The sequence below is a fragment of the Macaca nemestrina genome, chromosome 15 (assembly GCF_043159975.1).
Source record: "Macaca nemestrina isolate mMacNem1 chromosome 15, mMacNem.hap1, whole genome shotgun sequence".
NCBI lineage: Eukaryota > Metazoa > Chordata > Mammalia > Primates > Cercopithecidae > Macaca > Macaca nemestrina.
The window spans coordinates 6,401,878-6,689,569 of NC_092139.1; the positions used below are offsets into that span (position 1 = coordinate 6,401,878).

Below are 287,692 nucleotides of genomic sequence, written 5' to 3' on the forward strand. Positions count from 1 at the left end.
CTTAAACTGAAGGACATTCTATAAAACACCTGGCTAGTACTTCTCAAGGGCAAGGTCATAAAAAACAAGGGAAGTGTCAGAAGGTGTCACAGCTCAGAGGAGCCCAAGGAGGCATGACAAGTAAATGTAAGGTGGTATCCAGAAGCAAAGAAAGGACATTAGAGGAAAAACAGGAAATCTGCATAAAATATGGAGTTAACAATAATGTATTCATCATATTAACAATGGTTCATTAGTCGTGACAAATGTACCACACTAATGTATGTTAAGAATGGGGAAATTGGGTGTTGCGTACATGGAAACTCTCTTTATTATCTTTGCAACTTTTCTGTAACTCCAAAAGTACTCTAAATAAAGAAAAAAAGTGCTATTCTAGAATTAAACTTGTTTAACATTTTTTAAATAGAATTTCCAACCTCCTATGTTGGTGGTGTTCTCTGTAGGCCAAACTCCGATTGTTGCTCTCAGGCACTCAGACACTTTGGTCAACCAGAACACACAATGCTGAACCGTGTTAAGGAAATGAGTGACTTTGTTGTCATCCTCTTCATCCCTTTTCCTCCTTTGGAAACACCGCCACCTCTGGTTGTCCAAGTGCCCCCATCCTTCATGGCCTCAGTCACTTACTCATCACTCTCTTTTTCTCTTTCATGCATTCATTCATCGAGGTTTTTAATAAAATTTGCAATCAGATTTGAATGGAATTTATTTATTTACTTATAGTATTTATGTATTTAAATTGTTATTTATTATTTGCATTTCCTCAGCATCTACTGTGTGAGCCTCCAGCATTGGATGCATTTAGCCTCACTGTCTAGCGGGGGATGTTGAAGAAAAACAAAATACTCACAATCCGTGATAAACATGAAAATAGATGAGAAGAAAGCTATGAAGAGACAATTGACTTTGCTCTAGGGACTGAGAGAAAACTTAGAACCTCAGAGGATATTGCAGAACAGTTCTGGGGGAAAAAATCTTAAGAAAGATCTTGCCAGACAGAAAAAAAAGGAAGGGTTCTCCCAGCCGAGGAACAACAGCTGCAGAGGTCGTGGCGTCCGTGGGCTGCAGGGGCTTGCATGGGGAAATGCAAGGGGATTAACAGCCACTCACATGGACTGAGCTCCTGTTCTCCTGTTCTGGGTCCAGCACCTCATTAGCATGTGTTTTCGTTTCCTATGGTTGCTGTAACAAATGACCACAAATGAAGTGGCTGAAAACAACACGTGTGTATGATCTTACAGTTCTGGAGGTCAGATATCCAAAACTGGGTCCCATAAGGCTAAAATTAAGGTAATGGTAGGGCTGTGTTCTGTCTGGAGGCTCTAGGAAAAACCCATTCCTTGCCTTTTCCAGCTTCTAGAAGTTACGCACAGTCCTTGGCTCATGGCCACTTCCTCCATCTTCAAATCCAGCAGTGTAGCATCTTTGGTAGGTGTTTTTGTTTTGTTTTGGTTTTTTGTTTTTTGTTTTCTTTTCTTTTTTTCGAGACAGAATCTTGTTCTGTCGTCCAGGCTGGAATGCAGTGGCCCCATCACAGCTCACTGCAGTGTTGGTTGTTCCCAGGCTCAAGCAATCCTCCCACCTGAGCCTCCCAAGAGACTACGGGTATATGTCATCACACCCAGCTTTTATTTTTATTTTTTATCGTAGAGAATGCACTAATAATAACAACAATTGCAGCTACCACTGGTCAAGTGCTCCACGACAGGCACTGTTCTCAGAGCTGCGTGTGTGTTCCTCATACAGTCTCACAACAAAGAGGTAGTAATATTATGATATTCTTTGGTGTACAAATGAGGACACTGAGGCACCAAGAGGTTTAGTAACTTGCCCCAGAGCAGTGAGAAGCCGGAGATGGAGGACCTGGATGAAATAGACCATGGGGCAGATGAAGGGACGTTGTTCAGAAGTGGGGGCCATGGTGAGAGAGTCGGGGGCATGGGCTTACTTGTTAATTTTTTTTACTGTCTCCCAACTAGAGAGCCAGCCCCATGAGTGATCCATCTCCGAACACTCTACCCTCTAGCACCTGGCAAGGACTTGGAGCATAACAAAGTCTCAATAAATGGAAGAATGCGTGAACAAATGAAGAAATGAATGAATGAATGAATGAAGAAATGAATGAAGATTCAGAATCACCAAGGGTTGACGTTTCAGGACAAGCTGACACATGGGATTTGTTAAAAACCCACTCAGAGACCAGGTGGCTCATGCCTGTAATCCCAACATTTTGGGAGGCTGAGGTGGGAGGACTGCTTGAGTCCAGGGGTTCAAGACCAGCCTGGGGAACATAGAGAGATCCTATCTCTACAAAAAAATATGAAAATTAGCTGGGTATGGTGGTCCGCACCTTTGGTCCCAGCTACTCAGGACACTGAGGTGGAAGGATTGCTTGAGCCCGGGAGGCCAAGGCTGCAGTGAGCTGTGATCGTGCCACTCCACTCTAGCCTGGGCAACAGAGCGAGACCCTGTCTCAAAAACAAAAACAAACAAACAAACAAACAAAAATCCCCACTCAGACCCAGTAGCTCAGAACCAGCCTGGATGGGGGATGGGGTAGTCATAGAACCAGGCACTCCCATATCTTTGCAAAAAGGGGTGCGATCATATTGCTAACCCTTGCCCACGTTGAGGAAGGCTCCTCCAGACTTGGGCAGGAGGAGTCTGGCAGGGCTGGCTCCTCAGCTGAGGGTCTCAGTAAACTAGGTGGCTGTCAGTCAGGATGGATGGAAGAAGGTTCATGCTTTCTCTCCTTGCCCCCAAGAAGCAAGCTCTCTCCCAAGGTCCCAAACACCTTGATTCTTCATTCCGGACTGTGAGCAACCAGGGGATGGATTCTTGGTCCCAATCTCTGTGCCTGGCATATAAAAGGTGCTCAATCAATGTTTGATGAATGAACGAAATAATGTAAGAATTTGAGGGGGCACGGTGGGAGGAGTTTTTTCTGCTCCTTAGAACTTGTCCCCAATCACCCAGAAGACCACATTTGCATACAAATAATTGATATTCTAATTACAAATCATTTGTATTGATTTAGTAAGCAGATCCCCAAAGCATCTCTAGAAGATAATTAGATTCCACGCTTCTCAGGGGTAAGAACGGCGTATTTACCTCATTGTTCCCCCATGGCAGTGTGAGGCAGAAGAACTGTATGATAAATGTTTGATGAGGCAGTGAGCGAGCATGGTCTTAACTGTGAGGAAATTTTACAGGGTCCCCACAGATCATTTCCAGTGTGTTGAGGCAGTTGGGAGGGGGCAGGGGATGCGTTTTGTTAGTGTGTATGTCAAATTTGCAAATCTCTCTTTTCTCCGAGCCCTAGTGATTTTCCACCTCACGGCCTTCATTCATTGAGCAGACATTTGTGGAGGGGCACAGGGGCAGAACACCGAGGACCCAGAGACAAAAGACACGCAGACCCCTGTCTCCCACTGTCTATCTAGGAGACAAAGCAGAGCAAGACAGAACCTTGAGTGACCCTGCCAAGGAGTGGCTGGGGACGAGGGCCTCAGACCTCTCCCTGTTGTTTCTGTCTGCCTATCCCCAGGTCACCCCAAAGAAATGACAATAATACATAAACATTAAAAAAGTATTATGCAACCAGTGAGTGACAGCATCATTGGAAAACTTTGTTATTTTCATTGATCTGATTAGAAACTGTGCTTACTCTGCAAATGCAGCTTCAAATCCCCTCTTCCACTGTCCTTCCGACTATTCAGCCACCCCAGGGTGTCTGAGAAGAGAAACTGTGCAGCAGCCTCTGGTTGTCAGCATCAGAAAGCAAATACGAATCCCTGAATGCCAGAGCTAGGGAGGGGAGAGAGAAGCATGGGGGAAGGGGAGGAAGAGGGAGAGAAAGAGATGGAGAAGGAGATGGGAGAGACAGAAGGAAAGAGAGACAGAGAGGGAGGGAGAGAAAGAGAGGAAGGGGGAGAAAAAGAAGGAGAGAGAGGGAGGGGGAGAGAGACAGGGAGGGAGAGTTGGGAGAGAGGGAGATGTATATTATATATATGGGGAGGGAGGAGAGAGGACGAAAGACGGAGGAAGAGAGAGAGGGAAGAGGAAGAGACAGAAAGAGAGAGGGAGGAAGAGGGAGGGATAAGTGGGGAGAGAGAGAGCGATGGAAGGAGAGAGAGATGGAGGAGCAGAGACGGGGGAAGAGAGAGGGAGAAGAGAGAGAGGGAAAGAGAGAGGGAGGGAGAGAGAGACGGGGACAGACGGAGAGAGAGGGAGGGAGGAAGAGAGACAGAGGGATGTAATGTGGGGGTGCAGGGAAGACCATGGCATGGCGTTGTAAGTTTCGGTTTCTCCATTTTCATTTTTCTGCTCCCCACTCCCGGGAATGCTTAGAGCCGCAGATTATCAAGTGACTGTCACAACTTTGCTTTTGTATCTGCGGGAAAACCCCAAACAAGGGTGATTGCAATAGGTAAAGTACACACAGCGCTCTCCTGAAATCCAAATGATCGCAGCAGGCCCTGCCATTTTGTGCTGAGAAAGGAATGTGTCTTTGCTATGAGCCCTCCCTGTGCCGATCAGGCAGTAGGGAAATTATGGGCTCTGTAGACCGATGGCCTGGGTCCCAAGCTGCCCTTCACAGCGCTGTGACTCAGCAAATGTGTGGCCTTAGGCTGCTGGCAATGCCTTCCAGACAAAGACCCCCAGGACACATCTATGGGGGAATAAATTCACCGCCTGGGGACTTTGGGAGTGTGAAGCAGAGGGGGTTCCCTAAGAGGGGTCAGAAAAGACTCGGGGATTGGGAATAACGTTGGTGATTTCAGGGCAGGGGTCCAGGAAGTGAGCTTTACTCTGCATTAGGTGCTGTCGGGACCAAGACTTGGGGTCATACTGTGATTGCATCCACAAGGACTAGAGTGATGGAGAAGTCTTGTTTATGTTTTGGCCCGCCATGGTCAGAGTGGCCTTGTGTGATGTCAGTGTCCTGTGACATTGCTGAAGTTGTCTTGTGAAATTGTGGCCTTGTGTTGATGGCAGCGTCTCTTCGACAGGAGACAGGATACCAAGGCCAGCTGCCAGGGCCAGGCCAGCTTCTGGCTGATTATCTATTCTTCACCGTCTGAGCCTCGGCCACTTCCTCATCTGTATGGTGGGGATAATGGAAGTTCCTGCCTCTTCGATCTGGGGAGGACTCAGTGAATGGATGCAAGTAAAGTTCTTGCTGCAGTGATGTTAGCTCTTATCACGAGGATGGCACACTCATGGGGTCTCACATCACCAGGAATGTCAATGAGGTCCCTAAATCGATCTCTTATGTCAGAATCTGGGGGTTGTGTGGTGTGTGAGCCCGAGAGCTCTTGTGTTCTCTGAGACTGTTGTTGCAGCTGGCTGTGTCTGTCTTTGGGTACTTGGTGAAGGAAGTAAGTTCATCATGAAGTTGGGGTTGGTAAACCCCTCTTGTACCAATACCCCAAGTACATCCAGGAATTGGGGCACCGAAAACTGGTTCTTTATTTTTTATTTTATTTTTTTGAGACGGAGTCTCACTGTCACTCAGGCTGGAGTGCAGTGGCACAATCTCAGCTCACTGCAACCTCTGCCTCCTGGGTTCAAGCGATCCTGCCACCTCAGCCTCCTGAGTAGGTGGAATTACAAGTGTGCACCACCATGCCCGGCTAATTTTTGTAGTTTTAGTAGAGATGGTGTTTCACCATGTTGGCCAGGCTGCTCTTAAACTCCTGACCTCAAGTGATCAGCCCACCTCGGCCTCCCAAAATGCTGGTATTACCATGATACCAGTCACCACGATACGTGAGCCACCATGCCCGGCCGAAAACAGGTTCTTCATGATCATTTTGAACTCTGTGAAGACATTCCCTCTCCTCCAATATTTACATGTTTTTAAGTAAAAGCCTATGATTCTTAATTTGCAGCAACTAGGAAAAGAAAAATGTCATAAATACTTTCTGTTATTTCCTCCTACGGGAAAGGTATCACCCAAAGAACCATCTCCCCATTTCTTCATTTCTCGAAATATTAATTAATTCCCTACTGGGGTCCTAATTTATTTGTCTTGTGATAGTGTATGGCACATGGTAGGAGTCCTGAAACCGTGTCCTGGATTTTCATTTATTTATTCCTGGGAGTCTGAGATGTAGGACTTCGCAGTGGCAGGAATGTTTTAATGTTTGACAAAACAAATAATAAATGAGGAGGGTTCTGCCTTTGAAAGCAGGTACCTGCGAGGGCAGGAATACAACCTTTGCCTGGCCTCAGCGGCTGCTGTGCTCTCTGCAAAGTCTCCAGGGCGCCCCGCCATCTCGGCTGTCCTTGTGTTCCTTCCCAGCCTCTCTGCTCCCTGCTCTGAGCATCATTTCTCTCGGTGAAACCCCTTTGAACCTATTATTCTCCTGCAGCTGGGGCTACAAGGAATCTTTTGTCTTTTTCTCATTTTACTTTGCAACTTAAGCCATTTTTCTTTTCTTCATTTCGTGTTTATATGTGTACATGCATGCATGTGTGGGTGTACTATTTTGAAATGATGGCATTATGAAAAATAAAGACAAGCTTTTATATTTTTTAGGCTTTAATAGAAAAACAATAAAGAAGTCCCTAATGGACCCATGGCAAAAAAAAAAGCAGGCACTAAAATGTAAATGGTTTTGTACAAGCAGTTGTATGCTAAGGCTAATAATGGAATTTGTATGTTTATTATTGGTGCAATTAATAATATTGATTTATATAACCCGACTGCTTGCCCTCATTAGCTATTCACAGTAACCTCATAAAGTTTGCAACATTATCCTTTCGCAATGTAAAATCACACACCAACTCACAGAAGAGGTAGGCAAAGTTTAAGTACATTCACTGACTCAGCAAAAGACAGAGGAATGTCTTCCATCTGGCCTTGAAGCCCCTTTTGATAAATAACGCCACCCGTGATTCATTCCGGAGACCATCCCCAGTAAGTCCAATTTTATTCCACTTCTTGAAATGTTCTCTTCACAATTTCTGGATTTAAACTTAAACTGGCACGTCCCTCCACTACATCGAATGCTGAAGAGCTTGTAAAGTTTTCTTTTTTTTCCTTTCCATATTGGCTGGGTTCTTCCTTCGATCAGGTGGCTGTTTTTTTTTTTTTGGGGGGGGAGACTTTGATATACACAATAATCATCTTCATACATGTGCTGTAAGAGGCTTCAAAACTTGCTGTCCTTTCAGCACCCACAAGGTCGTTCACAGGTCGCTTATAAAAACTGCCACTTGAGGCCGGGCGCGGTGGCTCACGCCTGTAATCCCAGCACTTTGGAGGCCGAGGCGGGTGGATCACGAGGTCAGGAGATCAAGACCATCCTGGTTAACACAGGGAAACCCCGACTCTACTAAAAATACAAAAAAATTAGCCGGGCATGGTGGTGGGCGCCTGTAGTCCCAGCTACAGGCAGGAGAATGGCATGAACCCAGGAGGCGGAGCTTGCAGTGAGCTGAGATCATGCCACTGCATTCGAGCCTGGGCGACAGAGTGAGATTCTATCTCAAAACAAACAAACAAACCAACAAACACCTGCCACTTGGCCACCAACACTGCCTTCTCCTATTACCTTCAGAAGAAGTAATTTAAGAACAGGGAAAGAAACCCACAGGGATCTCAATTCTCTAATAAGAGGTTTATCATCTTGGAAATAGGAAATATAAAAATAAATCTAAGCAGGCAAAACACTCTTGGGATAGTTCATGATTCAAGGGCCTGGATATTAAGGACTGACTCAGATAGCAAACCGCCCAGCTGGTAGAGAGCTTTCACGTCGTCACCCAGCCCAGTCTGTTGTCATGTTTATTTGTGTGTGTGTTTTAACTGTTGTGTGTTCTCATTTATATGCAAACAAGATATGACTTGACCTTATCACTTGAGCGGCTGATGGCAACTTTAATGCTGATGATAGTATACCACTGGAGCATATTCCATGCCCCAACGCTGTACATTCGCCTCTAATTTACATTCACAATCCCACAACTTTCTTCTTAAAAATGCCCTTTTCAAACGGAGTGGAACCTTGCAGCTTTCCCGTTATATTTTCCATATATTTTATTTAACAGAGGCCTGAAGGTTCATTCTGGGCTGAATATTAATAAAGAGAAATCTGACCCCCTTGTTCTGTTCCCACCCCTCTAACAGCAGTATCCGAGGTTCTATTATCTTCAAGCACATTTCTCAAAATGTGGTCTCTGGATTTTTAGACTGTTTACTGGAAGATGCTGAAAAGTTGTGTTTAAAATTAAAAAAAAAAAAAAGGCAAAAAGAGGCCTGATTAAGATCATAATTAACAAAGTGATTCATTTTGACCAGGTGCTAGCCGAAAGCTTTCTTTTTTTCCCTTCTTCTCTCTTGCAAGCTCCACTGGTGTTATAATGAAAAGCAGTAACACTCCCGGTGGGTAAATTCTAAAAGGCTGATGAGGCTTGGCTTCCCAACCAACACTGACATTTAGTGGAGAACATGTTTTTGGCCAGTGTTATTATAAGCCAAACAACTGACAGATTTAAAAGGCTCTGTGTTTTATAGTTTACCATCTCAATGGAAATCTGCCTCTTAAATTCTAATGGAAAAAAAAATCTGCAGTAAACTTTGAAGTTACTTAGAAATCTAGGTCCATAATTTAGTTCTTATATGCTCCAAGGCAAGCAGCTAGATGCTTGTAGAAAAATAAAGCAAGGGCCGGGCGCGGTGGCTCAAGCCTGTAATCCCAGCACTTTGGGAGGCCGAGGCGGGTGGATCACGAGGTCAGGAGATCGAGACTATCCTGGCTAACATGGTGAAACCCCGTCTCTACTAAAAATACAAAAAACTAGCCGGGCGTGGTGGCGGGCGCCTGTAGTCTCAGCTACTTGGGAGGCTGAGGCGGGAGAATGGCGTGAACCCGGGAGGCGGAGCTTGCAGTGAGCCGAGATCACGCCACTGCACTCCAGCCTGGGAGACACAGCGAGACTCCGTCTCAAAAAAAAAAAAAAAAAAAAAAAAAGAAAAATAAAGCAAGGCTGTTTTGTGTATGCATTTACAACATCCCTGTTTGTTTTGGGTGTATGCTAATTTGTGTCTTCCTTTTTGGTGTCGTGATTCCCTTTTTCTTGGCAATAACAAATGGGACTGGCTTCTGCCATAGTACTATCTTGACCGGGTGTAGATTAATATTCTCCTCTTTTTTCCCAAGTGGGAGGCACCTGGATATTCTCCTTCTTAACAGGTATTATTTATGCTCCCTCCATCCCCCGTTGTCCAAGAGGATTTAGGGCAGCTTGAAAAGATTACATATTAAATTTCAGAATGAAATGAATGTGTGCTATCAAGTTTTACACTTGCCCCAAATCTGGCTCTAAGGTTTTTACTGACCAAGCTGAATAGGGTGTGTGTGTGTGTGTGTGTGTGTGTGTGTGTGTGTGTGTGTTTAAAAGAGAAAAATAAGACAAATGCAACTTCAGTGTATCTATTGAGCCAATGTTCATTAAGGATTTGAAGACAGGATTAGAGTGCAAGAGTTCCTGATTTTTTTTTTTTTTTTTTTAATATGAAAAAATTCGGCTGGGTGCAGTGGCTCACGCCTGTAATCCCAGCACTTTGGGAGGCTGAGGTGGGTGGATCACGAGGTCAGGAGATCGAGACCATCCTGGCTAACACAGTGAAACCCCATCTCTACTAAAAATACAAAAAATTAGCTGGGCATGGTGGCGGGCGCCTGTCGTCCCAGCTACTCGGGTGGCTGAGGCAGGAGAATGGTGTGAACCCGGGAGGCGGAGCTTGCAGTGAGCCGAGATCATGCCACTGCACTCCAGCCTGGGTGACAGAGTGAGATTCCATCTCAAAAAAAAGATAAAATCCACACACACTCATGGTAAAAAATTTTAAAAGTACAGAAGTATGTATACAGGAGAAAGTGAAAACCAGGCGACAGTTCTGTGGGCCAAGCCTCTCTTCTCAGAGGTAAGTTCTGTTAACAGCTTGCACCACAGATTTCCAGACTTTTTAAGAGCAGAAAAGAATAATATCAAGTGTTAGCAAGGATGCTGTACAACTACAATTCTTGCAAGTGCTGGGGGGAGTTATATTGATACACCACTTTATTTTTATTTTTTGAGATAGAGTTTCACTCTTGTTGCCCAGGCTGGAGTGCAATGGTGTGATCTCGGCTCACTGCAACCTCCGCCTCCTGGGTTCGAGTGATTCTCCTGCCTCAGCCTCCCAAATACCTGGGATTACAGGAGCCTGCCACCATGCTTGGCTAATTTTTATATTTTTAGTGGAGTTGGGGTTTTGCCACGTTGGTCACGCTGGTCTCAAACTCCTGACCTCAAGTGATCTATCCACCTCGGCCTCCCAAAATGTTGGGATTACAGGTATGAGCCACCACACCCAGCCAGATACACCATTTTAGAAAACTATCTACAAAAGCAAAAACAAATACATATTGAGAATGTGTGTGTATGCGTGTATTTCTCATGACCCAGTAATTCCACTCCCAGGCACATGACCAAGAGAAACCTGTACAAGACTTTATACCAAAGATGTATGTAGGGTTCATTGTGGTACATTCTTAATGGCAAAAATCTGGAAATAATCCAATGCCTATCAATACAGACTAGATAAATAAATGGTGGTTTATTCACACAGTGGAATCCTACATAGCAGTAAGAATGAATGAGAATATACAACATACCATGTTGGGTGAAAGAAGCCAGATCCATGGAACCATATGGTATGTATATAAAGTTGAAACCAGATAAAACTCATCAGTGATGTTAGAGAAGGAGCACAAGGTGGGGCATCTGAAGTGTGGCAGATGTCCCACTGTGTGATCTGAGGGCTGGTTATGTGGGTAACCTCTGTGAAATTTAATTGAGCTATACCCAAGATTCATGGCATTTTTTGTAGGTTTTATACTTAAAAACATGGAAAAAACAAAACAGCAAACCACCAGACTTATAGCAAAGTTATTTTAACTGAATCAGAAAATGATTATCAGGGAGACAGCTTACAAAAAAAAAATTATGTGAGATGTTTATGCTTTGTTAATGCTGTGTTAAATATTTGACAGCTATAGGTATCCCACCAAAACAGCCACATGTGATAAGCTCTTATTATCTTCCCTTTGTGAAGATAAAGGAAACACAGGTCAGAGAAGTTAAGGGCCTTGTCTAGGGCCACAAAGCCTGAAAAGATGCTCTGATGAGACTCAAATCCAAGCCTGTTTGTCTCAAGCCCTCTCTGGTTCCCTCACTTGAACTTGTAGGTAAGGTACTCTTTGGCACAACTACACTGTACAGGCAAATGTGCTTCTACCTAAGAGGAACAGCAAAGAGAACACGGATGTGTGTGAGCCAGTGCTTCTGCTGGCAATGAACGGTACTGGGGGTGCAGGGTTCAAGTCAGCACTGGATGGAAAGACTAGCATCTTCGATGAAATCCGCAAAATAATGGAAGACAAGGGAAGACCTTTTCTTCTATGATCTAGGGCACCACACTGTTCCTTTCTTCCAGGGGCAGCAAACTTCCCTCTAAATGCTCACTGGTGGCCTTGCTGACCTGCTTCTAGAACCCCCATCTTAACTACTGAAGAGCAAGGAGAGGGAGGAGTTGTATAAGATAAGGATATGGGAAGCTGGGAAGCTTCAGATACCTTGGTACAAATAACTTGCTGCTCACCAGACACTACAGCTGTCAAAATTCTGGTATTTCAGTATCCAAAGATCATTTAAAAACGACTTCAGAATATTTGGTTAAGAAGAACATATCATGAGTAATATCACAAAGAGAAACCATTTGGCAGGCAAATATATATATATTTGTAAACATAGCATTTTATTAACAAAATGTTTACACCTTTCTTACAACAAAACAGTGATTTAGCATGTTATACTCTATAAAAGTGTATTATAGAATATTCAAGCTAAAACAATATTATTTAAAGGTATGGCAAATCAACTTTCATTTGCAAACTATCTCCTATGAGCATAGGTATGAAAACAAAAATCTTACAACAAAGAACAAAAGGTCTAGTTTTCTTTTGTCAGCATCTATAAACAATACAGACACCATATGGTTTGTATACACTTAGGTCCAGCCCAAGGTTAAGACTGTAAAAATAAAGTCTTCAGACATCCACAGAAGCTTGGCAAACCACCACTGCAGCATTCCATTACAGGTGGCCAGGCCATGTGTCATGCAGTACGGCCAAGACCATACATTGGGGCTGTTTATAATAGTGCTACAAAGCGGCCAAACTGTAAGCAACTGAATTTTACTTTCATAATAGATGCTATTATAAAAAGGCACAAATATCTTATTCCTTGCATCAGGTCTTGAAAAGGCATGACATTCTTAGGAGCAAGAGACTGCTGGTAGGACGGCTTAGCTTCCTTTTTTCTTTTTTTCTTTTTTTTTGAAAAATGTCCAGGCTCATTGCTATAGCTGTTTTTCTTCAAGACTTTTGATTTAGACTTCTACACGCTTAACAAATGCTTTATTACAAATTCAGCGAAGTTCTGACCACTTATGTTAACTATCTTATTACCAATGGTAAAACAAAACAAAACAAAAAAACCAAAACCCATTTTGTCAACTGGCCATGTTCCCAGGGTAAGGGAGTGCTGCTATTCTCTTTCTGAAGCACTGGAGTTCTTCACCTAACACTGGTCTTTGTGTTTCTTATTTTATTTGTTTTAATGCTCTGGCCGGTTTTCTTTTCTTTCAAAAATGTTAAACTAAGAACTGTACATGTCTTTGAGGTCCCTGTGATATTTTGAGACCTGTATGGAATGTGTAATGGACTGAATGAGGGTAACTGGGATTTCCTTCACCTCGCTTATCTTTTCTTTGTTCTGGGAATATTCTGATTCTTCTAGCTATTTTCAAATACACAATCAATTATTGTTAGATGCAGTCTCCCTACTGTAATATCGAATGCTCCAACTATTCCTTCTATCTAACTGTATTTCTGTGCCCACTAATCAACTTCTGTTCATCCCCCACCCCGGGCCTGTGCATTTCTGACAGTGCTTGTTAAAAAAGCCCAGCTGGAGCGGTTGAGCAGCCCCTGTTGCTGTGGCCACGGAAGGCCGCAGGAGAAGGCGTATTACATATGTGGAGGAGGTGGCTGCGGCCGTGTGTCTCTAAGGGAGAGCCCACAGGAAAATGAACATAAAGGAAATAAAGCGAGAAGGCTGCTTCAATCAGAGATGGTAAGATGTAAATTCTTAAAAAGGTCAGAGGGATGATTGACAATTATGTGAGTGACTCACAAAGTGAAATGATGAAAAGACTGAACTGCATGAGAGTTAAAAAAAAAAAAAAAAAAAAATCTTTTCCAGGGCAATAAAGCTCTGTCTACATAGGATAACAAATGGTTTAAAAATGGAGCCACCACTCATGCCTGTAATCCCAGCACTTTGGGAGGCCGATACAGGCGGATCATGAGGTCAGGAGTTCCAGACTAGTCTGACCAACATGGTGGAACCCTGTCTCTACTAAAAATACAAAAAATATTAGCCAGGCGTGGTGGCAGGCGCCTGTAATCCTAGCTGTTCAGGAGGCTGAGGCAGAAGAATTGCTTGAACCCGGGAGGCGGAGGTTGTAGTGAGCCGAGATCGCGCCACTGAACTCCAGCCTGGGTGACAGAGTGAGACTCCGTCTCACACACACACACACAAAGCCACCCATCAGTTGCTCTGACTAGCCAGCTGCCAATAATTCGCCCTGTAATGAACTGACCAGTCCCTCTAACATCAGATGCATGAGCCACGTTAAGGTAGTTTTACAAACTCTAATGTCATAAGTTCATATACAAAGTAAGTGAATATAAACAAATTCAAGTGCTGGCTTCAAAATTTTTCAGGAGTAAAACTGATTATTCAAGTATAAACTTAATTAAAAAGTAATGGCCAAATGATACTAGGATTAAGCCCCAAAGCAAAGTCAAGCACCACCATGGGCATGGGCACAGGGACTGCTCACGCCAGTGGGCCCCACTCTCCTTGGGCCGCCAGTGGCCTCTGAACTGGCCTAGAGGAAGAGGTATGCCCAGCTCTTCTACAATACGACGTTACATGCTGCAGGGGTTTCCTTGACAATTTCAGTTCTAAGTAAAAATTATTGGCCCTATGTGTGAAATGCTATTTTAAGGATGATTTCCTCCACAGTACTACATTCAAAAGTTTCCCTAAGTAATGAAAAGTTCCTCAATCCAGCAAAAACTGGAATCAGTAAAACTGGCATGTTTTGTTTGTTAGATTATTAATGTCTACAACTTAAAACTGTCAATTAAGAAAAGCCCTTTAAAAAAATCATTACTAGTTGGGCGTGGTGGCTCATGTCTGTAATCCCAGAACATTGGGAAGCCGAGGCGAGTGGATCACCTGAGGTCAGGAGTTTGAGACCAGCCTGGCCAACATGGTGAAACCCTGTCTCTACTAAAAATACAAAAATTAGCTGGGTGTGGTGGTGCACGCCTGTAATCCCAGCTACTCAGGAGGCTGAGGCAGGAGAATTGCTTGAACCCAGGAGACATAGGTTGCAGTCAGCTGAGATTGCGCCACTGCACAACAGCCTGGGCGACAGAGTGAGCCTCCATCTAAAAAAAGAAAAAAAAAAAATTGTTCCTCTCTTATGGCTTTTAATTGGCTGATAGGACTTTGGCACTTGAATTCTTGTTCATGAAAATAATTTTGTTGTTGCAATTATCATGCATTTTGTGGAGCACTGGGCACCATACAGATCTGAAAATGAACTTGTAGTAAATTAAACATTTTTTGTTAAATCTGTTAGACACCATGGTTTTAATTTCACCATCTACTAATGATACATCTTACTCTTACTATGTAAAATGTTCAACGTAATAAAAGGAATAGACGGAAGGTTTGGGAATTTTTATTTTTTTTAAGCTTATGAATCCTTTTGTTTTGAAGCCAAAAATTTTCTGGCCTGTCAATAATTGATTATACTCTAAAAGGAAAGAAAACAGATATTAGTTATTTGTGACGGTACAGACCATCAAATTAAACTTGATCTATGCTACTGGAAGTCCTAGATTTGGAAAGTAAATCATTTTCCTATATGCCAAGAGAATCCTGAAAGACAGAAATATGAAGATTCTTGGTTCTATTTATTCACTTTCCACATTATGTCTAATGAAACTTCATCACAATCGGTCTCTCACTTATCGTTCTCTTAGACTGAAAAAATGGAGGCTCCTGAAAAATGTAATATCCTAATATTTTTTAGACTTTCATTTGCACATAAAACAGGACAAATGCCCCAGAATTCCATTAAAGTTTCTTGCAAACCGGATAATCAAATTGCCTGGATTTCTATTATTAGAAGTCAAGACAAGCAACTCCACTGTCAAGAGAAATTGGCAGAGGTTGTTTCTTTAAGTTCTAGGCTAAATTCCACCCCCAGCTCTTTTTTCTAAAACTATAAAATATAATGTTTATCTCATGGATAAATTTGTTTCTTAGACTATTTTTTTAAAATCATAGCACAGCAGGAGTTAAAACAAATATCCTAAACATCATCTTGAATCATTTAAAAATCCTTTTGATAAACCAAGCTAACTGGAGGCAGGTATACAGTTAACAGCTTGACCCCTGAAGGTACATTCCATTTCTTCCTTTAAAAAATATTAACTGTTAAGAGGTAGAAACTCTCTTGAAGTCAAACGGTAAAACTGTCCCTTTAAAACAAATGTAAATAATGACTTTTACAGGTTCGCTATCTAGTTTGTCATTGTCATTTAACTTTCATTACAGAGTTAGAAGGAACATTTACAGCCCAGTGAGGTTAGAGGGGAGAGCCAGCCTGAGTTTGTGCGCTGTCATTTCCCAAATGTTCTAGAGCGAGTACCGAGTGTACCTCAGTTAAGGAATTTCCAGTAATTTTTCCCTGGAAGAAAAGGGTTTTCGCAATACTTACACAGGTTCCTGCAGAGACATGTGGATGTTTAGGGGGGCTCATCTGCTACTTAAGCAACATACGGTGCAACTATATCTTATACTCTTAAGGGCCCATGAATCACGTCCTTGATGTATTCTGAAAGAATAAGTGAAAGTACCAAAACGAATTCTGTAACTCACTCTTAGAATCTAAAAGATGCCTGTAACCATGAGCAAATGCCATTCTGAGCTGGAGGCTGACATGCCAATTAGTACAGTGTCATTGGAATCTAAACCCCTTATTTTAACACAGTGCCCTACAAATACTGACATTTTGTTTTGACAGTTACAGGAAAGTTAGCTAAAGGATATTTTCATTACTATATTTCCCAGAGTTTAATTTGGAAGGCCTCCTAGACCAATTTTCCTCCTTGAGAACAGAAAAGAAATACATACAAGACTTAAAGAGAAGTTTTGAAATTAAAGGTGGTTTCCTTTCCCTTTAGATATTTAAGAATAAGAGGAATTGATAACTTCAAGAAGGACACCAGCCCACAGAGAGGAGGCAAGCCTCTAACACAAGAGTCCTGATCCTTTCAGACATCCAGAAAGTGTGTGCACAACGGGAAACAGGCACTTCAAACAACATCATAAACGGTCACAAGAAAATAAATTACTTTGAAAAGAACTAAATCTTTCAGCTGCTTCGTGTAAAACGTATCCTGACTGAGGCTGACAAGCAGGTGACGGACGCTTAATCATAATCTTACTTTATGTTCTTTTAATCACCAGATGATAGTTAATTAGTTATCATAGAATCAGAAAAACACTTGTGTGAAAGGAGAGTTCTGGAGACCATTGGTTTCTAGGATTGGACACCTGCAAAGAGCTTATTTCAATTTCTCTGAAAAGAATCAACATAAAGTAGCAGCTAATTAATAATTTTTCTCTTCTGTTCAGTCCTGAGAGTTTTAAAAAATGGCCCTGTATCGTAAGAAAACCAAAAAATGTTTATAGATGGGCATATGTCTCAATTCCTTTGAAATCTAGCCTCTTCTCCATAATAAATTATTATAAAGAAAATATGAAATGTGTACTAGATCATTGCTTAGTCAGGTTAATAATCCAAAATGTGCTCAAAATAAAATACTGCTTCTGACTTTAATATTCATCTTTGCATTTTAGAAGCAAATGAAATAAGTAAAAACATTTTTTTCCTGCTTTCACGGAGTATGGATTACGGATCTGAGACAGCAATTTTTTCTTATTGTTGTTGCTAAGCATTAAAAGGATATTACATGAGAAACAGTGCTGAGTCAACTTCTTAGACAGACTGATGAAAATGAGAGAAGAGGCCCGAAAAATACATTAAGTACAAGCTTCGTATCACTCATTCTGTTAATAAAACGTGGCTACAATAAAACAGAATCACACCCTACATATGGGAGGGAGTGTGAGAAATCATGAAATCAGCAAAGGGCTGATGAGATGGACCCACATTGGGCTTGGTACAGTAAAACATCACAGTAATATCAGAGACATCCAGATGCCTCACCAGTTAAGATGAGCTCAGAAGACCTTGCCTTTCCCCATGCACCGAGATACCATACAATCACCAACAGCCACTGCTGGGTTTGGTGGAAAAAATGTGAAGGTCATAGATTTGCACCATCTTTTGGTAAAATAAGACAGAAAGGGTCGCACATGCTTTGCCTCTTCGGTAATGAGTCAAGCAACCTGTTTTTATTTTGTTGTCATGGAGATAGAGGCCCAGCAGTGGGAATTCTAGGGACATACTAGGGCGGTGCCCAGATGCCTGGGATCCATCTGGATGTATACAGAAGAAAGTCAAACTACTTTCAGTTGTAAAGCGCCTGGCCCTGGGAATCACATGGCTTCTCTAGGAGCTTGCTAATTTAGCACTGGGGAGGAAGCAAAATCCTAGGGGGATGGAGCATCCACGTGTCTTTTAAACAAAACGAAGTTAGAATTTTTACTAACGACATTCTTTCTATATGATTTCAGAAGATAAAAAAAAATTCCAAATTCTTAAGATATACAACAGGGAAAAGGGAATTGTTTTTTACTTAATCTGAATTATAATCTTCCCATTAAAATCTATCCATATTAAGTGGGGGGCACAAAATAATAACAATTATTTTTTAAAGTTTCAGCTGTTCAGTTTAAGGATAGCTCTGAAAATACAATTTAGTTTGAAATTCAAGCTGTTTCATTTCCTATTAAATCTTGTAAATTTCCTTCCCCTACAATACTCAGGTTGGAAGGGTGCCAAATTAGACCAGGAACAAATTTTCACCAACTTCACTTCAATGCTTTATTTTTAGATTATATTAAAAACCTCATTAGGCTCCCTGAGGGGAAAGAGTGTTAACCACTAACAGAGGCAGGCAAAAATAAAGGAAACAAAAAGATAAGCTAAATTGTTAACAAGGAAAGCTCCTCAGTTGGTCTGAGGATGCTGTACAAGCTAAAAGAAACTTATTACCAAGACCAGGTAAATGACTTGGGGTTGGAGCTTCATCTTTGACCCTCAGGCTAGTAAGGACTAGTCAGATTTGTCAAAGTGGCATATGTCCTTATTACCATTTCCAGATGGGATCTGGTGGAAGGCGGGTGGGTAGAAGGGAAGGCAGACTGTAACCTTTAAAGACTGTATACCTTTATACAATACCAATGTGCCTGAGTCTCCCGTTAACAGGCTGAAAACTGGGCAGGCATATGCAAGACTGGGTGCAAGATTCAATGGAATGTCAAATGAAACTTAGAGTTTATTAATGTATTTACATAATTTATAATCTTTAAGCAATGGCCTCATAAATATAGACTACAACTTTACCTATGCTAAGCAACAGATACTTGCTTTTCCCCACCAAAATACTTGGGTTAAAAAATAATTGACAGCATTTACACCACCTTCTTCACTTCCTCTTTTCTTTCTTTTTAAACCATTGCTAGTCAGTTCAGAACATATGAAATTCAATTTATCCTGGGCAGCTTCTCTACCATCACCATCTTGATCATGAGAGCTTATTTAAAAAGGTGCCAATAACGTGTTTGGTGGCACACACCATGACAAGGTCAGAAGGAAACCCAGGGTGAGCTAGGCATCTGCTGCTATCATTGTTAATTTACTGTACGTATCCTAGGCTAACATGTTCAATGAAAAGTGCTTTAGAGATGGCAGAAATGAAATCATTTCCTTCAGTCCTATAAATAACCCATTTTAGCTTCAGATAATAATTGTCCTCCCTCCACTTAAACTATCCCACTATATTTTAAATGATACAACTCCCTCTAACAGTGGTAACAGAAACGAAGGAAATTATAATCTCCACAAGGTCTTTTTTTCCCCTTAAGAACCACGAAAGTGCTAATTTTCCCTTTACAAATGTTACATAAAATCTTGATTACAAAACTACTCAACAACTTAATCCTACCATCCATAAAGTTATATGTTCCTTTTCAGCAAGGTCAAAAGCCAACGATGTAGTCCCTTTGTACATTAGAGATTCTTTACATAATAGAAGTTCACAGACTAAAATATCATTGCTGCAGTCTCTGGAGAACAGAACTGGTCAATTTCTGTGAATCCTTTTTGTACGGAGAAGACTCAAGACTGGCTAGGTGAAAACTGGTGGTAGGGACCCCAGTCCTCCTGTTAACTTTCAGGACCACCTACTTCATCATCAAGTCTGAGGGGCTGAGGTTCGGTCAGCAGCAGCTCCGCTTTGGCTCTGAAGGCTGTCTTCGGAGTTTGAAGCCCTTACCGCCAGATGGCGGGTTGGCGTCAGTGGATGGAATTCTTCGACCTAAACCAAGATGAGAAGAGGGAAGGGAGTGAGCTTTAACTTTCTCAGACACAACAATTTTGCTGATGCAATTTGACAGGTTTCACTGAAGTTAAAAAAAAAAAAAAAGTTTAATAAACTTTTTATACTCAAATAATTTTAGATTTATAGAAAAGTCGCAAAGATGATAGAGCTCCTGGGTACCTCCCACCCAGTTTCCCCCAGTGCTGACATATTACCATGGGACATTTGTCAAAATGAAGAGTTCAACATTGCCACATCACTATTAACTCCAGACTCTTTTCAGATAGCATCAGTTTTTCCGCATGTCGTGTTTCTGCCCCAGGATCCAAACAAGGATATCACACAGCACTTAATAAAAGCTTTTTGATTAAAAAAAGCCACACATTAAAAACATTTTGTTTTGAGTAGGTAATACATACGATTTATTTTTAAAAAGTTCAATCAGAACATGGCTGTCCCTCTGTCTCATAACAAGGCCACCACTGTGGCCCATTTCTCGTACAGGCTTCCAGAGACATATATGCACAAACGCTCAGGCACACCTACATCCCTACCCATCTCCCCTTTCCAAGGCCAAATGGGGCAAGAAATAAAGCAAACCATAGGCACCATTCTCCACCATGATACTTTGACTCAACACATCCTGGGGATTGTGGCATCATAGTACATGGAGAAAGAGCTGCCTACTTTTTTTTTTTTGAGACAGGCTTACCTGCTCTGTCACCTAGGCTGGAGTGTAGTGGCATAATCTGGCTCACTGCAGCCTAAGCTTCCTAGGTTCAAGCGATTCTCCCACCTCAGCCTCCCAAGTAGCTGGGACTACAGGCATGTACCACCATGCCCGGCTAATTTTTATATTTTTAGTAGAGACGGGGTTTCGCCATGTTGGCCAGGCTGGTCTCGAACTCCTGACTTCAAGCAATCTGCCTGCCTTAGCCTCCCAAAGTGCTGGGATTACTGGTGTGAGCCACTGTGCCTGGCCTGCTGCCTTCTTTTTAACAGCTCTACAATACTGCATTTGCAGATGGACCACCATTCATTTAACCATTTCTCTACTGATGGATGTTTAGTTTGTTTCCAACATTTTGATGTTATTAACAAAGATGCAAGAAGCATCTCTGTCAGCTTATGAGTGTATGTGCAGGATTAATGCCAGGAGCAGAAGAGCCAGGTCACGGCATTCTACTCCTGGGCGTTTGTCTGACACATACGTTGTATTCCAGTGTCTATCCAGCGTAAACGCAGGAAGAATGTGCAATTTACATTTTGACAGATGCTGCCAAATTACTCTCTGAAGAGGCTGTGCCACTACATTCTCCTACCAACAATGCATGACAATGAACAGGTTTCACTTCACTGCTCCGTGAAGCATAATGCCAATTTCGAGAGAATCCTTAAATCACCTACCTACCTACCTGGCTGATAACTCAAGGGTTGCTTCTTGTACAAAGGCTTTCCTGACATTCTCCCACTTCCTTACTCTCTAACATCTCAGACACTACAATCAATCAGGACACCAGAAATAGGTTACAACACATATCTCATATCTGTTTACATGACTATCTCCCTCGCATTAGATCCTAAGCTCTTCTAGGCAAGAGATCCTATTTGCCCATCTTTATGTTTCCAGTACCTTATCAGCACAATACATGACACAGAAGTATTTTATAAACATGGAATAAATGGACATGCACATTTTTTGGCATTAACAAGGCTAAGATGGCCTCTCCACTGACTTTCAGGTTCTGTCAAGCCTTGAGCCTCCACCACTTTGAGCTGTCTGCAGATCTGTGTGGGGAGTACACAGCATGGTTTCCATATTAAGAAAGTATCTCCCAGTGTCTTGTAACTACTTTTCAAATGACTAGACACCGCTGTGAATATACTACAAATTCGTTTAAAAGTTTTACCCAAGCTTCTTGTCATTATTCTCAATAAATGGATATTGAAATATAGCTGGTATCTAAGAGACATCTGTGAAGTATGACATCAAAAAATTGTTAAACAAATAATATTTTTAAAAGAAAGAAGAGGAGACTATTTTCATGAGCTGGGATTAGGTAATGATTTCTAAAACAGCAAGCAAAAAACCGAAAGCAGCTAAACACAAAGGAAAACAAGGATCAATTAGATTATATGAAGATTAAAAACTTCAATCCATTGAAGGAGTTGACTAAGAAAACAAAGGCAAGCCATACATTAGAAGATATTTCCAATATACATAGTCAATAAGTGACTCATCTCCAAAATAAAGAACTATAAAACATTAAGAAGAAGGCAGGTAAGCCAACAGGAAAACAGGCAAAAGACTTAACAGGCCCTTCACAAAGGAGGATATGTAGATATGACAAATGTAAATCAATATTCGGAAATGTGCTCAACTTCATTAACTGTCATGAAAATGGAGATCACTGCCTACCCACCAGAGACAGAAAGTGACCGGACTTCTCATACACTACTGGTGTGGGTGTCAACTAGTACAACTACCACTTTGAAAACTGGTTGGCGGTAAAGCTGTACTGAATGCATGCATACTCAACGACCAGCAATTTTTCTTGTGGGTATAAATACACCTAACAAAAATGTGTACAGATGTTCACCAAAGAATATGATCAGAATGTTTAGAGCAGTACTGTTTGTAATAACTCTAAATTGGAGACAGCTACCCAAATGTCTAGCAACAGCAGAATGGATAATTATATTGTGGGTATTCTTCACTGCCCCCTTATCCCCACAACTTGGACCCTGACACTGACACGCACAAACCAGTCATGAGAATGGATCGTTCACAGCTAGATGCAATGACATGGATGGTCTAAAAATGTAATGCAGAATGAAAGAAGCCAGATACACAGAGGAAACAGAGTATGTTTTTAAAAATAGAAAGTACAAAATATATGTAAAACAAAACCAGATAAACCAATCTGAGAATTAGTATCAGGACGGTTACCCTTGGGTGTAGGAATGGCCATGTCCCAACCAGAGTGCCAAGCACTGGAGTATATTCAGTTTGTGAAAATTCACTGAGCTTTGTACTTCTGATATGTGCCCATTTCTGTATGTCTACTACACTTCAATACAAAGTCAGTGTGCCAGGCGCTGTGCTCAGGCAGTTTTACTAAACCAGCGGACAATAAGGTCTATGTACATGTCTCTCAATTTTTCTAATCCTTGTGAACATACAGGTTTTATTTTTCACAGTTAAAATGAATATGTACACACTAGTTTTTATATAAGAATTTCATTGTTGGTTTACTACTACCTTCGTTTTTTTTTTTTTTTTTGGAGATGGAGTCTTGCTTTTGTTGCCCAGGCTGGAGTGTAATGGCGTGATCTTGGCTCACTGCAATCTCCACCCCCTGGGTTCAAGCGATTCTCCTGCCGCAGCCTCCCAAGTAGCTGGGATTACAGGCATGCACCACCACACCTAGCTAATTTTGTATTTTTAGTAGAGATGGGTTTTCACCATGTTGGCCAGGCTGGTCTCGAACTCCTGACCTCAGGTAATCCACCTACGTTGGCTTCCCGAAGTGCTGAGATTACAGGTGTGAGCCACCATGTCTGGCCTACCTTCCTGTTTTTAATACCACTAAAGTAAAGAACACAAAAAGATAGCGGTAATTTTAACATACTCATGACACCACACACTTAGGTATTTTAGCTTGAGCTGTGAAAAATTCCCAACTGGTTTTATGTTGCCTTTCAAAAATTCATCTGGGTACCTGCTATTTACATCTAGGACAACAATAAACATGATTTTTGTTTTTTTAAGAGAGAGGGTTTTGCTCTGTCACCTAAGCTGGAGTGCAGTGGTGCAATCAATGGCTTACTGCAGCCTCAAATTCCTGGGCTCAAGCCATCCTCCCACCTCGGCTTCCCAAGTGGCTGGGACTACAGGTGCATGCTACAATGCCCTAGTATTTTTATTTTATTATTTTTTAAGACATAGGGTTATACTGTTGCCCAGGGTGGTCTTAAACTCCTGACCTCAAGTGATCCTCCTGCCTCAGCCTCTGGAGTAGCTGGGATTATAAGTGACAAACACCATGCCCAGGGACATCATGACTTTTTAACACTGAAATGAAGGCGCTGGCCTAGAGGGTGCAGTAAGTAGTTCACTGGCCATATCTGGCAGCAGATGGGCTCCTTAGGCCTGCAAAGGACTCTGAAAATACTTAAATGATTGGCCAGATCTAAACAATGGGACACGTAAAAAAAAATGTGAAAAGAACCTTACCAACCAGGGGCCCACATTCCAGTGTGGTCCCAGCTGATAGAGCTGGGCCTGGCCTTAGTGGGGTTCCCAGGGCTTCACCTGGGCCTGCTCTGCTCATGGGTCATCCTTGCCTGGCCTTGGTGGGCTCTGGAGTGCATGCCCCTCCTTGACCCAATGGCAAAGGACCCACTCTGCTTCAGTCCCCTTGGCTCTCAACCACATGGTGGATCTTAACGCTACATCCACCCTGCTCTCACGGCGTTCTGCTTTTCTCCACCTGGAAGTCTGACATGTTCAGTTCATGTGACTCCCCATACCTCTGCAGGGCCTGCTCCCTTGGACCTCAGCTCTGATAGCATCTCCTTAGAGAGGCCTTCCCTGATTGCTTGCAGACATTCCTTCGCTTCATCCTAAATTATTTTCTTCGTATCAGTTATTATGATCTGAAATGATCCTATTTATTTGGTGTTCACTGTCTGTTTCCCTCTGTAGAATGTGCACTCCAGGAGAGCAGGGGCTGCGTCTATCTTCTTCATGGCTATTTCCCCTGAGCCTGGAACAGCTCCCAATAAATATTTTGATGAATTTGAATGAAATGAATAAACATAGATACAATCTTCAGAGGATCCCAAAGGCATGCAGCAGCCCCTCTCCTGTCTAGTATCATCATATTAACACTTCTGGAAAGGGAAGGGAAAGAGGGAAAACAGATCTTGCCTTTCACTTGTCTAGTATTATTTTTGAGGGTTTTCTTACAGTGCAAGTATACCTGCATTTCATTTTCCTTTATTCATTTTGTTCATTTTCAATGACCTTGGACGACTAATGGAAAAAATTAAAAAAAATTTAAATAGAGAAAGAAATGGGACTGCTTTCATGACCTCAATACCCTGTGCATTATTTATTCAGTAGCAACATTCTTTCCAGAAGGGCAACAGCTCTTCAGCAACTGTAACATGATATGAAAACCGGCCATTACTCTTACCTTCTCCAATCTCGTTTCACTGATCGCAGTATCAGAGACTAGACTGCTCTAAGTAAGATGGGAATTCTAACTAGGAAGATCATTCTGTGTTAAGTTGCTTTTACAGAGGAAATGGATAAGGCACAGAGATACTCACTAATTTCTATAAAGAGTTCATTTATGTTTATCGCGTTTTTTGCGCTGGTCTCTACAAAAATTGCATGAATAGAGTCGGCGTAGTCCTTTGCATCTCTCTCCATGACTTCTCTGAAAGGCAACAACTACGTATCAGAAATTCTACCCACAAAGATCTTAGTTGTACCCCCACCTACCCAGTAGTTAACCAGATTTATGAGGACAAAGGATGACCTAAATGGCTGCTGGCTGGGCCCTGAGACATGGTCTTCCTGACTACCTCACACCCATGGGTAAACAAACAAAATGAAACAAAACTCGGTACCACTAGTAATGTAGCTAATGGAATGATTAGGGTTGGCAGGGTTTTTTCTCCAGCCACAATTCTCAAAAAGCCCTTGCTCTGGGAATGATGGAAGTGGCCCAGAGAAACTGCCAATAAATGTGCTTTCTGCGTTCAAGTATTCTAAGTCATGGGAGCCTGGGGGCTGCTCTGATCTCAGATAATGTCGGGTGCAAAGCAACCAGCATTTCCGTAAATTGCACACCTGTCTATATATATAATATAATTAGCTCCAAATGCCTGAAATCTTAATTTTAGTTTGAAACTTTAGGACTCCAACCACACAACCAAAAGGAATTTTTCAATGTCAGAGACAAAATAAAAGCAAGACTCTTATTCTGGATATTGCTCATTAAGAAAAGGAACACATAATAGGTATTGTAATCTCTTGCTCTAATCACTTACCTTACATCGATAAGATCACACTTATTTCCTGCAATGGCAACTACAATATTAGGTGGGCCATGCTGTCGAAGCTCTTTCACCCAATTCTTTAATGTTGAAAATGTCTCCTGTAACACAAAAAAAGGAGAGCAACTGGAGATCTAACCAACCAAAAGAGAGTTTTCAAAACAATCTAAAGAAAGCTATATAGTCTTACTTCTTTTGTGATATCATAAACAATTATAGCTGCAGCCGACCCTCGATAGTACATTGGTGCTAAGGCACGAAACTGCAGAGGAGGGAAAATAAAGAAAATTGGGAGAATCGGTTAAATACGTTTTACACTAGACTTACAAGCCCATTATCCCTGCACAAAAAGTAATCTTTCTCTTAAGCCAAAGAAAATGACATGCTGCTTTAAAGCAAATGAACCAGTAATTACCAAAGGCAAAAACTTTCAACGTAACACTGAAATGTCTCTCAGAAGATAGTTTAGAATACAGTTTTATAGGACTTAAATATGGTGCTATAAACAATTGTTTCAGCTCAAAAGGCTTTTTAATTGAACTCAGTGTTATAATTCCCAAATTCATTTGTTCAATAGTCCTTTAAACTTTGGCTTCCCTAACTATCACGGAGATAAAAATAATGCTATACATAGTTCTCCAGAGAAGTGGCTGCATTTGGGTGTCATAAAGAAAACCCTGGAATGTGAACACTGATTGTCCTTCAGAAATGAGTACACATTTACATTCACTACTTGGATGAGTTTGAGACTTGCTTTTTTGATATCTCCATGCATGTGGCAATTCCCAAATGCTGGGTACAGATCTCATTTCATTTACATGAATCTAACCCTGTATACACAGCTTCTTCCCACTCATCACCCTGGCCTCCACACCCGTGACACACAACAGGGAGGAAAGAGAAGGGAGAGGAATAACCATCCGAACAACAAGCGTGATTTGGTGAGCTGTTTCGATGAGTGTGAGACGGAGGCTGCGAAGTTCTTTCCCCAGTCAACCTCGGTTCTTGGGCACACGTCCTGTGTGAGCATCTCACCCACTGAATATGATGCCAATGTTTAATGACAAGAATTTTGCCTATACTTAATTTTTGTCTTACACCCTGACTCTGAAGCCTGACCCCTACTTATGACCTGATGACACTGTATCTGCATCCTGTTGTTAATGGTGGTTTACCCCTGAACACAGGCAGGAATGATCATAGACGAGCATTTGGTTCACATACATAAACCACATACACAACTATGGATTCTGGAACTCCCTATCCAATGAGTTTGACCTTTTGGCTTTTAAAGTTTTGTATTAATTTGAGTTTTACCAAAGAAAGTGAAGTTGTGACTGTAAGCTCCATGAGGGATGTCAGCATGTCTGCTGGGCACGCCATTTTATCTCAGGGCCTAGCATCTGACATGCTATAGGTTATCAAAAATTGGTGAACAAATGAGTAAGAACTGCATGAGTGTGGGGAGCTGTCAAACTAAGTGTCAGACCTCGCTGTCCATACACAGAAACTGTTACCAGTCTTTGTGAGAAACCCCTGCCTCTGAGGTGAAAGCCTACTAACTTCCAATAAAGGAGACATTAAGTTTTAGAGAGAAGAAAACAAAAATAAAAGTTATAAGCAAGAAAGCACCACAGAAAAGAAAACTATACTACTGAGTAAAAAAGAGATAAAGTGTTGGGTTGACTTCAACAGCACAAGAGAAAATGAGACAGAAGTGCACAGACGGAATAAAGGTTATGGTGTTAGCTTTCATTTTTGATGTACTTATATTGGCAATGTTCTTTACAGGGTCGTGTTTTCCTTCTTCCTTCAAATTCGTAAGGTAAAACTCATACAGAGAAAAGCAAAGATCTTCACAGTACAATCTGATAAACTGACAAATGCATACATCTGTGTGAGTACCATCCACTAAGATGTCAAACAGTTCTATCAACACAGAAAGTTCCTCAATAATTCTTCTCACCATGTCCTTCTTCCACTTTGTTTTCATGTCCATTTTATTGATATTATATAACCACATGGGTTTCTTTTGTTTTTTATTTGCATACTATATCCTTTTACATTCTATAATTTTCTAACTTTGTTTTTATATTTATAGTAGTCCTCTTATAAGCAGCACATGGTTGGGTTCCGATTTTTGACAACCTTTGCCTTTTAAGTGGAAGGTTCAGCAGTTCAGCTCCTTTACATTTAATGTATTCACTAATATATTTGGATTTAGGTCTATCATTTTGTTTTACATCTGTTCCATTTCTCTTTCTTTTCTTTTCTTTTCTTTTTTTTTTTGAGACGGAGTTTCACTCTTGTTGCCCAGGCTGGAGTGCAATGGCGTGATCTCAGCTCACTGCAGCCTCTGCCTCCTGGGTTCAAGCGATTCTCCTGCCTCAGCCTCCCAAGTAGCTGGGATTACAGGCATGCGCCACTCTGTCCAGCTAATTTTGTGTGTGTGTGTGTGTTTTTTTTTTTAAAGTAGAGGCGTGGTTTCTCCATGTTGGTCAGGCTTGTCTTGAACTCCTGACCTCAGGTGATCCACCCGCCTCGGCCTCCCAAAGTGCTGGGATTACAGGCGTGAGCCACCGTGCCTGGCCTGTATCTGTTCCATTTTTTAAAAAATTCCTGCTCCTCCTTTCTTTTCCTGTTTTGTGTTGCTTGAATTTTTCTTAGTGTTCAATTTTAGTATATTAACTTCTCTACTGACTTTTGAACTGTACTTGCTTGTATTATTTTTTAAGTTGTTGTTTTTGTAACTATAATATATACTGCACATTTTTATTTTTTTTTGAGACAGTCTTGCTCTGTCACCTCGGCTGGAGTGCAGTGGTGTGATCTTGGCTCACTGCAACCTCTGTCTTCCGGGTTCAGGCAATTCTTGTGCCTCAGTCTCCCAAGTAGCTGGGACTACAGGTAAGTGCCACCATGCCTGGCTAACTTTTGTATTTTTAGTAGATACGGGGTTTTGCCATGTTGGACAGGCTGGTCTTGAACTCCTGGTCTCAAATCTACCTGTCTTGGCCTTTCAAAGTGCTGAGATTACAGGTGTGAGCCACTGTGTCTGGACTACTGCACGTTTTTCTACAGTCTACTTAGAGTTTAAAATGTAGCACTTTATGTAAAATATCAGAGACTTGCAAAAGTCTAATTTCTGTTATCTTATCATTCTTTGTACTACCACTGTCAAATAATCTAAATCTACATACGCTATAAACTATACAATCCAGTGTTATAATTTTTGAATTAGTCAGTTAACTTTTGAATAATTTAAGAAGAAAAAACAGACGTTTCTATTTGCCATTTCTAGTGGTTACTATTTCTTCCTATGGATCTGAATTACCACGCACTGTCATTTTCCTTTAGTGTGAAAAGCTTTCTGGGACCGCTGCTGTTGATTTCTGTTTTTGTTTTTCTAAAAATGTTCTTACTTTGACTTTAGATTTGAAAACGAAGTCTGGCAAATTGATAGGTTTTTGCTTTCTGCAGTTTAACAATCCTGTTCCTCTGGCTTCTGGTCTCCAGTGTTCATGTGTAAAGTCAGTCATATTGTTCTCCTCCTGTTTACGTGTCTTTTACTTCTGGCTGCATTCAAGATTTTCTCTTTACCTTTGCTTTTCAGCAGTTTGACTATGACTTACTTAGATATGGTTTTCTTTGTACTTAGAGATTTGTTGAACTTCTTGAATTTGTGAGTTGATATATTTCACCAAATTCGGGAAATTTTCAGCCATTATTTCTTGAAATCTTTTTTTTCTGTTCCTATCTCTCTCTTTGCTCCTCCTGGTTCTCCAATTACACATATGTTAGGCTGTTTGAATTTGTCCCTATAATACTGAGACTCTGTCCACATTTTTCTACTTTTTTCCTATTCTTCTGATGAATTTGTTCTATCACCCTCCAGTGGATGTTTCATCTTAGATACTGCAGCTTTCAGTTTCAGCATTTTCATGTGATTCTTTATTACCATTCTGTGTGAGACTGCCCATTTGCAGTTAAGTCATTAACACTTCCTTTTTTTTTTTTTCTCCCCTTAAGAGATGGGCTTTCACCATGTTGTCCAGGCTGGTTTGGAACTCCTTGACTCAAACAATATGCCTGTCGTGGCCTCCCAAAGTGCTGGGATTACAGGCGTGAGCCACTGTGCCTGGCCTATTTTTCTTTAAATCTCTGAACATATGTAAAATATGTGCTTTAAATTCTGTGTCTGCAAATTCCAAGAAAAGGGTCACTTTAGGGTTTGCTTCTGCTCACTGGGTCACACCTTCCTGTTTCTTCATATGTGTAGTAGCACTGACTGTACACTGGACAGTGCGGATGATGCACTGTAGATGCTTGGTTTTTTAAAATCTTCTCTGCAGAGTATTAAGCTACTGGTGACTCATCCTGAGATTGGTTTTACATGTTGTAAGGGTGGGTCTATTTGGGTTTTTGGATTTGCCCTTAGTCCTAGGACACCGTTTCTACTCCCAAGGCATGGCCCTTCTGAAGTTTCACTGGAATGCCCAAGGTGTTCAGTGATCCCCTGTACCACAGTAGGATTGGATTCAAACTCTGAAGTCTAGCCCTGCCGTAATGAAGAGCAGCTGACATCTCTGCTGTCTTGTCACCCATTCCACCTACTGGTTTCTGTTGCATTTTATACCATCTCTCTTGTGAATTCACAATTTGGGGGTCAAAAAAACTTCAGGGAAATTTATAAACAGACTTTACGGGGTCCCTCCTTGTTGAATCCCTCTTTTCTGCGATTTGCCTCCTATTTTTCTGGCTGCTCTAGCAGTCCTAAACTCTGCACTCATCACAAGCTTTCTGCTTAAGTCCTAGCTACCCTGTGCCACACGAACTGGGAAGTGCCCACTGGGGAAAAGCTGTAAAAATGTGGATCTTACACAAGAAAGCTCCCCTTTGCAGTCCCTGACTGCATTTGGTTGCTCTGCAGTGCCTTCAAACAGTTGTTTTTTAAATGTTTTGTCCAGAGTTTATACATAATTGTTATCTGTGGGAGGGCAAGCCACTCTGCTATTACTGACATGGAAACTTTCATGTCCTTTTGATGCAAAGAAGGAAGGTGGAGGCATATAAGAGACTCAAAGGACGTCAGCACATTTCTGCTCCAAACCTGGCTTTCAATCAGGTGATGGCAAACGCTTTCCGGTAAAGACCAGGTAGTAAATATCCTGGCTTTATGTGTCACATAATCTCTGCTGCAACTACTCAACTCTACTATTGTAGAGTGAAGGTAGCCGTAGACCAAGCTTGTCTAACCTGCGGCCTGTTATGTGGCCCAGGACAGCTTTGAATGTGGCCCAACACAAATCCATAAACTTCCTTAAAACATTGAGCTGTTTTTGTGATTTTCTTTTTTTAAAGCTCATCAGCTATCATTAGTGTATTTTATATGCGGCCTGAGACAATTCTTCTTCCAATGTAGCCCAGGGAAGCCAAAAGACTGGACATCCCCACCATAGATAATAAACAAACAAGCCTGGCTACGTTCCATGAAAGTTTTATTTACAAAAACTGGCAGCAGGTTGGATTTGGCCCAAAAATATATGTGTAAATTCTGTCTGCAAATTCTAATAATGGGATCACTTTTGGGTTTGCTTCTACTCACAGAGTCAGGTCTTGCTGCTCTTCAAGTGGATGGTAACTGAGCACTGGCCAGTGGGGATGATGCACTGCAGACTCTGGTCTCTGGGACTGTCTGCCCCAATTCTAGATGATACTAAGCCACTACACTTGTTCCTGATTTTAAACAGGAGAACAATTCCTCACATGACTACTGTGACAATAAATAAGTCCGAGTCTTCCTAGTGTTCTTATCTCTGTAAAAACAGTCATTGGGAGAAACCACATTAAGATGTAGGAATGTAAATCTTTCAAGACTGGATGCAATGTCTATTAGACTCCGGTTAAGAAGCTTTTTTTTTTGAGATGGAATCTCACTCTGTGGCCCAGGCTGGAGTGCAGTGGTGCGATCTCGGCTCACTGTAACCTCTGCCTCCCGGGATCAAGTGATTCTCCTGCCTCAGCCTTCCGAGTAGCTGGGACCACAGGTGTGCGCCACCATGCCTGGCTAATTTTTATATTTTTAGTAGAGATGGGGTTTCACCATGTTGGCCAGGCTGGTCTTGAACTCCTGACCTCAAGTGATCCACCTGCCTTGGCCTCCCAACATGCTGGGATTATAGGCGTGAGCCACTATGCCTGGCCAAGAAACTTTCTTTTATACAATCACATACAGACGGCAAGCATTTGGCATGTTCTTACTACATGTACGGTGTCTTTATGATGCTTCTGAATGTATGTGTTGTGTCTGTCTCAATACTACTGCAGGAGTCTTTGTTACTGAAGGATCATTGGTGGAGAAAGGGTGACTTCAAATGCATTCATTCAAGATAGCAAATAATAGGGACAAAATGGTCTCACAAAGGCTCTATCTTGAGAAGATAAATTCAAAATCGTAAAATCAAGTTTAATTTTATCTGGTATTTGAAAAACCTTAGGTTTATTGTTGCAGCCAGGAGTTAATTTTCTGGATGAACACCGAGTCGAACTTGATTGCTAACTTGGCTAGGAGTTTTCTGATAAAACTACATGCTAGCACAATACGATATCCTTCATTTCATGTTTGACTTTCATAGTCTTATCATAAAAATGACAAATTTTTACAAAAATATTTGAGGGCTTCATCAATTTTCCCTAGGCCCCTCTTAACCCTTTGATACACAAACCATTATCTTCTGAAGCACTCATATCATCATCCTGAGCAGTATTCTTCTTCTTCATTTCAGTTAACAAGATCCCTACCGTCAAGGGCTTCACAGGACATTTGAGAAATTCTCCAAAATCACTTTCATTGACTTAATGAAATCACTTTGCAATCAAATGTAGCTGGACCATCAGAAAGACAACCCATCTGCCAAAACTATGTGCAGTACGAGATGTCAAATGGGGAGGTTGGGGAGGGTGTTTGAATAGTCAGTTCATCAAAAGGGTTTTCATTTTATGACAATTCTGGTTCTACAATAAATCTCCTAACTACAAAGAATAATAAACATACAACGCCAGAAATTTATAATTTGAGTCATGCACTACTCACATGGTAAAAGTAGGTAGAGGAGCTGTCCTTATCTGTGTCTAAGTAGGGCTGGCAATCAGTAGACATAAACCTACGGGCATCAATACCATGTGCCAGGGGCTGAGAGCAGAGACATGAAGGCAGTCCTTGCCCTCAAGGAGCTTACAGTCTAACGAAAGGCAGACAGGTAAGGAAATAGGTGACAATCCCATGGATGAGTGCAATCAAAGACTTCAGGATACAAAGGAATACTCCAAAGAGTTTATGTGCTGATTCAAACAACCAACCAATATCTGAACATCAGCTCTCGGTCAGGCACCATGCTGGCCCTGGGGTACAGCAGTGAACAAGACACTGTGGTCCCAGCTCTTGGAGTTACAGTCTGATGGGAGATTCTGTCAATGAAGGTAGGTAGACAGGTATCTAAGGACAATTTCTAATGCATGTTCTGAGGAAAACAAGTAAGGGCAGTAATGAAGAACAAAGTTGGGGCCCTGCTTAGATGCAGGGGGTTTAGAGAAAACTCTGAGTGTGTCACATTTAACCTGAGACTAAAAGACGGGAAAGGAGCCAGCTGGGCTCCAGTGGAGGGAACAGAGAGTTTTGGTGAGAAGGAACAGTGTATCCAGAGGCATGAGGCCAAGGAGTGCTGGAGGCCCTGAGAAGAGAGGAGCCCAGAGGGAGGTCTGGGCAAGTCACGTGGGGCTTGAGAGGTCTCTGTTCAGAGTGTGGTTGTTATGAGATGTGCAGCGGGAAGTCGCTGAAGGATATTAAGCAGGCTGATAACACGGGCTGATTTTTGTTTCCAGATCATTCCTCTGGGTCCTATGAGGACATGTAATGGACAGAGGGAAAGCAGGGGACCCATGAAAAGGCTAAAGTACTCAGTGAATGGCCAAGGTGGCTGAGAGCAGGGCGCTGGGAGCGGAGACGGAGAAGTGAATCCAAGTGTGATACATTTAGAGAATGAAGCTGTCAGAACATCCGGATGGAGCAGGTGTCCAGCGCTGAGGGCGAGGGAGGAACCCAGGGACACCTCCAGATGTGGGTCTGAGCAACACAGCAGTGTGGCGATGTGGTTTCTTGTCCGAGAGCAGGGATGGCAGGAAAGCCCCCTTTAGGTGACATCAGAGGTGGGTTCTGAAGGCTGAATAGAGTTGTGGAAGGGCATGAGGGCGTGAAACTATGGCATGCTGGAGAACTGCATGCAGTTTGTGCTAGAGGACAGATTGGTGGGAGGAGGTGAAAATAGATCCTGGCTGTGGATGGCACATTCTGGACCTTCACTGCACTGCCAGGATAAACAGGCAGTCCCTGACCCAGGCAGGCTTACAAGATGTGTCTTGTGTGATCCTCCCAGCATTTCAAACAATTTGTGGGTAGCTGTCAGGTGTGTGGCTTTCCTTAGCACTGCACTTTGGCCAGCCTGGACATGTGCTCATGCCCAGCAACAACTGGCTGGAGTGAGTGCTCATCAGGTGGTGCTCCTCTCCTGCCTTCTTCATGCAGGGCCTCCCGGTCAGCACCCCTGGCCTGTGGCCTGGCCTCATGAGCATCTCCTGTGCAGCTCTGGGCTGCGTGATAGGGCGTCAGGCAGGCTGGAGGCAGGTTTGCATCTCAGAGCAACTACTCCTGTTGCAGAACCAATTAGAAGTGGACAAGCAAGAGGCAGGAAAACCAGCTAAATATAAAACTTCACAGATTTCTGCTACCATGCTGGCAGAAAGGGAAAGAGGCAAACACCCTTGTGTTATTTTTTTGTGTGTTTCAGAAAAAAAGAGATGTTATACATCACTGCGTATACCAGGACAGGCTCTGATTCAAAGCATAATGGAATCTGTATTACAGCATGATTCTTTATGATGAGGGCTTTGCTGTATCATCAAATATATGTGAGGGGTAATTGAAACTTGGGATTTAGTGGAGGGTACATATATTACTAGTAGGAAGGGCCACATGGATTTGTGGCTAAGAGGGAAAGAACCCAGGGCTGTGTCTACAGATATATTCAGGAGGATTCTGGTAAGCAACACACTTTTGAAGGACAGAAGAGGGATGGTTAGCAAAGGTCCGGCTGTTCTAAATGCTCCATTCTAGATGGAGCAAAGGAGAAGGAATGGGGAGTGGAAGATGGGAAGCAGAAGTATCTCAGATGAGTAATGGGACAGAGGAACAACATCCAGTGTTAAAAACAGAAGAAACCAAACAGAGCAAACTTAAGACGTTAAGTGTGTACAAATGCATGGAGTCTATGTCTAGGACAACAGTAATGGCTTGTTTTGTTTTCCTCCATTTGTCTGTGATGATTCTTGTCAGATTTCATACTACACACACTATCTATGGCGTCTTAGATAAGGCTGTGATGACAGACTATTTTTCCTGATTACTTCTGGTACACTTTTAAGAGCTTAAGATAGCACCGTGAATCTATCAGATGTGCTGTTTGGATCGTATTGTTTGAAAACTAAATTAAACGGCTGCTGAATAATGGGGTGGCTGCCAGAGACACCTTGGAAGGGAAATTGGACTTAGTACCCAGAGGAAAGGGGAGGAGGCGGCAGATGTGTCTTAGTACCTAGAGGAAAGGGGAGGCGGCGGCAGATGTGTCTTAGTACCCAGAGGAAAGTGGAGGCGGCAGATGTGTCTTAGTACCCAGAGGAAAGGGGAGGAGGCGGAAGTGTCTGTACCCAGAGGAAAGGGGAGGAGGCAGCAGATGTGTCTTAGTACCCAGAGGAAAGTGGAGGCGGCAGATGTGTCTTAGTACCCAGAGGAAAGTGGAGGCGGCAGATGTGTCTTAGTACCCAGAGGAAAGGGGAGGAGGCGGCAGATGTGTCTTAGTACCCAGAGGAAAGTGGAGGCGGCAGATGTGTCTTAGTACCTAGAGGACAGGGGAGGAGGCGGAAGTGTCTGTACCCAGAGGAAAGGGGAGGAGGCGGCAGATGTGTCTTAGTACCTAGAGGAAAGTGGAGGCGGCAGATGTGTCTTAGTACCCAGAGGAAAGGGGAGGCGGCAGATGTGTCTTAGTACCCAGAGGAAAGGGGAGGAGGCGGCAGATGTGTCTTAGTACCCAGAGGAAAGGGGAGGAGGCAGATGTGTCTTAGTACCCAGAGGAAAGGGGAGGAGGCGGAAGTGTCTTAGTACCCAGAGGAAAGGGGAGGAGGCGGCAGATGTGTCTTAGTACCCAGAGGAAAGTGGAGGCGGCAGATGTGTCTTAGTACCCAGAGGAAAGGGGAGGAGGCGGCAGATGTGTCTTAGTACCCAGAGGAAAGTGGAGGCGGCAGATGTGTCTTAGTACCCAGAGGAAAGTGGAGGCGGCAGATGTGTCTTAGTACCCAGAGGAAAGGGGAGGAGGCGGCAGATGTGTCTTAGTACCCAGAGGAAAGTGGAGGCGGCAGATGTGTCTTAGTACCCAGAGGAAAGTGGAGGCGGCAGATGTGTCTTAGTACCTAGAGGAAAGGGGAGGAGGCGGAAGTGTCTGTACCCAGAGGAAAGGGGAGGCGGCAGATGTGTCTTAGTACCCAGAGGAAAGGGGAGGAGGCGGAAGTGTCTGTACCCAGAGGAAAGGGGAGGCGGCAGATGTGTCTTAGTACCCAGAGGAAAGGGGAGGAGGCGGCAGATGTGTCTTAGTACCTAGAGGAAAGGGGAGGAGGCAGATGTGTCTTAGTACCCAGAGGAAAGGGGAGGAGGCGGAAGTGTCTTAGTACCCAGAGCAAAGGGGAGGAGGCGGCAGATGTGTCTTAGTACCCAGAGGAAAGGGGAGGAGGCGGCAGATGTGTCTTAGTACCCAGAGGAAAGGGGAGGAGGCGGAAGTGTCTTAGTACCCAGAGGAAAGGGGAGGAGGCGGCAGATGTGTCTTAGTACCCAGAGGAAAGGGGAGGCGGCAGATGTGTCTTAGTACCCAGAGGAAAGTGGAGGCGGCAGATGTGTCTTAGTACCCAGAGGAAAGGGGAGGAGGCGGAAGTGTCTGTACCCAGAGGAAAGGGGAGGCGGCAGATGTGTCTTAGTACCCAGAGGAAAGGGGAGGAGGCGGCAGATGTGTCTTAGTACCCAGAGGAAAGGGGAGGAGGCGGCAGATGTGTCTTAGTACCCAGAGGAAAGGGGAGGAGGCGGCAGATGTGTCTTAGTACCTAGAGGAAAGGGGAGGAGGCGGCAGATGTGTCTTAGTACCCAGAGGAAAGGGGAGGAGGCGGCAGATGTGTCTTAGTACCCAGAGGAAAGGGGAGGAGGCGGCAGATGTGTCTTAGTACCTAGAGGAAAGGGGAGGAGGCAGCAGATGTGTCTTAGTACCCAGAGGAAAGGGGAGGAGGCGGCAGATGTGTCTTAGTACCCAGAGGAAAGGGGAGGCGGCAGATGTGTCTTAGTACCCAGAGGAAAGGGGAGGCGGCAGATGTGTCTTAGTACCCAGAGGAAAGGGGAGGAGGCGGCAGATGTGTCTTAGTACCCAGAGGAAAGGGGAGGAGGCAGATGTGTCTTAGTACCCAGAGGAAAGGGGAGGCGGCAGATGTGTCTTAGTACCTAGAGGAAAGGGGAGGAGGCGGATGTGTCTTAGTACCCAGAGGAAAGGGGAGGAGGCGGAAGTGTCTTAGTACCCAGAGGAAAGGGGAGGAGGCGGCAGATGTGTCTTAGTACCCAGAGGAAAGGGGAGGAGGCGGCAGATGTGTCTTAGTACCCAGAGGAAAGTGGAGGCGGCAGATGTGTCTTAGTACCTAGAGGAAAGGGGAGGAGGCGGAAGTGTCTGTACCCAGAGGAAAGGGGAGGCGGCAGATGTGTCTTAGTACCTAGAGGAAAGGGGAGGAGGCGGAAGTGTCTGTACCCAGAGGAAAGGGGAGGCGGCAGATGTGTCTTAGTACCCAGAGGAAAGGGGAGGAGGCGGCAGATGTGTCTTAGTACCCAGAGGAAAGGGGAGGAGGCGGCAGATGTGTCTTAGTACCCAGAGGAAAGGGGAGGCAGCGGATGTGTCTCAGAATCCAGAGTAAAGGGGAGTAGGCAGAAGTGTCTGCCCCAGCCCTGCCTTCCCGGCCATTTCTGATTTGGGTGGGCTTCCCCAAATTCCATTAGACCCCGTGCTGCTATGTCCAGGCCCCACTTCTGGTTCAGGCTTTTCCTTAAGTAGATAACCATTGTGGCCAATTTTGTCATCAGGCATTTATTAAGTATCTACTGCAAGGTACTGTGTTAGCTTATCCTTTTCACTTAAATCTCACACTTATATGCTGTAAAGTTCCCTCTTTAGCTTTTAAAAGGCAGCGATAAATGAGTTGTGCTTAACTTACCCTATCACTAATTGCTTTATATATCCTTACTAGAGGAGGGAGCCCCAAATTATACACAGTGCTCTGAGTGGGATTTTATCAGGCCTGTTGGTCAGCATTTACTTTAAGACACTATAAGGCATAAAAATGCCTTCAGTGCCCATTATCACTTTCTCCATCGGGGGACTCCGTGGCTCTAATTGAAAAGGCAAAGGCAAAGGCTGGCCTACGCAAATGGAAATAAATGTGTTTCCGGTGCACAGAAGAGAAGTGAGTAACGTGAGATGACAGGGATGCTGACAGTTTAGTTGGAACTTTCATTTGGGCCTCAGAGAAACAGAGTAAATTAAAGAGTGACTTACTCGTTCTTGTCCAGCTGTATCCCAGATTAGGAATTTATGTAGCTCATTTTGGTACTGGACAGTCTTGGTCATAAAAGATGCCCTATAAAGAGAGACCTCAATGATCAGAATACAATTACATAAAGCACGTTTCCAGCCCCAGTCGGAAACATCACTTAGACTCAACCAACGCTCAATCTCCCAGCACCACACTGTATCCTAATTATGTTCCTCTCTGGAGTATTTATGGGATGCTCAGATGCTGAGCGCACATCCTCTGTCAAAACAAAGCATTAGGCACATCTGCCCGACACCAAGAAGGACGAGTTCTAAGCTCCGCATCAAAAGAATCAAGAGAGAGTTCGGCAATACAGACATTAGCCTCCCTCGTAAAACACAGAACCTGTTATTTAAAAAGATGTTATCATGGGAAAATATTCCTAAAAATCTATGTCCAAGAATGTATACACTAGTTAAAAAAAAAAATTTAGGATCTGGCTTTGTCCTCCCCCAATTCCCAAACCACATGCTCATGTAAATAGGTGAGTGAGAGCTAGTGTTAACATGCGAATTAATAATATGAAGGTGTCAAACAAGGAGCAGGAAGATGGCTGGGGAGGTAACGGCTGCACCAAGGGGACCCGACTCATCATCAGCACCCCTGACGACCACCTGCGTTTCATCAACAAAAGAGGTTTCTCAGCTGAAATTCAACATCAGACCTTGGGGCCTCCTCCAGCCCCGGACGGGAGAAGGAATCATGGTTTGCAGGTCACACCACTCCCTTTCACGGAGCTACTCTGACCACGGGACTTTGATGGCAGGGTTCCTATTATTTTGGGGGTTCTACATTTGGAGGATCTTGAATACGACATCAAAGTCTGTGTATCCTCTGAAGAGCCATGGTGGCCAGAAGACACGCCTGGACCTTTGGGGGACTCCAGGACACAGGTTCAGGATTCTTGCCCTGGGATTGGGCCCAGCTCCAATATGACCTTCCATTCCCCCTCACCCAGAGGGCAGCCTCCCAGGAAGTCCTCTGTCTCCTCAAAGCATCCCAGTCTGGCCAGTAGAGCCCAGAGATGGGCGTGTCTTCTATTTTAATGAATAATAAGCCTTCTGGAACCAAGTACCAAGTTATACCTTTTTTTTTTTTTTTTTTTTTGCCAAATTGTACTCTTTTTCTTTTTTTTTTTGCCAAGTTGTACCCAAATCACTCCAATGAGGACACTGAACTCAATGACTGGCATTTTCAGATATGCTGAGGCCTTGAAATATTTTTCTTGAGATTCAAGTAATAATCTTCAAGAAAAGTGCAAGTTGAAATAGACAAGATGGCTTTCTGACGAATCATAAGCTTAGACAAGTATCAGAATCCTTAGTTTTAAAACTTCAACTCTGATACAATGAATTCCTGGCAATATTTATATAAATTTATGGCATAGCAAGTAGCCTCCAAAATAGTGATTGTGACTAGGAAGGGAACGTAAATTAGGAGGCAAGATCATATTTACTGATAGGTACTACTTACTGGATATTTATTTACTGAAAATTTACCCCTTGGTATCCTTAGTAAAGTGCTTTGTACATAGAAGGTACTCCATAAATGGTTATTGTATCAAGAACTTTTGGCGACTCACTATGATTAAAGCAGGATGTGCAACATGATTTCTCACTTAGGAAAGATCTAAGCATTCAAAAAGCATTGTTTATTGTGAAGATTAAATGAGATGATGGATGTGGAAGTGCTTTGTAAATTGTAAAGCACTATATCTATACAAGGTATTATTATTATTATTTAAAGGCAGCGCCAGGAAATGGTTTAGTTTAGACTTTGCAATTAGTCCTAAAAGCTTGCAACTCAACTCTCCATCAATTATGGCTGTGGTGTTACATTTATGAGTGACAACAGGCATCCAACAGGAGCCTACCAACAGAGCCAACACATCCAACACTTCCATTTTGGCTGCTCAAAGGACAAAAGAAGAAATATGTCTCAAGTAGACAAAAAGCTGAGAAAGGTATACACAATAATTATGACAGGATCAGAACTCAACGAAGTTTAACCTACCTGCCAAGCACTTCCCTTTAATGAAAACATTACTTATTACTGAGTCAGATAAAAGACAAAATGGCAGCTATGATGTAATGAAAGTGCCCTGAAGGATTAAATCTAACTCCCTGTCTGACCCTGGACCACCCTTCTACTCTTCCCTCTCATCACTTTCACCACGCCTCCTTCCTGTCTACCCTGAGGTTTTCTTGTACCTCAAGCTCCCTTCTTGGGTCTAAATCTCTGTCTGTTGGCTTCCTGTGCTTTGATCATCAGCGCCACTTGCCCACACCACCAGTTCTCTAGCCTCCTTGCCTGTCTTGTCTCAACCACCCAGAAAAGCTCCAACAGCCTCTCCACCTGCTTCCTCTACCCAAAGGTTGGGTGGTGGCCTCGCTGGAGGAAAAATTACAACACTATGTGGACGGGCATGCAGATTCTATGCTTTGTCTGCTGGGCATGCTTCTTAGGCCTTTTTCCATTCCACACAGCAATTATCCCACATTCTCTCTCCACCTTTCTAGCTCCCTACCACTTCCAGCTACCTGTCTCTTCAGGACAACAGCTTGTTTTAGCCTTCTCAGAGAAAACAGGTTGTAAGCCCCAAGCAAGACTCTCAACAAGCTCCCCCAGTCAACACTTCCAACTAGAGAACAGAAGAATTTCCACTCATACTTGCTGTGAGTTTCACTTTCCTGACTTTCGCTGAGTCAGAGATGTCTTTTCTTTGCGTCATGTGTCAATGCTGCCCTGGTGCATGACCCAGCACATCCTGCATGGGCCACTGCAGTCATCACACTGGTCTTCTCAAGTCTCAAATCTTTTCAGTTGTCACTGCGTCCACCTTCCCACTGACCACTGACTGCTCTTCTTCCTTGGATGCTTTCCCACTGGCTCTCCCCTGGCCAGATGCTCCCCACCCTTTGGGTCTCAGCTCAAATGTTAATGACCATAGACACCTGTGCCATCTACCCGACCAGGCAGCCTCCCACCCAACTCACCACTGCACTTTGTCTTTAGAGCACCTTTCACAACATCTGAGTAGTCCATTTATGTTTTCTTCTTTTAAAAGTTTGCCTGTTCAGTGTCTGACGCACCCATGAGAATTTTAAGTTCTTTGAGCGTAGGGGCCTCGCTGTAACTCTTCCTCTGTAATATGGGTATCTTCCTCATCTCTCCAACTCCTTGCTATCCTAGAACTCCAACAAAACAATTATCATGTAGCCTACATGCTAGGTGGCTGTCTATTATACCAACAGATATAGGGTGTCTTGGCCAAGTACTTCCTGAAGCATGAAGTGAGAAGTACTATTGAAATGCAGGTAAAACACTGAGATTAGAGCAGACTTGGGCTCTGCAACCATAGCAAGGCATGTGGCCTTTAGGGTATGCGGGAAGTGGTTCAACTAGCACAGGGCTGAGTATGCCCAAGCAATGTCCTTCCTGCCTTCTCCTGCCAAGCCACCAGCTCCAACTCCTTCTAGCCCACAGGTGACCAGCAAAATCCAGGAGTTAGAGCAAAGAGTCACTATGTCCCTCTCTCACTCAGAGCTCTGGAATTCTGCTAAGAAAGAAGTCGTATCACTTTTTGGAGGGAGGGGGTGTCTCTTTCCTGCTAGCTCACATTTGAATCAGGAGCTCTTTCCTACCCCCAGGTCACAGCTCAAGTGGCCAACCTTTCTCCCCTCAACTCCACAATGCAACTCTGCTGATTTCTGAGAGGTGGAAATCTTGGCCTATCATATCTGTAAGAACCACTTCCTCCTCAGCATTAGGATTGGATTCTTTTCCGTAGTGGTAACACCTGGATTCAGAGTGAGAGACGGGAGGAGGTGGTTGCCTATGGCTCCTCCAGAGCTCTGCGCTAGCCCCAGGTAGAAGGCCTCCTGCAGGGCTCAACAATGGATTCCTTCCTATGGTCAAGTCTTTATCCGTTGAGAACAGCACCTTTCCAAATCTGCTTGATTTAGTTTAACTACACAATTTAGATACTTCATCACCCTTCCCACCTAACATGGTGAAAAAAGGGCTTTATTTCCACTCTACCCCCACGATCACCCCAAATTCCAAGATCTCAATCACAGAACATTATGTCTGCCTTCCACAGAACAGAATCGAGTCTGCAACTATTCTTTGTCCTTTGTTACTTGCATCCAATTTTGAAGTAGAGCTGTCTGGTTCTTCATTTTATATTTAATCTACACTCGAACCTCAATCCCTGAAATAAATTCATAAATTGGACCCTAATCTTCAAGTGGGACTACTACAATTTTTCCTTCCATTGTCACTAGAACTCTAGGATCACTTGGATCACTCCTTTAACGATCAAGTTAAATGATGAAGAGGGTATTTCAATATCTTGCTTTTTGAAAAACTGGCAATGGTTCCCTGCCATTCAAATGATACATTTTTATTTTCCAGCCTGCCATTTACTTGTCTGATAACCTTATTTTTCACTACTAAACTGTCTCTCTTCACTCTGCCTAGGCAGATCTTATTATGTCTTTAATCTAAAATCCCTACTACCATTATTTCCTAAAGCTAGAATGCCTTTCATATACTTCTCCATTTTTCATGGCATTCTAAAAATATGACTTTCACGCACACCAAGTAGTCACGATCTTTGGTCAGAGTACGTGCTCTCAATGAAAAACTTGCTGCAAGGTATTTTAAACATTTCTTTAACTGCAGTAGACTTGTTTAGCTCTCCTGCAACACAGGTGTGCTCTGACATCACATTCCAGCACCTCTCTTTACTGGGATATGGCTTTTTCTTTGCATGGCATATGGGATGCTGTCACCCCCATAATGGCATATAGTGCCTCCCGAGGATGAACAATCCCGCACATTTTTTTTTGTTTGTTTTTTGTTTTTTGAGACGGAGTCTCGCTCTGTCGCCCAGACTGGAGTGCAATGGCGCATTCTCAGCTCACTGCAAGCTCCGCCTCCCAGGTTCACACCATTCTCCTGCCTCAGCCTCTCCAGTAGCTGGGAATGCAGGTGCCCGCCACCACACCCGGCTAATTTTTTGTAGTTTTAGTAGAGACAGGGTTTCACCGTGTTAGCCTCGATCTCCTGACCTCGCGATCCACCTGCCTTGGCCTCCCAAAGTGCTGGGAATACAGGCGTGAGCCACCGCACCTGACCAATCCAGCACATTTTACAATTAACAAAGGACTCTCACTTCCCAAACTAGAAATCTCATGCAAACAACCCTTGGATTTCTGGATTATGTATACTGATGGAAACACCACTGAATACCAAGATTGAGACATAAAAAGACCAAAGGCACATGACACCTAGAAGTTCCTAACAAGAGGTATCAAGGGACCTTCACAAAGTTATCTCTGTTAGAATGGTGCAAAGAACTTGATGGGTCCTCAGTGAGGGTTAGCTGAATTTAAGGGCACATTTGGCTTACAGTAGAGTGGCTTCAAAAAGCTGGAAGTCTCAAGTGTATCCATAAATTCAGTGAAATATTATGTGCATTCCATAGTCACACACACCTTTAACCTTTCCTGGAGTCTCCACCATCTCTTAGGCTAATGAGATCTAAGGATTAACTCTGCATAGTAATCTCTCCTGAGCAGTCGACACCCACTTAAAGAAGAGTGGCGCACAATGGACTGTTCCACAGGTTCACGGTCATCCTAAGCAAATCCTTTATCACCTTTACTTATCATACAGTCTAAAAACTTTTTGGAAAATATTTAAAATCAAGGAAAAGATTTCTTTAAACAGGTTGGGTGTGGTGGCTCACGCTTGTAATCCCAGCACTTTGAGAGGCTGAGGCAGGATGATCACTTGAGGTCAGGAGTTCAAGACCAGTCTGACCAACGTGGTGAAACCTTGTCTCTACTAAAAATACAAAAATTAGCCGGGTGTGGTGGTGGGCGCCTGTAGTCCCAGCTACTCAGGAGGCTGAGGCAGGAGAATCACTCAAACCCGGGACGTGGAGGATGCAGTGAGCCGAGATAGTGCCAGTGCACTCCAGTCTGTGCGACAGAGCGAGACTCCATCTCAAAAAAATAAAATAAAAATAAAATAAAAATAAATAAACAAACATAACTAAATAGCAAAAAGCCTATCCTTTCCTAAACTTGTCATAATAATTTACATAACATATACCATTTCACATGAAAAACAAAATCAGTAACAACAATGGCAAAACTGTCTTGACTTTATTGTTAGGCACTCTTCTAATGATTTCACATGTGACCCAGTTGAACCCCTCTACTGTGGGCTCCAGGCTGGTTTTCATTCTTCATCACCATTTTGCAGATGGGACACAGAGTAGACAGGGCTGGTGAGAGTTGCAGTTAGGATCCACAGCCAGGCAGTCTGTGCTCTGAACTCCAGTGCTATTTGTACTGGGCAATCTATTCACTCCTTCAAACACCAGGATTCTACCACATGGCAGCATGGCAGGAGCACCAGGCAGGCAAGATAGAAAGAGCCCATCACAGCCCTCAAGTCAGGTGAATAATTACCAGCTAATTATCCTATGAGGTAAGTGAAGAATGGACAGAGTGTGAGCAGGAGAATGGTGATGACATCCTAGGATCTGCACCCTAACCTCAGAACCTGTGAACAGATTCCCTTACATGGCAAATGAGACCTGCCCAATGTGATTAAATCAAGGATCTTGTGATGGGGAGAGGACCCAGGTGGGACCAGGTGGAGTGAAGCCAGAAAAGAAGGTGATGTGAAGATGGAAATGGAGAACAGAATGATGGGCCTTGAAGATGAAAGAAGGGGCTACAAGCCAAGGCAGTTGCTGGAAGCTGAAAAAGGTATGGAAATGAATTCTCCCCTCAGAACTTCCAGAGGACCAGCTCTGTCAATACTCTGACTTTAATCCTGTGAAACTGACTTTGGACTTTTCACCTTCAGAACTATAAAAGAGTAAGTATGTGTTTTTAAAAGCTGCTCAGTTTGCTGTGATGTGTTAAAGCAGCAAGAGGAAACAAATACATCAGGGAAGCCTTCAGAGAAAAGGTGAAGTATGGGGCTGAGCCAGAAAGTTGAGGGAGAAGATGGGCGAGGACCCCCAGGGGGGTCCCATTCAATGAAGAACAATGGCAGGAATCAAAGTAGAGAATCATGAATGTCAAGAAGCAGCCTGGCTGCTCTGCAGGGTTAGACTTGGAGGGTGCGGTGGGCAGAGTGCAGTTAGGTGACCACATAGAAGGCTCCAGGCAGGTGAAGGTTGGTAACAAGCACCTCCTTGGTGTGAGGCCCTGTTCCTTATAAGCCAGCATCTCCTGGAGGCCAGAGCTCCGCCACCCCATTTATGCTGCTCCATTTGTATTACCAGTGAATATTTCAGAAATATTCTAAAAATATTCAAAAAATGGTACATTTCTATGTACCATTTGCATTATGTTGCTTTGTTTCAATTACTACTGAATATTTCAAAAAAATCACTCGCTCTTTTTAAACCGAGCCTTACCTGAGCAACAATATTGGTAAAATTAAAAACCTACTAGTTTCATGAACTAGTTTTATTTTTCCTAAGAGACAATAAACTACTTTTTATCCCCCCAGATTCCAGGCAGTATCCTTAAAGTCTCTACTTTTAAGGATCCTCCAGGACAGAAGTAGAGACAGATGATGTAGGCAAAAATTGGGGAATAGCAAGCCTCGTGAGGGCACAGACAAGACGAAGGCAAGTGGGTCAAAAAGAACAGCAAGGCTGACATTTTGGGCTGGATGATTAAAAAAAAAGCCAGTGGCCAGGTGTGGTAGCTCATGCCTGTAATCCCAGCATTTTGGAAGGCCAAGGCGGGTGGATCACTTGAGGTTGGGAGTTCGAGATCAGCCTGGCCAACATGGTGAAACCCTATCTCTACTAAAAAAACAAAAAAATTAGCTGGGCATGGTGGTGGGCACCTGTAATTCCAGCTACTCAGGAGGCTAAGGCAGGAGAATCGCTTGAACCCGGGAGATGGAGGTTGCAGTGAGCTGAGATCGCACCACTGCGCTCCAGCCTGGGCGACAGAGCGGGACTCTGTCTCAAAAACAAAGAAACAAACAAAGAAAACAAACACAAGGAGGGGAAGCAAGCTGAGTGGCCCACGGAAATGATTCTGGACAAAGATGGGATGGGCAGTAAGGGACAAAAGGGACAACTTAAGACTAACACACAAAATCCACAAGGTATCACTGGGGTGAGGGAAAGGGAGAGTTCTCAGCAAGTCTATGTAGCAGGCTTCTGTCAGTTCAGGCAACTCTGTGTGTGATGAACTATTTCAGTTATTTCCAAACTGTAACTGTATTCTTTAATTTTTTAAATAGGTAATACATTCATATGTTTCAATATTCAAAATGTACAAAACAAGGATAGACCCAAACATCTCCCATGTTCCTTTCCAGCCACTGAATTCCTCTCCCTGGAAACTCAATCTTAGCAGTTTCTTAGACCTCCTTTCAGAAATACGTTAGGGTTAGATAAAGCACATGCATATACAGTTTCCCCTGTGTCTTTTATTTTTAAACACGGATGGCAATACATACCACATACCTTTGATTTTTTCTCTATCCTATACCTAGGAGATCATCCAACCTAAGTATATCAAGTTTCCTGAAGATGGCTTTTTTCCTTTATTATATTGAGTACCTGCACCATAATGGATATAATCAGACCCCCACTCATCAACAATGCTGCAAGTGTTAACCTTGGAGAATTTTTAATCGGTTTAGAAGTGATGTGAGTTTATCTGTAGGACAAAGACCTAGAAGCAGAACTGCTTGCTGAGGCAAAGGGAATGAAGCGACAGCATAACAGCGTACTAAGAGTGTCCCCACCCCACACAAGCCGTTTCTGACTTGCACTTCAGCAGTGAGGCTTAACTGTCCTTGGATTTCAAATAAATGGAGTCATAAAATATGTACTCTATTGTGTCTAGCTTCTTTTACTTAACAATGGTTTTGAAATTCATCTACAGTGTTTGGTAGTTCATTCTTTTTTATTGCTGGATGCTATTCAACTGTGTGAATATTTTGCACTTTGCCCATTCTTATGTTGAGGGATTTAAGTTGTTTCAAGTTTTTGGCTATAATGAACAAGGCTACTATAAACATTTTTGTACAAGTGTTTTTGTAAACATAAAAAGAGTCCTTCAAAGTAGTTAAACCATTTATACTTGTATTAGAAATTTATGGAGTTCTAGTGATTCCATATTTTTGCCAACATTTGGTTGTTACTCTTTAAATTTTAGCTATTCCCTAAGAACAGGGCACGGATGTTTACTCACACACTTCGATTTAACATTGGACTACAGGGTTTAGCCAATACAATAAGGCCAAAAAAAAAAAAAAAAAAAAGTACAAAGTTGGTAAACACAGTAAAATTGTCAGACATTATATTCACAGACATCATATTTTTTATATCATGGAGTCCATAAAAAATCTTGTGTAACTACTGCTCAAAATAAGATGCATGACATCTCCAATGACCAGAAGGTTTCCTCATGCCCATTTCTGGTTAACTCCTGTCCCTATCCCAGGCAAAACATGAAGTCTATAATTTAAAACAAAGGAAAAAAAGCTCAAAATAAAAAAAACTTACAGTCAATATAATAATTTATACGGCAGGTTTAATGTTTCCCATTTTGGTATTTCTCTGCTCTTCTTTTTCTGTCTTCTTTGGATAGATCAAATATTGAGGGCAGTATTCTGCTTCTTAAAAAAAAGAATTTTTTTTTTTTTGAGATGGAGTTTCACTCTTGTTGCCCAGGCTGCAGTACAGTGGTGCCAGCTCTGCTTACTGCAATCTCTATCTCCCAGGTTCAAGCGATTCTCGTGCCGCAGACTCCCAAGTAGTTGGGATTACAGGCACCCGCCACCACACCCAGCTAACGTTTTTTGTGTTTTTAGTAGAGACATGGTTTCACCACGTTGCCCAGGGTGGTCTCAAACTCCTGACCTCAGGTGATCCACCTGCCTCGGCCTCCCAAAGTGCTGGGATTACAAGTGTGAGCTACTGCGCCTGGCCAAAAAAAAAATTTTTTTTTAAAGAAGTGTAGTGGCACAATACTGGTTCACAGTAGCCTTGAACTCCTGGGCTCAAGCGATCCTCCCGCCTCAGTCTCCCAAGTAGCTAGGACTACAGGTGCCACTCATAAAATCCAGCTAATTTTTTCATTTTCTTGTAGAGACAGGGTCTTGCTACACTGCCCAAGCTGGTTTTGAACGCATGGCCTCAAATATCATCCCTTAACTTGGCCTCCCAAAACACTGGGATTACAGGTGTGAGTCATGGCGCTGGACCCTCGATTTTATTTCTTGTATTGGATTTTTAGCTATACCTCTCTGTGTGTGTCTATTTTTTCAATAGTTTCTCTCGAGATTACATTATGCATCTTTAAATTTCAATCTACTTCCAAAGGATACTATACTATTTCATGAACAATGTTAAGACTCTGCCAGCTGAATTCCTCATCTTCATATATTCCCCTCCCATCCACTGTGCTCCCGTTGCCTGATACTTAACTTCTTCATATGTTAGTAAAACAAATGATATAATTGTTACATATATATTTAAAGCCAATCGTGTTTTTAGCTGGATGAACCAGGCTCCTGTTAATATTTCTTGATATGGGCCTACTGTAGACAAATTCAGTTTTTGTCTGAAAATGTCTTCACCTTAATTTTGAAGAAAGTTTTCACGCAGGTTTAATTAATTAATTATTGCTGGATACAGAATTAGCTGACAGGTTTTATTTATTTATTTATGACAGAGTCTCACTCCGTCATCCAGGCTGGAGTGCAATGGCATGATCTTGGCTCACTGCAACCTCCGCCCCCTGGGTTCAAGTGGTTCTCCTGCGTCAGCCTCCCGAGTAGCTGGCATTACAGGTATCCACCACCACGCCCTGATAATTTTTGTATTTTAAGTAGAGACAGGGTTTCACCACATTGGCCAGGCTGGGTCTTGAACTCCTGACCTCAGGTGATCCACTCACCTTGGCCTCCAAAAGTGCTGGGATTACAGGTGTGAGCCACCACATCCCGCCTATTTCTTTTTTAACTATGTTAAAGACGCTGTATCATTATACTCTGGCCTCCACTGTTTGTGCTGAAAAGTCAGAGATAATTATTATCACTGTCCTCCTGTATATAACATGTTTTTATCCCTCTTCTGATTGCTTTTAAGATCTGCTCTTTATTTCTGGTTGTCAGCAGTTTGACTATGATATACCCAGGTTGTGGAGTTGTGGTTTGTTTTGTATTTATCCCGACAAGAGTCTGCAGAAATTCTCAGATTTATACATTGATCACTTCCATCAACTGTGGAAAGTTTCTAACTTTTATCTCTTGAATTTTTTTCCTTTCCCCTTCTTTTTTTCTTTCAGGGAAGCCAATTGTGAAACTGACAGCACCTTACAGATTTTGGATGTCTTAAAAAATCTTTCTCTTCTCTTTGCATTTCAGTTTGGATACTTTCTACTTATCTGACTTCAAACTGACATTTTATAAGATGACCGGACACAGCAGAGGAAGAGGGTCAGTGAATTGGATCAAGATTTTAAAGACACTCCTTTGCTTTGCAGCCCCACCGATGGATTTCTGCACCTTGGCTGCTGTCACCCTATGCCAGCAAAAGCAGAAATTCCTGCAGAGAGTTTGCTCTGAGCTCACCTGCCCCACTTCAAGTCTCCACAGTTGAGAGCCCAACTGTTTCCATCTGTGGCAGTTTCCCTGTCCCTGTTTCAATAGAGGATGACAGCAGCTATGGCTCTCTTCTGAATGGTCTATCACTTTCTGAAGTTCAGTTTATTTAGGTTTCTTTGTGTGCTCAGCTGCCTAATGGGCTTTTAAAAACTTATCTTGCTTGTTTTGGCTGTTTGGGTGAGGATGATGGTCTCTTGTGACTTTTTACGAGTTGGAAAGCACAGTGGATTGCTTAAAGGACTGAGTTATTACATTTAAAGGATATAATATGCCCATCATTATCATTACTACTTATATTTGAAAATTTTTGCCAAGTTGTTCTTTATAGTGGTTGCACGAAGGACTTGTTAAATGTTCCCTTATGGCAAGGCAGAACCAGGTACTTGGGGATGACCGGGTAGAAAGAGGAGTTCAATAGTAGGTATGTGGAGTCTCAGATGTTTCTGTTTAAATACCAGTCACTTGGTGTCATTGGAGAAAGGTGGCCATCAAAGCTGTGAGTGTGAATAAAATCACCTAGGAAGACATACAGACTATGCAAGAAATTCTCACTGTTTTGACACTTTAGGGGTGGACACTGAAGCCAAGAAACACAAGAAGGAGGAAGCCCCAAGACGTAGAAAGGAGAATCAGAATCATATCCCAGGAAACAAAAGGATTAAAAAAAAAAAAGTCAAGATAATGCCAAATACTTCTAGAGGACAAATACAATAAAAAGCGACTTATATTTGTGGTTTATATTTAGTCAAACTCTACAACAATGGTGTTTCAATGGAATAATGGGGGTAAAAGCTGATAAGAGAACAGTCAATGGTCAATAAGAGATTGGTTAAATAGAGACAATAAATGTATACAATCATGAAAATCTTCAGTAATAATTTTTTATTGAGCTGTCTATTGTGGGCTGAGGATACAGCTGTCTGTGATCATTTCAGACAAGGTTCCTCTTCTCATACAGCTTATATTCAAGTGGCAGGAACTGACAATAAATAAATAGATGATTATAGATTTCAATATTTACTATGAAGATAAAAAAACACTGTGTGGTGATAGTGACTGGAGTGGCAATTTGAGATAGGATGATAGCAAAAACTTGGATGAACCGTAAAAGGTAAGAAGATCCAACCATTCCAATATTTAGCGGGTGGAGAACATTTCAAAAAGAGGAAACAGTATACACAGACACCTTGAGTCGGGAGAGACTACCAAATGTTTGAAAAGAAGGGCCATGTGGCTGAAATGTAGTAAGAGGAAGACAGTGATAAAAAATCAAGGTGAGGACAAACCACCAGCGCTGGCTGGAAGTGACAGAGGATGAGGTTCCGGGCTGCCAGTGTGGCTGGAAATAGAGAGGGGATGTTCTAGAAAAGAAGGAGCTGCAAATCCATACACAGACTCCTCACAGAGCCACAGCTGACTCCTATAATTGCACATGCAACTGGGGAGACGCCAACGAGTTTAATGGACAGCAACAGCTGGAAGACCAAAAAAAGAGCTGAGCAGAGATTTTAGCTGTTTGCAACTGCAGGGGAGAAAAGTTGGGAGTTTAAATCCTGCTAATCCAGAGGCCCACTGGACACCTTGAATGATAATGAGGTAGGCCATATCTCAGAAGCAGAGACAGTGTCCCAAGAATAAGGATTTGCCATAAGGCAACATCCCAACACAACCGTCTGAACAAAGTGTAAGATGAAGCTTGCACAAGTTCAAGATGATTAGCCCATAATGTAACGTACCGTTAAAACAAAATAGCACTCTTCAATGGAAGATAAGAAAATCTAAAATCTTTGCAGCATATCTTCTGCAGTGTCCAGTACAAAATAAAAAACTACTAGATAACCAAAGAAAATGTGACCCAAGGTCAAGAGAAAAAAAACAACAAAACAGTAGATGAAACAGATCCCGAGATGATCCAGATGCTGGAATGAGCAGATACAGATGTTAAAAACAGCTACTGTAAATATAATCTAGACTTAAAGAAATTCATATTGAGTGAGCAGATGTGGGAACTATGCATGTAAAATATATCAAAGAACCAAATGAAAATTCTAGAATTAAGGACAGTATCTAAATACTGGGGGAAAAAATATTAGACATACCGAAAAGAATAGTCATCCGAAAAAAAATTGCAAATACTCACAACTGTTACATAAAATGATATAGCATTTGCATACAACCTGCATGTATCCTCTCATATACTTTAAGCAATCTCTAGATTACTTACAATACCTAATACACTGTAAATGCTATGTAAATAGTGGCTTTACTGTATCATTTAGGGAATAATGACAAGAAAAAAAAAGTCTGTATATGTTTAGTACAGACGTAACCATCCTTTTCCCCCCCAGGTACTTTCAATCTGTGGTTGGTGGAACCCATGGATGTGAAACTCATGACTAAAGAGGGCCAACAGCTTTGGAGACACTGTAGAGGAAATCAACTGAAGATAAAGACAGATCAAGAGAAATTATGTGATCGTAAGAATAGAGAAAAAAAGATGGGGGTAGGGAAAAGAACACAAACTCAGAGCCTCCATGGCCTGTGGTATAATATCTAGCAGTTTAACATACATACAATTGGAATCCCATAAGAGGACCAAGAGAATGGTGCAGAACAGATACTTAAAACAATATGGTTGCAAGTGTCCCAAATTTTGTGAAAATAATCAAATTTCAGATCTAAGAAATTCAGTGAACCCAGAGTATATTACACATTTAGCATATTAAAGTAAATTACTGAAAACAAAAGATAAAGAACAGGTCTTAAGAGCAGCCAGAGAATGAAAAGACATTATTACATATAGGGTAACAACGTGAAGGAAGATGACAGGCCACTCAACAGAAACAATGAAGACTAGGATAGAGCAGAATGACACAGGAAAGTGCTGAAAGAAAAAATATCTGAAATCTACATCTAGCAAAAACATACCTCAAAAGTGACTATGCAGTTGGGCACGGTGGCTCACGCCTGTAATCCCAGCACTTTGGGAGGCCGAGGTGGGTGGCTCATAAGGTCAGGAGATTGAGACCATCCTGGCTAACACGGTGAAACTCCGTTTCTACTAAAAATACAAAAAATTAGCTGGGCGTGGTGGCGGGCACCTGTAGTCCCAGCTACTCAGGAGGCTGAGGCAGGAGAATGGCATGAATCTGGGAAGCGGAGCTTGCAGTGAGCCAAGATGGTACCACTGCACTCCAGCCTGGGCGACAGAGCAAGACTCTGCCTCAAAACAAAACAAAACAACAACAATAACAGCAACAAAAACCAAGGTGAGTATGCAATGCAGACGTTACTCTAGATAAACAAATACCGAGGCAATCTTGTCACCAGCCCTGAATACATGAAATGCTCAAAGAAATTCTGTAGACTGTCGGTAAATGTCATTCAGATGAAAACTCAATTCTACAGGAAGGAATGAAGAGCAAAGGTAATGCTAATATGTGTGTAAAATAAAACTACTTTTGCTCTTCCTCCTTTCTTCCTGCTCTGAACAATTATTTAGTACAAAAGTTGCTAGTACATAGGCCAAGCAGGTAGGTATTCTTGAGGATGGAGGGTGGAATGGAGCCATGGTGGCCAGAGTGGTGTATCAAAGCCTGACTAAAGTAAAGACTACCTATATAGGGAGAAAAAGTGAGCTGGGGCTGGTCGGGAAAACCCTAGATCCTGTGAAGTGAGCATCCACAACACAATGTTACAATATTTTTTTAAACCTCAAATAGCCAGTTGTCTTTTAATGACGTTGGGGGTTGGGGGAGGAATACAGTAAAATAGCCATCATTTAAAAAATCTGAAATAATCTCCAACTTCAGAAAAGTTGCAAGTACAATATAAAGAATGTAGCTGGACACAGTGGTTCACACCTGTAATCCAATCTGAGAGGCCAAGGCAGGAGGATTGCTTGAGTCCAGGAGTTCGAGACCAGCCTGGGCAACAGAGCCAGACTCTGTCTCTACAAAAAATGAAAAAAATTAGCCAGGTGTGTTGGTGCGCACCTGTGGTCTTAGCTACTTGAGAGGCTGAGGTGGGAGGATTGCTTGAGCCCGGGAGGTCGTGGCTGCAGTGAGCTGTGATCACACCACTGCACTCCAACCTGGGCAACAAAGTGAGACCTTGTCTCAAAAAATACATATAACATTTTTTTCTCAAATAGTTGAGAAAAGTTGCAGGTATAGGATTTATCCATTTGATAGTGAGTTGCCTCATTGCCTTTGAATGTTAGTGTACATTAATTACAAGCAAGATTATTTTCTTATGTAAGCAGAGTAAGATCATCAAAACTGTGAACTTAATATTGACATATTACTACCATCTATTCCTCGAACCCATTTGAGTTCTGCCAATTGTCCTGATAATATCCCTTTGGCAAAACATCCAGTTCAAAAGCACATGTTGAGTTTAATTGTTACGACTCTTTATAGTTTCCTTCTATGTGGATCAGTTTCTCAGTCTCTCTTTGACTTTTTAGACATTGAGACTTTTGAAGATTGTAAGCCAGTTGTTTTGTCAAACGTTTATCAATGTGAGTTTGTCTGATGTTTACTCATGCTTAGATAGAGATAATACTGTAAGTTAAAGTTTTGAAATTCAATCAACGAAATTCACTCTTTTTTTTTTTGGATAGTCTTACTTTCAAGCATGGAGCTTATTCCCTACTCCCTTGAGTTTGGGATTGGTTTAGTAACTCCCTTCTGAACAGAAACCATGGTAGATGACTCCCAAAAGTAGGTCATAAAAGGCACTGCAGATTCTTCCTTGCTCTTTCTCTTGAATCATTTGCTCTGGGGAAAGTTAGCTCCTTTGTTGTGAGGACACTCAAGCAGCCCTATGGAGAGGCTCACAGGGCAAAGAACTGTGGAACTGAGGCCTCCAGCCAACAGCCACGTGAGTGAGCCCTGATGGAAGTGGATCCTCCAGATAACTGCACCCTGGCCTGACATCTTGATTGCCACATCATCAGAGTGGGCCAGAACCATATGAGCTAGGCCCCTTGGATTCCTGATACACAAAAAAATGTGAGATAATAAATGTTTGTTGTTTCAGGCAGGTAAATACTGGGACGATTTGTTACTCAGCAATATTTAAAACAGTAAGCCACCATATTAACATAACAGAAAAACAAAATAATCTAAACAGATGCAAAAAATATCAAGACAAAATTCAAGACCCATTCAATTTTTTTTTTGGAGACAGGGTCTCACTATATTGCCCACACTGATCTCAAACATTCCTCCCACACTGGCCTTCCAGAGTGTTAGGATTACAGGTATAAGCCACTGTGCCCAGCCACAAGACCCATTCTTGATAAAAACTCTCGGCAAACCAGAAACAGAAGAAAACGTCCTCATCCTAAAAATGGGCAGCCTATAACTAATATCGAACTTACTAGTACAATACTGAATGTTTTCCCCCTCACATTGGTAAAAGGCAAGGATGTTGGCTCTCACCACTTATTCAGTATGGTATCAGTGGTCCTAGCCTGTGCAACAAGGCATGGAAAAAGCTAGAAGGAAAGGAAGAAGTAAATCCATCTTTATTTTCATACAACATGATTGTGTATGTAAATAATACTAAGAAGTCTACAAGATAAGCTACTAGAACTAAAGTTGAATTTAATAGGATTAAAGTATACAAGTTTAATAAAGAAAAATCAGTGGTATTTCTATATGTGGGTAACAATTATAAATAAAAATGAAAACACAATTCCATTTATACTAGCTAAGAAAACATGAAATATTTAGAAAAAATTTAACAAATATACTCTTAAGACTTCTACATTAAAAACTGCACAACAATGCAGAGTGAAATTAAAGAAGTTCTAAGTAAATGAAGAGAGATATACTATGATCATGGATCAAAGTCTCAATATTAAAGATATATATACACATTTTCAATTTTTGAGACAGGGTTTTGTTATGTTGCCCAGTTTGCTCTTGAACTCGTGGGCTCAAGCGATCCTCCCATCTTGGCCTCCCAAAGTGCTGAGATTACAGATGTGAGCCACCATGCCTGGCCTCAATATTATAATTTTTGTTTAAAGTGCCAGGCTACTCAATAGGAAAAGTTTTTTTTTTTAAACAAATAATGCTAAGATAACTGGATAAACACATGGGAATATAATGAACCTTACCTCTACCTCCCACAATACAGAAAAATTAATTTGAGATGGATTAAAGAACTGCATATAAAGTTAAAATTATGAAGATTCTAGAAGAAAATGCAGGAGAATATCTTTGAGGCCTTAGGGCAGACGGAAATTACTTAGGGAGAACAAAAAAGGTATAAATCAAAGACAAAATAACATGGGCTTAACATTAAAACTTCATCAGAAGACATCACTAAGAAAATGAAAAGGTAAACCATAAAATGGAAGAAAATATTCACAATAAATATTTAACAAGAGTATATAAACAATATATTAAAAATTTCTATTTAGTAAGAGATATGACAAAAAACAAATAAAAATGAGCAAAAGACTTGAATGGTGACTTCATAAAAGACATATGAAGGACAAACAGGCACTTGTAAGGATACTTAAAATTAGTTATCTGAGAAATGCAAATTAAAATCATTAAAAGATACCATTTTATACCCAGTAGAATAACTGAAAAGACAGTACCAAACATGGGTGGGGACTAGAGCATCTGGAACTCTAGACATTGCCAGTGGAAGGGTACATGACACAGTCATCTTGAATAACTGGTAATTTCATATTAAGTTATATAAGCATCTACACTACCAACTATCAATTCTACTCCTAGTTCCCAAAGGAAATGAAAACCTATGTCCACAAAAAAAGCTGTAAAAGAATGTTCATAGCATGTATATTCATAATAGCCAAAAACTGGAACAACTTGGATGTCCCCAACCAGGAGGAGGAATAGACAAATTATGGCCTATCCATATAAGAGAATATCACTCCCCAGTTTAATAAAAACCAAAACCAAAACCAAAACAAAACTCTGGGACATGCAACAAAGTTAAATTCGCAAAACATTATTTCATGAAAAAGAAATCAAGATACCAAAGATTATATACTGTATTATTGCATTTATGTGAAATTCAAGAATAGGGAAATTTATCTATATTGATTAAAATCAACTCCCCATAAGCAACAGTGGTTATGGGGAGTTGCTTATGGAGAGTATGATTCACAGAGGGAACTTTCTGAGGCAATGGAAATTTCTGCATTTTGATTAGGGTGGTGGTGCTTATACGGAATCTACCTTATCAAAATCAAATCATAAGCTGCTTACAAGAGACCTACCTTAAATATAAACATACAGAAAGTTTAAAAAAAAAAGGGAAAAAGATCCAACATGCAAATGCTGACAAGGCAAAACACATTCCTAGAACTAAAGAATATATTTCACAATGTTACAAGGTTCACTTTATCAGTAAGATATAAAATTCTAAATCTGTATGTATGGAATGTAGCCACAAAATAAAGCAAAAGTGATAGAATGGAAAGCAGAAATTTACAACCACAGTGACAGATTTTAACTCATTCCTCTTAGTAACTTACAAAGGCAGGTAGGCCAGAAACCCAGCAAAGATAACAGAAAAAATGAACATGACTTGACCCAATTCCATTCAGAGAACATAGCACTAACAGTCGTAGAGAATACAACTTTTTCAAATAAACATGGAACATTTACCAAAATTGACTATGTGCTGATCCACATAGCAAACAGTACCAGATTTCCAAGGATTTATATCATACAAAATATGTTCTCTCACCTCAAAACAATTAGGCGAATAATCATTAACAAAAAGTTAACTAGAAGATATCCCTGTTTGGAAACTGAGAGACACACATAGAAAAGGTATTTAGATCAAAGATAAAATCAAAATAGAAACTGGAAAATATTCTGAACTGAATGATGGTAAAATGAACTAAAAAAACCTGTTGGATCCAGCAAAAGCCAGTCGAAGTCCTTTTTTTTTTTGAAACAGAGTCTTACTCTGTCACCAGGCTGGAGTCAGTGGCGCGATCTCGGCTCACTGCAACCTCCGCCTCCTGGGTTCAAGTGATTCTCCTGCCTCAGTCTCCCTAGTAGCTGGGATTACAGGGATGTGCGGCCATACTCAGCTAATTTTTGTATTTTTAGTAGAGACAGGGTTTCACCATGTTGGCCAGGATGGTCTTGATCTCCTAACCTTGTGGTCCGCCCGCCTTGGCATCCCAAAGTGCTGGATTACAGGTGTGAGCCACTGCGCCTGGCCTAAAGTTTTTTTTTTTTTTTTTGAGATGGAGTCTCGCTCTGTCACCAGGCTGAAGTGCAGTGGCACAATCTTGGCTCACTGCAACCTCTGACTCCTGGGTTCCAGTGATTCTCCTGCCTCAGCCTCCCAAGTAGCTGGGACTACAGGCATGTGCCATGAAGCCCAGCTAATTTTTGTATTTGTAGTAGAGACAGGGTTTCACAATGTTGGCCAGGGTGGTCTTGATCTCTTGACCTCCTGATCTACCTGCTTCGGCCTCCCAAAGTACTGGGATTACAGGCATGAGCCACCGTGCCTGGCCTAAAGTTTTAAGGTATAAAGAATACAACCAAGGAGGACTGAAAATCAGTGACAAATGTCTATCTCAAGAAGTTAGAAAAGGAACAGCATGTTGAACAAGGACAAAAATAATAAAGATGGGAGTAGAAATTAGTGAAACAGGGAAGAGACATATCGTAGAGTTGATCAAAGGCAAAACTAATACCAGAAATGAAAACGGGATCTCAGTACAGAATCTTAAGATCTTTATGTCAATAAATTGGAAAAAGTATATGACAGAGTCAAAATCCTTAAAACAAAAACAAAAACAAAAACCCAGTGTATTAAAACCAGTACAAGAACAAAAAGAAAATCTGAGTATCAACAACCTTACAACTATGAAAGAAACTGACTCCTTAATCAAACTCTATCGTACAAGAAGAACCTGAAGCCCAGATGGCAACACTGATGAATTTTACTCATCACTTAAGGCAGGAATAAGAGCAATTTTATACAGTCTCTTCCACAGAAGTTTCTCAACCAGTTTTATCAGGCAAGCATTGCCTTGATGCCAAATTTGACATGCACATTATAAAAAAAAGTATTTATATGATAGTCTCCATTTATAAACATACATAAAAATCCTAAAAAATAATAACCAAAGTCAGTGATATGTATTTAATAAAAATAACATGTCCTGACCTAAGTGTATTTATCCCATGAAAATGAAATAATTTACCACATGAACATAAAAGAGTATAATTATGTGATCAGCCAAATACATGTAGAAAAATATTTTGATAAAGTCAACATTATCTATGTAAAAAAAAAAAATCAAAGATCCCAGCAAAACAAAATAACGGTGCTTCTGCTGGGCAGGGTGGTGTGCACCTACAGTCCTCCCAGCTACTCTGGAGGCTGAGGCAGGAGGATCACTTGAGCCCAGGTGTTTAAGTCTACACCAAACAACATAGTGACACTGTGTCTCCTAAAAAAGAAAAGAAAAGAAAAGCGTACTTTTGTAATGTGATAGGAGTATGTACAAAAAACTTATAGCAAACATAATGGTATGATGATAGAAGCTACCCCCTAAGATTAGGATAATACCTAGTATTACCATTTCTATTCAACATTGTACTAGAGATCCTACCTGATCTTATAGAATAAGAAAGTAAAAAGTTTAAGAATTAGAATAAAGATGAAAAAAACTCTTTCCCAGGCGATATAAAAGTATACAGAGAACACATGAAAGAATCTATAGATATAAGCTCTATAAATTAATGAATAAATTCAGCAAGGTTACTGGCTAAAACCTCAATTTTTAAAAGTCGTATTTCTGTATATAATCAACAAATAAAAAGAAAATGAAAATTTCAAAACAATGCCATCTACCATATTAAGAGCATAAAACAGAACTAAACATATCAAACCCCTTGGAAAGATGTCCAAGTCCATAACATAGAGAAGTAGGAAAAAACACTGAGAGAAACTAAAGAATCCTAATATACATGAAAGGCTAATCTATGTTCATATATTAGAAGATTCAGCATTACAAAAATGTCATTTCTTTCCAGATCAATTTATAAATTCAATGCAATGCCAATCAAAACCCGAGTAGGGATTAGCGTGTTGGTGTGTGTGAAAAACGACAAGATAATTTTAATGTTTATATTGAAATAGGTCAAGAACAGCCAAGACATTACTGAAGAACAACACAGAAAATTTATACCACTGGACAGTAAGACTTAGTATGATACAGAAATTAGAAATCGTGATATTGGCACAAGAATACAAAAAAAAGACTAATGGTATCTTTGAAAGGTCACTAATGTAAAAAAATAAGTGTGTTGTGGATTTCATAACATGTAGAAGTAAAACATGACAACAGCAGCACAAAGGCTGGGAGAAGGGAAACAAAAGGACACTCTTGTGAGGTTCTTACATGTGAAACTGTTATTATTTGAACACAAACTGATGTATCAAAGAAGGATATCATAAACTCTAGCAAATCATTAAAATAATAAAAACAAACAGGTAAACAAGATAATAGTGGAAATAAAATGGAATCATTAACATGGGGCAAAGAGAAAAATAAAGCAAGATGGTAGATTTAAACCAAATGATATTGACAGTCATAATAAATGATTTAAATCAGTGTTATACAACAGAAATTTGTTATGAGGATTGAAATGTAGCTAACATGACTGAAGATTTGAATTTTTAATTCTAACATGTGGCTAGCAGCAACTGTACTAGACAGTGGAGGTCTAAATAATTAAAAGGCAGAGGTTGTCAGATTAGATATAAAAGCAGAACCTACAATTCTGTCTACAAGAAAGCCACTTGAAATATACAACTATAAACAGGTTAAATGTAAATGCATGGGAAGAGACATTAGAATAGAATGCTGAAGAGCTTAAATTAATATCAGACAAAGTAGAATTCAGAATGGCACTCTTACCAGGGACAAAAGAGAGACATTTCATGATGGTAAAAGGGTCATCAAGAAAATCTAACAATGATGCCAGGTGAGGTGGCTCATGCCTGTAATCCCAGTCCCTTGGGAGGCCACAGCAGGAGGATGGCTTGAGCCCAGGAGTTTGAGACCAGCCTGGGAAGCAAAGTGACCCTGGTTCTATAAAAAAATGAAAAAATCAGCCAGATGTGGTGAGGTACACCTATGGTCCTATTACTCAGGAGGCTGAGGTAGGAGGAGTCTGGGAAGTTGAGGCTGCAGTGAGCTGTGATTGCGCCACTGCACACTAGCCTGGCAGGTGGAGCAAGACCTTGTCTCTGTTTATATATATATATGACATATATACATTTAAGAAATATATAATTCATATATATGATATATAATACACATATAATATATAAAAACATATATGTTATATAAAAATATACATAAAACAATGCTATATGCATATACACTCAATAACAAAAGCTTCGAAACATGAAGCAAAACCTGATTAAAAACAGAAATAGACAAATCTTTAATTAGGGCTGCTTCAAATACTCTTTTACTACAAATAAGAGAAAAAAGTTAGTAAAAACACAGGAGATAGGAGCAGTGCTATTAAATGAATAACTAGCATTTACAGAATACTCCACACATCAGAAGCAGAATGCACATTCTTCACTAGTGCACATGGAACATTCACAAAGACAGACCACATCTCAGGCTAGGAAACAAATGTCAGATGTAAAAGGTTTTCAAATAATACTGAGTATGTTCTCTGACCACAATAGATTTTTTTTTTTTTTTTTTTGACACGTAGTTCTCACTCTGTCATCCAGGCTGGAGTGCAGTGGTGCCATCTCGGCTCACTGCAACCTCCACCTCCTGGGTTCAAGCAATTCTCCTGCCTCAGCCTCCTGAGTAGCTGGGATTACAGGTGCCTACTACCACGCCCAGCTAATTTTTGTATTTTTGTATTTTTTGAGATGGAGTCTTGCTCTGTCACCAGGCTGGAGTGCACTGGCATGGTCTCAGCTCACTGCAACCTCCACCTGCAGGGTTCAAGCGATTCTCTTGCCTCAGCCTCCTGAATAGCTAGGATTACATGTGTGTGCCACCATACCCAGCTAATTTTTGTATTTTTAGTAGAGACGGGGTTTTACCATGTTGGCCAGGACGGTCTTGATCTCTTGACCTCGTGATCTGCCTGCCTCGGCCTCCCAAAGTGCTGGGATTACAGGTGTGAGCCACTGTGCCCGGCCAATTCTTGTATTTTTTAGCAAGAGACGGGATTTCACCACGTCAGCCAGGCTGGTCTTGAACTCCTGACCTCAAGCGATCCACCCGCTTTGGCCTCCCAAAATGCTAGGATTACAGGCGTGAACCACCATGCCTGTACTCGCAATAGACTTAAACTAGAAATCGATAATTTAAAAATTTCTGGAAAATACTCAAATAATTGGAAATTAGAAAATATATTTCTAAGCCACCAATGCTCAAAGGAGTCACAAGAGAAATGATAGATGCAACTAAATGAAAATGAAAACACAGCATATCAAAATCTGTGAAATTCACCTAAATCAGCACTTAAAGGGAAATTTACAGTTCTAAAGGCTCAGATAACAAAAACTGGTTCTTCGAGAAGATGAATAAAATTGATAAACTTATAGCTGGACAGTTCAGGAAAAGGCTCAAATTAGTACTATCAAAAATGGAAGGGGGGTATTGCTACAGATCCCAAAGTATTAAAAGGATAAGAAGTGGATATTATAAACAACTTTATGCCAATAAATTAAAAAAACAGAGATACAATGAACAAATTCCTTGAAGGACACAAACTACCAAAACTTACTCAGGAAGAAATAGTTGCCTGAATAGGCCTTTACAGTATTTACCGAAGGAACTGAATCTGTAGTTAAATATTTTCAGACAAAGAAGTCCCTGCTCAGATGGTTTCATTTGTGAATTCTACTAAACCTTTAAGGAAGACATGATTTGAATTCTGCACAAATGCTTCCAAAAAAGCAGAAGAGAAGAACATTCCTCAACTCATTTGATGAGGTCCTGACACCAAAACTAGAGAAAGAGAAAACTACATGGAGATAAAAATCCTTAACAAAATTTTAGTAAATCAAATCCAGCAATATATAAAAAATAATAATGTATATTGACCAAGAGAAATTTATCTTAGGAGTGCAAGATTGGTTTAACATTTCAGTATTAAATTCTCAATGGTTGTAATGCACCATTTTAACAGAGAAAAAAAATATGAACAGTTCAAAACATGTAAAATACCATCTAATAAAATTCAACACAATTCATGACAAAAAAATCTCATTAATTCAGGAATAGAAGGGAACATCCTCAACCTGATAATGGGCTATAAACAGCCATCAAATTGAATGGCAAAAGATTGAAAGAATGGTAAAAGACCTACATTAACAGTGAATATATCATGTTCCTGGATCAAAAATGGAATATTGATCCGATGTCAATTCTTCCCAAATTAGTCAAGAGATTCAATGTGTTCCCAATCAAGATTTCAACTGGCTCTTTTGAGGAACTGGGCACTGTGATTCTAAAATTTATACAGAAATGCAAAAGACCCAGAGGATCCAGATATGAAAAACAAGAATAGAACTAGATGACATATACTATCTGAATCCAAGACTTTCTATACATCTACAGCAATGAACACAATATTGTACTGGCAGAAGGACAGACAAATAGACCAATGGGACAGAAAAGGGAATCCAGAAATACACCCATACACATATATAAATTCATAGGTGCCAAGGTGATTTAATTCAACAAATGCTGAATTCAACAAAAGTGTTTAATTTTGATCAACTCCAGCTTCTTTTTAGGCTTTGTTTTTTTGTGTGTCCTATATGTCCAATGTTGTTCTAGAACTTTTATAGCCTTAAATTTTGGTCTGTGATCTGTTTCTACTTATTCTTGTTTACTTTGTGAGGTAAGGGACAAGAATCATTTTTTTGCCATACGTCAGTCTAATCATCCTAGAAGCACACTACATGTATGTGTGTGTGTATACTAATTCCATTTATATAAAGTTCAAAATCATAGTGGGAGATTATTAAAAAATAACCTTTTAAAATTTAATTTTGTCATTTGCTAAGAAATAACAAATGCTTTCCATATGGAATACACCATTCTAAGCAATTTTTATGTGTTTGAATTCAATTTCACAACAACCCCACAAATTAGATGCCAAGGAGGATTCCCAAATGTGCAAACGTATGCACAAAGAAGTTAAATAACTTGTCCAATGCCACAGAGCAACTAAGTGCTAGAGCTGGGAGGTGAAGGCAGACAGGCTGGCGCTAAACACCACGGCACATTGACTCCCAGTGAGAGAACTTTAATGGAAAGATGGAGGGAGGGCAAATGTGCAGAAAGAGGTGGGAGGAGGAGGATGGCAAATTTCCCTTCTTCCAAAGAAAAATAATCAGTAGATACTGCCTTAAACAGGAGGCGGGGAGGAGAGAGGGATCAAAAACTACCAGTATATGCTGAGTATCCCTTATCTGAAACGCTGACCAGAAGCGTTTCCGATTTTGGGGAGGAAAAAAAAAAAAAAAAAGTGTTTCTGATTTGGGAATTTTTCAGAATCTGAAATATTTGCATTATACCAGTTCACCATTTCAAATCCAAAAATCCAAATTACTCCAATGGGCATTTCCTGTGAGTGTCATATTGTTGCTCAAAAAGTTTTAGATTTTGGAGCATTTTGTATATGGGATACTCAACCTGTGCATGCATGTTATGAAAGAATTTGGACAAAAAATCAGAAAGAATAGCTAAATGTGAAGGCAACAGTAAGCCTCCAGGGAATGGCTCAGAGTAGAGCACCGTTATACAATACTTAGCCTCGTAACACTATTTCAGGTTTTAAAAACCATATACACGTTGCTTTGATACAAATAATTTTAAAATCTTCAAAAGATTTAAACATTTACAAAAGAATAGGCAAAAAGGTGTGGCTCATGCCTAGTCCTAGCACTTTGGGAGGCCAAGGCAGGAGGATTGCTTGAGGCGAAGAGTTCAAGACCAGCCTGGGCAACGCAGTGAGACCCCATCTCTACAAAAAATAAAAAGAATTAGCAAGGCATGGTGGTGCGTACCGCTCGTGCTATTGTTGTCCTAGCTACTCAGGAGGCTGAGCCAGGAAGATTACTTGAGCTTAGGAGTTTGAGGCTGCAGTGAGCTCAAAGTGTCCCTCAGCCTGGGTGACAGAACAAGACCCTGTCTCTAAAAAACAGAAATAAAAAATTAAAAAAGAATAATAACTATCATTTATCGAGTTCCAGTATCCATGGTACTTTCCTAAGCATTTTAAATGCACCTCTCTTGGAATTCTCCTAACAATACGGAGCTGGTCCTATCATTATCCTTACTTGCTCATGAAGAAACAGATCAGAGATTAAACTGCCCAGGGTTGGCCAGGCACGGTGGCTCATGCCTGCAATCCCAGCACTTTGGGAGGCCAAGGCTGGTGGATCACCTAAGGTAAGGAGTTTGAGACTAGCCTGGCTAACATGGTGAAACCCCATCTCTACTAAAAATACAAAAATTAGCTGGGCGTGGTGGTGGGTGCCTATAATCTCTGCTACTCCGGAGGCTGAGACAGGAGAATTGCTTGAACCTGGTAGGCGGAGATTGCAGTGAGCCAAGATTGCGCCGCTGCCTCCAGACTGAGCAACAAGAGCAAAACTCCATCTCAAAAAATAAATAAATAAAATAAGCTGCCCAGGGTTAACTAGGCAGCAAGCAGCAGAGCTGCGATCTAATCAGAGTCTACAGTCCATGTCTCACCTCCACGAAGGAAGATGAAGCCCTACAGGTCACATAACAGCAATAGAGAGGGAGGGATATTTGGGAGGTGGCTTGGACAGGAGCGAGGAACTTACCACTGGCTGGAGGGAGAAGATGGTGAATTAGGAGGGATTTGAGAAGGATGCTGAGGTTGCTGGCTTGAGTACCTGAGGACAGTTGGTCCTTTCCTCTACCCCAAGGTCCATGGAAAGAGGAGCAGAGATTCAAGCCTCTGAGAGAGAGCTCACGAGCTCAGGGACATACATGGACAGTCCCTAGGTGTCTATGGGCCACCTGTGGGCACAGGCTCTACGGTGAGCAGAATCTGTAGTTCTAGAGCTTGAGAGGGAATTTGGTGCTGCTGCAGTAGGACTCACCCACGTGCAGGTAGCCACTCTTCTACTCCAGCGCACTTGAGGAACACAATAGGCTCACTACCCAATGGCTCACTACGGTGGTGATTTTAATGGGGGCCTCTTCTTCTTGCAGTGCATGTGTAGTGTGGAGGAAGGGGGTTCCTAGAATCCTGGAAAAGGGACCAGAGACATGCATATGTCTGAAAAAAAGCCTCAGCTTTGAAAATCTCTGCTACGGTTACAACCTGAGTTACATGACATCAAGCAAGAAGAGACAAAATGCAAATGGGCAGGAGTCTACCTCAGAACCGTGGGATCTAGACATACAAGGCTGAAGGAGACCAAAGCAAAGTGTCCCTGGAGGTAAGAAGATGAACGAGGGGATGTGGTGCAGGGAGGGCAGGGAGTCTGGACAGTTCATGCCTGAGAGCCTCCTTCCAGCCTTTCTACCTGGTCCATCCCCTGTTTACATTCTTGCCTGGCCTTTGCTGACCCTGGAGTCTGCAACTTTTAGGGCCACTAACATGTACCTGAGTTTGCACAGACAATCAGGAATTTGCCAAGGAGACAAGGAAAAGAAAGGGCCCTGAGAGAGAACAGCATGTGCCAACAACACAGGCGTGGGACGGGTGCTGCTTGGTGTGCGCTGGGGAGGAAGTGAGCAACAAAAACATGGACAAAGCACAGGAGAGATGAGGCTCGGCCCAGGCTAGGAAAGGGTTCCTCTGCCATGGTTTTGACTGAGGGGATCAACCTTGTCTTCAATGAAGCTCACACAGCAACAATGAGGAGAACTGACTCCAAGTGGCAGAGCTAGGCCACAGAGCAACTGGTTCTGAAATCAGCTGAATAGCCCTGGCAAGATAGGATGAGGGCTTAGATGTGAGGATGGGAAGGAGGGCCCAAGCTCTCCTTCAGGAGGGGGTCCCAGAGGGCCCTTTCTTAAATGGATACGAATGGGGTTTGGGGATTGGGCTGGGGGTGGGGTGAAGAGAGATATGTTGACAGTACCCCTACACACCACCACCATTTACTGCACACTTCCTAAGCCCACTCCGTGTATGGAGTCACGGAATTCTCCTAAAACCCCCATAAGGTAGGCAGGACTATGACCCCCCTACCTCCGAAAGAGTGGCTCTGTCACTTGTGCGGATATTCTCCCTGCTAGCACACAGTCAAGGCCCTAAGTCTAGGGAGCATGGTTCTTCAAGGCCCATGCTCTCCTACATGATACGACACAGGTGAGCTCTTAGGGAAGAACACAGATACCACGTGAGGTATGCAGGACTGAAGGAGGAACAAAGACCGAGTTCTGTAGGAAACTAGGTCCAAATCATGAGTTGGAGGCATGGGTTGGAGGTCACATGACACAGGTGAAGGTGAGGTGACAGAGGGAGGTGAGAAACATGGGAAGTCAGGACACAGCTTGGGGAAGACCAGCATTTATCAAATCAGTACGAGAGACCAGGAGACTGCAGTGAGGAAGCACGATTACGAAGCAGGAAGGGAACTAGAAAAGACAGAGGAGCTTCAATCTGAGAAGTGGGGATGTGTCCTGCAGTAAGTGATGTCGGCTCCTCCCCTGGTCTCCAGGGCCCTGTGGACTGGTCCCTGCTGGCTCACCAACCTCCCTGCTGTCTCTCCTGGTTCTTGCTGTGGGTCCTCCAGCCACCCCAGCCTCTTGACCCCTCTTCCAACCTCCCTTGCCCTCCTGCCTCACGGTCCCTGCTGTTCCTCATGCCCATTCCAGCTCTTTTCTACCCACCATCCCTCACCACCACCACCTAGTTCACTTCCACTCTTCAAAAACTTTTTTTTCCCTTTTCTTTTTTTTTTTTTGAGATGGAGTCTTGCTCTGTCACCCAGGCTGGAGTGCAGTGGCGCGATCTTGGCTCACTGCAAACTCCGTCTCCTGGGTTCATGTAATTCTCCTGTCTCAGCCTCCCAAGTAGCTGGGATCACAGGCATGCACCATCACGTCTGGCTAATTTTTGCATTTTCAGCAGAGACGGGGTTTCACTATGTTGGCCAGGCTGGTCTCGAACTCCTGACCTCCTGACCTCATGTGATCCACCTGTCTTGGCCTCCCAAAGTGCTGGGATTACAGGTGTGAGCCACTGCACCCAGCCAACTTTTATTCTTAAACTTAGAATTGAAAGTCTAATCCATTCATCTTTCAGTATTTACATGCCAGTGCTGCTAGGTGCTTCACACCTCCACTCATCACTGTAGGAAACAGTTATCCCCACAGGCCCAGGTCAGGTCCCCGTCACATTTTCATAGTACTGCACGTTTCTCCTTTGTAACACAGAAAAAGGCTGAATAAATCATTTCTGGCCGGGCGCAGTGGCTCACACCTGTAATCCCAGCATTTTGGGAGGCTAAGGCAGGCAGATTACCTGAGGTCAGGTGTTTGAGACCAGTCTGGTCAACATGGTAAAACCCTGTCTCTACTAAAAATACAAAAATTAGCTCGGCATTGTGGCGGGCGGATTCCCAAATGCGCACCTATAATCCCAACTACATGGGAGGCTGAGGCAGGAGAATTGCTTGAACATGGGAGGCAGAGGTTGCAGTGAGCCGAAATCGTGTCACTACAATCTAGCCTGGGCGATAGAGAGAGACTCAGTCTCAAAGAAAAAAAAGAAAAAGAATAAATCATTTCCTGTACACTAGTCATAATGTAGCTCCTCCTTGTAGGTAAGGTCTTCGAGGACAGAAGTCCATTTTGTCTAAATCAGGGGTCAGCAAACTTGCTCTGAAAAGTACCAGACAGCAAATATTTTTGGGTTTGTGGGCCATCAAGTCTTAGTTGCAATTAATCAAGTTGGTCATTGTAGCCCAAAAGCAGCAAGACAATAATTAAATAATTGGGTGTGACTGTTTCAGTAACTATTTACAAAAACAGGAGGCGGGCGAAAAGACCCCAGTTTGCCCACCCCAGGTCTAGGCACCAGCACCCAGTCTAGCACCTGGCATACAGCAGGCACTCTATGAATAAAGAAAACTACCAAGCAAAGGCCATTTGACTTTGGCTATTAGATGGAAACTGGCACCAGGGGAAGACGGTTTTAGTGGCATGGTGGGTGGCGCTGAGATGACGGAGGGCTGAGGAGTGAGCAGCAGCTGAGGAAGTGGTAACTTCTTTCGGGAGTTCCACCGTCTGAGGGGTGCTCTTGTGGTGGAGTGGGGTGGACTCGGAACCTGTGTGCAGGCTATGACAAGACGATAGGGCTGAGGAAGAAACAGGGTAACTTATGAAGAGGTGGGGATCCAGAGCTCAGGGGTATGTTTGGGGTTGGTCACAAAGGAGGAAGCCACCTTCTAAAGCTGAGAAAAAAGAAATAAAGAAAGGCAGAAAAAAGAAAATGAGGAGAAAGCCTTGCATGTTGTTTTCCCTGTAAAAATGTGAGCCAAATCTCCTGGTGTGGAGAGTGGACTAGAGGCAGCTCAGCAGCCACAGGCATCTGGCAGACTGGGAGCCACTGGCAAAACAAGGGAACAGTGGACACTTAGGAAGGGGCCACAGGCTTCACCAAGAGGCATGAAGCTACACCCTTCACTTTTCTCTCTTCTTATTTGAGAGAGCACTTCTAGCCAAGGTGGTGTCTGGGTGTCTTGTGGGTTTTGAGTTTTCAGCTCTGACTCAGTGTGAAGTGTGTCACTCACTGAATCACCTGCAGTACTTGCTGTCACTTCGCAACACTTCACTCTCCCATGCAGGTAGGGACAGGAAAGCCCTGAGATGGATGGGGTCACGTTTTACATGTGTCATACCCAGCTCTTTCTTAAAGGATATGGAAAAGCATTTTAATTGCAGAAACTTATTGGTGAATTTCATCCCCATGCCTTCAAATGTGTAAACCCCACAGGGTTTAAAAAAGCAGAGAGGTAGCAGGGCGCGGTGGCTCACGCCTGTAACACCAGCACTTTGGGAGGCAGAAGCGGGCGGATCACGAGGTCAGGAGATCAAGACCATCCCGGCTAACACATGAAACCCTGTCTCTACTAAAAATACAAAAAAATTAGCTGGGCGTAGTGGTGGGCACCTGTAGTCCCCGTTACTTGGGAGGCTGAGGCAGGACAATGGCGTGAACCTGGGAGGCGGAGCTTGCAGTGAGCCAAGATCCGCCACTGCACTCCAGCCTGGGTGACTCCGTCTCAAAAAAAAAAAAAAAAAAAAAAGCAGATAGGCTGGGTGCAGTGGCTCATACTTGTAATTCCAGCATTTTGGGAGACTGAGGTTGGTGGATCACTTGAGCCCAGGAGTTCAAGACCAGCCTGGGTAACATGGTGCAACTCCTTTTCTACTAAAAGTACAAAAAATTAGCCAGGTGTGGTAGTGTGCATCTGTGATCTCAGCTACCTGAGGTTGGAGGATGGCTTGAGCCCAGGAGGTTGAGGCTGCCATGAGCCATGACTGTGCCACTGCACTCCAGCCTGGGTGAAAAAAAAAAAGTAGATAAAAAAATATTGAACACATAGGCCAGGCGTGGCAGCTCATGCCTGTAACCCCAGAACTTTGGGAGGTTGAGGTTGGCGGATCACCTGAGGTCAGGAGTTTGAGACCAGCATGGCCAACATGGTGAGACCTTGTCTCTACTAGAAATACAAAATTAGCTGGGCACAGTGGTGGACACCCATAATTCCAGCTACTCAGGCTGAGGCAGGAGAATTGCTTGAACCCGGGAGGCGGAGGTTGCAGTGAGCCGAGATTGCGCCACTGCACCGCAGCCTGGGCAAAAAGAGTGAAACTCTGTCTCAAAAAATAAATAAATAAATAATAAAATAAATAAATAAATAATAAATAACCTCTGATAACAGGAGCTCATAATTTCTCAGGGTACAATCTTATGGCAGTTTCTCTCCTGGGCTGTAAAATATATCTCTATTAGTCAAAGAATGATCTGCATAGAGCACAAAGGCCAATATTATCCTAGCGATGGATAACATTGATTTTTTCTTTAAATGCTGGAAGGCATTTGAGGGTTTGATGATAAAACTACAGCATAGCACCTATTTAGTTTTATAAAGCTAACATAGTATTAAAGCCTATAAAACACAACTTCTTATGTAGTCAAAGGATTAGTATTGCAAAATGAAAAGTTTTCTTATAGAGTCAAAAACATATGAACAATCAACTTTACTTGTCCCTAGAACCAGAGAACTGAAAAAACCTTCCATTTCAATACGAATTTATTAATTTCTTATTACTACCAGTACAGGCATGTGTAAGCGTTCAGATCTCAGCCTACTACTTTCAGGAAGGACAAAAAGCATCTAAATGTGTTTTACTTGATATCCCTGAAAGAATAGCACCAGGATCTATTTTCATCTGCCTTATTTCAAGGTGTAATTGTTGTTGATATTTATAGATTGAAGTTTCTGTGTCTATTCTAATAATTAGCAGAACTCCAATTCATATTTGCATTTTTAAGTTTTCACTCCCAACAAGTCTGAAGATAATTTTCCTAAAATACACAGATCCTCACTGTACTCCTTCAAGTCTTCCAGAGATGATGTGAACCAGCGACTCAGAATTCAATGAATATAAAGTGCAGGGCCTACACCTGTAACACACTACGTATTTGGAAGGATTTTCAATGCACCTTTAGATGTGTATCAAATAAAAATCTCTTACCCTATTGTTGGGTTGATGTTTGGATCAAAACTGTCTTCCACAAACCGCCACACAATACTCGATTTACCTACACCTGTATCCTGAAAGAGAATGAGACGTGTGACTGAGAAAAGTTTACCTTTTGGCAGACACCAAAAACTACTTTGTGGCGTAAGTTCAGGATTTTAGAAAAATCACCCTAGATGTGTAAATTTTATAAACTGAGGAACACAAAAGCGATTGTCATAAAAATTCAGTGGAGTAATTAGGAAATTCCAAATGTGCTAAAAGAGTGAGGTTTTTGCAGTTTTTAAGACAGATTAGGACCTTTTGAAAGACCCAAAGTTTCTGCTTCGTGTAAAAAGTAACAAGTCCACTTGCTTTCTAACATATGTTAGTAAACTTTGAACTCCTGGGTTACCTCTGAGTAATCCCTGAAGAATCCTAGCCCCACCCTATTTTGGGGGAATAAAGATTAGTTAATGGAGTTCCTGTCTATCTTTTAAGGCAGAAACTGGAATGACAGCATCAATTTCAGAAAGAAGGCTTTGAAATGGCCAACCTTGTCCTTCCTGACAAGACAGGAAGCTGAAGCTTCAAACTAGTCTTTGGGGCTTCCTGATTTGAACACCCCCTTTCTCCACGGGAAGAGTTACTTGGCAAAGTAACTCTTTGGAGAAGTGGCAGGGGTATCCCACAAGTTCAAAAACACCCTCAAGAGACAAAGTAGGCTAATGCTGCTTGTAAAACCTAAAGACCTGTTATGGGTTTTGCTTGAGAAGACTCGGCCAACTCCCTCCCAACTAATACCTTGGTAAGTTGGGAGAAAACTATTTAAAAGCCTCTCCTAACCCAGATGCAATGGAGAGGCAAGGCGGGGCTGTTTGCTCTTTAAGGGGCGGGAAGAGTCCACAGGCTCCAGGGAGGGGAAGGGGAAGGGGAAGGGTCCCTCCGGCCTCCAGGACCTTCTGGAGGGTGCAAGAGGTGGGCGGGACAGCTCCTGACCTGGAGGGAGGGTCCACGGGGCTGGAGACAGCGTCTTGGACGGGGGATGGGGGAAAGAATGAGGGGACATGGGGGATCCGGGGTCCCCGCCAGCCCAGCCTCCCGTGGCCCTCCCGGCCAGACCCACCGCCACTCACCCCGAGCAGACACACTTTGAGCTCCCTCAGCGCCATGGCCCGGGAGCCACGGGCGCGGGCCCGCCGCCGCCCTAAGTTGAGAAAGGAGAGGCCGGGCCCAGCAGGAGCATCCCCTGGCGCCGCTGCCGCCAGACAGCCCAGCCCCGGTCCGCGCAGAGGCGGCTGCCGCCCGTCCTCCGGCCCTAGGTTCTGCCTGTCCGCTGCCAGCCGCGTGGGGCCCGCCTTAGCAGCCTGGACGCCGCCGCGGCCTTCCGGGCGCCGCCGCCGCCGCCATCTTGGGACGCCGGCCGGGTCACCTGACCTCCCCGCCCACCTCGGCAGCCACCTTCACTGAGAGGGCGGGGCTGAGAGGGCGGGGCCGACCGGCCGGCGCGGGCCGGGGGCGGGGCCTGAAACCTACGGCCCCGCCCCTGTCTACAGGCTCCCCCACCCCTGTCCGTCCCGCCTCCAGGCCCATCCCAAGATGGCGGGTGAGTGGGGTTGGGTTCGGGGGACGCCAGGGGTGCTTCCCTCCCTCTCGCCCCGTGACCACCCCGCGAGGCCGAGGGGCCCCTGCCCGACCCCGTCCTCTCTCGCCGCAGCCCCCTGGTAACTCCTTGTGTGTTTCTTGGTTTTCAGAGATCCCCCTGTACTTTGTGGACTTGCAGGATGACTTAGACGACTGTAAGTAAGAGTTGGGGCACCCCTATCCCTCCCTGGGACGCTCTCAAAGAATTCAGGGTGCACGAAGCGCGGGGCAGGGAACTCTCAAGCCAGGCCCTCCTCGTCAGGACCAGAACAGCGGGACCCCCAACTGCCTAGATCCACTGGGGGCGGTCCCTCCCCACTGTGCGGGGCGGGCTGAGGGTGGGAGCCCTTCCCTCGAGGGAAGGATTTTTGTTGTTGGGGAAACTTTTGACTTCCTGTCACTTCTTTTCTTCCTACGCCTGCAGCTGCCCCGGGATGGGCGGAGGGGGTAGTTCCAAGTCCTAGTCGACTCAGGGCGGGGGGCCCGCCACCTGGGAGTTGGGTGACTTCCCTCTCAGGGCCTCGCCCTTTTCCTAGGGACTTTTAGGAGTGCTGGGGGGTTGGGGAGGTCCCGCTCTCGGTGTGGCCAGCTACGGAATTCACGGACTTCTCAAGTGTCCTGGCCACAAGCCCAGCTCCATCTCTTATCCCATGGAGTCCATTGGCCCCCGCATTTCTTGGGTGGGTCCCTTGTCCCTTCTTGCCCTCTTCTTTGAAATCATGTTAAGGGCTGGTAGCTGGGGGAGGTGTCATCTTGGAAATCCAAGTTCGCATTTGTGGTGAAGGAAGGAAGCATTTCCTCTCCCGTCAAGAAACATTTATTGAGCAGCTACTTGCTCTGGGCTCCGGACTTGCAAGGATGTGTTGGAAACAGCTCTACACGCAGGGAGCTCACAGAATGTGGGAAACAGAAAGATACCAAGCACCCGAGTGCTGCTGGTGAAGAAGCCCTATATAAATCATCCAAATAACTAACATTAATTGGGGGTGTACTGTACGCCAGTCATATACAGTACTTCCTCTCATCTTTCCTTCCATACCTGTAGGTTTCCTAATAGTAAAAGTTGGTATGTACTGAAAACTTACCATGGACCAGACAGTGTTAAACTCTTTCTTTTGTTTTGAGGCGTAGTCTTGCTCTGTAGCCCAGGCTGGAGCACAGTGGCAGGATGTCGGCTCACTGCAAGCTCCACCTCCTGGGTTAACGCCATTCTTCTGCCTCAGCCTCCCAAGTAGCTGGGACTACAGGCGCCCGCCACCATGCCTGGCTAATATTTTGTATTTTTAGTAGAGACGGGGTTTCACCATGTTAGCCAGAATGATCTCGATCTCCTGACCTCGTGATCTGCCCACCTCGGCCTCCCAAAGTGCTGGGATTACAGACGTGAGCCACCGCGCCCGGCCCAGTGTTGAACTCTTGACACACATTAACTCAGAGGGCGCAGTCTCGGCTGGGTGCAGTGGCTCAGGCCTGTAATGCCAGCACTTTGGGAGGCAGAGACGGGCAGATCACTTAAGGTCAGGAGTTTGAGACCAGCCTGGTCAACATGATAAAACCCTGTCTCTACTAACAATACAAAAATTAGCCGGGCATGGTGGCACACGTCTCTAATTCCAGCTGCTTGGGAGACTGAGGCAGGAGAATCGCTTGAACCTGGGAAGCAGAGGTTGCAGTGAGCGCCACTGCACTCCAGCCTGGGCAACAGAGCAAGACTCCGTCCCAAAAAACCAAAACAAAACAAGGGGCGGTTTTGTTAAAGTAGCATCACACTTTTGAAAGGTCAAAAGCTGACGGTTAAGAGCTCGGTGTCTGTGGAATCCAATGGCCAAGAGTGAAATCCCGTATCACTGTTTACTAGCAGTGTGATCCTAGGCAAGTCAGTGTTCCACTCTACGCCTCAGCGTCCTCATCAGTAAAATGGGCATTATAGCAGCCCACCTCAAAAGGCTTTTGTAAGGAATTAAATGATTAAAGGATTTAGCACAATGCCTACTATGTAATAAATACTTGGTAAATATTGGCTGCTGTTACTGTGATTAATGTGGTCATTATTAGTGGTTATTTAACACTGTTGAGCCCGGTACAGTATAGATCCAGGTTTACCGAGCTGCATGTTTCAACTGGTAGGCATGCTCAGATTGAAGGAGTTGTATCATTTCCATTGATAAACAATGTTTGGCTGCTATGTGGTGCTTCTCATTCATAGATTTGGTATTTGGTCTGACTGGAAAGCTATTTTCTAGCTGTTTCAGTTATCTAACCACCCCAAAACTCAATGGCTTAAACCAACAGCATTCGATTTCCCACAAATCTGTGGGTAGACTGGGTGGTGATTCTGCTTAATGTGGTTTCATCTGAGGAAGTCCGAATGATGTCACTTACATGGGTGGCATAGGTCCTGGTTGTTGGCTAGGAGATCTGCCAGGACTATTGGCCAGGACCTCAGTTCTCCGTCAGGTGCCCTTTCCACTTGAACCTAGGCTAGGTAAGCCTTCTTACAGTATAGTGGCCACAGGGTAGTTGCACCTCTTTTCTGATAACTGCCTGCCTTCAGTCCTTTTTTGCCTATGTATGTACAAAAAAGGAAGTAAGGGATTATATAGGAAAAAATTATGATCTTTGGACAAATCTTTGAACAAATGTTAGTGTTTGAGACTTGTGATTAAAAAGGCTTAATAACTCTTTAGCAGACAGCTGAAGACTTGCCCCAATAAGGAAGGAAACCACCGTTACGTCTCTGAACATAATCACACCTTGGGTAGGACAACTCTAGGAGCCTCCTGGGGGCTTCCTGTTTGGGCAAGGGTAGGAGCTGTGGAATGCTGTACCTTGGGAGTTTATAACATAATTGATCTGTACGCGAGGGCACGCTCATTCGTGCCACCCTGCTTCTACCCCTACACCTCCCCATGGTAGTATTGGGAGGTATTATCATACCATTATTGGCAGAAAGAACCCTGCAGTTTTATCCTCTACCTCCTGGCGCTCTGACACCTGTAGCCGTGTTACGTTGGGTGAAACACTCACCCAATCTGTTCAGTTCTTTGGAAAATGGCATGAGAATGGGAGCTGTCTCATAGGACTGGTGTGAGGGTTAGATGGATAGACAGAAAACATTCTAGTCTAGTGCTTTGTATTCAGTGATTTTTATCATCATCATCATCTTTGCTGGATTTTTACGTAAGAGCTTATGATTCAGTGTTACCAGCTGCTACTCTGTGAGGTAGGTGGGATTATTCCTCTTACAGATGAGAAAACTGAGGATCAGGTTGAGTAACTTATCCATTGTGGCACAGCTCATCAGTGGTGGAATTCAGTCAAATGCAGTTCCTTCTGCTCTTTTCTTTTTATTCCACCGCATGGATCAACCTCATAAATATTCTTAACCTAGGGGATAGGAAATGGATGTCAGTTTGGGTGGTACTGTGACTGTGGTCCTCCTTGGGCATTTGTGTCTAAATGACGCCTCTCTGTTTAGACTGTAGGTCCCTTGGGGTAGGGACACAGGTCATCCTTTCTATAATCCGATGTCTTGGGTGATCTAGGTGCTCAGTTAATGTTGTTAATGTTAACGATAATGAATTACGAGGCTTTTGTCTGATTTACTTTGTGATTCTTTATTATGTTTGGCTAATTTCAGAAGGGAGCCATAATGAATGGATGTCTTGTTTTTTAAATCATTCAGAGTCTTCAGGCCATTGCAGCACAGAAGAGATTTGATTTCAGAGAATTGGCTTGCTGAAGCAATCTAAATTTCTTCTCTTGAAGGCAGAAAGTATGTGGGATGGCCTGGTGTATTGGTTTTCATGTTGAATTGCACGTGGAAGGTGGAGCTGTATGTCTGTGCCTAAGCATCTACAAGCCTATGAATGTCTGGTTTTGCTTATAGCATATGGAGGCTGAAGAGGTGTTATTGTTGGTAAGGTTTGCTTGGCCAATTAGAATTTAAATGGTGTGTCAGTGATGGGTGAATAAAAAATGAGGGGAGCCTATTGCAAATATAAGGAGACACCTAAGAGACCTATCAACAAAATACAATATATGGTCATATTTGGATCTTTAGTTGAACAAACCAACTATAAAAATACATAACTGAGACAGGGAAAATTGAGTTTGGACTGGGTATTAGATAATATTAAGAATTGTTTTGTTGGATATGATAATAGTGTCATGGTTTTGTTCAAAGGAAAAGGGCCTCATCTAACAGAAACAAGCATTCGTGGGTGAAATCATTTGATGTGTGAAGTCTGCTATCAAATACTGCAACAAACAGTAAATACAAAGTCAGGAGAGGGATAGATGGAAAAATAAATGGCAGAATGTTGATACTTGTTGAAGTTGGTTGCTGGGGCCTAGTCTCTCTATTTTTTTATATGTTTGAAAATTTCCATAGTAAAAGGTTTAAAGAAGGGAGATGAAAGTATCACATATGATCAAACATCTGTGGGAAGAGTTGGAAGGTTGGATTCCAATTCTGAAGTCACTGCAGAGTTCTTGTAAGATACATTTAGCTTCAAAAGACTGACTCATAAAATACGTTAGCGTTTGGTGGTCAGTGTATTTCTTTTCAAATGTTTAGCTTTGAAGAGGTATCTATTAAAGAACTTGGAAGAGGATATACTTCTATTTATGGGAAAAGCCAGGTGCCAACAAATGATAGCTGGACCTTTGGTGAAAACAGGATTAGCTAAGCCAATGGAATATAGAGAGAATCATGGAATCTTAATGCTAGGAGGAGCAGTGTATGTTCAACCTTGAGTAAAAGACATTTTCCAGAGCAAAAGGCATTCTGTGTTACCTGCCCACTTTGTTCTATGTTTGTAAAAACCTTCTCAAGGACAAGAACCAAGCCCCCAAAGCAGAGAAACTATATTAATCTGAGTCCTAAACCAAACCATTGAACTTTTTGTCTGAACTATGATATATGCTTGAGTCAAAGATGTTCAGTTTTGTAAAATAAAAATCTCCCTGTCAACTGAAATAATTTGAACGGCGATATCTAATACTTGGAAAATAGAAGAAAACCCAGAGATCAAATTATTCTCTAAATCAGATTGGCAATTTTTTCTGGAAAGGATTAGATATTTTAGGGCTTGCTGGCTGGGAGGTCCCTGCTCTGCTGTTGTAGCCTGAAAGCAGCCATAAATAGCACGTAAATGAGTAGGCATGGGTGTGTCCTAATAAAACTTTATTTACAAATACAAGTGGTGGGCTGAATTTGGCCTAGGGAAGGTGGTTTGCTGACTCCTCTAGCTCAGAGTTGATTTTTTTCCATTAAAGCCCCTAGGTCTGTTGGTCAGCTGAGCCAGCCAGATCAGTATCTTTCCCACTAGGTTTAGTTGGAAGAGCTGAGCTTTGTTGAAAAGCCTCTGTTGAATAACCCTTGACAAGTTGCTCAAACTTCATGTCTCATTTTTCCCATTTGTGTATGAGAATGGCAAGGAACAAAAGAGTCAGAGTGGTGGGTGCGGATCCACCTTGCTTCCCTTCCCGTCGTCGTAATGCGTTTTACTTTTGTTGCTCTGTATTTTCTGTTTCCTGTGAGGCAAACAGATGAACATCAGCAATTCCCACAAATTGCCTCTGTTTAAAAAGAAGAGTTTTAAATGGCTTTCTTCATCACAAAATAAGCTCTTGTAAACAAATTTTGCAACAAAACCTAGTTAACAAAAGGGAAAGTAGCTTTGACCTTCAAAATACCAATTAGTTTAACCCTGATGGGAAAAATATAAGAGGTGAGGACAGATATTAGTTTCCATGCTTGGAAAGTCATTCATGCACATAACATGTTTCTCCACGTCTTCCAAGGTATCAGCCTTCCCAAAAGTGTTGGGGATACAGTTGTGGGGAAGCCTGGGGCTCAACTCCTGACACACCCACAGCCTGGCAGGGAGGTGCCTGCGGTGTCTCAAGGGTCCAGGCAGAAGAGGGAACACAGATCTGGGCCAGTAAGAAGACAGGGCTGGGCTGGGTGTGGTGGCTCAAGCCTGTAATCCCAACACTTTGGGAAGCCAATGTGGGCAGATCACTAAGGGTCAAGAGTTTGAGACTAGCCTGGCCAACGTGGTGAAACCCTGTCTCCACTAAGAATACAAAAATTAGCCGAGTGTGGTGGCGTGCACCTGTAATCCCAGCTCCTAGGGAGTCTGAGGTGGGAAGATTGCTTGAACCTGGGAGATGGAGGCCACAGTGAGCCAAGATTGTGCCACTGCACTCCAGCCTGGGCAACAGAGCGAGACTCCGTCTCAAAAGAAAAAAAACAAAAGAGAGGGAAAAAAGAAGACAGGACGAGGGTAGGAGGGGAAGGCTTCTAAGGGGAGGTGGCGTTTGAGTTTGGGCAGGCGGAGGAAGGCGATGGGCATTTGGGTGGTGGGTACAAAGGCAGAGGGTTGCATGATCCTGGTCTGCTCGGGACTCGGTGAGAGAGAAGGGTGGAGACTTGGGAACAAGGGCTGTGTGTGAGGGAGGGAGTGGGAGAGACTGGGAGATAGCACTGGGGGCTGTCAGTGAAGAATCTGCTTTACCAGCCCAGGGTTTAGGCTTAACCTGGGAGGCAGTAGGGCGTCCCTAAGCATTGTGGAGTTTCTGTCTTAGGAATGCAACCCAGGCAGTGGTACAAACACTGCCCTTTACTTAGGACTAAGAGTATGTCAAGCTCTGCTGTGACACGTTATTGTTGTGACTGAAGTACAAAAGCCCACGGGCCGGGTGTTTTTCATCCCGTTTTATTATTGCAAGGCTCACAGCGGGCACAGAAAGGCTAAGCAACTTGCGCAAAGTAACAAAGCTGGTAAGTGACAGAGGTGGAATTTAAACCAGGAAGTCTGGCTGCAGAATTTATCTTAACCACTGTCCTTTGGAGGACTCATCATTCACTGGTATATTCATTCATTCAACTAGTATTTATTCATGATGTTAGGCATTGTGGACACAGAAGAGAATAAAAGGAACCCAGTTTTTGCTCATATGAAGCTTTCAGTCCAGCAGCAGAAACAAGACACTAAAGAGGTAAGCAGAAGTACGTATAGCAGGCGAGTGTGATGGAAGGTGCCAGCACAGTGTGGTTGCATGCATACTGGTGCTGCTAACGTCCAGTGGCCAGAGAGGGTATCTCCAGAGCCCTGAGAGGTGCTTCTGAGTGGAGATTTGAGTAACAAGCTGGAGATACTCGCATGAAGAACCAGAGAAAGCCTCCTGCGTACACCTCTTCCTTGTCAAGGACTCGCAGGAAGGCCTGTGTGTCTGGGCTTGTGTGTCTGGAACAGTGAATAACAGACACAGGAGGTGAGTGGAGGAGATGGGGGCCAGGCCATACACGGCCCTTAAGTCCATTGTAAGGTAAAGTGTTGACGTTTTATCCATGGAGTCATGGGAGCCACTGGAGAATCTGAACCAGGGAGTGACTAGAGCTGCTCTGTGCTTTGAAGAAAGGAAAGACTGGTGGAGGAAAAGCTGGGGTGGGATGCCCAGTGTATTCCTGCAGTTCAGGCGGGGGGAGTGGGGTCTCAATCAAGGAGATGAGCCTGGGAGTGGGGAATAGGGTTGACAGATAGTTCTGGTGGTGAAGGAAGGGTCAACTCAGAGACAGGGTCTCATGGAGAACTTTTCTGACACCTCCATTCCCTTCCACCCAGACTGGGCTGGGCGCCCCTTCTTTGTGTTTGCTGAGCCCTGTATTTTCCTGTGGCAACATTTGCTAATTTATTGATAGCATTGACCATTAGAATGGGTCTTATGCTTCTTTGGTGCCTCTGGTCTAACATAGTGAACGGAACTGGACAGCACATGAGAAGCAATGCCACAAATCCTGGTGTCATTGTCGAGGACACCAGAAAGCCGCCTTGTAGGGTTCTGGAGCACAGTTAGGACTGGAGAGGAGACGTGAACGTCATTCGTGGTGAGTGGTAGCTGGAGCCATGGGAGCAGGATGAGAGGGAATGTTGGAGAAGAAGGTGAAGGGGTACTCCCTGGGCAGCAGAGGCTTCTAGAAATTAGCCATGGAGGTAGGAAACCAGGAGAGCCTTGGAGCCAGGGTTTTGATTGGATAATCATTTATTTATGTCACTTGCCCCAGAAGGGTCAGGTAAGATGAGGATTGAAGACAGGCCACAGAGTTTGGCAGTTAGGGGGTCTTCATTCACCTCAGTGAGAAGTAGTTCAGCACAGCCAAGAAGTGGAAGCCAGATTGGAGTTAATTGGGAAAGTTTTGGAAGTTGAGGCGGTGTGGTCTGGAGTCCAGTAGCTCAGTGGTCAAAGTGTCCAGTGCCTGGTAGCCAAGGCGAGGAATACAGCACGCTGTGGCTAGGCACAGGGCACTTTGAGGAATGGTCACTGCATTTGGGGCTCACAGCCCAGCAGGAGAAAGCACAGCCTTTCAAGAAGCAGCAGCTGGAGGGGTTCAAGGGGCTTTTCATCAGGGATGGAAGATTCCAGCACACATTTGCATGATTTATGTGTACTCTGAGAACCTTAAGAGTTTGAATAACCCACCAATTCTTTGGTTATATGCCCAACAAAACATAGACATATATTCTCAAAAAACATGTTCATAGTCGCATGATTCTTTTTTTTTTTTTGAGATGGAGTCTCGCTGTATTGCCAGGCTGCAGTGCAGTGGCGCAATCTTGGCTCACTGCAACCTCCGCCTCCCGGGTTTAAGCGATTCTCCTGCCTCAGCCCCCCGAGTAGCTGGGACTATAGGCATGCACCACCAGGCCCAGCTAATTTTTGTATTTTTAGTGCAGTTGGGGTTTCACCATGTTGGCCAGGATGGTCTCGAGATCTCTTGACCTCATGATCTGCCTGCCTCAGCCTCCCAAAGTGCTGGGATTACAGGCGTGAGCCACCATGCCTGGCCAGTCACATGATTCTTAAGAGTCGGAAACTGCAATCTACTCAAATTTATTCATCATGACTACAAAGGATTATAAATTCTGGCATGTTCACACAATGGAAAACCATGCAGCTGTAAGAATGGATGATCTATAACTCAATCAGTAATACGGGTAATTTCACAAACATCTGAAAAGCCAGACACAAAAGGGTCCACACTACATGGTTCTATTTGTATGAACTATAAAACCATGCAAAGGGAATCTCGGCTGTTAGAAGGCAGGAGAGTTGCTACCCGTTGCGGGAGGTGGTATGTGGAAGATAGCAAGAGGTGGTTTCGGAGATGCTGGTAAAGTTATCTTGCTTGGTCTGAGTGCATTGCTTGATGGTTTTAACTGTTTCGAACAGTATGAAAATAGAGGACCCTATACCCCAACACTCATCCCAAAGATTTTGACTGTCTTCTGTAACCATTTTTTTCTTTTGCATCTACCTCAAGTCTGACTAGAGAACTCATTGCATTTGTAAGTAATATTGTTCCATTCGTTCATTAATGCCATGTAGACTTTACCACCCTCATCTTCTCCAACTCCATCCCTCAAATGGGCAAATTGGCAGGAGAATGGAGATGGGTAACTTTAAAATGGAGCATACAAACTGCTTTGAGCTGCAGAGTTCTTTCCTATCAGGTAACCTGAGTAAATGTTTCCCATTGATCATCAACTTATAAGTCAGAGTTGCCTGGGTATGGTGGCTCACGCCTGTTATCTCAGCACTTTGGGAGGCTGAGGCAGGTGGATCACCTGAGGCCAGGAGTTCGTGACCAGCCTGGCCAACATGGTTAAACCCTGTCTCTACTAAAATTACAAAAAAAAAAAAAAAAAAAGAGAAAAATTAGCCGGGCATGCTGGCACACGCCTGTAATCCCAGCTACTCAGGAGGCTGAGGCAGGAGAATCGCTTGAACCTGGGAGGTGGAGGTTGCAGCGTGCTGAGATCACGCCATTGCACTCCAGCCTGGGCAACAAGAGCAAAACTCCATCTCAAAATAAAAGTAAATAAAAGAGTCATAAATAATGACGGGTTTTGGAAGCCGTGATTAAAGCCACAGATCAAGGAGGAATTTCCATGTCGGCATGGCATAGAAAGGATGGCTGCTCATGATTTAGGCTGGTCTTTCCAGCCAGCCCATTGCATAGTGCTAGTAATAACCATCAGTAGCCCTCAAAGATTTGCAATATAAAACATTATGCATTGGATGGATCTGCTCATATGAGAGCTAGTAAATCAGTGTGGGTCTTGTTAGAGAATGACATTTATATAGAGAAAGTTTGCTTACACAATTTGCCGTTTGAATTTAGTTAACAAGGACCTGAAGTGTGTGGGGGTCACTTCCCACCAAAAGCCAGTGAAGAATCAAGAATGTTCTTTGTTAAATGGATCAAGCTTGTCTAGTCTTGATATTAGAAATAGTCCCAATTCAGAAATCTGCATTAGTACTTACAAGCCTGTTAGTGAGAAGAGCAAAACTACTTCAAATAACACATTATGGGAGTGGTGTATTCTAGTTGCCCCCAGATCACCTAACGCCTTGCAAAGATTTAGTTGTTAGTCGAAGAGTGGCTAACGTGACCCCCTAAAGAATTAATTTTTATTTATATAAGTTCTGCATGAATACATTCTACATTCATTCTAAGTACAACTTTTTCAAATAAAGCTTAAACTCCTTCTTGGCCACCATCAACCAATCTTCTAATATTTCGAGTCAAACGTGGACATAGTGTACCATGTCTGTCATGTTCCCTGTTCAGAGTCCCCTAGTGGTATGTCAGAAACAGAATATTGGATTGTATGGATAATTGGTCTGGCTTAGAGTGGCATATATCATGTAGAGTTATAATGATAGGGTGACATATTGAATGGAGAATCATAAATATTGGGAATGGCTGGAGAGCAGACTCTGAATGAAAATGCTTGCTGGGGTAAACATGCCATAACATTCTGCCTCCAGCTCCAGCTTTGCTTATGTCTAGGCCAATAAACGGATTTCCTTGGGTATGTTTTATTGTGTTTATTTTTTTCCCCTTTTCCACTTAAAGCTGATTATGGTGTGGCTACTCAGTCGGGGCTTGGTGGCTTTGTGTGAAATGGCTCAGTGTCCCTGAACCACTTGAAGGTGGCAGACAGTGTACCTTGCTCTGCTTTTCCCTTCTTCTGGAATATTCTTTTTCCCTTTCCCAGATTCTCTCTCTCTTCCCACGTGGCAGATTTCTGTTCAATCTTCAAGGCGCAAATCACATACCACCTGTGTTCTAGGGAAGCTGTCTGGCGTCTCTTTACTCTCTTCCAAGTGGAGCTGTGTCCCTCCTGTTTGTCTGTGTTTATGTCCCATGGTGCTTGCCACCGTGGCATTGTGGGTGGTGATGTACATGATGATCTTTTTTCCCGTGGGGGCTTATGGTCTCCAGGGACCACTACTCTGTTGAATTAGATTTACTGTTGTTGCCTACTATGAACCATGAGGGAGGAGGGCATGTTCAAGGTGAGTCTGCTCTCGGCATGCTTTTTGTTTCTATATTGATCTTCTAATCCATTTTTTTTTTTTTTTTGCTGTAAAATGACCCATAAAGTTTCTTTTCTGTTTATTAGATCATATCTGCTGTAGTTGAACCTTCAATGAACATTCACCTAACGTTATTCTTAACATATTAATTCGTACTTGGCCTGCTTTAGGACAGATTGGTGTCTGGTGAAAAGCATTGACACACAGGTGAGGACTCAGGGGTCCATGGGGTGTTTCACTACAGCATCCTCATCTGATTTCCTTTATGCCCCAACAAGTGAGAGAGATACTGACAGGGTTGGATAACCCTTGAGTAACCAGTTAACATAGAGGAGGGTAAATCCTTTTTTCTCAATGTTGTAGTTTCCAGAAATATTTTTCTCTGGTGGGCCTTTTAGTCAGAGAAGAATTCCTTTTTTTTTTTTTCTTAAATGTAGTCACCTAACATCAAGGGCAAAGGATAATAAACCCTGTTATTCTTTGCAAAGTGGTCAGGACCTTCCTGAAGAGGAACTGATCTTGTTTTAGGTTGTGCGAGCTCAGAACCACCCTGGCCAACTTAGCAGTGGCTAGAAATGTAAATTCTAGACAATTGTTATTATTATTTTTGAGACACGGTCTCACTCTGTCTCCCAGGCTGGAGAGCAGTGGCACAATCACGGCTCACTGCAGCCTCGACCTCCCAGGCTGAAGTGATCCTTCCACCTCAACCTCCCTGAGAGCTAAGGCTATCTGTAGAGGTGAGCTACCTGTGTCTTAGCTATTGAAGTGGATGGTAGAGGTAAGCTGTCTATGTCCTAACTTCTTTTTTTTTTTGAGACAGAGTCTCGCTTAGTCGCCCAGGCTGGAGTGCAATGGCGCGATCTCGGCTCACTGCAAGCTCCGCCTCCCGGGTTCACCCCATTCTCCTGCCTCAGCCTCCCCAGTAGCTGGGACTACAGGCGCCCGCCGCCTCGCCCGGCTAATTTTTTGCATTTTTAGTAGAGACGGGGTTTCACCGTGTTAGCCAGGATGGTCTCGATCTCCTGACCTCGTGATCCGCCCGCCTCGGCCTCCCAAAGTGCTGGGATTACAGGCGTGAGCCACCGCGCCCGGCCAATGTCCTAACTTCTGAAGTGGTTTAGATGGTAGAGGTGAGCTGTCCATGTCTTAGCTATTAAAGCGGATTTTAAAACTCTACATCTCCCTGGAGGACCAGGGGCAGCCGCAGCTGCTGCCTGTGGGTGTAACAGAGCTGCAGGGGCGTTGGGCACACAGTTCAAGCTGGCTCGTGTGTGCAGAGCCAGGGGATGGGGGCTGAGCATACGGGATGGTAGGAGAGGCCACTGACCCCTGTGAATCACCCTGGCCCTTCTCCAAGCCCTTTTCCTACTGTGCATAGCTAGCTTTAAATATTAATCGTTTTTGTTAAAGAGTCAGTAGTGTCCCGTGTCGATTTGTCAGTAAACCTAGAAATATACAAAGCGGCAGAAACATAGAAAGCAGCTGTTGCTTAAAAGCTTATTATAGTGTAGATGACAAATGAAGTCAAAACATGATCAACACTGTTTTATTTCATATTTTACACTGGGCCAAAACAACTTGAAGTTGTTATTAGAAACTATTTTGTTCAGAAAGCTTTGTTCTTCTGCATCATATGATGCTTTCATAAATGGAGTTAGTAGCTTTTTTGTTTTTCAAATGTAAAAAAAAAAACAGTGAAAAAGATTTGAACTAGGAATTATTGATGTGCTACTTCATATTTCATTTCTAACGTGAATGCTTAAGATTCCTGATGTTTATGTGTGGTCTGGACTTGCTGGGTCCCAGAGTAATTGTTTGTAATATTGCCTCGTAGACTTTAGCCCGTTGTTTCTGTCAGCAGTTGCCAGACAACATGCCAACTTAGCAATGGCTAGAAATGTAAATTCTTTTTTTTTTCCTTTTTTTGAGAGAGTCTTTTTCTGTTGCCCAGGCTGGAGTGCAGTGGCATGATCTTGGTTCAAGCAGTTCTCCTGACTCAGCCTCCCGAGTAGCTGGCGTTGCAAGTGTGCACCACCACACCTGGCTAATTTTTGTATTTTTAGTAGAGACAAGGTTTCACCATGTTGGCCAGGCTGGTCTCAAACTCCTGACCTCAAGTAATCCACCTGCCTCGGCCTCCCAAAGTGCTGGGATTACAGGCGTGAGCCACCACACCTGTCCTTAGAAATGTAAATTCTAGAAAATTATTATTTTTTTGAGACAGGGTCTCACCCAGTCCAAGCTGGAGTGCAATAGCATAGTCATGGATCACTGCAGCCTTGACCTTCCAGGCTCAAGTGGTCCTCGGATCTCAGCCTCCCCTGTAGCTGAGACTTACAGCGCACACCAACATACCCTGCTAATTTTTTCTGCTTTTTGTTGAGATGAGGTCTTCTTACATCCTCCAGGCTGGTCTCAAGCATCCTTCTACCTTCGCCTTCTAAAGCGCTGGGATTATAGGCATGAGCCATCACACTGGCCTGTAGAACGTTCTTTTTGAGAGAAAGGATCATTTTATGTGCTACTCCCATTGTTAAGGGACACAGCAAACTAGCCTGGTGGATCTTTACCATGCATGCCATTCATTCATTCAGCAACTTTTATCGAACCCTTTAAGGGGCCTAGACATATCAGTGAGTCAAATCAGAGATTCTTACCTTAAGGGTGGGAGTGGGAGGAGTGGACACAACTGACAAGCAGTAAACCCAGGAAGTAAATGTTTTGTGTGTTCGAAGGCAGGGGGTTCTCTGGAAAAACAGGAAAGTAGATCAGGATAAGGGGGCTATAGATGAGGGACTTGGAATTTTAAAATAAGGTGGTCAGGGAAGACCGCACTGAGAGGATGATGAATGAGCAAAGATTTTTAAGAGGAGAGGGAATTCTTTGTAGAGGGATCAGCCAGTGAAAAGGCCCTCTGCTGGGGAAGCGACTGAGCGTCTGGGAAATAGTCACAAGGCCTGTGGGTGGAGGCAGAGGAGAGAAGTAATGGTGGGCCAGGTCTTTTCCACTGGCCGGATAACCCGCAGGTAACACTGCCCGGCCTGTCTTTCTCTTTTACAGTGTTTCTTAACTGGGGTGGTTTTGCCTTACTTCCCCCCACCCCCAGGGGACGTCTGACAATGGCTGGAGATGGTTTTGATCGTCACAACGTCGGGAGGGGGTGCTTCTGGCATGTGGTGGGTAGAGGCCAGGCATGTTGCTAAACTTTCCATAGTACACAGCCCACAGAACAAAGTATAATCTGGCCCGGAATGTCAATAGTGCTGAGGTTGAGGAATCCTGCTCTGTTATCTTTATATAGTTCATCAATTGTTGATTGATTTAGTTTGTCTTTTAAGATTTAATAAAGAAGAAAACCATAAAAACGTCTTGGGAAGAGGTTATTCATCACGTTACCTGGTTAGAATGCCTTCACAGTTGATATTGAAGCGAATGTTGACTATTTTCATTGACTTTGAGGAAAGGAGAGCCAAATCTTGCTTCCATGTATATTTTAGTAAGCCCTGGTGCATTGAAGGATTAGTTAAAAAAAAAAATACAGCATTCACAGGTAAATAGTAATAATCTTACTGATAATCTTATTAATTTGGACTCAAGTAGGATTTCCTAATTTTGAGGAAGTTCAGACTGTTGATCCACACCAGGGAAAATGTTTGCATATGTGGGGAAATAAATGATTGTCAGTACTTGGAATGAAAGGTACTATTCTTTACATATGAATATAATGGTATCAGTAGCAATATTTTCCTTGAATTTTGCTAATTCAGTATTTTTTAGACATCAGTCATTGGTGTGCCACTTTTTTCTATTTTTATTTTGATAATACCATTTGGATTTTTCTTCATATCAAATAACTTCTTTTATTTAAACACATTTTAGAAAACTTTCATCAGTTGCTCTAAATGAAATTTAACCAAAATATAAAACAGAAATAAAATAACATTAAATTCTAGATATATAGGCACAGTGCCTGCAAAAGATTCTGACCTGAGACCTGCTTTGTATTAAAAGGAAGATTACCAGTCTTAGGGAGGTGTTCAAGACATGCCTGAACAAAAGGAAACTTTCCTTGATTTAATTGGAAAATGAAGAAGGGAATAACTTTCCCACTGTGTGATTTAATGACATTCAGTGTGTCACACTTGAGGATATGCTGTCTCAAGCTGTCCGCACTCTGTGGCCAGGTGACCAGGCTGTGCACTTGCAGCATGGCTGGCTGGGCTCAAAGCTGTGCCTGATAGTATAGAACCAACCAGTGAGAGAATGGAGGTGGGATTCGTTGACTGTGATTGGCCACCAATGGCCTATTAATGCAGAACTCTCCCAGGGTGGTAGCAGCTGGACAGCCTGGTTCTTTGTTCTTTATAGGACTAAAATTGTAATTCCATTGCTTAAAACAGAAATGCCTGTTATTTAGACTTCTCATTTCTGATAAATTTTAAACATCTTTCCTCTCTCCGCCCTTCCTTATATACTTAACATGAATTACCAAAATTTGTTCTACTAAATTCATTAATAAGATGATTGAATACTTTTGACTAATTCATGTATGTTATATTGACTGTGCAAATTCATTAATTTTACTTTAACAGTTACGTTTTTGACCTTTTTTTTTTTGAGACTGAGATATCTCATTTTGTAAGCAGAAGCAAATTAGTTAATGTCTTTGGCTGCTTTCCAACTCACATTGTGGGTACACCTACAGGTGGTTTGAGGCTAGGTGCTGCATCTCAGGTTTGGTTTTGTGAAAGCTGGATTTTCTCAGCTTTCTCAGGGGCTGATAGGCTTTCATGAATTGAATCCTGGTAGTCAAAGTCTTGGGAGAGTGATTTCTGTAGAATCCAGTGTTTATTAGGTGTCTGTGTGATGTGCCAGGCATTATATGATATGTGCCAGGCATTATATGACATAGTTCCAGTGTTTAAAGGACCTCCGGGTCTAGCTCTAGAGATAGAAACAGTCTACTTAGAAGCCTGATCTGGGCTGGGCGCAGTGGTTCGTGCCTGTAATGCCAGCACTTTGGGAGGCCAAAGTGGGTGGATCACCTGAGGTTGGGAGTTCGAGACCAGCCTGATCAACGTGGAGAAACCCCGTCTCTGCTAAACATACAAAATTAGCTGGGCATGGTGGTGCATACCTGTAATCTCAGCTACTCAGGAGGCTGAGGCAGGAGAATTGCTTGAACTCAGGAGGCAGAGGTTGCCGTGAGCCAAGATCGCGCCACTGCACTCCAGCCTGAGCAACAAGAGCAAAACTCCGTCTCAAAAAAAAAAAAAAAAAAAAAAAAAGAGAGAGAAACCAGGTCTGGTGGTGTGTGCCTGTAGTCCTAGCTACTTGGGAGGCTGAAGCAGGAGAATTGCTTGAACCCAGGATTTGGAGGTTGTAGTGAGCCGAGATCACGCCATTGCACTCCAGCCTGAGCAACAAGAGCAAAACTCCGTCTCAAAAAAAAAAAAAAAAAAAAAAAAAAAAGGGAAACCAGGTCTGTTGGTGTGTGCCTGTAGTTCTAGCTACTTGGGAGGCTGAAGCAGGAGGATCTCAGGAGTTCGAATGTAGCCTGGGCAACATAGCAAGACCCTGTCTCTACAAAAATAAACCAAAAACAGAAAGAAAGAAACAGTCTACTTGGATTTAATATTGTACCACTTTATGTAAAATGTTGAAGCCTGACAACTGCATAGTTCCATTTACTGCTCCTGCTTTATGTTATAGTTTAAAATATATAGAACCTCTATATATGTTATAAATTCCATAGCACAAGGTTTTAATTTTTGATTTAAACTATCATATGCATTTTTAAGTTAAGAAGAATAATAGTTTTAAAATATTTACCATTTCTAATGCTCTTGATTCCCTTTGAAGATACAAGCTTCCAAATGGTATCACTCCACTTCAGCCTACAGAACATCTTTTAATATTTCTTGTAGTCTGCGTTGGCTGGCTGTGTTAAAAAGGGTGTGTTAGAAACAAATTTTTAGCATTTTTTTTTTAATCGGACAATGTCAGATTCCTGGAGGATATTTTCACTGGATATCAAGTTCTAGATGCTAGTTTTGTCTCTTAGTCCTTTAAAGATGTGGTTTCACTATCTTCTGCCCCTACTGTTTCTGGTCAAGAGTCAATGGTCATTCAGGCCATGACTCCATGTATATAATACTTGTTTTCTCTGCTGCTGTCCCGATGATCATGTTTGGTTACTAGCAGTTTGCCTCTAAGGCATCCAGATGCAATTTTCTGTGTATTTAATAACTCTTGGGATTCACTAAGATCCTTGATTCTGGAAATTTATGTCTTTCACCAAATTTGCGGAATTTTTGGTCATTATTTTGTCATCTTCGTTCTTCTATTAAGTCCACTTAGTGAATTTTTACTTTTCACATATTGTTTTAGTTCTGAAATTTTTATCTGATGCATTTTTATATTAATGTTTCTTTGCTGAGGCTCCTTCTCATTCATGGCATGTTTTCCTTTCCATCCGTAAGCATTATTGTAATAGTTGCTTTAAAGTCCTTGTCTGTAATTTCAGCATTTGAGTCCTCTCAGAGTCACTTTGTTATGATTTTTTTTTTCTTTCAACTGGTTCAGGTTTTCTTGTTTTCTTCATATGTTGAGTAATTTTGGAGTATAACCTGGATATTGTGAATGTTACATGTTGTGGAACCTCTAGATTCTGCTAAATGCCTCCAAAGAGTATTGATTCTTTTTGTTTCTTTTGTTTTATTTTACTAGACGCTGACATTGACTGGGGTCAGACTATTAACCCATCATCCCTATAGTGGATAATAGTCCAAATCTTGGTTCAGTTCTTTAAGTCTTAGCTGTACTGATTGGAATCTGTCACACAAATGCTTGGTTTAGGGCTCAAGCCAGGGTTTGGGCAGAGTTTAATACAGTGGCTTCCCCTGTTGGACTCTTTCCTTTCTGGGATTCCTCCTCTTTGCCCTTCCCCACACTCTGTAGTGTCTCTGGTTGCCCTGTACTCTGGAGATATAAACGTAAGCAATATTAGTAATAGAATCGGCTAATGATTTAATCATAGTAATAATAATAACAACAACAACAGCTGGTCTTTGCAAAGTGCTTATCTGTGTCAGATGCTTTTACATCTATCTGTCTATGTATCTGTCTATCTTTTTTTTCTCATCCAGGCTGAAATGTAGTGGTGTGATCATGGCTCACTGCAGCCTCAACCTCCCAGGCTCAAGCAATCCTCTTATCTCAGCCTCTCGGTTACCTGGGATCACAGGCATGCACCACCATGGCTGGCTTTTAAAAAATTTTTTGTAGAGACAAGACGAGGTCTCACTATGTTTCCCAGGCTGCTCTCGAACTCCTGGGCTAAAGTGAGCCTCCTGCCTTGGCCTCCCAAAGTGCTGGGATTACAGATGTGAGCCACTGCGCCTGGCCTGTCTATCTTACATTGTTTAGTTTACACTATCACAGTCGTCTGTGGTAGGCATTGTTATACCCACTTTAAGCTGAGGAAATTGAGAGTCAAAGAGGTAAGACAGTCAAAGAGGTAAGGTTATTTATCTGATAAGAGGCAGTGGTACATTTCAGAATGAGGTGTTCTGACTCAAGGTCCCACGCACCTATTGATTATACAATTATGCCTCTAATATCTTTTCAGTGGGAAATCTGGTACTTAATCTTTAATTTTCCGGTTTTCTTTGCCTTTGGTATTTTGCAGTACATCCACATATGGATTTCTTATTAATTATTTTGTACTTCTTCAAATTGAATATTCATCTTTTTTTCAGTTCTGGAAAATTATTAGATATATTTCTTTAAATATTCTCCCCTCCTATTTTCAGAAATCTTCCCTTCTGGAATTCCTGTTGGATTTAACTTAGACTTAGTATTCCATTTTTCATGTGTCCTAATTGCTGTCCTATGTTTTTCATCTCTTTATTTCTCTGTGCAGCACTCTGGACAATTTGTCAGATCAGTCTTCCAGCTCACTAACTCTCTCTTAGCTGTGTCTAAACTGCTACTTAAGCTGGTTAGTGGAATCCTAATTACATTATCTCTGTTTTTCATTTCCACTTCTTTTTTCAAACATGCTTAACCCACCCCCACACTTTCCTCCTTTTATTATGATGTCTATTTTAGAAATCATACTCATTTGAGGCATAATTATTTGATAATGTTTTTAGATTTTTCTAATATTTCTAATCTTGGGGTGCGATTCTCTTGTCTTATCTACTAAACTCTTCAGATGCTGGTTTGCAGCCTTGTGTAGTTTGAAATTTTTTATTGTCTGTCTGTCTTCAGGGATTGTTTTATGATGTTCCATGGGCCTTGGGTTGTGAAAGTGTTTCTTTAGAACAGTTTCTTGTTTGCTTCTGCTAGGATACCTGGAATTTTAATGAGTCTTGACGGTATCCTCTTAGTACCTTGGCTTGGGGCTCCTGCACTTTGTGTGTGGTGTAAATTTGGACTCTACACTCAAGCTGTGCAGGCCTGTGGTTCTGATTTCTCACAAGTGACCACCCTTCTCCTATTCCCACTCCCCTCCTACTCCCACCCTCACTGTAGTTCCCTTTCCACAGCTGTCTTATACCGGGGCCTTGATTTCAAATCACACTCTCTAGCTTTTCTCCCCATGTGGGCATCAGAAATCCAGTCATAGGGACCTGTATGTAGGTCTTCAGTGTTGGCGATAGAGTGTCAACCTTTGCCGATGGATATCACTTTGATTTCTGTCTTCCTTTCTAGCCCTGGGAATGTCCTTCCTTCCTCTTGCCTTCCTGCTTTTCTATGTTTTAAAAAAATTTGTTGCAATTCCTGTGTGTGTGTGTGTGTGTGTGTGTGTGTGTGTGTGTGTGTGTCTGAGAGACAGAGAGAGAGTTCCATTCTCTTCAACTCCACTGTCATGTTCTTGGAGATCTCAGCCCCTGGGACTTGAACCTAGTTGTCCAAAGTCCATGCTCCTCCTGGATACTACACTGGGTTAGGGCAGTGACCGTGGGGAGGGAAACTGGGGACTGATGTTAGAATAGAAATCAGAATGTCAGTTTATTATTTGTTATGGTTGGGATAAATATTTGCCTGGAAGGCTAATGTTCAGGTTCATAGGTCAGTAGCATCCCACTGGACAAAGTCTGGAGTAGGAAGTTGACAGTGCTTTCCCAGCACTGTTGAGGAGCAAATAGGACCTCAGTGACAAATATCAATCTTCTGGCAGTTTTAAGGTATATTCTTGGACATCTTTACAGTGAAAGGAAGGTGTCCCTAAAGGCCATGCAGCTCCCTGTAGTCTCATCACTGCTGTTAAGAGTTATGAGTTATCTAGCATTCTCTGGATCTTAATTGGGGTTTTCAAGGAAATTAAGATCACAAGGTTACTTCCTAAATGTTCAATCAGAACAAAGGGAGTTTGATATTCTTAAGGGTTGATTTTATCACAGCAATGCCAGCAACTTGCCAAGTAGATTCACTGTAGCCTCCACAAAACCCAGCTCAGAATGTGTAGAAGAATGGACAGCTGTTACAACTTCTGCTCATCTTTGTTTTTTTTAGAGTCACTTTTATTGGTGTATAATTTACATACAATGAAATTCACCAGTTTAATTTGTTAAGCTGAGTCTTAACAAATAGGATTGTGTGACCACAACCATGCAACCATAATCAGGATAAAATACTTTCCCAGCCCCTCCAAAAATTCCTTGTGCCCCTTTGCCAGCACATGTTCCTCACCCTGAGCCCAGGAAACCACTGATCTGCTAAACAGACTGTATTTTTGTCTTTTCTAGAATACAGTAGAATATTAGTAGAATTATGCAGTATGAAATCTTTTATGTTGAGTTTCTTCCATTTGGCATGATGCTTTTGAGATACACCTGTGTTGGTAGATGTTAGCAATTCATTCCTTTTTATTGCTGAGAAGCATTGCATTATATGGATGTATAACAATTTGTTTATCCACTTAACAGTTGATGGGTTTGTTTATTTCCAGTTTTTGGCTATTGTGAATAAAGCTGCTATGAACATACAAGTACAAATCCTTGTGTAAACATGTTTTAATTTCTCTTGGGTAAATACCTATGGAGTGTGGGATTTACTGGGTCACATATAAATATATTTATTTTTTAAAGAAACTGCCAAACTCTTTAGTGGCTATACCATTTTGCATTTCCCCCAGCAACGTATGAGACATCCAGTTTTTCCATATTCTTGCTGAGATATTTGATAGTTAAAAAAAAAAATTCAGCCTTCCTAGTGGGTGTGTAGTGTTATCTCATTGTGGTTTTGACATTTGCCTAATTACTAATGATGTTGTACATCTTTTCCTGTGCTTAACGACACACTTGTATATCTTTTTTGGTGAGACTCAAGTCTTGTACCTATTATTGAAATCAGACTCTAAGAATTTTTTTGGTGTTTTCTGGATGCAAATTCTTTATCAGATACATGTTTTACAAACGTATTCTTCTCAGTGGCTCAGTGTTCCATTTTCTTCTTTCGAAGAACAGAAGTTTTCAGTTTTGATGAAATGTGATTCATTAGTATCTTCTGTTATGTTTTGTGTACTCTAGGAAATCTTTGCCTTGCTCAAGAGCACAAATATTTTCCTGTGTTTTCTTCTGTGAGTTCTAATGTTTTATGTTTTGAATTCATGTCTATGACAGATTTTGAGTTAATTATTTTATGTGACATAAGGACCAAGGTTCATTTTCCCCACGTTTATTCTGTTATTCTAATACTCTTTGGAAGATTGTCCCTTCCCCATTGAATAACCATGGCACCTTTGTAAAAAATGAATTAAACTTAGATTTTAGATCTCTTAATGGATTTTCTCTTATGTTCCATTAATGCGTGTGTTTATCCTTAAGCTGGTATCATAGTGTCATGATAGTAAGTCTTGAAGTCAAGAACTGTGAATGTTTCTGCTTTACTTTTCTTTTTCAAAATTGTTTTGGCATTCTAGGTCCTTTGAATTTCCATATGAATTTAGAATCAGCTTTTTGATTTCTACAAACTTAAGTGCTAGGCTTTTGATTGGGGTAACATTGGATTTATATGTAAATTGAGGATAATACACATAACAATATTGAGTCTTCTGGTTTCTGAAAGTGGGATAACTGTTTTCAACATTCTTTTAAGATTTTTCTCATAGGATTTTGTTAAATTTATCCCTAAGAATTTCGTATTTTTGATGCTATCATAAATGGTATCCTTAAAATTTCATGTTTTCTTTTGAGAAATGTCTGTTCCTATTTTTGCCCATTTTAAAATTGGATTATTTGTTTATTTTCCCATTGAATTTGAATTCCTTATGTATTCTGGTTATTAACCCCTTCAGATGAGTAGTATGCAAATGTTTTCTCCCATTCTGTGGGCTGTCTTCTTCACTTTGTTGTTTCCTTTTCATCTAGAAGCTTTTCAGCTTGATGTTACCCCTTTTGGCCATTTTTGCTGTGGTTGCCTGGCTTTTAAGGTCTTACTCAAGAAATCTTTGCCCAGACCAATAGTGTCCTGGAGCATTTCCCCAGTGTTTTCTTCTAGTAGTTTCATTGTTTTAGGTCTTAGATTTAAGTCTTTAATCCTTTTTGATTCGATTTTTGTGTTTGGTGAGGTAGGGGTCTAGTTTCATGCTTCTGCATATGGATTTCCAGTTTTTCCAGCACCATTACTGAAGAGACTGTCCTTTCCCCAGTGTATGTACTTGGGGCCTTTGTTGAAAATTAGTTGACTATAAATGTGTGGGTTTACTTCTGGGTTTTCTATTCTGCTCCATTGGTCTATATGTCTGTTTTTATGACAGTACCATGCTGTTTTGGTTAGTAGCATTGCAGTACATTTTGAGTCAGGTAACGTGATGCCTCCAGCTTTCTTCTTTTTGCTCAGTATTGCTTTGGGTATTCTGGGTCTTTCTGATTCCATATACATTTTAGGATTTTTTTTTTTTTTTTTTTGGTTCTGGGAAGAATGTCATTGTTATTTTCATAGGGATTACATTGAATCTGTAGATTGCTTTGGGTAGTATACAACTGTTTTTTGTGTATTTACTTGTATCCTATAATCTTACAAAGCTCACTTATTCTAGTTATTTTGTAAGTTCATTGGGATCTTCTATATGGACAGTCATGTTGTTTGTGAATAAAGATAGTTTTACTTTTTCCTTTCTAATCGGAATGCCTTTTATTTTGTTTTCTTGCCTTATTGCGATTTTACTTCTACATATGCTATTAGCCCCACTGCATTGCCATTGTTTTCATTTTAGTAGTCAATTACCTTTTAAAGAGATGTTTTTAAATGAAAAAAAAGAAAATAAACTAGCATTGCTTATATTTATTTACATATTTGCCATTCCTGGTCTTCCTCTTATATTTGTGTGGCTTCAGATCATATTTGTTCTTTCTGAAGAACTAGCTTTAGCATTACTTGTAGTACATATCTGCTGGCAATGCGTTTTTTTCAGCTTTTCAAAAGAAAGCTAGAGTATATATATTAACATCAGACACGGTAAGCTTTGGAAAAGGAGAATATTGCTAGGGAAAAAAAGGGACATTGTACAGTGTTAAGAAATCAGGCCAGGAGTGGTGGCTCACCCGTGTAATCCCAGCACTTCGGGAGGCCAAGGCGGGTGGATCACTTGGTCAGGAGATCGAGACCATCCTGGCCAAAATGGTGAAATCCCATCTCCACTTAAAAAAATACAAAAAATTAGCTGGGCGTGGTGGTGGGCACCTGTAGTCCCAGCTACTCGGGAGGCTGAGGCAGGAGAATGGCATGAACCCGGGAGGCGGAGCTTGTAGCGAGCCGAGATAGCGCCACTGCACTCCAGCCTGGGGGACAGAGTGAGACTCTACCTCAAAAAAAAAAAAAAAAAAAAAAAAAAATTCTTGGTTAATGGTTTTTTTCTTTTAGTATTTTAAACATATCTGTATTAGTCAAGGTTCCCTAGAGGGACCAAACTAATAGGATATATAGAGAGATATATACACACACACATACATATGTATATGTATTAACCTACATGATCGCAAGGTCCCACAATAGGCTGTCTGCAAGCTTGAGGAGCAAGGAGAGCCAGTCTGAGTGTCTGAGTCTCAAAACTGAAGAACGTGGAGTCTGATGTTTGAGAGCAGGAAGCGTCCAGCACAGGAGAAAGATGTAGGCTGGGAGGCTAGGCCAGTCTTGCCTTTTCATGTTTTTCTGCCTGCTTTATATTCGGTGGGAGCTGATTAGATTGTGCCCACCAGATTAAGGGTGGGTCTGCCTTCCCCAGCCCACTGACTCAAATGTTAATCTCCTTTGACAACATCCTCACAGACACACCCAGGATCAACACTTTGCATCCTTCAATCAAGTCGACACTCAGTATTAACCGTCACAATATCTTTCCATTTTCTTCTTCATTGCATGGTTTTTGATGAGAAAAGTTGTTATTCTTTCTTTGTTTCTGCATTTTTATGTAATGTGTCTTTTTTCTTGGACCAGTTTTAAGGGTTTTTTTCTTACATATATGATTATTACTTGTCAATTAAAAATAAAACAATTAAAAATATTTTTCTTTATCATTGGTTTTTAGCAATTGATTATGATGTGCCCTGTGTGATAGTTCATTATGTATATTTTGCTTGAATTTGTTAAGTTTCCTGAATCTGTAGGATTATAGGTTTTACCAAATTTTAAAAAATTATAGCGATTCTTCTTCTCATCTCTTTTGTGTTTTCTCTCTCTCTTTCTCTCTTTTTCTTTTGAGACTCCACTTACACATATGTCAGGTCCTTCTTTAGCCATCTTGGCTGGAAACTGAAGTCTTTCTCTTTTCCCGTCAATTACCTCAGAGACCATAACTCTTCCCTTTGGCTTTGTTGTTCTTGTAGCCTTCATCCGAGTTGGTTTTTCTGCCTGTCTGCACTGGCCTGGCATGCAGAACCTTCAGGTTCTAAGAATCCCAGCTATGCTGTTGTCTTTTGGGGTAATGTCTCTTTACCTGTCTATAAAATGAGAGTTTATCAAGGCATGTTCTGAGGTTTCTTCTTCTTTGTGATTCTGTTTTATAACATTCTTTTAAAAAAATATTTGTTTTTATTCACGGAAGTTTCTTTTGGTGGGGTCATTCCTTTAGTTAACTATTTGCTGTGGAGCACCTGCTGCAGGTCTGAGACAGCACAGGGCCCTGGGGCCACAGGGCCTCTCGCAGCCCCAGGGCAGCTGGGAGGTGGCCTGACATGGTCTGGAAGGAAGGAGAGGCTGTCCGGAGCCCGGCCTCCTGGGGGGTGGGGAGGGCGCTTTGGACACTGACACCCAAGCTCAGGTGGGAGGGAGGGTGTGAGAAGTGGGAGTCCCAGGCAGTGGACAGCAGGTACAGAGTCATCGAGATGAAGGTTCTTGGTGCATTTGCAGGACTAAGGGAAGGACCCTGCACCTGAGGCTCGGAGCAGCAGTTAGGAGGGGTTTCTTTGAAAATTGAAATTAAAGTGTAGGTTTCCTCTCTAGCAGTATAGATCAATGCAGTGTCTGGATTCTGACCAAGTTCAAATTCTGACTCTGCCACTCTCCGGGTAGCAATTTTCCTAACTTCTCTGAGCTTTTTTTTTTCTAATTTTTTTTTTGAGACAGAGTCTCACTCTGTCACCCAGGCTGGAATGCCGTGCTGTGATCATAGTTCACTACAGCCTTGACCTCCTGGGCTCAGATGATCCTCCCTTCTCAGCCTCCTGAGTAGCTGGGACCACGGGCACACACCATCACAACCACTAAGTTTTTATATTTTTCTTAGAGGCAAAATCTCACTTTCTTCCCCACGCTGATCCCCAACTTCTGGGCCCAAGCGATCTTCCCATCTCAGCCTCCCAGAGTGCTGGGATTACAGGCATGAGCCACCTTACCTGGTCTGTTTTTTATTTTTTTTAATGGGATTAATATGGTTTTTATCAAGATTTAACAAACTACTGCTACTACACAGAAAGCTCTTAGCACAGTTTCTTTATAGAAGTAACCAAGAAGGGTAAATTATTATTCATTATTTTATGGCTTATACATAGCTTTTATTTCCTTGTTGATAGTGTAGTTTTATATAGTTAATGTGGTAGGATCATTAATATTCTCCAGTAACATCTATTCTTTGGTAGAACTAATTGCTAAGTTTGTTAGTTGTCTGACTAAAGACAGTTTTTTGAAGAGTGTCTGGCTATTTTCTGTTACTTTAAAACACCATGTTCTCAACCCATAAAATACACAGTGGTCCTCAGAAGATCTTTTGAAACCCATGATCCTGTATGAAAAGTATTGAATGTATTAGACTATAGATATTTTCAGGTTCCAAAACTATCTGTTACCCCAAAGCTTGGGAACTACTGCTTTAAACTTAATGTTTTCAAGTCCGTTCCAGCCTGGGCCTGCAGATGCTGTATAACTATCTGTGGGATCGAGGCTGCCTATTCCTTCAGGACTCTGAGGTGCTTGAAAATAGCTCATATGCAGTGACTCTGGTCATTGGGCTTGGCTATGACCCAGTGTGGACCTGTTCATCCAAGGCAGCTATTGTGCACAGAAATGGCGTATTTGATTATGTCATACATATTTTTTCTGTAACTGTATAATTCTTTATTAACATTCTCTGAGTAACTGTTATACAATGTAAATTTTTAATAAGCTCATATTGTTAGCCTAAAAGAATTAGTTGGGGGAAAATGTGGTTCATGTTCAAAGAAAAGTAAGTACTAGGCACAAACTTGTCATCTCTAGATTGAACCGTTTTTCATTACTGCCTTTGACTTTGGTTTTTCTACCTGCCTAGTAGCACTCCTCTACTTTTTCATACCAGTTTTCAGGGCGAGGGGTAGGAGGGATGCATTTCCACCTCTAGAGCAGGTGCCGATTAACCTTTCTAGAACTAACTATTAAGGCTGTTATTTTGCCAAAATTAGCCTCAGGGAAGTCCTCAGCAGCCTGTTTCTTTATGTTTATTTTCCTAGGTTAGCAATGGAAAGATTAGGTGGGGGAGTGGGAGAAGGGAGGGCTCTGCCAGGTGTGTTTCTCTTACCTGGGCACAAACTCTGCCAGGCTGTCTTTGAAATAGCAAGAGTCCTCTTGATAATTAGCTCTCAACTCCAGGCAGTTCCCCCCCCCGCCTTATCCTTTCAGTGATGGCCTCTTTTCTAGCAGGAATGGGAGGAGAAGATGACTGCTTAATAGAAAAAGTTGGCCATATCAGGGATTCTTAAAAAAAGATGGTTATATTTCTTTTTTTTTTTTTTATTTTTGAGATGAAGTCTTGCTCCATCACCCAGGCTGGGTGTAGTGGCGTGATCTCGCCTCACTGCAACCTCTACCTCCCAGGTTCAAGCTATTCTCTGCCTCAGCCTCCCAGGTAGCTGGGATTACAGGCATGTGCCACCACACCTGGATAATTTTTGTATTTTAGTTGAGATGGAGTTTCATCATGTTGGCCAGGCTGGTCTTGAATTCCTGGCCTTAAGTGATCCACCCGCCTCAGCCTCCCAAAGTGCTGGGATTGCAGGCGTGAGCCACCGCACCTGGCCAAGATGGCTACATTTCTAAAACTTCTAATTTTAATCAAATAATGAATATTCATAGGCTGACCTGGTGATCTGAGCCAAGGCTTTGCCTTGCTTGGCACGTGGACCCTCTGCCTTCATCCATAGATCACACTCATAAGGCCTCATCTACATTTCCAGGTTCACTGTCTTACGTGGAGTGAGAAGACTTATATGTCAGGCAATGCAAATGTAAGCCCTTGTCATTTTTTACAGTGTGTTTACAGTATTTTCTGCTTGTTTTATCTACTCCTAATTTGACAGCTGTCTTTTATTAACTCATTTTTATTGAATCTTTCTGAAGAATTCAAACTAACATTCAGAAATAATAGCACAGGACCTGACTCTTAGTAAGCAGGTAACTCCTGTTGGGAATAGCTGTGCATGAGCCTCCTTCTGGATAGGGCAAAATGGGAGAGTGACTGAGGAAAAGTTGCCTAACTTCTTTAGGTATTGGTTTGCTTATCGGTAAAATGAGGATAAAAATCTTACTGGGTTGAGTTGGTGTGGGAACTGAATCACATGTGAAAGCTACTTCCCTGTCCCTGGCCTGTTATAAGAACTCAAAAAATGTAGCTATTATTTTTATTATCAATATCATCCCAACAACTCCCCTTACCACTGTTATTCCTAGAGAGTAGCCTCTTCGCTCTGAGTGTTCATTATGCCCTGGGGTTAGTCAGTGTGTTTTATGGAGTGGATGGAAAGATTAAGTTAATTCAGTGGTTGGTGGTGTTGGAGACCATTCTTGGTAAAATGCATAGTCTTAAAGTGAATTTACTCATTATGCGTTTAGTAATGTGCCAGGGCACATAGTAGGTGCTCATTAAACATATAATGAATAAATTTACTTTAAGACTGCATTTTACCAAGCCTATGTGCTAGGCTTGGAGAATCCAACAGTAACTGGACACAGTTTTGCCCTCAGGAGCGTTTATTGTGTAAGGACTTCTTGCAGATAAACAGTGAACTTCGTGTTGCAGGAGGCTGGCACAGGTTGCCATCACCAGGGCACTTGAGGTGTGAGGAGAGTGAGAAGGCAAGCCATTCTGAAGAGGCTGCACCCTAGCTGAGACCTTAGGTCTAAATGGGAGAGAGTAGATAGGGAACAGATCTTCAGAATGCTGTGGGGGATGTGAAACCTGGGAGTAAGTGAAGGGAGGTAAACAATGTCAAGGTCGGCCAGATCCTGCAGGTCTTCCCATGCGTGGTCCCACCAACTCCAGCATCCTGATGGCACAAGGGAGGGGTCTCATCCCACCCTCAAGATGAGAACACAGAAGTGTGGACAGGTGACGTGACGAACTCTGGCCACACAGCAGTGAGTAGTAGTTGTGGGATGCATCCCGTTCCAGGTGTGTTTGACTCCAGAGCCCAGGAATTCAACTACCCACTGCACAAGAGGGAAAAGAGCAGGAGAGGAAGAGGGGCTGGGCATGGTGACTCACGCCTGTAATCCCAGCACTTTGGGAGGCCAAGGCAGGTGGATTACCTGAGGTCTGGAGTTCAAGACCAGCCTGGCCAACATGATGAAACCCTGTCTGTACTAAAAATACAAAAAATTAGCTGGGTGTGATGGCACATGCCTGTAATCCCAGCTACTCGGGGAGCCTGAGGCAGGAGAATTAGTTGAACCCGGGAGGCAGAGGTTGCAGTGAGCTGAGATTGGGCCACTGCACTCCAGCCTGTGCAGCAAAGTGAGACTCCGTCTCAGAGAAAAAAAAAAAAAAAAAAGAAGAAGAAGAGGAAGGATGATGATTGGCTCATTTTTGGCCAGAAGGAGTTGGAGGAACTTGTTGGATACCTGTGTGGAGAGGTGTGGTTGGGTGTTGTGGGGCCACAGATATGGATGGATGGGAATGTATGTCATGGCGTCTATGAGGCTACATGAGTACGTTTAGAACAGAACAGATGTGGAGTGGACTTTCTGTCAGAGTCTTGCTAACAAGGCCAAACAGATTTGTTTTTCCTTCAACTGCTTTAACCTGTTTGCACAGCCCTGCGTGGTGAGCAGGGCTTCTTAAACAGCAGGGCTTGCTTAGAGGTGAGCATCTGCTCCCTTGCTGAGTTCTTCAGTAGGGGAGTGGTTCCCTTCACTCATGCATTAGACAGACTGCACTAAAAGAAAGGCGTTCGGCTGTTCTTTGTTACTCTGGTACCTATTACTTTTCTTATGGGGTTCTTCAGCTGACCATTTCATTTTGGCTGAATTCTCAACGTTGCAATTCTTAGAGACTTCAGCTGTGAAGGCAGAACGCATGCCACAAGGCCATGTCTTTGCCCAAGTGTGACTCGTCACAGTTGATACACACTTTTGAGTGTGGGTTCCCCCCACTCCACTCTTCCTTTTTAGATGGATTTGAAGACTATGGTCCAGATTGTGACAACATGAGATTAACAGCCTTCTTGGACATTCCAGGCCAGGATAACCTGCCTCCACTCACTCGCCTGGAGAAGTATGCTTTCAGTGAGAACACCTTCAATCGGTAAGCCCAACCAGGCCTGTGTATGTTGACAACTCTCTGTTGTGTGCTTTAAGCTGACACTTGGGGCCACTTCTCTGTGACAGCTTCGAGGAGACTTCATGAATGATGAGGTAGGTTGGATACAGATTGTCACCAGGATGCTGGGCTTCTATCTGAATGGTACCATCTTACTAGGCTTTTGCATTATTGTTGCTATTGTTTTGCTGAACACCTGGTAAGCCAGGAGGGAGATGGTGATGAATTTCATGGTGTTGAAGGGATTAGGATTGCTCACTGGGTTTCTTTCACATACGCAGTACTCAGAAAAGTCATGCATTCCTTAATTGAGAAGCACCAGGAAGCATCAGTTGGAAGCATTGTCTGCCCGCTTTGTTTTTTGACTGCCCTGTACATCAGGGACTTCGGTGGCAATGTGTCATGCCACGCTCTGTTGTCACTGTGTGCGGTGTTGGCAGGGCTCGACTCCAGGCCCACATTGGCTCAGCAGATGACCTTGATTCTTAATATCTTGAAGAAAGCAGAAACTAAGGCTTCCCTTTCCATTTATGTGCTACCCAAACTTCTGTGAATCTGAAAGCATTCTCCCCTCCTTTCTCAGCAGAAAGTCTCTCTCCTCCTGTTCTGCCCTTTGACGGGCCCTCCGTCCCTGATCCCTCACCCCCCTCAGGTTTGCCTTCTGTCGTCTGTGTCTCCTGGTCTGTTACAGGTGCCTTTTCACCCCACTTGCAACCCTGGCTTGTCTTGTTCTAAACTATCCTCTGAGGTTTCTTCCCCAGGTAGTCCCTAACTACACCACTTGCCAAGAATTGATGGTACTCACCTAGCCTCTTTCCTTACCTTCACTGGCTCTTACTTTTAAAAATTACATTCTGGCCGGGTGAGGTGGCTCAATCCTGTAACCCCAGCACTTTGGGAGGCAGGAGCGGACGGATCACGAGGTCAGGAGATCGAGACCATCCTGGCTAACACGGTGAAACCCTGTCTCTACTAAAAGTACAAAAAATTAGCCAGGTGCGGTAGCAGGCGCCTGTAGTCCCAGCTACTCGGGAGGCTGAGGCAGGAGAATGACGTGAACCTGGGAGGCGGAGCTTGCAGTGAGCCGAGATCGTGCCACTGCACTCCAGCTTTGGTGACAGAGCAAGACTCGGTCTCAAAAAAAAAAAAAAAAAAAAAATTCTATAAAAACAAGAAAATGAAAAAATAAAAATTACATTCTATGCCAAGTATAAGCTAAGCCTATATTTGAAAGCTCACAAGGATGTTGTGAGAAAGCTCACAAGGATGCTCATAGAAAGCTCACAAGGATGTTGCTGGATGGATCCATTTAATATTGCAGGATGAGTCCGTCGTTATTCTCCTTTGATGTTAGGGAGTGGTGATACCCTGAATGATGTCTTTTTTCTTTTTTTTGTCTTTCAAGTTTTGGCACCTAGCTATCACCAAATAATGTAATTTAATTTTATTGTTTCTGGACTTTATGTGAAATCATACAGGATACGTTACTTTTATGGATTTCGCATATATTAATATTTTGAATTTGTTCTTTTCATAATAGCGTTCTTGAATATACTGACATTTATCCATCTACTATTGTTAAAGAACTGAAAGCATTTTGACTATTACAGTTTTGCTATGAACAGTCTTGTAGATGTATCTGGGGACACACAAGTATGCATTTCTGTAGGATACGTACCCAGGAAAGAAATACTACGTGATGGTGTATGCTTATCTTCTGCTTGAATAGATAACGCCAGTTTTCCAAAGTGGTTGTATCAGTTTATACTCCTACTTTTGCCCTACTTTTTTTTTTTTTTTTTTTTTTTTTGAGACGGAGTCTTGCTCCATTGCTCAGGCTGGAGTGCAGTGGTGCGATCTTGGCTCTGCAACCTCTGCCTCCTGGGTTCAAGCAATTCTCCCGCCTTGGCCTCTCAAGTAGCTGGGACTTCAGGTGTATACTACCATGCCTGGCTAAGTTTTGTATTTTTAGTAGAGACAGGGTTTCACCATATTGGCCAGGCTGGTCTCAAACTCCTGACTTCAGGTGATCCACCTGCCTCGGCTTCCTAAAGTGCTGGGATTACAGGTGTGAGCCACTATGCTCGGCCTTACCTTTGCCCTTCATTTTATCTGCCAACTGGTATTGTCAGATTTTTGTATTTTAGCCAATCTGGTAGTTTGGAAGTGTATATAACGATATCACTTTGTGATTTAAATTTTTATTTTCCTTACTATGTGTTTAAACACTTTTTCATGTTCCTTGAACATCTGTATTTCTTTTTTGTGAAGTGCCTGTTCAAATCTTTGGTTGAATTGGTAGGGAGAGGATGGATTGTTTGTCTTTTTATTATTGATTTGTAGGAGTTCTGTGTATATTCTAGATTTCAAACCTTTATTAATTATGTATGATAAACATCTTCAACTGGTGGCTTGTGTTTAAACTCTCTTTATGGTGTTCTTTTGGTGACCAGAAGCTATTCATTTTTCTTTTTATTGATTGATTGATCGATTGATTGAGACTTTGGGTAACAAGGTCACAAGTCTTGTTCTGTTACCCAGCTAAAGTGCAGTGGTGTAATCATAGCTGGAGTCTCAAACTCCTGGACTCAAGAGATCCTCCTGCTTCAGCCTCCTGAGTAGCTGCCATGACAGGAGCATGCCCAGCTACTTTATTTTGCATAGAGACAGGGTCTCACTATGTTGCCTAGGCTGGTTTCAAAGTCCTGGCCTTGATGGTGTGAGCGCTGCACCAGGCACACAAGCTATTGACTTTAATGTGGTTAAATTTATTGGCATTATCCTTAATAGTGCATTTGGAAGCTTTTTTTCCTCTATTTCTTTATATTGCTTTAAAGCCTTTATTTTTTTCTGTGAAATAGATATACTATAGTTCTGCAATCTGCCTGAACTTAATTTTTCTTTATCATATGAAAAATGGCTCCCGCTTCATTTTCCTAACTGTCACAATGTCATTTATCAAAAGTATGTTCTTTTCCCACCGCGCTGGAGTGCCACCTCTGTTACAGTCCAGCCTCTGTTTACAGTCTTTGTCTGGACTCTCCCCTCTCTTCCAGTGGTCCCCTCAGCTAATACCACCACTATAGATTTATAGTGAGTCTTGATATTTGATAGAGCAAGTCTTCTCATCTTGTTTTTCTTCTTTGGCATGACTTGTTATTCTTGTTCCTTTGTATTCTCATATAAATTTAAAATCCAGCTCACCAGATTCTAACAAAATGAAACAAAGCAGAACATCTATTAGGATTTTGATTGGGTTTGCTTTGAATCTGTAGGTCAGTTTGGAGAGTATTGCCCGTTTTACAATGTATAGACTTCCAATCCATAAACATGGTACATCTTTTCATTTATTTAGGTTTTCTTTAGTTTCCCAGTAGAGTCTGATCATTTTCTCTGCAGAGGTTTTGTGCTTTTTTTGGTTGTATATTTTAAAGGAAATTTGAGGCATCATATTTTATCCAATTAAGGACTTAGAACAAATCTAACTAATATCATTATCACACTTAACAAAATTAACAACAGTGCTTTCTAGTTTACCACTCTATGTCCAGTTTTCCTATCTTAAAAAATACCTTTTTATGGTTGATTTGTTTGAATCATGATCCAAATAAAGTCTACACATTTCATCAGGTAGATGTGTCTGTTAAGTCTCTTTTTGTTTACAGGTTTTTTTCCTTTTGGTCTTAAACGCTTTTTAATCTTGAATGGTTCTCTCTTTCATCTTTCTCCGTATCATTTATTTGTTGAAGTGGCCATTAGCTTAGAGAATTTTCCACATTTTGTATTTGGTGGTCATTATTTTCATGGTATCATTTTCCCTGTCTTTTCTGTAAACGGAAAATTACATTTGGAGAATTTATTATATTCTGCTTCAATTTTTTTTAAAGCAATACTTCATATGTTGTTTTGTGAAGTTCTTATTACAGAACACCAGGAAACAATGTCTAGTTGTCACACTTTTAGAGATTTCATATTGAGCAGTGGGCTCAGGTGTTTTATTCTTTCATTATAAAATTCCTCACCAGTCTTTCTTCTGATGATTTCAGGGTTCACAAATAATCATTGCTTAAATCTGTTATTTCATTCTGTGTTGGAAAATGACAATTTTTTTTTTTATTGTCTGCGACATCTGTTGTGTCCCCATTTCCATCCTGTTATTTGTTATTTGTGCCTTCTCTCTTTCTTTTTTCCCCCTAGATAATTCTTACCAGAAGGTTATGAATTTCATTAGTTATTTCAAAGACTCAGGTTTTGGCTTTGTTTCTGTTGTATGTTTGTTTTCTATAATAGTTCAGTAATATCTGCTCTAATTTGTATTATTTTTTCCTTGGCTTTTTTTTTTTTTCACTTTTGGATTTAATTGCTGTTCTTTTCTTCAAGGATATTTAGTTCAGTTTTTTTTTTTTTTTTGGCTTTTCTTTTGTAACATCTGCATTTTATATTGTACACTTTCCTCTTAAGTACTATGTTACCTCAAGTTTGGATATATAACATTTTTGTTATTTCTCAGCGCAAGTATTTTTAATGTTAATGATTTCTCCTTTGATCATTTAGTTATTCAGAAGTGTGTTGTTTTATTTCCAGATATTTGAGGATTTTGCAGATATCTTTCTGTTATTGATTCCTAGTTTAATTATTTTGTGGTCAGAGAACATACTTTGTATTTTTTCTCTTTTTTTTTTCTGAGACAGAGTCTCGCTCTGTTGCCCAGGCTGGAGTGCAGTGGTGTGATCTCAGCTCACTGCAAGCTCCGCCTCCTGGGTTCACACCATTCTCCTGCCTCAGCCTCCCGAGTAGCTGGGACTACAGGCGCCTGCCACCTCGCCCGGCTAGTTTTTTGTATTTTTAGTAGAGACAGGATTTCACCATTTTGGCCAGGATGGTCTTGATCTCCTGACCTCGTGATCCACCCGCCTCGGCCACCCAAAGTGCTGGGATTACAGGCGTGAGCCACTGAGCCCGGCTTTATGGATTTTTGTAGGGATTACAGTATACTTCTTTTATTCATCATGACATATGTTCAAAATGATACCACTTTGCATGCTGTAGAGTTTGGAGATGTTGCATAAGAGCCTCACAACGGTGTTCTTCCACCTCTGCCCCTCTGTCTTTTGTGCTGTTATTTTCCTACACTTCTACACAATTCATAAATTTCAGAATAACTTTTTAATATCTTTGCTTTATATAGCAACTATCTTAAAGCAATTACAAATAAGAAAAATATTTTTAAATATTTACCATCTTTTTTTTTTTTTTTTTTTTTTTTTTTTTTTTTTTACCATTTTTGATGTTTTTTGTTTCTTTTTGTAAAATGCTCATTGCCATCAGGTATCCTTTTGCCTCAAGAACTTCCATTAACGATTTTTGTTTTGTACAAGACTGTTGTCAGTGAATTATCTCAGCTTTTGTTTGTCTGAAAAAGCATTTCATTTCCATTCTTTCTTTAATAGGTTTTATTTTTGGCGGCATTTTAGATTTATAGAAAAGTCGGATGGGAAATACAGGAAGTTCCCGCATTCCATAGCTGCCCAGTGTGTCTCGAGTTTCCTCTAGACCTTCCATGCTGTTCATGCTTATCTTAAAGTCCTCGCCTCATCCTTCCGACATCCCAGGTCTCTGCCTAACTTCTCAGCCTCACACTCCTCATCTCTCTGGCTAGTCCCTCTGTATTCTTCTGTGTTTTTGTCGTATCCTGTGGGCACTCTCTGTGGGTCCTGTCCCTACTGGTCTTCATAATTTTCTTGTTTACTTCCAGGCCTAGACTGTAAAGCTCCTAAGAGCAGGGCCTGGACCTTGCTTATCCTGGTATCACAGGCTTCTTGCATTGAGTCTAAAGTTGGTTGGGCTTAACACATGATTATAACTGAGTGATGGAGTGAGGGAAAGAATGAACAGAGACACAGAGGGCTACTTCCGTGGTTGGATTTCCAGGGAACATTGGTTACACTGCCACGTAAAATTAAGCCATCCTCTTTTTTTTTGTTTTTGCGGTAGAGTCTTGCTCTGTCACCCAGGCTGGAGTGCAGTGTTACAATCTCAGCTCACTGCAACCTCTGCTTCCCGGGTTCAAGTGATTCTCTTGCCTCAGCCTCCTGAGTAGCTGGGATTACAGGCACACGTCACCATGGCTGATTTTTGTATTTTTAGTAGAGATGGGGTTTCGCCTTGTTGGTCAGGCTGGTCTTGAACTCCAGACCTCAAGTGATCTGCCTGCCTTGGCCTCCCCAGCCATCCTCTTTATATTTAAAAAAAATTTCACAAACATAATATATGCCCATTGAAATATTTAACAACTTCAGGAATTTAAATAGAGTTTCCCTCCCTCCCCGACTACAACCTTGGGAAGAGCTGTGAAGTTTGGTGAGTACCCTTCTAGATTGTTTCCTCAATAAGTGTATGTACATATGAATGTGTTTATGTGTACATGTATTGCACATGTATACCTAAACGTAACTTGTATTAAGAAATGGGCTTGACTGGGCATGGTGGCTCATGCTTGTACTCCCAGCACTTTGGGAGGCCGAGGCAGGCAGATCACGAGGTTCAGAGATCGAGACCATCCTGGCCAACATAGTGAAACCCAGTCTCTACTAAAAATACAAAAATTAGTTGAGCGTAGTGGCATGTGCCTGTAGTCCCAACTACTCAGGAGGCTGAGGCAGGAACCCGAGAGGCAGAGGTTGTAGTAAGCGGAGATCGCACCACTGCACTCCAGCCTGGGGACAGAGGGAGACTCCGTCTCAAAAAAAAAGAAAAAAAAGAAATGGGCTCCTACCATATGCAACAATTTTCACCTTTTTCCATTTAATGTATCATGGATATCTTTCTAACTTACTACATATCTAGAGGTACTAAGACCATACAAATAGTTGCATGGCGTGCCAGGGTATAGATAGATCATAATTTATTTAATTTCTCTCTATTCATTTGTTGTTGGCAGCTCCTTGTCTTGTAATCTAGTGACTGGCACTGTAGAGGGCTTACGGTGTGCCACTACCCAGCTTTGTGCTTGCTACATGTCATGTCTCTGAGTCCCCCTGCACTCTTCTGAGTCAGGCAGAGTTTCTCTCTCCAGAGGGCCACTTTCTTCTTTCATCTTATTAACAAAGCTAACAAACAAGTGAGAAGTATTGAGGCCGAGGCTTCAGGACTCTGCTCATCCACTGTGGGCTCTCCAGGTCGTTGCAGAGCGGCCAGGTTTTCCAAAATGGTGGTTCCAAAGCCCCAATTTGTTTGAGTCTTTACCTCTCTCCTGTTTGGTTGTGGAGTTGTCTCTGCTTCAGGGGTCCTCTCTTACCCATTTCGTCGCTTTCTTTAAGAGGGCAGATCCCTTGTGACCACTTAAGGTTGGATGTAGATTTGCCTCTCTGTTCTGTGACCCTAGAAGCAGATTGGGGATCTTAGTTGCTTGATTTCCCAAGGGAAGCTGAATGAATGTGGTCTAGTGAAATGTAATTAGTGACTTTCTCTGCAGTGCCTATTTTGACTTTCCCAAACCTCTTGACTGCCAGATCTTGATCTTTCATCCCAAGGGTGGTATAAATCTCCCTGGGTACAGGCTTGAGTTGATGGATTTCTTCCTATAGTATACGGGGCCAAAGGACTGCCCCTTTGAATTCCGTATTTCTATCCTTTTTTCCCTGCAAGTCAGGGTGGGTTTTCAGCTTCAGTGAATTCTTCTGATGCATGCTTGGCCAGAAATGACTTTCATTGTTCCTGGGTGGTCTGTTGCTCAGAGGAGTGGACAGAAGCAGTCAGGGGCCCCTTTCTACTGGATCAGAGAAAGATTCAGGAGCTGCAGTTCCTCTACTTGTACGGGAGGCCTCCAGATCACCCCAGGCCACTGCTGAGGGCCCTCACTTTTTCCCTCATCAGTGTCTTTGTTTAAAGAGCTTTTATTGAGGCATATTTTACATGCAATAAACTTCACCCACTTTAATAGTTCACTTGGATGAATGTGGTAAATGTATACAGTAATCCAGCCATTGTCACAATGGAGTTCAAAAGTTTGTCACCTGACAAGTACCCTTATTTGCCCCTTGGCTGTCTGGCAGTCCCTCCCTCCCTGACCACCATAGGCCCAGGCAACCACTGACCCTGTTTCTGATGTTTTCAAAATATTTTGCCTTTTCTAGAATTTCATATAAATTCAGTCATATGGGATGCACTCTTACATGTCTGGCTTCTCTTCCTTAGCAAAATGCATTAGAAATTCATCCCTGTTGTTATCAATAGTTCATTCCTTTTTATTGCTGCTGAGTATGTACAGATACTCTGTTTTGTATCGCATTCACCAGTTCTGGGAACACTGGAGTTTTCCATTTCGTGACTGTTATAAATAATGCTTATATGAATATTTGCATTCAACTTTGTGTGGACATAGGTTTTCATTTCATATGGGTACATGGCCTAAGAGTGAAATTGTTGGGTTGACTGGTATGTTTAGCTTTTGGAGGAATTGCCACACTGTTTTCCAAATTACCTGTACAATTTTGCATTTCTACCAACGTCTGTGGATTCCTATTTCATGTTTTGCCAGCACTTGGTATTGTCATTATAATTTTAGTTCTTCTAGTAGTTGTAGTGTTACCTCATTGTAGCTTCTGCATTTTTGGCCTTGTGTTTTGTTTTGTCTTTAAGCTTTTGATTTTGAAATAATTTTAGGTTTATAGGAGTGTTGCAGAGACAGTACTGAGGGTTCCCTTATACACTTTGCCCAACTTCTAATGCAGTGGTTTTCAATTATGGGTAATTCTGCCCCCAAAGGATCTTATACAATGTCTAGATATATTTTTGGTTGTCACATCTTGGGGCACAGAGGGTGCTACTGGTGGGTAGAAGCCAGGGATGCTACTAAACATCCTGCAGTGCACCAGACAGCCCCTCCCCCCACCAACAAAGACTGACCTATTCCAAAGTATCAGTAATGCTGAGGTCAGGAAACTGCTCTCATGTTTACGGCTTAAATAAGCATGTTACATTGATCAAAACTAAGAAAGTAACATTGGCATCGGTGTACTGTTAACTAAATTACAGATTTGACTTGGATTCTGCATTTTTCCATTAATGTTCTTTTTCTGCTCCGGGATCCCATCAGGGTACTACATTACATTTATAGTTGCCATATCTCCTGAGGCTCCTCCATCTGTGACGGTTTCTTGTTCTATCCTTGTCTTTCAGGATCTTGACAGGTTTTTCGTTTTTTTTTTTTTTTTTGAGACGGAGTCTTGCTTTGTCACCCAGGCTAGAGTGCAGTGGCCGGATCTCAGCTCACTGCAAGCTCCGCCTCCCAGGTTCACGCCATTCTCCTGGCTCAGCCTCCCGCGTAGCTGGGACTACAGGCGCCCGCCACCTCGCCCGGCTAGTTTTTTGTATGTTTTAGTAGAGACGGCGTTTCACCGTGTTAGCCAGGATGGTCTCGATCTCCTGACCTCGTGATCCGCCCGTCTCGGCCTCCCAAAGTGCTGGGATTACAGGCTTGAGCCACCGCGCCCGGCCTTTTCGTTTTGTTTTGTTTTTTGTTTTGTTTTGTTTTTGAGATGGAGTCTCACTCTGTCGCCCAGGCTGGAGTGCAGTGGCGCAATCTTGGCTCACTGCAAGCTCTGCCTCCTGGATTCCCGCCATTCTCCTGCCTCAGCCTCCCAAGTAGCTGGGACTACAAGCGCCCGCCACCACACCCGGCTAATTTTTTGTATTTTTAGTAGAGACGGAGTTTCACCATGTTAGCCAGTACAGTCTCCATCTCCTGACCTCGTGATCTGCCTGCCTCGACCTCCCAAAGTGCTGGGATTATAGGCGTGAGCCACCGCGCCTGGCCTGTTTTGTTTTGTTTTGTTTTGTTTTTGTGACAGGGTCTCGCTCTGTCACCCAGGCTGGAGTGCAGTGGTGCGATCTCAGCTCCCTGCAACTTCTGCCTTCTGGGTTCAAGTGATCCTCCCACCTCACCCTCCTGAGTATCTGGGACTACAGGTGCGTGCTACTATGCCTGGCTAAGGTTTGTATTTTTTGTAGAGATGGGATTTCACCATGTTGCCTAGGCTGGTCTCGAACTCATGGATTCAAGCAATCTGCCTGCCTTGGCCTCCCAAAGTGCTGGAATCACAGGTGTTAGCCTCTGTGCCTGGCTGACTTGTAGTTTTCTGAAGACTTGTGATGTTGAGAATTTTTTCTTGTATTTCTTGGCTGTCTGTACATTTTGTTTTGTGAAGTTGTTAAAATCTTTTGCTTTTTAAAAGAATAAAACAACTTTATTGAGATTTAGTTTACGTGTCATCCGTTTCACCACTTTAAAGCGTACAAGTTGATGATTTGTAGTATATTCACAGAGTTGTGCAACATTGCCACAATGAATTTTAAAACATTTTTGTCACCTCAGTAAGAAACGTGGTTCCCATTAGCAACCACTACCCATTCCTCTCCAATCTCCCAGCCCTAGGCAACCACTCATCTACTTTGTGTCTTTATTGATTTGCCTATTCCAGGCATTTTATAGAAATGTAATCATACAGTGTGTCGTCTTTTGTTACTGACTTGGTTCACTTAGCATGCTGTTTTCAGTATTCATCCATGTTTCACTTGAGCCCAGGAGTTCAAGGCTACAGCGAGCTATGATCATGCCACTGCATTCTAGCCTGGGTGACAAGAGTGAGACCCTGGGTTTCAAAAAAAAAAAAAAAAAAAGCCACATCAGTATCCTCGTTCCTTTAATAATGTTCCATTGAATGGATACATAGTATTTTGATTATTCACTCATCAGTTGACAGATACTTAGGTTGTTTCCATCTTTTGGTTATTAGTATTAATGTGCTGAGCTCATTTATGAACACATGTTCTTTTAATTGGGCTGTTTGTCTGCTTATTACTGAGTTATAAGAGTACAAGGATTGCCGGGCATGGTGGCTCAGGCTTGTAATCCCAGCACTTTGGGAGGCCGAGGCGGGCAGATCACGAGGTCAGGAGATCGAGACCATCCTGGCTGACACGGTGAAACCCCATCTCTACTAAAAATACAAAAAGTTAGCCCGGTGTGGTGGTGAGTGCCTGTAGTCCCAGCTACTCGGGAGGCTGAGGCAGGAGAATGGTGTGAACTCGGGAGGCGGAGCTTGCAGTGAGCCAAGATCACGCCACTGCCCTTCCAGCCTGGGTGACGGAGTGAGACTCCATCTCGTAAAAAGAGTACAAGGATTATTTATATATTCTGGATTCCAGTTTTGGTCAGTTATTTTCTCCAGTCTGTGGCTCATCATTTTAATTTTCCCAATGGTGTGGTTTAGGGAGCAAAGTTTTAAATTTTGATGAAGTCAAATTTATCAATTTTTTTCTTTTATGGTTTGTATACTTTGCTCCTCAGAAATCTTTGTCTAACCTAAGATCACAAAGATTTTCTTTTCTCTTCAAGAAATTTTATGTTTTAGTTCTTACATTAGATCTGTGGGTCCATTTTGAATTAATTTTGGTTTATGCTGTGAAATAAGAGTCAATGTTCTTTTTTCCCCCTATGTGACTATTTATTCTAGCACCACTTTTTGTTGACTTTTCCTGTTCACCTTTTTTTTAAAAAAAATCACTAGATATATGCGTGGGTTTGTTTCTGGACTTTGACATTGACTTTTTTCTATTTCTCCTTGCAGTTGTATTGCTTTTTGCTGCATGTATTTTGAAACTCTGTTACTAGGCATATAAACATTTGAGATAATTATGTCTTCTTCATGAGTTTGCCCCTTTATCATTATGAAATGACCTGTTTTTCCTTGGTGATATTCTTTGCTCCAAAATCTGTTTTGTCTGATATTAATATAGCTACTCCAGCTTTCTTTGGACTATTGTTAGCATAATATATTCTTTTTTAATTATTTATTTGCATCTGTATATTTAACATGTGTTTCTTATAAGTAATATGTAGTTGGGTCTTGTTTTTTTTTTTAATCCATTCTTTTAATCTTGTTCTAATTGGAATGTTTAGACCATTTACATTTAATGTAATTACTGATGCAGTTAAGTTTATCATCTTGCTGTTTTCTATTTGCCACATCTATTTTGTTCCCTTTTTGTTCTTTATCTGCTTTCTCTTGAGTTAATTGAACTTCTTTATGATTTTAGTTTGTTTTTTAAATAGTTCATTAGTTATAATTCACTGTTTTTTTATTTTAGTGGTTGCCTTAGCATTTATAGTATGTATATTTAACTTATCATTATCATGGCCTACTTTCCAGTGGTTTTTTTTTTTTTTTTTTTGAGATGGAGTCTGGCTCTGTTGCCCAGGCTGAAGTGCAGTGGTGCAATCTCGGCTCACTGCAAGCTCCGCCTCCCAGGTTCATGCCATTCTCCTGCCTCAGCTTCCTGAGTAGCTGGGACTACAAGCGCCCGCCACCACGCCCGGCTAATTTTTTTGCATTTTTACTTAGAGATGGGGTTTCACCATGTTAGCTAGGATGGTCTCGATCTCCTGACCTCGTGATCCACCCGCCTCAGCCTCCCAAAGTGCTGGGATTACAGGCATGAGCCACCGCGCCGGCCCTTCCGGTGGTATTTTACCACTTCATGTATAGTGTAAGGAACCTTATCGTAGTATGCCTTCGTTTCCCCTTTCTTGGTCTTTTTTTTTTTTTTTTTTTTTTTGAGACGGAGTCTCGCTCTGTCCCCCAGGCTGGAGTGCAATGGCGCGATCTCCGCTCACTGCAAGCTCCGCCTCCCGGGATCCCGCCATTCTCCTGCCTCAGCCTCCTGAGTAGCTGGGACTACAGGCGCCCGCCATCGCGCCCGGCTAATTTTTTTGTATTTTTAGTAGAGACGGGGTTTCACCGTGTTAGCCAGGATGGTCTCGATCTCCTGACCTTGTGATCCGCCCGCCTTGGCCTCCCAAAGTGCTGGGATTACAGGCGTGAGCCACCGCGCCCGGCTTCTTGGTCTTTATGTTGTTTTCGTCATGCATTTTATTATATACATGTTATAAATCCACAATAATAATAAAGTGTTATTTTTAACTTAGTCAATTATTTCTTAAAGAGATTTAAATAATAACAAAAATTTATATATCTATGCATGTAGTTATCACTTCTGGTGTTCTTTATTCCTTTCTGCAGATTCACATTTCCATCGGATTTTCTTTATCATTTCTTATAGTTCAGATCTGCTGGTGATAGATTTTTTGAATGTCTAAGAGAGTCTTTATTCATTTTTAATTTCCTGTCTTTGGATGGTCCACAGTTCACAATGGCCTCCTGGGCTTGTGGGTCCACTCTTTGGGGAAGGCCCCGCACCTTAGGGTACCCCCGCCCCTGGCCTGCTCCACTGATCAGTATACTGATGGAATTAGCTGTTGCAGAGATCTTGACGTTTCTCCTCAGTAGGCCTTCTGTAGCTCTAGCTCAGATCATGCTTATGATGGGACATCGTCACTTGGTCCTGCAATGACAATCACATTATCTCCCCCCATGGCTAGAGCTTCCTCTGTGTAGAATGCCATAGTGCACGTCATTTGTCTATTGCTTGCCATCTTGTGGTGGGACTTTTCTGAGTTGAGTCTTGGCCTGTTCCTCAGTCTCGGGCTGATTTAACTGTTCTCCTGTGCATTGCTCAGGCCAGTGGACTGCAGTGATTTCTCTTTCCTTTTGGTAGCTGCCACTTCTGACTCTATCTTGGTTCTCTTGACCAGTTCTGCCTATAGAGGGGTGCAGTCTCCCCACCTCCTTCTTTCCTTACTCCCCTCAAAATAAACATCTGTAGATCTTTCTCATTTTACAGATTTTATGGTTAATCAGCACAGGGAGATAGGAGAGTAAAAATAATAAATGTGGAGAAATATCTGAATTTAAAAAATTATCTCAAGGCTTTCCAAGAGAATTTCTGCAGAATTTCTAGTCGGCACTTCCTCATTCAGTCATTAAGAGGCCATCAGATGCCTCTTCGGGCCTTTCTTTTCTATATTTATTGGTCCCTTAGTTCCCTTCAACTGTCTTGAGCTTTTATTCCAAGCCTGAGGAGCCAGTCAGAACACAAGAAAAAGGTTTTCCCTTATTCTTAAGTGGACATTTTCAAACTCTGATGACTACCTGACTAGAAGATGCAGGCCTCCTTTCCTGTAGGACTGTGGACCACATTGGAATGGCCATCGCTGGGCATTCCCGGGTAGCCTCCGTCCTCCTTCTGAACGCAGGTTGCTCACTTTGTCTTGTGCCAAGGTGCATTTACCTGCTCTTAGCACATTGCCTGGAACCTTGTGGTCCTTCAGTCAGTGTGGCCCAAATGACCATATGCATTGTTTTTGTCTCCATAGGCAGATTATTGCCAGAGGGCTGCTTGATATCTTCCGGGACTTCAGTAACAATGAAGAAGACTTCCTAATGGTAATGGAGATTGTAGTCAGATTGTCAGAAGATGCAGGTTTGTATAAGTATTGTGTAATTTAATTTTTTCCTTATAAATGTCTAAGAAATTATGTGTAACCAATAATAGCTAATTTTTAAAAAACCTGTTTGTTAGTCAATAACCTTTAAGCAATTTGTAACCATGAATGGATTTTTTCTTGAAGAATATATATCTTATTTGAATTTTGACTGAAATTTTCTTATATTTAGAAAATTAAAATGATTAATGGCTATGAATGCTATTTGCCTTGGCAGTCAGGCCTTTGGTGTTTCTTGAGTTTTGCCAGACTACTGGTTGCTAAGAAATGCCAAATCAAAAGAAGCCTCTTGGGTTCAAAAATCCCAGTTATTATTCCCTCAAGGCGAATCTTGATTTTTCTTTCTCATTCTACCTCTCCATGATTGGTATTGTGGAAGAAAAGCACGTTGCTGTATGACAGACACGATGATGTTGTCTTCCCCGCCGCCCCAGTAAGGATGAGTTAGATGAATGAGTGGTGGGGCTGGCCGGTACTGACAGCTGTGCCACAGCCCCCTCCTTCCTGCATTCAGAATGAATGATGAGAAGTTTCAGAAAGTTTCAGGACTCTCAGGCTTTAGAATTTAATCATTTTAACTGAAAATAGAAAAATAAGCCTTCCGTATAGCTCCCATATTAGTTTAAAATATTCATATGAATATAACACAATGCCTTTAAAAAGGCCCAAGTGGATGTTTTGAGTCTTTAAATGGATTCTCTTTGTAAATGAGTCACCATTTACAGTGCTGTAGCAATTATACATTTGTGTTAAATTTAATGTGGTATATTGGAGCTAGAGCCTCTCTTTTGTTTAATGCTTTGCCTTAGAAATAATTGGGATGCGTGGATTGTGGCTTAGTGCACTTATGAAAGAATTATTTATAATGTATACATTCTGGCTAGAATTTAAATAAGCACAACCCATAGGTCTGGCATATAAGCCATTAGTTGTAATGGCTTTTGGATGCTGGCCCAGCATGCAGACTTCTTGCTCCTTCCTCAATTTATATATGGCTTGTTATAATAGAGTTGTCATTCTCTCTTGTTTTTATGTTTTTATATTGCTATATAGCTCATTAGCTTTTTAAGCCTGTCTGTAGCATAAATACTCTAAACGGGAAATGATTTTTAAACTGCATTTGTCTAATTTCCTTGATGAAGTATTTTAGTAAGAAAAGCTAGAAACTATCAGTATATACTATATAAGATGCCTGGCTTATTCTTAATATAATTTTTTTTAAATTTTTTATTGCTGCAGAGCCCACAGTGCGGACTGAGCTGATGGAACAGATTCCTCCTATTGCCATGTTTTTACAAGAAAACAGATCAGATTTTCCAGTGGTGCTCTCTGAATATCTCATACCTATTGTAGTGAGGTACCTCACAGATCCAAACAATCAGGTTTGAAAAATTATAACCTTAAGGTCTCTTTAGCAAATTCTCTTTAGTCTTGTTTTAGGTGATATTCATACTTCAAAAAACAACTTCTTAGAGTTAAGTGATTTGAGAACAAAAGGTCTATTGGTGTCCAGTTCCTCTAGTCATGTGGGAAGATAGACAGCACTCATTCTTATCGTGAAATATTTCTTTTTTTTCTTTAACCTATGGAAATTTTCGAACACATGTAACAGTAGAGAGAAAATGAAAATGAACGCCCACATGCCCTACACCTAGCATCAACTGCTGTTAACATTTGACCTGACCGGGCGTGGTGGCTCACGCCTGTAATCCCAGCACTTTGGGAGGCTGAAGCAGGTGGATTACCTGAGGTCAGGAGTTTAAGAGCAGCTTGGCCAACTTGGTGAAACCCCATCTCTACTGGAAATACAAAAATTAGCCAGGCAAGGTGGTGCATGCTACTTGGTCCCAGCTACTTGGGAGGCTGAGGCAGCAGAATTGCTTGAACCTGGGAGGCGGAAATTGCGGTGAGCTGAGATCATGCCACTGCACTCCAGCCTGGGCGACACAGTGAGACTCCGTCTCAAAAAAAAATAAAAACAAAAAAATTTTGATTAATCTTTTTTCCTTTATCTTACCCAGATAAAATCCAATCCAGACAAAAGAATTCACAGACACCATCTCATCTCAGCTGTAAATACTTTTTAGTATTAGTCTCTAAGAAATAGACTCTTTTTAAAAAAACATAATGATAATATCATTAATGCAAATATAAAAATTATCAGTAGTTATCTAACGTCATCTAATACCTAGTCATTGGTCAAATTTCCCAGTTTTCTCATAAGTGTGTGTTTTTGCGCAGAGGCTGTTCAAACCAGAATACAAACAAAATCCACACGTTGAATCTAAGTGATATAGGTCTCTTAGATCTTTTCAAATTTATGATGTTGCCCCTCCCCACTTTTTTCCCTTGCTATTTATTTGTTGAGGAAGCCAGGTCATTAGTTTTATAGAATTTCCCACATTTGGGATATGGTTTATTGCATCTCTGTAGTGTTGAGATGTTGCTCCACTCCCGGCATTTCTTTTAAACTAGTAGCTAAGTTGGAAGCTCAGCCAGACTCAGATTTTTTGTTTTAGTGAGAATACTTTGTAGATGGTTTATGTTTTCCTGCTGTATCAAATCAAGGGCAGAAAAGCTCTGGATGGTTATCTTTTCCTAATGCTGAATTTGGCCACCTTTTCTATAAAGGTGGCCAAACTTCTACAAAGTTCCCCATCATCATATGGGCAAACCATTGGTGATGGTTGCCCTGATCCAGTATCTCATTAGAGGTTGTAAATTCTGACACAGTAATTCCAACACTTCTTTTTAGTTTAATAGCTAGAGTTCTTCTGTAAAGACTTCCTCTGTCAACTATTTGATAGACCTGAAAACCTGTTTGAATAGGAAAGACAGAATAAATGCTTTATTTTATCTGTGTATTTACCAGTTTCCAGAATCATCGTTGGCGTTTTGATAATCTACAAAGGTTACCGGTTAGGTTTAAAAATTTTTTTTGAAGTATTGTTAGGATGTCTACGGCCATACCACCCTGAACGCGCCCCATCTTGTCTGAAGTATTGTTAGGAACTCTTGCATTTTAACATAGTAGTTATTTTCAAACTGTTATAGTACTTATTCTTTTTTTTTATTATTATACTTTAAGTTGCAGGGTACATATGCACAATGTGCAGGTTTGTTACATATGTATACATGTGCCATGTTGGTTTGCTGCACCCATCAACTCGTCATTTACACTAGGTATTTCTCCTAATGCTATCCAGTACTTATTCTTTTGGATGATCAAGTTGTTCCATCTTTGAGTTGCAGCCCTTCAAGTTGGCTCCAGAATCTTTATCAGCATGACCCAGTAGACGGTGGTAGTGCACCTTGACCTGGGATCAACCATTTCTCCAAGAGCCCAGGTTCCTTTAGGAGGCAAATAATAAGAAAATGGAATGTGGGTACTGGGGGCACTTGTTGCTTCTAGTAACAGAACGATTTTTTTAAAGATAAAAATTCTTCGAGTTTATCTTGATATTTCCAACTCAAACTTAGCATTATAGCGCTTTTACTTCGATTTTATTTGTGTCTTTTTTCACTTGCGTGATATAAATCCTACTTCTTGATGACGTTAGCATACATGTGTATGTCTGTGTATCCAAAATAAAAGTCCCAGTATTACTAACAATATGATGGGATTACTGAATATAGCTTAACGTTTCTTTGTAATTCCTTTTGTTTTTAGGCCTCGTCCTGCTAGAGGTACCCAGTCATGTTCATGTTACTGTGTTTTAAAGTCACTTGCATTAATCCTTCTCTTTGTGGTTAAGCAACCAACTTGATATATAGTTATTCTCATTTGTTTTTTTATTTTTAGGAATTGTTTTAGCTTGTACATTTTGATTTATAATTATTTAAAATGTTTACTTGATTCCAAAGTCAAAACTGTAAAACAAAGCACGTTCAGAGAAGTCTGACTTCTGTCCCTGGCCCCCACTTCTTCTCCCCTCCCCTGTAGGTAACTATTTCTTTTACTTTTTGGTTGGTTTTGATTCTGAAAACACACACACACACGCACACGCGCATGCACATACATGTGAACAACTGAGATGATGTTCTTGTGTTCTGCAGACCTGTGCCCCTTTCTCGGGTGTGGGGGGCTCCCTCTTCCTGCTGCCCCATGCTGTGTGCTCTGTGAGCACCCCGAGAGCAGGCCCCAGCATCTGTGGCATCTTCACTCCTTTCTTTGCAGTGTAGTACCCCACTAGGGGAACAGAGCAGAACTTATTGATGGACATTTGGGCTATTTCCAGTCTTTTGCCACTTTGAAATTGCTGCAGTGAATAGACTTGCATCATTTCTATTTGTGCTAGTGTATTTGGGGATGGTTTTCCACTAAGGGTAAATTTATTTGATTTTTAATGATATACCATGTTTTCATTATCATTATTTTCAAGAGATTCTAAAATTTTGGGTTGTATTTCTCCCTTGATCCAAGCATTTTAAAAAGAGCAAATCCTCATTTTGAACTGGTAAGCAGTGTGACAGCATCAAGTGGAGTTTTCAGATAAGGGAAAAAGTCCTCTTGTTTCTGCTGTCCTAACATTTGGTATTTTGATGATTTTTGCATTTTCCTCTCTAGGTGCTAACATTCTTTTCCACATAGGTCTAATCATAATGTGATATAGTTTCCCCATTCATTCATTTATTCGGACAGTTTCTTAGTGCCCATTATGAGCCAAGCACAGTGCTTCATGCCTGGGGATGGGGAGCTGAGCAGGACAGATTTTCTGCCCTCAGAAAGCCCCCCGTCACAGACGCGGTAAAACACTCTTTCCTCATAATCGTCATATTTTTAATTTTGTTGAATACTTAAATTTCGTTCAGGTTTCGTGTGTGTGTGTGTGTGTGTGTGTGTGTGTGTGCTGTAGATGCAGTGAGCGTCAGAAAGGATGCAGTTTTGGATCCTGTAAATATTTCTCTCCTTTGGCTTCCAATAATCATGGTTGTACTAACAGTACCAGCCAGTATTCATTCAGTGCATGCCATGTCCTAGACACCATCAGAAGCCTGTCACTCCTTTCATCCCCACAACAAGCTTATGAGATAGGTACTATGATTATCCAGTTTTATGGATAGGAAACTGAGGCTGGGAGAGGCCAAGTCACTTGGCCAAGATGACTCATCTAGTCACTTGGAGGATCCAGATGGGGGCTCAGCATTCAGACCCCACAGCTGTAGCCTGTACCCACTGCCGTGTTAGCTCTTGAGCTCCAGGCCTCTTCCCTGCCTCTGCCTGCACTTCTTGTCTGTGTCTTCCCCAGTCTCCATCATTAGCCTGATCCTCTCCTGCCCCTAAGAGTTGCTGTTTCTTCTCTAGGATATTGTCTTTGATCTCCCTTTCCTTATGGTATCAGGGTTCCCGCCATGGTGTCGTCTGCTACTGTGGCCCTAGGGAGACTCTACACACAACTGAACACTAGATTGCTGTCTCTCACCCAGGTCTCTGGAGTCTGTGAATCACTGCCCTCCATTGCCACAGTCCACTGGATGGCTCTGTCTAGATGTCCAGTGAATCCCATAGAGTTTAGAGACTCTAGCGTCCAGCCCTAGTCTCTCTATCCTCTATCTTGCTCTGGCTTCTGTGATTATCCTGGGTAGTCATTCTTAGCTCTCTTTAGCACTGTCTCTCACACCTGCCCTCTTCTTTCTGTCCCCTGCCCTGACATCATGCCTCATGAAAGCCTGTGGTGGCCCAGGAGCCCCTCACCTGTTCTCTCGTCAGAACCACTTTAGGTTTCCAGAATGTCACCCTCACTGAAGCCAAGTGTGATTGTGTTGCTTCTCTGCTGTTAAACTCTTGGGGGCTCCCATTGCACCTGGAGTGGTCACCAGAGGTCCTAGTGGGATCTGGCACACTTTTCCTGGCCTGATCTCAGCTTGCCCTTCATCCTCCCATTCTGCCATCTGGAACTTGTCCTACTTCTTCAGAGTATTTTGCCCCAGAGTTCATCACCTTGCACCTCAGAACGTGCTGTTTGTTCTCCGGCCCTGTAAGGACTTCTCCCCTCCTACCCTTGCTCAGTGGATTCATTTCCTGGAGCTGCTGTAACAACGCACCACAAACTGTGCAGCTTAAAACAGTAGATGTTTCTTTCCTCCCAGTTCCACAGATGGGAAGTGCAGCATCAGGGGGTTGTCAGAATGGGTTCCTTCTGGGTGCTCTAGGGGAGAATCTTTCCTTCTGCTTCCAGTCTCTGGCGGTTGCCAGCTTCTTGAGCTTGTGGCCACATCACTGGAATCTCTGCTGCCAACTTCACACAGCTTTGTCAGTGGCTCTTTCTTGGGCCCCTTCCCTGCGCGTTCTGTTGTACCAGACATAATTCCCATCTCAGGTGTGGCATGCCAGGGTTTACAAAGTCTCAGGAGGATGCTGCAGAGTTTTCCAGTCTCTTTGCCTGCAAAGGAGAAAAGGTGCGAAGTCATCCATTGATTCAGCAGATCCTTACAGAAAGCAAAATTTTGTGCCACAGGCTGCCAGGTCCTGAGGGTGCACTGGAAGACAAAGGAGAAATCAGATGTGGTACCTGCCTTCTGAATTCACTCTCTGCAGCAGGAGAGACAGGTGGCAATTATGAAATCGTACAGAAAAAAATCCTCTATATGTTTGTATGTATGTAAATGCAGAAATCTGGAACAAGAACTGTGGAGGAAAAATTCCAGGGCACTAGTCAAGTGTTGTCTGGGGACCTGTTCCAACAGGGACCAGGAGCAGAGGGGCTTTGGGCTGGAGCAGAGGAATGGTAGCCGGTCAGGTAGAGGGAGTGGCCTATTCAAAGACCTCAGGCAGGAGGGGCAGCAGAAGGCAGGAAGACCTGGTGGTCTTCAGGGTGTTTAGGGGATGGGGGTGGGGGTTGGTAGGGGCTGGCTCAGCCACACCTGCTCAGTGGGGTTGGTCTATATCCTGAGGGCACTTCTGCTCACTTGTGCTTCACCGTTTGCCTTTTTTTTTCCCTTGTAGGTGAGAAAATCAAGTCAGGAAGTGCTCTTGATTCTTCTGGAACAAGATCTAATTTTCCAGCATGATATTGAAAACAAAGTGTGTCCCATTCTGCTGCAGCTCTCTGCCCCAGACAGTGACGACGAATATAAAGCAGAAGCTGTGAGCGTAAGTCTGTCCAGGGAATGACTGCCCAGCACCTGTGGGCGCTGTCCCATAAGTTGACTGATACCTGACTTGAAGTATCACACGTGTTTGATTTTGGTCAGCACTGTTCTCATGAACAAGGTAGCCAGTTATTCAGCCTAGGTTGGAGAAAGCTCACAGTTCAGCTCTGAGCATGTTTTGGAAGTAAGCATCCTTATAGCAACAATTGTTTTAAGAAGAAGAGGCTTGAGAAATCAGAACGATTTGGGCTTAGCAGCAGTAGCTGGCTTAGATTTCTGTTGGACAAGATGCTGAGATTTATAGGTAAATCCTTGAGCCTACTTGGACCATGGGCCTTCCTTCTCAAAGTAAGAACCCTAGTATGGTATGTGAGATAATTTTAGGTGGTACTTAGACAATTAAGAAGAAAATTTAGTAGACTTGTGTGTCTGTAGATTAGGAGAAGACTAAGATAGATATGTAAGCAAATAAGAAGAATCACTGTGAAGAATGCAGATGTGGCCAAACATTTACAGGCATTTGGGAGATGCTGTGTTAGAGTATTTGTGCTTCTGTCAGTCAGAGATGTGCAGTGAAAGGAATAGTATAAATACTCAGTGTCTTCTAGTTAATAGTCTGGTATCCTTGGGTTTGCAAGATTCTGTGTCCATTTTTAAATGATTATACAGTCGGGATTTTCTACTCGCTTCTGGAGTCCTTGTTCACAAACCAGCAGCTGATGATCCAGTGCTGGCTTTTCCTGCCCTCAGATCAAGATGTCTCCATTTGTCCTTGCGCCTTTTCCTTTGTGGCTCAAGGGGAGGTCGCAGTGGGCCATCTTCTTTAGCTGCTGCTCCTCCACTGACCCATGCAAATAATGCTGTATGGCATGACCCTTTCTGTTTACCTTATAGAAGCACATAGCTCCAGGATTATTCCAGCATTTTAGGAAAAATTTGTCCCTAAAGGATGTAAAAAATCATAAGCATTAATTCTGAGTATAATAAAATATACAGAAGATAGTAGTTTTCCTGTTTGGAAAACAATGACGTTAGAGAAAGGAATTATTTTCTTTTTTTAAAGTGCAGAAACATTATATGCCATGGAGCTAAAAAATTGTGTTATAGCATCAGAACATTTGGCAATTATTCTTCATTTATGTAAACGTTTTCTTCAACTATGTGTTAAAGGTCTGGCTTTTAAACTAATTTAATTTTTTGCATATTCCATATGTTTATAAGATGAATCAGGCTGAAGAATAATTGATTATTAAAATTCAAATTCTCCAGGGTTCTTTTATAAATTTCAAGTTTCTCTATAAGAAATTAAATTTGTTTTGCAAAATGAACCTGGATAATGTCATTTAGTTGGGGTATTTGGCAGTTGAGCAGTGAACTTTGCCAACTAGATCTTCTTTTTCATTTGGAAGTTGGCTAGGCAAGTTTCCAAGGTTACGACTGACAACCGAATATCTTATCCCTAAAGACTGATAATACCATGAAAAATAATGCTAAAGGCATTTTTGCATGATTTTTATTTTGTTTTCTTTCCAAATACTCCATTCTTGTCAGCAATATTCTTCTTCTTCTTCATTGTTTTTGGTAGAAATACTTGGAAAATATTACAAGCCTTCAAAAAGCTATCTGCACAAATCACTTGCAGAACAAATTAGTTCACATAAATTGTATTTTTCATTCCAAGCGAGAGGCTGGTCTCATTACTTGAATGGATAGGATTTGAACTGTAGCTGCAAGAACAGAAGTGATGTTGAACCTCCTACCCACCATGGCCCAGGCTGCGCTTGTCTGTTTCTTCCAGGTGTTCCTGCAGGACCTCTGCTTTTCCTCCCGTGGAGATCTGTTGGGAGTGGAATGTGGGATGTCTGGTCTGGCCCGTGTGTGCTTTGCTCCAGTTATTTCCCCAGACCCTGGAGGCCAAGGGGCCTTGGCGGGGTGCGGCGGGGACTTGCCCCTTGAGTACGAGAGAGCTGTGGAACATAGAATCTCTTCTTTTTAGCTAGGAAGTGACGATGTGGGTAGAGTAAATGACAGTGTAGGTAGTCATTATCCAAGGAAGAGAAGGCCACATGTGTGCTTTGTAGAGCTCCCCTAGGAAGGCAGGGTTCTGATTTAGCTGGTCTGTGGCTGATATCCCAAACATTGCAGGTGCCAGTGTGTATCCATTAGGAGATGATTCAGGGAGCTGTCAGCTAAAAGGGTGATGAGGAAAGAAGCAAATTGGGCTGGTCAGATGCCCTCTGTGTTTGGGGGCTCTCTTTGCATCCAGATGGTGTGAATATTGCTACATCTGTACTGTACATAAACACACGCTTACTCAGAGCAGTGCCATTTTGAAGGAGGTACCTCAACTCCCAAGGAGACTGCACGTCTTCATGGACAAAATACATCTGTTCATTTGACTTTTCACTCTCATTAGAACTTACAAGTAGTTGATTCTGATGCTAACAACTCTAGTGCATATATGATTGGGAAAATCAGAGAGAACCAACTGCATGTGTCCTGGGTGTTTTAGATTGAGTTATGCAGGACAGCTGCTTCCATGTTGGGACATGGGTATATGGAATCCTGGGAAGGGAAATGTACGTGCATTTTCCTTTGTGAAACCCTTCTAGAAACCCTACGCAATGTTAGTGACTCTGTCCTTGATGCAGTCAGAAGAGTTGGCTCTGTCTTCTGTCACTTAGCAGTTGAGTTGTGAAATTCTGTTTATTTCTCCCTCAAGATGGTGAGCTTCTTAAACACTGGACTGTGGTATCTTTGCACTATCAGCACCCAGCACAGTGCCAGGCTCAGAGTCAGTACTAAATAAATGTTTGTTGGATGAATGAATCGGTAAAAACGGCAAGAACTGTATCTTGTAATTATATCTAGACAGGATAAACAGGCCACTGGAGACCAATTATAATTCCTCTTGCTTACAGGGACGCCATTAGCATTCCGAGATTATAACTCATTGTCAGAAGCCTATTTTTCTCTCTCAACACGTTTTCACATTAAGGCTTCCTCATTTTTTGTCATTTCTATTTTTAAGCTCATTTTTATTTGTGCTTGTATTTAAGAAGAATGTTGTGGTTATGTGCTACAAAGAATAGTTAGCTCCAAGCAACTAAGTGAAGATCGTCATTCCATACAAGTGGTTCCCAGGGCCACGGGAATATAATTTCTTGTCACTTGGTGTGCTGACTTCTAATGACTCTGGATTTGTTTTATGCTGTATAGTAATAAGGTCATGCGGGTGTGGCAGATGGAGAGGGGTGGATGGAGATACTGGGAGTGCTTTAGTTGCCCATCACACTGGATACGGAAGCCTCATATCCTCATTTATTGTAGCTGTCACTTTGTACAACTCTGCTAAGCATCACATCAGAAATATGTGTCCTCTGTGTTCTGAGGACACAAACCTTTTCCTTATTTGTGTTATGGGCTAGTTTCCCCTTTGCCCCACCCCCATTGGTTTTCTTTCCCCTCTTCCTGTATGCAAATTCCAAATAGAATGATGGGTAGATTACTAACCCAGACCATTTTCTACTGTAAATAGGCAGTGCTGTGTATATAATGAGAATAACAGACTTTAGAGACAGGAAGTCCTTCTTCCCCCCATCCCTGCCTTTCTCCATCCCTTTCTTGTCTCCCCACTTCGGTCCTTCACTCCCCTGCCTTACCCTCTTCCTTCCTCATTTTGTTCTTTCCTCCCTTTCTTTTTACTTTGTTGGGGGAATGGAAGAATTATTTCACAATTTTGTTTTTGGCAACTTTTCATCTTGTTTCAATTTCAGACTTGCAAGAAAGTTGCAAGAATAGTATTCTGAATTCCCCTATACCTCTCTCTGGCTTCTTTAGTAATTTATATTTAGTTTCATTTGTTTTATCTTTTTTTTCTCTTCCCCTCCATCTCTCCCTCTCTCTCCACACATACAGACAGATGCATATTTACTGTATTTATTATTTTCTGAGTCATTTGAGACTCAGTTGGAGGCATTGTCCCTCTTTACATCTAAATACTTCATTTTTTAATTTAATTTTTTATTAAGGACAAACAGCAGCATTCATCTAAATACTTCTATGTATATATCCTAAAAGGAAGGAAATTCTCTTATATAACCATAGTACAATGATCAAAATAGGAAATTTCACACCGATACAGTGCTAACGTCATAGCCACTGTTCCTATGCAAACATCATCTTTGTTCAGGACCCAGTCCAGGGTCCCTTGCTGCACTGAGCTGTCCTGTCTCTTTGGTTTCCATTAATCTGGAACAATTCCCACGTCTGTCTTTGAATTTTGTAACACTTAAATATTGGAAGAGTACTGGCCACATTTTTTTTGCAGAGTGTCTCCCTGTTTGGCTTTGCCTGATGTTTCCTTGTGATTGGATTCAGACTCTGTCTTTCTGGCAGGAGTCTCACAGGAGTGATGTATTCCCAGTGTGTCATGGCAGGAGGCACAAGACTTCAGCTTGTCCTAATATTGGTGATGTTAACTTTGATGACCTAATAGATAGACGTGGTATCTGCCAGGTTTCTCCAGTGTGTTCTTTTTTCTCTCGGGAAGTAATGAGGAGAGTTACCTTGAGATGATTTAAGTATGCTTTTCTCCGTCAGACCTTTACCCACTAGCGTTGCTGTCTATTGATGATTCTGGTTGGCATTCTGCTATGCTCCCTTCTCCATAATTTGCCACCATTTTCTTGAGGATTTTCATATCTATATTCAAGAGAACAATTGTCTTTTCCTATTATGTCTTTGTTGGATTTTAGAATCAGAATTATTCTGGCTTCAAAAAATGAGTTGGGAAGTATTCCCTCCTTTTCTATTTTCTGAAAGGTTTTGTTTAAGATTGGAGTTATTTTTTTCCTTAAACATTTGTTAGAATTCTCCAGTAGAACCTCTGGTCCTAGAGTTTTCTTTGCGAGATGGTTTTTCATAACAGATTTAATTCGGATATGGTGCTGTTCAGATTTCTTCATCTGTGTAACTGGGTAAGTTGTACATTTCAGGGAATTTATTAATTTCATGTAAGTTGTCAGATTTATTGACTTGTTCACGATATTCTTTTATTATCTTTTTAATGTCTGTAAGATCTGTAGTGTTATCCCCTTTCAGTTATGATCTTGGTAATTTGTGCTTTTTTTCTTTCTTGATCAGTCTTGCTAGGGGCTTATCAAATTTGTGTTTTCAAGCCAATTTTCAGCTTCATTGGTTTTATCACTTATTTCTTTTTCATTGATTTCTACTGTTTATTATTTCCACCCTTCTCCTTTCTTGAGTTGTTTGCTTGTCCTTTTTTTAGCTTTTTAAAGAGGAAACTGTTTTTAAACCTACCTTCTTTTCCATTTTAAGCATTTAAAGCTACACATTTAATGTTAATGTCTATGTGATATATTAATCCTTTCATCATTGAGAAATGTCTGAGAGTAATCCATATTTTATAATCAATTATGATAGTAATATAAGCACTCTAGCATTTTATACTTATTGCTTATTTTATTTGTTTATATTTTTTTACTCTCAATTTATATGTCTTTACATTTCAAGTGTTTCTGCTTTTGTTAGCATCTGTTTGGGTCCTGCTTTTATATCCAGTCTAATAGTTTCTGCTCTTTAATTAGTGTGTTTAGTTCATTTATATTTAATGTAATTATTGATATGTTTGGTTTTATTTTTGCCATTTCTCTGTTTTCATTTGTCTCATCTGTTTTGTTGTTAATTCTTTTCTGTTTTCTTTTGGGCTAATGAATGTTTTTTAGCATTGCATTTTAATTCCTCTATTGAGTATTTTAAAAAAATATATCACCTTTTGCAACAGCGTGGTTGCATTCACTTGCCTTCATCCTTTGTGCTGTTGTTTTCATGTATATTACATTATGAGCCTGCAAATACACTGTGTTAGGCCATTCTTGGATTGCTATGCAGAAATACCTGAGACTGGGTAATTTATAAGAAAAGAGGTTTAATTGAATCATGGTTCTGCAGACTATACAGAAAGCGTAGTGACAGCATCTGCTTCTGAGGAGGTCTCAGGAACCTTTTACTCATGGCAGAAGGCAAAGTGGGAGCAGGCATGTCACATGATGAAAACAGGAGCAAGAGAGGAAGTGGTGGGGAGGGAGGTGCCACACTTTAAATAACCAGATATGCAAGAACTCACTATTATGAAGATAATACCAAGCAATGAGAGATCCACCCCCATGACCCAAATACCTCCCACCAGGCCCCATCTCTAATATTGGGGATTACAGTTCAATTTGAGATTTGGTGGGGGCGTATATTTAAACCATATGGTACAGTATTTTAATTTTTGATTTAAAGAGTTTTATCTTTTGAAGAGAGTAGTAAAAAAAAAAAATGCAGCCTTTTATATGCCCATTTTTACCATTTTTGGTGATTGTCATTCTTTCCTTTCCTAGATATGAGTTACCATCTGGTATCCTTTCCCTAAAAGCCAGAAGAACTTCCTTTAGTACCTTTTGTAGTTCAGGTTGGCTGATGATGACATTTATTAATTTTTGTTTATCTGAAAATGTCTTTATTTTGCATTTATTTTTGAATGATAGTTTTGCTGGATGTAGAATTGTGAGTTAAAAAGGTTTTTTGTTTCTTTTCTTTTAGCATTTTGAAGATACCATTCTGTTGTCTTCTGGCCTTCTTTGTTTCTCATAAGAAGTCATCTGCCATTTATATTGTACTCGTATATATAAAATATCCCTTTTTCTCTGCTCATGAGATTTTTCTCTTTACCTTTGGATTTTAGCAGAGTTAGTATACTGTTTTTTCTCCATCGAACTTCCTTGGATTTGTGTGTTAAGCCTTTCAACTAATTTGGGAAGTTTGGGCTATTGTTGTTTTAAATACCTTTTTCTGTATTCTTTTTCTCCTTTCAGTTTGTGACTTAGATAACACAAAGTTGGGACCCTTAATATTGTCCCACAGGTCTTTGAGGCATTGTTCAGTTTTCTTTAATCATTTTCTTATCTCTGATGTTTAGATTTGATCATTTTTATTTATTTATCTTTAAGTTTATTGATTCTTTTTTTACATCTCTCCAATCTGCTGTTAGGCCTAACCAGCAAATTTTTAATTTCAGTTATTGTATATTTTGCTCCAGAATTTCCCTTTTGATCTTTTATAGACCTTTACAGTTTCTGTATCTCTATTGTATAGAAAGTCCCTGTCTATTCTTTTTTTTTTTTTTTTTTTTTTTTTTTTTTTGAGACGGAGTCTCGCTGTGTCTCCCAGGCTGGAGTGCAGTGGCGTGATCTCGGCTCACTGCAAGCTCCGCCTCCCGGGTTCACGCCATTCTCCCGCCTCAGCCTCCCGAGTAGCTGAGACTACAGGCGCCCGCCACCACGCCCGGCTAGTTTTTTGTATTTTTAGTAGAGACGGGGTTTCACCGTGTTAGCCAGGATAGTCTCGATCTCCTGACCTCGTGATCCACCCGCCTCGGCCTCCCAAAGTGCTGGGATTACAGGCTTGAGCCACCGCGCCCGGCCGTCCCTGTCTATTCTTTATGTGTTTTTTTCCTTGTAATTCTTGAGTATATTTATAACAGCTCCTTTAAAGTCCTTGTCTGGCCCTTGCAACATTTGGATCATCTTGATGTTGGTTTTCATTGACTAATATTATGGATCACTTTTTTCTTATTAATGCATGAGTAGTGATTTTTGACTGGACAGTGGACATTATAAATGGTACATTGCAGAGTCCCTGGATTCTGTTATATTTTTCTAAAATGATTTCTGTCCTAGGAGGCAGTTACCTTGATTAATCTCCAACTCCAGATTTTCTGCCTTGTGACCAGAAGCTGAAATCTGTGCACAGTGTGTTTAATTTCTGACTGCTGCTTTTTTTCTGGGTCCTCTGGGATCTCCCCCACATATATGTAGTTTAGCGGTCAGCCAAAGATTTAAGTACATTTTATGCACAGATTTTGGACCTTACTTGCAAATCTCTCCTGTTGCAGTATATCTTTGAAGAGTAGCCTGTCCTCCAGTTCCTGCCTTTTGGTTGCTTTCTACTGCTTTCAAAGGGTGTTATTTTTATGTTTTGTCAAGATTTTGTGCTTTTTAGCTATAGGAGGGTTAGTCTAAGTTAGACTGTGCTAACCAGAAGTCTTGGTTCTTTTTTATAGTTTCCATTTCTTTGATAAGATTCCTGATCTGTTCATTCATTGTGACCCTATTTTTCTCTTTGTACTTGAGCGTATTTGTAATAACTGCTTTAAATTCCTTTTAAAGTCTTCTAATTCTAATATCTGGATTTTCTGTGGGTGTTTTTTTCTGCTGACTGATACTTTTCTTGACTATGAGTCACATTTTCTTATTGCTTCTCATGTCTATAGATTTTTCATTTTCTATTTTGTAGAAACTGGATTTTGTTTTTTACCTCTAGAGAGTATTGACTTTGTTCTAGAAAGCAGTTCAGATTCTGTTTTTCCTGTAGTAGGCAGCAGCTGAAACAGCTCACTTCTTTCATCCTTAAGTTACTGTTTCTCTATGAACCTCATCATCTCCCCTGTGCATGCATAGTTCAGCGATCAGTCAAGGATTAGGGTAGGATTTAACCATGGATTTTGGAGCTTTCCTTTCTTTGGCTCCCTCTTTCCTTCACAGTAAAACTGTAGCTTTAAAAAATTTATATATGTCTGTATGTATTTATTTCACTAGCTTTAGGGTTACAGGTGGTTTTTGGCAACATGGATGAATTGTATAGTGGCGAAGTCTAGGATATTAGTGTACACATCACTTGAGTAGTGTACATTGAACACCAATAGGTGGTTTTTCATCCATCACCCCTTTCTGACCCTCTCCCCTTCTGAGTCTCCAGTTTCCATTATATGACTGTGTTTGCCTTTGCATACCCATAGCTTAGCTTCCACTTATAAGTGAGAACATGGGGCATTTGGTTTTCCATTCCTGAGTTACTTCACTTACAATAATGGCCTGCAGTTCCATCCAAGTTACTGCAAAAGACATTCTTTTGTTCTTTTTTATGGCTGAGTAATATTCCATAGTATATATATACACCACATTAAAAATATATATATGTGTGTGTGTGTGTGTGTGTGTGTGTGTGTGTATATATATATATATATATATTTTTTTTTTTTTTCCTTTTTTTGAGATAGCATCTTGCTCTGTTGCCCAGGCTGTAGTGCAGTGGTACAATCTTGGGTTACTGCATCCTCAACCTCCTCGGCTCAAGTGATCCTCCCATCTCAGTCTCCCAGGTAGCGGGGACTACAGGCATGTACCACTACACCCAGCTAATTTTGTTTACTTTTTTAGAGACTTGTCTCACTGTGTTGCCCAGACTACAACATTTTCTTCGTTTTCTCATCAGTTGATGGGCACTTAGATTGATTCCATATCTTTGCAATTGTGGATTGTCTTACAATAAACATATGCATACAGATGTCTTTTTGATATAATAATTTCCTTTCCTTTGGGTTTATACCCAGTAGTGGGATTGCTGGATCGAATGGTAGACCTACTTTTTAGTTCTTTGAGAATTCTCCATAATGTTTTCCATAGAAGTTGTACTAATTTACATTCCCACCAGCAGTATATAAGTGTTCCCTTTTCACCATTCATGTCAACATCTATGTTTTTTGACTTTTTAATAATGACCATTTTGACTAGGGTAACATGGTATATCATTGTGGTTTTAGCTTGCATTTGTCTGATAATTAGTGATGTTGAATATTTTTTTATATGCTTGTTGACCATTTGTATATCTTCTTTTGAGAAATGTCTGTTCATATAATTGGCCCACTTTTTAGTGGGATTATTTATTTTTTTCTTCTTGAGTTCCTTGTAGATTCTGATATCAGTCCTTTGTTGGATGCATAGTTTGCAAATATTTTCTCCCATTCTGTGGGTTGTCTCTTTGATGATTATTTCTTTGCTGTGCAGAAGCTTTTTAGTTTAATTAGGTCCCATTTATTTATATTTGTTTTAATTAAATTTGCTTTTGGGGTCTTAGTCATAAATTCTTTGCCTACACCAGTGTCCAGAAGAGTTTTTCCTAGATTTTCTTCTATAATTTTTATGGTTTCAGGTCTTAGATTTAAAATCTTGAGTAGATTTTTGTATAAAGGGAGAGATAAGGATCCAGTTTCATTCTTCTCCATGTAGCTAGCCAGTTTTCCCAGCACCATTTATTGAATAGAGTATCGTTTCCCCAGTGTATGTTTTGTATGCATTGTCAAAGATCAGTTGGTTGTAAGTATTTGGCTTTATTTCTGGGTTCTCTATTCTGTTGCATTGGTTTGCTTTTATACTATTACCATGCTGTTTTGGTTACTGTAGCCTTGTACTGTAATTCAAAGTTGGGTAATGTGATGCCTCCAGATTTGTTCTTTTAGCTTAGTGTTGCTGTGGCTATTCTGAGTCTTAATTCCGTATGAATTTTAGGATTTTTTTTCCTAATTCTGTGAATAATGAATTGATATTTTGATAAGAATTGCATTAAATCTGTAGATTACTTTGGACAATGTGGTCATTTTTATGATATTGATTCTTCTAATCCATGAACATGGAATGTATTTACATTTGTTTGTGTCATCTGTGATTTCTTTGGACAGGGTTTTGTAGTTCTCTTTGTAGAGATCTTTTACCTCCTTGGTTAAGTATAAGCATTTTATTTTTATTTTTTGTAGTTATCAAGTTCTTGAATTGATTCTCATCTTGCTCATGGTTGGTATAAAGCAGTGCTACTAATTTGTATACATTGGTTTTGTAACCCAAGACTTTACTAAATTCATTTATCAAATCTAGGAGTCTTTTGGAGGAGTCTAGGGTTTTCTAGGTATGAGATCATATCATCAGCAAGCAGAGGTAGTTTCTTTTTTCTGGTCGGGGTGCCTTCTTTTCTTTCTCTTGTCTCATTGCTCTGGCTAGGACTTCTACCTGTTGCTTTTGCTTGAGGTCTAGCTACCCTGCATAGCCATGTAGAACGGGAAGTACCCTCAGGCCAAAAGCAGCACAAATGCAAAATTTAATCATTTTTTTTTTCTTGTAAGGGTCTGCTTTTTAGTTTCTCTGGAATATGATCATTTTCCAGTGCTTACCATGTCCTGCTGTCACTGGATGTCTCACCTCTCCACTGTTTCTGTTTAGTCATGCTATTTAACCTCTCGCAGCATTTCCCCATCTGGAAACATGAGGGTAAAGAATACCCATGTCATAGGATTCTTGGGAAGGTAAAATAGGCCAAAACACATACATATTGTTTGTTTGTGTGTTGGGTACAAGGTGGGGACCTGGCAGTTGGTAACTCTTGAGCTTCAGACAAACAGTTATCTGAGTCAAACAGTTATCTGAGTCAAACTGGGGAAATGTTGGGCCTTCTGTTGATCTTATAAGTTGACAAAACTCAAAAGAAGGTGTTTTTTATTTTTCCTTCTTAGGTATGTTGGGAATATTTTGAATATTGGCTTTTGGAATATATCTTTAATGCTATATGTGACTTAAATGCTTTGGCATTTTAAATGATTTGATTTTTTTTTTTTTTAATTTATAGATAATCTGCAAAATGGCTTCCATGCTGAGTAAGAGTACAGTTGAACGCCTGCTACTCCCCCGATTCTGTGAACTGTGTGGTGATGGGAAGCTTTTTCAAGTTCGGAAGGTAGGAATGTAAGAATTCCAAAACTCTTAAAGTTGAAAGTTCAAAATGGGTTTCTGTAAAGTTTTTGGACTTCTTCAGTAGACATAGTCTGGGGGAAAAAATGTGTCCTGTGTGAACTCTGTAAGGAAAATGTCTGAACAGTGTTGCCAGTGTTTACTGCAGTTAGGAAATGCAGAGACCTGGAGATAAGAGTATGTGTGGGTAGACCTGTTCCTCTCAGACACAGGTGAGAGTCAGGGGACCTTGCTCGTTTATGGTTAGATGCCCAGGCTTGCAAGGTCTTTGATTATCTATGGTGATTTGATCCAGAACCTTCTTATCTTTGCTATACCTTCCAACCCCAAATTCCCATTTAGTCACTTGTCATTTGGTTGTCAAATTCTTCCTTTTGAAGTCTGTTACTATCCCTCCCTAAACAGCCTCATCCTGCACCTTGCTGTCTGGCCATCACCCCTCTGGTCTCTGTTCATGATACACAGGCAGGAAAGCAGGTCTCCTTTGCCATGCAGGGAATGTTAAAGGGCCTCTTTTGCCTTATTGCTAACATGCCTTCTGTATCAAGATCAATTAGGAGCCAGAAAATCCTAGAATTTGGCACCTTATTGCAAATCTTCTGTTTTTGATGCAGTGGAGGCACCTGGCATAATGCTCTGTGGGCGATGGGCTTGGGAAAGGCTTGATAGCTGCCTGACTAGAGTGGTAATTGCTCTCAAGGTTCCTGCTTGTTAGTTTTTACTTTGTTTTTACTTTGTTTTTTGTTAAGACAAAAAGAAAGATAAGAATAATGGATATGCCTTTTGCCTTTTTAAGGTTTGTGCTGCAAATTTTGGTGATATTTGTCATGCTGTTGGACAAGAAGCCACTGAGAAATTTTTGGTATGTGACATTTTGGCCAATTGTAATTGTTGATTTGCTTCTTAATGCACTTTCAAAATCACTTAAGTTTTGTATTTATGAGTCTGTTACTGTGGAATGGCAGCTCAATTTTGCATTTGTTAATTTCAAATTTCATGACTTATGAAGCTAACATTTTCCTAAGCATTAGGTAGCTGGTCTGTGGAATGGGCTGGAAGCAACTCCCATCTTCTTTCCTGTGGGCTTGGCTGTCTCCTCCTTATAGGTCACTTTTCCCTGCTTTATTCTCACTGTCCAAGCTGCTCTCTCTCTTCTCTCTCTCTGCAGCTCTTTCTAGAACACCACTCTGCCACCTCACTCCTGGGCCTCAAAACCATGGTGATTTTTTTCTTGGTTTATAGGTTAAAATCTAGAGCCTTCTGGGGCCTTCCAGGTCCCTTCGTAGATGACTTTTCTGCCTCACCTCCAGTCCCCTTTCTCAGTTCCGAACACTACCCTGGCCTTGGTGGATCTCACCTCTAGCCATATATATGAGGGCCCAGGCAGCTGCATTTTTGATAAAGTCCCCTATGATCTGATGCATAGCAGGGTAGAGATCCACTTCCCTAAGCAGCCAGGTGACTTCAGCATCCTTGAGGCTTCTTGCTCTTTCACACCTCTGGGCCTGTGCTCACTAAGAGCATCTTCCCTGCCTGGTGGGACCCTCCTCACACTTCCAACCCAGGCTGACCTACCTGTGGTGCCAGAGAGAATCAGCTTCTCCCTTCTCAGCGTCCTGGTGACATTTGTTCAGAGGAGCTGAGGAGCTTCTTGAGGGCAGGGACTGCATTGTGTTCATCCTTGTTTCCCTAGTGCCTACCCCGTCAATCCCCGGCCCCTAGAGAACCTTGCTCCGTAAGCATTTGTCACTTTTATTTGACAGAATATACTCCTTGTATGGGTGAGATTTTGACCTCAAAAAGTTTAATCTTTAAATTGATTTTTAAATTTAAGTTCAGAAGCTCATTTTATTTTATTTAAAGTATAAGCCACGTCAACACAGTTCTAACCCAAGAATAATTTTTAATGGGCTGTTGCTTTGAATATATAGTGATTTTTTTTTTTTCTTTTTAAATTTTGAGACACTGTCTTGCTCTGTCGCGTAGGCCAGAATGCAGTGGTATGATCTCGGCTCACTGCAACCTCTGCCTCCCGGGTTCAAGCTAAGGCTGGATCCTGCCTTCGTCTCCTGAGTAGCTGGGATTACAGGCACGCACCACCGCGCCCGGCTAATTTTTGTATTTTTAGTAGAGACAGGGTTTCACCATGTTGGCCAGGCTGGTCTCGAGCTCCTGACCTGGTGATCCACCCACCTTGGCTTCCCAAAGTGCTGGGATTACAGGCGTGAGCCACCACGCCCGTCTACAGTGAACATTATCTTCTACTTAATATATCTGAATGAAGAATGGAAGAATGGCAGTGGGTAACATGCTAATCATTTGTAGGCAGATACTGCCATGATTATATCATATTCCCATTTGTGAAGCATTTTAGGCTATTTTACATTAGGATATTAAAAACACAGCCTTTTTAAAGGATACATTTTAAAAGGAGATGTAATCATGACCTTTACAGAGATATGAAATGAACGTGTTTCAGAGATTTTATTTAACTCATTTATTAGTGAGGAAAACCAGTAAGATATTACAGCCAGTTTAATGGAGAACTCAAAGTACTCATTTATAGTCAGAGCAAGGAATACTGAAGTGAACTTACAAATGAATTCAAAACTGGTCAATATCCAGGGTGATAATTGATTGCATTTCACTGGACAACAATTTGCATTTCTGTTGGCAGGAATTATTTGCATTACTATCAGGTTTTAGCAACTTACCTTCTATCACTTCAGAGTTGTAAAATAGTGAGTCAAAGACAGTGATACCTGGATGGGTGAGTTAGTTGGGACATCTACTGTTTCAGAGTCTTTCACAATCTTCTCTACAATTTACATAACAAATATCAGTCATTCTGCCCTTTTTGGGGTTTTCTCTATTATCTGTTAAAGGTAACCAAGTCATTTACTAAAATTAGGAGGTAAAAGAAATGTTAATTTCCACTTCTTATAATATCTGTTTGTTTCAAATGATTCCTTTTAGACCAGTATGTATTTTCCTTTTCCTTGTCATTAATTTCTGCATATGCCTTCACTACTTCATTAAAATAGGTTCCAGCACTTTGGGAGGCCGAGGCGGGCAAGTCACTTGAGGCCAGGAGTTCGAGACCAGCCTGGCCAACGTGGAGAAACCCCATCTCTACTAAACATAAAAAAAATTAGCCGGATGTGGTGGCACATGCCTGTAATCCCAGCTACTCTGGAGGCTGAGGCAGAAGAATCGCTTGAACCTGGGAGGCAGAGGTTGCAGTGAGCCGAGATCACACCACTGCACTCCAGCCTGGGTGACAGAGCGAGACTCTGTTTCACAAAAACAAACAGACAAACAAACAAACAACCCAAACAGGTTCTGCTCTTCCTCAGGGCCTCCAATTGGAGTAGCACTCTTTTTGTTTGTTTTGGCAGATCCCAAAGTTCTTTGAGCTCTGCTCTGATGCTGTTTGGGGCATGCGGAAAGCCTGTGCGGAGTGCTTCACGGCTGTGTCACACAGCTCCTCCCCTGGGGTCCGCAGAACCCAGCTCTCCCCGCTCTTCATCAGACTTGTCAGCGACCCCTGCCGATGGGTGAGTGCCAGCAGCCCTGTCCAGACAACTGGCCTGTGTTGACCAACTGTCCAGCTACGTCTGGCTTCCAGGCTGGGATTCACTTCTGGACTCGTAACTTTGTATTTTGTCCCTTCAGTTACTGATTGCCATAATCACATTTACACCGTGTGAGGTCTCAGGGAAACTAAAATCTCAAAAACTTGGGGTGAATTAAGAAGGTGAGGTATACCATACCATTTACAGTGAATGAATATCATGAAAATCATAATTGAGAAAGAAAAAACTATGTAACTAAACTGTTACCTTTTCTGTTGCTATCATAAACGTGTCTGTAATGATTAATAAGGCCTGTTCAAATACTTGATACAAAATGTATTATTTATATAAAATTAATATTCTGGAAGAATGAATACAGTATAATGGGGCTAAATTTTTCCTTACTTTCTGTTGAATAATAGTATTTGGAATTTAGGAAATGATTTGGAAAGCAGTAAATCTCCAGAGATGTAATGTGAAAGCAGTAAATCTTCATAGATGTAATGTGAAAGCAGTAAATGTCCATAGATGTAATGTGAAAGCAGTAAATGTCCATAGATGTAACGTGCTGGAGAGTAGCTTGTGTGATGTCCAACCACGTGTTTCAGCCTGGACTCAGGCCTGGCCACCACCGCTGGCCGATGCTGCATTCATTCACTGCAGTGTTCTCTCTGGTTCCAGGTGCGCCAGGCTGCCTTCCAGTCCCTCGGCCCCTTCATTTCCACCTTTGCAAACCCCTCCAGGGCTGGCCTTTATCTTCGAGAGGATGGTGCCCTGAGCATCCGGCCTCTCACCCAGGATTTCGACTCTGGTTTTGCCTCTGGCTCACCCGCTCCCAGCAGTGGTGGTAACACTTCCCCTGCCAGGTAAGCTTTGGCTAGGCTCACCACCAGGACCCTCGATGTACCTTAAGCACCCACCTAAAATTTCATCAATTATCTTGTCTCGAGTTTTAGTAGTGACCTTCTGGGCAAGATGGAATATTAGAGCTTTAATTATGTAAAGAAGCAAAAAGTAATTGCAATAATGATTTTGAAACATGACTACTGGGTTATAAATAATGAAGCTATTGTGTCTCCTAAATTTAGATAAAATACGCATTGAGATTAGTGATTAAAAAACCTATAAAGAAAATTTTCTCTTACTTTTTGATTAATTGTCTGGGTAATTTACCTAGGGAAAAATGTGAAGTCTTCCAAATGTACTTTTTTGGAGGTTAGGTTGCGTGTCCATAAAGGCGGCACTCCTGACCAACAGTGGTAGACCCTGCAGTGTTTGCTAGTATGGCGCTGGATCTTGACTTTGTCATGTCTTTCCTCTGAGGCTGATGTGTATACACTAACCATCCTCTTTGAGGTTGTTTGTAAACGTCTCTCCATTGTTGCTAGCATGCAGGTGTGTGAGAGCGGGTGACTGATGCCTCACAGAATACAAATCCTTCTGAGGTTGGCCCATCCTCCCTGTATCCCTCTTCTATCAGAGTTCCTTGAGCTCCTGCTGTATGGCAGGCCCATGGGCAGTGTCTTCCTCAAGACCTCAAGGTGGTTAACAAATTGCCAGCTCTTACCAGTTTCAGCGCCTTTTATTTTCTAATGCCTGCCCCCTGGTGGAAGTACTCATGAGCAGGAAATGGATGAAATGTACCAAAGGTGCGGCAGCAGAAGTCCAGGCTGGCTTAGCCCTGGAATGTAGTGGCAAGACTGGCTGAACCTTCAGGTGGTGTTTTCAGTGCCCATCATACTCCCGGCGGGGCAGTGGGGGTTGACTAAACCTCTCATCCTTTCGTGAGATTTTAGTCTGCTGACACCAGGAGACACAAAGAGGGGCAAGTGGTCAGCTAGGAAGCGGAGGACTGGGTGAGGATGTGGTTCTCATGTTTTTCCCTGTGACTTTCAGTCTATTACACAGTATTAAAAAGTTTGCTTCCCTCAGTTTAACTAGTTCAGCAAAGCCTGTGCAGAGGGAGCCAGAGCTACCCGTGGAAGGGACCTCAGCGAAAACCAGCCATTTCCCGCACATGGGTAGCTCCTCTGACGGCCCAGCGGAAAACCCTGTGGAAAGCTGCGTGTCGGCTGGAGCTGAGCTGACCGGGCTTTCCCCAGAGACCAGCGCCTTCTCAAAGCTTTCTGACAATAGCGACTTCCCCAGCAGCAGCTACCCTGGATCAGATTCCTGGGCCTGCCCAGGGAACTCTGAGGATGTGTTCAGTCATTTTCTTTATTGGCGAACTCCTCTCCCTGACATAAGCAAGGACTTAGAGCTACTTCTGAGCGAGGCTGGGCCTCAGGAGGATTACTGCAGCAGACCTGGGGTTGTGCACAACAACTGTGTGGCCCGGAGTGAGATTCAGAAAGTCCTTGATAGTTTGCAGGAGCATCTGATGAATGATCCGGATGTTCAAGGTAAATGTTGTTCATTGTCATTAAAGAGAAGCTGGGATGTTTCTGTGTCGTGTGTTGCATTTCGCCACTTCCTTCTTCCCCAGGCCTGTGTACTGGCACATGTGTGTGTGGACCTGTGTTTATTTACACTGCGTACACATTGAGAGGCGAGACTTGTTCAGTCTCAGTACAGCTTGAAAAGTCAGAAATACCTCTGTGCAGGTACCTATGCAATGATTTTGCTTTCTAATTTTGCAGATGGACATGCACAGAGTCTGAAGTCAGTTCTAATAGGAAAGTGGGTAGTTTGTGGGCATATCCGTAGCAGGGGAAATTTTTGTTAGCTCCTTAGACACGCTGTTACATCATCTCCCACATAGAATGCCCTTTCTAGTTATGAATAGCCAAGGATGACCTCCTTTTGGAGCCTATTAACGCAGCCCTTAGCTAAACTTAAAGGTTCTTGTCTTTGTACAGGAAGGAAAGGCACAACTACTTCTGTGGTGTATTTTTCATTTTATGACTCGTGCTCCCACTGAGCATCTGATCAGGGATCCGGACCTCGCAATCCATATCCCATTATCGTGATCTTCCTTCTCTGCACAGTGCTATATTTGTATTCTTCCTTGAGTTGGAGAAATTGGAAGAAACAGCACTTGCTGCTGTTGCTGGGCAGAGATTTGTGAAGCTTTCAGGAAGGGAACTGTGAAAATTCAGTTAGCCGTGTGATTATTCTTTATCCTTAAATTTATGAAGGAAACTAAATCAATGTTTGCTGAAGGAATGGGCACATGTAACATATCACTTCTGATAGCTATAGACAAAAGCCTGTTTTTGGAAAACACACGACTGAGCTGCCTTAATCCCCGGTGTGAGACCTGGTCTGGGGGCTGGGCAGTGATGATCGGCCCCCGAGGCCCCTGTGGCGTGCTTAAGGGGATTGTGCGGGCAGCCACCCTGTGGGGCATGGCGAGGGCTGGGAGCGGAGGGGATGTGATGTGTAGAGGAAATGTCTGGGAGAGACCTCACATAGCAGGTGACAGTTGGCCTGGTCTTTAGAGATTGACTGAGAACCCACCATTCAGAGAAGTCAGGGGATGAGTTTCAGAGGGTTCTTTCAGTTCCCTAAAATCATTACTTGTAAAATCTTGCATGTTTGTGCATACTTAATTTCTTTGTAAGAAAAGGCCCATAGAGCTTTTCTTCAGAGCTCAAAGGGATCTGTGATCCCAGAAGATCCAGAAATAAGTGATGCATTTTATTTGTGAACTGGCCATGGCAGGCAGGAGATGTCACTAGACCTATTGGGAAGGGCCTGGTGTGTAGCACTGGAGTGGTGGAACCTGTCCTTGGCACAGCACAGAGCCAGCTACAAGCTCTCAGTGTTTTGATGAATCTTGGAGTCCACCAAATTTAACTAATAGAAGCAGGATGCAGGAAGTAATATGTGTGTGTGTGTGTGTGTGTGTGTGTGTGTGTCTTTTGGGAGGCTGGGGACGTTAAAACATCCAGTTTGTTTTTACAGAAAGGTATGTGAAATATGTTATCTTTACTGTTCAGAGAATCTCAAACTGTCATACTCTGGACAGAAACAATCGGCAGCCTTTGGGGCTTGGTGAGTGAGAGCATTACTCATCTGTGTGTAAATGGATGTATTCATGCATGGGTGTGTGTGTCCACATGTGTGTATGTGTATGTGAGAGAGTAGCCATCCTGCTTTATAAATGGGGGAGCAGGATACCCTTCACTGAGTTGAGCGACCTCGCAGTCATCCTTGTTCAGTGATACCATGCTGTCTTTCTCTAAAATGTGGTGGAGTCACTCGGGTTTTTCCGAATTGAGACTTTTCAAGTTCAGGTTTGATGTTCTGTGCGTGGCTGGCATTTAGTTGGAGTAGTTATTATTAATGGCCGGAAATATCACCACCTTGCTGAGAGCTTGTCTTGAGACTGCAGAGCATTGTCACTTCAGAACAGATACGTGTCAGTGTAGTACACCCACACCATGTAGCTTAGTGCAGACTGTGTTGTTTTGAAGACTTCTCTGAAATAAAACCCCACAAACCAAATAAAGTTGTTAAATTTCTTGAAACTTCTCTTCCTACAGCTCAAGTTCAGGTATTATCAGCTGCACTGAGAGCTGCACAGCTTGACTCCGTGAATGAACCCGAGAGCAAGCCAACAGCAGGTCTAAATGAAGTGTCCATTTCAGATCCCAGCTCTGCCTCTGACAATCAGATCACTCTGTCGGCCTCATCATCTCAGAATGAGCTCTTTGTGGCCAGGATATTACAAAGCACAGTAAGTATTTGCCCTATCCCTCAGCCACCGAGGATGTGACAGAAATCACAAAGCAGCATTTTCTCTTATTAATATATCCCAGCAGAGATGATAAATGGCAAATTTCATTTTATTCTTAAGGTCATGCTTTGGATAACTAGTCAACCAATCAATCAGGTGATTGATAGTGCCGACGTGCTCCCATGAAGATGGGTGGGTACCAGAAAGTACCTTCCCTCTTCTCCAGAGATGACAAGAACTTGTTCTTTGGGGAGATCAACCATGTAAATGCTCTGTGTCACTGCTAACAGACATTGACATCTTTTAATAATAGTGGAGGGTGAATTCAGGCAGTTCCTGGAATTTCAAGTGGACGAGGCCTCTGAGAGCAGCCGTCACACAAGCCCCCCGTTTGGTAGGCGCTCTGGCACACATGGGTACTCCAGTGCTGGTCCTGGCACCCTGTTTCTCAGAGGAGAGCTTTTGAAAAAGCACCAGTGACCCCTTTCCTCCTGTGGGTGGAACCAGCCCCTTGTGAGACGACGACCCCAAAGCTGGAGTGAGGGGGGACCCATGGTTTATTTCTTCAGGTTTCTCCAGAAGCTTTGGTCAGCCTCTTGTAGCTGGAGGTTCCTGAGCTGTCCTAGTTTCTACTGAGCTTCCACTCAGACCGCTTTAAGTTGGGCTCTTCCACAGGTAGGGGGCAGAATGGAGGGTTAAAATGAGGGAGGGGTCTGTGGTCATAACAGTCATTGGGATAGCACTGTGTGGTTATCATGTGCTGTGATGGATAATCTCCTCAATCTCACGGTCTTCAGGGCCTAAATACCAATTGTTTCTCTGTTCATACAGTTTATAATTGGATTTCAGTGATTAACTTATCACTCCCCTTACCCCTTAGGCCTGCTCTAATAAAGCAAAATAAAACATTTTAAAACTCAAACATAAAATGTGTAGGGGTTGGTTATCTGTGATTAGTAAGAAATGAGGTGATATCCTCTTCTGCTGGTTTGTTGCTAAAAAAATAGCAAGAAAACTCATTATTGTCAACCTTGTTACCTAGAGTGCAGAAGTTGCAGGTGTTAAGTAGAAGGATGTGACCACATTTACCTTGGTGGGGATGTGATAGTATTTGGACTTCTTTATCATACACAGAGGTGGGGGGGAAAAAAAAAAAAAAGAACAGATTCCTCCAGGCTGGGGCTTTTCAGTTGCTGCTTTAAAAGGGTTCAAGTTGGGGCCTTTGTTTTATGATGTGGGAGGGCAGAGCCCTTGAATTTGCGGCTTGACTCCAGGGTCCTAGTGGGAGTAGTTAGGATGCTTCCTGTCGCAAAAGAAGGGAAAGGAGACAAAAATCTCCAAGAACCATGAGGAATATGTTCTCTTGCACAAGACAACAGGAAGAAGCGCTGTGGTTGGGTGGCGTCTGGGCAGGTGGACTCCATCCCTTTGGTGCTGATCTGCCCACAGTTCCCCTCGGCCATGGTGGCTCTTGTCAGCATGAAATGCCTGGTGGAAGGCGGGGCCTGTGTCTTCCCACTTGTCTCTTTTGAAGAACAAGGACACCCCAGGCGGGGAACCACCTTCCTGTCCTCTCCTTCTGCCTCTCTCTTGCTGGCCACAGTCACAGCATGCATTCATGGGTTGAACATGGTGAACCGGACAGAAACATGGGAGCCCCCGAACGGAGTCGGCATCCTGCTAGAAAGAAGGCTGCTGGGTGCTGAGTGGTGGGTGCACAGATAGCCAGCCAGCATGGTGTCCCACTGGGGTTTGGGGAATGAACTCACAGTACCTTCTGGGGGTGCCATGACTTGTGGTGATTTGCTTAAGCCTTGATTTGGCTCCTGGAGTAAGTGCTGCACATATGCTTGCACTGAAGACTTTGGAATAAAATTAATTTCTAAAGGGATAATAGTGATTCTAATGACACATCTTGTTACTATATGTGAATTTATTAACTTGGAGAAATTGAGGTCTTAGGTTTTTATACCAAAATATTTCTGTTTTATCATGTCCTCTGTTAAAATAAACAGTACCTATCAGTGGAAACCTTGGGAATTGAAGGTTCTGGTAGTGCGCCTCAGAGCAAACGAAGCATCTATCGGTGTGTTAATCAACTTTCCTGGATCCTATATTGAGCTGATTTGTCAGACTCCGTTCAGCTGGTAGACAGTATGACATTTCAAATGCAAGTTGGAAATCCATGTTATGGTTGAAGGAGAAGGTCAGGTCCATCTCAGTTAATGTTAATCAATGATCAGAGACCAATATGTCACCATTGAATGTCCTTGTTCATTTTAATTGTTAACCTAATGTAAAGGTTTATCAGCAAACATTAGGAGTGTTTGTACATGTGAATATCTAGGACAATTTTCTGAGTAAATACTCCTATATCAGCCACATCTTTTCTCTCAGATCCATTGGGTTTCCCAGCCCCCATCCTCTTTTGGGGACCCACCATTGCTGCAATCCCTAATTACCGAGAAATGTTGGAGGTGCTGGCTCTACCATTTCTTGCAAACCTCACCCTTCTGGAGTAGTCTGTGCCTCAAACACGTGAATGTTACTTAAAGGTCTTGGTTAGCCATACCAGGAGTCCCTAGGGCATAAGGAATAGTGGATGCAAACTCACAGGGTTGCTCCTCACTGCTTTCACTTTAGCCTTTGTATTTCTGTAAGGACCTCCAGCAGTCTTGTATTAAAATGTATGAAATCAATTTTCCTTAGCACTTAAAAGAACTGGTTTATACAGTATCATATGTAACTGTGCAAATGTAATTTTTAACATCTGGAAAGATACCATTGACTTCAAGGAAAGCTTTTGCCTTGGCTTACAGAAGTAATTTCTGGCATTGAAAAAGGACTCTTTGAAGGGGAAGTGACAGGACAGCTGCTTCCTTTGGAGCAAATTGGTAACATGTCCAATCAACTCTGTAGGATCCTGGTGAACCCAGAAATGGAACCCGTGACCATCTGGAGGCTGACCAGAGGCGGGATCCCACCCTACTTGAAGAGAATAAATCTAAATTACAGGTTTGTTTCTTGAAAACAGCAACAACAACAACAAAAAAACTCAAAACTGTATATTTTCTTAAAGTTAACTTTAAGACTTGAAACCAAATATTTTTTTCTTCCATCAATATTGATTACATATTTTAATTTGTATTTTGTGTTGCTAATATAACTGTAAAAAATTAATTGTAAGGTAGTGTTTAAGCTTCTGAACAATCTATAATAGTGTTTTTGATAAAGCAAACTAATGTGAGAAAAAAAGGACATCTAACACTGATTTGATTGAGTTCTATCTCAATCAAACACAGTCAAACATCGGCTTGATTATCAGAGTATAAGGTCTCAGGTGCTATGTTCTTGGGGCAGTTGTAAGGAAAGAGAAGCCAGTCTCCATTCTCAAGAGCTGTATGTACCAGCCTAAGCAGACATTGCTGTCTAGACTGTCCTCTGTGATATCAAATATTGTGCCAATCTTAAAAAGATGAGTTCTGGGTGTTGCTTTCACTTCAATCAAAATTGAAAACCCACTCTCTGGAGAAAACAGAGTTGGCAATCTGAAGCCCTTTGACTTCAGGAAGGCCTCCTGTTCCTCCCACATTTCTCCTTTATTGTTTTCACCTCTAAACTCCAAACTCCGTGTTTTCCATGAGTATTTTCCTGCATGCACGATGGCCTCCTTTCTCTCTCATTTCCCAGGATATAATACCTCAGCCGCTGCTAGATCAGTATGTGTCCATGACTGACCCAGCTCGAGCCCAGACTGTTGATACTGACATAGCCAAACACTGTGCCTACAGCCTCCCAGGGGTGGCGCTGACCCTGGGCAGGCAAAATTGGCACTGCCTGAAAGATACATACGAAACACTGGCTTCTGACGTACAGGTAAAAGCCTTTTCAGAGGCATGTGCAGAAAGAGGGTGGGTCATTCATTAAGGAGAAAAGGGAAGCTGCAGCAAGGCTTATTGACCTGAATTTTATGTGGATGCAAATTGGCATATTTACTGGTCTCTGTTCGAAATAAAGCTTTAAGTGTCCAACACCTGGCAGTATTCATTTTGCTCCAAAAATGCCACGTAAGATATGAAAGAGGTTGAATTGCACTTGCTTGTCGTGATTCGTGTGTCTGCTATGCACCCCTAGTGGAAGGTACGGCGAACCCTAGCCTTCTCCATTCACGAGCTGGCTGTGATTCTTGGGGATCAGTTAACAGCAGCTGACCTGGTGCCTATCTTCAATGGATTTTTAAAGGATCTGGATGAAGTGCGAATAGGAGTTCTTAAACACCTGTATGATTTTCTAAAGGTAGGAAGAAGAGTTAAAAGCAAAAAACAAGCCTCCCTCTCCGAATCAAATTTGTGAAACCCTGGATGGATATGGTGTCAGTGAAAAAAAAAAAAAAACAATGCAGTTGTTTAGCTTTCTTTAGCTGAAATGTACCATCCATAATCTTTAAGTGGGAGTTCTTTCAGTGATGGGTAAATATTTTAAACTTTTTTCTCCTAATTTTCCTGTCCGTTAGAGTTTTAATTCTGTGGAAGATGGTAGACACAAAGCCTAGCACACTTTTTGCAAAAGAAGAAACCAAGGCCCCCGGGTAGTGACCTGACTTGCCCAGAAGTCACCCAGGGCAAGAGCCTGGGCTGAAGTCCAACCTCTGTTCTGCATGAAGCACTTTTTCTGCAAGGCGCTTCTGCTTCCCTTCTGGCTTTTTTCCACCCCCTAAAGGAATGATGAATATAAAAATAAGAGTTTAAAAATGACCTAGAGAAACTAATTACTCTCATCCACATGACCAAGAGCTGCCCTTCATGGACTCTGGTGTGCGCTGCTCCAGCCGAGTCTCTCCTCTCCTGGTGCAGAGCAGCAGCCTCGCTCCCTGGGAAGCGGCACTGGCGTGCTGTCTTCCAAACACGCACAGACTGGGCTTTTGTTTGTTTGTTTTTAGGTAGGAAATTACTAAAGCAGGAAGACCTCAGGGGCATTCAGAAATACATAATAAGCACATGTCCTGGCCAGGGGAAAAGGTTGGAGGCATTCAGGGATGCATTTGATGTCAGTATACAGCAGCGTTCATTCACAGCCATGCTGGGTGATAGACTACGAGGTGTAGGGGAAATGCAAAAGTTCTTACCAGTGACAAATATCTAATCGGAAGTGGAATAAAAGGGGGCCTTTGGGGTCATTTTGAAGGATTATACATGTTTGTTTATATATACATTTTTAAAAAATAGTTGCTTCATGAAGACAAGAGGAGAGACTATCTTTATCAGCTTCAAGAATTTGTAGTGACTGATAACAGCAGGAATTGGAGGTTTCGATATGAACTAGCAGAGTAAGTAAAAATATATTTGGGGATATGAGAAGGCAAACTAGGTGGAATAAATCTTCATTTTCTTACCATATAATTGATTTCTAAAGCAGCAGCAGTAATAGTGTTCTTTTAGATAAAGAGATTATGTTTTTATTAAGGTATAAACAGAATTCCAAAAACCCGAAGTTACAAATACCACAATCTCCGGGGAGATATTCATTTTCAGATGAAGACAGGGCTTGAGTCACTTTCGAATTAGAGTGTTCTGCTGTTCTAGAAGGCAATTTATTTGAACCAAATAAAAGATGAATCACCCACTCTTCAATATTTTCCTATTAATCGGAGCAGTTTTTGCCAGAGCTTTCTTGAACATTCTGAGTGTGGTCCTCTCCGCAGGGTACAGCATGCCTAATGCCCTTTAGCTGCTGTGGGAGACAGGAAGGGGTCTAACCCAGATGAGATGATTACGAAATAAAAAGGTCTCCCAAGGTGGCTCCTATCTGCACATCATTTTGTGCCTGAAGGAGTTATTTAATTCTGTCTTGAGCTGGCAAAAGGAATGTTCCAGGCTTTAGTGATGATGAAAGGGTAGAAGCATCAGTTTAAATAACTCCCCTTCCTAAGGTATCTAATGTGCCTTTCATGGTGTGGGGGAATTTGTTTGTGGCAGTTGTTGTTTGGGTTTTAGTTTTTACCTTGTTTTCATTTCAGGGTCTTTAATTTTCATTTTTCTCATCCACAACTAGAAATCTCTCAAATAATTGTCTTCCCCGAATAAATTCATCAGGCTTTTGCAGCTATTCAGGATATGATTTGGCTGATGCCAGGGGCAAACCGAAAGCCTTTCTCTTTGCTGTGGTCTTTAATCATTCTGCTTAATTTGAGAGATTGAGGTTTCAGTCATTGTACCATGTTCCCAGCATCCTGTTCTGAGTCGAGAAAAACAGGCCCACGTTTTCCATGAAAGCAGTGCGACCTCTAGCGGCGGCGCACGGGAAGTGGGCGTGCTCGGTGCCCAGAAGGGCTGCCCTGGGAGGTAGCGCGGCCCCAGTGCCCGACCACGTTATCTTCCGCCGCTGCGCGCCGTATCTCCCATCTCCCATCTCCCGACTTATTGAAGGCACAGCGACTGATATGAATTCTGTGCTCCCGTGCCCATGATATTGGTATCATTTTTTTGAAAACAGTGTTTTTTGATATGAAAGTATTCACCAGCACTCCTGGCTTCTGGTTCTAACTTCCTCCCCATCTCTTTTTCATTTCCTTTCGTTGCCTGGGTGAAAACAATGCCATTTATTTTCATGTCCTTCTCCCCATCCCCATTTAGAAAGTAGTGAAAGCTTTGGTAGTGGGTTTTCGCAGCCAGCCGTCTCCTGCATGCTTTTGTCTTTTGGAGTAAGGAGCACGCGCTCCCAGTTCTCTCCAAGCGGACCTCGCTGCAGTGAAACCGCCTCGTGCTGCCAAGAGCTGCGAGCAGGAGCATCGGGTTCGGTTTGCAGTTGGAGAAACGCTGGGGCGGTCGTGCAATCTCAAGAGTGTTCGCTTGATCTGTTGACCTTTGTGAACTTCAACATTCTGGCTATTTTTATGTTATCTGATTTTTAAAGTTTTATGTGCTTTTCAACTGATAACCTAAAATCGAAATATTAAATCTGTATTCATAAATTTCTCAGCCTTTGTTTTACGGAGTTTGTTTCCTTTTGTTTGATTTGTATGTGTGTGAGATGAAGAATTAAACTTTTGTTCACATTTTTTTGCATGGTCATTTTGCTCAGCTTGCTGCTGTTGGCATTTTACTGAAGACCGAAATCTTGCTGGGTCTTTTGCTGTTCATTTCCCAGCCTGGGTATTTTTATCTATAAGATGAAATGACAGTAAAAATAAATCAGTAAGTTAGTTGTTGTTATTTTTTTTTTTGCCCCAAAATAATGTTTTTTGTTTGTTTGTTTTTGTTTTTTTCCTTTTAATTTCAGACAGCTGATACTGATTCTAGAACTCTATAGTCCCAGTGATGTTTATGATTACCTAATGCACATTGCCTTAAAATTGTGTGCAGATCAAGTTTCTGAAGTTCGGTGGATCTCCTTCAAACTAGTAAGGAATAAGGGCATTTGCTCTGTGATGTTTACCAATAGGAATGTTGATGTATCTTCCATTTTAACTCTTAATTTTTCTGGGCTTAATTTGTTATCTTACCTATGAAACTAGCTTTTAAAATTTGAAATTAGGAACTTTATTATAGTTTTATCAATTTGTAAGATAGATTTTTTGTTGTTATGTTTCAGTGACGGAAATTGTGGAGTAATCCTTTTATATATGAAACCCTTTAAGCAGTAGGTTAGTGTTTTTAAAATACAGGTTGATTTACAGCTTGGTTTTGTAGAAAAATATTTAGTGAGCAAAGGCTCTGCTATAGAAAAGCTGATCCTGTTTTTTATGTGGGCTTTATACCAGCTGCATGCTGATGAAAAAATCACATTGGACAATATTGATTTTAAGATACTCGGATGGTATTAAAATTTTATAAAAATGGCATGTTCTGAAAGGTAATGATTTAGTTATTAAGCAAGGGGACATGCTCTAAAATTTGGAACCTTAAGATTAGTAATATATTTTTCTAATGTCAGTCTCCTTTTAAATTTCATTTTTATGAAGGGTTTTATGTGTGTGTATGTATTGCCATATATTTAAACATCTTTTTTCTCTGTGTTCTAATGATGACCGTGACAAAAATTACTTTCTCCTGTGCTTATAAATTCATTTTAAAAGTGGAAGGGTGCATAAAAATGTCTAGTTTCCATGTAGAGTAGTATTCATAATTCAAATAGATGGCAGCATTTTAAATGTGCTCTTCTGATATTTTTCACAGGTTGTGGCAATTCTGCAGAAGTTCTATTCCAACAGTGAAAGTGCGTTGGGGTTAAATTTCATCAATGAACTCATCATAAGGTTCCGGCACTGTTCTAAGTGGGTTGGAAGGCAAGCTTTCGCTTTCATTTGTCAGGTTAGCAAGACCTGGGGAGGGATCCACCCTGGGTATACATCTGCCATGTGATGAAAGCAAGTTCACCAGACAGAGAATCTCAGCCCTGGAACACTAGCCAGGAACTGAGGAATTAGTTCACCTAGCCCTCTTATCTCACAGGACATGGGGACCAACCCAGTGTGGTGAAGGGACTTGCCCAGGGTTACCCCACTGGCCTACTCATTTGCCACATAGCTATTGATTGAGTACCTGCCATGGTCCAGACAGATTCTAGATGCTAAAGACAGAGTGGACAAGCTTCTGCTCTCCTACACTTCCATCCAGTAAGGTACGGGCCAGGCCCACAGTCCACTCCTGCCCTATCCAGGTCTGTGTCCACCACTACGCCTCACCTTAGCCAGTGGCCTTGGAAGGAAGGTGGGATGAAGAATTGGGCAGTGGGTTAGGACACAGACTTTAACCTCTTTAGAGTAAATGTGTAGAGTTCGTATCATCCTGTCCAGCTCCTCAGATCGCCCTCTCTACTCAGCCTCTTGGAAATGAGGGTGTGATTTATGTTTGCCTAGGGGCAATTGCAGTGATAATGGCTGCCATTTCTTGAATACCTCTTGTGTGTCAGGCATCACATCACACATTTAATTCTCTAATAAAAGGTAATGTGTCGTGGCGGGCACCTTTAATCCCAGCTACTTGGGAGGCTGAGGCAGGAGAATCGCTTGAACTCAGGAGGAGGAGGTTGCAGTGAGCTGAGATTGCAGCATTGCACTCCAGCCTGGGCAAAAGAGTGGGACTCCATCTCAGGAAAAAAAAAAAAAAAAAGAGATAATGTGTATTGAGCATGGCATACCCATTTACCTTTAAACCAGCTCTTTTAGGTGAAACATTTGAAGCCCAGAGAGGTTAGGTCACTTGTTCAAGATCACACAGGAAGTGTAAGCCCATGATTTTTTTTTTTCTGCTAAAGTATTGTTTTTAACATTTTAACTTTTCATTACTCATGTTTTCAAGCATATACAAAGGTAGAGGGATTGGTGTAATGAACCTCTGTGAACTCGCCACCCAGCTTTGTTGATAGTACAGTAAAGCCATGGTTGGGACCGTACCTGACCCCAGACCACAAAGCCCCCCTTTTTCTCCCTGATGACCACGGGCACCAGAGGACTCACCAGCACCCCCTGTTGAACCAGTGGGACATTACAGGGGTGCTTTGGCCTCCCACTCTGAGAAAGGGCAGTGGATGGCGGAGTGACTAACAAACTCTCAAACCACAGGCTTCACGGCACAGACTTTTGTGAAGGAAGAGTCAGTGTTCCAAGTCAATTTGTGGAGAAAGCTTAATGGAGATATTTTTTGCTTTTATTTTTAAATTCTTTATCTGAGATTTAGAAAATCTGAAATAAGCAAAAGGACTCTTGGGACTGGGGGGAAGGGAGGGGGGGGTGAGGGGTAAAAGACTACACATTGGGTGCCATGTACACTGCTTAAAGGGGCCCAGGAATATGTGCCTGCCTTCTAGTGTTGTCATGGGCTTCCGTGGGCTGATAGAGCTAAGCTACCCAGCATGGCGCCTGGCACCTAGGGAACAGCAGCAGCCACTGCAATGCCCATCCACCACAACACAAATTACCCTGGAGTAGAAGAGCCACAGGAGTTAGAACCCACACTTCAGCTTGCAGTCCCCACCCTGCTGCCACTTGGTGGTTATAAGACTTCTGGGTGTCACCACCACATTGGAAATGAAGTTCTTTTCACCTGTAAAACTAGGCTGATTTTGAATTCCAGGGCTAGTCCTGAGGATTGAGAGAATACATGTAAAGTCTTGTAAGTGGAGAAGTTCTATGCACATTGCTGGGGATGACTACAGGACTGGCGTTTACTGATCGTTTACAGAGGTCTGGGCTTTGGGTTATGGTTTGGGATTTGACTGTCACTTGACAGCCACGGCTGCTGTGAATGACATTGTCCTAGATGTTTTGCATAACAGACTTGTCATCCTACAGATGAGGAAACTGAGGCTCAGAAAGGCTAAGCCGCTTAACCCGAAGTCACATAGCTACTAAAACCAAGTTAGGTTTTGAATCTAGACTTTTCTGACTCCAGAGCCCACCAGATCTTAACCTACTTGGAACCCACTGCTTGGTGGTGAATTATAACAAAGTATTAACTGTGTTTCTAACCAAATGCAGTGCTTGAGATTTAAAAATTCACACACACGCCTCAAACATACAGATTCTGAAATGACTTCTTTGAGATTAAAGAAGTGTATGTTTCTGGAAGACTGCTGGAAAACATCACTTCTTTGGCTGTGACTTTATTGGGGCAGGCAGTGGTGAGCAAGGAGTGTGTCCCCGTGGACCAGTTCGTGGAGCACCTGCTTCCCAGCCTCCTGAGCCTCGCGTCAGATCCTGTGCCCAATGTGAGGGTTCTGCTAGCCAAGGCCCTAAGGCAGATGCTGTTGGCAAAGGGTAGGTGGAGCACTTTTCCGAACTCACACATTTCAGGTAAACTCCAGCAGTTGTTAAAGGCCCCAGCTAGATTTCCTCTAGGAAACTGAGGCAGGTTGTGTGACAGCATGCTTAAGATTTATTATGTAAATGAATATATTAACTTTTATGCATCATTTTATGTTATTTATAAAATGACTAAGGAAATGAATGTAATTTGGTCTTCACACTTAATAAACATATACTAAAATGCAAAATATTACATAGCTTTCCAGAAATGAGGGAAACTGATAAATTTTGAGTTATGACATGAAAGATTATGAAGCCTTAACTGCTATTACATTTTAATGGTATTGTTTTGTGGTCAGTTAGAAAACATTTATAACCCAACTAGTGGGTTATTTACACCTGGACAGGACTTAATAAAAGCTTTGTGTTTCTTGGATAGTTTATTTCTACACCACACATATAAGAAAATATCTTGAACTCTGCCCTACATGTACATGTCTTGCCACTTCACCCCCTGCCCCACCCTACCTGCAACCTGCTCCTGTTCCACACATTGCCATTTGCTTTGTGTTGCAGGAAAAAAAGATAGTTACTATAATTTTTAAAATATACATAACTGTTAGGAGTCCATCTTTAACATTTTAGAAATACTCTTTGATTAAGGCATTTTATCATTTGAAAGGACTTATATCTGTGTTTGTTCTGTGAAAAATGATTTATTGTCCTGACATGTGGCTAACAAAAAACAAAACCACGTGTGTTTTGAACACTGTTCATGGCATACCTAATTCAGACTCATGGTTTCTCTCTTTAGCGTATTTTAGAAATGCCGGTAACCCTCATCTTGAAGTCATTGAAGAGACCATCTTAGCATTGCAGTCAGACCGGGACCAAGATGTTTCCTTCTTTGCAGCCCTAGAACCAAAGCGGCGGAATATCGTAGACACTGCTGTACTAGAAAAACAGAATTAACTACTCCGTGATGAGTTGCAATCTGATTGTTTCATGCTTGGCACATATGGCTTAAAGTAACTTGAAGGGGAGCTGATTGTATTATACCAGCTGGGGGAGATTCTGGAGCCTTTCATACTGTGTACTCTGACTGGCACCTTTTCCATCTGTACCCCGAAGGCACTGAACCTGATGGGGGCTTTTTCTGGATGGCTGGGCCATCCTGATCAAGCCTGATCAGGAAGTCTGTGGAAAGATTGCAGACCATGTAGCTAACTGGGCACTGGAGCCTCTGAACCACCAGGCTGCCTGCCAGCAAGTTATTTTCTCCATGGCAGACTGTATGATCTGAAGTCCCCCCAACCCTTGCCAAGTAGTTTATTAGAAGCTCTTAAGTCTTTAATAGACCTGCATATTTCCTTCCCTTATGATTTCCTATAAAATATAGTTTCTGCTGGTATGTTTTATTTTTAACTGAAATACTGTACATATGTAAATAACTCTTGACAGGAAGAAAATATATAAATGTAGTATTTGCCCCCTATCAGTGAGCTGAACAAATACATCATTTAAATCTATGCTCCACTTTGAGTTGCTACAAATATAGTTCAGTTTGTTTACTTTTGAAAAATGTGATAAAGAAATCTAAAGAATGATTGATGGCAGTCTTTCTAATATTGTGCCTTGGTCATAAACTACTTGGAACATTCCTCAGGCACTCACTCCTCCCCGCCTGACAGGAACTGTTTCCATGAAGATATGTGTTGGCCTTTGATAGAGGCATAAAGCTGAAAGATTTTTCATTTTTATATGGATATGCTCTCATATGTTTAAGAACTTGAGAGGGAAGTGGACAACTGAGGTTTTTCCATTTTTATATGGATATGTTAAATGTTTAAAAACTTGGGAGGTAAATTGATAACTGAGATGCATGGAATATTGACTTTATATCTAATGCTTTAGAATCTTAACCAAAAAAAAGGAAAACCCAGTTCTGATCAGAACCTGCCCACAAGTTCTACGCACCTGTGACTTTGGGGGTCAAATTATATACTCTTTAAATTGACTTAAGTACACATCACTTAGATTTCATGCGTTTCAAATTTAGACTGAGAAATCTGCTCTAGAATTTAACCAGGTTTTTTAAATTAAGGTTTTCTAACCATTTGAACAAATTTTACATACATGTATGCACATGTCATTTTTCTTGTTTCTATTTTTATGTTCTCAAAGGTAGGATAAAGAAGGAAGGAGGAAACAGCTCATTTGGGGTTCAAGAGCTAGCTCTGCTAAGGGCTTGTAAGCTTTCTATTCTGCCCTTTGATCTTTTTCTTGTTTGTCTTGTCTTTATTTTTTAATGAAATTTTGAAGCTATGTTATTGAATTTTCTGGTATACAGGATGTTACTCCCACCTCCAAATGCCATTTAACTGATTCTTTTAAAAGAAAGATAGGAGTATATATACCACGCCAAAATAATAATAAAGTACGTATGTGAAAGCTGCAAATTATACCCCAGGGTAGCATTTAGGCAGCATTGGCAAAAAGTGAGTTAATAAATCGGAAGCTACATATTTAAAACAAAAATCGGTCAATCCGTCGTGTGTTTAATACTTGCCTAAAGTAAATGGAGATATTGTTTTGCTTTGGTAACTGGCAATTTTTATTTTATTTTTTATTGCCTACAAATTGAGATTGTTTTGTTAAAATCTGTTGATCTAGCAGCAAGTAGAATTATTCAGCTGGAATCTTGTATTCTATTCAGAGCTTAATTTTCCATTAAGGAAAAAAATGAGCTTCAGTTTGTGTTGTGATGTGTATAATTTGCATGCTGAATCACAACATGCTTGGATAGATTGTAGAGACTCTGGTAAATAATCTAACCTTTACAATTTCAGTTTATGTGTTAACATTTTTCTATAATTTGCCTTTCCAATGCAGAGATATTTTTTATGGCTGTAATTTCTCTGTAAAAATAATTTTTAAGCTTACATTTTATTCTTTTTTTGCAACAACCGAGATTTTTCCAAGATTGTTCTGTTTCACCTTGCCCTCCTAGCTCCCGCCCCCATCACTTCAGCGCTTGTATTTTCTAATTATTCATGGGTGCGATGTTGAGTGTTTGTAATTTGACCACCACAGGTAGGCTTCCTGTTTACTTGAACACTCAGCCTCATCTCCGGTGAATAGATGGAAAAGCACAGATGGGTTTCTCCCAGGCAGAGCTCACTCCAAAGGTGTCTTCATAGAGCCAGCCCAGCCTTTGTCAAGGGGACGTTTCTCCACTTAAGTGTGTTTATCAGCATCTTTCTCCCGCCAGTAATTCAAGAGCATTTTCAGAATTGATAGATTTTGATGCAGTTTTGCAAGTTTCCATGGAAGGCTGTCTCCCACTTCTGGGATTCACCCCCCCAAGTCGGGACCAGATCTGCTGCAGGGTTTATGAAATGTTTGTTTTTTGTTTTTTTATTCATTCATACTAGAAGTGTTTTTATAACGGAAGTCTGCACTTTAAAACTCTGCAGGCCATGCATGCAATGGTGATTTGGAGCCTTGTTCATGGGTAATTCCTCCAGGTGATTTATCCCAATTTCTGCAAAGATCCTATTTTAAACAGACACGGAGAAGTGGTAACCGTTTCCTAACAGCAGTAAGAATGCCCCCTTTCATTTGCCTGGTGAAAAGAACAGTCGTTAACAGCAGCCTGGAGGCTTCGAGGAGGTGGGGACCGGGCCTGAGCTCGGGACTGGGTCGTCAGAGCGTGGCCGCCCGGCGATGTCTCTGTATTTATCAATAAATCTCCCTGTTGTTTCGGGAAGGGCGTACGTCCTGTTCCATTATTTAAGAATCGTCTCCCGCGGCCACGTGAAACCGCGTCTTTGTTCATCGCGGAGCGGGAAAGGACTCCGGGACCCTTGGGCGCCGCCCGCCCGTCGGTCTCCCTGGGGGCTCGGGCGGCGGGCAGGGAGAGGCCTCGCCGTGCGTCTGGAGGGGGCGGGCACGGCAGGGCCTGGGCGTCACAGTGGGGCGGGGGGCGCACGGGCCCGGCGGGGGCGGTGATGACGCGCGGCCGCCTCACTTGAGCCGCGGATGACGCGCGGCCGCGACTGGACCATGCGGCGGGCGGCGGCGGGGGCGGGCGGAGCGCGGGCGGCGGGGCCGCTGGGGGGCGCCCCTCGCCTGCACCCCAATGCGGGACGCAGGGGCGGTATGCGGGCCGGACCGCAGGGGCGCGGCGGGTCCAGGGCAGGCCCGGCGGGCTCGCGGCCCCTCCCAGCGCAGTCCCGGGCCTGTTCCCGCGGCCGGAGCCAGCAGCTCGTCGGTGACCCGAAGGCCGCGAGCGCGTTGCCCGACTTGGCCCCTGACGTCTTCTTCCTGCGGGTGCGGCTGGAGGAGACGGGGGAGATATTCCGCGTGGCAAATTGCCGCGGCGACATGACCGTGCGGGAGCTCAAAGAGGAACTGGACCTGATGGTCGGCATCCCCTTCAACCTCCAGCGGCTCCAATACCTCGACGAAGGTGGCTCCTGCCCTGACCCCTTCCCTGGCCACATGTAAGGGCACCCTGGCCACTTCTGAAGCTGGATTCCCAAAGGGAAGCTTGCTTACGTGAGAAACCCCAGATGGCAAAGGAAACCCCTGAAACCCAGCCACCCTGAAACCCAGATGGAAGGGCCACTTGGGGTCCTGGCCGCAGAGGGACTTCCCAATCTCAAACACACGGGATTCAAATTGGACTCCCAATCAAGGCAAACCTTGTCCACATGACCCGAATCCACAAGCAGGTCCTGCCTGGATTGGGCTGCATCTGCCAACCCTGAGCAAATCGTGTCCAAGCCAGGACCCCCAGAATCCAGACCCTCAGGCTCCCTATGTCTTCATAAGGAACACAGGTCCCAAAGCCAATAAGACTTGTCTGAAACAAAACCTGTCCTCAGCAGGACCCCCAAACCCAGGGCAAGCCTGCCCATGTCAGTACCCCACACTCAAAGCAAACCTCAAGTCCTCCGCCATGCTGGTCTTGAGAACATCAGAACCCCAAATCGTCTAGCCAACCATGTCCACGCAAGCATGCCAAACCTGAAACAAACCCTGCTGACCTCAGGACCCACAAACCCAGAACGAAATTGCCTAACACCAGACCCCAAATCTCCAGGCTAACCGTGACTACCTCAGAACCCCAGATCCTCCAGCTACCACATCCACCCCAGGATGCCAGGGCTTGAACAAACCTTAACCACTTCAGGACCCCAAAATCCAAAGCAACCATGCCCAACTGAACCCCAAATCTCCAGGCTACCCATGACTACCTCAGAACCCCAGATTTTCCAGCCACTTTTGTCTTGCAAGGACGCCAAATCAAAACAAACCCTGTCCATCTCAGGACCCCAAAATCAACAAACCAGCCCAAGACTGAACCCCTAATCTCCAGGCTAACCATAACTCAGAACTCCAGATCCTCCAACAACCGTGTCCAGGCAAAGAGGTCAAAGCTGAGCTCACCATGACCATACCAGAACCCAAATCCCCTCAAAGTGTCTTCATGAGGGCTCCAAAGAATAAAACAAACTCTGTCCACAACAGGATCCCAAAGCTCAAGTCAAACCCACCCACATCTGAATTCACCCCCAGACATGAAACCATGTCTACATCAGCACTCCAAGGTTGAAGCCAGCCATGTCCATATCAGGAAGTCAAGGTTCAAACCAGACCTTGCCTCCATGAGTACCCCAAAACTCAAAGCAAACGTTTCTTGTATGTGTAACCCAAATCCTTCAGCCAACCTTATTTATACCAGAACCCCAAATTCCAGACCAAACACTTCATATAGCAGGAGCCCAAATTTTGGAGCAGATTTTATCACCATGAAGACCCCCAAATCTCAGGGCAGATGTGCTCTATTCCTACCCTCCAAATGCTACACTACTCGGGGCTACATCAGATCCCCACATCCCAAAACAAGTCCTGCCCATATGAGGACTCCGAATCCCAGAACAGACTTTTTCACATCAGGACCCCCAAACAGACAGCAAACCTTACTTTAATCAGAGCCCAAATCCAGAGTCAACTGCCCTCACAGGAACGTGAGTCTCAAAGCAAATGCTGCTATCCACGTTTGAACCTGAATACTGGAACTAACCTAGTACATATCAGAACCCCAAATTCCATGCCGTGTCCTTGTTCACGTTGGGAGCTCAAAGCTAGCCCAGCCGGAATCAGAACCCAGAGCCGAAAGTTCCCTGTGACTGAATTAGGACCCCAAGGGCCCCGCTCCAGACAAGTTTCATGTGGTAGATACCCAGCGGAGGCCAGGCACCCTAGAGCCCATCTCTCTTTCCATCAGTCTCCTTCCCTGACCTGAAGGCGTGGCTTTCCCTATCCCGATTCCCTACAATATTTAGGATATGAGAACAGGATCAAAGTCCCTGGCTCCATCATCTCCCCACCTGGTTGAAATCAACACAACACACTTCAAGAAAATGAAGATATAGAAAAAATCTCTGAGCTGCTGCACAGAGAATGTGAACAGCTGATATTGCAGAGAGACTGCAGCTGTACTGCAGGGGCTGGGGAACGATGGAGACAGACAGATCTGAAAGCAGCCTGCCTCCACGGGCTTGGTGCTGCCAGACACTGCCCTTCTGGGCTCAGTTTCCTAATCTATAACACAGAGCCACCAGCTCTAGAATTCTCAAGAGCTGTTTCCCCCTATGGACAGAAATGACTCAGGAAACTCAAAATGCACAGTGAAGGCCAAAATACCTTCCTTTGCTCTCTTTAAAATAGGTTAAGCATTTTTCATGACATATTATTTTCCTATAGGAGTATTTGGAAGATGCTCTTGGGCATTTTTGAGGTCTTATTTGGAAAGAAATGTGTTTCCAGCCTAGTCTGTATTTAACATATTAAAAGTGAGGAGAGTTGTTGAAGGACTTAGTAAGAGTTCCCAAACAAGTAATTTGAAAATTATGTATCCTCAACTACAAATGCCTGGCACCCCTTCTGTTCATTTATTTTCGCTGATGAGCTGTGCTGAGCTATTAATTCAAGAAAGCTAAGAGGGAGCGAGAGAGAGGGGGTGACTTAACACTGATGTCACAGTGCTATCACTCAACAGGCACTTAGCAACTGTTAGAAGCTCAACCTCTCTCTGCCGTTGCAGTCCTTGCCGTGGGTGGTAAACAAGAAAGACAGAAAGTGCTACTCATTATTAGAAGAAATTTGGGCTACTGCCTATAAATAATCCTCTGAGGCCTCTCCTACCCACCTCAAAATTTGGGGCGGGGGGAGATCAAATGAGATCATGTGTGAAAACCTTGAGATACACAAATCTAAAAGGGGTGAGCACATCCATGGGCCAGGGTTGCCGTTACACGTCTGTCGTCAACTTTGATAATTTATTTAGCTGGTGATAATTAGTATTTGTCTAAGTCCAAGGCAGTGGCTGCCTGTTTATAAAAAGAGGATGTACTCCGATCTCTATAGGGGTTGTTCAGCATGTGGCAGTTGTACTCTTGCACGTCTCAGCAAAACACAGCTTTACTCAATATTTTCAAAGTTGTAGGGAGTCAAGTTGTCTTACTTAGACTAATTACCGGTTATCCTCTGTGTCTGAACCACAAATAGGACACTAATGAACAGATTTGCTGATCACTATTGCCTGTTGACATCTACCATCCTGAGTTTCTGGTAGCAAATTGGTGCTCATAGAGCCAAAAGTGGGAAGCCAGTGGCCCCGGAGGGAGTCAGCACTGGGGTGGCTGTTTACTTAAAGGCTGTGTGAGCCTCCGTTTGCTCATCAGCAGATGGACATAACAAACCTACCTTGGAGAGCTGTCCTAAGGATGAAAGAATATAGGTACTCAGTCTGGGCACCAAGTAATCACTAAGTACCTAGTATACAAGCACAAAGCAGTCAATCGTGAAACCAGAAAACTCATGAATCCCACTGACTTGGAATGTAGACCGTCTCACCTGGGCAGAGCTGGGACTCGATGTTGATGGCATTGCTTATAAAGAAAGCATGAGGCCAAAGGAGCTCTGGTACTCCAAGTCCAAACTGGGGTGGATGTCAGCATTAGCTCCTTATATCACATCAGCTCTCAGCTGGGGAGATTTTGTCCCCCAGAGTCCATTTGGCAATATCTGGAGACTTTTTTTTTTTTTTTTTTTTTGAGACAGGGTTTCACTCTATTGCCCAGGCTGGAATGCAGTGGTGCAATCTTGGCTCACTGCAACTCTGCTCAGGTGATCCTCCCACCTCAGCCTCCTGAGTAGCTGGGACCACAGGTACGAGCCATCAGGCCCAGAAAATGTTTGTATTTTTTGTAGAGATGGGTTTTTGCCATGTTGCCCAGGCTGGTCTCAAACTCCTGGGCTCAGGCGATCTGCCCACCTCGGCATCCCAAAGTACTGAGATGACAGGTGCGAGCCACTGTACCGAGCCTGGAGACATTTTTGATTGCCTTGATTTGGCGAACATGCTGCTAGCATCTAGTGAGTAGAGGCCGGGAAGCTGTGAACACCTGACAATGAGGAGGGGCCCCTACCACAAGGAGTTACCCAGTCTAAACTGTCAGCAGTGCCAAGGCGGAAAAATCCCTCCCAGGCTTCAATTTGAAAGGTCCAACAATTTTTTGCATTGTCACCTCTTTAGCCAAGTAATGACATTATCCAAGAGAGTATTTTGGTTTACCCTATATGACTTGTTTAACCACATTGTGCCGTGTGTCTAATGACTGGTTACTTCAAGTTTAAGTCATTCTATTTGTAGAGTTTGCCTCATAAAATGATTTTACTGACTCATGTGCCTTTTCACAATAGGACAAGTTATAATTACAGAATTTTATAAATTGTTGGCATTGTGATTTTGTTCGGCTTCCATCTGAGCTGAACCAAATTAATTTTCTAAAAAGCATTACCAACAACAGACAGACCCACGCGGCACCATCAAATGAGATTCGTATTCAATATTTCTAAAATTATCTTTGTGGCACTCAAGGTCAGATAATCTCTTAACTTAACCAGTGTAGTAGTTTATCTTTAATACGCAATTTTTTAAAAGAAAAAAAATGATTCCCTGCAGGAGTTTTGATGGATGACGCTACCCTGAAGTTCCATGATGTTGTTCCTGGAGGGATTATTTCATTATGTATCTGGCGTCATGACGGATGGACAGAACTTGTTTTGGCGGCTGTGGAAGGCGATCCCAGCAAGGTGTTTTCATGCTTCTTTAAATGGATATTATACGTTACGAAGCAACCGTAAATTGTGGGGGAAAAATTAGTCTTTAATATGGATATCTGAGTAACAGTTTCAGAGCAGGGAAGAGAGAACGATGAGCCGTGTCATAATTACGAAATACTGCACCGAGGGTTTGCCTGCACTCCTTGGGTTTACCATTTTGCTGGGTTTATCAATTTGTGATTTATAACCCACTTACTGCCCTGCCCCGCCCCGCCCCGCAAAGGAGTCGAGGCAGCACGTTTCTATTCATGTGTATGAGTGATAAGGTCGGAAATCTAATTTAACACTGAGAGGAGAACTCCAGATAACTGGGAAATGCACAGCTCAGAGCTCGGGGCTGTGGTACAGGCCTCCGTCAGGTGCTGCCTGGTTCCGGGGCGGCGGGAGGTCCCTTGTTCCTGGGGCGAGCAGTGGGCGCTCTGTCCTCCAGGGCTCCTGCTGGCCTCTCAGCTGGGCTCTAGGGGTGGGCAGTAGGGGGCAGGAGGACAGAAACCAGATGTATACCCAACAGGGAATATGAATCGCTGCGACACGAGGGGCAATGCTCTATTCTTTCTAGAAAAGAAATTCGGATGGAAAGCTATATGCTCCTGGAGAAGAGGAGACAGAGTTTCTTTGCCGAGAAAGGGGTCAGGGAAGGCTGGGTGTAGCAGGGGCTAGGATTGGCATTCTCGGAAGAGTGGGTGGGCTCGGGGCAGGTGCAGCAGGAGGCAGCCTTGGCAGGGAGGGTGGGCAGGAAGGGGCACCCAGGCCTGACACACCTCCTCCCAATCCCTCCCGCTTCTCCTCTGCACGCTCCTCTGCCCCTTCTGTCTCCCTCCCCTTTGTCACCAGCAGTGTGGTCCATGCTTGGTTTTCTGACTCTTGCTCTGGCTGCAGGGGTCACCTCCCTGCTGTCTGAGGTTGTCAGAATTGCCATCATCCTCATCTCGATTCTGCTCCTCCCACCGCCCCAGTCCTGACTCCCACATCAGGGCAGAGTATCCTCGCTGGGGGAACCCGTAGCCTTCCTCCCAGGCTCAAAGACTTAATTCACCGCGAGCCGGTTACATGACTGGACTGTTCACCTGTGCGTGTTCAGCTTGCTCTGAAACCTAACGGAGACAATGGGCACACAAATAGATGGGAAGGCCAGAGCTGGTCTCCAAGAGATGCCTGTCACCCTCTGGGAGGCCATTTGTATTGGCTGTTTTCTTCCTCAGTGGCTTCAACCACCTTCCTGTGGACACCCGGCAAAGCTATTTTCTCTCTTCAAAACATCGACAGGAAGACCTTCCTGCGTTCCGAGCCTGACTGATGGCGAATTCGTATTTCCTGAACATATATAAGGCATTAAATTATGGCCTCCCCATCCTATCCTGGGTGTTTCTCAGCTTTTCTTGGAGGTTTTCCACCTCTCTTTTCCCATGAGGAGCCTGAGTTTGGCATTCAAGCAGGCCTTCCCCTGAGCATGCCCCATCAGCCATCCAACAGAATGTAGCCACGCTTTTGAGAATAACTCAGACTCCTCTTATCTTGCCCAGCTATCTTGTCTCGGGCTTACTGAAGATTCCTTCTACCGAACTGCCAATTCAGAACATTTTGAGGGTGAGAAGTGGAAGCAGTGGACGTCTCAGAGGGCATTTGTGGCGTTGTATGTGGCCTCACACAGAGGTCACTCTGATGCTGTGCAGTACCTTCTAGAACACGGTAATTCTGGTAGAAAGCTTCCTATATTCATGAGTTGGGATTTTTTGCAGGTAGAAAGGACAGAGTGTCTTGTGTTCCAGGTCCTTCCAGCAGTGGTTTCCTGGACCTGTGTCTTGTCAGCCACCAATCAGGGTCCCCATGGGACCACTAGCTCCCTGTCTAGGCAAGTGTCTTAGGGTACGCCAGTCAGAGGCTGCCCTCCTTCTCTTCACCAGGTCTCAAGAAGATTCTTTCTGGTTCAGTGAGGCAGAAATTTCAGGACCCAAGACACAGGGGGCAGCTACAAAGGATTCCTGGTTCGTTTCCAACCAGACATATTGCTGGGAATATTCCCATGCTGTCTGCGTGATTTCCAGCCTCGCATGAAATTAGGATGCTGCAATGGTCCAAAATGGTCTAACCTCTGGCCAGGCACGGTGGCTCACACCTGTAATCTCAGCATTTTGGAAGGCCAAGGTAGGCAGATCACATGAGGTCAGGAGTTCACAACCAGCCTGGCCAACATGGCGAAACCCATCTCTGCTAAAAATACAAAAATTAGATGGGTGTGGTGGCATGTACCTGTAGTCCCAGCTACTGGGGAGGCTGAGACAGGAGAATACAACAAAAACACACACACCAAAAAAAAAAAAAAAAAACAAAACTAGAAAAAAATCCCAAAATAGTCTACCCTCCAGCCAGCACAGCTCTGTGGTGGATGGCAGGATCACCACTCTTCCTTCTCCAAGCCTCGTTATTATTTTCTCACAAGACATTAATGCTGAACTCTCTTTTCACCCCACCTCCACTTAAGGGCCTCCTTCCCCTCTCTCTCTCTCTCTCTCCGGCTCTCTTGATAGATAGAAACAGAAGCCTAAGACAACATTGTCTTCAAATTAAAGAGCTTTACACAACATTCCATAGGTGTACACTCTATCCTCCCTGGATGTGGGATATTTTTGGGAAAAGATGCCCACTGATGGAGATGCAGACCACTCAAGAACAATGGAGAACAGCTGTAACAGCTCAGACCACCAGCTTCCTTGGAAAAAGGGAGAACATGTTATGTGGTGTTTGGTCAATGGTTTGGGCTCAGGAGGGGCCTTTCCCAAGGGTCTCCCGTATCAGCTTGCCTCCAAATTAGACAACAGCTTCTTTCCTACCCACAGCCTTGGCTCCAGCCTCTCAGCTCAGTCATTGCTATTTTTCCCACTTACACCGAGCAAGGTGGAAAACATCTTGGATTTCCTGGGCCGGATGATTGGGCCATGCATCGGGGGTATAAACCTCTGTGATGGGTAAAGGTTACCTAAACAATATTCTCCTTCCTTCCTTCACTGCCTGTCTGCTCTTTGCTTGTTGTAAAATGAAATATGAGCTTTGCACAGCCCAGCAGTCCCTTAAGCTCATAAAAAGTCATTTTCACTCTGATGGAACTGTGATGTATTTGAAGGCACCAGTTAAAAAATTACAGCCAGCTTTGCGAAGTTTTCTGTCCTCTGCAGACAGCTGCTGGGGGGAGGTGTCATGGTTGACACTGGTGTTCTAAGAGCCTATTTAAAACTTTACCTCACCAACCAGCCGGAGCTCATAAAAACTGGCTACCGAAATGTCAGCTGAATTTAATTGAATTGCCTTGTTTTCTGTGTCATGATATTTGTTATCCAGAATTTGATTCAATTCAACAATTCCATATTGGACACCTGTCATTAGCCCATCCATCTGCAGGAGGCAGTGAGGAATTTAATCGAAGTGAAATCTGTCCATGAGTCAGGCTGCCCATTGCGTCATTTCCCGAGTGCCTGTCTTCTGCAGGCACTGAGCTACGTGCTCGGGATGAGAACAGCAATGAGCCAGATGTGTGTGTTTTCTGCCCTCCTGGAGTTTATGAGGGGAAATCAGTAGATTATTACAAATAATTCCATTGTCAATGGTGTACACAGTGTTGTGAAGATGTAGAGTGTCTATTGAGCTTATACAGGAGATTTCACAGGGTGGGAGAACTAAGGAAGATTTTCCCAAGGAAAGAAATGAAACCTAAAGGAAGGTCAGAGTTAGCTCAGAATAAAATGAGAATGTTGTGAACGGGCCTGGGGCAGGAGGCAGAGCAGGGTGTATTTAAGGGATGAAGGTGGAAGGTAGGTATAATTGGTGCCTTGGTGGTGGGGTTGGGGAGGAGAGTATGGCAGGAGGGAATGCTGGAATAGTAATGGGAAAGTATGGTGAGAGTGAGCGGGAAAGACCTAGAACATCAACCCACAGGTGGCGGGATGGCAGTGATGGATCTGAGCAGGAGTTTGATATGGGCATTCTGGAAAAATCACTGGTTACTGCCAGGGGAACATAGTGGAGGCAGGGCAGTGCTGGAGCTGGGCCAGGCAGCAGGACCTCCCTGGGGAGCACTCCCTTCACAGCCCTGGACCCCTCCTGTGTTCCCCTTCCGCATGTCTTCCTTCTGGCCAATGTTCTTATTTTACAGGAGCCAGCTGCCTCAGCAGATCCCCCCTGGGCAGGACACCCCTGCATGTGGCTGCAGCAATGGGTCGGTCAGACTGTATAAGCCTTCTGCTCCAGCACGGGGCCTCCATCCACGACAAAGATGCCAAGGGGGAGACCCCCATCTCCATTGCACACCGCCTGAACCACACAAAGAGTGAGCGGCAGATGTTCCTCCTCCACCAGATAGCGAAGTCAGGGATACGGGATCTTAACGACTTGGTCATGAAGAATGCTTTGCAGAGGATCAAGTCTGGGTTTAGGTCTAAGGTGACGATGATGACCCCTCATTAGCTCCCAGTGGGAACGCTTGCCTGTTGAAGCTGGTTTGGGCAACTTTGCAGAGTTCAATCCCATGGGGGTCCTTGGTGAGCAGGGAGGCAGGAAAACAGGGCAATTAACCTGAATCAGATATGAAATTATCTGTCCTGTTTGCAAATGATTTCAGGAGGGTGTTGATGGCAGGAGGTAAGTCTGTGCTCATTTGGTAATCCATTACAGACTGAACAGGCTCTGATGCCAGCCTTTAATTTTAAGCTATTTGTACATTGTACCCAATAGCACTGCTTAGGGTGATGGGAGCCAATTACCTTCTCTCCCTTCTGGGGACTGTCTAATGCACTGGCATAATAGGAGTAATAACAATAATGATAATAGCACTATTGTTATTGTACAAAACAAGTGCCAGCAAATGTCAGGAGGTCGTGTGTGGTGTGGGCTGTGAATTTCAGTCTGTAAAGCTGTGGAACTAAATGCTCCCACAGTTAATGTTCCAGGTTTCCTGAGCCATCGTTGAGGGGTCTGCTTCTTGAGTCAGGGGCAGAAGGGAAGCTGGGTGAGCTTGGCTCTCCAAACACATTCTCCAGAAGGGATGCCTTATTACTTTTGTTGAAAGGTAACACATTGGCACTAGATGGGGAGGAAACAGTGTAAAAGAAGATGAGAATCAGGCTGGCCACATCTTCTCCTTTGTCTCATCCCCAGGGGTCCATGCAATCTCCTCTTGCTAGTGTTCTCCTTTTCCTGCCAGCACTGGGATAGCCCTTCCTTCTTTCCTTTGAGCAAACCACCTTGGAGTGTCTATCTCAACTCTCAGGTCTCTGCATTACAAAACCTTATACCACACTGCAGGATGTGCTTGGTGTTTCCACAGGGTCCCAGCCTGCCAAGTGCACGAGTGAGCTGGGCGTGGGAAACAAGAAGGAAAGATAAGGATGGGGCCAGCTGTCTGAAGAGGGCACTGAGACTCCATTCCTGCAGAGATGAAAGGCAGAGGCTGCTAGATCTTTCTAGAGCTCCAGACCTGGAAATCTGGCTTTTTGAAAGGATCTCTCTTGACTTTTTTTTTTTTTTTTGGAGACGGAGTCTTGCTCTATTGCCCAGGCTGGAGTGCAGTGGTACCATCTCGGCTCACTGCAACCTCCACCTCCCAGGTTCAAGCGATTCTCCTGCCTCAGCCTCCTGAGTAGCTGAGATTGCAGGCACCCGCCACCACGCCTGGCTGATTTTTGTATTTTTAGTAGAGACGGGGTTTCACCATGTTGGCCAGGTTGGTCTCGAACTCCTGACCTCATGATCTGCCCACCTCAGCCTCCCAAAGTGCTGGATTTACAGGCATGAGCCACCGCACCTGGCCAGATCTCTCTTGATTTTTAAAATTTGGCTTGAATTTTTGAAGAATGTGGTCTGCTACAAAAGGAGTGAGAAGATGCGGGGCACACCCGTGTGACTGCCTCTCATTGTCAAACTCCATTTCATGGAGAAACATGGTAGAATCAATCTAAGTCTCTCTGGAACAATCCAAAACTCTGACGCCACAGTGAGGGAGTAGCCACGGGTCTTGCTGGGTGGCGTATGGGGTCCACTCTCCCACCTTCCACAGACCATTCATGTTTCTCTAAAGCCCTACCTTCTAAGCAACTTTTGGAATCAAAATGTGTGGCAATGGTCTTGTGACCATTGCAGTTTTCCTGGGAATGGGAAATGGCACTGTATCCTGGCCCCCCTTTCCCACTTCCATCCCAAGAACTGGAGTCAGCTTTTAAATTAACTGGCTGCATTTCCTGCTGTCATAGCAAGTAAGATCTGTGTTAATGATGTGGTTTTACACTCACTGTACGTGGCTGTACCCAGCTCAGCACTCTGTTTGACAAATAATAGCCGAGGAAAAAAATACCTCGCATCAGCTATGTCAAAACTGAGATCTTGTTCTTGGCAGACGTTCTGCAAAGTCAACAGGCAGATATTAAGCAACCCCAACCCAATGGGGCAATCCATTTAGCTAATGAGGTGTTAGGGGGGTGACGCGGGCACTCTTTTAATTTAACAAGTGGCATCACTCAGAGTCGTGCATTTGCCAGGAGCTCTTGCCCAGCCGCCTTCATTGTTTGGAGAACCAACTGCCCGACTTCTATATGTAAAATTCTGGGGGCAGGCACTCTATCTTCATCTACCTCCAATTCAATTAAACACTTGGCCAGACATTGGGCAGGTCCCAAACTCTTCGTGGTGACATTTTGCTCAGTCTGTGGTAGGGTCATCTGAACACTCATAGGTCCTGGGGAGTGCTCCATCCTGTATCACTTATGAAATAAAATATGTCCAGAGCCATAGGAGGATTGAGTTGCCATTGGGTGAGATGTTACATTTTGTAGATATTTCATTACACATTTATTTTGAAGAGTTTTTTTTTTTCACATTTTGGGAGACAACAAAGTTTTTTTTGAGTGTGTAGGGGGTCAATCTCAAACATTTTTGTTGGACCCTGGAGGTGGTCTGGCATGGTGGTCAGGCACATCTCTGCTCTGTCAGGCCATGACATCCAGTTCCTTTGCCTCATCTGGCATCCCCAGGTAGGGCTGGGCTTGCAGTCACGAGAGGGGAAGAGCTGCCTGTGCAGAGGTGGGGATAGAGGCTTTGGGGTCAGCACAGATCTCGGCTTGCATCTTACTGGTTTCCCTCCAAAGATGACTCCGCGGGGCCTTCAGCTGCCTGCTGGACTCTTGCCACCATCTCCTCACTCAGTCTCAGACCTGGGGCACTCCCTTGCCTGAAGCGTATTCACTAACCCAGGGGTTCCCAGAGAGCAGGGAGGGCATCTCACTGGTGGCGCCTCAGGGGACTTCAGGTGGTCCCTGACACTGTATTAAGTGACACTGAAACACTGGGTGGGAAAGGCAATCCCTTTTGACATTGCTGTCGGTCCTTTCTGTATCCACAAGGAGAAAGTTTCCTTTTTGTGCTAGTATGGCTTCGACACCACCCTGACCCTCACCAATCTCCCTCTTAAAAACACATCAGCAGAGCGCAGTGTTTTGTTAGGTAGCCGTCTTTTGCTGGGATTTAACGGCACTGTCTTGTTTTCAGTGCACTGCAGGCCAGGGTTCTATCCCTTTCTCTCCTCCTTACTAGTTGTGTGACCTTGGACCAAATGGTCACCTCCCAAGAGCCTCAGGGTCTTTATCCGTCACGTGGGCCTCGTCACCAGCATCCCAACCTGGTTTGCATTGGTGAAAGGAGACTGCCAATGTGGATTGTGCCCTCAAGACCCAAGGCCCTGTTAGCGAGACCCCGAGATGCAGTGGGAGGGGCCTGGGCTTGCAGTCTGGCAGATCCGGTTTAGAATTTTCCTCCACCACAAGTTGTGTGGCATCGGGCCAAGCAATGGCACCTCTCAGAGCATCAGTTTTCTCCTCTGTAATACTCAGGTAATAAAACCTGGCCTCTGTCATTGGAGGGATTAAATGTCTGGCACGGAGCAGACGCTTGAAAAATGGTAGCCATTATTATTATTATTATTATTATTGCTACAACCACTTAATTTGTTTAAAATATTTACTTACTGGGAATCAATACACCGCCCCCCCACCAGCCCCCGTCTCCAGATAACCTCATACATTTTCAGCAAACCTTATACAGTAATAGTCTCTGTCCAGAAGTAATAATCCCCAAAGTGGGAGATAAATAAATTCTGTTAAGTTTGCTGATTTGGGTGTGAAGTAGAGGGCTTTCTTAGCTACTTGAAAAAAGTGCGTTCTGAACTTGAAACTCCAGGGCCAGTTCTGCAGGAGAGGAAAACAGCTCTAAGGCAAGAGGAAAATTCCAGTCACTGGGCTCTGCCTCCGCAGTGCCGCACTGATTGCAGATGCTTCCAGCAGAGGGCACAGAAACCCATTAACATTTAGACAAACAATCGTGTTTGTGTTCATTGGAAATGTCAGAAACGCCGCAGTCTGCGCCACTTTGAAAATGGGCCTCACATATGGGCTTTTGTGCCTGAACCCCTGGAATTGTCTGCAAAATGTGCATGTCTGTATACGTTTTCTGGGGAGAAACTTCATAGCTCCCATTATATCCTGAAAGGGTCTGTGGACCACCCATTCCCCAAGGTACCAAAACCTGCTCAAATAACAAGGAATTCAACCATAGCAATTGTCAAAGTAATCAAACCGAAACCGACATAGTACAATGTCACGCTTTACCCATTTGATTGGCTTGCATTACCAATTTAGGCTGTGGTGTGTGTGTGTGTATGTGTGTGTGTGTGCACGTGTGTGCACCTGGGAAACATGTCCGCACTGCAGAGGGGAGCCTGTCGACTCCCATCTTCCTGCAGGATTGATTGCTATCTGACAATACATATTCAGAATGCCCATGACTTAGCACAGCGGCCTCACTTCTGTAAATCCATCCTACAGAGAGGAAGCCCCTGTACAAAATGAGACCTGTTCACAAATGTTCGTGACTGCTGTTAATGGTGGCAGAAACCCCTGTACAAAATGAGACCTGTTTGCAAATATTCGTGACTGCTGTTTATGGTGGCAGGTGCCTGGAAACACTCTACATGCCCACAAGGGGGAGGGATGGTGGCTCATTTTGCAGCTACGACAACGTGACTTGATCTGTATGTACAGGCCAGGGGACAGACATGAGGGATATCTGGGATGTGTCATTAAGTGGAAAACAGCAAGTTGCCCAAGAAATGTTATGAGCACGATTTTAAAAAGAGGCAAATCCAGTGTCTATATATGTTTATTTGAGCACAAATAATGATGTCAAAGGTATACCTCCAAACTGTTAGCATTGCTTGCTTCAGGGCAAGAGAACTGTTTTACACAGCCCTGAGTTGTTACAACCAGCAAGTCTCCATTTTTGAGACAGGGTCCCACTCCATCATCTAGGCTGGAGTGCAGTGGTGCAATCACAGCTCATTGCAGCCTCGACCTCCTCGGCTCAAGTGATCCTCCCATCTCAGCCTCTTGAGTAGCTGGGACTACAGGAGCGCCTCACCATGCCTGGCTAATTTTTTGTATATACATATTTTAACAGAGACAGGGTTTCACCATGTTGCCAAATTCCTGGGCTCAAGCGATCTGTCCGCCTCAGCCTCCCAAAGTGCTGGGATTATAGGAATAAGCCATCGTGCCTGGCCTTTCTTTTATTTTTTATCGTGGCAAAAGACACACAGCATTTATCCTTAGTGACATTTAGTACATTCACAATGTTGTGCAACCATCACACTATTTCCAGAACATTTTCATCATTTCAAAAACAAACCCCATACCCACTTGTGTTCATCCCAGATACCTTCTCCCTCCAGTCCTAGATGACCACCAATCGACTTTCTGTCTATACATTTGCATATTCTGAATATTTCATATAAATCAGATCATACCATATCTGTCCCCCCCCCCCTTTTTTTTGAGACAGAGTCCCACTCTGTCATCCAGGCTGGAGTACAGAGGCATGATCTCAGCTCACTGCAACCTCTGCCTCCTGAGTTCAAGCGATTCTCCAGCCTCAGCCTCCTGAGTAGCTGGGATTACAGGCGCGTACCACTGCGTCTGGCTAATTTTTGTATTTTTAGTAGAGACCAGGTTTCATCATCTTGGCTAGGCTGGTCTTGAATTCCTGACCTCAGGTGATCCACCCACTTCGGCCTTCCAAAGTCCTGGGACTACAGATGTGAGCCACTGTGCCCAGGCACATGTAGCCTTTTGGACCTGGTTTTTAGTATACCATTTTTGAGGTTCACCCATGTTGTGGTATGTCTTAGGACTTCATTCTTTTTATGGCTGAATGACATTCCATTGTACGAATATATCACGTTTTGTTTATCCATTTATTAGCTGGTAGCTATTGGGATTGCTTCCACCTTGTGGCTGTTGTGAGTAGTTCTGCTATGAGCATTGGTGTATAAGGATTTGTTTGAGTTCCTACATTCAACTTTTGGGTGCACATTAGGAGGGGAATTGCTGGGTCACATGGTAATTCTGTGTTTAACAGCGTATCTTACTTTTGTAATTAAAAAAAAATCAGGCTGTGGAGGCTCATGCCTGTAATCCCAACACTTTGGGAAGCCGAGGTGGGAAGAGTGCTTGAGCTCAGGAGTTCGAGACCAGCCTGTGCAATATAGTGAGACCCCCATCTCTACAAAAAAATAAAAAAAAAATAGCTGGTGGCATGCACCTATAGTTCCAACTACTCAGGAAGCTGAGGCAAGAGGATGGCTTGAGCCAGGGAGGTCAAGGCTGTAGTGAGCTGTGATCACAGCACTTCCCTCCAGCCTAGGTGACAGTGAGATACTGTGTTAAAAAAATAATAACCAATATAAAAAAGGAAGGAAAAGAGAAACCGCCGGCCCCCCCCCCCCCCCCCCCCCCCCCCGCCATGCCAGGCTGTCTAGAGTGGAGACAGCGTGATCTCATTTGGTCTTTTCAGTGACCCCGGAAGGCGGATGTTCTCAGTCAGTATCACAATCGCATGGGGGCTTTGTTAAAACACAGATTGCTGGGCCCCACCTCCCAAGGATGCGAGACTCAGTGTTTGGGACAGGGCCTGGGACTGCATTTCTGACAAACTCCCTGGGAAGGTGGTGCTGAGCAGCACTGAGCACGTTCTCTTTCATGCCCATTTGTCACGGAGGAAATGGAGGCTCAGAGAAGGTTAGCAACTTGCCCAGCAACACACAGCACCTAGGTGGCAGAGTGAGGATGCCTGCCCCTCTGCCGTAGTTTCTAGTCCCTGTCTGGATGAAGCCGAATGTGACTGTTCTGAGCGTCAAAGGTAAAGGTTCCACCACCTTTGGGAGACAGGCAGGGCAGTATTTTGGTTCTGGAGTCAGCTTGTCCGGGAGGCCTTCGTGGAGGCTACGACCTTGGTTACTCCTCCAACTCCCCTCTTTCCCTACTTGTAAAAGGCAGAAAATGCCAGCATTCATTCTCAAAGCATCGACGGCCCTGCCCAGCCAGAGTCCAGCTGGGAAAGGCACATTGGGCTGAGCACGGTCAGGCAGTGCAGAGGACAGGATGGACGGGCAGGTACGCACACCCCATGGACACTTCCTCCTGGGCTGCGCCCCAGCCCCAGCGGCCCACAGGACACACCCCAGAGGTCCTGAGCACTTTCCTCTCCTCTGTCTTGGCTTCACACAAAGAAAATCCTCCCCGGGCCGGCCGGGGTCGGCTCCCGCCAGGTGGCGCTGTCGAACGCGGTTGCCGCAGGTGCGCGGCCACGGCGGCCGGTAGGTGTCACTGCGAGACCGCTGATCAACTCCCCGAGCGCAGCGTCGCGCGGATCCCGGCAGACGGTGCATCCGCCCCCATCCGCCCCACCAGCCGCCACCCGAATTGCAGATCCTGTTGCATTCCCCAGTTTTCTTCTTTCCCATTAGGCCGTTACACACCAAAGATTTTCCACTCTTGGTACTTTTGTGCTGTGTTGATCTTTGAATAGTAGAGACTATTTTGAAACATAGGTAACTACGTGGATAGTATTTTCACATGCCATTCATAGTGTAAGAATTTAGAGAGAAACACGGTCCTCCAGTCCACAGAGTCTTCCCCGGTGAGGGCGGGGGGCGGGGGCGGGGGGCGGGGGCGGGGGCGGGGGGCGGGGGGCTAACGAACTATTTTTTTAGAGTCAGGGATAAGAGCTAGCCAGCTTTACAGATAAATTCCATTTTTTAAAACTTGTCCTCCTAAAGGGAAGAAAAATCTAGGACCTTCCTTTCAATCCTAGTGAACATGTTAATTAATATTCGCCCAGGAGGGGCTGTAACAAGAAAAGCAAGAAGGAATTAGGCTGACCTAGGTATTTCCAAGCCCAAGATCCTCAACATCATTCTCCCCAAGCAAGATACCAGTCATGTGGCGCTTAAAAGGGGTGCTTTCCGAGAACTGTGTCCTCGGGTAATTTTGCCGTTGTGCAAACATCATAGGGAGTACTTACACAAACTAGATGGCAGAGCCCACACACACCCAGGATATATAGCCAGTTGCTCCTACGCCATGTTACTTAACCTGTGCAGCATGCTGCTGTATTGAGTGTGGTAGGCCAGGGGTCTCCAACCCCTGGCCACAGAGCGGTATTGTTCTGTTAGGAACCAGGCCACACAGCAGCAGGTGAACAGCAAGCTAGCAAGGGAAGCTTCATCTGTATTTACAGGCACTCCCCATGGTGAGCTCCACCTCCTGTCAGATCAGCGGCAGCATTAGATTCTCGTAGGAGCGTGAACCCTATTGTGAACTGCTCATGTGAGGGATCTAGGTTGTGTGCTCCTGATGAGAATCTAATGTCCAACGATCTGTCACTGTCTCCCAGCACCCCCAGATGGGACTGTGTAGTTGCAGGAAAACAAGTTCAGGGCTCCCACTGATTCTACATGATGGTGAACTGTGTAATTATTTCATTATATATAACAATGTAATAATAATAGAAATAAAGTACACAATAAATGTAATGCGCTTGAATCATCCCAAAACCATCACTCCCCTCTGGTCCATGGAAAAATTGACTTCCACAAGATGGGTCCCTGGTGCCAAAAATGTTGGGGACCACTGCTGTAGGTGGTTGTAACACAGTGGTCAGTCTTTGTATATCTAAACATAGAAAAGGTACAGTAAAACCTCAGTGTGAAAGATACAGAATGGTGCACGTGTGTAGGACACATGCATGAATGGAGTTTGCAGGACCGGACGTTGTTCTGGGTAAGTCAGTGAGAGGGTGGTGAGTGAATGTGAAGGCTGAGGATATCACCGTATACTACTGTAGACTTGATCAACACTGCACACTTAGGTTACACTACATTTGTTTAAAAAGTAATTGCACTACAACTGTATGATGGCTACGGCAACAGGCTTTAACTCCATTTAATGGCTTTAGCTCCATTATAATCTTATAGGACCACTGTCATATATGTGGTCTCTTGTGGACTGAAAGGTCGTTCTAAGGGTATAATCTGTGGCATGCAGGGAAGGGCTGAGATTTAAAATGAGTGAGCACATGTCAGAACTACTATTTTTAAACAAATTATATCATCAAAGAAGTTCATGATTTACTTCTAACTTTCACCAAACTGTAGTGCATTTTTATTTTTTTGAGATAGAGTCTCGCTCTGTCGCCCAGGCTGGAGTGCAGTGGCGCAATCTCAGCTCACTGCAACCTCCACCTCCCAGGTTCAAGCAATTCTCCTGCCTCGGTCTATCTAGTAGCTGAGATTACAGGCACCTGCCACCACGCCCAGCTAATTTTTGTACTTTTAGTAGAGACGAGGTTTCACCATGTTGGCCAGGCTGGTCTCAAACTCCTGACCTCAGGTGGTCCACTCGCCTCGACCTCTCAAAGTGTTGGGATTACAGGCATGAGCCACCGTCCCCGGCCTGCAGTGTATTTTATACCTGGCTCATCTCACATATGATTTAAGAACTACTTTTAAATAAAGAAGAAAATTCATCAGTCTGGTTTTGCCAGTGCTATAAAGTATCACATTTCAATCTTGTAATGACCCAGCAAGGTATTACTTTTCCCAGCCCACAGGTGGAGACAGAGACAGAACCAAAACTCCTGGTTTTGAGGAGAAATGGATCCCTGCCCTGCGGTGTGGAGCTGGACTTCACAGGAAGAGACAAATAAGTGCCCTAGAACGCGGTAGAGTCTCACTCCCACGCACTCATTCAGCAAGTGAACTGTCTGCGCACTTGCGGACTAGTCGGCTCCTCTGGGCACTGGAAAGCTCCCCTGGGGCCATCAGAAAATGGTCTAATTGTTCCCACCACTGCCGTGCACACCTGTGCTGACGTTCCCCCACACCTGCCTTTGGGAGCACAAGGCAATCTGGGTAGGACTGTTTACAGCTGCCCGTCAACAGTCATCCTTTGCAGGTCTTAAAACATCCAACCTGCTCCAAATAAAAGCTGTATTTGCTTTTCCAAAGTGGCCCTTTTCCCTTAGCTCAGGGCCAGGCTGTGGATGGCAGAGGGGCTGGGATAGCTCTGCTGGCTTTCCCTGTCCCTCTCCACTTGCCCACCTCCTCAGGGTGGGCCTGGGATGCAGGAAGAAGGTGGGAAGCTGAAGGGCATTAGCTGAGCAGGTGCTGAATGGTGGCTCTCCCCTGACCATCCAGTGCCTTATGTCAGGGGGATCTCGGGCACTTGGTGGGTATTTGGAGACCCCCATTCGGGATGCTCACACTGGTGACTGCCACCTAGCCTGGCTTCCGTGTGTCCATTTGGTCCATGACAAAACAGTCCTTGTTCTTGTCCTACGGAATTTCTGAAGCATGGCCTGCTCCCTAGAACCTGCTCTGGAACCCACTCGGCAAACCCCCTGGGCGAGGGTGAAATGGTGGGCTTTCGTGGGATAACCACAGTCCCTGTGAGGGGGTCTCTGATGGCCTTTGCTTGGCTTTTGGTGGTGGTGATGGAGAGGGTAAGAAAATGTGCAGAGATTCCTGCAGGATGCCAACCCTCTCCCAAGAAACCCTCACTCTCTGCACTGACTTTCTAACCTTCCAGCAAGTAGTGGCTGGCTGGGGGAGGGGAGGGGTGTGGATCTCAGAGTGGCCTCCGGTCTCTCTGGGCAAGTGGGGTTGTCCCAGTAAAGTGCTTCTCTTTGGAGTCACGGATAGTTCTCAGCTGTGGGCTTTCAGCTGAAAGGCCAGAAAACAGGTGATGTTCCGCTTCACATCTGAAGAGATGGCTCCTGCCCTCACAAAGCCGCTGGAGTGATAGGACAGCCGGAGAGAAGACCGCGGCTAGGCTGTACCCAGAAGGAATCCACAGAGTGAAGTGGCTGAAGGGGATTAGGTGGGTGCAGTGCTGGAGTGGCTGCCCAGAGGAGGTAAGATGACACCGAGACTTGAGGAACAGGGAACATCTGGCAGGTTTAGAACCTTCCAGAAGCTGTTGGCATGAGAGTATGGTTACCAAAGAGGGTCACAGGGGTAAAAGACGGGGTTAGAAAGGTGGGCAGAGGCCAGTCAGGCAGTGCCTCAGGGGCTGCGTGGCCAGCTAGTGCCCCAGTCGTGCTGCGTAAACAAAACTGAGTGTTTCCACTCACAGGCCAGCAGGTCTGTGGAGGCCTGAGGGGTCCAGGTTGGGTGCAGCTGGGCAGCTCTGCTGCAGGCCTCTCTGACGGTCCTGGCACCAGCAGGTCGGCCGGGTCACAGGCTCCACAAGCAGGGACGTGGGAAGCGTCTTGAGGTGTGGGCGCTGACGTGGTAAGCGGAGATGTAGGAGGCATCTTCAAGTGTGGGCGCAGATGTGGGGACGTTGGGAACGGGGACGAGGAAGGTGTCTTGAGGTGCGGGCGCAGACGTGGGGAGCGGGGACGTGGGAGGTGTCTTCAGGTGCAGACCTGTTATGCCGTCACTCCTGGCTGTAGGTGGGAAACCAAGCACATCTAGTGACCAAGATCAAAGTCAAGGGGCAGGGAGCGATGCCTTCCTCCGATGAGGCCATGGCAAGGGGCAGAGGCAGAGAGGGTGAAGAATTGGAACCGACGTCTTAATCCCACAGAGGCCCTAGAAACGAACTTGGATTTTGTTTCAGGAGCAGGGGAGAGTGACTGGCGGGCTTAGGAGGGGAACAATGTGATTTTCTCCATGTTTTTAAGGGAGTGGTTGGCAGCAGGCAAGAGTTGGGGTCATTAGGCCAGTCAGGGGCTAATGCTGCTGTCCAGGTGAGAGTGGCTGGCAGCCAGGCCAGAGGGACTGCCAGGGGAGATGGATCCGAGGGGGCAGACCCCAGAAAAACGGGTGTAGGGTTGGAGCAAAGTGGGGATCCCAGCAGGCAGCCTGCTCTGTGGATGGAGCGACAGAGAGAATGGTGGTTCGTTTACCGAGGAGGAGTCCCTGGGGATGGGGAAGACCTATGGTGGAGTTTAAGGGCTCTGTGTGAGTCACTGTATGAGCTTCTTGTGGCTGCTGTCACAAATTACTGCAAACTCAATGACTTAAAAACAGTTCTGGTGGTTATAAGTCTGATATCCAGGTGTCAGCAGAGGTTGAATGGACTCAGAGTTCCGTGTGGCTGGGGAGGCTTCCCAGTCATGTCTGAAGGATAATGAGGAGCAAAGTCACATTTTACATGGCAGCAGGCAAGAGAGCATGTGCAGGGGAACTCCCTTTATAAAACCATTAGATCTCGTGAGGCTTATTCACTACCACAAGAGCAGCATGGGGAAGATCCACCCCCATGGTTCAATTGCCTCCCACCGGGTCCCTCCCACAACACGTGGGAATTATGGGAGCTACAATTCAAGGTGAGATTTGGGTGGGGACACAGCAAAACCATATCACCTATGTCTTCTAAGATCAGAGCCTTCTCCCACTAAACGCACTCTATTGAGTTAATAGGAACTCCCATAGTGCACCCGTATTGGTGTCTTATGGCTGCTGTCCCAAATCACCAGAGATTTAGTGGCTTAAAACAGCATGAATGTGTCATCTGACAGTTCTGAGGGTCAGAAACTCGAAACGGATCTTCCTGGGCTAAACCCTGCAGGGCTGGTTCCTGGGAGGCTCTAGGGGGAACCTATTTCCTGGCCATTGCTGGCAGTGTCTGGAAGCAGCCCCGTTTCTGGGCTCCGATCCGGCCCTTTCTTCTACTGTCAAAGTCAGCAGCCTCACACCAATCTAACTTAGTTGCTGGTTTCACCGCTTCTCACCTCCACGAATTTCCCTTGATTAGATTGGGCAAGGATCATCTCCCCAGCTCCAGGTCCTTCATCACTCCTGCAAAGTCCCCTATGCGGCACAAGGTGGCGTGTTCGCAGGTTCTGGGGGTTGGGACGCAGGCTTTTTTGAGGGGCCATTTTCAGCCTTCCACAGTATCCGCTGACTGGTCTGGAGTCAGCTCTCCCCAGGTCTCTTCAAACGCCTGTGAAGTCAGCTGCTTCAAACCGGCTTCCTCTCATTTAGCTGTTGCATTTGGTTGTTTGACTCTTGAGCCTCTTTCGACCCAGAGCAGTGATTCGCCTCATGACATGGCCTGTTGAGAAGGCCAGCCCGGGTGGCTGGTGGCAGACCCTGTGTCCTGATTGCATCTGATGCACGTGGGGCCCTTTACTTGTCCCCCTCTCCCCTGATTTCCTGGGAACTGGAAGTGGGATCTCCAGGTGGAATCTGATTCAGGTAGACCATCCTTCACCAGACCACTCTGTGGGTGACGACATGCACGCCACAGGGTTTCCCCACAGGGTGCAGACACCAGGGGTTCCACTGCCAGCCTGTCGAGCCTGAGGCTCTGAGAGCTGCCCCTCCATGGGGAAGACCCTCCTTTGGGTGTAGCAAGTAATTCTGGATGATTCTTTCTCACCCTGTGAGTATTCTGTTTCTCATCTGCCTTTTTTACTATGATGGTAAACATATAACATTTACTATTTTAACTGTTTTAACAGAGCAGTTCCATGGAATTAAGTACATTCGTGTGGTTGGGTGCAGTGGCTCATGCCTGTCATCCCAGCACTTTGGGAGGCCGAGGCTGGTGGATCACCTGAGGTAGTTCGAGACCAGCCTGGCCAATATGGTGAAACCGCGTCTCTACCAAAAATACAAAAAAAAAAAAAAAAAAAAAAAAAAAAAAATCAACTGGGCATGTTTGTATGTGCCTATAACCCCAGCTACTTGGGAGGCTGAATCACTTGAACCTGGTAGGCGGAGGTTGCAGTGAGCTGAGATCACACCACTGCACTCCATCCTGAGCGAAAAGAGCTAAACTCCATCTCAAAAACAAACAAACAAACACACACACACACACTCTATTGAGATGTAATTCACATACTACACAATTCGCCCATTAAAAGTATTCAGTTCAGTAGTTTCCGGGTTGTGGTACAGCCATCACTTCTCTCTGTATTTCCAATAGGCTTGCATCATTCCCAGAGAACTCCCCTCCTCTGCCTCCCTCCACCTCCTGGCAGCCACTGATTCACTTCCTGTCACCATGGAATGACCTATTCTGGACATTTCATATAAATGGGACTATAGAGAGAGTCACTCACTCTTTGTGTCTGACCTTCTTTCACTCAACATCATGGTTTCGAAGTTGTCCAGGCCGTAGCAGAGATCAGCACTTCGTGTCTTTTTATGGCTTATTAATAACCCCTTGTATGAATGGACCACTCCATCTGTTCATCAGTTGATGGTCATTTGTCTTCCGCCCCTACTTTTTGGCTACATAAACAATGCTGCTGTGAACGTGTATGTACAGGTTCTTGTGAGAACATGTGTTTTCAATTCCCTTGGGTCACACCTAGGAGTGGAACTACTGGGTCACATGAAAGCTCTGTGCAGGCTTTTGAGGACTGCTAGACTGTTTTCCAAAGCAGCCGCACCTTTTTCATTCCCACCCGCAGTGCACGAGGGTTCGGATTCCTCCACATCCTTATCAGTCCATGTCATTGTCTGTCTTCGGTTTGAGCACCCCAGTGAGTGGGAATTGGTGTCTCATTGTGGTCTGTCTCCAGCTACCCTTGATCAAATTGATACTTCTGACTGAGCCAATTAGTTCATGGATGTTGCAATGTGGCGATTTTATAATTCTGTCCCTTCTTCTGCATTTTGTTAGCTGGCATTCTTTGTAAAAAAAAGAGCTTTACTTCATCCTCTGGAGCTGTTCGGTTTCCCTGAAAGGCAGTTCCAACTGAAGGGGCAGGAAAATGCTTAGTTCTTGATCATTACAGGTGCTCGGGTACTTATGCATTCCGTGTGTTTCCACCATTACCATCATTGTTATTGTTATTATTTTTGATGCTTGGGTAATTCCAAATTTGGCCAATGGGATGTTACATATTTTAAATGTACATAAACTTACAGACTTGTGCAATCATCATCGCAATCCCACTTCAGAATACAGGACTCACGTTTTAAAATGGTAATTTTGCGTTTTTTTAAAGTTAACTTTACTCTCAAGGTAGAGAATGAACCAGAAGCCCCCACTGGGCTGGTGTTTACTCTCTGGCCTGCATTCACCCCAGCTGGGCGATCTGCTGGGATTCTGCTGATGCATTCCGGATCCTCCTTCAGGGTCCTTCTTTCACAGCATCCAGCACCTCAGTTCTCAAAGTGAGTCCCCAGACCTGCTTTACCCGGGAGCCTGTTAGAATGCACCTCCCAGAACTTTGGGAGGCTGAGTCGGGAGGATCACTTGAGGTCAGGAGTTTTGCGACCAGCCTGGCCAACATGGTGAAACTCCATCTCTGCTGAAACAAAAATTAGTGGGGTGCGGTGGCAGGCGCCTTATACCAGCTACTCAGCAGGCTGAGGCAGGAGAATGGCTTGGACCCAGGAGGTGGAGGCTGCAGTGAGCCAAGATTGTGCCATTGCAGTCCAACCTGGGCGACAGAGTGAGACTCTGTTTCCAAAAAAAAAAAAAAAAAAGAGAGAGAATGTGCCTCCCAGTGGGAGGGCAAGTTTTCTAGGAAGCTCCACCCACCATCAGTTCTTCCCCAGCTCTGTGCTTCCTGAGTTCTCACCTCTTCTCTAAGAAGGAGGCTTCTGAAACCTAAAATTCAAGAACCAACTTTGGTTTTCCTCTGCTTCCTGGAGCCCCCTCCTTCTCAGAGCAGTGGTACTATGGCTTGACTCCCACACGAGGAGAGGGGTCAGAAGGGAAAAAGAAGATGGGGAAGTATGACTTTGATGCAAATGCAGATGTTGACTCAGAGCCTCGTGTCTCTGGGCTGGCGGGAGACTGAGCTTTGGTCAGTCTCGGGAAGGGTGGGATTGTCGCTGTGGATCAGCTATCGGTGGTTCCAGCACACTTGGTATGTGGCCTGGTAGCACTGGATCTAGGTACCCGTTCTGGGGTCACACGTCTTTGGCAAGGCCAAGAACCCTGGTATCTGGAGTTCCCCTTCCCTGGCAATGATTGCTGCGGGCGGAAGAGCAGCTGCCCCCCTCCTGAGTTCGCCCCAGGCCCCTGTCCTCCTTTCTGGCCACTTCTGCTCAGCCCTGCACCCTTTTACAGAACTTGCCTGGCCCCCGAGGCATTGGCCAATACATCAGTGTTTGGGCTTTGCCTCCTGACTACAAAGAGACGGGGAAGTCAAGAACATGGAGACACCAAAGAATTTCGTATTTTAATAACTCCTGTTGCCATGAGCTGCTGGTGATTTATTTTGAGAACGATGGAGTGGGCCCCCTGCTGTGTCCCCCAGGGAGGTTTAGAATTAGAACCAGAGGATGTCGTTCTATTGAACTTTTGCCAGAACAAGTTCAAGAGGGAAGACTTTGACCTCTTATATTCGGTTTCAGACCCCATGATCCTCCTTTGGGAAGGAAAAAAAATCTTGTCTGGAATCTTTTGTGCTATATATATGTGTGTGTGTGTGTGTATATATATATATATATATATATATGGTTTTTCTTAGTAAAAGTTTGCTAAATCTTTGGGGATAAGAAACCCCAACATCCTGTTTTTAATGTGTCCAGAATGAAAGATAAGGATCTGATTTAGACCCTGCCCTTGGTGCAATAAGACACAGTTCATACAGGGCATGCATGCCTTCCCTCTCCCCAGAGCCTAAAGCCCAGATTAACCCTGAGCATTCATGGTTTCTGGAACTTTCCTTTCCCAGGGAGCCCTGAGGTCAGGGCCGGCCCAGGGCACTCAGAGCAAGGACTGCAGGCCCCCTGGGGCAGGGAGGGGGAGCCTGAGGCCTCCAGAAGGGCCTGTGACTGGGTCATTTGGATGGTGATGCAGGTTCTCTCTGGAGCAAGGCAGGCATATCAATTTCAGGGGCCTGGGAGGCTCCGTGGTGGAGGAGAGGACTCTCAAATCACCCCAGGAGTGTCTGCATGCATAAATCAGATGCCTCTGCGGGTGGAATCCCAGCCAGTATTGATCGAATTGAGCCCTGGTAATAAATTGGGTAGATAAATCAGTTGGGAATTAAGGCAGGCACCGGGCGCACTGGTTATAGAAAACATTTAAGTTTAATGCATTGACTGGGAGCGGAGCATAATTTCACGACGGCGCCAGTTTGCTGATGACATAAAATAGCAAAAAGGTGGCAGACGCTCGCGGGAGCAGCCAGATGCATTCTAAGTGATCTGGGCAATGCGGATGGGGCTGATGAGGGGCCTATGCAAACTCGTTGTGGAGTTGCCTTGAGTAATGAGGTTGGGGCCTGAAAGTCACCAGCTGCTCTTGCTCCAAACTGTGCAGAATACTGATCAAAGGGTGTTCACCCCCTGCCGGCCCCTGGGCTGCTGTGGCTCTGTCCCACCCCATCTCAGAATGGTGCCACCCACTCCTTCCTCTCTCTCTCTCTCATCCCTACAGCCCAAGATGGACACACAGCTACCTTCCCTTCTCCACCCCAAAAAAAGATTTTGGGTGATCTTTCCAAAAACATTTATGATCACATCACCCCTCTGTTTCAGACTTTCCATGGCTCTCATTGCTATTCAGATAACGTCAAAACCCCTGATGGAAGGGTCAAGGATCCTACTGTCCCTCTGGCTTCTTTGCGGATCTTGTTCCAGGCCACGCTCCTTTCTCTGAGTCTCTGGCATGTGGCTTCCTTTCATTTCCTTCCCTTATTAGACCTTTTGCTCATGCTGTTCCCCAACCCAGTGCTCTTCCTGCCTCTCCCTTCTGTCTCCAACACCCCCCTCCCATCCTGAAGCCCTGTTGCCTTCCCAGCCCGTTCCCATCATTCGCCCTGACCCATTCCTCAGAGCCCCCAGATGTCTCCAGTGGACTCTGCAATGACTTGTGTGGTATCTGAGTTGTTCCCCGGCTGGGTGAGAGCAGGGTCAGCTCTTGTGCTGTTTTCCCTTTCACGAGTGGGATCTAACAGGCAGACCCCTCAAGCACAGCATCAGAGCTAGAAGAAGCCATCACGAAGGAACACATCTTGCATGACTCCATTTACACAAAATGTCAGCAAAGGCAAATCTGTGCAGACAGAAAATCTCTGTTTGTGGTTGCTTAGGGCTAGGGGGAATGGGGAGTGTCTTCTTGGGATCATGAAAATAGTCTAAAATGAGATAATGGTGATGGTTGCATAATCCTGTAAAAATACTAAAACTCATCTTTTCTTTTCTTTTCTTTTCTTTTCTTTTCTTTTTGAGATAGGATCTGGCTTCATCACCCAGGCTGGAATGCAGTGGTGCCATCTCGGCTGACTGCCTTCTGGGCTCAAGTGATTCTCTCATCTCAGCCTCCTGAGTAGCTGGGACAACAGGCACATGCCACTATGCCTGGGCTGATTTTTGTAGTTTTGGTACAGGTGGAGTTTATCCATGTTGCCCAGGCTGGTCTTGAACTCCTGAGCTCAAGTGATCCATCCGCCTTGGCCTCCCAAAGTGCTGGGATTATAGATGTGAGCCACCACGCCCGACCAAACCCAGTGAATTTTTACATTGAATTTTACACCCATTGAGTTTTTCATTTTAAATGGGTGATCTTAATGGTAATGGGAATGGTGTTTTTTAAAAAGGCACCCACAGATACTGAACAGATGAAAGGTTGTAGAGTTCAAGAGAAAGGGGGATTCTCCTTTGTGGAAAAGCAGCCTCATGGATCGTGAATGCTTACGACAGTGGCTGGTGGGACAGCATCAGCGCCACAGAAGTGCGAGCCTGGCTCCGTCCTAGATCTGCTGACCCAGCAAGGAGAAAAGAAGAGAGGGAGAGGCCGAGGGCCAGAGGAGGTGGCCTGGGTGATGGGGTAGTGGTAAGATGGATGGGCCTGTGGGGCTAGAGGTGAAGGTGATCAGCTCAGCGTGGCTGTGCTAAGCTTCAAGCCAGTGGGACACTCCAGAGGCAGCACAAAGGATCAGGATTAGAAACCTAGGTTTGGAAAAAAAGGTGTGTGTGTGGGGGTGTGTGTGTGTGTGTGTGCATCAGGCGTGGGTGTGGATGAGAAGCCACATGGAAAGCTGGTGGCATGAGAAGAGGAGGGTCAAGGAGAGAACCCCACGGGATGCACTGGAGAGCCAGGAGGGGGAGAGGTACTGGGTGTCTGGGTCCTCAGAGAAGCAGACATCCATGCAAGAGATGGGGAAATGGGGAGGAGGCAGGGACGCTGGGAGAACCTTGTAAGGAGAGAGCGAAGGAAGGGGATGGATGTATTTTCGAATGCACTGCAGAAGGGATCCGTATTAGCATCCTGGACATGCCCGTGATGGGCAAAGCGTGCCTTAGGCGTGAAGGCCAGGATGTTTTCATAGGGAGGCAGCTGGGGCCACCCGAGGCCGGTTCCACCCTCTGCAGGCAGTGAGAGATCTTCAGGGACATTTCCATGGCTGCCGCCATGATGCCCAAGACTGAGAAGTGGCAGTCTAAGCAGAGGGGGCGCAGGATTTCTGCTGTCCACTTGTTCATTCGACCACTCATCAAATGTCCTTGAGCACCTACTACGTGCCAGGTGCTATTCTGGGCAGACACAGCAGCAGTGAACAAAATAGACAACATCCCTTCCTTTGTGTGGCTTACACAGTAGCATGGCATGCCAAATCCCAGAGGGAGAGAAGAGCAAGGATTTCAAAACAGAGGTGCTAACCAGGATGGGTGACGTAGGATGAAGAGGATTGGAAGGTGGGTTGGGTTGGGCTCCCCAGGGGGATTCAGAGGAGTTGAGAGGAGGTGGAGGCAGAGGGGATAGAGAAATGGGTGGGTGGGTGGGCACAGAGAAGCTGAGGCAGGAAGTGGGAACTCATTTATTTATTTATTTATTTAGAGATGGAGTCTCACTCTGTCACCCAGGCTGGAGTGAAGTGGCTTGATCTTTGCTCACTGCAAGCTCCACCTCAGATTTAAGCGATTCTCCTGTCTCAGCCTCACGAGTAGCTGGGATTACAGGCATCTGCCACCACACCTGGCTGATTTTTGTATTTTTAATAGAGGTGGGGTTTCACCATGTTGGCCAGGCTGGTCTCAAGCTCCTGACCTTAAGTGATCCTCCCACCTCAGCCTCCCAAAGGGCTCGGATTACAGGCGTGAGCCACTGTTCCTGGCCCAAGACTCATTTTTTTTTTTTTTTAAATCTCAGGAGTTTGGCTGGGAAGAGGACTGTAGAAATAATAATAATATTCTTAATGAACTTCAAGTGGTACAGACAAGGACAACATAAAAAGTAGAGATTTTGCTTCATTTGTCCCACTGAAGATAATCACACGAAGAGTCTGCGTTTGGGGCAGACTTGGCAGATCGGCTGGCCTCCACCCAGCTCCCAGCTTCCTCCTGCATCGCCTGATTTCACTGTACAGGTGGAAATAACCCTATTTCCCCAGCCTCTCTTGCAGCTGGTGGTGGCCACGTGACAAGTTCTGGCCAATGAGAAGTCTGCCAGGGTTGCTGAGAAAGCTTTTGCTTACTTAATAAAAGCACAGCATGGCTAGAGATGCCTTTTGTTTCTTCCTCCTGGCCTTGAATTCAGCTGTGATGACTGGAGATGAGGCAGCCATTTTGTCATCATTAAGACCAAGAAAATCGCAGAGACTGCAGCTGTTATCCGTGGAGCTGCTGAGCCAGGGTTAGCAGCTGCCACTCACCTTTTTCTGATGTGAGAAGACAAACTCTTAATTTTTAAAGTCACATTAGCGGGTTCTTTGTTATTTCTAGCCAAGAGCTTCCTAACTGATACAGTCTATGCCTTTCCAGGCTGTTTTCTGTCTGTCTGTCTGTCTGTCTATCTATCTATCTATCTATCTATCCATCAAAATGAGATTATACTATACATTCTGTGCTACAGTTTTTATGGTGCACATCTTTTTACATGAATTTTATTCTTTAAAAAAACAATTGCTTTCAACAATTTTATTGTGCACACAAACTATAATTTATTTAGCCAGCTGCTTACTAAATATTTGGCCATTTCCAAATGTTTTGTTATTGGGATGAACAGAGTGTTACACTGCTGTGTCCTGTAGGGAATCAGCCAGATGAACGTGAGGCTCTGGAGAGAGGCCGGGGCTAGAGGCACAGCTGGGGAGTCGCCATCACGGATCTGGAGGAGATGGCTGGCTCCAGCAATTGGTCTTCTCCCTGTGCCCACACCCTTCGGTAACTCTGCCGTTTCCTTCCCTGGATGGAGTGGTGTATATTTTCCAGCTTCTTGACTTTGGGTTTTGCCATGTGACTTGCTTTGGCCCCTAGACCAAGGCAGAAAGATAATGTGTCTATTCCAAACCTAGGCCTTAAGGAGTCATGTGACTTGGGTTTTGGCATATGACATGCTTTGGCCTCTAGAACAAGGCAGGAAGGATAATCTCCTGTTTCAAGTGTAGGCCTTAAGGAGTAGCCCACATTTCCACTCCTCCTCTTGTGGTTTTGCCATTGCCATGAGAAGAACCCGCCCCAGCTCTTCTGCTAGTCCCAGGAAGGGGTTGAGAGGTACCCGGAGCTGACTGCCCTAGCCAGACCTCCCTGTGAGCAGCTGGCCCTCAGTGACCCACAAGTGCACACACTACAAATGTGCTTGCAGTTGTCTGCCACCGACACCCTGCAGTTTGTTATGCAGCATGAGATGGCAGTAGCTGACTGATACAATGATCCAAGGAAGGGAGCACAGCAAGGAGAGAAGAGGGCCTGCAATGGAGTCCAGAGAACTCAAGGATTTTAAGCAAAAGCAACTGAGAATTGGACATTTCCAAGCCTAACTTAGGAAGCAGTTCAGCAGCACACAAAGAAGGAGTCCAAGAGGGTTCCTTGGAGGAAGGGGCCATTACTGGATAGGAAGAATCCAGTCAGGCAGAGGAGGGAAGGGAGGGGCTCCAGGTATGTGTGTAGCATGCCTGGAGCGTGGAGGGGGCTGGCTCTGCACACTGCGCCAGGACTAAGGTCTTCCCCCTCCGGACTTGTCCCCGAGGAGGGACTGCGCCTCTGTTTCTCTCTGCTCAGAGGACAGGGTGCTCACAGACTCAGGTAGGGTACTTGAGGGTCCCCAGGCCAGCAAAGGAATCTAATTCCTGGCTTTGTGTCTGACTAGCCGAGCAGAGGCCGGTGGCCTGGTGGTGGGAGGCCCCGTCTCTGAAATTTGGAGCCTGGCTGAGGACCCCGTCCCACGTCTTGCAGGAGCAGGGTGTGTCCGCAGACAGTGACTGGGCTAGGACCTGCCTTGCTTTTCCTTGCCATACCCCCTTCCTCTGGGGACACCTTGGCAGACTTCGAGGTCTCCAGTCACACTCAGTTGTGAAGACATCTATGTGACTGGAACTCAAAACATAAAGCTCATGTCCAGCTCACAGCTTCTGGGAGAGGGTCCCCAGACCAGGCCAACTGGACGCCGGGGTCCCGCCATTGGGATGATGGCCTGTCTTCCACCCTCCTTGCTCTGCTACCTTCTCCACCTGTGCTCCTGGCCTGGCGGGGTCAGGACTGGACGGGTGAGAAGCAGCAGGGCCAAGGTCTTTTCATGTGTTTGGTGGCATGTGTGGCTCTCCTTCGGCTGTTGAGCGCCTTCTGCCCCCTCGGGCATGGAATGCTGTTCCTGCGTGGGGCACACTCATGGGGTTTCTTTGAATCCCCACTCCCAACCTCATTCCTTTCTAGGCCCAGTTTGTTCCCCTCTGCACGGAGGAATTATGAATGTCACTGGTAGGACCTGTGCTTTGCACTTTTTGTACCAACCTGTGGGTACAAATAGGGCCACATTGATAGTCCAGATGTCACTCAGTCTTGTCCTGGTCACTTACTTTCCCAGGGTCCCAGAAAAGCCCCCATGTCCTCTCCATCCCAGGCATTTCTAGGGAGGTTCCTGTTTGTCACACAAGTGCTCATAAATGGGTCTGTCTATTGGCCACCACTGCCCTCTGCTGGTGTCCCTGGGCACTGCTGCAGCGTCCCGCATCCATGGGTTGCGGGTGAGGGGTGAGCAAGATCCCACCTTCCCGGGGATGCTGTCAGGGTCTCCAGCAGGGCTGACTGCTGACTCTTATGGAGTCCTTAGGAAGGATGCCATTTCCCACGTGACCTGCTGTCTTGAATTCTGACATGGCTTTTTCGTCATTATTAATGATGAGGGCGACTTCTAGTGCCATGCCCAGCTGGGGGCTAAAACCTTCACATCCGTCTTCCTTGAGTGCTCACACACCTGTGAGGGGGACCGCCATCTCCACACTTTACAGGAAGAGACCCTGAGGCTCATGGGAGCTCAGGGGAGCCAGAATTTGAATCTGACTTGTCCAGTGCATCTGAATATGGCTGAATCGTGGTTGGGTGCTGGGGTGTGTTTCTGCATGTGTCTCTTTGCATATCTCCGTGCATTAATGCATGCATGCGTGTGAGTCTGGGTACATGCATGTCTGTGTGTGTGTGCCGGGAGGTGCTTCTGGGCATGTGTGCATGTTTATGTGTGCATGTGTCTACCAGGGTGTGTTTCTGCATGTGTCTCTGTGCATATGTCCGTGTGTTAATGCGTGCATGCGTGTGAGTCTGGGTACATCCATGTCTGTGTGTGCCGGGCTGTGCTTGTGGGTGTGTGTGCGTGTTTATGTGTGCATGTGTCTGCGTGTGCATATGTCTGCGTGTGCACGTGCATGTCGTCTTTCACCCACAGAGTGGTATCAGTGAAGACTTGAACTCAAAAAGGAAAATCCTACAAAACAAAACTGAGGAATGAAGGAGCTGTTGTTGGATCTCATGGTCACTTTCTGGGTGAAGGTCCTCTGAGTTCTGCAGTTGGGGTTGGGATCCCCTTTGCACACTCCCCTGAAGACCCCGGTTTCTCTTTTGTGGCACCCATAACTCCTGTCTCTGACTGACACTCTGTGCAATTATTTGTCTAATGGCTGTGACCTCTGCTTAGTTCTGCTGGCCATGGATCAGGGACTATGTCTTTCTTGTCTGAGTAAGTGAATGACTGACAGAAATTCTCTGTATCACTCAGGACATTTCTGGGTGTAACTGACAGAAAATCAGCTCAAACTGGCTTAAGTGCAAAGAGGGCACTGCTGGCTCAAGACACTGAAAAGTTCATGGGTCCCCGGGGTTTAGGGGCTCCAGGGAGTCAGATGATAGAATCAGGTTGCTCTCTCTTTCTCTCTTATCTCCACTGTCTCTGCATTTATCTGTGTCTTTCTCTTTTCCTGCAGACAGGTCCTTCCATGTGTCAGGGAACAATGGAGGCAGGAGCTCTAGCGTATGTGGTTTTCATAGCTCAAGACTTCAGAGAGAAGGAGAAACTCTCTCTCCTGGCATCAAATCTCAGCGAAGTCCCTGATTAGCCAGTTTGGGTCACATGCACATCTTGGAACCAATCCCTGTGGCTCTGTAGGGTGGAGGATTCTAACTGACCAACCTGGTTCTCGGCACGTGCGTGTGTTGGGGGTGGAGTACTATGACTGACACATGATTGCAGGAATGAGGCTGACTGGAGTTGGAAAGGTGGTTTTCCGAAGGAAAGTACTGAGCAGAAAGCATGTGTATTTCTTCTCATTACATTATTTTATAATTAAAAAGGTAACATCTTTTTCTTTTCCTAGACCTAGTTTGGAAACCAAACTTAATGTGTAGCTTTTATCTAACTTTGAGAACTTTTGGTAGTAAATGGAACTTAAAACAAAACAAAATAAAACAAAAAGGTAGAGTTTGACAGTAATTTTGTAGCCACTGCATTTTAGCTTTTAGCTGTCCATGCACTAAATGAGTATGTATCATTAACTCAAAGTGTGGCCCCCAAATGGGCTTTCTCTGCCATTAAGACCTGAGAGTTAGGTTCCTGGAACACATTACCCCAGATATCATTTTGCAGGAGAGTAAATGGACAAGATCCTTTTCCCAGTGGGCTGGGGAATGAGAAAGGTATGGCTGGTTATTAAAAGGCTGAGTCCAAGGATTTTTTTTTTTTTTCCATTAACACAACTGAAATTGTCCCGAAAGCCAAGTTATTATCTCTGGGAGGTGAGGAGTTTCAAGTAGGTGTTGGAGAAGAGGTGTGAGTTTTAGCACCTAAGGTGGGAAGTTTGCTAGGAGTCTAGGGGCACGGGGGCTTGCTACCCGTGGACACCTGTGATTCCAGTGGAGGGGTCTTGGCTAACTCCGAGGGCTCCACAACGCCCCAGGGCTACCTCGACTTCCCTGTCATCTGCTGGTTCTCCAGGCCTGGAAACTTTCTTCTCTCCGTGTTTGCCTAATGTAGTCTTGAAAGGATGTCTCCGAGTTGGAGGTGATTGCTCTGTGTCCTGCTCCCCTGCTTGCAAGCTCTGTGACTCTACCCCCTATCTGGGAGACAGATGCTCCTGAATCCACTTACGGCAAATAGCATTTGAATGTATGAGGGGACCTGAAACAGACTCTCCCTGATTTTCTAAAAAGATCTAAAAACAAAGAGAGATGTAGATGCCAAATGCCTACTTACCATGTTTACTTAACTAGTTATCTACATACATTTTGTGAAAGGAAAATAAATCTTGGGGCCCCCAGATCACTCAGCTGAAGGGAAAAGTTGAGCTGGGAGCTGCTGAGGGCAAACCTGCCTCCCATTCTATCCAAGGCACCTCTGCTCACCGAGATAAATACATATCTCATCGCCTCCTTTGGAGAGGCTCATCAGAAACGCAAAACAATGCAGCCATGTGTCTCTTCTCTACCTAGGACCTGGAAGCTTCCTCCCGCTTTGAGTTGTCCCGCCTTCGTCTGGTGTTGTCCCTTTTCCAGACTGAACCGATGTACATCTCACACATATTTATTGAAGTCTCCTGTCTCCCTAACATGTATAGAACCAAGCTGTGCCCCAACCACCTTGGGAACATGTCGTCAGGACCTCCTGAGGCTGGGTCATGGTGTGTGTCCTCAACCTCGGCAAAACAAACTTCTAAATTAACTGAGACCTATCTCAGATTTTTAAAAATCACATACTAGGCTGGGCACGGTGGCTCACGCCTGTAATCCAGCACTTTGGGAAGCCGAGGCGGGTGGATTACGAGGTCAAGGGATCGAGACCATCCTGGCCAACATGGTGAAACCCCATCTCTACTAAAAATACAAAAATTAGCTGGGTGTGGTGGCACAGGCCTGTAGTCCCAGCTACTGAGGAGGCTGAGGCAGGAGAATGGCTTGAACCCGGGAGGCGGAGGTTGCAGTGAGCCGAGACCGTGCCACTGCACTCCAGCCTGGCGACAGAGCAAGACTCCGTCTCAAAGAAGAAAATAAAAAATCGCATACTACACGACATGAGGTGTGAATCAAGAAATATGGCCAGTTCCCTCTGGCGCATCTCATGAGTAAGTTTCATGTCAGCTCTTCAGCTGGGCCTCCTCCAGCCTCCTGGCCATCACCAGCCCCTCGATGTCTGAGTGACGCTTTCCACAGCTCAGCATCTTCACTCCCACCCAAGTTGTGGGACACACAGCACTTTCCAAGTTCCCTCCGTAAGTCTGTCACTCCCCATTTCATCATAAGGCACGGATGGCTCTCCCCATTTGTCCTGTAGGTGTAAGCCAGTGATCTCACAGTGTAATCATTTGCTTTATTGCATTTTAAAGAGGTTTTAATAGGCTCATTGCATTAGTTTTCTATTGCTGTGTAACAAATTAGCACAAAATTAGTAGCTTAACACAATAGTTGTTTATCCTTTCCCAGTTCTCAGATCAGAAGTCTGGGCACAGCTTATCTGGGGTCTCTTCCACGGTCTCATGAAGTGTCAGTAAAGCTGTGTTCTCATCTGGAGGGAAGACTTTGCTCCCAAGCTCCCTCAAGCTGTTGACAGAATCCATTTCCCCATGGCTGTAGAATTCACTGCAGGGCAGCTTGCTTCTTCTACGAGGCCAGGAGGACAGAAACAGAGAGGGGGCAAGAGAGAGGCTCTCATTTCTCTCTTTTAGAGAACTCACCAGATTGGGTTAGGCCCACGAGGGATAATCTCCCTTTTGAGTAACTTTAAGTCAACCGATTAGGGACCTTAATGATATCTGCAAAATTCCTTCAACTCTGCCATATAATTGAACACAATCACGGGCGTGATAGCCGTCACCTTGGCCTCGGTCCATCAGTTAGAAGCAAGTCACAGATTCCGCTCACATTCCAGGGAAAGGGCCAAGCAAAGGTACGGACATCAAAGGCAGGAATCATGGGCTCACCTCAGCCTTCTGCTTAACACGCCCGTTTACAATGAGAAGCAATAATTGCTCTGTGAAGATACTCTCCAGATAATGACAAGTCGATGGGCCTTTTCTGTCTTGTTGATGACATCAAGGCAAGCTTCCCAAAGTAGCATGTATTGAAATACCCTTCTTTTTAAGATAAGATGCCTTCCTCAAACACAACTTTGTTGTTAAAATATGTTATTTTTTGGCGGGGGATAGAATCTTGCTTTATCACCCAGGCTGGAGCGCAGTGGTGCAATCTCAGCTCACTACAACTTCTGCCTCCTGGGTTCAAGCAATTCTCCTGCCTCAGCCTCCTGAGTAGCTGGGATTTGAGGTGTGAGCCACCATGCCCAGCTAATTATTGTATTTTCAGTAGAGACGGGGTTTCACCATATTGGCCAGGCTGGTCTCAAGCTCCTGACCTCAGGTGATCTGCCTGCCTTGGCCTCCCAAAGTGTTGGGATTACAGGCACAAGCCACCACGCCCAGCCACGTTGTCAAAATATTTTTGAGGACATCTGATTTCATGAGAAATTTTGTAAAGGGCTTCAATACCATTTTTTCCCCTGGGGGATTCAATTTCAGTAGGTTCTCCTCCTCCTACAGAAAAAAGACCAACTCAGGAGAAGCCCAGGAAGGTTGGGGATGTCTGAAAAAAATGGGAGGTTGACTCCTTTCCCCAATTGGACGTTTATTTAGCTCTGTTCCCTTGTGGAGGCGAGGGTGCTGGGGAGAAGTGTCCTGGTGTGACCAGTATCACCACCCCTCAATGCTCATGGTCCTGAGAAGAACAGGCAATGCAGCTCACTCATCTTGCATGCCCCAGAGCTGTGTCACAAAAGGTCAATGGGATCAGGGATTTCACCCTACTTGGAATCCCTGCAGTGCGGCACAGAAGCGTGTGCGTTGGGGGGTGTGGCAAGATGCCACTAGCCGGAATGACTGAAAAGCTGTGGGACTGACCACGACCACCAACATGAGGATGGGCTGCTCCGGCCTTCCCCTCACCAGTGACACCTGGCTCCAGCGTGGGAAGGATGAGAGAGTGTGGATGAGAGGGGCTGGCCCAAGCATGGCCCTGCCCCTTCCACTCTCCCAGAGGCCAAGCTGGCCTTTGCTTGGGAGGAGGGCTTCGGACGGAATAGTCATTAATTTATTCTGTGCTTACCATGTGCTGGCACAGTTTAAATGAAACACCATTTAGAACCAAATGGGGGCCGGGCGCGGTGGCTCAAGCCTGTAATCCCAGCACTTTGGGAGGCCGAGACGGGCGGATCACGAGGTCAGGAGATCGAGACCATCCTGGCTAACACGGTGAAACCCCGTCTCTACTAAAAAATACAGAAAACTAGCCGGGCGCGGTGGCGGGCGCCTGTAGTCCCAACTACTCGGGAGGCTGAGGCAGGAGAATGGCGTGAACCCGGGAGGCGGAGCTTGCAGTGAGCTGAGATCTGGCCACTGCACTCCAGCCTGGGCGACAGAGCGAGACTCCGTCTCAAAAAAAAAACAAAAAAAAAACCCAAATGGGACTCTTATTTTCAAATTTATGTTTTAATCAAAGTAATTACTATGCTTAGAGCCAAATATTTCCATAAAGGTTGTTAGGGAAAAAAAAGGTGGTATCCATTGCACCTGCCTGACCAGGGAGATCCCATACTTTGACCTGATTATCTCAGCCGTTTTTTCTTTGCACCTAAACCACATGCTCGGCCTGCTCCTTCTGGATGGAGCAACTGCAGGCGTGGCCCGTGGACTTCCTACCTCAGAAACAAGGGCTTCCCTCTCTTTTCTTACACACGTGCTCGCCACCCAGGTCTGCCCTCCTTTCTGAGCCATGTGACATAAGATAAAGTTGCCAGATCAATATTCCATGTTTCCAGTGTTATTACTTTGTCAATGTACTGGGCCATGTAATAAACTGTGAAATTCTTGCTTTTCCACCCGACTTTATTTTCCTTGGGGTTAATAACTACAACATTACTTGCTTGCTTAGTTTCTTTTTCTTTTTTAAGTGTCCTTGTGATTCATTCAACTTCAACTTTTCATCAGTTACCCAGAGACCTCCACGCTATCCAACACGTCAGTGACTCGATAGATCTTTGGTTTCATGAAGAAGTTCCATAACTTTCTGAACTGGTTGCCATCTGCTGTCCAGCCACCCTCTTTTATTTTTATTGTTGTAGAGATGGGGTCTTGCTATGTTGCCCAGGCTGGTCTTGAATTCCTGGCTTCAAATGATCCTTTCATCTTGGCCTCCCAAAGTGCTGGGATTCCAGACATGAGCCACTGTGTCTGGCCCTCAGCCATCCTCTTAGTTCTCCCTTCACCACCTCTTGGATCCCACCCTGCCTGGATGGGGAGCCTCATTTTTAGGGCTTTCTTGGGAGATGGGTGGTGAGGGGAGCTGTTGCCTCTGAGGCTGCTCTTGACACTGACCTTCTCCCTCCTCCATGGCCCCTCTAGACGCCTTGCCTCTGGCCCCCACTTCTGCTGGTCCGGGCAGCTTGCCTGGTGGGGTGGCCCAGACCCTCCTCTTGGGGCTCTGAGCTCCTGATACCACATCTTTAGCAAGCCCTGGCTGCTGTCCTTGTCATTTATAGTGACAACTGGGGATGGGGGCACTGAAGGCTGCCTCGGTAGACACCCTGGGTACCAGACACATTTCTCCCTGCCACCCCCTGGGGACCAGCATTCCCACCTTCTGTGCACTAGCGCAGTGGTGATGGGTGACCTGGGTCTGGGACACTCGCTCACCCGCTCATGCACACTGTGTGTGCCCTCCGACCTGGCATGTGCCCAATTCTGGGGGTATCTCTCCCACACTACAGTGGGATGCTGCTCGCCCACCTGCCTCTACAACTTGGCAAGTCTGGGTTACCAGCTGACAATAGGCATCTGTGGCTGCATGGTTTCCTCATGTCCCCTAGTCAAGTGTTCAGGTCGCCCCAGAGGCACCAGCTCACCAGGGGTGGCTCTCCCAAGGCTCTTCGTGCTGCGGAGGCCAAGACCTTGCTCTGGAAGCTGGAGGTCTGCCTTGCCACTCTCCTGCTGGTGCCTGCCACAGATGTCACACAGCATTTTCTCTGCTTGTGGTCACCATGGAACCTCCTGGGTTCCATGGCTGAGCAGCAGAGCTGCCTGAACTCCATCCCTTTCTGGGTCTGGGCCCCCCATGTCACCTAAGTGAGTAGTACCAGCATTCGCAGGTGCAGAATGTGTTGCCTCCAAAACTCAGAGAGGCCTTCCTAGCTCGTGCTTCTTTCTTAAAGGTAGAAGGTGCGAGGTGCAGCCACTTGTCCTGTATGATAATCTGCCTTCCACTTTTCAGCACATGACCTGGTATGGCCCGGATCATGGGGCCTCAACACCTTCACCGGTGTGGCAGGCACTGAGTCCTTGTTGCGCTTACCTGCTGTCCTCTTGGCCTACAGGTGTGGGCTGCTGCCCAAGGCACCCACATCTGTGCCACGTCTTGCTCTTCAGGGCTAGTCAATGTGACATCCTCCATCTGATGGGCCAGGGTAGCTACTTTTTGGCACTCCTCTGCCTTCCCCCACAATTCAGCTGTTTGACAGGGCCAGATGGAAGCATTTTGTCCTTGACTTATTATCTTGGTGGTGGAGGGTGGCAGTTGGAGGGTCCTTGACCTCTCCCACTACGGTTGCTCTTTCTCTGCAGGCCAAGGAACCTGTGTGAGGCTCTGCTGATTACAGAAGGTACATCCACTCAACCACACATTCAGGGACTAGCGGATTGAGTCCAAAGACCTGCCGTGAGATGGATGTGGGCCAAGACTCTGTTGATCACTCACTCCCAGATGCCCATCAAGGGGGCCATGGTGGGATCAGCAACAACTCACTTTGAGCAAAGTGCACAGAGACTTGACTACATGGTCGCAGGTCCCCCTGGGGAAGGACGGAGGGAACCGTGACGGTGCACTGGCCGTGCTATGGGGTCCTACGCCGTGGGGCCCACGTTCTTCCTCACTTAGTGAGTTCTGGGTCTAAGAACTGGTTCACATTGGGATCCTGGACCAGGAATCCCAGGACCTTCTTCTGAGGTCCTTGCCAGGGATCAAATCCTGTGCCATGGGGGAATGACCCCTGATACCCCCAGCTTTCTCCTCCCCCTTCTCCCATTCCCAGATACTTCCCCAAGTGCTGCTGAAGCAAGAGGGGGGCCTTGTCTCCCAAGAAGAGGGGGCGCACCTGTGGGCCCAGAGGGTCTAGGGGAGCCTGGGTGTCACGACTGTCAAGGGCTTTGCCCCAGGTAGCTGCTTCCCATGTCTCTGAATCACTGAAAAGCTGTGGGGCTGACCACCACCACCAAGATGACGAGGGGGCTGCTCCGGCCTTCCCCTCACCAATGACACCTGGCTCCAACGTGGGACGGGGAGCAGTCTCCAGGCAGGGCACCAGCGGAAGGACTGGACTGGAAGGGCCAGCTGGTGCAAAGGCCCTAGGTGGAAATGGGGCATTTCTCAGGAACAGTGAGGAGGGGCTACGAACTGAACGTGTCCCCATAAACTCACTTGTTGAAATCCCAAGCCCTGGTGTGATGGTGTTAGGAGGCAGGGCCACTGGGAGGTGATGACATGAGTGAGGCCTTCATGAATGGGATTAGTGCCTGATAAGAGGGACCCAAGAGAGAAGCCTTCCCCCTTTCCACCATGTGAGGACACAGCTAGCAAGGGCCATCTATACAGCAGGAAGCAGGTCCTCACCGGGCCCCACCTGAACCTGGTGGCACCTTGATCTTGGACTTCCCAGCTGCCAGGACTATGAATGATACATTTTTGTTGCTTATAAGCTGCCCAGCTGAGGGTATTCTGTTATAGTGGCCTGAAGGAACTACAGCAGGAGGTCAGCGAGGCTGGAACAGTGTGTGGGGAAGAGCAGGTGCAGAGCAGTGTAAGAATTAAAGAGGAAAGAAACACAAAAAGTGACTCAACAGTCAAAGACAGGCTTATTTTGGGGAATAAACCTGAGAGAGGCTTCTGGCTGGTTTTGGTCAGGAGCCTTCTCTCTTACAGACTAAGTAAGAGTATTTAAGGGTTCAGGGAGATAGGGCTTATCACAGGCTTGGAATGTTTCTCCGTGGGGGAGAAATTTATTGCGGGGTTAGAATGTCTCTGGTCAGAGGGGAGGTTATCTTGGAGCTGACATCTCTCTGGTTGGAGGGGAATTTTTCTGGGGGCTGGCACGTCTCTGGTTGGGGAGGGCTTTATCTTTTGGTTGGAATATTTCTGTTTGGAGATGTCATTTGTGGTTTATGGTCATGCTGACCTTAGCCATTAGGCTGATGCCCTTTGGATTTAGGCAGTTTGTGATCAAGGGGAACATTAAAATGATGGTGCTTGTCTAAGATGGCAATGCTCCTACTCTGTCTTGGAGATCAGAGAGAATACCGGGTGCCAGGCGAGGTAGAGTCTTATTGGCTGAGAAGACTTCAGGTGTAATTAAAGTAGGAAAGGGAGCCATTGGAGGGTGCGAGCAGGAGAAGAAGAACATGATTGGATTTTCTTCTTTAAAATCTCACTCTGAAGCCAGGTACGGTGGTACGTGCCTGTAATTCTACGTACTTAGGAGGCTGAAGTGGGAGGATCGCTTGAGCCCAGGAGGCAGAGGTTGCAGTGAGCTATCATGCCACTGTACTCCAGCCTGGGTGACAGAGCCAGACCCTGTCTCAAAAAAAAGAAAAAAGGCCGGGCGCGGAGGCTCAAGCCTGTAATCCCAGCACTTTGGGAGGCCGAGACGGGTGGATCACAAGGTCAGGAGATCGAGACCATCCTGGCTAACATGGTGAAACCCCGTCTCTACTAAAAATACAAAAAAAAAAAACTAGCTGGGCGAGGTGGCGGGCGCCTGTAGTCCCAGCTACTTGGGAGGCTGAGGCAGGAGAATGGCGTAAACCCGGGAGGCGGAGCTTGCAGTGAGCTGAGATCCGGCCACTGCACTCCAGCCTGGGCGACAGAGCGAGACTCTGTCTCAAAAAAAAAAAAAAAGAAAAAAAAAAAAAAAAAAAAAAAAAGAAAAAAATTCCCCTTTTTTCTTGTAGCTGATACTATTCCACTGTATAGATGTACCACATTTTGTTTATCCATTCATCTGTCAATGGACTCTGAGACTGTTTCCTCTTTCTGGCTATTGTGATCAATGCTGCCATAAACATGCATGTACATATACCTGTTTGAGTCCCTGCTTCCAATTGTTTGGCGTGTCTACCCAGAGTGGAGTTATGGTCCACGTGATGATTCTACGTTCCACTCTTCATGGAACTGGCAGCCTCGTTTCCACAGCAACCACACCACTTTACATCCCACCATCGATGCACCAATGTTCCGTTTCTCCACACCCTCAACATAACTTGTTATTTTTCTTTTCTTTCTTTTTTTTTTTTAACAGGTGCGTGCCACCACACCGGGCTAGTTTTTTATTTTTTGTAGAGACAGGGTTTCTCCATGTTACCCAGGCTGGCCTCGAACTCCTGAGCTCAAGTGATCCGCCTGCCTTGGCTTCCCAAAGTGCTGGGATGACAGGTGTGAGCCACTATGTCCGGCCGAAAAAGGAAGGAAATTCTGACACACGCTATAGCAGGGATGAACCTTGAGGATGTCATGCTAAGTAAAATAAGCCAGTAACAGAAGGACAAACACTGCATGACTCCACTTACAGGAGGTCCCTAGAGTAGTCAAACTGATAAAGACAGAAAGTAGAAGGGTGGTCACCAGGGGTGTGGGGAGGGGCGATGGGGAGTTAGTGTTTGATGGGTATGAGGTTTCAGTTTGGGAAAATCATAAAGCTCTGTGGCTGGATGGTGGTGATATTTATACAAGGTCATGAATCTACTCAGTATCACTGAACTGCACATTTGAAATGGTTAACATGGGAAAGTGTATGTTTTGCATATTTTTACACACACAGAGGAAAGTTCACTTTGGCTGCAGGATGGAGATGGGCTACTTCAGGTGCATGGTGACCCAGACCCCAGCAAGGGGAGCAGGTGAGAAACTTGTGGATTCTGGAGAGATTTGAGACAGAACTGATGAGGATTTGCTTGCCACAAGGGTGTGGGGTGTGAGATAACTTCTAGTTTCCCAGCCTCAGCAAACTTCTATGTGCTGAGATTGGGAAGAGTGAGGGAAGAGCTGGCTTTAGAGACGGAGGTCAGAGGAGCTGCCATTGATGTGCCACACCTGAGATGCCCACTGCATGGCCACACACCAGCTGCTGACCACGCATCATCTAGTTTAATACTCCCCACCCCAAATACATACACACACACATACACACAGGTGCAAACACACACACAGGCATACGTGCACACACATACAGGTATGCACACATACGTGGATGCACATGCAGACACATGGGAAGTACAAGGGGGGTGGTCACCTTCGGGATGGCAAACTGAGGCTCAAGAAATCCAGCTTCTCATTCATGCTCACACAACAAGCACATCTCAGAGGCAGGATTCCATCCCAGGCCTGTGCTACTCCAAAGATTCTGCTTTTTGTTGGTTGGAGAAACATGGGTTCCTTAGAATGAGGAGGAATCAGATGGGAAGGGAGAGGCAAGACTTGGAGGTGAGGAGGCCTGGGGCTTTGCTTGCCCCAGGGGTGAATCGAAAGGCCTGGGTCCAGGGAGGTGGGGAGGAGGAGGTGGAAGAGGACGGGTCCAAGAGACGGATAGGTGGATGTGTCTCTTCTGAGGGGAGAGTTTGGGTGGCAGAGAGCTCCAGGCAGCTGGCCTCCTGTGTTTGAGCCTGATGGGGAGGAGAGAGAGCCCTGGGGGGTGTGAAGCTGGCTCTCCCCAACCCACACAAGTATTGAGCACCCTGTGCCAGGCATTGAGGGCATTGTGGTCAAGGAGGTAGAAAGTCCTCATAGTGATTGTCTGCAGAGATGGCAGCTGCATTCACCTCCTGCAGCTTCTGTAACAAATGGCCACAGTTCAGTGGCTTAAAGCAGCACACATTTTATTTTCTTCCTGTTCCAGAGGCCAGAAGGCCTAAATGGTTTCACTGAATGAAATGAAGGTGACCACAGGGCTGTGTCCCTTCTGGAGGCTCTGGGGGTGAATCGATTCTCTGTCTTTTCCAGCTTCCAAAGGCTGCCTGCACTCCTTGGCTCGTGGCACCTTATTCCATCTTCCAGGCCAGCAGCACAGCATCCTCCAGCTTCTCTCTGCTTCCATTATCACATTGCCTTCTTCTTTCTGTTGTGAGATCTCCCTCTGGCTACCTCTTGTTAAGACCCTTGAACATTTAGGGCCCACCCAGATAACCCAGATCATCTCTCCATCTCAAGGTTCTTAAGCACATCTGTGAAGTCCCTTTTGTTACATAAGGTGACATATTCACAGGGAACAGGGATTTGGACCTAGACAGTTTTGGGGGCATTATGTAGCCTCCCACAGCTACCAACAATTCCTCCTGTCCCTGTGTGCACATGCCACTCTTCCCATTGGAAGTGGAGTCTATTTCCTCTCCTCTTAAATCTGGGCTGGCCTGGGATTTGTCTGACACTATTCCAGTCTTGGGCTAGGCAGTGAGAGGCCTGGTAGCTTCTGCCTTTACTATTTTGGATTCTTAGAGGTGGCATGTAAAGAGATCTGACAACTCTGATGGAAAGAGGAATAGTTGGGAGGTCACTGAAGGGTAGGGAGAGAGAGAAGGGTGCCCAGCCAGCCCCCAGTTTTCCAGCCCCACCAGCCATGACAGCAAGCATGGGAGTGAAGCCATCTCGGATCCTCTAGCCCTAGCTGAGTCACCCCAGCTGACACTGTCTGGAGCAGAGATGAACCATCCCAGCTGAGCCCTGCCCAGGTTTCTGACACACAAAGCGTGAGGCTCTTATTTCAAGCCATTAACAGTATAATCACCAGCTGCAGGGAGGGTGCTTTGAGAGCAAGGAATAGGCTGCCTGCTTTGGAGCAGTCAGTGGGGAACAGGAGCTGCTACAGGCAACCTGGGTGTCCCTGGGTAGTCTCAAGGTGGTAACGCACCCTTTCTGAGCCTTGTTTCCCCCAGAGAGGTGGACTAAAGGCTCCTGAGGACATTTCAGTATGCTGCCGGCCTCTGGAGTCTCTCTGTGGCTGCCCTGGACTCCCAGGGTGTGTGGGTCCCGAGGACTCCAACAATTCCATTTAAGGTGTTTTGTGCCAGTTCTTAGAGCATTCGCATCTTGGCCAGGTTTCGTGAGGAGTAATTCTCTGGGGTCCTTGTATCAGTCAGGATTCAACCAGAGAATAAACAAATGGGAGGCAGATATTGAGGGATTTATTGGGAGGAGTTGGCTTAGGTGACCGTAGGGCCTGGCCAGGTAAGTCTGGAATCCATGGAGAGATGGTGAGGACAGGCTGGGTCTCTCAGGCACCTCTCAGGCCGCTGTCACAGGAGGAATTTCTTCTTCTGCAGGGAGCCCCAGCCCAGTTCTAAGCCCTTTCCACTGATGGATTGGATCAGGTCCACCTGGGACATCCTAGATATTTCTCCTTTACCTGACGTCATGGACTTTAATCACATCCACCAAATGCCATCACAGCAATACCTAGATGAGTATTCAGGTGAATAAGAGGACTGAGGCTTCAGCAGGTTAGCAATTCAAATTGCCTTCAAATTGTCCTTCACAGTCTTCCTTTGAACATATGCCCCCCAAATCCTAGGAGAGTGAAGGTGGCAGGAAAAAAATAAATATGATATATATATGACATATATGGATATGTATGGAGTGTGTCTAAGTAAATATATATTTATATGTAAAACATATATATGTATCATCGCCCTCCAGCCCGGATGGGTCTGTTGACTCTCTTTTCTTTAGAAATCAACTCTGCACGAATGATTTAGAGAGAATTTATGTGTTCCTCTAAGTCACAAGGGTTTGCCCATATAATTAGCAATAATGATAAATAAAAATAAAATATGGGATTATATGTGGCCATTTATCCATAATAAAGCTGTAATTCCATCTGTGGGGATCATAAACCACTGAGCATGAGTGGGGTGTCCTGGAGGTTAGCTCCTGTCACCAGAAATGACATGAAATGACAGCTGACCATGTAAAAATGTGACACACCTCATGTTTAAATGATACAGCGGCACCTGAGGTTGCAGGGAGCTGGGGCAGCCAAGCCCTCCAAGAAGGACAGGAGGCCTGGGTACCAGCACTCCCGCCACGTCCCCTCGCTTCCTCCTGCAGGCAGTGGGCACAGGCAGGTGGAGACAGCCACTCCAAGGAACCAAGCTGTCTACATGCACCATCTCATCTAATCCTTCCAATGAACATGTCAGATGGGCACGGCCATTCCCCCATTTCACAGACCAGGCAACTGAGGCTCAGAGATGTAAGGCCATTTGTTCAAGGCCACAGAGCTCATTATGGGCAGCACAAAGAGTGGGCAGGGCAGTCTGACCCTATGCTCTCAACCAACACCAGTCAGGATTCCCTAGATAGAGATCATGTCATCAGCACTAGCATTGATATAGTGTCTTCCTGGTGCCAAGGACTCTTCATGAGACTTGACCAGCTCTCCACTATAGAAGGGAGGAAATTGAGGCTCAAAGAGTCGATGTCACGTGTCTCAAGGGTCCCAGTAAGTGAGGGTGGAGCTGGCGGGGGCATTCAGGTCTGTCTGGCAGCTGAGCTCTTAACCATGTGGATAAATGCCTGTCCCTCGCCTGTCCCAGAGAGCAGCTGGCATGTCACAGGGCCCCTGGGAAGCTGAGAAATGGGCCCCAAAGATATGAGGTCCCAATCCCTGGAACCTGTAAATGTGATCTTATTGGGGAAAAAATGTCTTTTCATTAATGATTAAATCAAGGTTCTTGGGATGGGGAATTTATCCAGCATCATCTGGGTGACAGCGGATAACCTCCCCTTTTCATTTTCTATATTTTGACCTTAGCAAGCAGTTTAGATGGGCAGTGGAACGCTGCATTCCTCATTCCAGCTGAAGAGGAAAAGATCTCACAAGGAGAAGGGAGTATCAAGAGAGAGCAAGATTCTACACCCTTCCAAAGATCCCCTATGGTCAAAGTTCTTTGGCAAGCTCAGTCAATTCCTTTTGTTTTCCATTGGCAGAGGAAGGACAGGTGAGAGGAGCTGGGGGTAGTCATGAGCACCAGGGTTCTGCCCTCAGCAGCTCCCCAGCTTCTTTGAGAGAGCACTGCCTCTCAGCTCCAGCAGTCTCAGCTGGTAAGAGCCAGGGATCCTGTTCTTTTCTGTAGTCCCTTGAAAATGAGGTCCAGTTAAGGTAGAGTAAGCAGTCATGCCATCTCAAGTGTCAGAACAGGGAGGCAGAGGGAGATTGGAGTCAGAGGTGGAGAGTTTGATGTGACTGCAGAGGCAGATTTGGGAGCGATGAAGCCACAAGACACTGCAGGAAAGCCTGGAGCCACCAGAAACTGGAAGAGGCAGAAAGGATCCTATCCTGGAACCTTTGGAAGGAGCACGGCCCTGCTGACACCTTGATTTCCGACTTCTGCCTCCAGACTATGACAGTCAATCTGTGCTGTTTTAAGCCCCCCAGTCTCTGGTCATTTGTTATGGCAGCCCCAGGAGACTGATCCAGGGTCCGTGGTGTGTGAGTGAGGCCCACCTGCTCCCCTGCCCCGCTGTCTCTCCCGTGTCATCCCAGGATTCCTTAAAGCACGCTGGTGCCAGATACAGTGGCTCACACCTGTAATCCCAGCACTTTGGGAGGCTGAGGCTGGTGGACCACCTGAGCTCAGGAGTTTGAGACCAGCCTGGCCAACAAGGTGAAAACCCATCTCTACTAAAAATACAAAAATTAGCCAGGCATGGTAGTGGGTGCCCGTAATCCCAGTTACTTGGGAGGCTGAGGTGGGAGAATCACTTGAACCCCGGAGGCGGAGGTTGCAGTGAGCTGAGATCACACCACTGCACTCCAGCCTGGGCAACAGAGCTAGACTCCATTTCAGGAAAAAAAAAAAAAAAAAAAGCATGCTGGAAGGCACTGTGGCTGCTGTCACAAATTATTACAAATTTAGGAGCGTAAGGCAACGCAATTGTGCTACCCTACAGCTCTGGAGGTCAGCATCCGTCACAGTCTCCTGGGCTAAAATCCAGGTGCCAGCCAGCTGTGTTCTCCTCGGGAGACTCTAGGGCAGAATCTGTTTCCTTGCCTGTTCCACCTTCTAGAGGCTGCTGGAAGGAGGGGTGGCGAACCTTGCCTGGTGGGGAGGCCTGAGGAGTTAAGAGATCCAGAGCCCCCGGGGGAGAGACCACAGAAAGAAGCAGGAGGGATGGGCCGCGGCTAGGGTGAGGCAGGTGATGCCATTGCCTTGGGTGCAAAATTTAAGGAAATGCTGAAAAAGCACAACTCCCCAAACCCTGTAATCAAGATAGATGATATTTTAGTGTGACTTTGAAAGAATCAAAATCAATGCCAAAAATTCATGATACAAAAAATATTAAAGTTTTTGTTTTTGTTTTTGTTTTTGAGACAGAGTCTCACTGTGTTGCTCAGACTGGAGCGCAGTGGCGGCATGATCATGGCTCACTGTAGTCTTGACCTCTCTGGACTCAGGTGATCCTCCTCCCTCAGCCTTCTGAGTAGCTGGGACCACAACCATGGGCCACCACACCTGGCTAATTTTTGTATTTTTTGTAGAGATGGGGTCTCAGCATGTTGCCGAGGCTCGTCTCCAACTCCTGGACTCAAGTGATCCTCCCCCCTCAGCCTCCCAAAGTGCTGGGACTACAGGTATGGGCCACGTCGCCTGGCCTAATATCAAAGCTTTAAATAACGACCGATAAGTAACAGTGCTGGGCCCAGCCGTATCGCAGCCCTAGGCAAAAGGACAAATCGGTAGTACTGCTCCTGACTTCATTTACAATTTTGATGTTTTGTTCTTGGATATGCTTGCATTGATTTTGAATTTTCAAAATCCGATTTATCTTGAAGAACGATTTTTTGGGCTCCCCCTTGAATTTCCTACCCCATGTCATCCCCGATCCTGGCTGTAACGGTGAGGGTGGGGCATCTGGCAGTGACCAGCTGACACGGGAGCCAGGGGTGTGGACAGTTCCGGGGGCCAACGGCGCGCGGGGGTGTAGACGCGGCGCCGTCCCGCTTCCCCGAGCCCTGTCCTCTGTTTGGGGACACTCCTTTGCAGGAGGTTGTCCATCAGTGTTCCTCAGCCTGCACCAGCCCGGCCTCCCGTCTTTAAGGCGTGCATTGCTCTTCGGCCTGGCCCCTGTGAGACCCCAGTGCGTGACCGGGGAGGGCACTTCTCTCCTCCGGCGCGGGAGCAGCAAGGAGCCGCTGCTGAGGTCCCGCCCGGCGCCCGGTTCCTGCAACTCCACGCGTGGCCAGCAGGGGGCGGCGTGGGCACGCTCGAGGCCCCGCCTGGGGCCCGGGGCATTTCCTTCCCTCTTTGGCGGCTTTGCCTTCCTGCAAACAACCCTGACCCAGGGACAGACCTGGGTATTGCTCTTTAAGCCCCTGCTGCTCAGGCCCGGCTCCTGGGGAGGGAGGGGCTCTGTGTTCTGGTCTTGCGGGGGCAGCAGCGTGCTTTTCTTGGATCTGAATTGGGAAACCATGAGCAGACACAGGCACTCAGCGTGTTTGAATGTTCCCTGTATCCCCAGACTCTTCACGCAGCCTGAAGAGGCGGTCACGCCTGTAAGTCTCACTTTGCAGAAGTAGATGCAGAGGCTCAGCAGAGTAGGTCTCCTCCCGAGGTCCTGGGACCATCAGGTAAAAGGGTGAGTCATGCTGAAGTGTCCCTGCGCCACATCTGAACGCATGGCCTCTGTCACCTTGTCTTGTGAACAAGGCTGGTGTGGACCCAGGATGCAGGGTCTCCACTGAACTCCTGGGGGGTTGCCGAGGTGGGAGCGTGACCAGGGAGCCAGGTTGGAGTGTATGACCCTGCCCCTGGGGCCCCTGTCCTGTTTTTGGCAATGAAGAGTGAGGGAGAAAGATGGAGATAAGAGGAAGCATTCTGTGAACGGCTGCAGCAATATGAGCCTCTATTCCCAGGTCCACCTTCCAGTCTCCAGGGGGAGTCCCTGGAAAGCCTAGAACATGAATTGTCTATGTCCCCACCTCCAAGCACAGATCTAGCACTGAACAGCACCTGCACTGATTCTGCCCAGTTCACTGTACTCCCCATTCCAGTACAGACCCACATTCCAGGAAGCTAAGTTCCCCCCAAAGCAGCCCCCAGCCAATGATGGTGGGAGTGGAGGATAAATACCCCAGCTCCCTTGCCCCACAGGTGAGATAACCCTGAGGGTGTCCAGCACCTCTCCTCTGGGGCCCATGTGGCAGCTGGCCTTGATAACACCTTGATTAGCCTCCTCAGTCTCACCTGCCTACTCTTTGGACTTCCTGGGACCATCTCCCCAATAAACTACCTGCCCTCAAATCCTCACTTCAGGCCATGCCTCTGTTAAGCAGAGACCCTTGATACCACTGTGATGGTGGTGATGTTAACATTCATTGGTGCTGTTTGTTGAGCACTTACGGTATGCAGACATTGTGGAAAGGGCTTTGTGGGGTGAACTTCATCAAATCCTTGCAACAGCCCCGTATTGTGATGAGGAAGCTGGCAAGGTAGTCACAGGGCTGCTAGGATTCGAACTCAGGTCTGAAATGAGGGAGTGAATAAGTGATGGGGGCCTGGATTCCTCCCAGGAAGTGGCTTAAGATGGATACTAGACATCATGGAATGTGGGCATGTTTGGGGAAGCCAGGAGCACATCCCAAGGCTTTCAAGAGTCACCCCCACAGAGGGCAGGTCCCTTTCCCAGTCCCAGCCAAGTCTGTCAGGGGAACCCTACTTTCCTCTTTGTGTGCTTTATATCTCACTCATTTTCTACCATAGTTAAGTGTGCATTACTTTCCATAATTTGAAAAGAAAACCATAAAAAAGTAAGACTCCCAGATAAAAGCACAGTTGGACACGTTAGATGGGAAAATGTCGCTAAAGGGAGCTCCTGGCAGGATGCTTGGTCAAGGGTGGTTTCTGGAATGAAGATGCAGCCGATGACTTGAGAGGCTGATTGGAGCAGATCCGTGGAGAAACCACACCTCCCACCCTGCACCCTGTGCAGGGAGCCACAAGGCAGTGATGGCTGAGGCTCCGCGGATTGCCTTGGGGAAGGAGATGAGACCTGTGAGAGCTGCTTAGCGATTTTTGTTGCAAACTGAGCAAGTATCTGGGGTGGATTAGGGCCCAGCACTAGGGAGGGAGCTGGGATTGCTATACTTTCACGGACGGTTTTCTTTCCCAGGGTATGGGGCCAACACTTGGTCATGGGGCTTTGGTTTCTCCAGGTGTAGGGAAGGACCCTTGGCCCCTCTGCTTCAAGCCGGTTGTGTCTGATCCCAGGCAGCAGGGGAGGGTTCGAGCCCACTAGCCTGGTAGTCCTCCCTGGGGTGGGGACAAAGGCATGAGAGTCCCCTACTTGGTGAGGGGGAAGGAGGGAATTCTGGGAGTCAGGAGGGTGACAGGCCCTGGCAGGTGGGGGTCTTGGCTAGTGCCTTCCTGCCAGAACAGGATTCCACAAGCCAGACAGATGGGGGAGAAGGCGGAGGTGGGGGAAGACTGACGGCAGGTGACGGTGATGGCTGGGTTTTGTCGGCGTCTGGCTGGTGACCTTTTGGGGGAATGGATTCAGAAGTGACTGCTATTTGTCAAGGCCAAGTTCAGAGCTGTCGGAGGGGGTCACCTCTTCAGCATTAAATGTCAGGGCCCTACTGTCACTGGAAGTGGGACATACATCCCGGCAGGACACAGGATGGTTGGGGCTTCGCAGGCTCCTGAGCCCAGGCGTGTCTGCAGAAACGTGGGTGTGCCTACCTGATGTGCTGCGAGGTGAATTTGTGACTTGCTCGTGTGTGTGTGTGTGTGTGTGTGTGTGTTTTCTCCTTTCTCCTCTTCCCAGAAGGCAGTGGAACTCCTTCATCAGGGTTTTGTGGTATGGAGTGGAAGACCGAAATTGCCCACTCCTGGTTTTTATTTTCAAAAGGAGGATGCCTTGTCGGGGGCATGGCTGAGATAGTGAGAAAAAGAGCCACCAAGCTGGGAGGGGGTCCTAGAGCTGGGGGGACCGCAGCCCAGTCTCGAAGCCTCCTGGGCAGATGGCAGAGTCTGCACTTGTAGGGCCGCCAGGAATTCCTGCCAGGTTAGACCCTGGATGCCCGGGCCCCTGCTTCTGCAAAGCCCCTCTGTCCCCACCTCTTGGCCTCTGTCCTCAAGAGACCCTTAGGGTCTGTGTATATCAAGTTCCTAGGGACCAGAGCCACACCTCAAGGTTTGAAGTAGGCTCAATCACTTTGCTGGTGGCCTTAGGCGAGCCTCATCTGCAAATTTGGGATAGGAATGGTGCCCGTCTGTAGTCTGCAGTCAGGATTGTTTAAACACGTAAAGCACTTAGAGCAATGCCTGGCATAGAGTAAGTGCTCAATAAGTACTTGCCCTTGCTGTTCTTTTAAGTAATGACTGACCATTGTGAACTGAGGGTTCGGGGCTTTCCCGAGGGTTTGGCTCCATGCTAGGCCTCTGGGGCTTTGAGAAAGTGTGGGCGTATAGCAGCCTCCATTTGACTGGGACTGAATTTCTCATCCGTCTAGCGGCGTGGGGGCTGGAGGCACTTCTAGGGCGTTTGAAGAAAGTGGGGATTGAGTATCTCGACAGCCCCAGTAAGCCCCAGACTCATGACCCCCTCTCGTAGGAGGCTCCTCAGATTGGGCTTGTGGTCTCCAAGGGTAAAGGTGGGGACAGCTGGCATCCACTGGGAGAACCCACCCTGTGAGTCATCTGAGTGGGTCTCCCCAGGGTCTTTTGAAGTCAGCTATGAGACCTCCATTTTATAGGTCAGGGCCCCTTCAGGGGCTGCCCAACACTCATGGCTGGAGAGTAGGGGACCAGAGATAGAAGTAGGATCACCACCTTCAGGGCCTCTGCACATTGAACTCAACTGCCCTTATGGGGACACTGACTTCCCAGGGGGCACTCGGGTACTGGGTCTCCACTGTCAGGACTAGCTCTACTTAGGGCGCAAGCCAAGGCAGGACCTGGTGCCCCAGCCCAGCCTAAGTAAGTGATGGAAGTGAGACCTAAACCCAAGCCAGGTCCCAGCTGGCGACTAACATAGGAACTACCACCACCACCTGCCTTGCCCATCCCATCACCTAGGAACAGAACAAGTGACCACACCAGGATGCTTCTCTCTCGGACAGATGCTAACCTGGAATATGGGCGTCATCTGGGCCTCTCCTGGGTAGATGGGGCTGTGGCCCCTTCTCAAGTGATGACTGCTGTTGGAGGAACAGGGACAAGGCACATCTCCTATTGGGCGTGCCTGCCGGGGCATAAACGTGGAGTCCATCCATGTCCTCTCCACACTACAGGGAGGACACAGACGAGGCCCTGATCACTCAGGAGGAAACCGTTCACCTGGGATAATGGGATGGAGTGGCTACAGGTGGCCAGTGGGGACTTGAACCCATGCAGTCCGGTTCTGCCCAGTTGCCCAGCGCACACTAGGGCTGCTGGGAGAGGTGCTCCTGTCCTGGGAATGCAGATTCTCCCTGAGCTGAAGTTCAGAGAAAGAAAAGAAAGGAAAACGGAAAATTTTCTTCCCTCCCATCCCCTTCTGGTCCTGCTTTCTCTCTCTCTCTTCCTGTTCTTTCAATGTCTTCCCCCTTTCTTTTCTTTTTCTGCCTGCCTGTCTTTCTCTCTGTCTCTCTCTCTCTCCTCTTTTCTGCCTCTACTTGTCTGTTTTTCTTTCCCTTCTCCTCTCTGTCTCTGTCCCTTCCTCCCTCCCTCTTTTCCTTCATTTCTCTCTCCTCCCACACCCTGGGGCGGGGGATGGAGGTGGGGGCTGTACTCGTGCTCTGAGTCTGCCCGCTATGGGGACCTGACCTTTTCTGCACTGAGGGGAAGGAATGGGGTAATTAGCTTATATAATCCCCGGCCTGCCTGCTGTTTGCTGTGGATGTGGACAAACTCCATGAAAATGTGGCTGCTGCTGTGGGATCCCTTCAAAGGGCTGGGTATGCCGGCCTGGCTGGGTCCTGGGAGGGGAGCAGGGGCTCTGGAAGGCCACTCTGGGTGCGGTCCTTTCACAGCCTTTCCTGGGCTCCCTCCGAGGTGTCTGTGAACTTGTGGAGGGAGTGAGGTTATGGGGAGGGGCAGCAGCTTCCCCAGGGACTCAATAACACACCAGTGCATTCAGATTCTTTCCAAAAAATTAGAGGAGTGTGCGCCCTCTGCAATTATGTTTCTTCTTCCCTGATTCTAAGCCTGAGAGCAGCTTTGGTCTGGGCTGATGACATTCCCATCCTCCATTTTTTTTCTCCTGATCTCAGAATCCACAAGGAAGGAGCTTCGTGGTTTCAAACTCTCCTCTCCCCGTGCTGTGAAGGTACAGTGACAACCTGCACTCACACCCGCTTTAGGAGCTTGGTCTCCGTGCTGGGGTAATTTCTGTTTGCACAAAAAAAGTTTTAATAAGCCTTTGAGACCCACGTCTGTACAACATCCCACAAACTCACCTCTCGGGTGTCTTGCAACCTGAAGCCAAGGCCTGGGCCTCCATTTCAAAGGCTTGGCAGGAAATTCAATGTATCTGATGGATTTATGCATTTATTATTTCTTTAAAAACTTCTCTAAAGCTGAAGTAATACAGGAAAGTGCATGCGTGAATGTGCAGCCCCAGGAGCGTTCACAAACTGAACACATCTGTGCCAGCGGCATCCAGATTCAGAAACAGGATGTGACCAGCACAACCCCCTTCATGCCCCTCCCAACCACCACCCCACAGCGACCCCACCATCCTGGCTTCTGTAGCATTGATCAGATTTGTCTGTTTCTGCACTTTATATAAATGGAATCATACAGCCTGTTCTCTTTCGTGTCTGGCCCAACATTCTGCAGATTTATTTTTATCTCTGATCCCACCAGAGCAGTTTTCCGGAGGCTTGGAAAGATAAGCAGGTCTCCCGGGTGGGGACCGCCGGCGGAGTGGCGACCAGGCGACCCGATGGGCACCGTGGATGATCGAGATCTACCGCGGCAAACTGGTGCCTCAAGGGCCTGTCCTGGCCCCGCACTGTGTTGAATTTCACCCGTACAGTGGGTAAAATATATGCCAATATGTGTATCAGAAATTGGGAAAAATATGTAAGAGAATAATTTCACGCACTTAACCCAGAGTTGACAACTTAGTAAACCTCCAGTCATGTTTTTTGAGGTGAAATTAACATGACATAAAATGAGCCATTTTAAAGTGCCTGATTCAGGGTTCTTCAGCACATTCACAATGTTGTACAGCCTTCGCCTCTATCTCTCCGTCTAGCTCCTGGTCGCTTCCCAGCCCCTGACAACCGTGAATCTGCTTTCTGTTCCTAAGGGTTGATTCCTTCTGGATTTATATCAACTGCACCATGCAACAGGTGGCCCTCTTTTCCGAGCGTGGCCACTTTTTAGCGTGTATCACGACTTCATTCCTTTTAGTGGCTTCCCGTCATTTTTGCTTCATGTCATTTTTTTTTTTTTTTTAGAAAAATAAATGCAACATTATTGGTAAACTCGATGAGTCTGCTCTTCTATAGGGTCACTTCTGTTCCCCAACGTCATCTCTTCGGGAAACGACGGTCATGAAATTTGTCCTTCAGAGTGTTTTTGTTTTTGTTTCTTAAATCGGGAATTATGTGACAAGATGAGAATCTGTTTTTCTTTTGGCCAATCAGAAGGTCAGGTTGTACTGGGGCCCCGCCCCACGGCAACCATTGGCTGCAGCTTCCTTGCCCTGCCTCTCAGGTGGGCTTGAGCTCTGCCCATGATCCTGACCCCACGGCCCCACGTGGCCCAATTCACTTGTCTGCTGCTTCCTTCCCAGCCTCTGAGTTTTAACCCCTAGAGAATTTCACAGTCCAGGGGTCCCCCGTGTGCCCCACAGCAACCTCTGCTGACGTTTCCTCTTTTTGCAGATATATGGAGAAAATAAAGACACAACGTCTTTTCCATCAAGATCTGATTTAAGGGTGAGCTTCTATTCGGAGATACCATTTCTCTACCTTCTCAGTTAAAAATGGTCTTCTTCTTCTTCTTTTTTTTTTTTTTTCTTTTCCTTATTTTATTTTATTTTTTGAGACGGAGTCTTGCTCTGTTGCCCAGGCTAGAGTGCACTGGCGTGAGCCAGGCACACTGAAGCTTCCGCCTCCTGGGTTCAAGCAATTCTCCAGCCTCAGCCTCCTGAGTAGCTGAAATTACAGGTGCTCACCACCACGCCCAGCTAGTTTTTGTGTTTTTAGTAGAGACGGGGTTTCGTCATGTTGTTCAGGAGAGCTCAAACGATCCGCCCCCCTTGGCCCCACAAAGTGTTGGGATTACAGGCATGAGCCCACCTTGCGCGGTACAAATGTTCTTTTATGAGATAATTGTGACAGTGAATGAGTGAGTCTAGGGGTGCTTTTTCTGTAAAGGCCCAAAGTAAATACTTTCCATTTTGCAGGACCTGAAGTGTCTGTTGCAACTAAGCGCTGCTGTTGTAGGGCAGTAGTAGCCACAGACCATATGCAACAAGTGAGGAGCTGTGTGCTGGTAAACCCGAATTTACAAAGAGGTTTTGGGCCGACTGTGGCCTCTGGGCCATCGTTCGTCTGCTGTTGATCTAATAGATGGTAGTGGTGGCTATATATTTTTAAGTGTTCTTCACTAGCAAAACCCAAAATTTAGCAATGGTAGAAGTTACTAGTCCCTGTGGTAGACATTCCAAGTGCTGATGAAGATTTCCTGTCCCCTTGATGTTAGGCAAGGTCAGGTGACTTGCTCTGGGCTATGAGATGTGAGTAGAAGCAACACATGTCACCTCCAGGCTGAAGCATTTCCAGGCTGTTGTGCACTGCAAACAACAGCATCCACCATGGCCCACACTGTGTGCCATCACGGCTGTCTCTACCAGAGGTGTGCATCGCAGTGTCACAGTGCCTGTTCTTTCACGGAGATGATGGTGCTGGTGGAGGGTGAAGCAGAGTTATGCTGAAGGATGGTTGGGGAGGTGGGTGGGGCAGAGGAAGCCGAGACTTGTGCATGGGCTGGGCTGTGAATGAATGCTGTGGTCACTGACTTGCCTGTGAACGTGACGAGAAGCAGAGGTGTGTTGGAGTGGGGGTGGGGAGAGTGGGGGTGGGGTGGGGAGACACCTGCTGGAATTGAGAGTTTCATTTTCGACATGTCAAGTCTGACATGTCAAGTCTGAGATGCCTTTTAGAGATCCAGGTGGAGAAGTCACAAAAGCAGTTGGAAATATGAGTTTATTTCAGAAATTATCAATTGGGGGCTGCTGGCTTATTTGGTTTAACTTGGATAATATTTATTTATTTACTGAATACTATTTATTTATTTATTTATTGAGACAAGGCCTTGCTCTGTTGCCCAGGCTAAAGTGCAATGGCACGATCATAGCTCACTGTAGCCTCGACCTCCCTGGGCTCAGGCGATCCTCCCACTTCAGCCTCCCAAGCAGCTGGGATTACAGGTATGCACCACCACACCCTGCTATTTTTTTGGTGTTTTTTTGTGGAGAGGGGTTTCACTATGTTGCCCAGGCTGGTCTCAAACTCCTAGGTTCAACTGATCCTCCTGCCTCAGCCTCCCAAAGTGTTAGGATTACAGGCGTGAGCCACGGCACCTGGCTTAGTAATAATTTAAACATTAAACATTTTAAAAACATTTTAAAATTGGGAGATTTTACATTTATAAAGTCCAAATTGTTTGGCTTTAATAATAATATTTAAACATTAAACATTTTAAAAACATTTTAAAATTGGGAGATTTTACATTTATAAAGTCCAAATTGTTTGGCTTCCTTTGGAAGCTGGAAAGATCTGGCTGTGCTGGCTCCTACTTCCCCAGGCAGTGACCTGCGGAGCTGAGGGGCGGCTGCCCTCTCAACAGGACATGGGTTCTACAATTGCCATTGTTTCTGCCACACCCTGCAGGATCCTTGAATTTGCATGTCTGTTACCATTTATTGTTTTGTTCAGGATTCAACTTTCCTTGTAGTAGAGAGAAATCCTGACTCTTTCTCCATACTCATGTCTCTACTGAAAGTTGGAAAAAAAAAGTGCAAGAGAGGCATGTTTTAAAGAAAGGAGAACAGCATATACTTTTTTCTTGCACTTGCTGTGTGTTGGAGGATAACCTCTGCTGTAGCAGCCAGCAGATGAATTTGAACTGACGCCTGGGAGTGCAGCTGCCACCTGGTCTCTGCACCCCCGAGATCGGGATGGGCCTGGCACCATCTTAGTGGTTCCTTTGGCTTTCGTTGGTGCAAGTATTGGAATGTGCTTTGTATTTTTGAATAATTATTTTATAAAAATGAGTAGGGAAAACAAGAAATTGCTAAAACCAGAGATGATAAGTAAAGGTGTCTCACACCACTGTCATTGTTCCCATGATGAATGTCATTGCACAACATGGCATATCCGTGGCCTATGTGGATGCTCAAGGGAGGCAAATCCAATGGCTTCTTGTTTAGTCTTCAGATTCAACACCTCTAGAGAACGGTGTTGAGCTGAAACGTGGCACTCACTATTACATCTAAGGCAAGGGGAATGAGGAACTTTGTCAAAATGTTTTCTCTTTATGAGAAGAGAAGCTCCCTAGTGACATATATGAGGATTGCTAGGATTTTCAACACTTAACCTTTGTACATGTTTTTAGCAAAGCATTATATTTGAACATTGGAGGTGATTGTAATTTTATCTATCTATCTATCATCTATCTATCTATCTATCTATCTATCTATCTATCTATCTATCTATCTATCTATCTACCTACCTACCTACCTACCTACCTACCTACCTACCTACCTACTTACCTATCTAATCTATTTATTTATTTATTGCCCAGACAGGGTCTCGCACTGTTTCCTAGGCTGGTCTCAAATTCCTGACTTCAAATCATCCTCCTGCCTCAGCCTCTCAAAGTGTTGGTGTTACAGGCATGAGCCATTGCGCCTGGCCTGTAATTTTATTAGAATACGATATTGTGGAGATTCGATGGGACTTGACTGTCTCAAGGGCTAATGACCTGACTCCATCACCAGCAGTTTCTTCCTTCTTTTAATAAATGTTGAACACCTACTATGGTCTGGGCGTTTTCTTAGACACTGTGTATGTAATGGTGAGAAAAGTCAAACTTGATACCTGGAATACCAAATTACTAAGGGAGTCAGATATTTGTAAAAATATCACACAAAAAACACAAAAGTTCTGGGTGACAAACTGTTATGAAGGAGTGGTATTTGTTGCTCCAGTGGTGTGGAAGGTGTGGCAGGGCAGAGAAAGCCGCTCTCAGGAAGGGCTACCAGCTACCAGCTACCAGCTGGAGATGAGTGGGAGGGTGGTGGTGAAAAGGAGAAGGAACTGTTGTGGGGTTTGGGATTTTATTTTGCTTTACATATAAGCTCGTAAGTTAGAGTGCTACTGATTCATGGATGCTGGCAGAAGACACGAGACTCCTGGATCAGAGACAAAGGACTTCATGACTCACAGCACAATAAGTAGCCTGCGCTTCAGCATGTGTGTTCCCTTGCCCTCAAGTCCCATGGACGACGTGGTGGGTTTGTGTTACAGTTGAGGAACGCGGAGCTTGGGAACCAACCATTTCATAGCAGGCAGGAAGAAGGCCTGCCCTTTGTGTGGAGGGAAACATTGCCTTGTCCCTAAAGGATGCTGGCTGCAAACACAGCCCTGAAAAAGGGCCCCAGGTGAAGACCAGTCAGGGACTCGCATCCTTGGCACCCGTGGTGCATTTGTTTTCATTTTTTTATTGCTGCTGTAATAAATTACCACAAATTCAGGGGCTTAACACAGCACCCATTCATCATCTCACAGCTCTGTGGATCAGAAATCCAGAGGGACCTTGCTGTTCTCTGCTCAGGGTCTTACAAGGCCACAATCAAGGTGTCAGCTGGCTTGACTTCTTAGCTGGAGTTTCTGGGGAGAACCCACTTCTCTCCCATTCAGGTGTTTGCCAGAACACAGCTCTGGTGGCTGCAGGATTGAGGCCCTGTTTCCTTGCTGGTTGTTGGCCAGGGGTGTTTCCAGCTTCCTGAGGCTGTGGCTGCCTCCTCAGGAGCTCTGCTCCAGCCTCAAAGTATCAATGACAGGTCACACCCCTCTCATGCTTCAATGTCTCTGACTTCCCTTTCTGCCACCAGCCAGAGAAAATGCTCCACTCTTAAGAGCTCATAGGATGACACTGGGTGATTACACTTGGATAATCCAGGCTCATCTCCGTGTCTTAAAGTCAAAGATGCCACAGACCCTAACATAACCATGGCAATGACATCTCCCCATAGTCACAGTTTCTGGGGATGATGATGTGGAATGTTGGGTGTGCAGTGAGGGCACTTTTAGAACTCTACCTCCCATGCCTGGCAAGAGGTGTAGGTGTGTGAGAGATCCCTGGAGGACAAAGGTGAGCTCTGGGCAGAGGGAGCAGCCTGTGCCTCGTCTGTGCATGGTTCCCTGTGAACTTGTGTGATGCTCAGGTGGTTCTGTGGTGGCTCTGGAGTCATGCAGAGGAGGATTTGAGATCTGGCTCCACTGCTGTGTGACCTTGAACAAGTCACTTCACCTCATATTGCTTCTGTTTCTCCCCCTCAAATGGGCACTTATACAGGATGGAGGATGCAGGGTTGCCGTGAAGGTGGAATGAGTTTAGCACAGTATTTGGCTGCTGGGAGCAGCCTGCTGGTCTGCAGATGCAGGATGGACCACCCTCCCCCCAAAACCTTGTCCGATGCAGAGGGACAGGACGCACACCGGGAGGTAGGAAAAGTTGATTACTTGCATCATGAGGCTTCCTGGGGAGAGCAGAGCAGACTTCCCAGCAGGTTTGAAAGCGGTTGGAGAGTACAGGGAAAAGAGGCTGGTTGGGGTGTTTACGGGGGCTGGGGTGGGCCTGGAGGATGGCTTGAACGGCTCCATCATGCCAAAGGGAAGAGCACCTGGGCTTTCTTACCAGCTTCCCCAAATGTGGGGCAGAGGGACAGATTTCAAAGGAGTCAACAGGCAGACATGAAAAAGTGGGTCAGACTCTTTAATACGCTGACATTTGGTAGGACCCAATAAATGTGAGCCATTGTTTTTGTATCCTCCTCCCCAGTGGCCGTCCAGCAGCAGCCCAGGTTCAGCCCTGGCCGTGCACCCCTCCTGCTGGGCACCCTACGTCCAGGGCCTCTGGTGGGGCCGGCCCTGCCCCATAGCGCCATGCTTCCCACAGCACGAGTGGCTACTCCTTCCCTCCTGGGTCAACACTGCCTGTGTATTCTCAAAGGACAGTTATAGTCACACATCGAGAAGCAAGATTTACTTCCTAATTAAAAGGGAGCTTTCTGAACAGTAAATCAATCAATCATGGCCATGCACAAACACTCAGACAACAGTTGCTTACACTTGTGTTTAATTTCTCAGGGGGAGCAAGCAGCTCTCTCTGGGTGCCTGGGATTCCAGGTCTGTGGCTTACCCAAGAGCCCTCATTTGAATTTCATCTAATCAGAATCATTACCCACCCATGAAGAACACAGCTTATTAACCACACGATCATCGTCTAAAACTAAAGCTCTGTCAGGTCACCTCATAGTCATGCAATTAGGCTCAGCAAGCATAAAATCCAGAATTATTTTGAGACCCATTTTTAAAGTTTAAACAAATGGTCCCAGAAAGATATTAAACAGTATTTTTTTCTGTGGATATCAGAGAAGTTTAATTTATTTTGTGTTATTTTGAAGGAGCACTCAGCATTCTATTGAGCCCTGGCAACGGCCAGATTTAAACACGGATAGGTGCTGAAATAAATGTAGTTCACTTAATTGAAAAGCCTGCTGACGGCCTAACTCTATGGGCGGCAGAATCACATTCATTAACAACAACAACAACAAGAGCAGCAGCAATAAAAGTAGCACCAGCCAGCCTTTGTTGAACCTCTTGGCCACACTAGATGTTTCAGCAGGTACTTTACCACCAGCGTCTCTTTTGATCTTTACTCTGTTTCTGAAGAATCTCTTGCTTTGCTGCAAGAGATGAAACTAACATTGTGTCTGCACATCTGCTCTCTGCCAAGCCCTTTCCCCACGCATCCTTCCGTCACCCCCGTGGGTCCCCGTGTCACAGCTGGGGAAGGCAGAAGTCTGAGAAGTCCAACCACCTGCCCAAGGCCACACCCCTGGAGTGGGGAGTGTCGGGATTTGAACGCAGACCAGCCCTACTTCTGAGTCTCCTCCTCCCACCCGCTCTGCTGCCCCTCCTTTTCCGCTGATTCAAGAGAAGGCATTTCCAGCCCTTGGTGGGCCTCTACAAATAGTTTTTAGGTGACAACTTGGGGCTAGGGGTTGTGGATTATTTTTCTGGCTCTGTCCCCAAACTAAAAATGACAAATGTCACCTGGAAGGCTGATCCAGCTTCTGTAATTTTTTGAAACTTAAATAATTTTTACTGATACCTATGAGTAAAAATCGGGTCCTCATATATTGGTGGATCATGGTCTTCTCAGTCCCTTGTCCTGGGAACATCTCCATTGAGCTTCTCATGCTATTGCAGGTGTCTTAATCAGAGAAAGGGAGATGGTGAGAGACAGAGAGAGAGAGAAGGAAAAGGAGAGAGAGAAAGAGAGAGAGAGAGGAGCAAGCTGGCAAGATGGAAGTCAGTCTTTTGTAACCTAATCTGGGAAGTGACAGCCTATCACTTTTGACATATTCTATTCATAGAAAAGAATCACTACATCCTACCCACCCTCAAGGGGCAAGGACTACCCACGGGTGTGAATATCAGGAGGTGAGGATCCTGGGACCATCTCAGAGGCTGCCTGCCACATTGGCCAAAGTGAATTGAAGCTCTCTGATAATTACAACCACCCATGAGGTCGTGAAAACTTCATTTTCAGGTTCTGTAGCGGGCTTGTTTTGTTAACTCTCTTTACCATGCAGCTTCCATTCCCCCTACTTTTGGGAACCACCTCCAGATTTCCATCTGGGGAGACGTCTTCCTCCGGTTTGACTTATGTGCCCTGTGTGCGGTGGCCTACTCCATCTCAGGGGTGGAGCCAAGGACTAAGCCAATCGGTGCACTTCATGTATTGGGCCACATTGATGGGTTCAGGAAGGGACATGTTACCCAGCTGGAGTCAATGACACTTTTGTTGGGAATCCTGGGAAACAGCCTCTGGGTGTTCTTCCTGTTCTACTTGATGCTGAAAGCAAGAGAAGTGGGGAGCTGCTGCACCTTTGTGACCACCAGGCATGTGAAGTTCCGGTGGATGTTGCACTGCCTCCTACTGCAGAGTCATGATGCAGTGTGGGAAAGGATTGGCTTGTTCGGCCCAGGGGAGATAAAGCCATGATTTACTCAGGAATGAGGACGCGATTCATTTCTGGCCAGTGAGATACCCCAGAGGAGTTGCAGGGATGAGTGGGAAGCCCTTCCCTCTTTCTATTGCCAGAGGTGAACAAGAAAGCATGTGTGACCTGGGCCGCTGACAGTGTCCCAGCCAGGAAGAAAGCCAGCCTTTGACGAGGCTGGTGCTGGGAGTGGCATGGCTGAGCGAGGTGGTTAAAAGCATGCAGATCCTTGGGACTTTAAGTTACTAGACTAGCCCTGGTGCTCTGCCTACCTCGGGGCTCCCTCTTTGTGATCTAAGAAATTGCCTTATCATTGCAACAATGCTGAGCCATGTTACTTGCAGCTGAAAGCAGTCGGATAGACCAACCTGAAGGAAATTAGAGAGCAGGAAAACCCTGGGTCTTGGTGATATTGTTTGAATCCCTGATCAAGCTGTGCCTGAAACCAGACCTACGTTTGAGTTTTCCAGTTACGTAAGTCAGAACGTTCCTTTTATACTTAGACTAGGGGTTCAGTTTCTTCCTCTTACAACCAAGAGAGTCCTGATCCAAGTTCATAACTAAAGGCAGATCCAAAAGAACCAACCTTACAGTATTTTCTGTTGATGGAAACATTTTATGTCCAAAAAAAATCTCTTATCAGTTGCAATTTCTAAAATGCTCTAAAACCTAGAAATATTCTCATTAGTTTGACACCAAGACACATTTGTTGGCAAAACCTGAACCAAACTCATATGCGGCTCCTTTGAGTCTTTATTTCAAAGTGTGAATATTCCTAAGTTTTGCTACAAAATATTAGTGGATTTCATTTCAAGGGGCTGCCTCAGACCTTGCCAGAGGGGTTATATATAATATATAGCATATGCAGTTTCTAAAATGCACAAAATTGTAAATTCCCCAACAATCTGGTCCCAGGTTTTGGGTACGGAAAACCCAGAGTCCATCATGACAGTAATACTGAGGTGTGGGTCAACGTGTAAGGGACGAGCTGTGTTTTCCAGTAATTTTGTTGTTTAGTTGATCATGTCATTTTCTTCTAACTCAAACTTAAAGAGTTTCTAATTTGTCTTGGGCTGAAATGTGCTTGTGACAGCATCTATTCCGAGTCTCCAACCTAATTATGTTTTGCATCATTTCAGAGATGGTTCATTTTGACTGAGGCCCGTCTGGTGGTTCATTGCTGTGATGTATTTCGGCATCATGGACGCAGGTTCACCAGCCTCGTCTCGACCTTGGAAATGTTGTGGTATTTTACAGTGTGTGGTGACATTTATGGGCCCATTTGGACACCCACAAAGAGGTTGATTTCCATAGATTAAATGTCAAGTTTGAAGCCATCCAGGGTAATTGAATCCTTGAATGTTGTCCACTTCGATTCTCAGCTGGGGCCGTTGACTGGACATTTGTGCTCTGTTACAAACTCACAGGTGCAGCCCAAATTGCTTAATGCCAAAAGGTCATTCTGTGAGTCCAGGGGGAGGGTGTCAGTAGGGAGGACGATGGCATTGGAGTTTGATACCTGCAGAAATGTTGCCTCATTTTTATTTCTTTAAATGCAAGCACTTATGTGGTTAGTTGGTGAATACGTTACTGGGATAGAAGAAAAAAAAACCCACCAACTAAGACTTCCTAGATGTCAGTTAGTTTAAAATATGTAACCATCTATGTATTGACAAGAACAAAAGGCTAAAAAAAACTTCACTGTAATGTTTTAAGTAGGAATAGTTTTAAAGGGCATTAAACACATGTACATAAACTTGGAGTGAGCTTCATTTAAGTTGAAGGGTAGCAAAAAAGCATCAAATAATTTCTGAGATATTGAAAGCTATTCAATTGCTGATTGTCCAGAGAACATGTGTATCTTCAGACTTTGATCTGAGTCTCTTGAATTTTTGTCCTCAAGGAACTGAAGTTAAATGGATCCAACATGGGTACACCCACATCCATTTCCTCCACTGGTACGCTGTGGCCAGGAGGCGAGGGTCAGCCTCAGAGGCCTTCCTCATTGGGATTTCTGGCTTTCTGCAGGTTCAGCTGTCCACACAGTGGCATGGCTGGCTCAGCTCCACTCTAATCATTTCCACCGGCAAGATCTGCTGACCAGTCTCCCTAAAAGTCAGGGCTGTTGGTCAACACACACCGGTTAGTGAAAACCAGGGTGAAAGTTAATTCACCCCTAAGTTTCAGAAGGGTAAAAATGGACATGTTGATTTCCTGTCCAGGCTAGGGGTCAGGACAGGTCAAGGGAGCCACCTTTTGGGCTAGATTTTTGCTGCCACCTGTTGTGGGCATGCAGATGACATGAATGATGAATCCTAGATTTGTTTTGTGATCAAGAATTAGAACAAACAACAACCTGCCATTGGAGGTTCATTCCCCACTTAGGCGGGTGCTGTCTCTGCTCTGGCAATGGGGCAGTGCTGAGACAGAGATCAGTACAAAGCAACCCTGCTTTCCGGCCACTGCTTGACTGTGGTGGAGGTGTCTGATCACAAGAAGGGACAAATGTTCCTCCAAGGGCAGATGCTTTGCCTGCAGCAATGACTTGGATGCCAAAACATTAGGATTTAATAGGGACAGGCTTGGCCAAGCATTCAATTGTTTAGTCTACATCAGGCTAAACCTCTGAGTGATTAGAAACATCTTTGGGGTTTGCGGGGCCACGTGATCTGTCTGTTATAGACTCAGCCCGGGTCAAGACCAATGAAAGACACATGGTCAGAGAAGGATGTTTTCTGAGTAGGGGAGGAGAGGAGGAGGTAACATCTGCTCAAGGCTATATTCATTTCCTGGGGCTGCTGTACCCAGTACCCCAAATGGGGTGGCATAAAGCAACGGAAATGTGTTCTCTCACCATTTGAGAGTCCAGAAGTTTGAAGTCAAGGCATCGGCAGGGCCATGCTCCCTCTGAAACCTATGGGATAGAATCCTTCCTCGCCTCTTCGTGGTTTCTTGTGGTTTGCCTGCAAATGTTGGCATTCTGTGGCTGGTAGACACATCCCTCCCCTTTCTGCCTCTGGCGTGGCATGGTGCCCTGTCCTGCATGTCTGTGTCTCCACAGGCTGTGTCCCCCCTGAGTGTCACTCTCTCCTCTTCTCATGAGGACACCGATCACACTGAATGAAGAGTCCACCCCTCTCCTATAAGACCTCATCTTCATCTAACTAATCACATCTGCAATGACCTTATTTCCAGGTAAGTTCACCTCCACAGGTACTGGACGCTAGGACTTCATATCTTTCTGGGGGACACAATTCATCCAAATACCTTGCTTCCCCTTTTCTCAGAACCTAAAGAGCCATGATGTTTCTTGATGGCCGTGGCCCCTATGCCCAGCGATGTGTGTGGGCACCATACTCAGAGGTAACGACAAGATTCCTTGAAGGGCTGTTCTCTTGGGTATCAGCTCTTCTGGGCTGGGCAGCCCATACCAACCTAGGAGTTTCCCACTTTGGTGTTGGAGGAGGGGTGTGGGGAGACACAGCACCATCTAGGTGACTGGGAGAAGGCTTCTGCTATGCGGCTGTGTTCTCAGCACTGAGTAGTTGGTGTCTGCAACCAGACCCTTGGAAAGAGGAAGGCAGGTAGCTTTTATAGAGAACAGAGTCCCTGAATAAGAGAAGCTCTTCTGCTGGGGCTTCTGAGATTTGGGGGCTCTGAGCCCAGAGCTTGCAGGGGAGGGCCCAGATTTCATAGGAATTCTGTCCCCTGGTATTTAGTGACCCTCAAATCATGAAGTCCCTTTAGGAACATGCCAGAGGGGTGGCAGCCAGTGTTCAGAGCTTAGAGGACTTAGGTTCTCACAGGGATTAGCGGAGGGATTCCTGGGTTGGCTCCAGCACACCCACCCGTGGCTGGACAGGAAGGTGAACAGGACATGTTTGGGTGGATGGGCCTTGTAAATGGGTCCCACCCAATGGAAGTCCCCTCAGGCCCCATCAGCCACATAAATGGAGAAATCCATCCCAGGAACAGCGAGGCCTGACCAACAAAGGGGAGGAAGGCCTGTGCCTCCATGGAGGGTGGGTAACTGAACACAGACCCTCCCGCCCTGTCTGCGCCGGGTCTGAAGAGTGCGCCAACCCCCTACTCCTTGGAAATGAAACACAAACCAGCTCCCACAGGCTGCTGCAAACTCTGCTCTCCTACTTTTTGGGGCCTAGTTCATGAGGCCTGAGGACATGCTGGCTTTTCCTTCTGGCCAGGTGGACGCTCCATGTCCCCAGCCCCCATTTGTAGGAGGAGGAGAAGAGAGACAGCTAGGCAGTGTTTAGAAAGAAAATGGTAGCTGTGGGGTTGATGTACTTGGGGCAGGAAAATGGCTCAATTGGGCAGCCCGGAGCTTTCTGTGCTGGACTGGGGGCGGCCGGGACAGGTCAGCAGGAGCGGTTTTCTTAGAGGGATTGGGAAGCCCATTTTCTCCTGTGAATCTAGGCCCAGTGGCAAACCTTGGGCTCATTCCTGCCTTTAAAGCTGTTAAATAACTGCAGATCTCTTGAGCAAGGAGAGCCAAGAGATTCTCTAAGTGTTTTATTCTTCCTGAAAAACAAGCCCAGGGATATCTGGATAGAGAAACACCTGATCAACAAGTTTGTCACAAATAAGGATGGTGATAGGTGCAATGGAAAGCTACATTGAAGGACCTAAACAAATATTTTTAAAGTTGAATCACTTTTTTTTTTTTAAAGCCCTGCGCAGAAATTCCCAAGGTATCAAAAACAAATGAGAGAAGCCTTATTCTTATATCAGCCAAGAATGGGTGTGGACATGAACATTCTGGAAGGGAGACGCTGATGAGTTAAGAATGTCTAAGGCACACTTTGTGTTCTTTGCAACATCCCATGGGCAAGTACGCAGGGGACTGTGTCCTCGGGATTCAGGGGAGCTCTTCCTTTGCCTGGCATGGCCCTGGGTGCCTGGCGACCGACATGCACCACCCCTGGGCAGAAGCTCCGCCTGGATTCAGTGCACGCCCTGCTTGGGCCAGCACAGCTCTCGCGCAAAAGCACCTTTGCAGCTTCTGATTTCATCGTCCAGCTCTAGGCACTTGTTCAGGCCTGGCACTGCAGATCTCCAGCCGATGAAGCCCTGGGTGGTCTGTGGGACTGGCGGGGATGGAAGGACCTGGAATGGAAATGCAGGGGATTTAGTGACTTTGGGCCACAGAGACACGAGGCATCCAGCATCGGCATGTGAGGCAGGGGTGGAAAAGACAAAAAGAAAAGCCAGCCTCCCTGATGTGTACTGAAAACAAGCACATTCCAATCGGCTGGACTCAGAGGCTCCCATCTTTCCTGGAAGTGATGAACATCAAACACGTTTCTTTATCATGTAATGTCTAACATATTTAATTCATGACCTCCAGCAAAATAATTTTTATTTGGTAAGAAAGCAAAAAAAAAAAAAATATGCAGAAATATCAAGTACAACAGTTCTCACTGCCTTTTATAAAATATATGGCACTATTGTCAGATGGCATTGTGGCAGGCGTACATCACTCTGTTTCGATGAGAAGGCTCTACGATATGCGTCTGTATAAACACACACACTCCAAACCGTAGAGATCACAGGAATGAAAAGCAATTGAATTTAATTTTAAAAACCAAAAGTAAAATGGGCTTCTATCTGGAATGAAAAAACACAACTTCATTTATCAATTCCTTGGACAGATTTGACATTTTTGGAAAATGAGGGTAAATGTTTAGGCAGGTTTTCCCCTTCTTTTGAAATAATCTGTTCTGCTCTTATAAGGGGATTTGAACAAAGGCAACTGTACGGGACATTTGTTCTAGCAGAAGAACTGAGATAAAGAGGTTTACTATGCTTGGGGTTATGAGTTCACTTTTACTAATGGAACCTGCCGGTGAGGCGGTGGCAGGAAGGGATGGTCCCAAGTGGGCTGGCTGCTGCTGTGGATGAAGACCCTTAACATATGCTCTTGATGAACTCCTAAAATTAGTCTCCTGCAAGGCTACATGTAGGGTGGGTCATCAATGAATGCCAGAAGCTTCTTTGAACCAGCTACGAGCAGAATTGTTCAGAAGGGAAGCAGCTCTCAATTCTGTTTGTCCAGCCAGGCCTTTGGGAGCACACAGACTAACTTCCAAGTCTTTATCTAACTTGTAAAAGAAATGCAGTTGAAATTCACTGTGAGACATCATGTTTCACCCAGCAGAGGGGCAAAAAGATGAAAACGCCACTGTTAACAAGGGCATTATAGGAGTAAGGGCGATACAGCAATTATCTTTTTTTTCCTTTTTTGAGGCGGAGTCTGGCTCTGTCACCCAGGCTAGAGTGCAATGGCACGATCTCAGTTCACTGCAACCTCTGCCTCCTGGGTTCAAGTGATTCTCCTGCCTCAGCCTCCTGAGTAGCTGTGATTACAGGCATGTGTCATCATGCCCAGGTAATTTTTATATTTTTAGTAGAGACGGGGTTTCACCATGTTGGCCAGGTTGGTCTCGAGCTCCTGACCTCAGGTGATCCACCTGCATCGGCCTCCCAAAGTGTTGGGATTATAGGTGTGAGCCACCACGCCCAGCCTGGCAATTATCTTTTGAAAGTGCAGATGCAAACACCCTTTGACCCAAAATCTATCCTGAGGCATTCATTCTAAAATATCCTGATAGCTACACATGTACACACCCATGGTGGCGCAAAGGATGCCTTGTGGAGCTGTTTGTAATAGCAAACGATTGGACATAAGCTGCATATCCACCCATGGAGGCTCATTCACTATGGCCCATCCACACCGTGGTGTGTCATGCAATGGTTTAGAAGGATGAGATAAACTTCTAAGAGAAAAGAGGTGCACGAAACTATTCAAAGTATGGGACAAGCTATATAATAAGAAAATGAGGCCAGAGGCCCATGGATGTCCTTGTCTATGCAAGAGTGCATGCCAAATGGGTGACAGTGGCTCCAGGGGTCCAGAGGGAAGGAGGCATCTCATCGAATGGCCTTTTAGGTATCAAGGTTACCTATTAAAAATAAATATGTTTTTAAAGACTCTGGTCACCAATGAGAGGATGGGAAGGTGGAAGAAAGGTGGAAGAAAGAAACCAGTTACCTTTTTTTTTTTTTTTTTTGAGATGGAGTCTTGCTCTGTCGCCCAGGCTGGAGTGCAGTGGCGTGATCTCAGCTCACTGCAAGCTCCGCCTCCTGGGTTCATGCCATTCTCCTGCCTCAGCCTCCCAAGTAGCTGGGACAACAGGCACCCACCACCACGCCCGGCTAATTTTTTGTATTTTTAGTAGAGACGGAGTTTCACCGTGTTAGCCAGGATGGTCTCGATCTCCTGACCTCGTGATCCACCCGCCTCGGCCTCCCAAAGTGCTGGGATTACAGGCGTGAGCCACTGCGTCCGGCCACCATTACCATTTCTTGGGCAAGAAAGGAAGTTTGGAGGGAAGCAGAGGCTGGGGACCTTTCTCACCTGAATCAAAGTTCTTTTCCTTACCCCTGCCACCCCACAGGCTCTGTCTGGTGAGTGTGGCTTTAACAGCTGGCCCTTGCTCCTAGACAGGAGTCTCTCACAGGAAAAAACCATGTTTCGGTTTGTTTTGGTGCCTGAATGGTTCCTCCCTGCTTCCCATTCTCCAGGAGGGGCACCTCTCTGGTATCTAGGTGGGGGCACTTTCTTTGGAAAGAGAATAACTGTGGTTGTGCAGAGCAGGCCCAGGGAAAGTCCAGCCTCATGGGCAGGCAAGGGATCTGTGGGGACAGCGTGTGGCTGAGGGACACTATAGATACTAAGCAGATCCCACCGTATTCTTGGGATGGAAGTGAAGGCAGGGAGTTGGCAGAATTAAAGCCTAGCTCTGGAAAAATTTCCGACCTACATCCCAGTCTGTCTTCCTCTGTTCTCTGGCCAGCCCAGTGCTCTAGGCCACAGGAGAGCGAGCTCCCTAAATGGGTGCATTTCATCTGAACAGTCACCTTTGTAGGCACTAATTCCAAGCAAATGACAGACCCAGAGCAAATTGCTGTGTCTACAAGGGTGTTCCTTGCAGGATTATTCTCCCAAATCTCACGCCGGATACAACCTCGATGGCCAGGGACAGGGGGATGGTTAAATCAATGATGACAGATCCACACAGTGGAGAAAAACACAGCCATTAATATAATAGTGATTTAGAGTGCTTTTTTTAACTGCATGGAAAGATGCCCAGGGTATGTTGTTAAGTGGAAAAATGAGATTACGAAGCAGCCTGTGTAGTTTGATTTGTATATGTGTGTGTGTGCACAAGTGTGTGTACATACATATACATGGACATACATTTGAGGAATATTTGAGGGTAACATTTAAAAGCAGGGCTCTGGAATCAGACACACTTGCTGTGTGGCCGGGGAAAGGAATTCAGCTTTTTTTTAGCTTCAGTTTTCCCATCTGCACAATAGGTTTGAGGATGATAGTATCAGGGGCTGCAGCGGAAATAAGATGAGACAGCCCATGTGAAGCGGTCAGCACGGTGAGCGGCTAAGAGATAATAACAAGAGCTTGAGCTGGTGAGGTGGTTACTCTTACAGGTCGAGGGACGTGTAGGAAAACCTCTGGAAGGAACACCCCCAAAACGTTAATCATGGGTAAGAATCTATATGGGAGTTTTAATTATCTTATATTTTGCTGTATTTCTAAATAGTTTTTAGCAGTGGCTCTATATTGCTTTATATTTGGGGGAAAAACTGTCAGCATGACTCAGTGGAGCACATTCATTCGTTCATTCATTCATTCGTTCATTCATTCATTCGTTCATTCATTCATTCATTCATTCATTCATTGGCGCTCACAGATGCTTGCCCACCAAATGCTCACTGCTTGCCAGCTACCCCATCAGACCACGAGCACGCCAGGCAAAGGGCTGCAGCTGAGCTCCCCTTGCCTTGTGGCCTTCATCTTGGGTTTTCATTTGCTCTCCCCGTCAGCACGCAGAACCACCTTCTCCGTAGCTGGGCAGAGGGTAGAACCCCCGACCAAAATGACAGACCCATGAGACATATGGAGCTCAACAGTTCTAGAGGGATCTGAGCCATGTCCGCCACGGTGCAGGCTTCAGGTGAGAGCATCGTCTAAGACCTCTCTTCTCTGGGTGTGCCCGGTCACTCCTGTCCCTCTCCCCACAATCTTTTCTCCACTTAGCAACCGGAGCCATCTTTCCAATAGGCAGGTCTCACCCTTCCACGGTCCTGCTTACAACCCTCCAGTGGCTTCTGCTCTAAATTGGACTCCAATTGCAATCCTTCTTCTAGCCTGCCCACTTCTCCCTTCATATTTCTTCCTATCCCTTCATATCCTTTCTCTGCCCGCACCTTCTCCTCCTGCCCCCACCCTCCACCCAAGCTCCCACCACATCACCTTGCCTTGCTGTTTCTGAAACATAGCAGCCTGTGTTCTGCCTCAGGGCTTTCATACATGCTGTTCCCTGTGCCTAGAATACTTTTCCTAGGGCGGGTGCCTGGTCATCCGTCAGTCCTCAGCTCAAAGGGTACCTTCCCTGACAACCTCGCCCTCTCTTATCCTGTGACGTACCACCGACCTGTTTCCTCCATGGTGCTAGCACAGCATGTCCAAATGGTGTTGATTTTCTTGGTTAATGTTGGTTCTCTAGACCAGACCTGTGGGCTGGGGTCTTCTCTTCTTGTTCATTACTGTTTTCTCAGCCAAGCTATTGCACCTTAGTAATAGCTGACTGTCATCGGCACTCTCTAAACATGCTGGGCACCCCGCTGAACTCTGGCGGCACTCCCTGAAGTAGGTACTTCATTAACCTCCATTGTATAAGAGAGGCAGGGGAGACACAGAGAGGTCAAGTCACTTGCCCAAGACCACACAGGAGGTGAGCAGCCTAACAGCACAGGGATCGGGTGGTCTGATTCCAGAGCCCCCACCTGGACCTGCCCTGCCCTCCTGCCCACCCCCCGGAAATGTCTGCTGAAATAATGCACGAAGACCCCATTTTTTCCTGCCCTCTCTCTGCTTCTGCAGAGCAGGAGGTCATGGCACTCGCACGTGTAGACTTTAGCCTGGAATATTTCCCATGGCCGGGTTTGGGAAGGGCGTGGACCTGGACTCTGCACCTGGCACCGCTGTGCTCTTACCTTCAGCACTGGCTTTGCACATCTGGAGCCATCAGTTTCCCTTGGGGCTTATTTCTTACTTAGGAAAATGAGTATTTAAAAACAACGTTTCGAACCTTGATGTACTTCTCCACTGGGGTCACCGGCCGGATGCGGAAACGCTCAGGAAGCTCGATTTTGGGCTTTGGGGTGGGGAGATCTTCTTCACACTTGATCAACTGAAACAGAATCCCCAGAGACAGGAAGCCTCAGATGAAGCTGGGGGAAGTGTCCTCCCCATTGCTTCCCCTAGAAAGCACATGTTACAGACACAGAAGGGAGGCATGGAAACAGGAGGCAGAGGCTTGTCTTAGTTACACCGTTAGGAAAGTAGGGTGGGAACCTCAATGCAGGCCTGCTGCACCCAAAGCCGAGACCCATCTCCGTCCCCTCCTGCTGCTCACTGCAGCCTCCTGATTTACATCCCCTGTGGGGGAATTTGAGAAAATGTTACCATTTATGGACTCAAATTTTTAAATGCCGAAAAGGGTTGAGTGTAGTGGCTAATGCCTGTAATCCCAACACTTTGGGAGGCAGAGGTGGGAGGATTGCTTGAGGTCAGGAGTTCAAGACCAGCCTGATCAACTTAGCAAGACCCCATCTCTACAAAAAATACAAAAATTAGCTGGGCATGGTGGCATGTGCCTGTGGTCCCAGCTATTTGGGAGACCAAGGTGGCAGATTGGCTTGAGCCTGGAGGTGGATGCTGCAGTGAGCTGAGATCACACCACTGCACTCCAGCCTGGGTGACAGATCCAGACTGTCTCAAACAACAACAAACAAACAAAAAATGCCAAAAAGTTTTCAGGACCAAATTTTAACATATTAGAGGAGAGCCTCCACTCCCCCTTTTAATTTTTAAAGCAAGGTCAAGTTTTTGAAAACCCAATTTAATTACATATAAAGAATATTAATATAGACTCTTTATGCATATTATATTAATAAGAACTCATTCTATGCATAAAATTTCAAATTGTGGTACCTTCCAAGAATTAAAAACAACCTCATTAAGAACAGCATAATTGCAAAGCTAGTCGGGTGGGATGAATTACAAATGGGGTTAACACTGCTGTGAATCATGGATGCTTTGAATGATGCGGTATTTTAATTAATTCTGCATCTCTTGTGTTATGTCCTGAAGTTTGAGAGGTTGCAGATTGGTGGCCACCACCCCACCAGAACCCACAGCAACATTTCATTTCTAGACTCAGAAGATTTCATGTAAACATCTGGCTTTCTGGACTCTCTTGAGTGATGGGAATATGCAGTTGGCCTTCCCATATGGTTGCACTTGTCTGGGCTCATGCTGGCTGCCTCTTTGGACAGGACCAGTGGCCTCTTTGCCTGAGTCTCCCCCCCTTCTGATTAATTATGCTTGGCCTTGTCTCCTGTTTCTGTCACCTAGCTGGTCCCTGTAGACTTCTGGACTTGTGATTTTTAGGGAATACTGACAGCATTTTCCCAAGAATCCTTCGTATGTCACTTGGCTTCGAGGCTGGGCAAGGTGTCCATGGCCTTCTTGTATCTGCACCTCGCAGTCGCTCAGTTAGGCAGGTGAGGACTCTCATCCCACTTTACAGATGGGAAGTCTGAGGTCAGGTGGCCGTGGCGTCAGACCCAGCCGCTTCTCACCTGAGTGTGGTCCTTATCGGTTGTGTGACTTTGCAGGTCTTGGAGCTCAATTTCCTAATTTGTAAATGGGCATAAGACAGCACCTGTCTCTGCACCGAGGTTCTTGTCCAGATTTGATCAGCTGGTTCTGCCGAAGCACCTAGAACATGCCTGGCCTGTGGTCAGTGCCCAGGAATCTGTGAAAGGCAGGAACCTTCTGGTTTCGGAGTTAGTGATCTTTGCCTACAACATGCTCTTTAATTTTATTCTTGCAAATTATAGACTTTGTAATCATTCATTCTTTTAAATGATTGATTCTATAACCTCGGGGCTCATAAAATGTTTACCTCCTCAAAAGGGGTTGTTAAAAACCCCCATTTCTGGGGCCAGTTCTGCCGTGCTTCCGATTCAGCCTTCAGACGGTATTTCCTGAAAAAGAAAGTTTCTGAGTGCTGGGCAACATGGAAAAAGGTTCAAGGGTTCTGTGGGGGACATTTCCACTCTCTACGGACATTGACTGGACAGTGGTTCTGCACCAGGAATGGAGTGAGGAACCAGAGAGTGTGAGAACCTCTGACACTGAGCACCTCCCGCCAGCAAGGGAGACACGCGGCTGACGAGAGAGAGATGCTGGTTGGCTGTTACGGCTGGGAGGGTATGCCGGGTAAGGGCCGGTCTGGGGCCGATTCTGCCTGAGGAGGTTTCTAGGTACCAGACCTCTTATCTTGGAGGCCCTTATGACCTGAAATTTAAGGAGGTGCAAAAGTAAAGGAGGCGCTCACTCCCTGCTTCCTGCAAGTGCAGAGACAGCATCTGCATAACCTTGACATGGAGCATTCCCTAAATATTGCAGCCCAAGTGCCTCACTTTCCCATCCTGATCTGGCCTTGCTTTTGCTCCATGCTAATGTCGTTTATATCTAACTACCCACGAGCTGAGTGGCATTGCAGTTGACGAGCTTACGTGCCACATTTTGTGAACATTGAATTAAACACTGAGTCATTTTGAGTTTTCTAGTTTCTTCTATTCTGGAAGAAATAGAATATTCAATATTCTTCTATTCAATATCAGCATATCCCCATCCCCCAGTTTTGGAGGCCCTGGTCAACTCTTTGCCCTGGGCATGAGCATCTAAGGCAGAGTCTATTTCAATCAAGATGTAACATAAGCCACAAATATGAGCTGCATAAACAATTTTAAATGTTCTATTAACTACATTAAAAAGAACATAAGAATAAACAGGTGACAGTCTTTTTTTTTTTGATGGAGTTTCGCCTTTTTTTGCCCAGGCTGGAGTGCAATGGCATGATCAGCTCACTGCACCCTCCGCCTCCCAGGTTCAAGCAATTCTCCTGCCTCAGCCTCCTGAGTAGCTGGGATTACAGGCGTGTACCACCATGCCTGCATAATTTTGTATTTTTAGTAGAGATGGGCTTTTGCCATGTTGGCCAGGCTGGTCTTCAACTCCTGACCTCAGGTGATCCCCCTGCCTCGGCCTCCCAAAGTGCTGGGATTATAGGTGTGAGCCACGGCACCCGACTGACAGTCATTCAAATAATATTTTTCTTAAAAATAAATCTTTGTAATTTGTTGTGCAATTTACACTTACAGTTTAATCCCATTTGGACCAGTTACAATTTAAGTGTTCAATAACCACGGGCCCTGTTGAAAGGGGAAGGGCCATTTAGATTTGGGTCTTGGAGGATGAGTGGAAGTTTGTCTGGTGAAGAAGAGAGGAAGGGGCATTTCAGACAGAGGAAACAGATTCGCTGTGGTAGCATCTCCTATTGGGACGCTTGGATAAAGATTTTGTAAAAAATAGGTGTGCATTTTATGCCAAATGATAAAGTTTTTCTATTTATGAGAATGATATAAAGTTTTCCATAAAATAAATTTATGAAGTGAAAGCAATTGAAAGACACATATGAAGTGACTAATATAGGTTTTACAAGGAAATGGTAAAAATTATAGAGAGGGTAAATAGGATAACTGAAGTTTAGAAGGTAAACACGTATATATTGTTGTTACTACAACTTGCATCTAAATCAGTAACTTCCCATATGAGTTAAATCTTCAAAGAGATGCAATGATACGTAGCAGAAAACATGCCAATTAAAATATCCATGACAAATGTCTGCTAGACATACATCTTTTAGAAAATGGATGTACTTTAAAGTTAAAATATATTACTTAAAAACCCAGGAAAATCAGGGAATTTTCATGTATTTCTTTCAAATTGAACAAATATTAGGATTTTTGCTTTCTTTTTTTTTTTTTTTTTTTTTTAAATTTGGCCAGGCACGGTGACTCCCGTCTATAATCCCAGCACTTTGGGAGGCTAACGCGGGTGGATCACGACATCAGGAGTTCAAGACATGCCTGGCCAAGATGGTGAAAGCCCGTCTCTAATAAAAATACAAAAAAAATTATCAGGGCGTGGTGGCGGGCGCCTATAATCCCAGCTACTCGGGAAGCAAAGGCAGAGAACTGCTTCAACCCAGAAGGCAGAGTTTGCAGCGAGACGAGATGGTGCCACTGCACTCCAGCCTGGGCCGCAGAGCAAGACTCCATCTCAAAAAAAAAAAAAAAAAAAAAAAAAAAAAAAAAAATCAGTTCTAAAAACATGAACACATTCTGGTTGGATGCTGAGGTTTGAAGAAAAAAAAAAAAAAGAAAACAAAAAACATGAACACTTTAGTTGGATTTCAACAAGCAAATCTGTGCTGATTGTTGAAAGCCAGTCTCTCACGTCTTCCTGGTGGGCCCAGCAGGAGAGGGAGAAGGAAAGGGAGAAAGGCACTCCTGTCGCTCTCATGTCCCTAACACTGACCCCTTTCCTCAAGGCCCCTGACCATCCTCAGCGCACACCCCTCGAGTTTAGTGGTTGACCACCTCCTGGACTTGGTGGGGAAACTGAGACCCCAGGTGTGGACACTTCAGGTGGGAACAAGAGCCCACCGCGTTACCGGATCCCAGGCGTTACCAGATCTCATCCTGAGCCACAAGGTTCATGCGTTCAGCCGCCGCTGTGCTGAGCGGTTTCTGCGCCATGAGGCCTGGGGGCTCCGTGCGCCCCGCTAGCTCTGGCCCTGGGCTCAGCGTCTCGCGTCTCCTGGAAGACCGGTTGCCAGGCAACGCAGGACTCGGAGGCGGAGATGGCGCAGCACCTGGCGAGGGTGGGGTCGCTGTGCTTTCGCTGCCTCGCTTGGGTGCGGGCTTGCTGCCATCCTTTGCTCACGTTTGGGCCCTTCGTCCACCTCTCAGCCCGTTTGCTCCTCTGCGGAAAACCTCGGGGAAACCTTCAGACCTAACACCCTAACCTTCTTTGAAAATTTAAATCCGCAGTGGAAGTATGCACACCTAGAAGTGGACAAACTTTCAAGTGTACAGAGCTTAATTAAGTATGTCAAAGAGAAGGCTCGCCTGTAAACACCACCTGGAGATTAGAAAACAAATCATTGCCAGCCTCACCCAGCGGCCCCCAGAGTCATCGTCCTCCCTGGCTCTCATTGATTTCCCTCTGCAAAGATTAGCTTTGCCATGATTTGAACTTTGTGTGCGTGGAAACATCCAGATGTTCTCCTTTGTGCCTGGCTGCCTTTGCCCAATGTCATGATTGACAGAGCATCCCCATTGCTGTGAGTGGCCCTAGCGTTCATTTCTGCTCCTGAACAGTATTTGCTAATGGATGTTGCATTGAGTTTTTGGCCACCACAAAAGTGCGGCTATAAATATTACAGCACATGTGTTTGGAGAAAATATGCATTTTAGTTGGCGTCCACTCTTTGTAACAATCCCTAAATGAAATTCACGGATAATGTTACCTCCGGACTCCACCACCCCACACTCTTTCTCCCTGCCTATAAGCAGTAATCACTCTATCGTTGGGGTGCTCAGCCAGTATTTGTTGATTGACTCATTGACCCCCTAGGTTTCCGCCATACCCCATTGTTGTGGACCTAGAGCTGGAAAATGGCTCTGAGACAACAGCAAGGGGAATCATCTACACGAGGTAGGGGGACATTTTTCTGGCTTAGCAGCCGTGAGATGAGCAGATATCCAGAGCCTGCCTTGGGGAACTGAGAGAGGAGGAAGCATGATTCAGTTGAGCTACATGTTACCTCCTAGATAATTACCAGGGCACTGGTCTGGGAGGACGCCAGTGTGTGTATCCACCACTTAGGTATCTGAGACTCTCCCTGGTTCATCTCCATGGCCTCTTCCCTTATCAACAGATTTGTACTTTTGTGCGGTGTTTAGAGGGGGGCTCAGCTGGTGTGTTTTCCCTCATAGCACATGTTGCTTTTCTTGGTTGTTGGAAATGCCTGGCCTACGCCCAGTATTGGGGTGGTCCCAACTGTCCCTCAGCTGGATTAGTGAGTGGGCAAGCAGAGGCTGGCATTGGAGCTGAATTGATTAATTAATGAATATATAACATCCCAGACCCACGGCTGAGCCAACTGCAAGCTAGTGGGCTAGCAAGAGGGTGGACAGATCTCTAGGCAGGAAGCTGGGGTTTTCTTCCTGGACTATTCTCCAAGGTCACCAATCTTACAACAGAGGGGAAGATATTCTGGGAGGAAATAAGTGGATGGCTAGGAAGAATGATCCATTATGTAGTAAGAACAAATTCTGCTTTCCTCCTTGGGAGGTTTTGAGACATTTCTGTTAAGATGATTAATTAAGACTAAATTCATTAACAGCGCCAGACACTGAGGGTTCCTTCCTCCTATGGATGTGTGTTGAGAGCTTTTGATGTGTCTGGTGCCAGGAGGGAGTCAGACCTGCAAGGTCTCTGCTTCCCTGGAGCTGGCACATCGAGTGGGAAGACAGATAATGAAGCCAGGAAGCAAATGCACGTGTGACCTGGTGCCAGGGAGAGAGGCATGATGCGCTAGGAAGAGAGTCGCACCAGGGCATGAGGCCAGCGGGGGCAGGGACAGGCCAGGGGCTGTGTTAAACAGGCGGTCAGGGAAGGTTTCTCTGAGGAGGAGACATGTGGGTACACATCTGGTGTGGAAGATCAGAAGAATTTCCCACAGAGCGGGTGGTGCAGGGCATAGTTCTCCAGGCAGAACCAGCATGGGGTGTTTGAAGAATGCAAACGAGGCCAGTGCAGCTGGAGGGTTCCACAGAAATGAAATGGGTGCAGAAATGGAGAAGCAAGCACTCTGCGATCCAGGAGTGTGATCTAGCAGGTAAGCAGATGTGAATGCAACTAAATGATAACGCAGCCTTATATATGAAATGTAGTAGGGTATATGTGATTCAGAGCCAGCCCCAGATGAGACAGAAGAGGACAGAGGAGGTGATGAATGAGTTGGGTTTTCAAGGATGAGTAAGAGTTTGCTGGTCTTCTCCATTCTCCTTGGCAATATCTGCACAGGGTAGCCTGAGTCCAGGACTAGAAATGGGTAGAGTACTGGATAAATGGCCAGGTTTTGGGATCCAACATAGCTCAGGTCTCGGGTTTGCCGTGTGCCATCTCAATGACCTTGTACACATTGCTTAACAACTCTGAACCCCCATTTCCTCATCTGGAAAAGGGGATCCTGACTACACCTCCCACTTGTAGGGATCTGCGGAGGCTGAGAGGAGCAAAGGCAGAGAGCTCTGCAGGAGCCTGACAGTAGGGCTCCCAAACAATGGAGGGCTTCACTCCTGGTTTACCACATTTGTCGCCAGGGTACAGGCAGGTCCCTCAATCTAAGACACTAAGATTTGGGGGAAGATGTGGGGAGATGGAAATGTGGCTTTGGGTGGAAGTGGGGTTTGCTTCTTGAGCATGTCAGTGTTGAAGGAGAGGCTGTGGATGACTGGTGGCTGGAGGCTGTCCCCAGCAAAGGCTGGGTTCCCTTTTTCTCAAGAGGTGAGAGAGGACACAGAGCTGCACTCACCAGGGACTGCTCCTCTGGGCTCTGCCCTGAGGCTGAGGCTGTCCTGGTCACCCTCAGGGCACCAGCGTTCCCCAGCCCCTGCGGGGCACTTCCCTGCCTGCTCTGATTTGATGGTGAGAGGATCTGGATCTGTGTTCCCAGCAAATCTCATGTTGAATTCTAATCCCCAGTGTTGGAGGTGGGGCCTGATGGGAGGTAATTGGATCATAGGGGTGAATTTCTCATGAATGGTTTAGCACCATCCCCTGGGTACTGTCATTGCTATTGTGAGTGAGTTCTTGCGAGATCTGGATGTTTAAAAGTGTGTGGCCCCTCCCCCGGCCCTTGCTCCTGATCCGGTCTGTGATGTACCTACCTCCCCTTTTCTTTTGCCTCGATTGCAGCTTCCTGAGGCCTCCCCAGAAGCCAAGCAGATGCCAGCGTTGTGCTTCTTGTACAGCCTGCAGAACTGTGAGCCAATGAAACCTCTTTTCTTTATAAATTACCCAGTCTCAGGGATTTCTTTGTAGCAATGTGAGAAGGACCTCATACAGATGGTCACAGCAACCCCTTGCAGAGGGCTTTGTGACTATTTTGCAGAAGGGAAAACGGGCTCGGTGAGGAACCCTGGCCTTGGAGGGCAGCCCTTCTTCCTTCCTTCCTAGGGGCAGAACTCCTGAGGAAGATGGGGAGCCGACATTTCCGGGTCTTCCTCGCTCTGGTAACTAGGGGAGATGTCTTTATCTTCCGAGATGACTTTCAAGGCTGAAGCATGACTGTCAATTTCGGCAGTAAGTGAGGGTTGAGGAAGCAGTGCAGGCCAAGCTTTTTCTGAGGTGGTGTCTATGTAAAAGGCAAAGTTTTGCCTTATGGCAGCACTGGTGGGGCCATATTGGAACCTGCCATACGTCACTGCAGCTGACACACAGACCTAGACACCCTGAGACGCCCACCTTCTGGGTCTCCCCTGAGACTCCTTTGTTTCAACCAACTATGAACAGAGCCACAAGCTCGCTCTGTCCAATCAGGATGTGCGTTATTAATCCTTCGTTAGCAGAACCACCGGGAGCCCCTCTTCCAACCACTGAAATACGTCTCCCACTTGGCGGTAGGGCCGGATTCAGCAAATAAAAATACAAGATGCCCAGTTAAACTCGAGTTTGCATGGGGCTGTACTATACTTCTACTAAGAAATCACTCACTTGTCTGAAATTCAAATTGAGCTGGGCATCTTGAACCTTTGGTGCCACCCCACCCTCAGTGAATTTCTTCACTGGTCCATGCCCCATGCTCAGCAAGTTGAGACATTCACATACATCAAAGTCTATTTTCAGTTTTAAGCTCTGGTGGTCTTTTTCTTTGTTTTGTATAACCTTCTCCATTTTCCTCACTCTGGGGGTTGAAACCCCCTCCCTCTGATATATGAAACCAATTCATGAGCCCCTGGCAGACACAATTTCTTCAACCTAATATTTTTTTTTCTGGCAAAATTGTTATTCCACATAGATTTCCAACAGGAAGAGCGGAGAGAGAAAAAGAACTGCCGTACTTGCTGACTACACGTGGGAAACTAAGAAAATATTTACAGCTTGCAGAAGGTTCGCCATGTTCCCATGTATTAATATTTTTGGCCCTCTCTCAGTTCTCTGGGACAGTTTATTTTTTATTTTTTTCATTTTGCTGTTGCTTTATAAAACATGTCGACAACTGGAGCCAACCGCTTCTTTTTTAGTTTTTAAGCTTAAACAGCTTTCTTTTTTATTTCATGATTTTTTTTTTTTTAAACCAAAGAATGCTTTGTGCCGTGAGTGGTTTCCGCCAGCCTGCGTGCCTTTCTCACAGCACGGGTGATCATTACCTCGACTGCACAACAAAAGCATGGAGGCTGGAGCTGAAAGTGCCAATTTGCAGGCAATGTATTTGATGGCTTAACTGAGCTTCAGCTTAAGGGACCCAGAGTTTCTTCTCTTTTCACACTCATTATGCCCTCTTTAGTCACAGCCCACGAACTCCCCTCCTGCTTCACAAATAGTCTCCACTTCACACACCTAAAGTAACAATTAGCATCACTCTCTGGGTCTTATTGAAGAAGAACAAAGCTGCACCCCTCCTGCTGCACCCAGGAAGTTCCCTCGTAAGCCTGCCCTCTATTTGGCCTAATTATCCAATGCTGCCCCAGTGAGAGGCTGCGCACCAAGCTGAGGGTGGATTTCATCCTGCTCCCTCCTCCTGACATCTCTGAAGCCAGCTCTTAGGAGGTGAGAAAAGCCCAACCCCTGTGTGAAGAGATAGTCAGCTGGTGCCAGGGGAAAAGAACCAACTTAGATTTCCAAGTGTGAATCCCACTCTGTGGTCCTGGCCATTGAAGGTGGGAAATGCCCGGGAGCCCTCTTCAGGTGCCATTAGTGGTGAAGGCGGAGAGGGTATTCTGAGCTTTGGCAATGGGCACCCCTTTTCCATCTGCCCTGAAGTTTCCATGCCTGGGAAGGAGCCTGGCTGGAAATGTGGACAGTCGGGGAATGGAGCTTTTGCCTCTGAAGGGTTAGATGTAGGTTTCAGTCACAAATACTGAACTTGACTGGGAATTTAAGTGCAGTAATTTTCTAGGATTCCAGACCATTTTACTTAACTGGGATGGCAATGGGGAGGACTCTGTGGCCCATGGAGGGTCAGACAGAAGGTTTGGAAAGAAAACTGGATCATTGGGTAGAAGTGGGAGGAAGGAGGTTCTTTTCCATAAAATTACAAAATCCATTCATTCGTTTACTCAACTGGGTGGCACTAGCGAAATTTGTACTCCTGTGTACATGGTTGAGCTGTCAATCTGATGATCACAGTAGCAGAAGTAATAGCTGAAATTTATTAAGCACTTTCAATAACAAGTAATTCCCAAGCGTCATTGCATTTCATCCCCATCATAGCCCAATGACGTAGACTATGATCATTCTTATTTTGCAGAGGGGGATGTGGAATCAGAGAAGTTGAGCCACTTGGTCATGGTCACAGAGCTATAAAGATGGAAACCAAGGTCCAGATGCCCTTAGTCATCAATAAGACTAATTTCAGGTATGCCTGGAATATATCCGTCTAGGCCCCTTAGATGGATAGTGGACAGGAATGTGTCATTTCCCAAATAACAGTCTCAACAATTTGAATGATTATAGAGAGAGTGAATGGCATTGCTATTTTCTGTGTTTTCCCACACTCTCTCTCTGAGACTTGAGTGAAAGGTATTTCAAATGAAAATTTTTGGGTATTTGTTAAGGGCCTACTGTGTGCCTAGCTCCCTGTGTGGTGTAGGTCAGAACACAGAGTGAACAATGGGCAAGGCTGTCCCCGAGTGGGTGGTCTGGGGTCAAAGTCTCACTCCAGGCCCTACCACCTGGAGAGTGCTCAGCACATAGTGGGCCCTTGGTGGGTACCCGCTTTGTCCAGTGAAGGCTGTTCTATCCATTCTGAGGATGGACACTTCACCCAGGACATGAAATGGCATGAGTGGTTAAGAACCATGGTCTCCATCTTCATGGCAAGGAGAGCTCTTTTCCTATCACGGACGTGGAGACGAGACCCACTGAGACACTGTGTGTTTCATCTAAAAGGCAAACGGATTTGTGGATTGATCTCTTTCAGCAGCCTTCACACCCGTGTCTGGGGAGACATCTCTTTGAGACTCCTATTGTTCATTTTCAGATAACTTCATATAAAATGGATTTTAAATGAAAGCTTGGGGGCTCTATGAAATCCAGAAGGCTAAGTTGGAAATATCTATTATTTCAGAGATTTGCTGGCACTGTGATTATACAGCAGCTCCGTACGTGCCAGGTCTTTTAAACACAGTTAATGAGAATCACAGCTGCCATGGCTCCCAGTTCCTGACCGTCTAATCATTGCAGAGGATTAGCGGGGGTGCTGGGATGGGAATGTGGGGGGACTTCAGCAGGTACAGATTTGAGGGGCTGTGATCTACAGTCAGCCTCGCTGACCTGTGGGGTTTTTTTTCCCTCTGTGATTGGGAGAGAGAGAGAAAAAGAGAGTGAGCAAGTTGAGATTCTTGGGTTTATGAATTTTTGTGATGCCTTGACACTGTCCATGATAGAAGAGAGGTCCAGAGCTCCAAGCTCTTGGGGTTACCTAGACTCACCCAAGGAAGTTGCAAGTCCTCCTGGATCAGAGGAAATTTGGAACCTCCAAGAAGAAAGGAAGCCAGCTGCTAGTCTCCCAAAGACCCCCTGTTGAATATAAGAACCCTACATTTGTCCTGCTAATCAGCTGGGCCTTTGTCCTAGCTGGGTGCCTTTGAATGGCTTTGGTCTGGGAGGGGCACACTGTGACCTGTTCTATATAGGTGCCTCTGGCCTGGAAAATGGGCTGGGAAGCAACACTGGAGGTCGGGGCCTAGATGGGGGTTTGCTGATGTCTAGATGCGTGGTGATGAGGCCCAGGCCAGAGAAGTAGCATTTGGGTTGGAGAGAAAGATACAGAGGGTATGGGACAAATGAGGAGAATGTGTCAGCCAGGACTGTCTTACTTGAAAGGGTTAGATAGTCAGCTCAAATCAGTTTTGCATGAAGACAGGGAATCATTTAGCTCTCATGTTTGAAGAGTCCAGAAGCTTCAGGTAAGGCTGCATCCAGGGGTTCAAGGGATGCCATCAGAACCAGGTCTTCTTGACTCTGTGCTCCCCTGCACTGGCCCATCTCAGGCAGGTCCCTCTGGGGTGGCTGCTGGCCGCTCCAGTCTCCAAGTTGGATGGAGTTTGCTGTCCTCCCCATTGCTCCTCTGCACATCTCAGGGTTTGCTCTGACTGCACTGTTGTGGGTCTTGTGCCACCATGGTCACCATGGTCAGAGGACAGAAGCTGACGGACAGACTGGGGCCCCGCGGCCACTCCAGCCACATGGATCCAGAGTGAGGCACGTTGGTTCCTGAAGAGACAACCAAGGTGCAGCAGGCAAACCTGTGTTGCTGGGGTGTGGAGGCCTGGGGACGTTGGCCGGGGGTGAGGGGGTGGAATCTATGTCATGGGTGGCTCTGAGGTGGGACCAGGGGCTGGGGCTGGATGCCATGAGTGGAGCCTCCCGAAGATCGGGGCAGACAGCACAACATTTGGACTGGATTAAGGCAGTGGCTTTTAAAATCCGTGGCTCTACCTGAGGTGGGTTTCCCTGATTTATAGATGCGCAATGATCTGACTCTCGTTTGCCTCTAACTCAGCTGTCACTTCCACTTTATCTCGTATTTAAGACCCTGTCACAGCACGATGCGTTCACTGCTCCTTGTTCAGGGAAAAAGGGTGACCCAGTGCAATTTTGCTTTTATCTCCTGGGACAATCGGCTTTATCACGCTGGCCATAATCAGAACAGGTTTTACAGGAAAATATATATCTTTTTCTTTTGAGTTGAATGCAGAAGATGTTTTGTTGGTGAGTCCACTGTGCTGGGGGCCTGTGGAAACCTGGGCTCAGGGCTGTCCTTGGTGGCACTGAGACAACCTGGCCATTCAGCTCAGTCGTCCAGCCCACTCCCGATCCAGTGTGGGAGGCTCGGCCCGCCTCTGGCCCTTTGCTGGTTCTTCCCAAAACCCATTTTACATCCACATGGTCCTCACTCTTCAAGACTGACCTTGAGTTCCTGGAGTTCACAGGGTCCCCTGTTGTCCTTGAGGCCTCTGCTTGAAGGGAGGGGCAGCCCCGCCTGAGCCCCACTCCTGTCTCTATGTGACTGTGTGCTCAGGGAAGGCAGCTCCACCTTCTTGGTTCTGCTTTGGCCCCAGTGAAGGACCTGGGCTCAGAGGACCCTTGGGTCCCCCTGCTCCTGGCTCTGGTCTCTCATCAGGATGCCCAAATAAACAGGATGCCCCCGCGGGAGCCCTGTGGCCGAACCAGGCGGGGACTGCCAGTTGTCACTCATTGTCCAGATGGCTCTCTGCCCTGGCCATGCTGGCACTCCTGCTTTAGAACAGATGTTCTGTATCATCCCCTTCATTGTCCTGTGATAACATTCAGAGATAATATAATGCCCTAGCTAGGAAATCAAGGAGAAGTAAGAGGGAAGTAATATAAACTAAGAAAATAGAATGAAGGGCATGGAATCCTCCAGGCTTTGCTACATTAAGAGACAAGGGGGGTGGGCAGGTGGCCAGGCCTGTGGGTGGGATTCCCCTGACTGTGCCATCCCCAGACTGTGCCACCTCGTGACTGTGCCACCCTGACACTGTGCCACCCCAGACGCCGTTGACTCAGAGTAGAGCATATTGGCCACTCAGCTACCACAGTGACATTGCTGTTGGTGATGTGATTTTGTGAAACAACTCTTGGTTTTCACTGAATGCATCCAGCAGTTTTATTTCAGAGAAACTAAAGCCAAATAAAGTGGCACAGGAAACACTGTGTATTTTTATGTGTGAGAAGACCTTGTACTTATATGTGAAAGGGAAGGTGGTTCCAGGCTTAGATAATTTGAAGCAGGATTTTCACTGACAGGCACATCCAGTGGGTTATTCCCAAGTCCTTGGGGTGGGGACTTTGCTTTGGGGTCCTGACTGACTTGTATGTTGTCGGAAAGCCTTTTCCCTTGCACACCAAGTGGTGCTAGCATTGTGATAATCCCCAAACATCTTCCTACCCAACATTTCTAAAATTCTTCCCCAAACCTGTTGAGAACCCTTGCACGTTATATTCAACACTCACAGCAGTCCCGGAGTGGGGGTGGATATTTCTGCTGCCAGCTTAAAAAGAGACCTAAGAGGGGAGCAAAGATTCTCTCTTGGTGTTAAAGGCACTCACAGGCTGGGCAGGTTTAGAGTCTTGTGACATTTGCTAGTAAGAATCAGCACTTCTAAGCCCAATGCACGCATGCATCCAATTATTTATCAAACACTTGGTGACAGCCAACATAGATCAATCAGCACCGGCTCTGCTCTCAAAAGGCAATTTTAAGTGGGCGGACTGGGTTGAATGGCGCTCCCTCCCCCAACTCCTCCCGCCTGGAACTTGTGAGTGTGATCTTATTTGGAAATAGGATCTTTGCTGATGTAATTAGCTAAATTAAAATGAGGTCGTACTGGATTATCAGGGTCCTAACCCAGTAACACGTCTTTATGAGGAGACCATGTGCAGACACAGAGACACAAGCACACAGGGAAGAAGGCTATGTACAGATGGAAGCAGAGATTGGAGTGAGTCTGCCACAAGCCAAGGATTGCTGGCAACCCCCAGATGCTGGAAGAGGCTGGGAAGGATCCTCCACTGGAGCCTATGGAGGGAGCATAGCCCTGCTGATGCCTGGATTTTGTACTTCCAGCCCCAGGAATGTGAGGGAAGAAATGCTGGGTAGGAAGATGTTTGGGGATTATCACAATGCTAATTGTGTTGAGCCATCCAGTTTGTGTTAATTTGTTAGGGCAGCCCTAGCAAACCAATTCAGGGGCACACACATGGATACTAACACTCACACTACAGACTGCTGAGTGCCTGGACAGAATCTCATGGGCACAGTGAGAAGGTGCCCCTGGTCCAGGTTTCTAAATCCAGGAAATCTTCCTTGAGGCAGGAGACCTCAAACAAAACACACAAACCAAATGCTCAGCGTAACAGGCTCTGGGAGGGATGTGACCAGCCTGTGAATGGTTAGACAAACTCTGAGACTGGAACGGTCCTGGCTCAATACGCTCTGACCTCCCCCAGGAGCTGAGGGTGCAGTGTGGAGGAGGGGCTGAATGTGGTTTGATGGCTCCACTGGGGGGTCCTTCAGCCTCATGAACCTGGCTCCACACCCTAGCCCTGCCAGTCCCTGGCTGCGAGCACTCAGGCCAGCCCCCTAGCCTCTTTCAACCTTGGCTTTCCCCATAACATGGGCATGATAATGGTACCCACTTCAGGGCTCAGGGAGGAGCCAGCGACTCGGTGCATGAAATGTCTTAGGACAGAGACCAACCTGTGCTATGGGAGGGTGGTAGCATCTTCTCGAGCAGAGAGGGCCACATCCCCACCAAGCCTCATGTGTGTGAAGTGCACGGGTTCTGTTTCATGAATGGGTCTTCCCTGAAGGTACAAATATTGGAAACAGGAAGGAGAGAAAGATTGAAAGATAGAGATGTTAGGGGAGAAATGCATGACTGTTTGCTCAACAGGTTTGGGGAGATTTTAGAAATGCTGGGTAGGAAGATGTTTGGGGATTATCACAATGCTAGCACCACTTTAATTTCCAAGGGGAAATTAAGCAGGCCTGTGAGATTTCACCTGCCTTGGGGATCTTCCCAGAAATATCTGCCTGGAACGTTGCGACTCTTCCTAGGAACCTGCCCAGCCTGGTGCAGAAAGCATCTCAATTTTCACTGGGCTCTCTTATGCAATTCATTTTACTTGTAAAATGGCAGACATTATTTCTCTGTAGAGCTTCCCCAGGATACAGGGATTTCAGAAAAAAATTCTAGTCTGGGAAAGACTAGAAAAAAGCATTGGCCTTTTCTATACAGGATTGCAAATTTTAGTTGCTGCAGCCCAAGTTAAAGTAGAGCCAAGGGTTCTTCATCCAGGATCGTCAATATTGGTTGGGCACTTACTGTGTGCCAGCATCGTGCACCTGCAATATTCTGGAGTTTTAAAATGAATCCAAGGTGGACATTATCCCATAAAGCAGATGAGGAAACTGAGGCCCAAGATGGCTGTGCTACTGGCCCAGGACAGCTGATCACTGCCTATAATGAAATCTAAAATGTCTTTGGTTATTAGATACTATTGCCTTATGTACCATAAAAATACCATGGCATGGAAAGGGGGCTTGCATATCAGTACACTTAAAGTTGACTTTGCTGCAGGAAGACTTGGTGGAGAAGTAGCCAGGCACACAAGATCCCTAGGCTCTTGCAGCTGCATGGGAGGTGTGCAGGGCTGGGCACAGCTGGATGCGGAGCACCTCAGAAAGGGCTCAGGCAGAGGATCCTGCTCTGTAATGTTCTACCCATGCATAGGGATGGAGGCCAAGGGATGTCTAATCCACTCTTAGTGACCTTGTAGAGCAGCGGCCTCGTGCCCAGCAGCTGGTGTCAGTCTGTTCTCCCTGGAGACAACTCAGTCTTGTGGAGCTACCTCCTTGCTAACCTCGCAAAAGAGGGAGAAAGTGAACCTCCCAGGCTATCCAGGTGTCTGTCATCACTCGGGCCTTTAAACCCAATATCCGTCAATCATTCATGAGTTGCATCTCAATCTCAGAGAAGTTAAATTGTGAAATAATGTGTGTTTTAAAATTAGTGAAATAAAGAGTTCACCCCAGGTCTGGTGAGACAGGCAGCCTGTCTCTAAAGTATAAAGGCACCCACCCTGGCCAGTTGCCTCACTGGCCCAGGAGGGCACCTCCCATCTCTCCCACTCTTTGCTCTTCTACCAGATCACATTGTTGCAACCTCTCGGTGAATTTCTGGGCACCCTCCTGGGCTGTGACTGAATCTCTTTCTCAATGGGCTGCTAGTGGTGACAGTGAGTTTCAGGGTCTTAGTGGCAGGGGAGTGGGGATGATGGAGGACAAGACCCCGTGGGAGGTGCTGGAGATTGGAGGATGGTGATAGCAGGTGCATGAGGAATTGGGCCACGGAGAGGGAACACTCGGTGTTTGTGGTTGCAGGTATGGTCAGGTGATCACAGGTGGCTCTGGCAACTTGGCAGCCTCCTAGAACCTCAGCTTCCTAACCAGAGAAGTGTCAGACACCCTCGCTGTCATCAGTTCTGGAAGCTTTAAAGGTGCACAATTCTGTGCTTTGTCCAGTTCAGTTCACAGTAAAATTCATTCATTCATCCTTTCATTTATTCATGCATTCATTCACAAATATTTGTGAGTGTCACTCGTGCATGTACAGCAGCAAGCAAGTTAGCATTGTCCCATTGTTATGAATCTTTCTTTCTGCCAGCCCCAGTGGGTGGTGGGCCCCAAGGGGTACAGGGGGTGATGAGGGAATGGTGGTACATATGCCCTACCCTGAGACTCCAGGGGCTCCTGGCCTGTGGGGTGGATGGTGGTGTCCAGTTCCACATGGACATTGAAGGAGGGGCCCACAGCTTCCTTGAGGATGTACCCTATCCTGGCACAGCTGAGTAGTCAAGGGGACGTGCTGCTGTATCTGAGACACAAAGGATGGCGACTAGGAGGATGGTGGCCCTGGCAGAGGGAACCATGGTCACAGGCACTGGGGTGGGAAGTAGAGAGTTCATACCCCCTCCCCAACCTGCTCAGCTTCCACCCGGCCCTGCATGGCTGCACAACCCCTTCCACTGCCCTCCACCCGGCAGGGAGGGCTGGACAGTCGTGAGCTGCCTGTGCTTGCTGAGGGCAATATGTTTGCTCTTAGGGTAAGGTGGAGTTTCTCACGGTGGACACAGGCCCTGCCTGGGCTGACCCATTTACCTTGCCTCTCCCTTCCACTCTCTCAGCCCCTCCTCACAATCTGTGCTCCTGCCACACTGGCCTCGTTCCCATCTAGGAAACACTTCAGGCAAACTCCCACCTCAGCGCCTTTGCACTTGCCACCCCTATGCCTGGCATACACTCTCCGTTTCTTCTTCTTCCCTTAGAATACAACTCTGCTGTCACTTCCTCCAGGAAGCCTTCCCAGACCAGGCCAGACGCTCACCCCACTTCTGTGCCACCCTGTCCTCTTCTGACAGTGTGCCGTCCTAGCGGGTTTTCACAGCTGAGTTTTCACAACACGGAACTCTCAGAGTCCAGGACAGTGATGGCTCTTGGTTGGCACTCAGCAAATATTTGACAGACAGATGAATGAGACAATGAGTGAGAGAATGGGGGTTGTTGGGGAAGTGTCAGGCTGCTGTTCCCAGCACACACACATGCCAGCGGGCTCCAAAGAACCCACGAGTTGACTGGCGTCCTGAGTGTTGAAAGTGTTTGCAGAAATCAGGACAAGGCAGGAGCAAAACAAGACCCTATCCTTGAATCTTTGTCTTCCCTTCCTCCCTCTTTTAGGGTTTCTTGCTCACAGCTGTGAGTGCTGCAGACCCAGGGAAGGTGCCCACCACATCTGGGCCCTCACAGCCCTCACTGAGCTTCTCCCCAGCTCAGCCATGCTCAGTAGAAGCAGCAGAAATATAAAGACCCAACTTCCTGTTCCTTGGCTCCTGTGGATTTAAGTCAAACTCTTAGTGCTACTTCAGAGTAGAGTTTTCTTTTGGGAGGTGGTGAGGTGGGGTGGGTATATTTTATGCAGAGCCTGTTTCAAATCAGAGAGAGCATTTCCCCCCTTCTTCCTCTCCCATGAAAGGCAGGGGGGGTCTAAGACATTTTAATAGCTTTCATATTCCTTGCTCCAAATATATTATTTCAGCACAATAGTTTCTTTGCAGGAGAATTGCTTAAATGATTCAAAATGGATTTAAAAATATATTTCAAGTTTTAATTTTATGCACAGCACATTAATGAGTGGAGTGCCTTAGAGACTGCCTGTCAGTTGAACATATTCACAATATTCTCAGCACAGATGTTATTCCATCTAAATCCTTTTAGGGGGAAGAAACCAGTAATTTTTTTCGTGGGGGATGTCAGAAAATATATTATTTTTGAAATTATATTTTGATCCCAGAATTCTGCACAAAATATCATTGCTAGGGTCTGGGTTTGTCAAGCGACTTGGACACCAAACTTTTAAAAAGTGGGGAAAGGAAAAGCAGCCCAGGATGTTGGATTTGTTTCTCGCCATTGTCTTCTCTGGACGAGGACTTTGCGCTGCAACACACAGGATGGGACAGGCTGAAAACTTTCCTGAGCTGTGCACTTGGAAGCTTCAACATCTTTTAAACAATGGCAAAGAGTTGGGCGGAACTGGGTTGGATGCAAAAACACTTAGAAAGAGTGTCTGTCATTTTTTGTTTTGTCTGCTGGAAGATGCAAACTCTCATAGTTAATGCAGCATTATCCCCTTTGCTTCTCAAATGATGAATCATGCTCAGTCATTTTTGTGTATGTATTTGCAACACTCATGGCTGGAAGCACTGAGTTCTTTTGTTTGTAAATATCCACATGGGAGAGGTGCAGATTCACAGCCGAGTATTTTCCTCCAGGGTGGGGCCGGCGGTGTACTGCCTTACTCTTGCACTGAGCAGTGATAAGGGGTTGGAGCGGACAGGTGAGCTCCAAGTGCCCCCGTAAGCTGGGTGGTCATGGGTGAAAGAATTAATCTCTCTGAATAGCTGTCTGTAGAATGGGGGGATGACAGGAGCGCAGGCACAGCACAATGCCTGGGACATGGTCAAAGTCCCATGAACTTGACCCCTTTTATCTGTACTGTCAACATTTTCCTCCCTCTGTCCTTCCTGAGAGCGATTTCCCACCTGCAGTCCTGTGCGCCGTAGAGCCCTCAGAGAGAGAGCTCCACCTCACTTTGTCTGCAGGAATCAGCCAGAGCTGACTCTTATTCAAACTGGCACCACATCCACAGGGTTCTAGCAAGAATTGCTGGGCTCCTAGCCAGGAAACTGGCTGAGAAGTGCTCACTCTATAGAGCCCCCCACCGCCTCCCTGCTGGCTTACCTGAGGGGGCTTGGCAGAGGAGCTGGCCTCAGGGAGGCGGGGCTTCTGGAGTTTGAGACTTGGTCCTCCCCTCCCACTGCCTTCCCTGGCCACCAGTTCAGGGAGGTTGTGAGCAGAAGAGGTCCAAGTGACAGATGTACCCTCAGCCACTTTCTGTTTCACATGCTGGCATAGCTTAGCTTTTGATATAAAAGAAAGAGATAATTTAAAAGATCCCTCCCTCCCTTAAAAAAAAAAAAAGACCTTATTTTTTTAAGAGCAGTTTCAAGTTCACAGACACACTGAGTAGAAGGCACAGGGATTTTCCATAACCCCTGCCTGCACGAAGGCACAGCCTCCCCCACTATCAACATCCCCCACCACAGCTGGACACTCGCCTGCCTAGTTGTGTGTGTTTGTGTCTTTTGAGCATCTTTTCTTTCTTCTCTTTGTGCCTCCTTACTGTGGTCATAGAGCTGGAATCATACAGTGCGTGTGCTTTTCAGACTGACTTCTTTCACTTAGTAATATGCCGTCAGTTTCCTCCACAGCTTTTCCTATCTTGATAGCTCATTCCTTTCTTAGTACTGAATAATACTCCAGTGCCTGGACGCACTACAGTTCATCCATTCACCAACCCGAGGACATCTTGGTGAATTCTAAGTTTTGGCAATTATGATGAAAGCTGCTCTAAACAAATCCTCTGGGTAAGTATCAGGGAGCACCATTGCTGTGTGGTATGGAAAGAATATGTGTAGCTTTGCAAGAAGCTGTGAAACTGTCTTCCAAAGTGGCTGCACCATTTTGCATTCCCATCAACCATGAGTGAGAGCTCTCGCTGCTCCTGTCCTCACCAGTATCTGGTGGTGTCGCCTCCCCCAACTTTTTTTTTTTTTTTTGAGATGGAGTTTTGCTCTTGTCACCCAGGCTGGAGTGCAGTGGCGCGATCTCGGCTCACTGCAACCTCCACCTCCCAGGTTCAAGCGATTCTCTTGCCTCAGCCTCCTGAGTAGCTGGAATTACAGGTGCTCGCCACCATGTCCAGCTAATTTTTGTATTTTTAGTAGAGACAGAGTTTCGCCATGTTGGCCAGGCTGGTCTCGAACTCCTGACTTCAAGAGATCCATCCGCCTCGGCCTCCCAAAGTGCTGGGGTTACAAGCATGAGCCACCACACCCGGCCCCCTTTTTAATAATAAAATATTTTATTTTTTTTAAATTATTGAGATAATGCATACTCAAAAATGTAATCTTTGAGTTCATATGGAAGAAGAGATGCCTTCAGAATAGCTAGGAAATGTGAAAAATAAGAAGGGTGATGGAGGATTTACCTATCCAGGTATTAGTACAGGCTCTAAAGGTCCTGTAACCAAGTCAGTATTGGTGTCATGACAGGCAACTAGATTAGTGAAGCAGGAAGTGATATGTAATTGCCCTTAGAACTCAGAAGGTATATATGGAGAGAGCTGATGTTCAAGACAAATGGGAGAACATGAAAATGGAACCAATGGTCCATGGATACAGAAATCAATTCTAGAAGAATTAAATACTTACAAGTAACACAATAACCATAATAGTATTGCAAGAAATGTGTGATACTGTAGTTACAATCTAGGGGCCAATCTAGGGGCCTTCCTCTCTGAGACTAGAAACCCAGACGCTATAAAGAAAAGATGGATTTTCTTTTTTTTTTTTTATTTTATGAAGTTGAGAAGTTTTGCCTGCCCAAGAGATCACAAAGGCAATAAACAAAAGGCATTCCAAGAACAACATTTATAACCAAGATGTCAGACAAAGGGTTAACTTCTATGCAATACAAAAATTCAAATAATCCAGATGTGTTTAAAGCGAAACGTGAATGTGTTCCCCCTGACTGCAAGCCCCTTCCCCGGGGGAGATCACTTTTAATGGTTTGATGAATTTCCTTCTGGATGCTTTTTTCTCCATCATGCTGCAAAAGGAATTAATTTTAGTTTTCCTCTGAGCTGCAGCGTTGGGAGAGCGGGAGAGCCAAGCTGACTTTTATTTTTATTGATTGCCCTTTTCCCCAAACCTGCCATTTGCATCTCACCTGCCATATCTGTGCCATTATTTACTTAATCCTTTCTTTTACATTTACGCACTTTTGAAAACATACAGTTATTTTCAAAAGGAAGCGTCAAGTCATGACCATCAGTGAAAAACCAGTGCCATTCGACCTATGTGGAAGGCAATGGTCATAAAAACAATGAAAGCTGATGTTATGAAATTCCAGTTTGATGCCGTAGCTACACACTCTCTCTATTAAAAAGGGTGGTGGCAGCACTGTGGAGGTGCTGAAAACTGACTAGTCCCCACTGGGGACTCTCCTGGGCCAAGCAAAGGACTAAAAATGAATGGCTCTGTCAGTGTGTGTATCTGTGGTTTTGATGCCACATGTACCTCCCAAATCACCTTGTGACCCCCAGTTTGGGATGTGCCCTCCCTTCCAAGAACAGCTAATTCGATGGCACTGCATAGAAGGAGAAAAAAGCAGGTCTTCTTTTTTTTTGAGATGGGGTCTCACTCTGCTACCCAGTCTGGAGTACAGGGGCATGATCATAGCTGACTGCAGCCTCAACCTCCCTGGCTCAAGCCATTCTCCTGTCTCAGCCTTCCAAGTAGCTGGGACTACAGGAGTGACCCACCATACTCAGTTAATTTAAAATTTTTCTTGCTGTATTACCCAGGCTGGTCTTGAACTCCTGGGCTCAAGCAATCCTCCCTCCTCAGCCTCCCAAGGTGCTGGGATTACAGGCATGAGCCACTGTGCCTGGCCGCAAGTCGGTCTTTTTGAAGTCAGCACAGTTTAGAAGTCAGTCTTCAATCTTCCAAATACCACAATTTTTCTTTAAATAAACATGCCTTCAGAGGAGAACTCACATGGAAGAAAAACATGCATAATCCTACCACTAAATTTTCCAAAACTCCCAATGCAGTTTTTTATGACTTGAACTTATCAATATAGTATTTTGAGATGCACTGAAATATTTAGAGAAATTTGGTTGTAACCAATGACAACTAAATACACTTGCCTGTTTTTTCAAAAAAATAAAGGAAGGAGTAATAATTTGGTGAAGCTTTCGGAGTGGTTGCCAGTCACTGCTAGGAAAAATGTCGTTAGTTTCTGGCAAGTCAGAAAAGTAGGATGAAGAATCTGATCTTGAAATATCTTTTTTTTTTTCCTTTTCATCTTGCTGCTTTTCTTCCCGACACTAAAAGATTTGTCTCCCTGACAAACTGATGTAGAAAGCAGCACACCTGTGACCCAAAGAGAAACTTGAAAATGTGTGTCCTTACCGTGTGTTCAGGTAGTGTAGCTTTAGTGCAAGTTTTAGAAACGATTTCAGTAAAACATGCCTCTTCTAGGTCATCCTGGGATCAGCTCAGGGTGGGGCCTTGGGGAACACAGGATGCGGTCTGTGAACAAAAGGAATATTTGTGCCCGCAATTGACTGCAGTGGGGAAGGGCTCTGATTTCAAACAGAATATTTCAAAAGGCATCACTTACTCTTGGTCTTAGAGCTATGCTCTGATTGGCTGTATTCCAAATAACTCCAGAAAGAGAGGGCAATATTTCAAAGTATTATTTCTTTGTTGCATTCTTCACTCCCTGTAATTACATGTTTCTGTGTGTTATCATGTGTTTAAGGTCTGTCTGGCCAGCTGCTCTCCATAAGGGCAGGGCTCTTCTCTTGCCCACAGTGCCTCACTCTGCCTGGCACACACAGCAGAATGAAAGAAAAATGGAAACGAAGGTTTATATCCCAAGATATAAATACATAAAACAAACGAGTGTGTTCTGAGTGATTAGCCTGATAATTGCAGACAGTGCGTCAGCCTTCCTGTGGTCTCCTGAGGACAGTTCAGTATCTAAAAATCTCCCAGCATTGTCAAAAGCAAGTGCCCTAATTAAGTTAATTCAACTAAGGCAAAGAAGGGAGAAAAGACGGCTGCAGTTTTTTGCAAAGGAATCAAGGGGGATGGAAATAAGACAAGAATTCGCTAGGGGAAGAAAAACTGCAAGCCCATCTGAATGAGATTCTCATTTTCTCATACCAGCTTCCCCTCGAGAAGCCAAGTTCAAAGCCATCCGCAAAATGATCACTCAGCATCCACCAGACAGATTGGTGGGGGCCAGTGCGGGGAGGAGGAAGGAGGAAGCGAAGAGACAACGCCAGCATCCACTCACTGGCTCTCTCACTGTCTGCATTCAACAAGTCCGGAAGGATTTGGTTGCCTGGTACAAAGCCTTACAGGGAGAAAGTTTGAAAGGCCTTTGGAAATGTTTAGAAGCTCTTCTAAGATGGAATTTAAAAAATTACTTATTTGGATAAAATAATGGTATTTTATAGTTCCATTTTGAACATATTTGGAATAAGTAAAGACAAAGAAAAAAGAAAGGAAAGAAACAGTGAGGAATTTGGATTCTCAGGGGAAGTGGACTGAGATGCACACCCTTCCCTGCTTCAATGAGGCCTGGGAAGCCATCAGGGGCCTGTGGACATTGTTCTGGATGAGTTTTGCTCATTTCGCAGAAGGTCTAAAAACAAAAACAAAACAATTGTGCTTTGAACCTGAAGGCAGCTTATGTTTCTTTCTGTGCGGCTCCTCCCTCCCGCTTCCTGGACCTGAGTGTCGATTTCATCTGCGGCTTAGCAGTGGCGCATCCTGAGCGCGTCCTTTCATCCTTCTGAACCTCAATATGCTCAGCTGTGAAATGGGGATGGTGAGAGCCCTGGCTCACAGCTCAGAGACTGTTACAGAATGGAATGCGGTGAGGTTTGTGAAGCCGTCACTCAGAGCCGTAGGCCAGCCACTTCTTAGCTGGCATTACAGCTCCTGCAGCCAGCCACTTCTGGTAACTGATCATGGAACTGACCTTCAGAAGAAAACGTATGGAGGGGGAGGGAATACAGAGGAGACACAACCCAAAGCAGAAATGTGGAAATACTCTTCAGTTTTCTGTTGCAATTATTAGCACAATAGTTCATACTTACCCTCTGCCTCAAACTACAAAGCACTGTAACCCATTATCTCGGGCATGTGTGTATATACTTGCACACCAATTCCCACTTTATACACTCAGGCTCAGAGAGGTGAACTGACTTGCCTGAGGACCCACAGCTAGCTGGTTGAACTGCACCTCAGATGCCAGCTTTCCTGGCTCCTTACTCCTGCCGATCCCAGGACACTTCTGACAAGGGTGGCAGTCTGATTTCCCGAAGACAGGAGCTCAGAGGGAGATTAGTTTGCTTTAAAGAAAAAAAAAAAAAAAAAAAAAAGAAACTGACAGTTTGGGGGCACTGGCATTTTGGCTGCAGATTTATACAGGCGACACAAGCCCTCAGGGAATCGGCTTAGAAATCCAAGGTACATTTGTCAGTTACCCCCAATGGGAGAGGAGAAAGATCTTAGTCCCTGCCCTAGCAGCGCTCTGTGTGTTGTAGGAAAGGAAAGATGTGGTCATGGAGGCAACATGGGAGCAGGGGACAAAGTGGGGTGGCGCCAAGACGGGCTGTTCTGAGATGGAGGTGAGTGAGTGGTGAGTGGGACCCCGGGAGGCCAGGCTGTCTGCAGCTGGTGGCACAGGCCTGAAATGGGCCAGATGAGAGGAGAGCGCTGGAGAGGGCTGAGGAGGGCCAGGCAGGCCCCCAGCCAGAAGTGGGGGCCTCTGCGTGGGCGGCAGCTCCCCCTCCCTTCCTCGTGGTTGGCTGCTGAAGTTCCATGGCAACTTCTAAGCCGGCACACGATCCCCTGTGGGTGCAGCAAAAAACCTTTAGGAACTTTGGCTGAATGAGATCCTTATTCACAGCTCAGAAGTCAAAACTTGAGTTTTGAGAGGGATTGGGAGAAAGAGCTGCATTTTTAGACTCACTTGTCCTTACCCTGAATTTCTTTCCAAGGTTGGCAGGTGGAGGCCAATGGGGTGATTCGGACCCGGTATTGTGGGCTATCAGCCTGCCAGTCACCCACAGGCTCCCACAACCCTGAGATTTGAGCTTCGGAGAGAAGCAATTTTGACAAACCAGGGCTGAAGGAGTGGAACGTATTTTGGTTGGAATCCATGACTTTTTACTCCCACCGATTAAACAGGAAACAAACATTTTGAGCAGGTTCCAATCCTCAGCTGAATGTGGCTGTGCCGTCCATGTATGGGGACACTCGGTCTCCAACCATTCTACCGGGACACTCGGGGACCCTGGAGGCACCCACCTGCCTCGGTGTTCCTGTTACTAAAAATCAGACTGGATTTCAAGGCAGTGGATCTGGCCCGGCTTTCTGTGTCCAGGGTGGCCTGGAACTGGATCTGGTTTGGGCAGGTCTAGGCACTGACAGCACCTGATTTGGTGTGCCCCTGCTGAGGATGGGTGCGGGTGGGGAAGGAGGGGCACACATGGAAGAAGGGTGCATGAGCTGAAAGGCGGCGTGTGGAGGCTGAAGCCCAGTGGGCTGAGGATGCTGCAGTGGGGTGGCCTGATGAAGTGGGCACTCTGAAGTGTGTCCACCTGCCGTGACTTGCTAAAGCACAGTGGACCCACAGCCTCGGTGGACACCTTGAAGGACTGCTGTTCTGAGGGCACCTTGGCCTAACCAGATGATGACAATTCCCACCCCAGGGGCCCCTGAGGCCCTGTGGTCACCCCTAATAAGGCCGCTTGGGCTGGTTATTTTCATGAAGTGTCGGGATGGGCACTGCTCCTCCTACTGGGCTTGAAGTGGTTGGGAAGGGTTTCCCCCAATGTTCTGCCTGAAATGCCCCAGCCAGATGTGACACCCCCCTCCCTAACTCTCTCTTCCTACCCCCATCCCTTGCTTCTACCGCTTGTGTAACTAGGGTGGCATAAGCAAAGTCTTCCTAGAGAATGGACACCTTTGAGATGGCAACTATATCTTCTTTATAAGCCTACACCCTTCTGTGTAGAGCTTATTCCACACATCCATCCACCCACCTCCCCACCTACCCATCCATCCATCCATCTGCACATTCATACATTCATCTGTCTGTCATCAATCCATCCATCCATCCAACAAATGTAAATTAAGCACCTACCATATGCCAAGCACTGGGCTTGGTACTGGGAATGAAAGAACATAAATGGACCCTGCTAGAACCCCAGTGACTGCTACACAGTAGATGCTCAGATATGTTCATTGAATAAATGCTTGACAAAATCCCCATCTTCATGCTATAGCTCACAAAGAATTGGAAAAAGGAGGGTTTTGGAAATTTGGGAGCAATCACTTGTCCATCTCACATGGACTGCCCGCGGAGGCTCCTTTTTTGGTGGAACCAACAGGAAAAAAGAGGCTACACCTCTGAGGCCATGACCAAGCTCTGTGAACAATGAAGCCAGCAATAAGGCATTTCCCTCCCCACCCGTCCAGCTGCCAGAGCGTGGCTGAGACTCGAGAGTTTAGAATAATGAATTTCATCCCCATTGTGCTGCTGACAGAGCTGGAGATCTCAGGAAAGCACATGTGAGGCTGAGAGTGGAGTGGGCAGATTTCCAGGGGTAAGCGAGACAAAGAAGAGGTCTGTGTGAGGGGCCGCCCCGAGGGAAGTGAATAACATCCTTGGCAGTGATTAGCTAACCACATCAAGCCGGGAGGAAGAGGGAGTGGGGAGGCCTTCTGCCTGCGGGCAGAGTAGCTCCCATCTTCCACCTGTGGCAAGCCCAATTACATTGTCTTCAGAGCCAGAAAAAAGCTGGAATGGTTCCCTAATTAATATGCTTTTGTTATTTTCATGCATGACTTGAATATGGACATGCACATGCCCCTGGCTTTGTGTGTGTGTACACGAATGTGTGTCTGTAGAAACAGTGTGGCAGGCTGGTGCGGTGGCGCACACCTATTATCCCAGCACTTTGGGAGGCCAAGGCGGGCAGATCACCTGAGGTCAGGAGCTAAAGACCAGCCTGGCCAATATGGCAAAACCCCATCTCCACTAAAAATACAAAAATTAGCTGGACGTGGTGGCAGGCACCTGTAATCCCAGCTACTCAGGAAGCTGAGGCAGGAGAATCTCTTGAACCTGGGAGGTGGAGGTTGCAGTGACCTGAGATTGCACCAGTACACTCCAGCCTGCGAGACAGAGCAAGACTCTGTCTCAAAAAAAAAAAAAAAATGGCAGTGCACATGCAGTGAAACATCTGTGTGTGTGTGAACACGGTGGCCTTGGATGTATATGCAGAGGTCTGAGCATGCCATGTATACCTGTGAGACAATGACTGTGTATGGTGCATCTTAGGAGGCGGTGTGGGGGTATGTCTGAGAGCTTAAATGCCAGACAGATTGAGTTTAAACTCAGCTCTAGCATTTATCAGCTGTGGGGTCTTGGTGTATGACTTAATCACTCTTTGTATTCATTTTCACCTTTGCAAAGTAGGGCTGATAGTAGTCCCAACCCCGATTCTCCTATAATTTCAGCTGGGCCTGCCATATATTCCATGAACATTTTGACTCACCTTACTGAGAGGTTACAATGTGCTAGCAGCCCTCGCTCTCGGCGCCTCCTGGGCCTCGGCAACCACTCTGGCAGTGTTTGAGGAGCCCTTCAGCCCGCCACGGCACTGTGGGAGCCCCTGTCTGGGCTGGCCGAGGCCCGAGCCGCCTCCCTCTGCTCACGGGGAGATGTGGAGGGAGAGGCGTGGGGGACAACCAGGGCTGTGTGCGGGCGCTCTGCGGGCCAGCGGGAGTTCCGGCGGGTGCGGTAGTGGGCTCGGCGGGCCCCGCGCACAGAGCGGCCGGCCACCACCACTGCCCCAGGGCAGTGAGGGGCTTAGCACCCGGGCCAGCAGCTGCAGAGGGTGCTGGTGGGAGGGCACTGTGCTCGAGTTCTCGCCGGGCCTCAGCTGCCTCCCAGCGGGGCAGGGCTCGGGACCTGCAGCCGGCCATGTCCGAGCCCCTCCCCCCTCCCCCTCCCCTCCTCATCCCCTTCCCCCTCCCCCTCCCCCTCCCCTCCTCATCCCCTTCCCCTCCCCCCCTTCCCCCTCCCCCTCCCCCTCCCCTCCTCATCCCCTTCCCCTCCCCCCTCCCCCTCCCCCTCCCCTCCTCATCCCCTTCCCCTCCCCCCCTCCCCCCTTCCCCCTCCCCCTCCTCCTTCCTCCTCCCCCTCCTCCTTCCCCTCCACCTCCACCCTCTTTTCGTTTCTCCGCCGTGGTGGTGTGTTCTTGCCTCTGCTTCTCACCATGTCTTCTCACAAGACTTTCAGGATTAAGCAATTCCTGGCCAAGAAACAAAAGCAAAATTGTCCCATTCCCCAGTGGATTCGGATGAAAACTGGAAATAAAATCAGGTACAACTCCAAAAGGAGACGTTGGAGAAGAACCAAGCTGGGTCTATAAGGAATTGCACATGAGATGGCACACATATTTGTGCTGTCTGAAGGTCACGATCACATTACCATATCAAACTGAAAATGTCACCACTATCTGGAGAGTTTGACGTGTTTTCCTCTCTGAATCTATTGTGAATGCGTTGGTTGGCTGGGTTCAGTAATAAATACGTGAGGCCTTCCATTTAAAAAAAAAAAAAAGAGTGACATGATCTCTCAGCTGGATGCCAAGTGTGTTAACGAGATGTTAATAAGATTTCTCCACTTCGGTGAGGCCCAGAACTACATCTCCAGTACTGTTCAACCTCTTATAGATCTCCACTCTCAACCACATAACATCTACTACCTGGTAGACCTCAGATGGCCTACTGCCTATCCCTCAACTAAGGAGACATCACTGCATGCACTGGGGCCTCTATCTGCACAGCTGTCATATATCTGATGCCCAGATCCATAGGTTGTAGTTGCTTCACTTGCCTCAAACTCTGTTTTCAACTCTGTCCCATAGCCAATGACTGACTGATGTATGACTACAAACATCCAGCTCCTTTACCTCGAGACAGAACAAACTCTAGGTTGTAATTTATGTCCCAGAGCTCCCTGAGGGTCCAGGCTATGCTGGGATTTCACTTGGAATCACTCCTCAGGATGGCTCTCCCTCTTTTCTCTGTTGCTGCCATTGCTCCTGGTAACTCCTGACAACACAGCTTCAATAAATCACTTGACCCTGAATCCTCAACTGAAAGCACTGGAACTTGCTTCAGGGCCTTTGCATGTCTTATTCTCTCTTCCTAGAAGGTTCTACCCTCCCCTTGCCCAGATTTTCCCACATCTGGCTACGTCTTATGCAGAGCTCTGTTCAAATATCATCTCCCTAAGGAGGCCTTCCTTGACCACCTTGTCAGTGCAGCCTACTTCTTTCATCCCTGGTTGCTTTTAGCACAGCACTTTATTACCTTACCACACGTCTATGCAAAAATTATATCATTAATTGCTTTTTGTGTATTTACTTGTTTATTTTCTCTCCACCCTTCCCTTATTATTGCTTATTGTTACTGAGTTGTCATTGCTTCTAGGCCATCTCAGCTGATGGAGCAAGGAGATATATGTGTGTGTATACACTTATCTATAAATATTTCTGTGTGTAACCATCTGTATCCATACTAAACTAAACACAAGTTCACGTTGATGCCTCCACATTTAATCCATTACTGCATTGATCATTCTAATTTACTCTTGTTGTTTCCACATTGATCATTCTAGTTTACTCTTCTTGTTTAATTGTAACCTCTCACACCAACAATGGGAAACCAAGATCTCACTATTCACCGTTCATTTACTTAATTGTTCAATTACAAATACATGTATATCAGCATCAGAATTGCTAACCTGTACCTCAGTGGGAAACAACTTTATCAAGTAGAATACACTGATTATGTACAGTGTACAATCTTACAGATTCCACTTACTTCCAGCGTTACATAGGTCAGCACCTTATTTCCCTACTCCCTTCAGTGAGGTAGTTTCATTTGTAATACAGGTAGTTTCCCTTGTCACAACCTACATTCATTCCAAAAATCTTCTGAAATCCTAAATGAGTTATTTTTAAAAATTCCTACACATTAAGGTTTACTCTTTGTGCTGAAAAGCTCTGTGGTTTTGACAAGTGTATACTATTTACCCTTCATTATAGCATCATACAGGATAATTTTACTCACCCCCAAATTCCCTGTGCTTTACCTGTTCATTCCTCTCTTCAGTGCCAAACTCTTGGGCAACCACTAATCATTTTACTGTTTCACACTTTTGCATTTTCCAGAATGTCATATAATTGGAATAATACAGTATGTAGCCTTTAAAGACTTGCTTTTTTGTTTATTAAATACACCAACGGTTCCTCTATGTCTTTTTATGGCCTAATAGTTCACATTTTAAATCAGTGAATAATATTCCATTTTACAAATGTTCATAGTTTGTTTATTCATTCACCAATCAAAGGACATCTTGGTTACTTCTGATTTTTGGCAGTTATAAATATAAATGATATAAACATTTGAATGCTGTAAACATTTGTGTGCAGGTTTTTTTTAATTTGTGGATGTTTTAAAATCAAATGGGTGAATACCTAGGAGCATGATTGCTGAATAATATGGCAAGACTATGTTTACCTTTATGAGAAACTGCTAAATTATTTTCCAAAATGGTTGCACCATTATGCATGCTCATCAGCAATGTATGAGAGTCCTGTTGTCCTGTGTCCTCAGCAACATTTAATATTATCAGTATGCTTTGGATGTTAGTTGTTCTAATAGTGCATAGTGGTATCTCATTGTTGTTTTAATTTGTAATTCTTTGTTGACATATGATGTTGAGCATCTTTTCATATACTTATTTGCCATCTGTATATCTTTGTTAATGAGATGTCTTTTCAGATCTTTCGCCCATTTGGTTTGTCTCCTTATTGTTTTAAGAACTCTATGTTTTGGATACAAGTCCTTTATCAGCTAAGTGTTTTATAATACCTTCCCCCTGTCTGTGGCTTGCCTTTGATTCTTTTAACAATGTCTTTCACCGAGCAGAGGTTTTTAATTTTCTTTTCTTTTCTTTTTGGGACTGAGTCTCACTCTGTCGCCCAGGCTGGAGTGCAATGGTACGATCTCAGCTCACTGCAACCTCCGCCTCCTGGGTTCAAGCAATTCTCCTGCCTCAGCCTCCTGAGTAACTGGTGTGTGCCACCGTGCCCAGCTAATTTTTGTATTTTTAGTAGAGACAGGGTTTCACCATGTTGGTCAGGCTGGTCTTGAACTCCTGACCTTGTGATTCGCCCACCTCAGTCTCCCAAAGTGCTGGGGTTACAGGCATGAGGTTAATTTATTATTAGACCAAAGAGTCTAATTTATTATTTTTTTCTTTCGTGAATTATGTTTTTGGTGTATCTAAAAACTCTTTGCTAAACCCAAGGTCACTTAGATTTTCTTCCATGTTATCTTCTAGAAGTTTTATAGTGCTGCATTTTATACTTAGATCTGTGATTCATTTTGAGTTAATTTTTGTGAAGGATGTAAGGTTTGTGTCTAGATTTTTTTTTTTTTTTTGCATATGGATGTCCAATTGTTCCAGCACCATTTGTTGAAGAGACTATACTTTCTCCTTAAAATTGCCTTTTGTTTCTTTGCTGAAGATCAGTTGACTATATTTGTGTGACTCTATTTCTGGTCTCTCTATTCTGTTCAAATGAGTTGTGTCCCTATTCTTTTGCCAATATCATGCTGTCTTGATTACTGTAGCTTTAAGTCTTGAAGTCTGCTCTTCTTCTTTAGTGTCATGTTGGCTATTTTGGATCTTTTGTGCTTCTACATAAACTTTAGAGTCAGTTTGTTGATATTCAGAAAATAGCTTCCTGCTTTTTAAATTAGTGTTACAATGAATCTGTAGGAAAAAATTCAAAAGAATTGACATCTTAACAATATTGAGTCTTTCAATGCATGAGTATGGACTATCTGTCCATTTACTTAGGAGTTTGATATTTAGTTCCACATACGGGACCTGTACATATTTTATTTGACTTATACGTAAGTATCCCACTTTTTTGGTGCTATTTAAAAAAATTCTTCTAATCTTTTCATTTTTATTTATATATTTTATTTTTAATTGACAAATTATAATTGTATACATTTATACAATGCAATGTGGAATGATTAAATCAAGCTAATTAACATATTCATCACCTCACTTACCTATCACTTTTAAGGTAAGACATTTGAAGTTTACTCCCTAAGTTATTATAAGATATACATTATTATTGACTATAGTCATTCTGCTATGCAGTAGATCTCAAAACTTATTCCTTCTGTCTAGTCGAAACTTTGTACCCTTTGATTAATAACTCCCCACTCCCTCCCTCCTCACCTCCCAGACTCTCGTAGCCATCATTCCACTCTCCATGAGTTTTAATTTTTTAAAGATTTTTTTGATGCTGTTGTAGATGGTAGTGTACTTTTAATTACCAAAGTCTAACTCTTTATGGTTGGCATATAGGAAAACAACTTTTATATATTTATATTGTATCGTGCAAACCTGATATCACTAATTAATTCTATACATTTTTTGGTAAACATCTTTTTTTTTTTTTTGAGACGGAATCTTGCTCTGTCACCAGGCTGGAGTGCAGTGGCATGATTTCAGCTCACTGCAACCTCTGACTCCCTGGTTCAAGCCATTCTCCTGCCTCAGCCTCCTGAGTGTACTGGGATTACAGGCACATGCCACCACACCCAGCTAATTTTTGTATTTTTAGAAGAAACGGGGTTTCACCATGTTGGCCAGGATGGTCTCAATCTCCTGACCTCGTGATCCACGTGCATCAGCCTCCCAAAGTGCTAGGATTACAGGCGTGAGCCACTGTACCCAACCATGTTTTTGTATTTTCTACATAGACAATCATGTCATCCATGAACAAGGTCAGTTTTATTTCTTCCTTCCCAATTGGTATATCTTTTATTCCCCTTTCTTGTCTTATTGCACTACCTAGGACTTCTGGCACAGAGGTGAATAAGAGTGGTGAGAAGGGACATCTCAGTCGTATTGCCAATCTAAAGGGAAAAGCATCTGCTTCTCATCATTAAGTATAATATTAGGTGTAGGTTTTTGTAAATGCTCTTCTTTTTTCTTCTCCTTCTCCTTCTTCTTCCTATTCTTTCTTCTTCTTTTCTGAGCTAGGGTCTGACTCTATTGCCCAGCCTGGAGTATAGTGGCAAGATCATAGCTCACTGTCACCTCAAGCTTCTGGGCTCAAAGTGACCCTCCTGCCTCAGCCTCCTGAGTAGCTAGGACTATAGGCCTGTGCTACCACACCCTGCTAATTGTTTTTTTACTTTTTGTAGGGATGGGGTCTTGCTATGTTGCTGAAGGTAGTCTTGAACTCCTTGCCTCAAGGGATCCTCTTGCCTCAGCCTCCCAAAGCGGTGGGACTACAGGCATGAGCCACCATGCCCACCTGTTTTTTATTAAGTTGACAAAGTTTTCCTTATTTTTAGGTTGCTGAGAAACTTTATCATGGACATTGGATATTGTCAAATGCTTTTCTGGGTCATTTGATATTATTACATAGTTGTTCCCCTTTTGCCAGTCATGGTGGTGGATTTTTTATCAATTATCATTAATTGATATTTGAAGGTTGAACCAGCCTTGAATATCTGGAATAAATTCCACTTGGACCTGGTGCATAATTTTAAAAATACATTGTTGGATTCAATTTTCTAATGTTTGTGGACAATTTTTGGAATTTTTATACATCGATAATTATGTCATTTGTTAACAAAGATGCTTTTATTGAAGATTTTAATCTGTATTCATCAGATAGATTGGTCTGCATCTTTCCTTTTATTAATATCTTTCTATGGTTTTGGTGTCAGGGTAATTCTGGACTCATAGAATGAGTTAAGAAGTATTTTCTCTGATTTCTACTCTATTTTTTTAAATTGAATTTTTTTTTTTTTTTTTTTTGTGTGTAGAGATGGGGTCTTCCTCTGTTACCCAGGCTGTCTCAAACTCCTGGCCTCAAGCAGTCCTCCCACCTTGGCTTTCCAAAGCACTGTGATTATGGGCATGATGATTCTGTTTTCTAAATGACAGCAGAGACGATTTGTATTTTTTCTTCCTTAAACGTTTAGTAAGATTCATCGGTAAAGTCATCTGCTCCTGGTGATTACATTTTAAGAAGGTTATTAACTGTTGATTCAATTAATTGTATAGATATTGGGCTTTTAGCTTGTCTACTTCTACTTGTGGGAATTTTGGTAGCCCATGTCTTTCCATAAATTGCTTATTTCATCTAAATGATTAAAATGAGTTGCATTAACATAGAGTTGTTTGTAGTATTCCTTTAATATCTTTTTAATGTCCATGGGGTCAGTAGGGATGACCCTTGTTTCATTTCTAACGTTGGCAATTTATGTGTGCATGTCTCTCTCTTTTTTCTTGATTAGCTAGGTTAGAAATTTATCAATTTTGTTCATCTTTTCAAAGAACCAGCTTTTGGTTTCACTGCTTTTCTCTATTGCTTTTCCATTTAAATTTTCATTGACTTTGACCCTAATTTATGTTACTTCTTTTCTTCTGTTTGCTTTAGGCCTAAATTGCTTAAATTCTTCCTATAATTTCCCATAGTGTAAGTTTGGGCTATCAATTTCAAATCCTTTTTCTTTTCTAAAATATACATGTAATGCTATAAATTTTCCTTTAAGCACTACCTTTGCTGCATCTCACAAATTTAGATAGGTTGTACTTTTCATTTTCACTTAGCTCAAAATATTTCTTAATTTATCTTGTGACTTCTTCAACATGTGTTCCAACATTTGTGGAAATTTCAGGCTATCTTTCTACTATGGATTTTCAGTTTAAATCCATTGTGGAAGCATATTTTGTATGATTTATGTTCTTTTAAGTTTTTTAAGGTGTGTTATGGGCAAGAATATTTTTTATCTTGGTACATGTTCCATGTAAGCTTGAGAAGAATCTGTATTTGGCTTTTATTGGATGGAGTATTCTGTATATGTATATGTCAATCAGATCAAGTTGACTGATAGTGCTATTTTTGTCAACTACATCATTATTGATTTTCCTCCTGCTTGAGCTATCAATGACTGACATGACAGTGTTGAAATCTCTAGGTATAATATTGGATTTGTCTGTGATTACTTTCACTTCTATCTGTTTTTGACTCATGTATTTTGAAGCTCTGCTGCTAGCTACATATTCAGGATTGTCATATCTTCTTGAGGAATTGACCCCTTTATGATTATACAATATCCATTTTTAATCCCTGGTAATTTTCCATCTTCTGAAGTCTACTTTGTCTAAAATTATTACAGCTACTCCAGCTTTCTTGGTTTGCATGGTGTATTTTTCTCTACTTCCTTACTCTTAACCTATCAGAGTCTTTACGTTTAAACTTTGTTTCCAATAGACAGTGTGTAGTTGAGTCTTGTTTTTTATTCATTCTGATAATCTCTGCCTTTTAATTGGTATTATTAGACCATTCACATTTAAAGTGCTTATTGATATATACATTGATTAATATCAACCATGTTTGTAACTGCTTTCTATTTGTTGCCAGAAACAATTTTTTCTGCCTCTCTGGTTTTAATTTAGCATTTCATATGATTCCATTTTATCTCCTCACTTAGTGTATTAATTATGCTTCTTTAAAAAAAGTTTTCAGTGGTTGCCCTAGAGTTTGCTATATACACTTTTAACTAATTTAAGTTCACCTTAAAATAATACCTTTACACTTCATGTGTAATGCAGCTATTTCACAGCAGAATATTCCTAAGTCCTCCCTCCTATCTCTTGTGACATTGTTTTCATTCATTTCACTTATGATCCCCCAACACAATGTTATTATTTGCTATTAAATTGTGTCTCCTCAAATTCATATGTTGGAACCCTAACCGCCATTGTGATTGTGTTTGTAGGTAGGGCCTAGAAGGAGGCGATTCAGCTTAAATAAGGTCATAAAGATGGGACTGGTGTCCTTACAAGAAGAAATTCCAGAAAGCTCCTCTCCTTTCTCTTTCCCCACATGAATGCACCAAGGTCCAGTCATGTGAGGACAAGAAACTTCCTGCCTCTGGCATTTCCTGGTAAGAACAAGAAGAGTCCTTACCAGAAAATGAGTCAGCTGGAACCTTGATGCTGGGCTTTCAAGTCTCCAGAACTACAGGAAAATAAATTTCTGTTGTTTAAGACACCCAGTTTGTGGTATTTTATCATGGTAGCCTAGGCAGACTAAGATGTTATTATTACTTTAAATAATCTGTTATCATTTAGATTAATGAAGAATAAGAAAAATAAAAGATTTTATTTTCATTTGTCTTCTCTGATGATTTTAAAAAAAATATAGATCCAGCTTTCTGACATCTGTCATTTTTCTTCTGACTGAAGAAAATTTCTCACAGAGCAGGTCCGAGAGCAGCACATTCCGTCAGTTTTTGTTTATTAGAATCTTTATTTCTCCTTCACTTTTGAAGGATACTTTAGCTGGATATAGAATTCTAAGAATTCACTGCTGTTATGCTGGAGCCCTGTTGGTGAGGTGGTAAATTGTGGGAAAAGGGGAGTGTTCTATATAGTCTTCAGATTAAATCTCAGCCTTCCAGGGGGTCTTGTGTCTGGCCTGTGACCTTCACAACTGTTTCTCCGACCTGTAGGTGAGACAGGAAAGCTAGAGGGGGCTGCAGTGAGAGAATGCCCTTCCCCAAGCTGGGATAAGGCTGGGCAGTCTTTCCCCTGGGGAATGGGCCTTCATTATGGAGAAGGCTCTGGTGGTTTTTTGTTGTTGTTGTTGTTGTTATAAGAATTACTCTTCCTCTCCTTGTTAGAGCCAGGAGAGGCTCTTTCTAGAATCTTCTCAATGAGAACTTGGGGATTCCTGGAGGCAAAGCCCATGAAATTGTGGAGTCCCCCTAAGATTGCAGCCCTGGGAGTTTCTCACTGAGAGCTGGTCTATATTCACCAGTTAGCAATTTGTCAAAATTGCCGTGTAACTGTTCTACTAGTTATGGCTCCAGCAGCTTCTGCTCTGGGTAAGTGGAGCTTGGCTGTTACTCTCTAGGTTCATCTGTCTCTCCAGATTTGGGGTGGTAATTTACCTTGAAAACTCAGTTCTCTGATGGGTCCATGAAAAGTCATTGATTTTCAGTTTGTCCAGCTTTTTGTTGTTGTTGTTGTTGTATGGATGGGAGTGACAACTTCCAAGCTGTTTACGTGACAGAACCGAAACTGGAAGTTTATGTATTTTTCATATCATAGAATGATTTTTCTCTTTTGATGTGTTCTCTCTCTCTCTTTTTTTTACAGACCACAAAGACAAATTTTCAGGGAGGGAACAAACATTATTCAGCAGTGGAGTGTCTGATCCTCTGTGGTGGGGCTGACATTTATTTCATTTGTCCTAACAATTCTCTGCCAGAGAAACTGACGTCCCCAGCCAATAGTAGAGACCAGTGAGGCTCAGCGAGGTTGGGTCATCAGCTCAAAATCCAAAATCACACCGCCCGTGAGTGACAAATCTGGGATTTAAACATGGCTTTCTTGGCTCAAATGTCACGGCCATCCCAATGAATCTAAGCCACTAGCTGCTCTCACTATTGTCTTTGGTTGAGATGCCACTGAACGAATAAAAATGACCACCTTTCTAGGTGCTCCTCACGTCCAGCCTAGCAGGTCATATCTTGGGGTTTTTCAATATCAACTGTGAGACTGGGCCAAGGCTTCCAAAGATATTGGTTTTATTCCCTGGCGTGGAGATCTGCAAACTTCTGTAAAGGATATATAGTAAATATCCTCAGTGTTGTGGGTCACATGGTCTCTGTGGCAACTGAACTCCATAGTTGGGTACAAAAGCATAGACAATATGTAAATGAATAGGCATGACTATGACTCAATAAAACCATTTATGGACACTGACATTTATATTTCTTTTAATTTCCACACATCACAAAATAATATGCTTCTTTTGATTTCTTTCTTTCTTTTTTTTGAGACAGAGTCTTGCTCTGTTGTCCAGGCTGGAGTGCCTTGGTGCGATCTCTGCTCACTGCAACCTCCGCCTCCCCCATTCAAGTGAACCTCCTCCCTCAGCCTTCTGAGTAGCTGAGATTACAGGAACCCACCACCATGCCTGATTAATTTTTGTATTTTTAGTAGAGATGGAGTTTCACCATGTTGGCCAGGCTGGTCTCGAACTCCTGGCCTCAAGTAATCTGCCCTCCTTGGCCTCCCAAAGTGCTGGGATTACAGGCATGAGCCACTGCGTCTGATGCTTCTTTTGATTTTTCCTTGATCATTAAACTGGTATTAGCTTAAAAAGTGCACAAGCACAGGTGGCTTGCAGAATTTGGCCCGCAAGCTGCAACTGGGCCATCCCTTGCTCAAAACCTCACAGAACTCAGTGCTAGGTTTAGGATGAGGGCTAAGGGCTGCACTGGAGGGGTGACTAAATCTTTGAAAGTATTTAATAGAATAGTTGCAGAGAAATAATGATTGGCAGTAATAACAATTATAAGACAAACACTGTGCCAAGTACTTTATAATATTATCTATCTCAATTATCTGCATGGTCTTTAGAAGAAGATGTAATCAAATGCCCATTTAACAGATGAGAAATCTGAGGCTCAGTGAGTCACATATGAAGTGACAGAGCAGAGATTCAGGCTGTCTGAATGGCTCCAGTCCGTTTCATTTTGGGGAGTGGGTGCAGGTGGGTTGGGAATGTAATGGGGTGTGAATCTAGGACAGCATCTCTATCATATATTAAAAGGATGAACATAAAAGCTCTTCTCTGAACTCGGAAGCTGGGGCACTCCTGTTTTGCAGATTTCCTGGGCTCAGTCTCTTCGTGGTGACTCCAGGATTGTGAGGACCACACCTCTCCTCATCTTCAAGTCTGTTTTCTCTGAATGATCATCTTGGAGCCTACCTGGTTTGGTTAGATGCGTGACAGCATGAGAAGCAAATTGCCGAGCCCCTGAACACCATTGTGAGCATTGGAATCGTGTGTCTTATTACTGTTAAATGGCGAGTAAGCCACCAGTGCTGGAGAACGTGTAATTTCACGTATAATTTAAGGGAAGCATGCATCCTGGCGCCTTAGTCTGGGTAACAGCTTCCTGCTTTTGTACAAGGCGCTTTGCACATTAAAGTAATTGCAGAAACTTATGAGGACGACAGGAAAGTTTACTCTTCCTCTTTACGAAGAAAACAAATGTGTTTTTCTGCAGACTCTGCCAAGGCTCGGTTTTAATGATCTCGCAGATGGAGCCGGCACATGTGAGCCCGTGGGTGCAGCTGTCTGCTTTCTCCAGCCTGAGGGGCGTGTGACTGCAACCATAGCACCGTGTCGGCAGCACTTGTCTCTCCAGCACAGCGTCTCTCCTGCAGCACCACACTCCTAACCCACCATGCCACTTAAAGGGAGGAGGGTATGAGACCTGCTGCGAGACGAGAATGAGAAACACCCCAGAGGATAGGCAATTGGCAAAGCTGACAGTTTTCTCGCTGTTTCACCGGCATTGGGGTTGGAGTCCCTTGCACGTGCCCTACCCCTGCTGAAGTGGGTGTCCCTAAGCAGTCCATGACTCGGGTGGGAGCATCAGGACGGAGCCTTGCTTTTCCCCACTACCCCTGCCTGGCTAAATACACACTCCATCAAATAAAGCACAAAGCAGCAGAGGGAGGGGTGGCAATTTGCTTTTGAAAATTCACACGTCCACGAGGGTTTTAACTACTTTGGCTCTATGTGCAATTGCTCTTTCCATCAATTGCTTATTGTTTGGAACTCAACCAGAGTTCAAAACTCAGGTGCATTCCTTCACTGACCCAGCTTCAGTATTAATAGTTGAGAGGAAAAGAAAGCAGACATTTAAACAAATTTAGGGCTGGGGTTCATGAAGAATACACTATTCAAAGTTGTGTTAAGTTTCCTATTTCTGTTATAATGAATGACGACAAACTGAGTGGCTGAAAACAACATAAATGTATTGTCTTACAGTTCTGGTGTCAGCAGGGCTGTGCTCCTTCTGGGGGCTCTAGGGGAGAATTCATTACCTTGCTTTTTGCAGTCGGCAGGATTGCCTTCTTCCGAGGCTTCTTTCCTTGGCTTGTAGGTGGCTGTCTTCTCGCTGTGTCTGTCATAGTTGCCCCTCTGTGTGTGTGTCTGTGTCCAGATTTCCTCTTCTTGTGTGGACCACCAGTCGTATTGAATTTGGGCCCACACATATGCACTCATTTTAACTTAATTACCTCTGTAAAACCCTATCCCTTAATACAGTCACATTCTAGGGTAGTGGGGGTTAGGGCTCCAACATAAGAATTTGGGGGGCACAATTTGACCCCTCACACTAGTTCTGTCCTCTCCTCTGAGAACCTGGTGCCTTTTGTACATACCTTCAAGCAGCCAACAGAGACCCTCTAGGCCCTGAACACCACATCCATATTCCTAGGAGAGGACAAGGAGACCAGCCTCATGCTAGACAATGCTGGCCAAAAAGTTAAGGGTCCAATAGTGTGCCAGTCAGGGGAGTCCAAATGCTGTGACAGACAACCCCCAAATCTCAGAGCTGAACACAATCACAGCCCAGTATGTGGTGGCAGGGGTGCTGCTTCACGCAGCCATTCAGGGATCCAGGCCCTCAGAGCAACTGTCTGTAGTAAACTGGGAAGTTGGACAGGCTTTGTCTGAAAGCACGGCTGTGGCTGTGCACAGCTTGGATTTCACAAGATAAGGTCTTGAGAACGGATGTTTGATCTTGACTCTGAGGGGCACAGTCCCCATTGCTACTTTCAGTTATTTCACAAAGGGCTCATTTCCTCTTCCAGCTAATGAGCTCCCAAGGGGGCACAACTAAATGACTCACCAAATATCCCTTCTTGAGGGTGACCAGCTATTCTGGTTTTCCTGAGACTGAGAAGGACTCCAAGAGGCAGAATTTTAAGTTTTAAAATTGGGACAGTCCCAGGCAAGCCAGGATGAATTGGTCAAGCCACTGTTTGTTGAAATACATATTTTCAATAACTGAGATAACTCTGATTCACCACCCTGGAATTAAGGGGAAGCAGAAGGAGCTCTAGGCACAACCACACCTGCTGTTCTGATGACAAATGCCTGCTTTCCAAATCTCACTGGTCAAACTCTTTTGTTTAGAAGAGTCTGAGACTCACTGGGCCAGGCACCTGCCTAGTGCTTTTTAAAAAATGCGAATAGGTCTCCTCATTGAGAAATTTCAACCCAGAAGACAACCATCTAACTTCTATTGAAAAATCAAGAGAGCTGACAGTGCTGGGCTGTATTTCCATGTGGCAACGGTTATCTGGAGCTGGGCAGAAGTTTCCACTTTAGATGCGGCCTGAGCTTCCCCACTGCACCGCTTACCACCATTTGCTGTTTTCTCTCATGTCTAGCCCACTGACCGTGACGTCACCAACCTGACCGCTGAAGCCATTGAGTTTGCAATGGATGGAGTTTTCTTAACTGTGACCCAATCAACCTTAGAAGGAGGAATCCCGGTCTTGATTGTCTCTCTGGAAACACTAACTCATAAACTTCAACTCCATCTCAGTTCCTAGGATCTATTTTGCTTTCAAGGGGAGAAAGAGGTCAGGAAAGAGGCCGCTAGCTGGGCAGAAGTTTAGAAACCATTTCCTGCTAGCGCTGTGGGGTCAACCAAGACCACGGTCCCCTTCTGCCAGCATCGTGACGTGCAGCCAGCCCTGGGAAGCCAGGGCATTTCTGGAAGCTCAAACGGGAGCCGTTCACGTGTCATTTTTCTTAGCAACAAGGGTTCCGCTTCATTTCGGGCTTGTCTTGAGAGGCAGAAGTTTCTATTTATCAGCCAACAAAGGCTGAAGGGTTGATGCTTTGCAGCCGGGGGCTGGGGTTTGGATTGTGTTCTAGGCCCCACAGTATGCACGCCTTTCACCCCAAATCAAAAGCAAGAGGGAAAAAGGGAAGATTGTGGTTGAAAAAAAAACAAACTGGAGAAACACTGAGAACATATTGTCCTAGTTTGTTTCTAAAGGATGTGCCTTTCTGGTAGTGATCAAAAAGAGGCTGTAAGTTTTCCTGACTCCAGTTAACCCTCAGGGGACACTGACAGTCCAGGGAGGGCCCCAAGCACAGCTTTGACATAGTACTATTTCCCATAGGGAAGGGCAGAGTGTGTAGCAACAGGGGCTCTCAGCCAGTGGGGACAAAAGTGGTTTTGGGGTTGGAGCGTGGTGGCTCACGCCTGTAATCCCAGCACTTTGGGAGGCCGAGGCAGGCAGATCACATGAGGTCAGAAGTTCAAGATCAGCCTGGCCAACATGGTGAAACCTCGTATGTACTAAAAATACAAAAATTAGCTGGGTGTGGTGGTGCACACCTGTAATCCCAGCTACTCAGGAGGCAGAGGCAGGAGAACTGCTTGAACCAGGGAGGCGGAGGTTGGAGTGAGCTAAGATGGCGCCATTGCACTCCGGCCTGGACAACAGAGCGAGACTCCATCTCAAAAAAAAAAAAAAAAAAAAAAAAAAGTGGTATTGGGAAATGTTTACTGACTGAACAGATGTTTGCTCAGCATCTTCCAGGTGCTGGCACCATGCAAGGCCCAGGGTTACAGTGGCATTTGGGGCAGGTGCTGTCCTAGCAGACTCTGAGGTGAGGATTAGGACATGTCCCAGGAGATGCCACTCAGGGAGGGGAACCAGAACAGGGATGGAGAGGAAGCCAAGCAGGGGGTGACTTCAGTGACTCCCATTCTCCTGCCTGATCCTGGGGAGAGCCCTGGCATATAAATTACCCCCCTCCAGAGTTGGCCTAATCAGCGTGGGTGCTGCTGGTCTCACCTCACCAGTCAGTCACTGACCGTGGGCATGGTGGGGCAGCATGCAGGTTGCCCACAGGGTACTCCTCTGAAGTTTGTGTCTCCTTGGCAAAGCTCGGGATGTGAGGGGTGGGCACACAGAGGTGAGAAAGAGATCTGGAGGTGACTGCGCGGGGGTACCCGTGCATCCCCAGCAAGTACAAGTGAAAACAGCCATGGCCCCTGTCCTAGTCACTTCTGTTGCAATAACAGATGGGGCGGCTGAAACAACAGACACATATTCCCCACAGTGCAGGAGGCTGGGAAGTCTGAGATAAGGGAGGTGGCAGATTTTATGGCTGATGAGGGCCCACGTCCTCCTTCCAGTTGGCTGTCTTCTCCCATGACAGAAAAGAGTGAGAGAGAGAGAACACTTCCAGGGTCTCTTTATAAGGGCACTAATCCCACTGATGAGAGCCCCACCCTCATGACCTAATCACCTCCCCAAAGCCCCGCCTCCTAATAGCATCACACTAGGGGTTAAGGTCGCAACATAATGAATTTTAGGGGGACACACACATTCAGTCTATATATAGCATTCCACCCTGGATCCCCCAAATTCATGTCCTTCTCACATGCAAAATACATTTACCACATCTCAGTAGCCCCAAGAGTCCCAATATCAACTCAAGTCTAAAGTCCAAAGTCTTCCCTAAATAGCATCTAAACCACATATGTGTGAGACTCAAGGTATGACTCATGGCGAGACAAAATTCCTCACCAGATGTGAGCCTGTGAAGCCAAACAAGTTATGTACTTCCAAAATACAATGGTGAGTGAGGCATAGGACAGACATTCACATTCAAAAAAAGAGAGAAAGAAATAGCAAAGAAGGAAGGGGTCAGATGGGTCCTCAGCAAGTTCAAAATCTAGTAAGGCAAGCTCCATGAGATCTTAAGATCAAGAATAATCTTCGTTAGCTCAATGCTTTGCCTTCTAGACCCACTGGGGTGGCAACAGCACTGTCCCTACCAGCTTAGCAGGGTGCTTCCCATGCTGTGGCTCTCAGGAGGGACCCCCTCCTGATGCAGCTGTCTGTTGGGATTGGGGGATCCTGCTGGGCCACTATGGCTTCACTGGGTGTTGGTTCTATCCTTTGCAATCAAGATGAAGGCAGCCCTCTCCACCTTTGCAGTCGAGGTGGAGGCCATGCACTCTGGGGCTGTAGTGGGAGTGGCCGCTCTGGTGACCGCTGAATCACCTTTGGGGTCCTTCTTTCCTTGTGTTGAAGAAAGCTGCATGTTCACATCTGAAGAATTCTATGATCTGGTCCTGTAGGGTCTAAGAAGTCCTATAATCTTCATTTTGTCCTGTTACCTCTTTTCCTTTAGTCCTAGATAGCAGTGCTTCTGCTGGTACAATTCCATCTTTGCTCCTGGCTTTTACTGAGATGGTTGATCAAGCCCATGGTTCATATCCATACTAATCTTCTTATCAAGTAGTCACTGAGCCACATCCTTAACATTCTCCTCCAAACAAGCTTTCTCATTTTTTTGCAGTAGGGATAGGTTGACAATTTCCCAATGCTTTAAATTCTGGTTCCTTTTTGCCTAATAATTCCATCTTCAAATTATTTCTTCCTTCACACATTTTATTATAAGCAGTCAGGAGGAATCAAGACACTTCTTTAACAATTTGCTTAGAAATTTTCTTAGCTAAATATCCAATTTCATTGTTCACAAGTTCTACCTTCCATAAAACGCTAGAACATGAACAAAATTCAGCCACATTCTTTCCTGTTTTATAACAAGAATGGTCTCTCCTCCAGTTTCCAATAACATGGTTCTCATTTCCATCTGAGACTTCACCAGAATAGCCTTTGCCATCCATGTTTCTCTCAACGTTTTACTCATGATTACTTAGGTATTCTCGAAGAAGATGGAAACTCCTCTTATCTTTCTGAACTCCCATCAGAATCACCTTCAATATTCCCTTCATGGAATTCTAGGCTTTTTCTAGCATGCACCTCAAAACTCTTCCAGCCTCTACCCATTACCCAGTTGCAAAGCTGTCTGTATTTTCAGATATTTGTTACAGTAACACATTGTTTTTTGGTATTTTTCTGTTCTAATGAGTTTGGGCTGCTATAACTGGGTGGCTTAAGCAACATAAATTTATTTCTCATAGTTCAGGAGGCTGGGAAGTCTGAAACCGAGGTGTCAGCAGATTCAGTATCTGGTGAGGGCCCTCTTCCTGTTGACCATATTCTCACTGTACTCTAACATGGTGGAAGAAAGCACAAGGCAGCTCTCTGGGGTTCCTTTAATAAGAACATAATTCCATTCATAAGGGTTCTACCTTCATGACCTAATCACCTCTTGCCTCCTAAAACCATCACATTAGGGGATAGGATAAATTGGAAGGGACACAAGCATTCCATCCATTGCAGCCCTTGCCTGATCAGACTTGCCAGGTAGCAGGGGCAGGTAGATGCTCTGTAGAGGACAGAGGGATAGGAGAGCTATTTTTTGAGGAGAGTGGAGTTTACCAGAGACAGAAAATTGAGCAAGAGTTGAGTTAAGGACTTGAGAAGAGACGGCAGGGTAAAGAACATCCCAGATGCAGGGAAGAGTGTGTGCCACCACCGTGTGGAGGGAGGGGGCTCAGTTGAAGCTCACCAGAGGCTGTGTGCATGGAGCTGGGCAGGGAGACCAGGCCAGGAGGCTAAGGGGTCAGCAGCGGCCAGGCAGGCCAGGCTCTCGGGCTGTATTAGGGAAGCCACTGGATGATTCCAAATGGAGGGACTCCAAGGCCATTTTCAGAGATGGTTCTGGGGAGATTGAATTTGAAGGGACTGGAGAAGGGATGAGGGGCCTCTTCACAGCCAGGACCAAGCTGACAAGAAGAGGGCAAGTTTCTGGTTTGGGGAAAGTGACATGATTGTCAGAAAACCAAGGGAGAAAACCCACTTACACATAAAGGAAGAAATGGTTTTAATTCATCTCTGGGGCTGGGGATGGGTCCACCCTTCTGAGATAAATTCAGGTACTGTTGGTAGGGACAAGGTGGGGTGGGAACAGTGGGAGAGATGGAAGTGTATCAGTCAGGGAGGCTGGGTTATGCTGCAGTAACAAATGGCTCTGAAGTCTCCGAAGCTTAAGACAATGGTGATTGATTTGTTCCTCAAATGGGACCATCCACTGGCAGGGACTCTAACTCATGCCATGATCCTCCTCTCTCTGTGGCCCAGATGAACAGAGCAGCTTCTCACCGTGGCAGAAGAAGACAGAAAATAGGACTGGCTTTTATAGCTTCCACCCAGAGGAGACATCCGTCACTTCTGTTCACCTTGGGAAGGCAAGTCATGTGTCCACACCTAGCTGAAAGCCTGTACCTGGAAGGAGAGTGAGGCAGGACACTCATGAGCAGTCCTGGTGGTTCCCACAACTGGGATTGCTACCATCATAATTAGCAATCGGAGGACCACAAATGAGCTTGATGTTAGTTTTTTAGCTTCTACTTTGGCATTTTGCAGAGCCCCAAATTTTAAGAAGCTTCCTGTTTAGGATGTGCATGGCTTCTGTTTGGCCCTGGCGTCTGTTGCCTGTGTACACCATCACCCACGTTTTGTGCTCTTCTGTTTTCCTTCCTTGGCCTCTTAATCATGCCCCTGGCAGCTCCTGGGACCCTTGCGTATCTTCAGTACCCAGAGAACGAGACCCTCCATTATGGGTTGAATCGTGTCTTTCTAAATTCGTATGTTGAAGTCCTAACCCCCACTACCTCGGGATGTGCCCTTATTTGGAAATAAAGTTGTACAGATGTAACTAGTTAAGATGAGGTTGCTAGGGTGGGTCGCAATTCAGGATGATTGCTGTCCCGATTAAAAGGGGAAGCTTGAACACAGACAGGTACACAGGGAGAAAGCCATGTGAATATGAAGGTGGCAGTCGACAAACCATGGAGAGAGGCTGGGAACAGCAGGAAGCGGCCCTGCTGACACCTTGATTTCAGACTTCTGGCCTCTAGAACCACGAGACAATCCATTTCCAGAATTTAAGCCACCCAGTTTGGTACTTGGTTGTGGCAGCCCTAACAAGTTAACACATCTGCCAAGTGAGGGAATAATCTGAGTGGCAGAGAAGCCCTCCAGAGGGGCACTCCTTTCCTTTTCCCTGTGGACTCCAGGCTCTGTGCCTGGCAGCAAATGATGCCTAATCACATTGCATATAAATCTACAGGGATTCTGTGGTTTTCCCCCAGCTCTCCATTTCTCTTGGCTTGTCTCAGTCTCCTGTGTTGCCTCTAGCTTGATTAGCTTTACCCACGTGTATTTGGCTTCATTCTTATTTTCTTGAATGTTTTGATAAGTGAGATCTCAAACTGTGATTTTCTGTCCATGTTCCTAATCCTAATCTCTCTATTTCTTTCACCTCACTATTGTAAGAAATGTGTCCTGATTCAGTGTCACATATGAATTTAAATAACATGCTGCTTTTAAAGGAGTGGGTTTTGTTGGCAGGGTCAAGGTGAGGTGAGGCAGAAGGGGAGCCAGTAGTGTGTCAGTCAGAGAGGTTGGGGTATATTGCGGTAACAAATATCCCCAAAGTCTTTGAGGCTTATGTCAACTTTGTTAAAATGTTACCCTCCTTGACGGTCCTGTAAATACGTGTTTGCATGATATCAAAGAATGACAGCCTCACTTGGGGTGAGAGTGCCACCTTGCCAACTTGTGCTATCCTTTGCTCTCCATCTCACATTATGGTCTTGGCTACTCTCTCATTTGAAATTACCAAGAAGAGGGAAGGTCTCAGGAAGAGCATGTGCAGAGAAGAATCTTCTAACTGCTTGAACTTGGAGCATAGTGGTGGCTTGCACAAATCCCTGAACTACATGTTTCAGAGAAGCCATGCAGTGGTGCTGGGGCTCCCACCTCCTCAAACTAACATGGCAGGCATAAAAGGAGCAAGGAGGGCAGGATTCAAATGGCTTAGTCAAGCAGAGGGCAGAAGATTGTTGCTTCTTGAGGATTTCCTTTTACAACGACAAAAAAAAAAATGAGTAATAAAGTTGAATTTGGGGGCAATTTGATTTGTTAAAATAAATTATTGGAAGTAATCGGATGAAGAAAGTGCTGTTTTTAATTTTTTCAAGGGCATTGGCTGAGGAAACTCATCTTTCCCTCTCTCTTTTAAACATGGTTCTCCTCCAACTGACTCTCAACATTTTGATAACATTTATCATGGGTTTTCTATTATTCTAAGAGTAATATGGGTCCACTAGAAAAATAGAGTAAAGCAAATTAATCTCACCTCCTAAAGACAACCTCTGTAAACATTTTGCTGTATTTTTCATTTTTTTCCTATGTATTTTGTAAAGTTGGCATCATACTCTGCCTGCAGCTCAGGCCTGTATATTCTTTCATTTAACATCCAGTTATAAATACCTTTCTCTATACATAAATGTTAGTAACATGATTTTATAACATGATTTCTGAAATTCTGTTATGTGGATGTACCCAAGTATATAAAGATAAGCCTTTATTGTTGGACTCTTAAGCTGTTTTCAGTTTTTGCTATCATAAATATTAGCACTGGATCAACATCTTGTGTGTGTCTCCAGTTAAGAGGAATCACTGTTTAAAGCCTCAAATTTCTGGCTTTGCTCTCCCCAAAGACATGTGCTCCTTTACTTCTACTCTTTGGTTGTGAGGAGTGGATGAGCTGAACGCCATAAGAAATGCACACGTGAAAGTCATGATGTCAGCAGCTTCTCACGTTTTACACACTTTGCGTGTATTACCTCATTAACCCTTAGAGATGCCCTATGACAGAGGGGTTATCAGTATCCTTTTTTATAGATGGGAATCAGAGCTGAACAGAGACCTGGAAAGAGAAGTGCCAGAACTGGGATTTGAACCAGGATTCAAACCTGGCGGTCTGGCTCCGGTGTGTGTGTTCCCAACCACCGTGCCATGTGGCCTCTCAGAACGGCTCCCCACAGGTGACGCATCTGCAAGTGGTGGGAATCTCACACGTCGTGAGATTGAACTGGAAGGTTGGAAGGAGCCGCTGAGGACATTTTATAAGACTTTGTCCCATGACCAGCTGAGGTCTGATTCATCATGAATCCTAAAAGCTCATGCCGGAAGTGCCAGAAACGAACAGAGGTGCTGAGTCTCTCTGAGTGCCTGGTCACCGAAGAGCCTCCTCCGCTCTGGGAGGTGGGAAGCGTCATCCTCTTACCAACATCACCACCTTCATCGTCGCTATATATATTTACGTAAAGGAAGATCTATTAGGAGGGTTTGGATCATGCGATGATGAAGGCTGAGAAGTCCGGCCATCTGCCGTGAGTGACTCCAGCCTGAGTCCGAAGGCCTGACCAGCAAGGGAGGCGGTGGTGTAAACCTCAGCCCCAGGGCAGAAGGAGCCCAATGTCCCAGCTCAAGCAGGAGGGCAGGAAGAAAACAGGGTGACTTTCTCATTCCTGCACTTTTTGTTCTATTCAGCCCCTCAGTGGTTTGAAAGATGCTCAGCCGCAAGGGGACGAGCCATCTACTTTACCGAGTCTGCCAATTGAAACGCTCAGCTTATCCGGAAACACTCTCACAGACACACCCAGAACAACATTTGATTGGGGCAGCCCTGCGCACTTGGGTGGGCCCATCCAGTTAACCATCACGAATCCTGTTTCCTTTCTGGAGGCAGGTCCAGAGTCCCCACTGACACTCCTGGCAAGCCCAGGGCAGAAGCAGATTTGCTTTTCAGGATGTGTCAACTGAAGACCGGGATTGTCCTGGACTCTCTCTTGGTCATATGCCACCCCTAGGTAGTCAGGGTTCTGGGAGCTTGCCCACCACTGAGTGAGGTGGAGGGACAGAGGAGCACACGTCAGCCAGACCATGTAGACCAAAGATGGGGAGGAGAGGGTCTCCTCTAAGAAGCCCCGGAAGTTGTTACCAGCGGGAAAATGGGAATGGAGCAAGCAAAACCAGATGTCCTTTGCATCCTTAAAGGGTTTTGAGTAGGCGAGGAAACCATTGAGTTTGCATTTTGGGTAGGATGACTCTGTGATTTCAAGTTTCTTCAGATCAGTAGGGGGTGCAACTTCTATTGGCTGAGCCCCTGAGGGCAGGTGCACCAGCTCATCCCTGACTCATGGTGGGGGCTCAGATGTTCTTTTTTGTGGTGGTGGTGGTGGGTGGGAATGAATGGCTTCATCTCTGCGTCTCCATCTGTGATTGAGTCATCCATTCACCCTTTTCCCCGGTCCCCACCTTTCAGTATCAGATAATATTGTAACTCTTCGGGTAGCTGTGTGGAAACAGTGGCTTGCCAACCATCACCGTGATTTATCCCCTGCTGTGGGCTCCCTGGACAGAACCACAATTAGGAAGAGAAAGCCATACAGCTAAATCTCTGCTGCCTGTGAAATAACATCTATTCCCACATTTTTTTTTTTTAAAAATTTCTTGCCGCCTGTGAGCAGGGTTTATCTAAAGTGATTATAATAGGGTGGAGGGCGGTGAGATTCTTCTCCCATGGAATGGTGCCATAGTGAGGCCAGCTGTCAAGGGGTTCAAATACTGGAGGCATTTTCCAGGCCTTGAAAATGCATGGAATCTTGAGATTCTTGAGCCAAAGAGAGCCCAGCTGTGGTCATTTGCCAGTGACCTCAGGCACTTGGAGCACGCCTGGGCTGGACAGAGTGGCCTCTGGAGTTCTCAATCCAGGCTCTCCCAAAACACTGCCTGCAGCACACAGTGTGGCGCCAAGTAACAGAGAACCACAAACTGAGAAACTCATCCCTTTCTCCATTCGTCATCATCTTCTTCTTCTTCTTTTTTTTTTTTTTTTTTTTGAGATGGAGCCTTGCTCTGTTGCCCAGCCTGGAGTACAGTGGTGCGATCTTGGCTCATTGCAACCTCTGCCTCCTGGGTTCCAGTGACTCTCCTGCCTCAGCCTCCCAAGTAGCTGGGACTACAGGCACCCACCACCACACCTGGCTAATTTTTGTATTTTCAGTAGAGATGTGGTTTCACCATATTGGCCAGGCTGGTCTTGAACTCCTGGCCTCAGGTTATCCGTCAGCCTTGACCTCCCAAAGTGCTGGGATTACAGGCGTGAGCCACAATGCCTGGTCCCTTTTTCCATTCTTCTGAATCCCTCTAGTGATCTCAAAGAGAAAGTCCCAGCTTAGTGCTAATATGCCTTTAACCCCCGCTAACATTGACCATCTCCATTGACTATGAAAGTTCTGAGTATGGAGTTTATTTTGAAGTTGATTTTAACAGAGAGGGAGTTGGACGTGGCTCAGAACCTTCAGGTTAGGATGTGCCACTGTGTGTAGAACATTTTACTCTATCTCATGGGTATTTTCTGTGTATCAAAACTGATGTTTCTTTTTCATTTAAGATAAGAATTTAAAATTTACCTTTAAATACATTTAGGAAACAAAGTGAGAGTTGATTGAAGGAACACGCTAGTGTGTGGGGCGGGAGGGAAGGATGTGCGCCATGCAGCCTTGCCTTTGGTTGCAGAGTGAGACACATCGCCGGTAAGCACCCAGTGTGGTGCAGGACCAGCAGGGCACCGTCACCTGGGAGCTGGTTAGAAATGAAGATCCTCTGGGCCAGGCACGGCGGCTCACGCCTGTAATCTCAGCACCTTGGGAGGCCAAGGCAGGCAGATCACGAGGTCAGGAGTTCTAGACCAGCCTGACCAACATGATGAAACTCCATCTCTACTTAAAATACAAAAATTAGCCCGGCGTGGTGGTACATGCCTGTAATCCCAGCTACTCAGGAGGCTGAGGCAGGAACATCACTTGAACCTGGGAGACAGAGGTTGCAGTGAGCTGAGAACGTACCACTGCACTCCAGCCTGGGTGACAGAGTGAGACTTTGTCTCAAAAATAAATAAATAAATAAATAAATAAATAAATAAACAAACGAATAAAGACCCTGGGGCCCCAGCCCAGCTCAGCTGAATCAGAACCTACACTTTAACATGGTCCCTAGGTGGTTTGTGGTCCGGTTAAAATTTGAAGTGCCCTGGTCCAGCACATTAGATGTGCACTCCTGTCTCCTGGTAGGTGCCTTGAGGTCAGGGACCCCACTTCTTAAGACCCAGAGCCCTACCAGTACTTTATTTAGTATACATGCCTAATCAATTTGGTTAACTGCTGCCCCCCAACCACTCCTCACAACTTAGCCATCAATAGCAGAGAGAATGCAGGCATTTCTGCAGCCAGAAGCAGTGTATGAACGAATGAATGCATGAATGAATTGCCTTAACATTCTCACAAAGCACCCACCATTTCCCAAACAAGATGCCAAAGCTACAGGAATGCAGAGATGATTCAGACAAGGATTCTTTAGGGAAGTCACAGTCTCCTAGGGGAAACAGGCATGAACATGTCATCACAATACAGTGGATGAGTGAAGTGATAGCGCTATGCTGGGGACTCCTGGGAGTGAATGTTAGTTAATCCAGGATAGGGGAAGTCAGGGAGGGCTTCCTGGAGGAGGAGACTCTCCTTGCTGAGTTTAAGACGATGAGCAGGATTTGGACAAAGAGGAGAAGGAAGAGAATTCCAGGCAATGGACACAGCACAAAGAGAGGTAAGCAGGTGGGAGCAATGCAGGGGTGGGTTGGGGCTGGTCTGGAGGGAAGGCAGGGC

At 44.7% G+C, this 287,692-nt stretch overlaps 5 protein-coding genes and 2 long non-coding RNA genes across 14 annotated transcripts; 5 read left to right on the plus strand and 2 right to left on the minus strand.

Annotated features, from left to right (window-relative positions):
• Positions 1–11,791: 11,791 nt before the first annotated feature.
• Positions 11,792–73,369, minus strand: LOC105470590 (RAB22A, member RAS oncogene family). 2 transcript variants are annotated; one of them, XR_980610.2, is made up of 8 exons: positions 73,071–73,361; positions 71,950–72,029; positions 38,468–38,549; positions 25,972–26,043; positions 25,776–25,882; positions 25,050–25,159; positions 17,435–19,709; positions 11,792–16,036 (listed from the first exon to the last, which is right to left on the minus strand). XR_980610.2 is itself a non-coding variant. In XM_011722745.2 (7 exons), the coding sequence occupies exons 1-7, from the start codon at positions 73,104–73,106 to the stop codon at positions 19,612–19,614; spliced, it is 585 nt and encodes a 194-aa protein (XP_011721047.1). In that variant the 5' UTR covers positions 73,107–73,369; the 3' UTR covers positions 11,792–19,611. The 2 variants fall into 2 exon arrangements, 1 of the variants encoding a protein (XP_011721047.1); XM_011722745.2 differs by having other exon boundaries at positions 11,792–19,709; positions 73,071–73,369.
• LOC105470589 (serine/threonine-protein phosphatase 4 regulatory subunit 1-like) lies at positions 72,722–159,897 on the plus strand. 5 transcript variants are annotated; one of them, XM_011722740.3, is made up of 20 exons: positions 72,722–72,742; positions 73,689–73,733; positions 103,843–103,975; positions 118,266–118,372; positions 119,634–119,776; positions 125,341–125,487; positions 137,007–137,114; positions 137,925–137,990; positions 140,527–140,685; positions 141,385–141,569; positions 142,636–143,105; positions 145,191–145,384; positions 148,304–148,399; positions 149,075–149,260; positions 149,519–149,680; positions 150,610–150,710; positions 152,663–152,783; positions 153,559–153,693; positions 155,999–156,140; positions 156,943–159,897. In XM_011722740.3, exons 3-20 carry the CDS (start codon positions 103,878–103,880, stop codon positions 157,098–157,100), a joined length of 2,778 nt encoding a protein of 925 aa, XP_011721042.2. In that variant the 5' UTR covers positions 72,722–72,742; positions 73,689–73,733; positions 103,843–103,877; the 3' UTR covers positions 157,101–159,897. The 5 variants fall into 5 exon arrangements, with proteins under 5 accessions (XP_011721042.2, XP_011721041.2, XP_011721046.2 ...); XM_011722739.2 differs by lacking the exon at positions 72,722–72,742 and adding an exon at positions 73,421–73,540; XM_011722744.3 differs by lacking the exons at positions 72,722–72,742; positions 103,843–103,975 and adding an exon at positions 73,441–73,540.
• Positions 159,898–160,154: 257 nt separating this feature from the next.
• On the plus strand, positions 160,155–170,187 carry LOC105470591 (ankyrin repeat domain 60). Of its 2 annotated transcripts, XR_011613209.1 has the most exons (5): positions 160,155–160,599; positions 165,166–165,296; positions 166,850–167,015; positions 167,231–167,471; positions 169,474–169,607. XR_011613209.1 is itself a non-coding variant. In XM_011722746.3 (4 exons), the coding sequence occupies exons 1-4, from the start codon at positions 160,170–160,172 to the stop codon at positions 169,782–169,784; spliced, it is 1,038 nt and encodes a 345-aa protein (XP_011721048.3). In that variant the 5' UTR covers positions 160,155–160,169; the 3' UTR covers positions 169,785–170,187. The 2 variants fall into 2 exon arrangements, 1 of the variants encoding a protein (XP_011721048.3); XM_011722746.3 differs by lacking the exon at positions 167,231–167,471 and having other exon boundaries at positions 169,474–170,187.
• Positions 170,188–206,202: 36,015 nt separating this feature from the next.
• Positions 206,203–215,733, plus strand: LOC105470592 (uncharacterized). 2 transcript variants are annotated; one of them, XR_980612.2, is made up of 5 exons: positions 206,203–206,399; positions 207,713–207,899; positions 210,421–210,537; positions 215,153–215,208; positions 215,459–215,733. It is a non-coding gene; the product is annotated as an uncharacterized lncRNA (long non-coding RNA). The 2 variants fall into 2 exon arrangements; XR_011614301.1 differs by lacking the exon at positions 206,203–206,399 and adding an exon at positions 207,282–207,400.
• Positions 215,734–228,847: 13,114 nt separating this feature from the next.
• CIMIP1 (ciliary microtubule inner protein 1) lies at positions 228,848–239,034 on the minus strand. Its single transcript, XM_011722748.2, has 4 exons — positions 238,904–239,034; positions 236,268–236,349; positions 234,387–234,488; positions 228,848–229,317 (listed from the first exon to the last, which is right to left on the minus strand). Exons 1-4 carry the CDS (start codon positions 238,969–238,971, stop codon positions 229,156–229,158), a joined length of 414 nt encoding a protein of 137 aa, XP_011721050.1. The 5' UTR covers positions 238,972–239,034; the 3' UTR covers positions 228,848–229,155.
• Positions 239,035–239,086: 52 nt separating this feature from the next.
• LOC139358805 (uncharacterized) lies at positions 239,087–254,999 on the plus strand. Its single transcript, XR_011614302.1, has 5 exons — positions 239,087–241,118; positions 242,201–242,267; positions 243,303–243,394; positions 244,755–244,862; positions 254,895–254,999. It is a non-coding gene; the product is annotated as an uncharacterized lncRNA (long non-coding RNA).
• Positions 255,000–263,497: 8,498 nt separating this feature from the next.
• Positions 263,498–263,765, plus strand: LOC112424723 (large ribosomal subunit protein eL39-like). The gene has a single exon (XM_071080904.1). The coding sequence runs from the start codon at positions 263,521–263,523 to the stop codon at positions 263,674–263,676; it is 156 nt and encodes a 51-aa protein (XP_070937005.1). The 5' UTR covers positions 263,498–263,520; the 3' UTR covers positions 263,677–263,765.
• Positions 263,766–287,692: the final 23,927 nt, after the last annotated feature.

Coding starts and splice junctions, on each gene's coding strand:
- CIMIP1 (XM_011722748.2), bottom strand. CDS start 238,971: ATGGCGCAGAAACCGCTCAGCACAGCGGCGGCTGAACGCATGAACCTT. Junction 234,489..236,267: donor TAACAACCCCTTTTGAGGAG/GTAAACATTTTA, acceptor ATTCTGTTTCAG/TTGATCAAGTGTGAAGAAGA. Junction 229,318..234,386: donor CAGTGGAGAAGTACATCAAG/GTTCGAAACGTT, acceptor TTTCCATTCCAG/GTCCTTCCATCCCCGCCAGT.
- LOC112424723 (XM_071080904.1), top strand. CDS start 263,521: ATGTCTTCTCACAAGACTTTCAGGATTAAGCAATTCCTGGCCAAGAAA.
- LOC105470590 (XM_011722745.2), bottom strand. CDS start 73,106: ATGGCGCTGAGGGAGCTCAAAGTGTGTCTGCTCGGG. Junction 38,550..71,949: donor AACATCAACCCAACAATAGG/GTAAGAGATTTT, acceptor CTCTCTTTATAG/GGCATCTTTTATGACCAAGA. Junction 25,883..25,971: donor TTTATGATATCACAAAAGAA/GTAAGACTATAT, acceptor TTTGTGTTACAG/GAGACATTTTCAACATTAAA.
- LOC105470591 (XM_011722746.3), top strand. CDS start 160,170: ATGACGCGCGGCCGCGACTGGACCATGCGGCGGGCGGCGGCGGGGGCG. Junction 160,600..165,165: donor GCTCCAATACCTCGACGAAG/GTGGCTCCTGCC, acceptor GATTCCCTGCAG/GAGTTTTGATGGATGACGCT. Junction 165,297..166,849: donor TGGAAGGCGATCCCAGCAAG/GTGTTTTCATGC, acceptor TATCTTGCCCAG/CTATCTTGTCTCGGGCTTAC.
- LOC105470589 (XM_011722739.2), top strand. Junction 137,115..137,924: donor AGCTTTTTCAAGTTCGGAAG/GTAGGAATGTAA, acceptor TGCCTTTTTAAG/GTTTGTGCTGCAAATTTTGG. Junction 149,681..150,609: donor ACCTGTATGATTTTCTAAAG/GTAGGAAGAAGA, acceptor TTTAAAAAATAG/TTGCTTCATGAAGACAAGAG.